Raw genomic sequence first — 259,632 nt, forward strand, 5'->3', positions numbered from 1 at the left:
ACGGCACCCAGGGCACGCACCCTGCCCAGACCACCCCCTAGTTACGCCACGGACCCCTACTCTAACCCCTAATCTAACCCTAACCCTAATACTTACAGTCGGGATGTCAGTGGTCAGGATTCTGGAGCCGGGATACCGGCTACATAACTAAGCAAGCATTTCTAAACAGCAAACGTTGGATATGTCGCACTCTGAAAGACCTGACAATGGTTGTAATATTTCAATGGCCTGGAATAAGCAAAAGTCACATAAAGCTGACATCCATATTCTGTTATACACTTCAATTGACGGTTTTATGAAATATATTTGTCAATGTCAAACCTTTCCGTTAAAGTAAATCTAGCTGAAATTTATGGCCCATTCCTAACAATTTTGCCTTCATTCATTCATTGAAGTTATGGAATTCAGACATTTCAATATATTTCATAGCCATGCAAAAGGTTAGGGTTGTAGCTATGTTAGTGTACAGCAGGAAGCAGGGTATGCAGTCGGGAAGCCGGTGGACCTTATCCCGACAGCCGGCTTCCCAACTGCTTTATCCCGGCGAGGGTTATATGACAGGCGTCTAAATCTAGACGCCTGTCATTTTACCGACACCGAGAGACCGACGCCCAGCATCCCGAACAAAGTGTTGCCAGGCGCCGAGCGCGGACAGCCACAGGGGGTGGGAGGGTTAGGTTTATTGCTCCCAGGGGGGACTTAGGGTTAGGCACCCCCTCGGGAGGTTAGGGTTAGGCTATGGGGAGGGAGGGTTAAGGTTAGGCACCTCCGGGGGAGACTTGGGGTTAGGCACCCCCCCGGGGGACTTAGGTTTAGGCGTCGGGGAAGGGGGGGGTTAGGTTTAGGCACTTAGAGGGGGGATTAGGGTTAGGCACTGGGGGGGAGATTAGGGTTAGGCACCCCTAAGGGAGGGTTAGGGGGTTACAAATAGGTTAGTGAATACTTGCCTTGGACGATCAGGTTTTCCTCCTCTGCCGGGATGCCGCTGTTGGGATTCCAACCGCCGGGCAGGGGTCCAGCGGTAAATCATACCGATTCCGGAAGCAGAAAATAGATGCACTTTATAAAAGCTAAAAATAAAAATAAAAACAGAAAAACCTTGATAGCTGCCATGATTGGGATTAAGATCTATCATTAGGGGGCACAAATAAATGATGAAGAGAGTGGACGGGTTCACACAACCCCCTTTCAATATATATTTTTTCTCTCAGGGACACGAAGCTCTTGTTTTAACTCCCATACTGAGTGCCTGATGCAGGTGTGGACACAGAACACACAGCAGATGCGTCCTTGGACTCAGCTGCTGTGTGTAAATATTCTAATGCTGCAGAAGTCGCCTGAAGGAAATAGACGCTTCCTGATAGCGTGGCAGATCCGAGTGCTGCATCCGAAGACACACTATGGTTTCACCCTCACCACCATTGATGATTGCAGCTTCAGGCCAAAGGCTACTCAGAATAACCGTCTTACCAGCGGTGCCAAGGCCAGGAGATCTGCATCTTCCATCGCAGAGCCTAGCCTCGGCACTCCCGGAAAACAGCGGGTGACTCCCCCCCGATCCCGGGAAAGCAGGCCGCACCACTCTCTTCCCGCCCCCAAACAACGGCAGCCTGTCAATCAGGCTGCGACTGTTCGGCACTGCGAGCGTAATCGTAGGACTCATTCTGCACGTGCATAAAACGGGTCCTGCGCATGCGCAGTTTACCCACCATTTGGTTAGCGCGTAAACCATTGGGTTTACGTACTAACCTGAATCTGGCCCAGAGTCTGGGAGGCCTGGTCTACAGAACCTCTTTGGAAATGAATGCTACATAAATAAGTGCTGTCCTGCAGTATCTGTTGTTATGTATCTGTCAGTATGAGAGGTTGGGCAGCATAATAGTTTGAAGACGTCTACAGAGCAGAATTCCATTTTATCTTAAATGTAAACAGAAACCTCTGCATAAGAAATACAACATTCTGGTTAGTTCAGTATTATAGGTTCAGCTGCAGGAAGAAGACAAATGTATTATGGAATTGCAAAGTTGGGGTGCATCTGTACCAATATGGCATCCCTGCTGAGGATGTCTTCTGGGAGGAAAGATCAAGATACTTCCGCCCCCAGCCCTCCAGCAGCGTGAACAGTGGTCATCACCTATAATGGCATTTACACATACCCCATGCTCAGCGCAGATGATATGACTGAAAATACCATGCATACAAATAGGTTGCAACCAGCAGCGGCTCCTACCCATACATGCCTACTCTCCCGGGAATTGCGGGAGGCTCCCGATTTTTCGGGTAACCCCCCGCGATCCTGGAAGAGTAGGCATATCTCCCGCATCCCGCCCACTTCCTAGTGAAGTGGGCAGGATGGGGAGATTTTACCTGAAATGATCGGGTCCGTCGAGAAGGGGCGGGGCTAAATTAGGCAAATTGCGTCATTTAGCCCCGCCCCCTCCCCACGGACCCGCGAATCACGGTTTTTAAAAAAGGGGGCGGGGCCTAATGCCGTCTATCGTCTGGCCCCCCGAAGAGGAGAGCAGCAGGTCCCCTCCTGCTGCTCCCGGAAAGCTTCCCAGCAAAGTAGGTAAGTATGCTCCTACCCTCTTGCATAAGGGTAGCTGCCATCAGGGCTGCCTTTAGAAATTGTGAGGCCCGGGACTGACAAAATATGCAGGGCCCCCCATCTGTACAGGCCTGGGACTCCAGTCCCGGCAGTTCCCCCCGATGGCGCCCTGACTGTGAGTCATACTATTTTATAGTGGAGTGGGCACTGTCGGTCATAATATTTAATAATAATATTTAATACCAGGGTCAGTGTGGCATAGTGGGGGCATAATATTATTAAAGATGGCATTGTGTACTATTATAGAGAAAGAGGCTCGTGTAGCAACATTTTTCCAAACTTGGGAGAGTTATATTGGAACTCTGGGCTCAATTCAGACCCGCTCGCTAAGAAGCATTCGCACGCAGACTGTCGATGTTTGCATCTCAGTGCGCGTACTAGTCCAAGCGATCGGGAAGCGTACGCTCACTGAGCATAGACTGCTCAACCGAGTGAGTGACAGGAAAAGCCGTTTGTTGGTGGTGACAGGGGTTGGTCTATGAAAATGGGGGAGTGCATAATGGCGTGCATAATTAAGACGCAGAGTCATAGTACACGTCACCTGGCTGAATTTTACACTGAAGTGTTAGCAGTGCTTGTGGTAGGGTATGGTCAACCACAAGTGCTGCGTTCGCTTCCGATGGTACCGATGGTTGCATACACATCCTGGAGATGACGTGTGCAAGTGGGCATCTTAAGACAGGCTGGTGGGCGTCTGCATACACAGAGCAATTGCACGCCAAGACATAGTGGGCGTGCTTATGCCTTGCTGTGCGATCCCTTGCCATGCTGTACGCATCTAGCGAGCGGGTCTGAATTGAGCCCTCTGACCTTAGTGCAGAGACAAAGAATTTACGAATCACTGAAATGTACTCAATTGTATTGTCTTCGAATGACATCAGGGGATCCTCCAATTAGGTTGGACTCATGAGGGAATTTTCTTCCCTCCCAATCCCCTCTTCCCTCCCCCTCCCTCTAAAGATTCCGGTTTTAGAAAAGACTAATTTGATTTATTGTAATATTTGTATTTACAGTTATGTATGCAAATTGTATAATTATATACAGCCGCAATGTGAAATTTGATGTAACTGTTTATTTTATTTTATGATCAGCTGTTATATTATCAGATACAATCTGTATGACTTGCTTTCACGGTGTTTCAATAAAAATTGACTTTAAAAAAAAGATGGCATTGTGTGATATAGAGGGACACTGTGGAGTATTATATTAATACTGGCTGGGGACAGGAAGGGTGCTGGGAGAGAGGTCGTCACACACTGCTGCAGCGTGCAAGGGAGACTGACCGGCCAGGCAGAACTTGAGAGAGAGGAAAGGGGTGGGGGCAGGGCCGGTGCAAGGTTTCTTGGCACCCTAGGCATTTCTTCAGTCTTACGCCCCCACCCTCGGATAGCTACACAAGCCCTTATACAGTGTCCCCAGTAGTGCCCCCAGTACTGGCACCCTATGCAGTGCACCCAGCAATAATACCCACCTATACTGTGCCCCTAGTAGTGGTCCCTCCAGTGTAGTGCCCCTAGTAGTCCCCCCCAGCAGTGCCCCTAGTAGTAGTCCCCCCAACAGTGCCCCTAGTAGTAGTCCACCCCCAGCAGTGCCCCTAGTAGCAGTCCCCCCCAGCAGTGCCCCTAGTAGTAGTCCCAACAGTGCCCCCAGTAGTAGTCCCCCCCAGCAGTGCCCCCAGTAGTAGTCCCCCCCCAGCAGTGCCCCTAGTAGCAGTCCCCCCCAGCAGTGCCCCTAGTAGTAGTCCCCCCAACAGTGCCCCCAGTAGTAGTCCCCCCCAGCAGTGCCCCCAGTAGTAGTCCCCCCCCCCAGCAGTGCCCCTAGTAGTAGTGTCCCCCCCCCAGCAGGGCCAGACAGACACACGGAAAAAAAAAAACTCCACTTACCTTAATCCCCGCTTCGGCGTCCGCTCCTCCGTCCAGTGTTCACTCCTCCGTCTAGCATCCTCCCGCACCGGCCTGCTCTGCATTATAGGAGAGACGTCATGACGTCTCTCCCATCACCCACTGCGGAAGCCGGAAGATGGAGCTCATGAGTGAGCCTTCCCACAGCTGAAAAAAAGCAGCTGTCTTGGTCTCCTTAAGTAGTTTGGTCTCAATCAATCCATTTGAAAAGCAAAAAATAATTTGGCCCTAAATAAAGGAACGGATGGGGGATCTGCATGGGTCCACATCTGCAATATACACTTACGAGCCACCGCAGATATAATCAATAATAGTTTTTTACTATCTCTCCTACTCGAAACAGGTGGTAGTAAAATACCCAAAATCGCCCACTCCGCTGATAATGGTAGGTAACTAACTAGACACCTAGATGCAAATCTATTAACTGCTGACCAGAGGGGGGATTCCCACATACAGTGTATGAAGGTTGCATCAGAAGCACCACATTTAGCACAAACACTAGTATCGAACAATCCCATCAAGAACCTGCGGTGGGGGGGAAAGATATCCATTATGATAAATGTTATAGAACATTTCTCTATACATACTCGATGAGAGCACTGATTGCGAAGAGGAATGAACGTAATAAACTTTCCATGGTAATATGGGGGAATACAGTACACAGTACAGTACATCAAGTAGATAACCCCGTAGATATTTTAGAATGATCTAAAGGAATCTGTAGAATTTTGAAATGAAGACAAATGACCCCCCTTCCTCCCATAGGTCTAGCTAATAATAGGTCCAGAGAGTTGGACCAATCCACTGGAGAAATAGTACGTATCATGGAACTCACATGATGCTGTGCCTGATATAGCGCCAGAGAGTGGAATTGAGGCACACTATATTTATCCACTAATTCCGCCACCCGATAGGGCCAGCAGTTCTCGATGTCGACCAATGCACGGACATAGGGGATCCCCCTATCTGGCCATGATGAGGGCATAGAAGCCTCCCCATTTTGAAACTCAGGATTTAATAGTAATGGGAGGAAAAGAGAATGGTGGCAATTTAAATTTCTTTGTTTTCTAGTATAGTGCCAAACACGCCATGCAACCATCAGAAGGGGATTATTAATAATAACTTCGGATAACTCCTGTTTATGGGAATGAAGGAACACCAATATGTGTTGGTCAGGTCGAAAAGACTGGTCCATCTGTGAATCAGTAAATAAATCAGTCTTATGCTTCCAATCTCGTACATATCTCAAAACTCCAGCATGACTATAAAATTTTTAATTAGGTACATTAACCCCTCCATTAGCCCGGGTTTGTTGAAGTTCAGCAAGCCAATACGAGGAGATTTATTCTTAAAAAAAAAAAAAAAAAAATGTTTTATATAGGGATTTTTCATCCGCCTGTGAAAGCCAAATCGGCAACATTTGTAAGGAATTTCGGGAAAGATATCATTTTTAATAAATGAATCCTGCCCAAATAAGGTGACGCCATCTGAACAGTTCACCCACGACCTCTCGAATAAGTGGTCTCATATTGAGATCATATAAGTCCGCCATATAACGTGGTAATTCAAATCCCAAATATCTAAGGGAAATGGGAGCCCATACCACCGAATATAAATCACCCCAGTGTGGTTTCACTATAGAACCCAAATATAGTGATTCTGATTTATCTGAGTTAATACTAAAACCAGAAACTTTGGCAAAATCTGACAGTTTATTGAAAATTTTAGGTAGGGATTGTTCTGGATCCGAAATATAACATAATAAATCATCGGCAAAGGCCTGGACTTTAAGTTCTTGAGAACCCACCCGAATACCTTTAAAATCTGGCCAAGATTGAAGTATACGTAACAGTGGGTCCAAAGCTATATTAAATAACACTGGCGATAGAGGGCATCCTTGCTGAGTGCCCCTCGTCATTGTAAGGGGGGGACTACAGGTGCCATTAATTATCAATGTAGTTGTCGGTGCACAATATAAAAACCGAAACAGATCTGAAAAAGATCTACCGAAATCTCGTAGCTCGAAAATTTTGAGCAAATGACTCCAAGACACTGTGTCAAATGCCTTTTCCGCATCTAAGCTCAAAAGCATTTCTCCCAAATGGGACGGGGCATTGAAATGAGACACTATAGCTTCCAGGGCCGTTCGAACCCCTTTTACCGAAAATCTACCACGTGTGAAACCCAACTGATGGTGTATTAGGATACAGGGTAAAAATAATTGAAGGCGATTGGCCATAATTTTGGTCAGTATTTTAAAATCCTGGTTCAAGAGTGTAATAGGCCTGTAGGATGTAACTAATTCCGGATACTTAGAAGGCTTAGGTATAACTATGGTATATGCTCCATTAAAATTTGGATAGTGCAGTTGAACTTCTAATATTCCCTTGTATAGAGTAGTAAGAAACAGGGCCGGTTCTTCCATTACGCATGGTATGCAGCTGAGTAGGGTGCCACATAATGGAGGGCACCTCAGCTGCGACCATGCGGGCCGCGGGCAGACTGTTTCTCTGTGACAGAGCTGCACCGCGCGTGTAGCGCTAACTGGACTGAGTTCGGTCAGCACTACACAGTGCTAAACACACAACCGCCGGCGCCGGCAGCTGTGTGTTTGTTTTGATTAGCAGCCAATGAGAGTCCGTCAGACTCTCATTGGCTACTGCGCCCATTGCCGGAGCTGGGCAGGAGCTTTCCGGCTCCCGCAGTGAGTAATGGGAGAGACGTCATGATGTCTCTCCCATAATACAGAGCGGCCCGGCCCGGGAGGACGGACTGAGGAACGGATGGTGGTGGCCGGAGTGGGAGCGGAGATTCAGGTGTTTTTATTTTTATTACATGTGTGTCTACTCGGGGGGGGGGAGAACTTCCACTGGGGGCACAACAAGGGGGGACTACTACAAGGTGGTGGCTACTACTGCATGGGGGGGACGTCCACTGGGGATACAACAAGGGGGGGGGGCTACTACAAGGGGGAACTACCACTGGGGGCACTACAAGGGGGGGACTAGCACTGGGTAATTGCATCGAGGGACCACTACTGGGGGCACTATATAAAGGGCAATACTGGGGCACTGCATAGGGGGGGAACCTCCACTGGGGGCACAACAAGGGGGTGGCTACTACTGGGGCACTGCATAGGGGGAGCCTCTACTGGGGGCACAACAAGGGGGGGACTACTACTAGGGGCACTACAAGAGGGGACTACCACTGGGGGCAGTACAAGGGGGGGAGTACCACTGGGGGCACTGTATCGAGGGACCACTACTGGGGGCACTATATAAAGGGCAATACTGAGGGTACTGCATAGGGGGGGAACTACAACTGGGGCCACTGTTTAAAGGGCACTGCATAATGGGTACCACTATTGGGGGGACTACTACTGTGAGCACTATATAAGGGGCACTGCATAGGGGGTACTACTACTGGAGGCACTGTATAGGGGGGATTACTACTGGGGGCACTATATAAGGGGCTTACTACTGGGGCCACAAGGGGCACTATATAAGGGGCTTACTACTGGGGGCACAAGGGGCACTGCATAGGGGGTACCACTACTGGGGCACTGCATAGGGGTCTACTACTGGGGGCACTATATAAGGGGCTTACTACTGGAGGCACAAGGGACACTGCACAGGGGGGACCACTACTGGGGGCACTGTAAAAGGGACACTGCATAGGGGGGCGCCAAAAAATATACTCGCTTACCAAAAATTTGGGCTAGAGCCGGCCCTGGTAGGAAATGGGACTAGTTGGGGTTGCAACATCTTATAATAGTCCCCCGAAAAACCATCGGGGCCCAGAGATTTGTTATTATGGAGATGAGAGATAACCTCAGAAATCTCCATTTCTGTAATATCTTGAGTCAAAATGTCTCTTTGTGCAGGAGTAAGTTTTGGAAGCTTCGCCTCATTTAGCTTGTCCCAGTGTAAGCTAGGGAATTCTCGGGGGGCTCTATACAAAGACTTATAATAAACTTGAAATGTGGATACTATATTATTATTATTATCATTTATTTATATGGCGCCACAAGTGTTCCGCAGCGCCTTACAAAGTACATAGACAAATAAGTAACCAGTGACTTACAATACAATACAAAGCAGGAAATGGATGATAAACATTGCTATATTAGCGACCTTTACGCCCACGTAAGCAGCCAAGTGTTAGATGCCCTAGTGGGGAGTAAGAGCTAAATTAAATTACAGTAGGGAGAAGAAGCACAAAAGGGTAGAGGGCCCTGCTCGAAAGAGCTTACATTCTTTAAGGGAGGGGAAGACAAACAGGAGTGACACAGATGGGGAGGAAGGAGCATGTAGCAGCAAGTTAGGATGAGAGCTGGAAGGCTTTGATGAAGTAGTGGGTCTTAAGAGCCCGTTTGAAAGATTGTAGAGAGGTGCAGAGTCTGATGGGGAGAGGGAGGGAGTTCCAAAGGTGGGGAGCAGCACAGGCAGCACTATATCAGGTGTAGACACCAAACGGGTAGATGTAGTGGGGTGACGTAATGTTATAATAAGTGTGATGAGTATTGTGTAATTTCGCCAAGTTAGTCAATAATCGTCCCAATCTATTGCCCCATCTATAGTAATGTTTTTTTTGCATAATCTGTTTGGGTCCGAGCGTTGGTCAACAGAAAACTCTCTAGCAATTGACGATGTTGTTTATAAACCTCAAAATTATTATCAGAGGGATCAACCTCATAGTTAATATAAACTGTATGCATAGCACTATGTAAGATATCATATTTACTCCGGTACTCCCGTCTCTTCCCAGCCTGATAAGCCAATATATGACCTCTTGGAAGTTTCCCAGAAGAGAACCGAGTCCTCCCAATGTTCTACGTTGTCATCAACAAATTCCATCCATTTGGATTGGAGATATTGCTTAAAGTGATCTGATTGGCTAAGAAAAGACGGGAGCCTCCAAAGTCCGCACGACACTCCAGAAAACCTAGTTTGGATATCTAAAGAAACCGGAGCGTAATCGTATATGACTATGCTATGAATATCACTAGAATGTACCAAAGGAATCAGTCTGTCTTCCCAATATTTTTAACTTAATAAAAAACACCAACCAAACAAAATCGATTTTCCCCAGCTTTACCCGTGTTCGGGTAAAGTATGCTGAATACTGATGGAGTTAGATGCATCCGCGGGTGATTTTCCGTTTGTCCGCCGTAGCCTACTTACTACCTTATGTTGATTTGAGAATCTGTCCGTTTACCTACCCTCCAACATGACCCGTTCCATTAGGTAAAAAACACAATGCTCCTGGACTTCCCAACTAATGTATGATTGCAGCCACCTGTGTTGAACTAGGCAACTGATGAGACAGGTGTTTCACCACAGGTTATTATTATTATCCTTTATTTATATGGCGCCACAAGGGTTCCGCAGCGCCTTACAAAGTACAGAAACAAATGAGCACACATGACAGTTATTAACAGTACAGACAATGCAGGACAAGTACATGATTTATAAACAATGCTGCATAACACCTAAATAAGCAGCAGGGTGTCAGTAACCAAGTTTTAGGTGCCATTGTAAAAGGCAAGAAGAAGCACGTGAGAAAAGATGGCCCTGCTCGCAAGAGCTTACATTCTGAGGGGAGGGTCAGACAAACAGGGGTGACACAGATGGAGAGCATAGAGTAGTGGGTTAGGATGAGCGCTGGAAAGCATTGAGGAAGAAATGGGTCTTGAGGGCCCATTTGAAGATTAAGAGCCAGGAAGCCAAGTGATGGTGGAATTTTGCAGCAGTGGTGTCAGAAAGGTATATCCAGGATTTGGTGATGGCAAGGATAATCAAGGCATTGCATATGAAGTGCTCATGAACGGAAACCAGTTTATTATAGACAAAACTGGCTTTCCAGAGGGAACAGGAGAGAGGGACAGAGTTAAGAGGCGAGAGGAGAATGAGATTATTAGGGTTGATGTAGTGTGGAGGTGATATTGATCTAGAGAAGGGGGATAAGGAGTGTGAGGTTATGTGGCTGGCGTCTGAATGAGGAAGGGTGACAGCAGGTGTCTGCAATCATACATTAGGAGGGAAGTCCAGGAGCAGAGCATTTTGTACCTAATGAAATGGGTCATGTTGGAGGGTCTGCGTTTATAGTTAAAAATCAGTGTGACTGCATGTGAAAGGCTATCCCGATCGAGCACGGAAGCCGGCTTACACGCCCATGACACTAAGGCTGGGTACACACTAGACGACATTTCGTCCAATCCTGAGGGTCGGGCCAACATATCGGGCACATCGTCTAGTGTGTAACCTCTATGTTGCTGTAGATGAGCGCTCCCACGGGTCGTCAGCAACATTCTCCATCGCCCCTACATGTCATTAGCGAGGGGTATACTGCCAAATGCTGCATGGACCCGCCGTCGCTCCCCCGTATCGGCAAGTGTGTATGCACTTGTCGATGCCGGCTCCCCCGCTGGGTCCCATTGCTGCCGATGAGCAGCTGCATACACATTGTCTAGTGTGTACCCGGCATCATAAGAGTTTTGTGCATCCACTTGGTCACATCACGCCAATTTGGACGGATCAACCTGTGCACAGCCGCGAACTCCATCCGGGTGCGCATGGCTGAACTGGCGCATGCGCGGAACCCGATTTGTTTCTTCGGTGCATGCTCAGTATGCTGGAATCTGCAAGATCCATGCACATTGCGACTTTCATGCTAATTCAGAACCGGGTCCTATGTGTACAGGGTGTGCATGGCAGGTTAATTAGACCACCGGCTACGCACCCGTGCAGTGTTATTACCACTGTGTACAGAAATAATAATAATAATAATAATAATAATAATAAGGGATATGTGATGATTTCTGCAGCACGCACGCCACCCACACACAGAATGCAAATTGCAAAGCAATGGGGGCCGACCCACGTCACGCGCAACCCCGGCCGGGAGACGTGAGCGCGCACGGGCTGTTCCCGCACCAGCAGTCAGTGGACGTGCCCGCGCATTACGTCGCCGAATCTCTCGCTGTGCCCGTGACGGTTGGGAAGTGTCGGGAGCGCGCGTCCCTCCCTGCTCTCCCCCCCTCCCTCCCCGGTTCCCAAGTCACTTCCGCTTCTCCGATGGCTCAGACAGCGGCGGCGGCCCCGGGGTCCGGTATTGGAGGAGGCTGATGCACAAGGACGGGCCGGCCTGTCTGAGGGATCACCGCCCGGGAGCTCAGTCTGTAGGTAAGAAGTGCTGGAGACGGGAAAGTGCAGGGTGGCGACTGGTAGGGTCTGGGACGGGGAGCTGGTGCCAGGGGGTGAGATCATGGCCCGGGATCCCTGAGGTAATGTAGTGATGATGCTGTGCGAGATACTTCATGATTGTAATCCTTAACGTTGAGTAATGATCTGCTAGCTAGAAAGTGCAGGGGGAATATACTGGGGAGACCTACTGAGCAGGAATTGTCCCAGTCTGGAGAACCGGTGCCCCAAGCCTGGGTGAGACCCTGTGCCTGGGGAGTGTGACAGGCACTTGGTACTAAGGGAGTTTGGCTGGCATCTGGTGCCCTGGCACTGTGTCGTGGGGCCGGGTGCCCTGGCACTGTGTCGTGGGGCCGGGTGCCCTGGCACTGTGTCGTGGGGCCGGGTGCCCTGGCACTGTGTCGTGGGGCCGGGTGCCCTGGCACTGTGTCGTGGGGCCGGGTGCCCGGGCATTGTCACAAACGTGGCGAGATTTTAGCCAGCAATCCACTTGATAATGTATCGATGATGCTGTTTGAGACACTTCATAGTAGCAATCCCGAAGGCTCAGTATATGGTTTACTGGAAAATGCATCGGGATATATTCGGGAGACTTACTGGGCAGGGAGAATGCCAGTCTGGAGACCAAGTGCTTGAAGATGGTGAACCGGCACGTGATGCCCTGTAAACTTTGTCAGTTGGCTATTGTGTGAAATTTCCTGAATGTTTTGTAATGGCAACCTCTGAGGTCCATACACATATAAGCTTTGAATCTTTTTGAATTTTATGTATAAAAATAACTCCGCCTGACTTATTTTTGCAAACATCCCATTTACTACGCACTAAAATAAAATGTATATACGCAGAAGTCTGGAATGACCCCTTGTAGATTTATTTGATCACTTTAGGACAAAATATTGGTATCTCTGTTATTTTCTTCACACGACTAAAGTTTTAACATGTACGCAGCTGTCACCATTGCCAAAGCTTGTAATCTTGGCAATCTGTCTACTCTGAAACTGAAAGTATCTACAAACATATGGTTTCTGTGATTACAGTTGGCCAGGCCAGTCATCTAATAAATAGTCTATTTATGCGTTTAATTAAGCAGAGATGTCAATGTATGTAAAAAAACAAAACAAAACCCCAGTACAGTTAAAACACGGGTGTGAGAGTAAGCTCCCTGCTCCAATCTCTATGGTATGTTTGTTTTCAAACTTGTTTTTTAAAGCCCATATGACGCCAAAACAAAGCGACAACTATTGGTTAGGAAACTACCTCAGTAATTGCACTATCTACCCTGAAGATGTCCTAAGCATTGTGAATATGACGAAACACGAGTTGCAATTTCTCTTTATAAAACCCTGTTTGAGAAAGGAATACACTGTACTTATATATACAGTATGGTGCCAAACGCAGATTCTACGTATAGCCAATCGTGTCCAGCATAGTCGACAGACTTAGTAAAAACTCCAATATCATTGATCGTATATTTCCAACAGGTGACTTTGAAAGTCTCGCGTCAAATCAGTGTAGGGTAATGCATGATTATAATGTTACAGCATGTTAATCTCTGCATCCTCGCTCCCAGCATGTGTTGTCCATGTTTTGGGGTGGTTCAGTACAGTTACGTGATGAAATGTTCTGACCGTATATTAATCGCTGCTTCCTGGCACCTGAGGTGTGTGTTCAACTTCGCATGAATTAGTTCCTTCTTGTAAATCAAATGTGTAAAAATAAATCTCACCCAGCTTTAATTTTCTATTTATCCCTGACTTTTATTGTTTCAGTGGCGTTGTGATAGAAACGCATGTCCTACACTGATGGGGTCTAAGAAGAGCAGAACAGGCTATCAGGACATGTATGCTATCAAACAAATGGTTTGCATTAAATCTTAGACCCAGGCATACATATTTCCTGATACATTATCATACCTGTTAGGCAAATAGAGCTGTTCTGTATAGACTAAAGCTATCTATGTTATCTAGTTTAGTTTGGTGGCTTCGGCAACAGACTGCGATGCAACCTTAGGACTGTCTGACCCACCCGCTTCAAACTTCTTCTGTGTTTCTGCACCCGCTGTGAGCCATCCACAGGAACCCAGTTTTTAGCTGCTACTAATGACTAAATGCAGATAATTCTAGTGTGCAACTGTCCTAATCTAACCAACAGCTGGTAGTTTGCTATGTGTAGGCACGGTCCAAACAGCTTACTGATGATGGTACAAGGAGCTACTTGCCCACTAAACTGAGTGCGTTAAAGGCTGAAAAGGCCGTATCGGTGACCGTTAGTGGTGGTAGAATGCACCGATAAGACGACAGTGACAGAAGGGATATAAAGTGAGACCTGTGAATGCTTGGTTGATGGAAAGGAGGTGTTTGGCATAAGTGGTGCAAAGGCATGAACTTGTGGGAGACTTAAATATGGAAGCACGTGTTACCTCTGTGCAAGTAGGGTTGTCCACCGCAGGGTACCCCTTTTGACAGAGGATCCCAAACTCACTCCTCAAGGTACCCTAACGATCCAGGTATTAAGGATATCCATGGTTCAGCACAGGTGTTTAAATTAAGACTGAGATACTAATTAAGTCGACTGTGCCCAAGCATGGTTATCCTTAAACCTGGACCATTAGGGTGCCTTGAAGACCGAGTTTGGGAACCTCTGCCATATGATCTTGTTTGACCCACAAATCTGTTTGCTTGATAACCTGTTTGCTTGATAACCTGGACCGCCGTGTGTGGCCAGCTAAGCTGATTTGATGGCAACTTCGCAGTCAAATAGGAGTGTTTGGCTCACCCAAAGGATTATTTGCAAACATATTTATGTGTGATCACTCTGATGCAGTCTACAGACTTGCTGTGTGTTCCCAATCACTGCGTGTCTCCATTTATTCACGTTTCCCCCTTTTACATGCAGAATACACATGAATTTGAGCTGACTGAACGGACAGTTTAGGTTGGTAAACTTGAAACGATAGGAATGCAGTAATGTAGGGTTCTAAATGATAGCTGCTAAAACACTGCAGTTGGTTTGTTTCATGTGTTTAATAGGTTCTCCTGTCACTGCCGCAGGTTGACTTGCTTTTTTCCCCTGCATTTCTCCAATTACTTACAAGTCATTGGTCACAAAATGTTCTCAGCTGTGACATTAATGTAGCGCTTTTCTGTGTCTCAGGAAGGAACCTCTTTGTACTCATGAGACTTTGCACATATCAACAATATTGTTCATGCAGATTGCAAAAAAAAAAAAAAATTACTGTCTGCAAAACAATTGTCCTATTACAGTAGCGAAGTCTAAGCCGTTTTCATGTTACACTTCTCTCAGGGCGATATGTTTTCTCAGAAAGCTCCAGTAGCCTTTATAATTAATTACATTACCTCCCAGTGGAAACAAGCCTTTATTTTATGTGGACTAGATCATGAGAAGATTAGGTTAGTAGAACACGGTATGATGTGAAATATACATGAATGGTCTCAGGATGCTTTATTGTTGGCATGACACAGGACTGATGGTAGCGCTCACCTTTCCTTCCCCGGACAAGCGTTTTTTTCCAGATGCCTCAAACAATCTGAAAGGGGATTCAGCAGAGAAAATAACTTTACCCCAGTCCTCAGCAGTCCAATCCCTGTGCCTTTTGAAGAAAATCAGTCTGTCCCTGATGTTTTTTCCTAGAGAGAAGTGGCTTATTTGCTAGCCTTCTTGACACCAGGCCATCCTCCAAAAGTCTTCATCCTGTGTCATGCCAACAGTAAAGCATCCTGAGGCCATTCATGTGTGGGGTTGCTTCTCTGCCAAGGGAGTGGGCTCACTCACAATTTTACCTAGGAACACAGCCATGAATAAGGAATGGCGCCAAAACATCCCCCAAGAGCAACTTCTTCCAACCATCCAAGAACAGTTTGGTGATGAACTATGCCTTTTCCAGCATGATGGAGCACCATGTCATAAGGCAAAAGTGATAACTAAAAGGCTCGGGGAACAAAACATTGAAACTTTGAGTCCGTGGCCCGGAAACTCCCCAGACCTTAATCCCATTGAGAAGTTGTGGTCAATCCTCAAGAGGCGGGTGGACAAACAAAAACCCACAAATTCTGACAAACTCCAAGCATTGATTAGGAAGAATGGGCGGCCATCAGTCAGTATGTGGCCCAGAAGTTGATTGACAGCATGCCAGGGCGAGTTGCAGAGGTCTTGGAAAAGAAGGGTCAACACTGCAAATATTGACTCTTTGCATAAACTTAATGTAATTGGCAATAAAAGCCTTTGACACCTATGAAATGCTTGTAATGTTACTTCAGTATATCATAGTAACATCTGACAAATGGGTCTAAAAACACTGAAGCAGCAAACTTTGTGAAAACCAATTCTTGTATCATTCTCAAAACTTTTGGCCATGGCTGTATAGTGATTCAAGAGGGTGAATCAGGCCCAGCGCATGAGAGTTTATGATCTTTGCTCTCTTATGATTAATTCCAGAGACAAGCGAGTGCTTATGGATTTGATAAATTCCTTTGTTTATACAATATTGCATGTCTTCTATTCCTTTGTGAGCACAGTGTGTTTGGTTTATGAAAGTTTTATATTCTTTATTGTAACCCTTTGTCTCTGTGTAAGTGCATATTCTGACATACACCTGTGGAGGAAGATCCACGCACATTGTGTGAGTGATCTCCAGCTTGTCATTACTTTCATCTAACCCTGCTTGAGCAGGAGATAATGTTTTCTACCCGTAGAGTATCCTCAGCCTGCCTGCAGTTCAGTGTTAATGCTAGTGTAATAATTGCTTATTATGGGCTGTCCATTCGCTGAGTTAGTTGTCGCCTTACTAGGCCTCTTGTATGGCCCCCATTATCACTAATCATTTAATTAATCTCCTTATCACTAATCATTTAATTAATCTCCGTTAATCAAATCGCGCCCTCTGGCATCACAAGTTGTCCCTCGCACACCATAGAGCTGCAAGGGACAACTTGTGATGTCAGCACTACTGTAAATGAGCAATATGTGCGCAGCCAGTCATCGCCGTGATGTTCGGTCGCACATGACTTTGATTTGAATTCCCGCCATAGTAGTGAAATACATGTGGCCCTCTAAATGTGAATACTTGAATTGTACTGAATTAAATAATTGATTTTTAAGCATCCAGCCTACATATCTAATATGGGGTTTACTTTAATGGGATTGTAAAGAAAAACTCTGATACACATACTAGCTGTTGCCTGGGGCTTCGCCCACGATGAAATCGCTTCTGCCAACTTTTTTAATTTAAGTTGTTCTAGTTGTACTGCTTTCTATAGGGGTCGTGGGAGTGGCCCACGTAACCATCAGCGCTATACAGAATGGTGGCAGCAGTGCCTTCACCCACCGCTCACACCAATGTCACTGTGTACCCTGTGCACAGACTGCTATGTATCCTATTCACCCACCACTCACACCAATGTCACTGTGTGACCTGTGCACAGACTGCTATATAGCCTATCCAATTCACCCACCTCTCACACCAATGTCACTGTGTGCCCTGTGCACAGACTGCTATGTAACCTATCCTGTTCACCCACCATTCACACCAATGTCACTGTGTGCCCTGTGCACAGACTGCTATGTAGCCTCTTTTGTTCACCCACCACTCACACCAATGTCACTGTGTGCCCTGTGCACAGACTGCTATGTAACCTATCCAATTCACCCACCACTCACACCAATGTCACTGTGTGCCCTGTGCACAGACTGCTATGTAGCCTCTTTTATTCACCCACCACTCACACCAATGTCACTGTGTGCCCTGTGCACAGATCAGTACACTTTGTTTTTGTTATTGCCCAGCTTTAACTCGATGGATCGAGATGAAACAAAGTGCAGTTTATAGTGTTCACGCCACGGCCGGAGGATGGCAGGCTCCAGCCCAAAAAGGGGGGCCAGGCCACTCAAAAAGGGGGCGTGTCCTTAAGATACACCTCCTTTTAGTCACTGCAAGAGTGTGCTCAGCACTGATGGAGATGCTGGGCAGCCCCAAAGCTGTCCCTGCAGAGCAAAAATATGCCGTACGCATGGCATCTATTCATCCAACGATGATTGTTTCACTGTAACTTTTCCCGCAGGTGAGACACTGCGGCCCGTGGGTGGGGACAGCAGCCGGTTGGCTATTTCAGCTGGGCACCACCAGAAGGATAGGGTGCTTTTTAGTGTTTCAAAATTGGTCAGGGCGCGGTGTCCCGTTAAAACAGCCTAGTGGGAACGCTAGGTTATTTTTAGGAGTTTTCACTACAAAATTATGCAGTTTTCATGAAAATCGGTTCAGTTTTTACACCAACTTGGAATAAACAAATACAACGTTCTTATTATTTTACTGGCGATTAGGGGTCGACTCAATTGTTTTATCTCGCCCGATCTTCCATCTAAAGTGACGGAAGATCAGGGGGCGATATTCACTTGTTTTGGGTGTCCATGCCTTGTCTCACCCAATTAGACCTTGTTTAGCTACGTAAAATGGCTAAACCCATCTAGAGTCCTGGTTAACGCGCCCAAACAGCAATTTGGCCACCACAACCAGGACTTTTTGCACATTTCTGTGGCGATCAGAAATTCCTGCATCAGAATTAAATGACCCCCATTGAATCCCTGGCTGCATTCTCATAAATACCGGTTTGCCCTATGTCTATAGAATGTAAGCTTGCGAGCAGGGCCCTCGTACCCAGCCTTGTTTTATTCCCAATTGTAAATTGAAACAGAATTTGCTGGTGCTATATAAGTAAATGTTAGTAAATAAATGTGTTGGTGATAGGTACACTTTAGTGTTTGCAAACAGTAGACTGCAAGTCCATGCTGGTTGAATGACCACGCGATTGTGTAAGGTGAAAATCTCTGGTGACGGTTTTGTTTTTAGGCCGTTCAGTTCATCTATATGTTCTCAAACATCGCCAACTGCTGCCTTAAACGTTCTTCCGCTAGAGGGGTCAACAAAGCAATGCATTGATTTCCTCGTCCAATGCTGCAGAAATTAATGTGCATCTGTGTTGCCAAAATCCCGCTGATGTCATGGAATACATAATATATGTATTTAACTGATGCAGGGAAGCGTTCCAAATCTGCTTGTACAGGTGCCTGGGAACCAGGGGGAATTTCCATTTACAGATGCCGTTAACGTCTTCTACTTTTTCCATTTTCACAATGTAGAATGATTGATGGATTTTTCTGATCTTAGAATTTAAAAAATATTTGTCTTTTTATCATGTCTAAGGGATCCCTTGCAGGGCAGATTTTAAGGAGCTTTTCGGGTAATAACTGTGCAGCATATTGGTGACGGCATATACAGGTCTCTTCTATTTCACTTACTGATGCGTTACTCTCAGGACTGACCTGTGCTTATCTCACGACAAATTTGTATCTCTTGGCTCCATTTAATAACAAGTGATAAGGCCATTATCACTCGTTAGTAATCTTAAAAAGTGCTGCTGCTTTCAGCCCTGATTGCGCTGTTATACTATTTGGAGGCAGCTACGCTAGTCAGTTTACTTCTGCCCATGTAAAATGCATTGGCTTGGTATTTAACAGCGAGCGTTTTATCATCTTACGGCTCACTGTGCTTATAAAAATTTATTTGTTGCTTTAATTTAGCGCTGACCAGCAATAAGTACCCGACAGGTCCTTACCAACAATGCCCTGCTGCAGCTCTTCTCCACCCCTTCCCTCCTGCTCTCCACCCCATTCCTCTGATTACCCGCCTCCTACTCTCTGCCCCCTACCTCCAGCTCTCCACCCACCCCCTCCAGCTCTCCACCCACCCCCCCCTCCAGCTCTCCACCCCCCCCTCCAGCTCTCCACCTACCCCCCCCCTCCAGCTCTCCACCTACCCCCCCCCCTCCTGCTCTCCACCCCCCCCTCCTGCTCTCCACCCCCCCCCCCTCCTGCTCTCCACCCCCCCCTCCTGCTCTCCACCCCCCCCCCCCCTCCTGCTCTCCACCCCCCTCCTGCTCTCCACCCCCCCCCCCCTCCTGCTCTCCACCCCCCCTCCTGCTCTCCACCCCCCCCTCCTGTTCTCCACCCCCCCCTCCTGTTCTCCACCCCCCCCTCCTGTTCTCCACCCCCCCCTCCTGTTCTCCACCCCCCCCTCCTGCTCTCCACCCCCCCCTCCTGCTCTCCACCCCCCCCCTCCTGCTCTCCACCCCCCCCTCCTGCTCTCCACCCCCCCCTCCTGCTCTCCACCCCCCCCTCCTGCTCTCCACCCCCCCCTCCTGCTCTCCACCCCCCCCTCCTGCTCTCCACCCCCCCCTCCTGCTCTCCACCCCCCCCTCCTGCTCTCCACCCCCCCATCTGCTCTCCACCCCCCCCCCCCCCCCTCCTGCTCTCCACCCCCCCTCCCCCCCTCCTGCTCTCCACCCCCCCCCCCTCCTGCTCTCCACCCCCCCCCCCTCCTGCTCTCCACCCCCCCCCCCTCCTGCTCTCCCCCCCCCCCCCCCCTGCTCTCCACCCCCCCCCCCCTCCTGCTCTCCACCCCCCCCCCCTCCTGCTCTCCACCCCCCCATCCTGCTCTCCACCCCCCCCCCTCCTGCTCCTGCTCTCCGTCTCCTGCTCTCCACCACCCCCCCCCCTCCTGCTCTCCACCCCCCCCCCCCCTCTGCTCTCCACCCCCCCCCTCTGCTCTCCACCCCCCCCCCCCTCTGCTCCCCCCCCCTCTGCTCTCCACCCCCCCCTCTGCTCTCCACCCCCCCCTCTGCTCTCCACCCCCCCCTCCTGCTCTCCACCCCCCCCTCCTGCTCTCCACCCCCCCCCTCCTGCTCTCCACCCCCCCCCTCCTGCTCTCCACCCCCCCCCTCCTGCTCTCCACCCCCCCCCCCTCCTGCTCTCCACCCCCCCCCCCTCCTGCTCTCCACCCCCCCCCCCCTCCTGCTCTCCACCCCCCCCCCCCTCCTGCTCTCCACCCCCCCCCCCCTCCTGCTCTCCACCCCCCCCCTCCTGCTCTCCACCCCCCCCCCCTCCTGCTCTCCACCCCCCCCCCCTCCTGCTCTCCACCCCCCCCCTCCTGCTCTCCACCCCCCCCCTCCTGCTCTCCACCCCCCCCCCTCCTGCTCTCCACCCCCCCCCCCCCTCCTGCTCTCCAAAACCCCCCCTCCTGCTCTCCACCCCCCCCCCTCCTGCTCTCCACCCCCCCCCCCCCTCCTGCTCTCCACCCCCCCCCCCTCCTGCTCTCCACCCCCCCCCCTCCTGCTCTCCACCCCCCCCCCCCCCCTCCTGCTCTCCACCCCACCCCCCAGCTCTCCACCCCCCAGCTCTCCACCTCCCACCCCCCAGCTCTCCACCTCCCCCCCCCAGCTCTCCACCTCCCCCCTCCAGCTCTCCACCCCACCCCCTCCAGCTCTCCGGAGTCTGCCCTGTCCTATTCATCCGGCAGTATCTGCAGGCTCTGAAAACATGGCAGTCTGCTTCATTAACACCACTATTCGCCGGCGAGCATGCTGGTGATAAATAAAAGGTAAAAAAATTTAAATAGAGCGGTAGCGCTATATTGCGTAAAAAATAAAACTCGTTAAATGGAACCCTCTGTTACATTTGCTGGAATATTGTCCCAACTGCCTGAGTTTTAGATTGAACTCTGTGCAAGCTCTGTTACCCTTATACTAGATTAGTTCATTAAATGGTTAAAAAGTGTCTGAACATGTTAGATAGGATCTTAAGGCCTTGTAGTTTCAATAGTGCTATCCTGACATCCATCAGCACACAGAACCGCCCAGCTCACGCTTCTTTGTGATGTCAGAGTATTTTTTTGGAGCATTTATGATAATTTTTAGTTCCACTTTACAGTGCTATTACCTGCAATAGACAATGCACTGACAGGCTTACACCGGGGGCCTGTGCTATGGGATCACTTGCTCCCATGACTGTAAGTTATACCCAGGCACGGTCATGTAATTACACGCGCTATTTTGCTACGTGGGAATTAAACTTTAAAGATCAGCAGGGGCTGACGGCGCACAATTTCCACTTCTCAGCCCTAGTTACAGTCCTGTTATTTAGCTGCTTTTGTTCTGGTTTCTCTACAAAATAAGAATGTGGGAGACAAAAATGTTTTCCCGAACCACGCTCCTTTTCACTGAGGAAAATGACAATGCAGGAATGTCAGATACCATAAGCAGTGACTAACTCCTTGTATGACAGCCTGTGTGTTTCCAGTACACCCTGTTACAAGGTGTGAGCATACACTTCTCTCTCAACATCAGTGTTTTCTATTGCTATGTTAATGGCTGTCATGGCATGCTGAGACTTGTAGTCCCACAACTATCTAGCCTTAAATACAGTAAGAAACCAGCATGTTGCACACAAGCCACATTTGAATGCCGACGTGAGGGAAAATGAATGGAAATAAAATAAAAACAATGTCATTTGTTTAGTCTTGGTAAACCGCATTTTCCATCTAGCATTGCGGCAGTAGTTTAGTCGGATTTCTGCTCGTACCTCAGGAAAGTGTGAGCAGAAATCCTCTAGTCGTGTGTTTACATCGCGGCCAATCGAATAGCTCCAGACGCTTATTCTCGACACTATTCAACATCGTATTCAGTCGAACTTCCACCCTTTGTGTTACATGGTGCACAAGGTGGTTGTGTTACAAGATGGAGTATGTTGGACTTTGTATCGCAGTTACTGTGTTGTGTGTGTGTTTTGAGTCAGGAAGGGTTGGTAGCCATTTAGATTTGATAGCTCATCGGGAGGGCTGAACTATTTGTGTCAGTGTATTCTATTTGTGTTGAACTGGTAACACCACGGTGGGCTGGTGTAAAAATACACAGCTCTCTATATGTGGAAGCTTTATTTTCGTTCCATGTGGTCTGGCCACTTTGTTTAGCTACTGTACATGTCCCGGCTACACTAGTCTGTTTATCGTGAGGCTCAGGGTTGGGTGGAAGTTTCCATCTGTTGCTCTTGCCAGGATCTAAGGAACATTTTTAGTCATCTTTTCACTTCAGAGTTCCAGCAAAGTCTGAATAGAAGTTTGCAGCGTGTTTTACTTAAATGGCTATGCTTATTCTGATGTGATCGTTTAGTTATCCATTAGCTCATTTTCATTATGAAATTCCCTACTTGAAAATGAGCTAATGCAGATATCAATTAAGGTATGTTTGACTATGGACTGAGCACCTTTATGTGATTGTTTTATTATTCATCAGAGCATAGATACCAGTGTTCATTCTAGAAGGGCTTGGGGGCAGGGCACCTGGCTCAAAAAGGGGTGTGTCCTTGAGTCACACACCGATTACATCACTGTGGGGCGTGCCCAGCACTCACGGAGATGCTGGTGTGCCCCCAAGTTCTCCCTGCATTGTGAACAGCTGTGGCATAAATTCACCCGGCGGTGATTGTTTCACAGCAACTCTTTCTCCCCGTGGGACACGGCGACTCACGGCTAGGGGCAGCACCTGGTAGGCTGATTCAGCGGGGCACCGCCATAAGGGTACAAACACCAAATCATACCTGAGCCTATGCATAGTGAGAAAAAAAACAGGGCATGATTTAATTTTAGCACTTTTTGGTGTACATAATAAGTAATGTTTCAAACATCCATTACGCCTTGTCCTTTTTTTTTGTGTCCTTCAGAAGCCGTTGACTTTGGCCAAATCACCTTCTCCATCTCTAGTTTTGAAGTGGGCGGTGATAGATCAACATGTAGCCAATCAGAGTATAACACTGTATTGCCTATCACTACTGCAAATTATGGCACAGAGGGAGACCATACACTGAGAGGTAGTGATGTGAGGAGGGGAATGGAGGATAGCGAGGGAGACCATAGACTGAGAGGTAGTGATGTGAGGAGGGGAATGGAGGATAGCGAGGGAGACCATAGACTGAGAGGTAGTGATGTGAGGAGGGGAATGGAGGATAGCGAGGGAGACCATAGACTGAGAGGTAGTGATGTGAGGAGGGGAATGGAGGATAGCGAGGGAGACTATAGACTGAGAGGTAGTGATGTGAGGAGGGGAATGGAGGATAGCGAGGGAGACCATAGACTGAGAGGCAGTGATGTGAGGAGGGGAATGGAGGATAGCGAGGGAGACCATAGACTGAGAGGTAGTGATGTGAGGAGGGGAAATGAGGATAGCGAGGGAGACCATAGACTGAGAGGTAGTGATGTGAGGAGGGGAATGGAGGATAGCGAGGGAGACTATAGACTGAGAGGTAGTGATGTGAGGAGGGGAATGGAGGATAGCGAGGGAGACCATAGACTGAGAGGCAGTGATGTGAGGAGGGGAATGGAGGATAGCGAGGGAGACCATAGACTGAGAGGTAGTGATGTGAGGAGGGGAATGGAGGATAGCGAGGGAGACCATAGACTTAGAGGTAGTGATGTGAGGAGGGGAATGGAGGATAGCGAGGGAGACCATAGACTGAGAGGTAGTGATGTGATGTGAGGAGGGGAATGGAGGATAGCGAGGGAGACAATAGACTGAGAGGTAGTGATGTGAGGAGGGGAATGGAGGATAGCGAGGGAGACCATAGACTGAGAGGTAGTGATGTGAGGAGGGGAATGGAGGATAGCGAGGGAAACTATAGACTGAGAGGTAGTGATGTGATGTGAGGAGGGGAATGGAGGATAGCGAGGGAGACTATAGACTGAGAGGTAGGTAGTGATGTGAGGAGGGGAATGGAGGATAGCGAGGGAGACCATACACTGAGAGGTAGTGATGTGAGGAGGGGAATGGAGGATAGTGAGGGAGACCATAGACTGAGTGGCAGGTAGTGAGTAGTGATGTTAGGAGGGAATAGAGGATAGTGAGGAAGACCATAGGCTATCGTGACTCATTTTTGTCTCGGACCTATTTAGCTGTATCACCCACGCGTTAAGCCCCAAGTGTGCACTTTAGCAGAATACAGTTATTGTTTATTTGTCAAGTCCAACAGATTGTAATGAAAAAAAAAATATATATATATATTTTTTTTTCTTCTTTTAAACAAATGAAGTATAAAGGTTAATTTGGCATATGTAAACGTTGGGCACCCTGTTAGTCAGTACTTGCTCACTCGTAGCGCAGACATTTTGTTAGGGCTTATACAGTAAAATACATATTACAGATTTCCCTACAATATTCAGTTATGGGGTCTGTGACTGGGATTCCGGAAGCTTAATGTTTTGTTCCTGTACTTTATGGTTGATTTTGAGGTCTGTTTTGGATCGTTGTCTGAAATATCCTACTTCATCTCTGTTTAACACCCACTCTGATATTCGCTTCTGTTGTTAAGTTAAATCCATTCTTCCTTCCTCTTGGACAATATTTCCTGTGCCATCGGCTGCCACATAACTCTAAAGCTTGTGCCAACCCCCATTTTATTTTCTTAAAATACATTATTGGTTTTTCTCCGAATTATCTTATGTGGTCATAACCACAGTCATATTTTAGTCTCATCAGTCCACAGCTTTTTACGTTTCAGGCAAAGTATTATTTTTCATGCTGTGTAGACGTTGCTTTCATGTTGAGGTCATAGGAAGGAGTCCTCCTGACAAGTCTTCAAATCATTTTTCTGTATATAACTCTGTGCTACTCACTGTGGGCTAAACCTCCTGCAGAGTCTTTGCAGCGATGCACTATGCGGGTCCTGCTGTGCATATCTGACCAGGCTATGGGTGACTCTAGCAGATATTTTCCTGTCTGTTCCAGATTTATTTATATTTTTGTCTTTAACAGGTCTTCCATATACCTTCCATTCTTTAATTATCCATCTGACTGTAGAAATTCCAAGATGGATGGGTATAGTCTTCCACTGCTAGTAGATAGAATTATCTCTATTAACAAGTCTGTGGCAGCTGCTTAGAGGCTCAGAGGGGCCTATATATAGTTAATCCCTAAATTATGATGATAGCAAAATGAAGTACATTTCCTATTTATTAGTAATGCCAGAGATGCTACTGGCGCTTACTAAAGATTCCAGAACGGCGATCTGGGGCTACTTAATTAGCTTGGGGCTTGTTTCCATTAGCTAAAAACATACGTAGATGGCGTCAGCCAGTTTTCCCTGCGGTGGAAGCCCGGTCGTAGAGGGGTCTTCATCTCTTCCTGGTAGCCTGCAGCACATCCCATCCTTTATTTCAAGGCTGTCAAACTTTTACTACATATAAACTGTAATGGTGCATACACACGTAACGATTTTGTAGTGGTGCATACACACGTAACGATTTTGTAATGGTGCATACACACGTAACGATTTTGTAATGGTGCATACACACGTAACGATTTTGTAATGGTGCATACACACGTAACGATTTTGTAATGGTGCATACACACGTAACGATTTTGTAATGGTGCATACACACGTAACGATTTTGTAATGGTGCAGACACACGTAACGATTTTGTAATGGTGCAGACACACGTAACGATTTTGTAATGGTGCATACACACGTAACGATTTTGTAATGGTGCATACACACGTAACGATTTTGTAATGGTGCATACACACGTAACGATTTTGTAATGGTGCAGACACACGGTCAGATTTTTCTTCAGATCTGAACGATAACTATTTTAAAAATCGTTCATATCTGAAAGAAAAAACTGACAAGCGTGCAACGATGAGCGATGCGCGTTCCCGATTGTCAGATAACGATATCTGGCATCTGATTGCTGTCAGTTTTGGACGATTTCCATTCATTTTAATACAGTAAAAAATCGTTCAATCGTTTGCAAATCGTTCATATGACATATCTGACTGTGTGCATGCACCATAACCAACGATTTTCTGTCAGATTATCTGTCAGATTTTCCCTTGAAAAAGTGAACGATTTTTTGAAGTGTAATAAACTATTTTTACAACGATGAACAAAAAATGTTCCTTCCCTTAATGAAAATCGTTATGTTGGACAGTCTGAAATGGACGATGAACTACAAACGGGAGCGCGCTTGAACGATTATCGTTCATCGTTATAACTCAGAAACTGAATGATTATTTCAACAATTGAACGATAACGACGTTATTAACGATAAATCGTTCAAAATATCGGTACGTGTGTATGCACCTTTAGACACGGTAGCATCTTACTGGCAGCACAGTGGCCATCCATGGCGGATCACGTTACTGTTTACACCTGAAGTGGTTCTTTCAGTGTATTCTATATAGTTTTGTGTATGTTGAACTAGTCCATGAGCAGCAGACCTGCACATTCTTGTGCATGAGTTTATGGTCACTTTAAAAGGCCAAACAGTCTTTTAGTAGGTTTCTATTAGGCCCTTTTACTGCATTTCCTGGCCATTCCCATGGGCAGCAAGGTTGCGGAGTGTTTAACGTTGCTGCCTCAGCAGTGAAGTCGTGCTTGACTCCAATCTGTATGGAGTGTGTATGTGCTCTCTTTGCGCGGATTTTCGCTGAGTGTTCCGGTTTCCTCCCACACTAGAAAAACATACTGGTAGGTTAACTGGCTTCTGACAAAGTGTAACCCTAGTGTGTATGTGTGTCCATATGGTAGGGAATTTGGATTGTAAGCTCCACTGGGGCAGGGACTGATGTGAATGACTGCAATATTCTCTATAAAGCTCTGCGCAATATGTGTGTACTAAATAAATAACTGTTAATAAGTAATCCATAAACACGCAGTCTTGTTTTATTACTGTTTGCTCCTAATTGTAAAGTGCTGTGGAATACTGTTAGCTATGTAATAATAAATATTACTAAATAGGGGTTTGTTTGCTGATCTGAAGAGCTTAGGACCAGAAACCTGCAGTATCTTAGTAGTGGATATTCTCCTCGGTCTCCTTTTGTCAGATGTCTCAGACATAGCACTTAATGTACAATTTGTACCGTGTATGATAAAAGTGCATTATAGCCTCAGGGCACCATTTGGTTTCCTGCATTTATGTAGAGGGCCTCCTAGTAAATATCATCTGTCAGGTACCTGCAAGCCTCCATGACTAACGCAGGACAACTTTGTGTCCAGTGTAATAATACCAATAAAGAGCAGATAATCGTTCTAGCAATAATATAAATCATTTCTGTTTGCATGCATCCACTAATTCACCATCTGCTTCTTGTTTTCAGTCATGTACAGTGCTGGGTTACTTAGGGGTCTATTTGCTAAGCCTTGGATGGAGATAAAGTACCAGCCAATCAGCTCCTAACTGCCATGTGTTTGAAGAATGACAGGAGATGGTTGGCTGGTACTTCCTCTGTTCACTTTCTCTTTCCAAGGCTTAGTAAATAGACCCCCTTTGTCCGTTAGCTGACACAGGACTAGTAATAAGACTTTTCTTTTTTTTATAGTGTATGGTGAAATGTGCTGCATCACCTTTCCTGATTATATAAACTGTTCTATTCATAAATACTTATTTCTGCCCTCATCCTAAATGAATGATGACCTGGCAGTGAAAGAGTTAATCCACAATGTAGTCGTGTCTACAGTAACTGCCTGCTGGGAGCCATCTTGGTTGCTGTAGAAACTGCTTTGCTTTTACTAGTGTGACACCTGCATCCATTACTGGTTCGCCTTGGCCACACTCGCACGGTCTCTCGTTTTGGGTCACACCGACTTCAGATGTTGATGGATGTTTAATTGTTCCTCTTTTGTTCCGTCTAGCTAGCGCGTACATAAATGGGTGAATGATTTCTGTGAAACCACCGATTGCCTTTTACAGAGAACACGTATGTTACTCTTCTACGCATGAAAGCCGTCTACTATTTGTTTGATTAAAGAACGAACAAACAAACTTTTGTGGGCTGCACTAGTCATGGAGATGGAACACCTCGTACCTCACTTTATGTTAGTTGATTTTAGGAGTGGGACAGGGGTCATTTTTATTTTGCACCCTGCAAATTGCTCAGGCTGTTAGAAATTGTCAGACAGAACAGTCCTTATTAGACAGTACAGGCAATATCCCATGCTTGGCTTCAGCCCAGTTGGCGTGACTCATAGCTAGATCAGAATACTGCTGCCTGCCGCAAGTCAGCTGCTTCTCTTTCAGTTGTTAGGCCCAGCCCTGTCAGAGTGTTCTTGTTAGTGTCTCCCAGGGTGTGGCATTCTCACACTGTTCCTATCCAAACACTAGTCTGGATGAGTTTTTTTTTTTTTTTCCTTTTTACTTTCGTTCACCTCCATACTAGCAGAATGATGTCAGCTGTGCCCCCTCCCCAGCCCAATAACGCTGTAACTACACCAGCTCATTTCAAGGCACTGAGTCATTGTAGTCTGGGTCGGCTTTGTCTCACTGAAAGGAATTTGCAGTAGTTAAAGTATATACGAGGGGTTTGGTTTCACCAGAGGAGGTGACCGCAGCTGTAAAGTCCCAGAATTATTTTGCCATGCACTGAGGAGCATTGCGGGCCTTCATTCTGCATCTTAATTGCAGCAAACAAATGAAGTTGCACAATGTAACCATGACTGAAAGAACAAGTTTAGTTGTCCTGTTTACTTCTTTGTAGTGGCCTGTACTAAATTGCTGCCTTTCCACTTCTTATACAGTTCTTGATGATTGGTACCTCAAGTATGTCAGGAAAGTGGATCAGTCAAGGGTAGCTAACTATTGGCACCACTAGTGCCTCAAGGTGTCAATTCTCCATTATATATAGAATGGTACCTGCAGGTTCATACCCTCTCCTACTACCTGCGCTGTGCCCCTCCCCTCCTACCTTACCTCCTTCCCTCACAGAGGAAACTTTTATGTGCTAGACCTTCTACAAACCGAAGAACCCAAGCATGGCCTGCATACCCAGCGAAGTCTGGGCCTCTGCCGAGTGAACCCTGCCTCAGTTAAGAGGAGATGTATAACCTTTAAACAAGATAAAAGTGGAGAAAATGCCATAGCAACCAATTGGCTTCTAGCTATCCGTTATATTGCGGTGTCTAAATAAATGAACGTTAGAAGATAATTGGCTGCTATGGGCAACTTCTCTATCTTCTCTCTGTCAAGGTATGATACATCTCCCCTTAAGTGCTGCTCACAAGCGAGTAAAGCTGGGTACACACTGACAGTTGATCAGCCAATATATCTGCTGCCCGTCGGCAAGGGTGTACCCACGAGGGGCACAAGCAGATGATGGCCATTCAGTGTGTATGAATGACCATCATCTGCAGATATATCTGTCAGGTGTGTACCCACCATAACAGTACAATATTTTGAAGCATGTCTAATGTGGGGTTCACACCTGGCTGTCACAGCGGACTGACCGAGTGACCGATTTGGGAAACATGCACACTTGACAATCGGCCGCTCGATATGTCTGCTATAGTCGGTGGTTCTTGTGGCCCGCATAACGGGTCTGTCGGTCACCCGTATACACAGGCAGATGCACACGATAATATGTTCAAGATATATCGCGCTGCAACGGCTGACACGATATATCTGTGATTGTCGTGTGTACACATGAACCAATGCGCTGAACAATATATTGTTTGTCTGCTGTATGGATGATATTTTGTACAGTCTCCAGGCTACAAATTATGAGCGAACTACAAATATAGGAAGGACAGGGAAGCACGTAACGGTTTTAGTACTCCTTTTATTAGTTTTGTAAATGTTTGTATATGTTTGTATATGTTGTAATGGTGGTAGCATAAAAAACATTGCCTAACCCTGGTCTAGAGTGTGCACGGTCATATCCCCTGCTACTCAACAGAGTGGGGACCCCTCCATCCTAACATTTCTATTTGGTGAGGTGACACTGTGGAGCATGCGCGTATATATTTATACTAAAAGCAATATGCATCTTGTTTTGCATCTTGATATGTTTGTCCTGGTTAAATTACACTTTACATACTAGGGGGCAGGTGCAAGTTTTGTTGCCAGTGTTTAAAAAAAAAAAAAAAATGCACAAAAATATTGTATTTTCACCTGTATAAAGAACCGTATATATAGCAATAATCTTGTTTTTTTAGCTTTGTTATTTTCAATTATAATTTTTATACATTTTGTTATGGATGAGCTTAATATTTGTTCAACTTTTTATATTGTAAATTCAATTGTTTTGTGTTTTGTGGATGCCCAACGGAGGAATTCAATTGTTGCTCCTATGTGCACCCAAAAGCGCAGGGTTTAGCCATGTATAGCAGCTAACCCCATCCAAAGTCCTGCTTTGGGCACCCAAATTCTTGTATTAATCCAGGTAATTGGCAATCTTGTAATCATCCACTTGTAAGACCGCCTGGTGGTGATATAGAGTCACATGGTATATTTGGGGACGTGGCCCCTATTGGGTGGACTGCAAATGATCGCTAAAGCTGGGCATACACGTCCAGATAAAATGCTTGTCAGACCGACAGACATTTTATCTGGCAGCTTGCCAGCCACAGATGTCCGCCGCATACACTGTGATTTCTCCGTGTATCAGCCCGACATCTGCGCTCCGCCCCCGGGGGAGGAGACATTTCCCTGTTCCTTCCATGGGAACACAGGGAATGTCTGTCTGTCGGCCGCGGCTGGGCATACACTGCCCGATGCGGCCGACAGATTACCCCATAAATATCGCATCGGACGAGCATGCTGGACAATCCGGCCTGCCCGACCGAGCAATATTTAACCCTTGGTCGCCCGTACACACGCTTACAACTATCGGGGCGATCCGCCGATATCAGACGGATCGCACCGATAATTGTAGCGTGTATGGCCAGCATTACACCCTAGTTTTAATCACAGATAATGCAAAGGTATATGACATTACATACATTTTACCTTCTACCAGTGGCCATTAAGCAAAGAACATTTTTGAGTTTCTTGGCTAAAAAGAAAATAAAAAAAAGTCTGAGCCTCTGACCTAGTCCATAAAGTCATCCCTTTACAGCGTGGGATTTCCTTATCAGACGTATGGTGTAGAAGTGTACACAGGGGCGGTGCCTGGTACACACAATTACTGCATGAGACGTAAACCACCTCTTCCCCTACTCAGCAGCCACAGTCCTTGTTATTCTTTAACCAGTATTGGCTGCACCTGCAATAGACACATTGCACAGACCCAGACCCGGCTCATCTCCCCGAAATGTTTTCCTTTCACCGGAAGTCATTAGTGATTGAGAAGTGCATAAACATTTTGGATAAGGCTTAGTGTGTGTGTAACGCAAGCTAAGTGCATTGTAAATGGATGTGAAAATAAAACCCGAGGTGCGGAATATTTGCATTTCTATGAGCGTTTGGCTTGCTTTGCACCGCAGTGTGTTGTTATAAGCATTTCTTGTTATGTATCAGTGTATCTTCCACACAGATGAAAGCTTCCATTTATCTCAATGGGAACAGAGGTCAACACAGTGAGCTGAAACATTTCCACATGCGTTTGACTCATGATAAGGTCCTGTTTAATCGCTCATTTATTTGTTAGAAAGCACATGTAAATGCATATATATATATATATATACACCGAGCTACACTCATGAGGTTTGGTTCATATGCGTTTTTTATTTACTTTTTGTCAATAGGTAAACACATTGCAAGCGCTCCTGTGTATATACCCGCAGGGTTAGGTGTTTGGAAGCATGAGGGCCTCCTGTGATCAAACCCAATAAAACACTGAGCGCTTTCTAGTCAGCAGGATGATGAATATTAATGCCTGACCTCCCATGCCTGGTCTGCTCCCTATCCGGTCCGTGCCATGGGTCTCACCAGGAAAGCTGCGTGACTTCATCATTAGGTGAGGTGGGCACTTTGTAATGAAATGAACATTAGGCAGTGAAAAGTAGACTTTAAACACATTTGCTGTAACGGTTGTTTTTGATGATTATTACCTCAACCGTCGCTCTGTCCCACTCGCCCCCATTCTTATTCTGGGCATTCACTGGCGGATACAATCTGTCAGACCAACAGACATTTTATGTTAGCCTGAAACCCATCAGATATCCATACGCTGGGCAAGGTTCAATAGTTTTTAGCCGGTGATAATTAATGGGCGGCCGACGGAGCAATTCAAGTTGTTTTGGGTGGCCATTAATCATTGCGCTTGTCGCACTCAAAAGAACCTGGTTTAGCTGTTTAGGCGCTTTAAAATGGACTTTCTGCACACCAGCTTATTATATATGTCGGCGGCTCTCGCATCTGAACCTAGCAACAATTGAAATTCTTTGTTGAACACCCATTAGTTTAGGCGCCCCCCCAAAAAAACGGTTGAATTCCCCCCACTCTGAGATATGTCACTGTGTATGGCCACCCCTTGGGGAGGGGGTTGACATTTACCTGTTCTTCCCTTGTGAAGTTTAACCCCCATTTTGTACTTTTAAATGATGGAAGCTATGAGATTCCTACTCCCAACGCCGGCATCCTGACAGGGTTAGAATACCGACACTTGTCTGTCAGTATCCTAACCCTCCCTCCCCAGTGCATAATCCTAAACTCCCCCCTAGTGCCTAAACCTAACCTTAACTCTAACTCCAGTACTTACCGTCGGGATTCCGGCACTGGCATTCTAAGCACCGGCATACAAACTGTTGGGATATTGACCGCGTCTCGTTAATTCTAGTGGTATAGTATATCCCTAAGTCTTACAGGTCACATAATATATAGTGATGCATAATCCCTTCCTATTGGGCCGGTGAAAATGTGAAAGGACGGCAGTCTGTCTCTTTGGAAAACCTTGGTGGTCCTGTACGGTCACTTTTTGCTTTCCTCCAGAATTGGCTGTCAAATACAGGTTTGGGAGAAGCTAAGTGGGGAACTTTTGATTTTTGGGGAGTATCCGAGCTTTTATGTGTTTGTTAAACATTTTGCTTTTTTATTTTGTCATATAGCAACCTGGACTTTAAGGCTCTCTCATCCACAGTAGCATTTCTCACTCCATTTTTGCCTCTGGGCAGTAATCAGTAATTGTTTCGCTAGGCACACACTAAAGCACAGGTTGTCAAACTTGGTCCTCAGGACTCCAAACAGTGCATGTTTTCCATGTCTCCCCTCAATCACAAGTGAAATAATTAACTTCACTTGTGGATCTTTGTGTGGGGTCCTGAGGACTGAGTTTGAGAACCACTGCACTAGACGACTTGCAAACGATGCAATGTCGTTAACGATTTCCCTTGAACTCCGGGGTAAAGGATCTAGTGATGCACACTGTGCAATGTAACAAACGATATATCTTGCATAGTTTGGTGGTTAGATCGCTAACTATATAATGTAACCATATCGCCTGGTCGTTCGGTAGAGCATGCACACTGCCCGATATGAGGGGAATTTTTAACGAGATTTACAGTTCTTCCTGCATTTACCAAAGATCTGAAGATGTGACGATCGATGCCGCAGCAGCGCGCATAGTGCATACACACTTGATGATTTGTCGTTCCGATGCGTCAGAATCTGCCAAATCATTCAAAAAATATCGTCTAGTGTGTAGAGGCCTTGCGTTTGTTGGAACTGCAAGTTATACATATAAATAAAAAAGTTGGACGTGGTCTTGTATTCATACGATAGAAATAGAAGTAATTTATGTTTCCATGCCTTTTGGGATTTAACTCTGAAAGCAAACTTATATGTTTTATGTTTCCGGGAACACTGTGTTCATTCCAACTGGACTTTTCATATGGAGGAATGGGCCTGCATGGCTAATGAGCTACATGGATGTTTCCCCAGGTCAGCTGTGTCTCTGAAGGAACCTGCACAGCAGCGGACTTCAGTCACTTCTTCGGTTGTTTGGGTCGTGTTATGTTGGTTATAGACCACACTGTCTGTTAATGAGTGAATAATACAGCTGCAGAAAACCTGCAGTAGTAATAATTGTAATGTTACTTGTTAATTATACGGGCACCGCACTTTAAACAGAGTAGAGACTCTGCTCCTAAACGCCATCCATCAGCTATTCATCTGTGTGCAGCAGAGATAACGGCTGGATTGTGCACAGCTGAGTCTTTTGTGTCCAGTTTGCCTCCTATATAATTCAGTATTTGCCGTATTTAAAAGGACGCAGAATCAGGACGGCACTTGGAGGCTTCCAACCGGTGAAACAATCAGTGGTTTATTTGTTCAACGTTTCGGGGTACGAAACCCCTTCGGCAGGATATAACCGAAAGTGTAATACAGTGATACAAATTTAAATATGCTTCTGCGTTCTGTATGTGGGTGGATTCCCTCCCAGGGGAGGACACCAGTGCAAGTTAGCCTGTTGGGGCTCCTGAGTGCCGGGTGGTATTGTTGGTGGGTGTATGTATGTGTGTGTACATAGAATATATATATATCACAAAAGAGTATACTTCTAGTGATAATGTTCCCAAATATACACCACTCGTCTACTGCGGCAAAGATGGGAAAGAGAGGCACTAGCCATTTGAAAGTAAGGTTGTTTTAATGTGGAAAATGTTACATCACATACAGGAGCCCAACATCCGTTTGGTCCCTGATGAAAATTGTGTGTTGGCGCAAACCCCTCCAACGGCTCCCACTACCGTGATGGCAGACGGGACAGGTTTGCAGTCTGGAGAAGAGAGTAAAGGTGCCCACACACATACCGATCTGCCGATGTGTAAGATTTCCCTTGAAACTCTCCCCGGCAGCTCTGCACACGATCTCCACACGATTTGGTGTTCAATCTTCATCGATCTCTCCTGCAGTCAGACTTTCATAGTGCATCGTGTCCTAGATTGTCAGATCTGCCCTACTGCACGGCAGATCTGACGATGCGATGATCGCACGATTTACTCAGGATTTGGCCATATTTTACACGATCTGTCGTTCCAATGTGTCGGAATCGGCCAGATCGGGTAAAATATCGCTATGTGTGTGTGGGCACCTTAACCCTGCGGTACCAGACACACAGAGCAGAAGTGAAAGGGGCAGGGTAGGGAGGACTTGGTGTACAATGGGTATAAATTACTAGTACAATATAATCTTTTCAAGGTGCACTGTTTAAGATCTTGAGAAATATAAAACTTCAGTGACGCATTATAGTTGCACCCCCTGATATGTGGTATTTTAACATAAACATATTTGTGGGTTTAGCAGCCCTAATGTCTCACATTTTCATACTTGTCATTATATAGTTTAACTTTTTGTCATCTCACAGGCATTTATTTTCTTCCCTATTTAATTTTTAAAGTTGTGTTGTGGTTTTTCTTTTCTTTTGCTCTCAGTAGTGATGGGTGTGTGAGGGAAGGGGGGTAACTGCATGAATAGTGTGTGAAACAAAGATGGAAAAAATTGGAGAATACCCCTCTGCACTTTTTATAATATAACACCACTTATCTTATTTATAAAGTGTCCCGATTTGTGTGGGCCAAACGTCTTCGCAATAGATGTTTTTTGCCATGAGTATAATGGTGATAAACATGTGAAGATATAAAACACAAGCAAGCTAGTGCAGACAATTCCAAACCGGTGTCTTAATACATATCATGCGTGTAATCATGTAATTTTATAAAGACAATACATTTCCGAATGTACATAATAACTCGTGACCGACTGTCACAGTACAACAAAGAGAAAGTTCTAAATGGAATAAAAATAATTTTTAATGAAACATAATCCAAGTGATAAAATCCAAATGTGAATACAGATCAAATATTCACAGCTGATACATCCAAAAGATCTAATGGTGAGGGTGGCTGCCTACCAGAGTCCAGTGACTATGGTGCATGTAGAAACTTAATGGGTATTCTCACTGTTGATTACATGCATGATATGTATTAAGACACCCGGTTTGGAATTGTCTGCACTAGATTGCTTGTGTTTTATATCTTTACATGTTTATCACCATCGGAGTATACACCATCTTGCTCATTGCAAAAAAAATATCTATTGCAAAGAAGTTTGGCCCACACAAATCGGGACACTTCATAATTAAGATAAGTGGTGTTATATTTTAAAAAGTGCAGAGGGGTATTCTCCAATCTTTTCCATTTTATACTTTTTTTGGTGAGGATAACACCAGGGAGAGAGAGACCCCATTTACGGCGGCTTTTAAGCGCAATAACTGGTTGATACCAATTTTATATTTCTCTTGAAACAAAGATGTCTGCAGCCATTGTCAGGTGGTCATTAGGCCCAGGCACTGACTCCTAACATGGAAACTGTGGCACTAGGAATATGTGAAGGTCGGGAAATGTCCCTTTTGTCTGAGTGTACCATTGTTCTAATATCCGTATAGAGGCCCTGATTCAGAGCCGGACGCTCTGACAGAGCGCTCGCTCTGTATCAGGGCCGTCCCTCTTACCTTTTGGAGCGAGCTCGCATAGCTGTGGGTAAACAAACCCACAGCTATAGCGAGCGGCCAAAATGATGGTCGCGATGGTCAAGACCATCACGACCATCGGGCTTGCGACGAGACCCTTGTGGGTAGGGTCTCGTCTGCCGCAAGCCCTGGAGTGCTTTCGGCTCTAACAGAGCCAAAAGCACTCCCACTGACATCATTAGTGATGTCAGTGGGGCCGGCCCCAGACGGAAGGCGTTCCCATGGGAACGCCTCCGTCTGGGCAGCCACGCCCCCGGCAAGCCCACCAAAGGGGGCGTGCTGTCAGTCACCATCGACAGCATGCCCCCTTTGGGGCGAGACACATAACGACGGCTTGGCCGTCGTTATTCGGGTCTCGCGCATGCGCACGACGGAGCCGCCTCCATCGTGCGCATGCGCACTTGGGCAACATCGACCCGCTTGCAAGCACTCAGCGCTCGCGAGCGGGTCCGAATCAGGCCCAGAGTGTAATTTTGTAGACATGGTATTAGGTGTAAGTTTGAGGAGATTAAGATTAGAAACAGAATGGGAGGCAGTATATCAGAATTGGCGCACCCTGATTAATGTACTGTAATGAATGTGGGTGAGTGGTGCAGATTTTAGATTGAACCTCAGGGATTGGGTTGGGATATATTTTAATTAAGGAGAGAGATCTTGGTGTTTTGTTAATGATGTTAAATGGTGATAGAAGTATTTCTATTGGAATCTGTAAAGTACAGGCAACTAATGTAAGGACTGTCAGTGGTGCAATAGTAGAATTTGGTGAGGAATAGCCGCCTGAAAGGGATTGTAGTGGTGATGTCTTGTCAGGAGGTGAGCAGTCAGAATGGCGGAGTGTTTCCTTGCGTTCTCAGGTGCTGATCAATGCTTTGTGTATTTATGAGCTCCACAAGACTTCTGAAGGTGTCCTGGGGTATCAGGCACCAAGACGTTAGCAGCAGATACATTAAAGCTGGGTACACACTAAACGACGTGTGTACTCAGCGATGCGACCCCCCCCCCCCCTGCCGATGGGCCGACATATCGGCATGGGATAGTCAGCCGCATCGTCTGATTGGACTGCATGTGCAAAAGATCAGGCTATGCGACTGACGACCGCATAGGAGCGCGCACTGCACGATATAGTGCATACACACGGCATGATTTGTCAATCTGATTGGTCGGAATCTGCCAAATCGTTAACAAAATTGTGTAGTGTGTAGGGTCTTTAGTCCTGTAAGTTGCGAGGTGGGTCCTCCATGGCTCAGACTTGTTTTTCCAGCACATCCCACATATTTTTAATTGGATTGAGATCTGGGGAATTTGGAGGCCAAGTCACTACCTTTGAACTATTTTGTCATGTTCTTCAAACCATTCCTGAACAATTTGTGTAGTGTGGCAGCCGGCACATTATCTTGCTGACAGAGGCCACTGCCATCAGGGAATACTGTTGCCATGAAGGGGTGTACTTGGTCTGTAGCAATGTTTAGGTAGGTGGTACGTTTCAAAGTAACATCCACAGGAATGCCAGGGCTTTCAGAAGAGTAGGGTTGCAGAGATGCAAAAAGAATAAACTCAGACCCCCTGTATATAGGACCTAAGGTTTCTCAGCAAAACATTGCCCAGAGCTTCACACTGCCTCCGCCAGTTTGCCTTTTTCCCATCGTGCATCCTGATGCCATCTCTCTCCAGTTAAATGACGCACAAGCATCCAGCTGTCCACTTGATATAAAAGAAAACCTGATTCATCAGACCAGGCCATTGTGATTCATCAGGACCAAACCACCACCTTCAATGGTCCAGCTCTGATGCTCACGTGCCTATTGTAGGCGCTTTTGGTGGTGAACAGAGGTCAGCATGCGCACTGACAGGTCTCAGGCTCCATAACCCCATACGCATTGCAATGTGTGTTCGGACACCTTTCTGTCATAGCCAACATTTACTTTTTCATCCTTTCGTGCTATAGTTACTCTTCTGTGGGGGATCTAGACCAGACGGACTAGATTTCGCTCCCCACGCACATCCATGACCCTGTTGGCAGTTGTTCTTCCTTGGACCACTTTTGGTAGGTACTAACAGCTGCATACCGGGAACACCCCCACAAGATCTGCCATTTTGGAGATACTCTGACGCAGTCCTCTAGCCATTACAATTTTGCCCGTCAAAGTCACTATGATCCTTGCGTTTGCCCATATTTTCTGCTACCAATAGATCAACTTCAAGAACTGAGTGTTCACTTGCTACCTAAGTATCCCATCCCTTACCAGGTGCCAGTGTAACAAGATAATCAGTGTTATTCACTTCACCTGCAGTGGTTTTTTTTGTATGGCTGACTGGTGTCTTTATTTGGCGTGGTTACATACTGTATATATTAGAGTTACTGGCTATATTCTATAAATAAATGCATCCGACTTATTATTTGAACACACCCTGCTCTTTCTCCTATCAGATAATCTTCCAGTTGGCAGCTTTGTACATTATACCTGCAGATCTGTCAATAGTCCAAGAAATCATTAAATAAAAACTCTGCCAAAACTTACACTATATAACTCCCCTAGGAATTGGCTGTTGGCCACAGAAGACATTTCTGTGACACTGAGCTCATGTGATTGGTGAGCCCACTGAGCTCATGTGATTGGTGAGCCCACTGAGCTCATGTGATTGGTGAGCCCACTGAGCTCATGTGATTGGTGAGCCCACTGAGCTCATGTGATTGGTGAGCCCACTGAGCTCATGTGATTGGTGAGCCCACTGAGCTCATGTGATTGGTGAGCCCACTGAGCTCATGTGATTGGTGAACCCACTGAGCTCATGTGATTGGTGAGCCCACTGAGCTCATGTGATTGGTGAGCCCACTGAGCTCATGTGATTGGTGAGCCCACTGAGCTCATGTGATTGGTGAGCCCACTGAGCTCATGTGTTTGGTGAGCCCACTGAGCTCATGTGTTTGGTGAGCCCACTGAGCTCATGTGATTGGTGAGCCCACTGAGCTCATGTGATTGGTGAGCCCACTGAGCTCATGTGATTGGTGAGCCCACTGAGCTCATGTGATTGGTGAGCCCACTGAGCTCATGTGATTGGTGAGCCCACTGAGCTCATGTGATTGGTGAGCCCACTGAGCTCATGTGATTGGTGAGCCCACTGAGCTCATGTGATTGGTGAGCCCACTGAGCTCATGTGATTGGTGAGCCCACTGAGCTCATGTGATTGGTGAGCCCACTGAGCTCATGTGATTGGTGAGCCCACTGAGCTCATGTGATTGGTGAGCCCACTGAGCTCATGTGATTGGTGAGCCCACTGAGCTCATGTGATTGGTGAGCCCACTGAGCTCATGTGATTGGTGAGCCCACTGAGCTCATGTGATTGGTGAGCCCACTGAGCTCATGTGATTGGTGAGCCCACTGAGCTCATGTGATTGGTGAGCCCACTGAGCTCATGTGTTTGGTGAGCCCACTGAGCTCATGTGTTTGGTGAGCCCACTGAGCTCATGTGATTGGTGAGCCCACTGAGCTCATGTGATTGGTGAGCCCACTGAGCTCATGTGATTGGTGAGCCCACTGAGCTCATGTGATTGGTGAGCCCACTGAGCTCATGTGATTGGTGAGCCCACTGAGCTCATGTGATTGGTGAGCCCACTGAGCTCATGTGATTGGTGAGCCCACTGAGCTCATGTGATTGGTGAGCCCACTGAGCTCATGTGATTGGTGAGCCCACTGAGCTCATGTCATTAGGGAGCCCACTGAGCATGCTCCTGCCACTTTCATTAATAACTACTTATAGATGCCCAGAAAAATGATAACTTTAGACATGAATGTAATTAGTTAATTTCTGTGCCATCTCTCTGGAGACCTGGTTAATGTTCAGTTGTGTGTAGGTGACCGGTCTGTTTTAATAGCATTTGGTCCAGTTTTAGGCACCAGTATATATTAAAAACAAAATGTGCTATAAACAAGGTTTAAATAGAAAAAAAAAGACACAATTATAAATATATATATATTTATAACCTATTCCAATTTGTGAACAAGGGATCAGGATACTCCTGACTTCAGGGACTCCTGTGGTGATAAGGAGGGAAAGACCCCTAAATAGTTTATGGCCCAAAAATGGTTGTGCGTTATATTGCGTCCTTGTCTTAATGTATGATTGTCTGTGGGTGCAGTGGGTTGTGGGAAAATGTACTGCAAGCAGCTGGATATACCACATTATGTAGAGGAACTGTATTACTATTTGTAGGAAATACTGCCTCCACTATATGCAGCCAGTGCTGTAATAGGTATAACATCAGGGAATTGTGTGTAACCTAAAGTATTCTGTGCATATAGCTTTGTGCATTTATGTGTGTGTGTGTGTATGTACAGTATACCCACATATTTTTTTTTAGATTTTCTTATATGTATTGTTCAGCGATACGCTGGTGTGCACTATCCTGTTGTTTGATGGGTGTTGAGTAGTGGCACCCTAGCGGCTGTATACATGTCATCTCTCTGTGTGGTGACAGTCTGGTAGTCTTTATCCCTAGTTTAGTATACTCTGCACAGTAATGAAATCTGATTAAAGTACTTTCTCCATCATCCTCGGATAGCTTTTACAGCAGCAGCAGATTTAATGTTAAGGGGTCGGCAATATTCAAAGCAAAGTAGTGAACATAATGTAATTATGGCCCAGCAGAGTTTAGATAAATAATTCACTCCTAAGCATTACGCGGGGTGGTATGTCAGCATTGTCATCTTTTATCTCTAATAATCCTAAAATACAATCTAGTGTGTATACTGTGTAAATGATATGGCTCTTTATGTTACAGACCATGAGCTCATTATCCCATATGTAATACCACCTTTTGCACCAAAATCCTGGGTCTTTCCCGGGATTTGGAACACTGGCCCTGATTCAGAGCCGGACGCTCTGACAGAGAGCTTGCTCTGAATCAGGGCCGTCCCTTCTCCTTTTTGGAGCGAACTCCTGGCCGCTCGCATAGCTGTGGGTGACCACCCACAGCTATAGCGAGCGGCCAAAATGATGGTCGCGATGGTAAAGACCATCGGGCTTGCGACGAGACCCTTGCGGTAGGGTCTCGCTGCCGCAAGCCCTGGAGTGCTTTTGGCTCTATCAGAGCCAAAAGCACTCCCACTGACATCACTAGCGATGTCAGTGGGGCCAGCCCCAGACGGTAGGCGTTCCCACGGGGACGCCTCCGTCTGGGCAGCCACACTCCCGGCACGCCCCCCAAAGGGGGCATGCTGTCAATCACCATCGACAGCACGCCCCCTTTGGTGCGAGACCCATAACGACGGCTTGGCCGTCGTTATTCTGGTCTCGCGCATGCGTACGACGGAGCCGCCTCCGTCAAGCGCACTTGGGCAACATCGACCCCCATGCGAGCGCGCCTGAATCAGGCCCACAGTTCCAACCCGGGACAGATCCCGTTCACATTGCGGCTCCCACCCAGGTTATTCCCGGATCAGGCCATTTACACTGCACACTGGTGCAGTGCTAAGGTTTCTGCCGGCACTTGGAGATTACATCATTTCCAAGCGCCGGTGAGCCGGCTGTTTTTATGCTGTAAATGGGGCCCAAGTCAGTTTTACATTGCCCTGTAACTGGGGTCCTTCCTGGGTCTAACCCTGCTCGCTACCCTGGTTGGATTGCCGGGTCACTGGACCCGGGTTATTTTTCGGGGACCCTTTTACACTGAGCCACAATCCCGGGATGACACGCCAATAACCCGGGTTATTTAGCCAGTGTAAAAGGAGTGTTGGTGACCTTTATGACCAAGCTTATGAATGCACGTTGTTAAATAGGCCTCTCATTTCCTAGTGATGGGAACAACATCCCATAAATACTGAGCCTTGGAGGGGGGCTGCTGAGATCATAGGATTCCCCAAATAAATCCTTCTGGGTCCCATATAAGAGGAGATGGTTCTAAGGGCCTGATTCAGAGCCGGACACTCTGACCAGGGCTGGCCTACCTAAAATTGGTGCGGCCTCCTGGCCGCGCGCATAGCTGTGTGTGACCACCCACAGCTTATGCGAGCGTCCAAGATGATAGTCTGGCTTGCGACGAGACCCTTGCGGGTCTCGTTGCCGCAAGCCCTGGAGTGATTTTGGCTCTATCAGAGCCAAAATCACTCCCACTGACCTCACTAGTGAGGTCAGTGGGGCCGGACCCAGACGGTAGGCGTTCCCATGGGAACGCCTCCGACTGGGCAGCCACGCCCCCAGCACGCCCACCAAAGGGGGCGTGCTGTCAATAACCATCGACAGCATGCCCCCTTTGGTGCGAGACCCCGAGCAGCCTACGTCGTGCGCATGCGCATTTGGGTATCATCGACCCGCTTGCGAGCATCCTGCGCTCGCGAGCGGGTCTGAATGAGACCCTAAAAATTTCTTACTATTGATCTAGGTATAAAATTGCTCATAAACTGCAATGTTTTCATGTGTAAGCGAATGGTGCTGTTTTGGTGGAGTTGATGAGCTATTCCCATACAAACTATAGCCTAATAAGGCCTGCCTGGCATTCTTGGTGAAAGTATCCAGATTATTTACATCTAAGAGACCTCATAAAATACAGATGTTGCTTCCAGTGTTTATGCTGCGGAGCAGAGAGGAGTAAATCTGTGTGGGAGTCAGATGAGAGAGGCTCTGAGCATAAACCCAGCTATTGTTTTGAGTTCCTCCTCTGGAATGTGCCTGAAACTCAGGTTAATAATTAAAGGGAAATAAGTCTCCTCTGGAGAATAGGACACAGATCCAGTAAAGTATTTAACGTCTCTATTATTAACCTCTCAGAGAAGCGTGACTGCCATCTGTGTGCTGGAATTCACCTCATTCTGTAGTATGATCGTGTGCTTTGTAGGGTGTCCTCTTAGGTTTTCCCTGTATGACTCAGTATTATATAATGGTCAGAAAGCCAGGGCATCTATTGGTAGAAGTGCTGTCATATTTCTGTACTAGAAAGATCACATTCTCTTATTATTATTATTGCTTCCAGGCATTACATACTTATTTCAGAGAATGTCTTGTTAATTATTGCTGACTTTTGGTGGTTGCTGTGGCATCTTAAGAATTGCTTTCAATTGTATGGGGGGTATCCACTTGGCGACCTGAAAGACTGAACGTCTAGTGACGCCAAGGTGCGGTGGCCACATTGAACGGCGTTCACTGAACGTCATTCAGTGCTGGAGCACGACCTCCTCTCTCAGAACATGCTAAACCTGACGAGCGTTGTCGGGCATCTTCAGTAGATAGTCGGGGATGGCACATCGCTGGTCCTTGCCGGCTATCCATTACCCACCTGGTCGGATTGTTCACAGTCGGGTAATGGATTGGCCCTTTATGCCATAATCCAAACATATACTGGTAGGTTAATCGGCTCCTGACAAAAAATGTTCCCTAATTTGTGTGTGTGTGTGTGAGCGAGCATGTGGTAGGGAATATAGATTGTAAGCTGCACTTGGGCAGGAACTGATGTGAATGGTCAAATTTCTCTGTAAATCGCTGCGGAATATGTGTGCGTTATATAAATGACTGGTAGTAGTGATAATAATAATGAGCCTGGCTCTACCTCTTCCTGTCTTCTTATTTGCCCCACAGACTTCACATGCGCGTCATAGTACCTTGCCTCTTGCATGCTGGGGGGGGGGGGGGGGGGGGCGCGCGCGCCTTTTTAAATGCAGGATAATTGCTTTGAGTGTAGCGATTACCTAAAGCAGAGGTTCCCAAACAGTCCAGGTTTTAAAAATATCCATGCTTGACCACAGGAGACTTAATTACTACCTCAGTCAATTTGATTTAACCACTTGTGCTAAACCATGGATATCTCTTAACCTGAACTGTTGGGGTGCTATGAGGACCACATGTGGGATCCTCTGACCTAAAGGCAGTGCAGGCATCCATTTTGTTCCACTAAACCATTGTTTATAACATCATGTCTCTAGTGACCTTACTGAGCCGTGAGATGCTTTCTACCTGTATTTCACCCACAGGAGACCGGCTGATAGTACTTACGAGCCTTGGTTTTTTTATGCGGTGTGTTACCGTGCAATGATTGCCTGTGTGCTGAATCACTAGCCGCGCACAATGCCACTCTCCTGTGTGTATGTGATCATTCCTAGTTCTCCCTAATTTCACAGTGCTTAATAAAATAATGTTATGGTTGAAATTTAAACATAGTTCAGTAATTTATTCCCTTTGTGGTACGATTCAATTGTTCTGTATTAATGAATACGTTCTTAAAACCTATTTTATTATTTTAACACTAAGGGAACATTCTAGCTGAACATGATGTAGAGGGAACCAAGTTTTATTCACTTCCCAATCTAGCACTTAAATATCTGTAAAGCTGCATACACACACAACGATTTTGTTACCAACGATTTTAATGAACGATTTTCGGTCAGATTATCTGTCAGATTTTTTAGAGGGTAATGAACGATTTTTTTGAACTACAAATGATTTTTGCATATTCCCTTAATGAAAATCGTTGAGTTGACAAGTCTGACTGAACTACAAACGTGAACGCGCATGAATGATTATCGTTCATCGTTTGACTCAGAAAGTGAACGATTTTTTTAAACGATATCGTTTAACGATAATCGTTCAAAAAAATCATGTGTGTATGCAGCTTTAGTCCCTGTGTACACTCCGTTGGTTGTGTGCCCCCCCCCTCTCCTCCACTTGCCATGAATTTTGGGTGCATCTCCCCACATGTATATTTTCATGGGGATGCACAGGGCAGGTGTACATAACTTGCAGGGGGCTTGTACAGAAGTCTACAGTCTCTTTTAAATGTATGAATGTAACTTGGTCCACAACCTGCTCTTCCCATGAATGCGTCATTTGCGATCCACTGAGCCACCACATTACTATTCGCTTATCTGTAATGGTTGGGGTTGTAATCATTATAAAGCTGATAATTGTTTGCAGGATTCTTTCCTCCCATCATTTAAATACACTGTTGGTGACACTCTCTGCAAGCAGTCATTATAATTTGGGGCACTGCATGGGTGTGAGGCACCCTACTGAGATGGATGTGGTGGCAGCCACCTTGCCATACAACCCAATATGCAGCCTGTCCGATCGTGGCAATGTTGGAATCTGTTCGCTTGCTCACTCCCTGACATCGCTAATGATAGCCTGCATTCGCCGTCATGTTTTCAGTCCACAAAGTCGCTGTCTCCTCTGGTATATTTGTACACTTTACGCCTGCTTTGTAGTTCATTGTGAAGTATTATAAATAAATTCCAGGCTCTTCTCATCCTCTTATGATATGAGACGTCACCGTAGAATATTGCCTCCTTCTCATAGACTGCATTGGCTTTCTGTAAGTGAAATAATACAGAGGCATGTGCGGAATCTTGGTATAAGTGTGTACATAATATTAAAACCTCACAGAGCTTGTACTCTATTGACTCTACTCCTTCTGCAGGTTATACCACATTCTCGGCAAAGGCTATGCGTATGTTTATTCCAAGACACTGCTGACTGTGTCTAGGCAACCATGTGAAATATTTTGAGCAGAAATAGATGTATTGATATTAGGCATTCCCTGAATATACATGGTCAGGATTCATCCAAATCGTGAATCCTTCGCAATGGTTTTACCTGTATCCTGAACCGCAAATCCTATTAAGCAAGGAAAACTGGCTGAAGGTAAGGAAGTTATAGCTAAATGGTGACTCTTAAAGTTGTGCTGCTGTTTGATTTGCGTTCTAGAGAAGCATAGCATTCTATTATTTAGGTCTGCTGCTGTAATGTTCTGTCATAGAAAATGTGTACAGTTCTTTGCTGCCAATGAATTAACAAGTTACATCAATTATGTGCATTGTGAAAACCTTCTCTAATCTTCCTCATCTGCTCTCTGGCACCATTTTGTTCTCCTCTCCCACCCGTTCCTCTAACTTTCTCTCCTCTCCCACCTGTTCCTCTAACTTTCTCTCCTCTCCCACCCGTTCCCCTAACTTTCTCTCCTCCCGCCCGTTCCTCTAACTTTCTCTCCTCTCCCGCCCGTTCCCCTAACTTTCTCTCCTCTCCCGCCCGTTCCCCTAACTTTCTCTCCTCTCCCGCCCGTTCCCCTAACTTTCTCTCCTCTCCCGCCCGTTCCCCTAACTTTCTCTCCTCTCCCGCCCGTTCCCCTAACTTTCTCTCCTCTCCCGCCCGTTCCCCTAACTTTCTCTCCTCTCCCGCCCGTTCCCCTAACTTTCTCTCCTCTCCCGCCCGTTCCCCTAACTTTCTCTCCTCTCCCGCCCGTTCCCCTAACTTTCTCTCCTCTCCCGCCCGTTCCCCTAACTTTCTCTCCTCTCCCGCCCGTTCCCCTAACTTTCTCTCTCTCCTGTTGTTTGTTTTCCTTTCAAACTGTACCTGGTATCCTCCTGTAGTATATGTTCCCATTTGTTCTCCTGGTCCCTGCTCTCAGCATTCATTGCCCTCCGTTTCCCCATATGTATGCTGCCAGTGTCCTCCTCTCCCCCTATATGTATCCTCCTTTCCCCCCTATATGTATGCTGTCGGTGTACTGTCTCCCCTATATGTATGCTGTCGGTGTACTGTCTCCCCCCCTCCCCCCTATATGTATGCTGCCGGTGTACTGTATCCTCCTCTCCCCCTATATGTATGTGTACTGTCTCCCCTATATGTATACTGTCGGTGTACTGTCTCCCCTATATGTATGCTGTCGGTGTACTGTCTCCCCTATATGTATGCTGTCGGTGTACTGTCTCCCCTATATGTATGCTGTCGGTGTACTGTCTCCCCTATATGTATGCTGTCGGTGTACTGTCTCCCCTATATGTATGCTGTCGGTGTACTGTCTCCCCTATATGTATGCTGTCGGTGTACTGTCTCCCCTATATGTATGCTGTCGGTGTACTGTCTCCCCTATATGTATGCTGCCGGTGTACTGTATCCTCCTCTCCCCCCTATATGTATGCCGTCGGTGTACTGTATCCTCCTCTCCCCCTATATGTATGCTGTCGGTGTACTGTCTCCCCTATATGTATGCTGTCGGTGTACTGTCTCCCCTATATGTATGCTGTCGGTGTACTGTCTCCCCTATATGTATGCTGTCGGTGTACTGTCTCCCCTATATGTATGCTGCCGGTGTACTGTATCCTCCTCTCCCCCCTATATGTATGCCGTCGGTGTACTGTATCCTCCTCTTCCCCTATATGTATGCTGTCGGTGTACTGTCTCCCCTATATGTATGCTGTCGGTGTACTGTCTCCCCTATATGTATGCTGTCGGTGTACTGTCTCCCCTATATGTATGCTGTCGGTGTACTGTCTCCCCTATATGTATGCTGTCGGTGTACTGTCTCCCCCCCTCCCCCCTATATGTATGCTGCCGGTGTACTGTATCCTCCTCTCCCCCTATATGTATGTGTACTGTCTCCCCTATATGTATGCTGTCGGTGTACTGTCTCCCCTATATGTATGCTGTCGGTGTACTGTCTCCCCTATATGTATGCTGTCGGTGTACTGTCTCCCCTATATGTATGCTGTCGGTGTACTGTCTCCCCTATATGTATGTTGTCGGTGTACTGTCTCCCCTATATGTATGCTGTCGGTGTACTGTCTCCCCTATATGTATGCTGTCGGTGTACTGTCTCCCCTATATGTATGCTGCCGGTGTACTGTATCCTCCTCTCCCCCCTATATGTATGCCGTCGGTGTACTGTATCCTCCTCTCCCCCTATATGTATGCTGTCGGTGTACTGTCTCCCCTATATGTATGCTGTCGGTGTACTGTCTCCCCTATATGTATGCTGTCGGTGTACTGTCTCCCCTATATGTATGCTGTCGGTGTACTGTCTCCCCTATATGTATGCTGCCGGTGTACTGTATCCTCCTCTCCCCCCTATATGTATGCCGTCGGTGTACTGTATCCTCCTCTCCCCCTATATGTATGCTGTCGGTGTACTGTCTCCCCTATATGTATGCTGTCGGTGTACTGTCTCCCCTATATGTATGCTGTCGGTGTACTGTCTCCCCTATATGTATGCTGTCGGTGTACTGTCTCCCCTATATGTATGCTGTCGGTGTACTGTCTCCCCTATATGTATGCTGTCGGTGTACTGTCTCCCCTATATGTATGCTGTCGGTGTACTGTCTCCCCTATATGTATGCTGTCGGTGTACTGTCTCCCCTATATGTATGCTGTCGGTGTACTGTCTCCCCTATATGTATGCTGTCGGTGTACTGTCTCCCCTATATGTATGCTGTCGGTGTACTGTCTCCCCTATATGTATGCTGTCGGTGTACTGTCTCCCCTATATGTATGCTGTCGGTGTACTGTCTCCCCTATATGTATGCTGCCGGTGTACTGTCTCCCCTATATGTATGCTGCCGGTGTACTGTATCCTCCTCTCCCCCCTATATGTATGCCGTCGGTGTACTGTATCCTCCTCTCCCCCTATATGTATGCTGTCGGTGTACTGTCTCCCCTATATGTATGCCGTCGGTGTACTGTCTCCCCTATATGTATGCCGTCGGTGTACTGTCTCCGCTATATGTATGCCGTCGGTGTACTGTATCCTCCTCTCCCCCTATATGTATGCCGTCGGTGTACTGTATCCTCCTCTCCCCTATATGTATGCCGTCGGTGTACTGTATCCTCCTCTCCCCCTATATGTATGCTGTCGGTGTACTGTATCCTCCTCTCCCCTATATGTATGCTGTCGGTGTACTGTATCCTCCTCTCCCCCTATATGTATGCTGTCTGTGTACTGTATCCTCCTCTCCCCCTATATGTATGCTGTCGGTGTACTGTATCCTCCTCTCCCCCTATATGTATGCTGTCGGTGTACTGTATCCTCCTCTCCCCCTATATGTATGCTGTCGGTGTACTGTATCCTCCTCTCCCCCCTATATGTATGCTGTCGGTGTACTGTATCCTCCTCTCCCCCTATATGTATGCTGTCGGTGTACTGTATCCTCCTCTCCCCCTATATGTATGCTGTCGGTGTACTGTATCCTCCTCTCCCCCCTATATGTATGCTGTCGGTGTACTGTATCCTCCTCTCCCCCTATATGTATGCTGTCGGTGTACTGTATCCTCCTCTCCCCCCTATATGTAAGTTTCCGGTTCCCTGTTTTCTCCTCCTCTCTTCCTGGCTGGGCCACAAATAAATAATCTTCATTCCCATAAATCCAATAGTTTGTACATGAGATCACTAAGTTACGTTCTATTTATCAGGTTGGGTAAAGAGAAGGATTACAGACCCAGGTCTGGATAGTAGCTTCTGATATATGGTTTTTTCTTCCCCTTTGTTTAATATCCTTATTCTGTGTGATCCGTCTTCATATAGTGAGGCATAATTGTTTATGTTCGTTGCCTATAGATACAAATTAAAGCTGCTGTCAGTATGCACAGCAGAGCTGCTTCATAGCCCAGAACAATAAAACTGGTCTGTCTGATTATGTGACTACATAGCTGACAAGGCCCAGAAGGGGACTAGAAAGGTAAAGTCATACTTAGTAACAGCTGCTGGAGAGCATGTACTGGTATAAGTCAATCAATTAGTCATCTGAAGGTGGACATGTCCCTTGATTGGTTATATATTTAGGAGCTATCCCTGCAGCCATTTCTATGGCTGCTAAAATGAAATGTTCTTTATCTTGCTAACAATGGCTGGAAATGATATTGTGGATTTGGCACCGTTAGTAAACGTGTGTGTTCCACATGCAGGAAGCAGCACGCATACCTGTCTGACCTGCGGCTGTAAAAAGCTTTGTTTGTTATTTTACTTACTGAAGACTACATATAATGTGAGACTCAGCGATTCGTGTTGGCTGGACATATGCTATACTTGCCTACCCTCCCGATTTGGTCGGGAGCCATCACCTATAGAAAATCTATTTGCTTGTTGATAGCTCATGATACCCGCTCTATAGGTGATGCCACCGTGCATGGGGGGATTTCTCAGGCTGGTTTCCAAGTCTCAGATGTTTACGTTTTGATTAGTATTTTTATCTTATATCGTTGTATTTGCTTCACCTCCTTTTGGTTTTAGAACGGGGAACGGAGGAGAGTCGGATAACTAGATATGTCAGTGATCTGTATGGAGGAATGCCAGCGCTGGTCACTTTACAGAGGCGGGAACAAGGGAAAGTAGAACATGCACTTTCTTCCCCCATTCTTGTTTTCGTACGCTTCTGAAAGTGTCTAGCCATCACTCTCTCTTCCATAGTCCTATAAAAAAAAAAAAAAAAAAAAAACAAAAAAAAACAGAAAAGACAGGAGGCCGGCTCACCTTTTAGAATCAACACAATAAGGTGTTGTCATTTACACTCTGAATATCCAGGATCCAACCTTTCCTAAGCGAATGCTGCTATTCTGCACACGGCACGTACCATTGCGCTGCCTGAAACCTAAGTAACTGTTGCAGTTTAAAGATCTTGTGTTTTCAAAATAAACAGTGATTACAGCTCTGTCATGGAAAAATCTGAGCAAGAGAAACGTGACATGAACTGGTCTTATAGGAGGAGCAGGATGTGACTGAGTGCTTCCTTCACGTCTGTCACTAAAGAGACATCTAATTCGTCATGTCTCTGTGGACTCAAGATGGATAGAGAATGTACTGTTTGTCTTCCATTTGGTGTTTAGGCACTCTCTGCATTGTCTCAGCAATCCTACTATCGGCCACCAGAGGGGTCCTTGCCATAGATCAACTATTTATTTATTACCAGTTATTTACATAGTGCACACATATTCTGCAGCGCTTTTACAGAGAATATCTTCCCATTCACATAAGTCCCTGCCCCAGTGGAGCTTACAATCTATATTCCCTACCACATGCTCACACACGTACACACTATGGTCAATTTTGTGGGAAGCCAATTAACCTACCAGTATATATTTTTGGAGTGTGAGAGGAAACCTGGAGTGCCCGGAGGAAACCCACGCAAGCACAGGGAGAATATACAGGTAGGAAGCTGGGAAGCGTAACTGTGCCAACCCAAACACAGATTATTGTCGGGAAGCCGGCGGACCTAATCCCGACAGCCGGCTTCCTGACTGTCATATCCCGGCAAGGGTCTAAAGACAGGCGTCGATACGCCAACGCCTGTCATTAGACATTCGCCTGGAGCCCGATGCCTGGCATCCCGATTGAAGGGACGCCGGGCAACGAGCGCGGATAGCCACGGGGTTTAAGGTTTAGGATCCCCGGGGGGGGAACTTAGGGTTAGGCACCCCCCCTGGAGGTTAGGTTTAGGCTAGGGGAAGGGGGGGTTAGGGCTAGGCACTGGGGGGGGAAGGTTAGGGTTAGGGGGTAGAAATGGGTTAGTATATACTTACCTTTGACGATTGGGATTTCCTCCTCTGCTGGGATGCCGCTGTCGGGATTCCAACTGCATGGGTCCGGCGGTAAATCATATCGATTCCTTATTGTCAATGCAACCTGTCCGATTCCACCTTCAGCATGCCATCATGAGGTGACATGTCTTTCATTTTTTTTTTTATTTTTTTTTATAGCATTTGACTAAGTTTTGAGAGCCTCCACTACAGAGGTGAAACCATTGTGCCTTCCAAGTTTGCTGAACTCTGATTATTCTCCTTCTATTGTCCTTCATGCTGGAAGTGCTGCATATTGACCTCCAACAACTGGTTGTTGGCTACAGCTGTTCTAGGAGGTTAGAACCTGCCCAGCTGGTCCTTATCTTGCTGGCCACAGGCTCATAACATTACCAAGACCTCTCAAGCTAACTTCAGAGGGGCCTTTCTTTCGGCTACATCACCAGCTGCCGCACTCACCTTGACCGGACTGTGGTGAATCAACCATGGCTTTTTTCATTATGTAGTGACCGTTGGAGAAAGGAACCCAAGTGGATTCTTATGTACATGGCCTGGACATTGCTGGTAATTGTATCCTGTACATGAGTCCTGGACTCCATTTACAATAACTGGGACTCTTGAGTTTCTTATTCACCAGCACTTTTATTAATTCACATTATTGACATCCGTTGTATATATGGAGTTATTAAAGCATTAGATACATTCATTATATTTGTTTTATAATAAGATATATTTTCATTAGTGTATTTGTTCCATTATACCTATGTATTCAATGTTTTATATTGTTGTGTCTTAATAATTATATTAATTATGCCACATCATTACACTTACGTTACATTTTATTAGCGCAATTCACCCCTGTTTTTCTTTGTTTTTGGTTTCTATACATGGATATAACTGATTTCTCTACTGTTTTCCCTTTCAAACTCCACGACAGCCAAATGGTCTCCATGGAATCACATGCATATCTCTTAAACAGATTAATTTCCCCTCTTTCTATTGACTGGGATGTCATAGTGTCTGTTTAGCAAGTAAATCTATAATCGGCTAGTGATGTCTACTCACCAGTCAGGTGTGACATGATCTGACGCCTCTAGGCCAAAATAATGTGCCGTACCTTTATGGAACCGAGGGCTTTTTTTTTTCACCTCTGGCTTACATGGTAGTCTTAGGGGCATATTCAGTTAGGTGCAGGGTTTACTGCACGGGTCAAAGCTCTGCGTTTCCGATGACATAGGGGCCATACTCTGGCAGAGAGACTTCCGTAGGTCAGGTGCAACCGTTGGTGCACGTAAAGCACCACCAGGCAGTATTTCAGCGTCTACAGATGCTGACAGTGGTCTTCAGTCCTTGCACATTAGGATACACGGCTGTACACCAAGGATCGACTTTGTCGCTGCATTTGCATAAAGCCGCGCATTGCATCCAGCAAAAGATGCAGATAGAACACAGCGGCATCTGACTCAGAATGAGCCCCGTAGGGTTTCCCGGCTGTCCTAGTGGTAGGAAATATTATACATACTAAAACTTACATTAGTTTTTGAGCTTTGCTGTAGTTTTCAGAACAAATGATATTATTTATAGAGTTGTTGTTTCCCTCTAGCCCTAAGATTAGCAGAGTGTCAGGTGGCATCTCCTATGAATGGATCGCCGATCTGTGAGCATTACAGCTGGAAAACAATCCTGTGCTGCAACAGGTGTCACAGTGTCTTCACACATTGCTGGCAGATAAGGAAGCATCATTCTCATTTCCGCTCGGTGAGCCCAAGCTCCGATTTTTCCTTTCAGCTTTGGGAGAACAAATGATCTTCTTTATGTTCGGTGCTGGCAGAACAGGAAAATAAGAAAAGTCCTCTTGGTCCTTTGCTGTAGCTTGCAATTGAATTGCTGCTTAGGATATATTATGGTCTCTCAATAATAAATAATGATCGTTGTTTCGGAGTGCCAGCAGAACTTTCCCAGATGCATACTGTGGGTGATAGAAATTGCAGAGAATTGCTACTGGCACAATGAGCTTATGGCTTAATATCCACCAGTCCCAAAGTAGAGTTGATCCCACTTGTGAATACCGTGACTTATACTTCCCCCTGAGCTGAGGGTCACTGCTGCAGTGGCCTGTATGTGGTCACCCATTCTGTCAGCTTGCGCTTTACAGTGTCCACGGTTGCCATTGATAGGGTAATTTAGTGATCACACTCTGTGCCCGCTTGGGGCCACCTTTTTGGCAGTATTTTGTAAGATAACTTGTTTTGTTATATGTTTGGGGCTAAATTAGCAACTTGATCTAAAGATTAGATGAAATTAAAACATTTGAACTCTTAAGCAGGAAAACAATTTATTGACTAATAAAACAATCTGCCGCCGTCCGTATAATTTTATTCCATTTGTAGTAACCTGCGCTGAATTAAGTCATGGTAAAAAATTACTCTCAACACCAATGATTTTGGCTGGGAATATCGCAATTACACTATGAGTAGACCCAATGGCAGCAGACCAATGTGTAACGTTCACTTCAGGTTCTGTAATGAAACCTGTGTCCCTTTTATTCTGAAGGTATGGCAGGCCTGGACACATTTCATCAAAACATAGGAGACAGAGACTTTAGTTACTAGCCTGTTCTTTTCTTTTCAATTAAAGAACAGTTGGTGACACACTTGCTCCCATCATGTTTTGCCAGTGATCAATTAGGCCATGTCCTCTGGCTGATCCATTCTCCTGAGATCTTTTGGGAGTATTAGAGCAGTGATTGTAACTCTTAAGTAGCAGCGGTATGACACACTGTACTATTGTGTGGGCCAAAGACGAGCTGTGGGGGAGACCATATTCTACCCTGGGATTGGGTACGGGATCCAGGCCTTTGGGGTGCCAGCATACCGACAGCGGCATCCCGATGCCTGCAGGCAAGTAACCCAACCCCTAGCCCTCCACTCCTGCGGCCTAACCCTACCCCCCCCCCACCTACACCACACCTGCCTCCTAACCCTCTCACTAGTGTTTAACCCCAAGCCTAATACCTGCCATCAGGATGTCAGTGGTCGGGATTCTGGAGCCGGGATTCCAGCTGCTGATGGAATTCCGGCTCTTGTATTCTGTCTGCTGGCATCCCGACTGCCGCAATGCCAACTGTATCCCCATGCCTGGATGTGGCACTGAAAGTTATAGGTAGAGATGAGCAGTTCAGGTTTGACTGTTTCTTTTTCCCCATATTGGCGCAAGTTCAGATTCATGTTATTGGCTATCCAAAACCCCTGAGAGCCAGATAGCCAGTAAGATGCCGCTTTTGAGATCCGATCATAACCGAGCTAAGCGCAAACCACTCATCTCTAGTTATAACACACTGGGGTATCTAATAACTGGGATCCAGGGATTAGGGTCACTAACAGAGTGCAGTAGACATTTCCTTAGTAAAGGGAAGGGAAGGAGCTCAGATCGGTAGGTTTATTAGGACCAAGATCTTATCTAGTTCTGACTCAGGAAGAACACATTAAGGATTTTGTTGTTCAGAATATTTGTATTGCAGATGAAGGCAACTTGTGATTTTCCAGCTGCTGCGGAACTGCAGGCCTGGCATGGCTTCCTCTGCTACAACAGCTGGAACAGCAACAGGTTCCCACTTCTATATTTTACAATACTCAAGTATCATCTGCTTTTATTATCTGCAATATAATTAAACGGCTGCTTTTTTATATTTATCAGCACTTAAGACGCAGCAGTCGGTCCTGTCCTGTGCGTTTCATGGAAGCTGTTTGAGCCATTGTAATGCAGAACTTACTGCATGTAATGTGATGTATTATTAGGAAGTATAAGAAGGAATAGACCAATATTGAATTGTCATCAATATATGTAGGGTGGGGGATGTGGTGTGGGTAAGAGGGGATCAGGGATCATGCGTTCGGGGAGAGAGTTAGGGGACATGTGTTGTACTTTTTCAGGTATTTTTAGGTAGTCCAGTTTCACACATACGCTCTTTATTACAGTAACAACCGTCTGTATCACATACTATAAAAGTTATAAGCACATGTGAAATAATACTAACACAACTAACTAAAGGCCCCCATACATCAGAGATTGATTGCAGCAATCGTGCAATCTGCAATCGATTATGTATAAAAATCTTTCCCATTTTCAATCGATTGCAGAATTGCCATAACCGATTGAAAAAGGGAAAGATTTTTATATATAATCGATTGCAAATTGCACGATTGCTGCAAGCAATCTCTGATGTATAGGGGCCTTAACACAAGCAGTAAAAAACAAAATCTTGTGTTTTTGTATAGTTCAAGCAAACTTCAAATCTAGACCTTTTAAGAAACTAGACAGAAAATTGCTCATTGACATTACCCCAATGTGTTGCACCATCTGCACTTCACTAGATGGCTGTCATTGTGTAGGGCAGTCTGTGTATCCACGCTGGCAGCGTTCTGCCCAGAGACTGACTCTGTTGGTAATTACACAAATCGGAAGAAAAAGCTTTGTGTTGCTCTGTTTGCAGAGGTGCCCTGACGGTGCGCCGTAAGCTGTTATTATAGCAGGCCATTCTCGCATTTGGTTACCATTGTTATGGTAACCTATTTCATAACAGCTGTTATATGTCTCTGTGTAGTTCTTAGGAAAACAAACCCTGTGGCGTGCATTTTGTGGAGAGCAATTGTTCAACTACAGTTCCCATCATCCTCTCGCTGTGCTGCAGGACCAGGCCACTTACTGCGGCGTTGTACCGTAAAGGTGCTTGTAATTTGCTGCACTGATGTTTGTTCAGCAGCATTGATGGTCAGAGCAGGGCAGAGACGGAGCTGTGTGCCTATATGTACTCACCCCTGGAGCTATACGTCGTAGTGGCTAAGCTGTATTTATGGAGGCCATCAGATCCTGCAGAGATGCTTCCACCCAGCGATGTGATCTGTCATGTTTGCTGGGATTTCCAATCTTCTATCACAGCAGTGTAAAACGTGCTAAGGTGATGTGGTACAGCACATGATGACATGTAGCACTATTACATGCAGGAAAGGAGGTTGAAGTGTAGCGCTATTACGTGCAGGAAAGGAGGATGAAGTGTAGCGCTATTACATGCAGGAAAGTAGGGTGACATATAGCGCTCTTACAGAAAATGAGGACGACGTGTAGCGCTATTTTACATGCAGAAAAGGAGGATAAGTGTAGCACTATTACATGCAGGAAAGGAGGATAAGTGTAGCACTATTACATGCAGAAAAGGAGGATAAGTGTAGCACTATTACATGCAGGAAAGGAGGATGTGTAGCACTATAACATGCAGGAAAGGAGGATAAGTGTAGCACTATTACATGCAGGACAGTAGGATAAGTGTAGCACTATTACATGCAGGAAAGGAGGTTAAGTGTAGCACTATTAAATGCAGGACAGTAGGATAAGTGTAGCACTATTACATGCAGGAAATGAGGATAAATGTAGCGTTGTAACATATAACAGGCATGTCAAAGTCAAAATACCAACCGGGCTGAATATTCAAGGTCCTAAGAGTGTGTGGGCCGCAACAAAAAAAAAGTATTCTATGCAATTTTAAAAGGTTTATTAGTAATAAAAACCAATGCTGTGCCCCCTGTAGTAGTGAATTAGTGCCCCTTATGCAGAGCCCCCAGTAGTGCCCTTTATGCAGAGCCCCCAGTAGTGCCCCTTATGCAGAGCCCCCAGTAGTGCCCCTTATGCAGAGCCCCCAGTAGTGCCCCTTATGCAGAGCCCCCAGTAGTAGTGTAGTAGTGAATTTGTGCCCCCAGTAGTGCCCCTTATGCAGAGCCCCCAGTAGTGCCCCTTATGCAGAGCCCCCAGTAGTAGTGAATTTGTGCCCCCAGTAGTGCCCCTTATGCAGAGCCCCCAGTAGTGCCCCTTATGCAGAGCCCCCAGTAGTGCCCCTTATGCAGAGCCCCCAGTAGTGCCCCTTATGCAGAGCCCCCAGTAGTGCCCCTTATGCAGAGCCCCCAGTAGTGCCCCTTATGCAGAGCCCCCAGTAGTGCCCCTTATGCAGTGCCCCTTATGCAGAGCCCCCAGTAGTGCCCCTTATGCAGAGCCCCCAGTAGTGCCCCTTATGCAGAGCCCCCAGTAGTGCCCCTTATGCAGAGCCCCCAGTAGTGCCCCTTATGCAGAGCCCCTTATGTTGTGCCCCCTCCCAATAAAGGACAGGCCCCACTCACCTGTGCAGTGCTTACCTTTCCTCACGATGGCTGCTGGGCACCACTTCAGTCCACAGCGTCTTCACTCTTAATTAGATCCAGACGGCAGGCGCAGGCTCCTCTCATCGCGGGTGATGTCATGATGTCACCCACGCGCTGCATCACAGGGAATGCTGGCCTCTTCAGCGATCAGAGGCTTCTGGTCGCTTTAGATACCAGCGTTGCCAGCTTTAAGTAAACACTGCCCGATTGGAGCTGATCTCCGACCGTGGCAGAGGTGTAGGCCGCATATTCTATATATGTGGGCCCACACTGTCGGGCCTCACAAAGTGTTTATTCGGGCCGCATGTTTGACATGCCTGACATACAACATTTCCAGTGAGCCGGCTGCATTGTCATGAATATTAGCTGCACCAGGTACACACCTTTTATTTTGCAGCAGGTGTCCATTATATAGCTGTTTTGTAACTGCCTGCTTTTATACAGGACTCAGGTGAAATCTAACATCCTTTTTATTTTATAGTACGGAATTGCATTATTCCTCTAATATAGAAGTTTCAATTCCATGTCTCATTTATTATTATATTATTAGCTATTATTATTTTTATTATTAAATACAAACTCCATACAGTTAGGACCTTTGTGGGAATGAAACACATAAATGCTGAGACAGTAATGCTAACCATTACACCAGTTGTGCTGCACATAGGTGATAGAAAAAATGTTTCTCTAGTTTTTTTTCTATCTGCTTCCCAAAATTTTCTTAATAACAGTTGTCCCCATTAGCTTCTGCTGGGCATACACTATATAATTATCTGTCAGATATCTGTCCATTCTGGCTGGTTGGAATGAAAACCTGGTAATGTATGGGAACAAATGACAGTCAATCATATGGTCTTAAGCTGCATACACATTTTCTGTCCAGCCATCCAACTAGTTGATTGGTTGGAATGAATATCTGGTATGAAAGCAAATGACAATCGACAATTTTCTCCCAAACGCCGGAAAATGGTCAAAAACTGTTTTAACAAATTATTTAGATCAAACATTTAACAAACTTGTCTGACGACCATTTTCATCTGTGTTCTGGCATTTAGGAGCAAATTGCTGATCATCATTTACTCCTATACGTTACCTGATTTTCATTCCAACCAATCAACTACTTGGATGGTTGGACAGAAAATCTTTACGTGTGTATGCAGCTTTAAACATTGGAAAACAGGCAAAAAACAATTGTTCAAATTGGTTACATTCGTGTGTTTTAACCAATTTGTCTGAGCGACCATTTTTTGTCTGTTTTCCAGTGACTGTGAGCAAATGGTCGATTGTCATTTGCTCCCATACATTACCAGATTTTCATTCCAACCAGCCAGATTGGACAGATATCTGACAGATAATGATATAGTGTATGCCCATACACCCTGCCCAATTACTCTGTTGTGAGAAGAACAAACTTATTTGCCCCCACGATGCTGTGGACTGGTGTACTTTATCCCATAGTACAGCCCTGTGAGTGGAATAGAGAGAGGTTATCACACCTGTCCCTGTAGGTTAGTAATGAAATCGTCACCTTGGCCCTCAGACGGGTATAAATGGTCTTACGTGGAAATTTCCTGCCTCCCTCTACTGTCACCATATTAGACCAACATAGATAGCTATCTGCATAACTCTTGGTATATTATTGTATTGTGTAAACCTTATGGGCTCGTACCATCTGGTGTCTTTCTTTCTTGTGTGGTGAAAACACTTGTTAAAAGGCACGTCTAACACAAATAAGGTTTCACTAGTATTGGGGGGGTCACTATAGTCTTTACCAGCGGTAAATCCTATTCAATGGAACACAAAGTGCTCGAAAAAAACGCAGCACCCCGGAGGCTAGTGAGCACGGCAATGGGTTCTTTTTTCAGAGCAGTTTACACTGTCGTGCAAGTGTTACAGTGCTAGTAAAACGCATCCAGTTGTCACTAGTGCTTATAAGAACTATAAAATATTGGACTTTACACTGCTGTACAAAGGTTACGTGGGGAAGCACATGAAGAAACAATGTAATGTTATGTGACACTTTATAAGCACTATGACATAAATAGACTTTGGGTTAGAAGGGTAGAGGGCCGTGTGCTGGAAATGCTTCTTTAGAATAGGCAGGCAGGAAGATTGAAGCGTCACTAGCTATAAAAAGAATAGAAAGAGCTGTGGAATTACACTGGGAGTGTACAAGAGAGTCCTCCTAACAATCTAGCAGACACTCAGTAATGGCGTTCAGTGCCTGCCTGTGTGTAATATACACTAGTCTGCACCGCTTGGGGGCAATTTCTGCCATCCATGTGTTGTGCTTTTATTGGCAGGGAAAATGCCAAAATAACTATGTACCAGTGTGTTAGTACATTACATACTTGTGATTTTAAATATTTGATTTTCTGGAATTTTTTCAGTGCTGGTATTTGTCCTCTTATTTTGTTCCTTTTTTGTGTTGTACATAAGGCAATAAATAAAAACTCTCTCCCCCCCCTAGTATAGAGAGCAGCAGCTGTAGTAACACCTGAGATACAGCCTGTGTTATGTAATATTGGGGCATCCTGCATCTTGTCGATAAGCAAATATGATCACCCATGTGTGTAATAACAGGGAGCATCATCGACTAGGTGCCTCCTATTTAATAGCTGTTACTTCCTAGAGGAAAATATGTTTTGGCGGCGGCTATTCAGGCGATTTGTTGCTTTTTATGTTTTTGTCATAATAAGTGCTTTTATTTTACTCCGTTTTAAAATGCTGCATATCAGTAAATGTCCCAAAAAGCTTGCAGTGATTACTGTTATTATCCTTTATCTGGCTCCATGAGGAGGAGGACAATAAAAATATATTCAAATGATTTACAGTACAAAACCTTGCAGAATATGGCATACATGCTACATTCGTTCGTAATGCAGTCACAGTGCCCACAGAGGTAGCCAGTGTCGGACTGGGACATGCAATGGTAGGGCCTCACTGAACGGAGGCGGCACAAAGCTGAGGAGGTGTGGCCACGTCTGATTGAGGGGGTGTGGCTTGTCATGAGTGGGGCAGATGTAAAGAGAATAAATGCTCAGGTCCAGAACCGAATTAAGAATATTAAAAAGAGTACTTATAGGATATAAGGATGGAAAGGCTCAAGTGCTATAAAGCAGGTTATATAGAGCAGCCAATGTTATGGGAGGTGGCTTGAAATGAAAATATGGTCCGTTCAGTGGGCATGTTATGGGAGTGTCACAGGCAAGCGGCTGTCTACCTAGATGCTTACATAGGAGGCCGTTGTCTGATTGAGAAGCTGCAGCTGCCACAGGGCTTGTGCAAGTTTGTAAGGTGCGACCGATGGTGATGTTTAAGGACTCTCCAATCCGTATTACTGCATGCACAGAAACTAAAAGTGGGCATCTCAGTCCTTGTACATTCTGCTGCACTGATGTACAGCAGGGAAAGAGTGTGTAGCGGCATTTGCCTAAAGTCGCAGAGTGTGTAGCGGCATTTGCCTAAAGTCGCAGAGTGTGTAGCAGCATTTGCCTAAAGTCGCAGAGTGTGTAGCTGCATTTGCCTAAAGTCGCAGAGTGTGTAGCTGCATTTGCCTAAAGTCGCAGAGTGTGTAGCTGCATTTGCCTAAAGTCGCAGAGTGTGTAGCAGCATTTGCCTAAAGACGCAGAGTGTGTAGCGGCATTTGCCTAAAGACGCAGTGTGTGTAGCGGCATTTGCCTAAAGTCGCTGTGTGTGTAGCGGCATTTGCCTAAAGTCGCTGTGTGTGTAGCGGCATTTGCCTAAAGTCGCAGAGTGTGTAGCGGCATTTGCCTAAAGTCGCAGTGTGTGTAGCTGCATTTGCCTCTGTGTCCACCTCTGAATCACACCCTCTGTGTGATTCTCAGAGATTACTTTTTACTTACTTATTTTTCCATGGAAAACAAATTGGAAAGGTTTAGATTACACGCACACACACTTTTATATATGGGCAACTTTCAAAGGGATATAATGCATGTCTCTGATAGGTGGGGCCTGAGGGTTCGGGTCACACTTGTTGTTATCATCAGTGGTCACATGAACAGAGAATTGTATTTGTATACACCGTACTCACAAGAAGCCACAGGCAGCCGGCAGAGCAGTCACAGCCTCACAATGAGTCGCTCCCATGAGGCTGCGCTGCTGCTGATCTTCACGGGTCAGAGTAGCATGCGATGGGCTCCTTCAACCAGAGCTCAGCACTTGATGACTGCCGGCAAGAAGCTGCGCCGCAACCTGCGCCCTGCTTTATCGAACGGTGCAGACACCAATAGAGGACATGGCTTTAAATGAACGGGGCCCACCAGGGATATCCCCGGTGGCCCAGTCCGACCCTGGAGGTAGCGCTGCCTGTTGAGTGTAAAGATCTTAGTGTAGAGAGGAGTGTCAGACAGGTGACACAGTGAGGGAAGAGCATGGAGGGTGAGTGTTGATAAGAGCTGGAAGGCTGTAATACAGAAGGGGGTTTTGATAGCGTGTTTGAAGCTTTGGAAAGAAGTGGAGATTTATTGGTGGATGCAGAGCTCCATACTATCCGTATCTCAGAATCAAAATGGATTTTCAGTTACAATTGATACTGTTCTAGTATTTTTTTCTTCTTCACCAGCGTTTTAGCCCTGCACTGTTTTATTTTGTTATTAAAATACCCAACTATGTTTAAGAGATCCATAAACCATATTACATTATCACTCCATTGAGCACAATGTAGCTTAGCATGGAGGGTGATTGCAACACGTGTACATCCCACTGACCACACATTACAATTTATTTTCATCTACTACTATTATAATCAATCAAATTGAGTGGGTACCAATCAAATCACTATGATTAAATATAGTTGGCCAGCGCCAGCAGAAGGACCATTTATAAGCCTCAGGGGTCTATTTACTAAGCAGTGTTAGGAGACAGAGTGAAAGTGATAAGGTGCCAGCCAATCGGCTCCCAACTGTCATTTTTCAAACACAGCCTGTGAGGTGGCAGATGGGAGCTGATTGGCTGGTACCTTATCACTTTTCACTCTGTCTCCTAACACTGCTTAGTAAATAGACCCCTTAATGTCCTTGTTTGCTGCTTCATTCCTCCGCACATCAAACAACCACAGTTCTCGGCCTTGGCTGTCAGATAAACCTGGAGCCCTGGTTAGTATGGCTGCCTATAGAATCCTGTGGCGCTCCAGGTAAGTGGAAGGAGCAGGTTAGGACAGAGTTTCCCAAACACTGCCAATACATTCTAGGTTTTAAGGATATCCATGCTTGAGCACCGATGATTTAATTAGTACCTCAGTCAACAGTTTCATTAATCAATCTGCTCAAGCATGGATATCCTTAAAACCTGGACTGTAATGGCAGAGTTTGGGGAACTCTGTATTAGTTGCATATAAGCACATCTACACTAGGTAACTTATTATTTTCCAGGCCCTTGTTACTCCTGACACTATACCAAAGTTCTCTCGCTCTGCTACTAGCTGATATCTGTAGAAGCGATTGCATCATGTTAGATTTATTTATACGGAGCCACATACTAGGCAATAATCAGACAATGCATCCTCATCCAAATGAGTTTATGCCCCAGGGTAGCTAGCAATCTAATTTCTCTTTAACAGGACCCCCACCACCCCTATCCCAGGCCAGTTAGCCTACCAGTGTGTTTCCATGGGAGGAAATGCCAGGATGAAACGCACGGATACTGGAAAATCCTTCATTGGATAAGGTCATAAGTGTACATGTTACACGCCTGGACTAATAACTCACCTTAGCACTGGTTACCTGCCTATGTATAGTTGTAATTAGGTGAATGTGAAATAAACCTAGTCACAGCATATCACATTGGCTCCATCCGTGCTTGTAGGAGTAATGGTCTCCCCGTCCGCTCGGGTTGATATTATACAGCAGCTACAGGAAGCTGGTTTATTGCAGTGAGCATATTGTTTTTTCCTGAGATCCTCTGTGTGTTGGCCACAGTTGATGCAGACTGTATGTTTTTCTTTTATTCTTTACTGTCTTTCTGTAAAACTGTCTGAGTCGTCAGTCAGAGCAGATGAATGTTCACTTTCATGGTCATTTTCTCAGCCTCCCTGCCCTTTAGGTGTGTACAGTATCTCCACAGCCAGCAGTGGTGTGCTCCGTAATGATTAACATTTAGCAGTGGCCTCCCACATAATAATGTATGAGAGTTACAGACCCCCGCTGTACCACTTTGTGTTATGATTTTCCTGTACTGTTACGAAACGTGAATTAGCAGCAGATTTCACACAGCACAACGTGTTCATGAGGAACTTGCAGCAACGATATCTCAACGACAATCATTCATGCAAGCAGAATTTACTGTGACATCACAGGAAGAAGTGACACTCCCATTACCGAAAGTCTAGCTGTCCCATTTACCTAAAAGCGAGGGCTGAGTGTTCTGTGGAAACTGTTCAGCTGCTGGCTGGGAGAATACCCTGAGTGTAGATCAGTCATCACATGGAATAAGAGCAGGCATCCATCCCTGTAAGTAACCATTCTCCTTATCGGATTGCTGCTATTGGCTCAGTGTGTCAGTAAAGTTGTTCAGAGACCGCTTTGGATGCTTTCAGTGAACTGTCATGCTCCGTCACATTGTTGATGATGTTTGTTTTCTTTGGATTGTATGATACAGTACAGTGGGGCAGATGTACTAAGCTCAGGGAAGTGATAAAGTGGAGAGTGATAAACCACCAGCCACTTAGCTCCCAACTGTCATTTTTCAAACACAGCCTGTAACATGACAATTGGGAGCTGATTGGATGGTCGTTTATCACACTGCACTTTATCACTTTCCAGAGCTTCATACATCTGCCCCATTATGACACCATACACTTGTAAGTAGATTTTTTTAGTTTTTTCCTAAAATTATACTATTGGCAGCTAAACATAATGGTCGTTTGTCCCTGTTGTTCAGGTCGATGGCGGTAAATATATTTGTAAATGCAAATGCTGATTTGGTCCCTTTAGAGGTAGGAGGTAGTTTGCACCTTACTGGGTAGAACTTTAATATTAAGTAACAAATTGTATATTTTATTTCAGAAGAGAGAATGTTTTACTTGAGATCATGTTGGATAAAATACATTTTTATTTTATGTGCATTCGATATGGAAAAATACTGTATGAATACGTAGTTCCCATAGTTATTTTTACGCAGCGAATGCAAAATATTACCCCAGCATTTTGTTGCCTAGCTCCCAAGTATGAAGAAACCTTAGCAGTGTACTTATTAATTTGCAAGGTAGTTTATGGCCATGCAACCTTCTGTCAAAATGCCATCTGGGTGATCAAAAACGGCAGGCACTTCCATCCCCAATTTTGTTATAGTTCTCAGGGGGGGGAGGGGGTTTAGCAGCTAAACATTGCAACCCCCCCACACACACACACCCAAGTGTATTAGTGTACTCTACAAGAGATTATTTCAGCTGACAGACACCATGTATGCATGCTTGGATAGTCCGATATACCTGTCACCTAAACCTAACGTAGCATAACACAAGCAGACTGTGTCAGACAGACAGACCTGTCTCGTATACATGGTGAAGCCAGTCTTTTCATGGGCTGAGACAATAGTCATTTCATTTTATTAGAATCCAATGACCTTTCTGAATCACAAGACTCCATTTTATTTCCTACACCTGTAGCTATAAAGATGTTCCCAGTTGTGCGGCACTGAGGAAAATGTGTTTTTCTGTGGAATTTTATTACTGCTGTGAGTAATTGTCAGGAGCGTGTCCCAATACTAGGAAACAAATGAAACATATATTCCGGAGAGAGTGTCTGCTTATATCGGGGAGTGTTGGTTACTCCCTCTTACTAACTATTACTGCTTAATTGGGACTCCTCCTCATTAATGGACGTCACCCATTTATAGTTTGCAATGTCTGCCTGGTGCAGACAAGAAAGTACCTCAGCATACTTGTGGACGGATTACTATTGAGCAATGCTGACCAGGTTCCTAGGAAATGGCCTGCTAAATCTGGAGTTTCTGTTTTTCCTTTTTCAAATGAATTCCTAGGAGGAACTGCTGATGGCATGATGAGAAATACTTGAACTACCAAAGTTAATTCCACTTTTTCAAGTCTGTTTCCAAGAAACCAGGGCAATATGCCAGTATTTTCTGTTTGACAAGTCTGTCAAGATTCAGGGTGGCGCTGTGTAGATGATAGATAGCGAAATAGGGGATTTCAGAGTATTTCAAATAGTTTGCGTCATTTCTGCATTCCAGACACAAGGTTTTTTTCTTTAGATTATACAAAATTAGTAATAAATTTCCAGGTAATTCTGGGTGTAGCAGAGCCAAATCCAAGTGACGGTTAAGCCACTAGTTTAGCCTGTTTTAGCATAGCCATGTCGATGTAAGCCGGTCACAGATGGATGTTAGTGGTGGCCATTTTGTGGGCCAAACCTACCAATTAAATTAGTTCCAGTGACACTCGCGAGGCCTGAGGCAAATTTTGTAGTCTATGCCCATTTGAATGGTCTTTGTTGTTTTTTTCTTTTTAATCTTCCTTTTGAATATTATCTCCCCTTCAACATCTTCACTTTATATGGAAGATTTATCAGAATGGATGCCCTAAAACAAAATGGTCTCTGCTTTATTGACGGAAGATGGGTACTTTGTAAAAAGCACTTTGGTGTTGCAAATGTCAACAGTACATTGTCTTGATTTGGTGAAGGTCTTTCCTTTAAAATTACATTCTAACTACTCACCTATAGTCCTTTTACAATTCTCACAGAACGTTTTTGTCTCTTGTGTTTTACTTGGAAGCCACTATTGCGTTCCACCTTTTGCATCCAAGCACTTGGCAAGTTTATAACCTAGTACAACCCTGGTACACACTGGAACAATGTGGTTCCGATTTGACAAACTCTGTGCGACATATTGTACAGTGTGTATGCACAATATGCGCGCTCCTGCAGTCGCAAGCAACGTCATCAGGTTTGTTGTGCTGTACATCATAACCGGACGATATCGCATGCGGCGCCATGCATGTTCCGCCCTACACTGCAAGCGATCGTTCCGCCCTTCATTAATCGCTGCAGTGTGTACCGGCAATCATGCTATATCCAGGCTGTCTCTGGACATCGGCAAGATTGCTGGTTACCCGGCATAAGTATGGAGAGGTGAGTTGTCTTGGAGAAGGAGTAGTTGAATAAGGACTATAGCACACACAAATAAGAATGAGATGGTACGCTGTCGACAGAATGTCTGCACGGTCATTGGGTCTTATAGGTAGACATTCATTTAGGTCGACATGGTTAAAATGTCAACATCTTAAGAATACTACTTTAGTGTCACAGCCACTGACACTGTAACGTAGCATTTCCCATGCAGATACAGCCGCAGTCACACATAGACTATAGGCATGCCGCATATCATTTTTTTGTTTGTGTGTACATGTAATAGGGAATATAGATTGTAAGCTCCACTGGGGCAGGGACTGATATGAATGGCCAAATATTCTCTGTAAAGCGCTGCAGAATATGTATGCGCTATATAAATATAAAACTGGTAATAAATAAAATAACTCCAGCAACCTTAAATACACAGTAACATTTTCTGTCCAACCATCCAACTAGTTGGTTGGTGGGAATGAAAATCTAGTAAGGTATGAAAGCAAATGACAATCAGCAATTTGCTCCCAAACGCAGGAAAATGTACAAAAACTGCTGTTTGAACAAATTGTTTAGATCAAACATTTAACAAACTTGTCTGACGACCATTTTCACCTGTTTTCTGGCATTTAGGAGCAAATTGCTGATCATCAGTTACTCCCATACGTTACCAGATTTTCATTCCAACCAATCAACTAGTTGGATGGTTGGACAGAAAATCTTACAGCATTAATTTGATACAGTATGCATTCATGGGGGAAGATTTTATTTTTTTCTCTCAGCAGATTTCCTATTGTAGTCTGTTGAAGAACTCTGCTCCCAGCCTCTCCGTCTGAGCGGGCCTATGAAGTAGAACAATTTATAGTCAGCTGAGTACAAGCCAATGCAAACAAGACCACAAGCTTCCCAAGTCCTGTTAGCTGATGTTAAACAGAGATAAATAGTGTTTTCCAATGTTAAAATATGTTTTTTCCTCAGTTTAACTGGTACAGGTTCAGTCTCCCATATCCAAATATTCCGAAATCCGGAATATTCCTGGCATGACTGAGATCATGAAACCTTAGATTTTGTGATGGTACCATGTACACAAACATAAATGAATTTCATGTATGTACACAAACTTTGTTTGAGCCACAAAAATATTGTGAAACATTATCTCAGGCTGTGAGTATAAGGTGTATATACAACATAAATGCTTTGTCTTTTATATTTGGGTCCCATTCACAAAATATTTCATTATGGTATGCATATATTCCAAATTACGGAATATTCCTATATCTAATGTAACCCTGCACCCAAGCATTTTGGATATGGGAGACTCAATCTGTATGTTGGCTTTACTGTCCATTTAATAAGGTTCCCATATCTTGTTATTGCTGTAGTGAAAAGTCAAGTACATTAAATAGTGTTTATTCTAGCACCCTGCGCCAGTCACAACCCGTGCAGTTCCTCTTTTCTGCCTGGGGTGTCTCTCTCTGCTCTGGTGCTTCTAGCACACTCTGGTCTGTTTCTCAGCAGTTTGTTAAAGCAGCTGAATATGCTAGAAGCACCAGAGCAGAGAGCGACACCCCGGCAGGCAAGTGATACTGCACGGGTTGTGACAGGTGCAGGGTACTAGAATGAACACTACATTACACGTGAGCCACGTGCGTTCTGCCGCATTCCAGTGAACGCACGGAGCTGGCACGGGCTCCTTTAATAGAAATGTAGAGCTGCATGCCTCCATAAGAATCGCTGCTCATGTATATTATCCTTTTTTAAGAATCAAACTGGTTTTATTTATGATGTGGTCAGTATTTGTCATACGCTTTTTATATGCATAAAGCGAACACCCTTTAAGAGAACAGACATTGCAATGCATGGCTATGAAGCATTGCAGAAAGGTGATGGCGACATGTGACGCTACTCTGTTCTCGCCATTGTTATTGAGCTAATGCCTCGGTCACATTCGCTCCCTGGTTATGGCCTTTCATGTCATTTTATATTTTTGTCTACTGATTAATACAGGCCTGTTTGTGTGCATGCATCTTGCATAGACAAGCGCAGCTTTTAGTAAAATGGTCTTGTATCCTGCTCAGGCGGGTTTATGCATGGTATAACAGTGATATAGGAATGCAGGACTATGCAGTGGGTGTACAGTCTCAGTACTAATGAATATGAGTTAGGGCTTCAGCGTAGGAATATGTAAGATAGAGCTCACTCTGAGCAGCTGTAGCCCTGTGTCTCTGTACTCCCACGAGACCGCAAAATCACTTGTGAGAAGCCGGGTTCCAGTCTAATAGCGAGACAAGGTAATTATCTGCGTTCTCACCAATTTAGGGTCTGTAGGTTTCAGCTGAATATGATGTGGGCTGATTGTATTATGCAGCATTTCTGTAATACTTCAATAAATTAGTTGCACTTAGTAATGCTGGTGAAAAGCGAGGGTATTCAGAATAATCTGTAATTCAGGAGCCTGCAGGGTTGTCTTCAGGAGACTGGGAAGATCCATGGAAACCTCCTACAAATGGATGAAAGTTAGTAGCAGTGATTTCTTCTTCCTCCATAGGGGACACAGGCTCTATGCTGGGTATAGGTTGGTGGGATGGAGTCTGGGCACCACACAGCTAACTTTGTTGATCACAGCCCAGGCTCCCCCTATACCCAGCCACATGCACCTTAGTTTTTTGTTGGTGCTTGCAGCATGAGGCACACAGTGTAAGCTGTGCAGACAGCTTTAGCAGTTTTTATTGACTTATTTATTCTTACTTTTTATGAGTATGCAGCGCTAGGCATCCTGGAGGACGCCAGCGCTGCTTCTCAATCATCCCAGCGCCGGCGGCCGCAGCGCTGGCAACTGAGTCAGCGTCTTTGTCCGCAAACCATTGCAGCATGGACAGGTAAGTCTACTCCCTGCTTGCAGAGAGCTGCGTGATCGCGGCTTTTCAACACTGGTCAGGGAGACACCGGTGGTGCTGGCAGTGGGGACCTAGGTCTTCTCTGCATCCCCACTAGTCCACCAATGCAGCGGATAGCGCATTTTGCCCGCTTAGAATACCACCCTTCCTCCTAACACTGCAAGGATCCAACGGATAGAAAGTTGGAAACTTTTTTTTTTTTTTAAGTCTATTTACTCTAATGCAGGTGCAGTAGCTCACCTGGCCCTTGCTTCAGCCTGGTTTGCAAAGGCCATCGGTTGCTAGGCAGATGCCCTGGAAGATGACCTTACTTCAGGTACCCACAGGAATGATCTTTTGTCTCTCGTGGAGCATGTCCGGGAGGCATTTCTTATCTTGGAGAAGCCGCTATAGCCACAGGTATACTAACTTCCAAGGTTCTGGCCTCTTCAGTGTCGGCTAGAATAGCTTTCTGGCTTTGTTTCTGGCATGCTGATACTGATTCTAAGAAGACCCGTGACACTCTCCCCTTTTCAGGGGAATGTTCTCTTTGGTCCGGAATTGGAGAAAATAGTGGTTACAGTGGCAGCATCTAAGACAGCCTTTCTCCCTTCCAGGGCTGCTCCTAGGTCACGATCTTCTAATTTTCACTCTTTTCGTCCGCAGGGTAAATAAAGCCAAGGACTGCTTGTTCGCTAGGTCCCAGGGTTCCTCAGCCAAGGGTTCTAAACCAACAGGTAAGCCGGGGGGTTCTCAGGGAGCACGTTAGGGTCACGGTGGATCTTCTCCAGTCTCACGGTTGGGTCTTCAATTGGAAGAAATCCTATAGCGCTCTGTGTCGGGCTTTGCCTCTTCTTCAGAGTTCGCCCTGTCCAGGTACAGTCTGACAAGGCGACGGCTGTCGTTTACATAAACCATCAAGGCAGCACTCAGTCATGCCGCCATGAGGGACGTCAGCTGCATTCTCCTGTGAGCTGAAAGGCATCTTCCATCCCTGTCAGTGGTTCACATTCCAAGAGTGCAAAATTGGAAAGCGCACTTCCTAAGCCATCAGGACGTTCATTCGGGCGAATGGGCCCTACATCGGACGTCTTTGAACTCCTGGTTCTTCGCTGGGGCTTGCCGGGTATAGTCATGATGGCGTCTTGACACAATTTCCGAGGTACTGCTCTCGCACAAGAGAACGGGCGGCCTTTCTGGTGGAAGCTATGGCGGTTCAGTGGAGCTACCCGCTCCTGTACTACTTCCCTCCAATCTCTCTGATTCCGCGGGTCCTAAGCAAATTGAAGTTGGAGGGCGGCACGGTGATCCTGGTTGCTCCCAATTGGCCACGAAGGGCGTGGTACACATCTTCAGGGTCTCTCCATCGACTCGCATCTGCGTCTTCCACTGCGGCCAGATCTTCTGTATCAGGGCCTGTGCCTTCATCCAGATCTGGCCTGTCTCGCTTTGACGGGGTGGCTCTTGAGACATCCGTCTTGAGAGCTAAGGGGTTCTCCAGGTCAGTCATTAACACTATGCTCAATGGCCCTCATTCAGAGCCGCTCGCAATTAGCGCTCGCTCGTTCAGTAAAATGGGGTGGCTATTCAAATGAACCGTTCGCTCCTTGCGGTCTGTTGACGCCTCCATGTCTGAACGAGCGAACAAAACATGCGCTCGTTTATTTGAAAGATACGCCCCCTGGCCGCTCGCATCATACGTCATGTCCGCTATTTATTAGATTAATCGAGTACATCGAACAGCGTATGAACTGCTCGCTAGTCTTGTGGTTGGTTTTTCCTACCGCAATCTTGCGAGCAGTTTTGGCTAAAAGACACCCAACTGACGTGGTTGATGACGCTGCTGTTTTAATTATACACACCCATAAAACGCCCGCTTTGACCTTTAAGCACGCCGCCTGCGTTCGGATCTCCACTCCCCGTTTTCAAGCACCTTCCCCTGTTACCACCCACATACGCCTCATTCTGTCACTCAAAATAGCAGGCACTCGCTATCTAGCCAACAAACAATTTTCCGCCGCACAGGCTGGTTCGCGCATGCGTATTACAATCCATACGCATGCGCAGTTGTGCAAACATCGCTCGGAGCGAACGAGCAGCCGCTAACGAGCGGCTCTGAATCGGGCCCAATGTGCGTAAGCCCTCTTCTGCTAGAATTTACCATCAGGTTTGGAGGACTTACTTTGACTGGTGTTCGGCTAGGAATCTTAACCCCAGGTCATTCCGACTCTCTCGATTTCTCTCCTTTTTGCAGGCGGGGCTGGATTTTGGCCTCCGCTTTACTTCTCTAAAAGTGCAGGTTTCAGCTCTTTCTGTTCTCTTTCAGAGACAGATTGCACTGTTGCCTGATGTTCGGACTCTTCTTCAGGGTGTCCTCCACCCTGACAACCTCCATTTGTACCGCCGGTGGCTCCTTTGAATTTCTCTCTGGTTCTTAGGGCACTTCAGTCTTCGCCTTTTGAGCCTTTGGACATGGTAGACATTATTTGGCTTACTTGGAAGACTGTCATAGCTTCTGCTCTTTGGGTGTCAGACTTGAGTGCATTGTCCTGTCGCTCTCCGTTTCTAATCAGTCACCAGGAAAAAGTTGTCCTTCGAACGCGACTAGGCTACCTTCCTAAAGTTGTGTCCATATTTCACATCAATCAAGAGATTGTGGTTCCTGCTTTCCAGGTTCCGGATTCTTATCCGAAGAAGGCCTCCATGGATGTTATGTGGGCTATCCGGATTTATGTGGACAGGACAAAATACTTGCGTAAGACAGATGTTCTCTTTGTCTTGTATGAGTTTCACAAACGGGGCTGGCCGACTGCTAAGCAGTTGCTGGCCAGGTGGATCCATTCGCCACGCTTATGCTGCGGCGGACCTTCCTGCACCGTCCGTAGTGAGGCCTCATTCCACCTGGTCAGTGGGAACTTTGCGGGTAGTGCGATGAGGTGCTTCTGTGGAACAACATTGTAAGGCGAGCCAAGTGACTACTCTGCCAATACGTTCCTGAAGTTCTATTCCTTTGACACCTTCGCCTCCCCTGATATGGCTTTTGGGCGAAGAGTCCTCAGCGCAGCCCATAAGCGTCCCCTCCCTTAGGGGATTAGTTTTGGGACATCCCAGTGTAGAACTAGTGTCCCCTATGGGGGAAGAAGAAAAGGAGATTTACCTGTTAAATCCTTTTCTTCTATTCCATAGGGGACACAGGGCTCCCATCCTGACACACCTGGCTTATAAAGATGCAGGTACGTCGGACCGTCTAAACACTCTTTTTAGGGTCTAAATTACCTGCTATATCCTTGCTTACAGCAGGAGAGCCCTCAGCATGCTATGTTTGCGACAGCTTAGACTTGAAGGCTGATGGCCGCCAGATCTGTGTTTTGATGTTTCCGGTTTTCTGCGTGAACAGCGGATGTGAGATGCTTTCAGTGGGCGTCTCTAAGCACTGGGCGGCGGTTGAGTCATTGGCATGTTTTTCCAATTGTGATCTGTGAGATATCGCAGCTGAAATGGCATTTGCTTGTGGATATGTATCGGGCCGAATGGCCTTTGCAGAAATTATAGATCTCATTCCATGTCATGTGCCAACGCACCATCGCCCCCTGCAGGGGAGTGGCGCTGGGTCCAAGAAGACCTCGATAACTGTACCCAGATTAACGTTAAAACTAAATGTATATAAAGAGAATATAGTCATGGAAAGCTTTTTGTTTCTATTTTTATTATTTTAATCTTATTTGGGTTTTATAACACTAAGACTTCTTAAAAGCACTACTAAATGAAAGCTCTAGCTCATGGGGAATAAAAAGCAACACATTCACCATGATACCCCTTCCAGATAGGGGTAAAATCATATAGATGCAAGAGAGTCCAGTTACCATTGTAACAGCATGAAAACACCGCCAAAGGCACAACAACTCGCCTCCCTCGTGGGTCGATTTCGTCCCGGACGCGCAGATTTTTGTACGTAGCCTTATGGTGCCTTAAGGTCAAGCATATAGCCACATTTACTCGTACCTGGGAGTAATTAGCGGCTAATTGAATCGACCCCTTAGAGTGATTGTTGTAACCAACATATAGCAAAAATGCTGACATTCGTCTGGTCATTCATTTGCACTTTGGGTCACAGGACCCCATTTTTATGACAGCTTTGTTGGTGCATTATTTGAAAAGTTAGAAGAGATTTTTTTGATTTTATTAGAAGTGAAGTTAAGGCCACAAGTTATAATAAATATAGTCAGCTTTTCATTCTCACAGACCAAAACTTTCTGATTCAAAACACAGATGATGAATTTGTTTTATTTTTTAATCTTCCCCAAAGCCATAACTGAAAGTACAATAGTTCAGGATGTTACTGTAACATGCATGGTTTCCGATAAATAATAATAATAAAAAAAAGGAAGTTATGAAACAGGACAAAATTTACTTATACATAGATACAAACCGTTTTCTTTGTATAAGAAGTTAGGGAGTCCTACATCCTGCCATAGTACAGCACAGAATTAGTTTACACTACTGGTCTGTTCACACCTGTTCTAACTTTTTTTTTTTTTTTTAAGTAATGTTCTCATTAATCTTTCTAAAATGCATCGTCACCTAGAAACTATGTGATCTATTTAATAACAAGTCCAATGCTTGTTATCACTTGTTACTAATCTTAAATGGTGCTTCAACCAATCGGCTCCTAACTGCCTTGCTACAGGCTGTGTTTGAAAAACGACAGGAGCTGATTGGTTGGCGCACCATTTAAGATTAGTAATGAGGGATAACAAGCACTTCACCCGTTATTAAATAGGGCACTAAAGATATATCCAGGTGCCTATCCTCAGACAGACAGACATTAACTTTAAAAATGAGGTGTCCTGGTGCTGACATTTGACACTCTGGGAGAGTCCTAGTTATCACTCACAGAGTGTGTTCTGTGCATTCACTTTAGTGTGATATATGTTGGTTTCTCCTATATTGGTCACACCAGACAACACTTTGTAGTTCGGTGTAGACAAATGTCAGACTATTTGAAGTCGGCTCAGCTCCTGGTTAGCGCCCACACAATAAGATCCGACCCCTGCTCCGTGCTTGTTTTTCGGAAGGGTTATAAACCAAATCACTTTGTTTTTAGAGCCCCCATACATGAAATTGCATTAATTTTCCTATTATCACTGCAAGAGACACCTACGTGTCTCCTTTTGGTTTCAACTTTATACAGCAAAAAACCTTTCTCGCTCTCCACCACAACGAAGATGAAAGGAATGTATAAAACACTTTCACTTTACGGACGACCGGTTCATCTTTTCCTACAACAGAAATCTCCTCAGACCTTTACATATGCGGCTGGGATTGTTTTTTAGGTGAATGGAAATCATGAGGGGTGTGTACATTTCTTATATTCATAGGTCAGGATGTTAGTAATTAGCAGTGGGACGTTATTGAAGGCAAAACTTCCACTATAGGGTAAGAATTCTTATCGGCAGGAATGTGCCACAGGAATGAGAGAGCACTATTCCGATACACTGAAACGATGCAAGATTATGCACACGCTACATAGTCATTGTAAATGAATGAAACTCGCTGTAGTTCACATTTGGTTTTCAAATATATTTACTCATAATTTAGCTATTTTTACATTGTCGGACATAAAGAAGTTTCATTCAAAATCTTTGATCGTATGTAGCAGCTGTGCTAAGTTATGCAAAAGGCGCAGGAGTTGTCTTAAGTAAAAAGATGCCCACTGCCGGCTTCTGCGTTCCGTTGCTGCGTCTTCGGACACCTCAGTGATCCTCAAGCTACTCAAGATGTCTGACGAAATCTCGCTGCCTGGGCCAATTAAGCTGTGCCCAAGGACGCAGCCACTGGCTTCGGCACGCCCACAATACAGGACAGACACGCCCCTATTTTCTGGGACGCTGCCAGTCACCGCCCCAAATGCCGGCAGCTTCTCAGGCGTTCTACGGCGTTAGGGGCACTGAGAGCGACATTGCAGGAACAGATCTGCAAACATCAGATATGTCTGTAAATATCGGATTTACCTACATTTCTGTATATCGATCTGACCCGGATACTTTTTATGCACGGCCCAGTGGGGGCTGTGCCAGCATGTGCTGATTACAGCTGGGCTGTACCTCAAGACAAGTTCACAATGCGCAGGGAGACCATGGGAACATGAAAGCTCCCGCGTATATTAGTAATCCTGTCAGGCAATTGTACTGTAGTAAATGGAATTGTAATGATTATTTTCTGTAACATGTATATTATGGCAGAATCCTAATATCTTGGGATGGCTGTTTTAATTGAAATTAAACTTTTATGGATGATTTCATTATCTGGCCTCTAAGAACTGCCAGGTAGTGTAATGTACTTTTTCCCATTGGGGACAGATGGTTCGCCTCCATTCTGACTGTTTAGAGCCTATTGTTACTGCTTCAATGCAATTTTATTAATAATTTTATATTCTCCTCAGAACTGCCCATTGCTAGAGACCTTTAAACCCAGTCAGGCCCTAATAGGTGTAATGGATGGGTCTATGAGCCAAGTCCCCTGTGTTGGGGGCAGAGGTTCTCTCAACCCAAAGCGGTTTGGCCTTCCTCCTGTACGAGGTGTACTAACGTCAAGACTGTCACATAACAGCAGTGAAAGGTGCCCACACACATAGCAATGTGCTCACGATCAGCCGATGTGTACGATTTCCCTTGAAACTCTCACGGCAGCTCTGCACACGATTTGGTGTCCAATCTTCATACGATCTCTCCTGCATCCAGACTTTTTACAGTGCATCGTGTCCTAGATTGTCAGATCTGCCCTACTGCACGGCAGATCTGACGATGCGATGTGCGACCTGCGGGGACGCGCATCGTGATCGGGGACTCATGATTTGGCCATATTTTCCATGATCTGTCATTCCGGAATCGGCCAGATCGTGTAAAATATGGCTGTGTGTGGGGGCACCTTAAGAGTTTTTGTAATACCGCGCTACTGAATAGAGTACACAATAAAAGCAGCTCACAGCTGTTGATGTGGCAACACTGGTCTGGCTGGCAGGCAAAAATGTTTGCTTTATTTCCAGGCATTATTATACAATAAAGCAATCCGCTTTGAGAGCTGTCTATGATCACATTCAGTCAGCCTACATTAGATGGTGCATTGCATTCTGAAGACCTCAACTTATATGTGCTGAATTGACTTACTCTTGTTTGTATTCACAGATCAACTCAGAGGACACCTTTGCGGACTTGACCAACTGAAACGTGAACAAATCGGATTGACGAGCCAGCTGGTTTACATAGTAGCCAAGGTCCCTATTACGGTCTGGAACTATGATCTGTGCTATGCACATATGTTGAATAAAACATTTGTGGTGTAGTAGAGATGAGTTTGCATCGGCAAATGGGTTCAGATCGGGACCTCCAGTCATCTACTTCCTCAGTCAGCCTCCCTCCAGTTAAAAAGGCACCAAAGAAAAGGAGGATGCCATGGGGATCCATCTTCCGCAAGAAAAAAGACCCCAAACGTAAATCAAGGGACCTAACTGGTGGCGTGGATGGGATCGCTAGCATTGAAAGCATTCACTCAGAGATGTGCACTGATAAAAATTCCATATTCTCCGCCTCGGTGAACTCCTCCGACACCGGGGCAGCCATTGTCAGCAAACAGACTGGAGACTATATGGAGTGCCCCCTGTGCCTTTTACGGCACTCTAAGGACCGTTTCCCGGAAATAATGACCTGCCACCACCGGTCGTGTGCGGACTGCTTGCGCCAGTACCTACGGATAGAAATCTCAGAGAGCAGGGTTAACATCAGCTGTCCAGAGTGCTCGGAACGCTTTAACCCCTATGACATCCGTTTAATACTGAACGATGACTTATTGATGGAGAAATACGAAGAGTTCATGCTCCGGAGGTGGCTTGTTGCCGATCCAGATTGTAGATGGTGTCCAGCTCCGGACTGTGGGTAAGAGACTGATTTATAGTTGTGTAGAATGTGGTTTATGTAATGCGGTCTACAGTGTTCTAAGTCTGTTTCGTCATTGAGGCTAAACATTAAATCTGAGAGTCAGCTGGACCTTTTAATGACCAATTGACACATTGAGATCAGTATCTGGGGAACAGGCATCCTATGTTTGGCCAGACGTAATTTAATCCTTTCAATAGTTTTCTGCAGCTAATAATGTAAATAATAGCCTAATTTAAGTCATAGCTACACAGCAGTTTTATGAACATCTTTTGCCACCTGAATAATAATCCCCTTTTGTCTTTATTTTGTGAAGCAGTTTCAGTCTTGGCTAGCACAACGCATTCCACCACTCTGTGACGGCAGATAAGCACCACTTGGCCGATCTAGTCTGCCCTTTTTTAACCTTTTGGTAACCTCAACCCCATGTGATCCGTAGATCTTTGTAAGGATATCCTTATGTCTATCCCAAGCATGTTTAAATTGCTCTACTGTCTTAACTCAGGGCCTGATTCTGAGACTTACACTAATACAATTAGCAACTGCGATCTCTTACGGATCGCAGTTGCTAAAATATGCTATTGCCTTCCTAAGCATACGGTACTGTTACAGCCATGTAAGTGGTTGCAATGATGATAAATTATGACCATTTACAGCTGTTGAAAACCAAATAGTTTCTGATTTGCAGATCTGTATACTGGACCCACAAATAAAACAGAAATCCAGATTTTTCTGCAGCACTTTACGAAATTAACAAAATATTCTAAAGTGCTATAAAGTAGGACACAAAATGTTGCCAAACATCTCACAGATCTCTTCTATAGGCCCTGTTGAGAGAGGAAATGTGTGGCTTGCCTGATATTGGACAACAAGTCCCCCATATGACACATTAGGTACAACCTGACACCCCTCCCATCTGCACCCCAATTCCTGAACCATTGCAGTCCTTTACCCTAGCTTTACAATGTATGGCAGAGAACTTTAATATTGCGTCTAGGGATGCTGGACGGTGATATTAAGAGCCGCTGTGACGGTGAATAAGCGCATTTCACATAATAGATTTAAATGTCCCCCATATGTACACTTAAAATATTGATAAAACTGGAGAAAGTTTTCAAAACGTGGACTTTGCCTAAAAAAAGAAGTAATTAACCCTAATTGTTTTGAAAACTTTAGTGCTCTGTAAAACCTGGGAGTTTTCTGCCGTCCGACCAATAATATCTTTTCTTCCGCTTTCTGTCGGAGTTTATGATCATCACAACTTTGCTGACAAAGAAACAGAACAACTTTCACTAAGTAATTTATACACACGTGTTAAACAGTAATAAATATTGTAAGGATAGTTGCCCAAAAACTTTCCCCCTGCAGTAAATGTTTAGACGCTTTGCCGAGAGCTGCTTATGTTTTACTGAACACCTTTGGAAACTGAAAGTAAATGTTTAATGACATTAACATCGCCAAGGACAAGTTTCTCGGAACTGGTTGTTCCGGGTGATTAGGTTGAATTGAATTCTCATGAATCTTCGGCCTCCGCTGTATATGAAGCCGGGACACTTTATTCTTATTGATGTATCTCAGGAGTCCTAGTCACCACTCCTTCCCCGGTCACAATGTTTGTGATGGTTCTGCCTTTTGGAAAGGAAATAAGATGTAGCATATTAATGGCATGAGCAGAATTAACTCTGCAGGACCGCTCCAGCAATAAATACTCTTTATGTACACAATTGTTAGATAAATGTGTTTGGATAGACATTGACTTTAATTGTGCACCCCAACAACGGGAGTTTTGTATTTACAAAGTACATGGTCTTCATTAACCCATAGCAACCAATTGGCAATTGACTTTCACAGATGTAGTGCATGCTATACATTGAAAGCGTATATATGATTGGTCACTATGGGCTATTTTGAAACAATTTGCTTTGTTAGCGAGTAACTTTGTGTCTCGCCTGGTATTTCATCAGCTGTGTGTGTGTCACTCTAGGGACACCGTACCTCATCAGGGTAATCTCTCACGCACCGTGGATCTCAGCCCAGACTCGCCCCATTTTATTCAGTAGTGAATGCACACTATTGTAACGGATCTCTTTACATAGTATTAAGAATAGTTGATCCCTTTTCCTGGCAGGGGTGAGATGCAATATATGACTAGCAAGAAGCTTATTGTAATGCAGACTTCCTGGATTCCTTGATAGTCTGGGGAACAATTACTGCTATTTTGACACCATATAAGAAGCCTGGGTAAACATGTGATGCGTGTAATTAATAAGATGATGAAGGAAGTGTAGTGTTTAATCCTCTTCACCAGCAGACTTGCAAGTAAATAAAACCTATCAACTTAAACGTCTGATTAGGAAATAAGGGTCCTCGTTAAATGAAAGCGTGCCCATCATTGTAACAGGTTAAATGAACGTGTGCCCACCAACGCCGCTCAGCTGAGACGCCAAAGTCATCAGATATGGAGGCCATAAAGGAAACTCTTTATAAAAGTTCCATCATTAGAAAAATGGGTTTTTGTTTAGTACACTACCATCAGGATGTGCTGATTTTAAATCAACTTGATTTAAATCACAATTTAAATCGATTTAAATCACATTATTATTTATTATTTTTAAATCAAGGTGTTTAATGTTTTGGTAAAATTAACTTTGATAAATGCGCATTGGTTCAGAATCTGTAGCTGGTAATGAACATATCATGGTAGCAGTAGAGCAGTTGTTATCAGCTGCAGCTTCATCAGCTTCAGTAAAAAGAATATTTTCAACATTTGGTTTTGTGCAGTCAAAGCTGAGAAGCCGCACTGGGGACTGACAAAGCTGCAAACTTGTTTCTTTTTAAGGTGTTCAGTAAACCTAATGTGTAGGCTTATTCAGATTTACAAATCAGGCAACGCAATTGGCAACTATTGTAACTTTTAACATCATTGTTGTTTCTTTCCTTTTGCAGTTTGTGTGAGTTGTGTGTAGTCTGCAGTGCCATGCCATGATTCATGGTGACACTGTCAAGTCATTTCAATTAGATATATTAAAGTTACAGTATTTTAAAAGAACTTTGTATTATTGTTTTTACTTTATTTGTTTACTTGATCATTTTTATAAAAAAAAAAAAAAAAGGTTTAAATAAATGTTTTTTTTAATTAATATTTTTTTTTTTAAATCATGATTTTTTTCACACCCTGACTACCATCAGGATTACTGATCTTACCTGCAGAATAAACTCCAAACTGTCGTCCGCAGCACCTCTGGATTTGGCTGTGCAGTGTATCGTCGAATGGCCGTCTCTGGGGGCAAATTCAGACCCCCCCAAAAAACATGTTTGATCTGTGTTTCTACTTTATATCCTTAAAATTGTTTTATGGATAGATGTGTACATCTCACTGTAACAGGTGTAATAGTAAAATATGGCTCTGGAAGCATGTATTTAAATTTAAGATAGTAATAATTTGTTCAATTTCAGTGATGTGTAAGAAATGTAAAATCTCAATCTTTGGCTATAGGGGGTGTTGTTTTCACATTGGAAATAAAAAGAAAAAGTAAACAAAATAAAATAGTAGTAATGAGTTACAATAACACAAAGTAAAATAAATATATACAATGCTTTACTATACATGCTTGCAGCACCATTTTGTTCACCTGTTAAAACTGGTTTATAGCCGTGAACACTAAAGATGACCTTTGTGACTGTGGCGATTTATAACTGTTACAGCTTTAACTATTACCTTTACTGAATCCCAACTCTTAGCAATAACATTCCCCACCTCCCACTATCCCCAGCATGTACTGCATTTAGCAGGTTCCGGAGATCATCACTGGTCCTAGCTATGTGCAGGTACCACAACCTTACTAATTACAGCCAGAGGAGATTCCCCCCAGCCAATTACTCTTATGTGGAAAGTAGGGGACTAAACGGGGAAAAAAGAAACAATAAATATTTACAGTAGATAACGCTGTTATAGTAATATCACATGAACGCCATATGCTGCTGATACAATACTATTTTTCAGAAATATTGAAGTTAAGGCTGGAGGTCTTGTTGACCGTTCCCAGTGTTATATTAGTGTCTGCCATTTTGACATTAGCAGTCTTTAAAAGCACTTTATGTGGATATGGAGTTAAAAAGATATCAATCATTTTATATAATGGGTGGAGTTCTATAACAAATAAGATCAAATAAAAAGCATGGGGATGACACTCCCCCTGCCTCCCCCCATGCTGGCGCTCCCCCTGCCTCCCCCCATGCTGGCGCTCCCCCTGCCTCCCCCCATGCTGGCGCTCCCCCTGCCTCCCCCCATGCTGGCGCTTCCCCGCCGCCCCCCATGCGGGCGCTTCCCCGCCGCCCCCCATGCGGGCGCTTCCCCATGCGCCTAATTTTATTTACTTTTGTTGCTGACATTACAGTATTTCCTAAAGTCATTTTGCATTGACCATTAAAATTCTCAGTACTAAATGTAGTTTTGCAAACTATGAACACTATGAAATTCATCATTTATTATTATTGCAGTGTTTAAGGCAATTTTAGAAATGACTATTTTTTTAAGTAGATTGAAACATGACATCTGTTCATGATCAGTAGTAATAATCCTGCACATATATATATATATATATATATATATATATATATATATATAACATGAGGTATTTGTGATTAGATCACTTCGGCATTCTTAATCGATTGTCATCATTTTAACATTCTCCTTCCTCTCTCCCAGCTATGCCGTAATTGCTTTTGGCTGTGCCAGCTGCCCAAAGATAACCTGCGGCCGTGAGGGGTGTGGGACAGAGTTCTGCTACCACTGCAAACAGATCTGGCACCCAAATCAGACCTGTGACGCTGCACGCCAAGAGCGAGCGCAAAGCTTGCGTCTGCGGACCGTCCGCTCGTCGTCTATCAGTTATAGCCAGGAGTCTGGAGCTGCAGGTATCTCATCATATCATGTTTTATTCTATGTAATAAGATAGCGATTGGTTTGGAGAAAGATGTAATACTGACGGTGGTCTTTATTCTTGTGTATGTTTTGCCTCATAACCTGAACCACGGAGTTGTCTCTTTATAAATGACGTTCTTGAAGCCAGCAGATCCGGGACAGGCAGTGTAAGGATGTCTCCTTAGTGCACATTATCCTGGCATAGAGCCCAGGCTGCCAGCACAATGTCTCCTCAGTAAGATGAGGTCTGTGATTCTCTGCTACTTAGAGACTGCTGTAGATTATAATAACTCATCTGTACTCTGAATCACATGGTGAATGATAAGCTTAGGGCTTCAAAGTCTGATGTAATAGTTTCAGCCTATTGTAAAGTTTGTCACTGCAGAGGGGTATGTACCAGTGTGCCCTTCATGACTGAATGGTCGTGTGCTTGCAGTTCTTGCACTTACGGGATTTGTCCTGCCCAGTGCTTATTAGTCTGACTTAAAGTGTAAGTGCTTCTTGCACACAGTGGGGGCAGAGCACCAAATCCTTCACTGAGTGGAGGTGGGTAAGTGCCTTTTAAAGAATGGACCATTAATAATTAGGGATGTGCGCCAACCCCCCATGTTCTGGTTTTGGATCTGTATCTCCATCAAGGTTTTGGATCTGGATTTGGTTTTGCAAACCACCCTCGAGTGTTTTGGGTTTGGATCTAGATTTTTTTAAATAATAGATAAAAAGTTTTAAAAATAGCTAAAATCATGTAATTTATGCAATCTAAAACCCGAAATTCTAATTTAAAATCTGAATTCCGAACCGCAAAAAGAACAGAACCGTGACCCGTATTTACCCGGATCTCCTCGGGAGATTAAAACCTGACTTGGATTTACCCGGACTCACGAAATTCGGTGGGATTCGGATTTCTGGAGAACCGAACCGCACATCTCTATTAATAACATGTCCGTACATGATCCTACTTTATTCCATGTGCCCCATTGCTACATCCCGTCAATCTGTCATGTGACCACTTCTGTTCTCGTCAGTGTAGTCACGTTTTATGTACATTTATAATGGCAGGTCAAGAGAGATGTCTGAGAGGCTTGTTAAAGAGGCAGTTATTGAATGAAACACAAGCCTGCACCTCTTCCAGGTTTCATATGTTAGTAAATCTACTGCAAGCGGGATTTGTGTGTTTTGTTATTTTATTTTGTTTGGGATGAAGCTAATTGCTCTTTGCTTTCCTGTGAATAGCTGATGACATTAAACCTTGCCCGAGATGTGCTGCATATATCATAAAGATGAATGACGGTAGCTGTAATCACATGACGTGCGCTGTTTGCGGCTGTGAATTCTGCTGGCTCTGCATGAAGGAGATCTCAGACTTGCATTATCTAAGGTTGGTACAAGTTACACACACACCTGTCGTTCATCTTGTTTGATCCATGGACTCTCAGGGGTAAAGTTACTGAAGTGCGGGTTTTTAGAAGTGGAGCTGTTGCCCATAGCAACCAGTTAGATTCTAGCTATTATCTAGGTGCTAGATAAATGTTAAATAGAATCTGATTGGTTGCTATGGGCAACATCTCCACTTCTAATTACCTTCACTTTAGTAAATATACCCCCTTGTCTTGCGTCACTGCCCCAGAGCCCATGCGGCTTCCTGAGCTTTTGAACTACACTGAAACTTCCTTAAATGATGGCATTAAGTTATGTTGTAGATGGCACCATTGCAGACCCAGAACTTCTTCCTAGTGTTAATATAACCCCCCAACGTGCTCTGTCAGCCATGGTTTCATGCACAATGACCTGCTCTGCATCCTGGTGGAGGACCATAGTTTGACACTGTGTGAAGTAGCGGCATATATGTGTGGGTTTAATGTAGCTGTTTCCGTTCTTGTAGCTTATGTTGCCCTGTAGAAGAAATGAGTCATGCTCACATTTTTATTTTAAATTATTTTTATATTAAATTTTTTTTGTTAAACTTCACTGTTGTACAATTCCAGCAATAATGTAATAGTGTTCTATAGTATTTTATGAAGGCCCCCCGGGCATCACCGCTGTATTCGGCTGTAGACATACACCACCTATGTGCACATATTGCTGAATTTATATACCCCCCTATATGGTTTCCTAAATCCAATGCACATGTCTTCCTGTTCATATTCTGTATGACATGGAGTTATCAGTTGTGCAGGGTGATTGCTTAGTTTGTTGGAGAGCCTGCAGCCATCATTGCCTCTTTCCGACATCCCACATAGACAATGATAAGAGTTATCAGATGTAAAAATACCCCCTTATAGGGTGTTTTTTTTTTCCTGCTAGATCTGTTTTACAGAGCTGATAAAAATCCATTTTAGAGATTTCAAGTTCTACTGTCCTATATCCACCCTAGATCACCATAGGACTGTAGCGAGAAGCAGGAGCCCACCAAGAGGGCTATTTCTAGCTATAGGAAGATTGTACAAAAGGCCGTCCACTATTTGTGTACATAGGCGGAGACTAGTAACAGCTTTTCTTTTTTTTTAATTTAATTAATGTACAAGCTTGCAATAACCAGGTGATAAATGTAATCGTCTCTCATTGGTTTTAGTCCTTTATGGCACTTTTATTTTGATTTGTCATTGTGCTTAATATTCTATGGATCAGTGGCAAATTCGCCCTAGATTCAAGATTCATCTAAGGTCACAGAATGGGAACTTAAGTAATGGGCGAGTGCAATGACAGGATCCCACCAAGAGCCGGACACTGGGGGCACGTTTCTGTGTTGCACGTAATACGGTCACAATTGCGGCCCATGTGAACAGTATTCTGAGTTGGACAGGTCTATGCGACGGCGCTCCACCCCTACCCTGCTTGCAAGAGCTGCCCCCATCGCGATCATCTGTATTTTCACCAGCCACATCCTTCTTTCAGGAGGAACATCTAAAACCGGACGGATCTTTACAAACACTCAGCTCAGAATAGGACACAACTCTGTGTACACGCCCAAGGCAAATTTATTATAAATGTTGATTACATTGGTGGCCCATTAGCACCCATCCAGCCACAAGATAGACGCGATTCTGAGTCAACCGCATTAGGAACGCTTCTAAGTACATTCATAGGCGTATGCAGAAGACCGCAGCACATTCGCAGTTTGCTAAACACAGTCGCTTGTTAAAGCGTAAACCGAATCATGTACTGTATTTTGTTTTCCTTTTAATAAAGCAAAGTACTCCTACAGCATACTTTGCTACGTATTTTATACATAACTCTATTATATTTACGAAGCGTTGGGACATTGACGTTAAGCCAGCGACTGTACGGGTCCATTCTCTCGTGCTCTATATTTCAGAGCCAGGCAGAGGTCCCGATGAGCGCTTGATTACAATTCCCATGTGTACGAGGCCGTAGCCGCTATAGAAATTCCCATTCGGGATTTAGGCCGTTATATTTATTTTACCATTGTCACTTTTCATTCAAACATTTTGTGCTTGGCGTAATGGCTGTGACTTTTCTCCAGCCTGGCATTCGGTTGTTTTTAGCATTTCCCCTGCTGTGTTCGTCAAGTCAATTATGGCTTTCATTCCCTTAATAGAAGGGTTTAAATAGCCATGGAGAAAGTGGTGACTATTTTGAGAGTGTGTTTTTCGGTGTGGCCGTATAAAAGCCATTGGAGAAAAGCCTGGTTCAGAATTGGCACAAACGTCTTTTGCCCCTAATTCACTCTTATTTGGCAAATGACGTGTGACCCGCGGTTCAGGCTAAAAATTCTGAGTTTTCCTTTGAATCAGTAAAGAATTAAAATTAACGGACAACTCGACTTCATTCGTTTTGTATTTTTTTTAAATTAAATATTTGTGTTGGAGTTAAATACAGAAAATACTCCATAATGCTCTGTTGTGCAAATATAACCTCTATACCGATCTTTAGGATAAGTGTGTGATGTATACATTACTTACTGGCGCATTAGATGAAAGTGAGGTCTCCTTGTGAAGTATGCGTATGGGGGTTCTGTTACCCAGGAACCTGAGGGAGGAATAGGAGTGCACTATATAAATAACTGGTAATAATAATACAGAAATAAGGAAAGAACTGAGGAGCGCTGTAGAATGACAGACCGTATAGGGGGTTGATTAAGGTTATCTTTAAATATAATTGATCTTATTATCGGGCATGCTACTGCACATTGCTGAAAAAATACATCCTTCCCAAATGGGGTTCCAGTCAGCTTATGTCGACATGCAGGATGTCAGCCTGTTTAGATTGTCGACACATGCGGTTAGGATAAGACATGTCAACTGCCGACATTCTAAACATTTCAATATTAAGGCGTCCACATTCTGCATGTTGACATATCATACCAAATCCCCTAAATGTTAGCCGGAGAAGTATAAGTGTAAAGCATACTGGAGAGCCATAGCAGTGTCGTTGCTGCCACCATATCCATGTACCCTATGTCTAACCAGTAACTGATGTGATATATGATCAAGGCCAATAATGCAGAAATATGGCGTATTGAAAATAAAATATCTCCAACAATGTAATGTCAGTCTGATGCCCGTCTGATGATGTAATAACCACCTGTAATGCCCGTCTGATGATCTAATGTCAGTCTGTAATGCCCGTCTGATGTAATGCCCGTCTGATGATGTAATGTCAGTCTGTAATGCCCGTCTGTTGTAATGCTAGTCTGTAATGCCCGTCTGATGTTGTAATGCTAGTCTGTAATGCTCGTCTGATGATGTAATGCCCATCTGATGATGTAATGCCCATCTGATGAAAGGGTGTATACGGGTCCACATTAAAGTATTCCTTATTAGATGAATTGGTTATACATCAGTCCTATGCATCCCTGCACTCCTTGGCTGGATCTCTTGCAGCTGTGTATTTATATAGTGTCACTGTTTCCTCTCCCAGCCCTTCCGGATGTACGTTTTGGGGGAAGAAGCCTTGGAGTCGGAAGAAGAAGATCCTTTGGCAGCTTGGAACCCTTGTAGGGGCCCCTGTAGGCATAGCTTTGATAGCTGGGATTGCCATTCCTGCCATGATCATCGGTATACCGGTGTATGTCGGGCGCAAGGTAAATACCTTTTTCTATTGATTATTATTTTCATCTGTCAGCTTAAAAAGACACAACGGGGTCAATCCAGTTACCTGTGAATACATTGCGGGTGTGCGTTAACGAGGCAGCAGCAGCAATTTCCAGCAGCCTGTTCTCGCTGAAAACTGCAAAAATGAGCGCGTTTGGCGGCCGTGAGGGGTGCAAGATGCGGTGCAGCCGTTTCAATGGCAACTCGCACCCTTCACGGCTAATTGGAATGACCCCAATGTGCATTTGTTTCACTGTATATTTATTTTATTTGTAAATTTTCTTTTCAGAGAACTTTCTTCATATGCCCTCACATACGCCGCTGTGGTCAGTCTCTCCTCTATTAACCCTTCATATATGATAGTGCTGGGCTACTCTCCATTCTCTCCTAGCTCAGATGGGCAAAGTTACAGGTGGAGTCTGACTCCTCCGGGTGTGGGGAGGGGTGTTATAATCATCTAGTTCCTTATTGGGTAGGTGGGAGACTTTACAGTCTCTACACAATCTCCTGCCACATTTTCAGTTTCATTTCCATAGCAGCAAATAACAGCGTTATTAATAGTATTACATGTTCTCTAGCTGCAGAAAAATCTCATCCGTCTACATATAGCATACACGTGGCAGTTATAGATGCATTAGTCACATATATCACATATTCAACATCAGGATTGTTCAGTACGCGGCCTCCAGCTGCGGTGACACTACGCGTCCCGGCCATCCCCATCTGTGCCTTTTGGCAGGCTTGCAGCCAGGAAGTCTGATATGTATCAGAAACGGCAGAATCGTTTATAGGATCTCAGCTTTCTCTCCAATAACCTCATTTCTGTTCAGATTCTGAAACTTATGTTCCTGTACATACTGTAGTTGACGGGCAGTTATGCGCTTCTTGGCTGTGGATCAAAGCTTTTAAAGACAGTCAAAGCCAATCTTATTGAGATTTATCAATTTACCGAAAAATGCTACTTCAGATCTCTTATCTGTCTTCCCCACCTCACTTTGTCTCTAAAATGAGTGTGACTGTAATTCTGCAGGGCAAAGCATGGCTCCGGCTTATTGATTTTCCTGCCAGCCGTCTCCCAGCTATGGCAGAACTTGTCTGTTCTCACTGCCTGGCCTCTGGGCCCTCCACTCCCAGTCGCCTATGATCAGGGACATTCAGGAAACTGGTGCATGGAATCCATAGCATTCTAACAATTACTTTCATCTTCTAATGTGCGTTAGAATTAAGGTCCGCCATGATTTCTGTAGGGTACGCGTCTTTCTCCCATTAACCAGCTTTCTTAGATGTCCCTATGCTTAGATTTAGCTTTAATATGTCACATGATCTCTCCAGTAGTTTGATTGCTTGGTATGTGGCTGTACGTTACTCGTTACTGTAATTGGGTAAGGCAATAGAGGCTGACGTATTCTCCTGAGCAGTTACTTTCTCTGGTAATGTCACAGTAATGCAGACAATTCATAAGATTGGAGACTGTGGGGTCTATTTACTAAGCAGTGTTAGGAAGAGTGATAAGGTGCCAGCCAATCAGTTCTTAACTGTCATCTCACAGGCCGTGTTTGAAAAATGACAGTTAGGAGCTGATTGGCTGGCACCTTATCACTTTTCACTCTGACTCCTAACACTGCTTAGTAAATAGACCCCTATAGTTCATAGTTTATCAAAATTGAAAGGATTCAATTTATCAGTCACCTTTTTACCTAAAGCAATACTGCATGGTGTGGGTGCCTCGCTTAATATACAAGTAGTAGGACTAAATGTCCCCAATTTGTGAATGACAGCACCTCTCGTGGGGGTGGGGGGACTTGCCTCCCAGTGTTCTTACCCTGACAGAAATATCTCATGGAGAGCTATATATAAAAGCACAGTGGATGAAAACAAGAAGTAAATATGTAAAGTGATAAATGGCATACAGGGGTTGTTTCTCCAGGCTCACAGGTGTGTGGCACGTTACGGTCACACTGGTGTTTTACCACGACCTTGTTTTCCTCAGATCCACAATCGTTACGAGGGCAAAGACATTTCGAAGCACAAGAGAAATCTGGCCATAGCTGGCGGCGTCACCTTGTCCGTCATCGTGTCTCCAGTTGTCGCTGCTGTAACCGTAGGTAAGGAATTATTAATGTCAAATTTAGACCTTTATCTCGTGTATTCTGGGCACTGCTTGTATATAGTGTGTATAGCGCCTCCAACAGTTACTGAGAAACCACAACACTGAAGTGTAAGAACAACTGTACAGACCCTGGTTTTTTTTTTATCCATCTAAGGGGTCAATTCTATTAGCCACAAGTTCAAGCGCGGCACAAGTGAGTCCGGCTACTCGCCGCACTTACGTTTCTACGGATTCACCGATTTTTGTTTGCAGCCCCATAGGGCTGCGTACAAAGAGCTGCAAGTCCAGGGTGGCATCGGGCCGTGAGGGTGGCGAGTTGCAGTGCCGTGGCCCGGCATTCGGGCATTATGTACTCTGTATACGGGAAGCAATCGGGAAGCCGACTGCCTAAATACCGGCAGCCGGCTTCCCGACTGTCTTATCCCGGCAAGGGTGAAATGCCGGGCGTCTAGATGTAGACGCCAGCATTTCCCCGACGCCGGGGGACTTAGGGATAGGCACCCCGAGGGAGGGTTAGGGTTAGGCACCCTCGGGGGGACTTAGGGTTAGGCACCCCCCCGGGGGACTTAGGTTTAGGTAGCGGGGAAGGGGGTGGTTAGGGTTAGGCACTTAGATGGGGGATTAGGGTTAGGCACTTGGGGGGGAAGTTAGGGTTAGGCACCCCTAAGGAGGGTTAGGTTAGGTTAGTCGATACTTACCTATCCACAATCGGGATTTCCAGCGCTGTCGTGCTTCCGCTGCTTCGCACTCTGCTCCTGTCGGGCTGACGGGAATCATACCCATTCCCTGTATACTCTGTTGTTTTATTTTGATTTGTTCTCTTCATTTTGTTGCCCCTTTAAATGCTGTTGTATGTAAGCCAGTTGTCTTACAGGTTGTTTTTTTGTCCTGAAGGTATCGGAGTCCCTATTATGTTAGCGTACGTATACGGAGTGGTTCCTATATCGCTTTGCCGCAGTGGAGGGTGTGGCGTGTCCGCCGGCAATGGAAAAGGTGTCCGGATTGAATTTGATGATGAGAATGATATTAATGTTGGTGGAGCAAATACTGCAGCAGGTGAGAACTACACTTATGGGTAGGGGGAGTTTCTGGAGAACGCCATAAATCACTTGTTAATGTCGTGGTGGGTGCGAAGGGTGAGCTTTCAGTGTTCCACACAGTAGACTCTCTAAGAACATGGGAGTTGAACAGGACATATTACATTAATTGTGTATTCCAAACACTGGGAGACCAACCAAGGACCTTTTGTTATTGAACAGGCCTGGCCAAACGGTGGCTCTCCAGCTATTGTAAAACTACAAGTCCCAGCATGCTCTACCACAGTTTTAGCATTCCCTGATAGCTAAACTGTGGCAGGGCATGCTGGAACTTGTAGTTTCACAACAGCTGGAGAGCCACAGGTTGGCCAGTTCTGATCTAGAGCATCCCTGCATGCCTGGCACAAGTTTGTAGTGTAAAGTGACATTGTAATTTCTCCAGGTGGATGTACCCTGTATGTTAGTGCATGAATGAATTGTGTGGCATATCCTCTATTTATCGGAGAGCTCACCCTGCTGGCCAATCAGCTTGCTGTATTCTCCAGGCTTCACAGGTATATTAGAGGGCTCAACAATTTATTTCAGAGTTAGGGGCTAGAGCCAGTAATTTTCTAGCTAGAATTAACCAGGTGGCTCCCAATCTAAAGTTACTCCAGTGTTCTCACCAGGCTATTTTCTGCGGGCGCATCGCCTGGCAGAAACAGCTTACCGCCTGGGACTTCGCCCCCCGCCCCAGTGCACCGCATTCCCGGTCACCCTCAATGTGTCCTTGTTGCTACGGACACGACACCAAGCTGCGCCGACGTCACGTTCTTCACATTGGAGGCTCCGTGTCCGCCGGCAATAAGGACATGTAAGTGAAGGCTCCATGTGACGGGACACAGCTCGTTGGGGCGAGGGGAGAGTGCCGAGCAGAGGATGTGGCTTTGGGGCGGGGGGTAGTTGTCCATAACAGTGCAGGGGCGGTGTCAGGCTGGAGGGAAAAGATACCTCCTCCTGTATAAAAGTTTATAAAAGTTCAGGCGGGAACAGTCACCTGAACTGATTAAAGAGAGCTGGCAAGTGGGGCCAGTATCTGTAGAGCTGTATAAAAAATATTTTCTGTGTAGCCTGCAAGTGGGGCCAGTATCTGTAGAGCTGTATAAAACATATATTCTGTGTAGCCTGCAAGTGGGGACAGTATCTGGGCATCTAAGAAAAAGAGAATTAATATATAAATTGTTATTTCAAGTTTAAATCATTATAAGGTCAGGATTTAAACATTTTATTATTGCGAAGGCCCCACTCGGCTACTTCTTCATGCCACCCGGCTACTTCTTCATGCCACCCGGGGAGAACACTGTACTCTGTCCGATGACTCGGGTCGGCCTCCTGGGTTGTTCATTGGCCACCAATGAGACCGTGGTACTAAATTGATTATTGATATGTTAATCAGTTGCATGCAGTTTATTTTTCTACTTGGCCACGCCCATGTCATCACTTGGGATTCCATCAGGTCCCCAGTGCCATTGGGCTGTCTCCTGTACTGCCTGCTGGCACTTATGATGAGTTTAGCAGAAAGAAAAGGCAGGTCCTGATCTGCTTAAATTCATTATCCTCATCCACAGTGAGAATTAAGCATTGCCAGATCATATCCGCAGAATGTCTGACCGTAGTACCTACAAGGATTTCCGGGCAATCTGGGGCCCTCAAAAAAGCCATAGGGGTCTATGTACTAAGTCTTGGAGAGAGAGAAAGTACCAACCAATCTGCTCCTAAGTGTCATTTTTGAAAAACAGCCTGTAAAGTGACTGTTACGAGCTGATTGGTTGGTACTTTAGCTCTCTCCAATGCTTAGTAAATAGCACCCATAGTGCACCAACTGCCCCACAGTTGCCCATTGTTTGGCTCATGTACCTTAACATATTCTGCCATTTTGGTGATTGCTATGGAGAAATATCTTCTGTTACTTTGCAAGTTGTTTCTAAGTTTAATATTTCCTTTACTTTTACAGTTATGACAACTTATTTTGTGTCCAGTCTCTTTCCGCATGTGCACTGGGTGGAACTTGTAAGGTCGTCTGTGTTTCAGATCTCCAACCCCCCAGCCCTTCAGTATTTGCATTAAGTCCATTAGTACTACAATGCATTGCATGGACTGCGCTATACGAAGTGGCAATATTTTTTTAAGACACACTGTTGCCCTCTGCTGGTCATGTAAAGCTACACAGCTGACTTCCTCTGTGTGCTGAGTTTTGTTTTGTGCTCAGTTCAGTTTCCTGTGGCTGTCTCCTCCCAAATAAGGCAAGAATAATCTCCAATCCGCGCTGTTCATGCCAAGAGAATAGTTTTGAACGCAGACAAGCCAACAATCTCCCAGCCAAGATGACAAATAATTTCTTCTGCCTAAATTTTGCCATGGGCTGCAGCTTCGACATTGAACAGTCATGTATTGTGTAGCAATCATCCTCTGCTAATAGGGGAAACCACATAGTAGATGTGACTAATTCCCGTGTTCCTTTATAGCAGTGGTTCTCAAACTCAGTCCTCAGACCCCACACAGGTCACGTTTTCCAGGTCACCCAGCAGGTGCACAGGTGTACTCATTACTAACTGACACATTTTAAAAGATCCACAGGTGGAGCTAATTATTTCACTTGTGATGTTGTGAGGACACCTGGAAAACATGACCTGTTTGGGGTCCTGAGGACCGAATTTGAGAACCTGTGCTTTATAGGATTACATTGCAGAATAGATTCCGGTTGTGCACAGCTCTCTGTAAAGAGAGAGAGACTGGACAGTCCTGTGTAATTAGAGCGCGCACATTGTATGAGCTAAACTGGTCCACACAGGCACGTAGTCCACTTATACAGTCACACCCACTACATGGAGTTTTCATCTTGTTTATAAGGGTGTGTGTGTATATGTATGTACATATATATATATATATAATTTCACACACACACACACTTAATTTAATATTGCATGTAGACAGAAGGTGTAAAGGAATCAAAAACGTATTTGTCTACATATGTGTAAGTAATGTGGACTGTTCTTCACACAGATAGTCTGTTGAGGCGTAACTAAATATCACTTAGACTATAAGGGGTAAATTTACTAAAGTGAGAGTTTTTAGAAGTGAGTTTTAAAAGTGATGTTGCCCATAGCAACCAATCAGACTCTAGCTATTATCTTCTAGAAGGTGCTAGTTAAATGTTAAGTAGAATCTGATTGGTTGCTATGGGCAACATCACTTTTAAAACTCACTTCTAAAAACTCTCACTTTAGTAAATTTACCCCTAAAGCTGATTTATTGTCCCCTTTGTTAACAGATCTCACTGTTGAATTTAAAGATATTTTATAATGGTCTAAGGGGTCAATCTAATTCCACGCAAAATCTGCAGGTTGCCGTTGCAACGGCGTTAAAGCAACGGCACCGCACCTCGTGGCCCACTCCGAGCCCGAATTTGCATCATTTTGCTTGTAGCCCTATGGGGCTGCGAGCACTTTCATGCGAATTTGGGCTGCCATCAAGTGCGCCCGTTGTCGTGATGACTCGCACCCGTGAGTACATCGCGTGGAATTAGATTGTCCCCTAAATTTATATACAGTATGTAACAGACAGAGAGAACCCCTTTTAATGAATGTAGAATTGGTAAGTGAAGGGAGAAGTTCTAATAAAACCAGATGGGCCAAATAATATTGTTTTCCAAAATTTTTAAAATGTAGCGTATTGTTTTGTAATATTCCTTTTCTTGCCCTGTGATACAAACATCCTGGTTATTGTGAATGTTGTCCTGATACTGCTGTTCGAGGTAGGGATGTTACCTGACACTGCTGCCCCAGATTACTGTAAAATTACTGAATGCGCTATGATAGATGTATCGTCCAAATATGAAGTCACTGTGGGGGAGATTTATTAAACCTTCTGTATGGGGCAAATGGATGTTTTGCCAGAGCAACTAATCAGCTTCTAGCGATCATTTATCTAGTACATTCTATACAATGATAGCCCAAATCTGATTGGTTGTTCCTTGTAGAATTAGATAAATATTCCTGTTTTTCGTCCACTTGACCTGTTTACTTTCCAGTAGGGGAACTCCATGTTCTCTATCGGCCCATTACTTTTCCATTCTGTTCTCAGAGTCTGAGCCAAGGATATTGCTCACTTCTCAGGGAAAGTATGAAGCTCTATTTCCCCTGGTAACTTCCTGACCTCAGCCTTTAATGTCATATGAAATAACAGAACAGTTTTTTTGGCAGAGTTGTGGTATCACCGGTCATTGTGGCCAGGTGACCTTTGTAATGCTCATCCATTGTTTGCACAGTTTTCACAGCATGTTAGCTGATGTAGTTTGTGCAGATTGGGCATCAGTTGGTACTTTGTATGCATTGCTCCAACATTTTATCTGTTTTATTTAGATACCGCGTCTGTAGCCGAGGCTCGTCACAACCCCAGTATCGGGGAAGGAAGCGTAGGAGGGATGACTGGCAGTCTGAGCGCCAGCGGAAGTCACATGGATAGGATTGGCGCAATCAGAGACAACCTGAGTGAAACGGCCAGCACCATGGCGCTAGCAGGGGCCAGCATTACCGGCAGCCTTTCCGGGAGCGCTATGGTGAATTGTTTTAATAGGTAAAGCACTACTCACGTTCTTCATTCCAGCTGATTGACCAGCTTTGAGCTTTTGTCTGGAGAACAGGAAAATAAATGCATTCTTTACCCCGCTTCCAGCTCTAAGTGACATACTTGGCATGAAACCTGTAAGCAAGAGAATGACTCTGTGTGACTGTGACAAGTGTACATACTGATATTCCGTTTCTCATACTTCCCTTAACACAACGTTACTGACATACTGGTTTATACTGGCGTTAGCCCTTTCCGGGCTTTTGTATTCTCCTAGTACAGAGATCAAGAATTACTATCCACTTATTCTCTGGCGTTGTGACGTCATCCCTTGTGTTATGGTCTTTACAGATGGAATTTATGCACCACTAAGTCAAGTCTTACAAACACATTCTAACTCCGGTATGGCCATCAGAGCACTGACGGCAATACTACTGCTCCTATCTGCCCATCGGGTCTGTCCATTCAGAGCTTAGACTGCAGCACAGCTACAGAACCCTTTATACTGGAGACCAAAGGTGCTATCAGCCAATCCAAGCTTCAGCCATGGATACTGGACACCAACAACAAGAGGAAGCGTCCCAGAATCCCCTGCTCACCAGCAGCAATACAGAATATCAGCAGCTGACTCCCATTATCATTAAACACACTTCGCTCATAATCCCACAGGCTAATGGACTGCAGTTTTCTAATGTTCCTATTAAAGGCACACAACGGTGGTGTGAGACGGTGTGTAAGGCTCCAGAAATTGATTTTTTTTCCTCTTATTATGGCTGCAATTCATTAATAGAAGTATTTAAATGAGAATTTAAAAAAGCCTGCTGGGTGCAGTCTATGGTCAGGCAAAGCAAGCTAGGAAATATGATCCATCAGTAATGTTGATGTTTGTAGTCGGGGTTTCAGAAGATATGAGTGCAGCATTTCTGTATCTACACAACAACATGTATTGAATTTGGGGTTTTCAGTCATCTTAGGCATTTAATAAATACTACCGGTATATATAAAACAACCAATGACTCTGTATATTAGTGTTCCCTCCCAAATTAACTATAACCATGCACCTTGTTAAACTGCCGCTAAGTTTCTGAAAGTCTAAGAGAAACATGAAGCATTAGGAAATGTATTCAACCTCACACAACTTGGACTATAATGGGATGGATTTCATATTAGTATTACCCCCAGTCATAAAGCCACTTAAAGTGGTTAGGTTTAGGGTACCCGGGGGGGGGGGGGACTTAGGGTTAGGCACCCCCCGGGGGGGTTAGGGTTAGGCACTTAGATGGGGGCTTAGGGTTAGGCACTGGGGGGGAAGGTTAGGGTTAGGCACCCCTAAGGGGGAGGGTTAGGGGGTAGAATTAGGTTAGTATATACTTTACATTGGACGATCAGGATTTCCTCCTCTGCCGGGATGCCGCTGTCGGGATTCCAACCGCCAAGCAGGGGTCCGACGGTAAATCATGCCGATTCCCTCCACTATGCCCTTGGAGATAATAGCAGGATGTTATCGTGGGCTGTACCAGTAATCCTAAAACTGAAGCCGATCTGTTCACTTGGTGCCAGAGTATTCAGAGTATCAAAGTATTCATGAGGCATTGGCTCCTATAGAGTTAATGTGTTGCGTTCTCCTGAGTGTTACTTTAGCTCCTGCACAGTGACTGTCCCGCTCTGTGTATGTGACCAGTGCATTATGTTAAGGCACCAGGCGGATCGTGGAGCCGTCTCCTGTGGTTCCTTAGTGATCATGGATATACAATTTTTATAGTGGTTCATTCATCAGGGTGGGCATGTATTCATGGGTGGTACGTGTCTCGGATGTGTGCCCTGGACTAATAAGCAGTCCGTCATTATCGTACACTATGGAAGTTTCTGTACCTGTGGATGCCTAGTGTGTGAGTAAATAAACCGAGATCTTCTGTACTAAATTGAAAAAATTTTTCAGATTGGAGTCTAAAAACAATAAAAAAAACACATTTTTAAATTTAAAACTAAATTTCCTGAGGTAAAATCTTCAGCCAATTAGATAAAGCATGATTTATTTTAACACCTTTTAAGTGTAGAAATAAACAATGTAAAATGGAACGTAAAAATTGGTTGCTTTGCATGAAATGATAAACCAGCGATTATAATAGTCGCCCTTTCTCACATTGCTGTTTGAAACATTCAGCAGAAATTACAGATGTCCATTAGAAAACAACCCTCCAATTACAATTCGTTACAAAATTATTTACCCATTACTTTAAGATACATCTAATTAAATGTACCCTGTTGTCTGTAAAAGCCACATAGGATACCACCCGTGGATATTTTGAGGGAAACTCAGGTCAGCGCGGTTTGTCATTTTTGAAACGGCAAATCATGGCCATCTGCATTGAGAGTTGTGCCTCGCCCTATAGAGCTGCACAGGACAACTCGCTGTGTTAGGGCTACAGTAATTGGCCAATATGTGTGCAGTCAGGCATTGCACGTTTCTGCGGCACACTGGCAGTGATTGGGTTCCCCCTTAGTGTTTCAGTTGATTTCAAAATACATACATTAGGCCTGATTCAGATTTGGGAATAGAGTAAGATGCAACAAGTAACTGTGCATCTGTACAAGCCATGCTGCAATGCAAGGGGTGCAAATACATACTTTTTGTTTGTTTGTTTGTTTGTTTTTTGCATGCTGGGTAAATACTGGCTGCTTTTGCATGTAGCCCACAAATATTGGACATCTTTTTTTGGTTTTACCAAGATGCAGTGTTACTTGCTATATCCCATTCTACTTCCAAATCTGAATCAAGACCATCGTACCATATCCCATCATTAGTTACTTCACTTGCAAACAAGGACTTTCCATGGGACAATAATAACCTGGTCACTTCACAAATCAAGTATGAGACCTACTTATCAAGTGGGGGAAGAAATCAATATGGTCTATTGATACCAATAATGACCCCTTTGTCCTCAGTGCTTTGCGCTATGTTTGGCCCACATTGAACGCTCTCCTTACCATGAATGATGGTGGCGTTAGTATAATACTACGGGATGTCTCTCTGCTGCATGGACTGGGGAAATTTTTGAGAATAGAAACATGTATGGTGTGCGATATGGAAATATCTCTGAGAAGAGCCCACTGCCGAGACCTAGGATCTGAGAGATTTATACTCCAGTGGGACAATGACCCCACGCCTACCACAGAGACTGAATTAAGTGGTTTAAATACAAGAAATACAACATCCTGGAGTAGCTCAGTCAAAGTCTGGATCTTTGTCACATCAAGAATCTGTGGCCTGACTTGAAAATTGTTGATCATCCATCCAGATTATATAGTTATATTACCATAGCTATAATCGCACCCAACTGGACATTTATTCATCACTTTTCTGTTTTATTATTATTTATTTGTAAATAATGTGTAATGTATTTGACTTTAGAGTACACTGTGTCTGATAAACAAAAATATGAAAAGTGCTACAGTGATGATCCCTGTTTATAGCCCCTTTACCCAATGCTTCAATGAGTGAAGAGGGGCAAATATATTTCAGGTTACATTTGTTTACTGATGGCAGCAATTATTCTCCTATAGGCAGCAGATTTTTTGTGTATTAAAGGTGATTGGATGATGCACGGTCGGATAGTTTCAGATTAGGCTTGGGAGATTTTGGGAAGCCCCAGTGACTACAAAGTATTCATCATTAGGGAGATATATGTAGCGAATCTTCTCCATAATGTTGGCCAGACCATGCGTCTAATGGAGATGCAGTCAGGAAGCCGACGGTTGCATTGCCGGCTTCCCGACTGTCAAATACCGGCAAGGTACTAATGACAGGCATCGAAATTCCGACGCCTGTCAGACCTACGCTGGGAGCACGACACCCGGCATACCGATCGAAGGTAAGCCGGGCACGGATAGCTGCAGGGGGGTGTGGGGGGGTTAGGTTAGGGGCTCCTGGGGGGTACTTAGAGTTAGGCACCCCCCGGGAGACTTAGGTTTAGGCTGCAGGGAAGGTGGGGTTAGGTTTAAGCACTTAGGGAGGGGGATAGGGTTAGGCACTCCTAAAGGAGGGTTAGGGGGTAGAATAGGGTTAGTTGTACTTACCTTTTCTTAGCTTCGGGATCTTCACCCCTGCTGGGCTTCCGCTGTCGGGATGTGTGTTCTAGGCTGTGGGGGGAGAATGAGATGAATTTACCATCACTAATGATGGTGCTGTATGCTTACAGTGTGTGTGTAACGTGCCCATGCCACTGTTTTACATGTCGTTGTCTAACTCTCTGCAGGCTTGAAGTCCAAGCAGACATTCAGAAGGAGCGATACAGCCTGAGTGGAGAATCGGGCACTGTCAGCTTAGGAACAGTCAGCGACAATGCAAGCACCAAAGCCATGGCTGGATCCATTCTGAATTCTTATATCCCGCTGGACAGGTACAGAGGCATCGTTAAGAGGATTGTAGTTCTATTATTCAAGTTGTTGGTCCTACCAGCCAGGATGAACGGCGTAATTGCCAATGCCCATGTACTAACATTGCTTGTACAGTAGGTACATTTGTATGTCTAACTTGTGCTAGACAGATGAAAGCTCATTGCTGATTGGTTGCTGTAGCTCTGTGTAAGTTTTGCACCTGTGTGTGATGTAAGTAAATGTGCTCTAATGGAATTATCATGAGCATGTGTCCTATACATTCACAAGAACCCAGTAACCTAAGTGAGGCTTTCAATATAGGTAGAGCCCCAAAAAGACTCCCTTCCCGCTCCACTGAGTGACAGGTGTGCTTTAATTCTAGAGCAACAATGAGTAGTCCAGGCAAAAGTGTTAAAGTATATTTAGTATTATAGGACTGATCATCTGTGAATTTGTGGATAAGCAGCTCATACATTTGTCAGTAAACCCGTCTCCTTTGCGCTACCATGTCACCCAACAGCCTTTGCTAAGTGGTTTGTAATCGCATTAGATAGCGGGTGTCCAAGCCATAGCTTAATGCAATCAACCATAAATGTCTGAATACCTACAGCCACTCCTGCTTACTGCGTACGTCAGCTCCACATCAATCATCAGCCCTGATCTACATCTAATGCCGGGCATACACTATTCAATTAGCGGGAGAACCGCCCGATATCAAGGGATCCCCCCGATGACTCTAATGTGTGTGCGGCTGACCGAGGGTAAAATATCGATCAGTCGGGCATTTTGGATGCAATAGTTTGTAAGTTAAATGTCTGCCACATTGGGCAGTGTATGCCCAGCCACGACCGACAGACATTTCCCCTGTTCCTTCACAGGGAATGAATGCGGACATGTCTCCTCCTTAGGGGCAGAGAACGCAGATATAGGGGCCAATACACTGTGAGATACAGTATCTCACACTGTATGCCCGCGGTATCTGCAGGGTGTCGGCCTGCCAGATAAAATGTATTTCGGTCTGACAGGCATTTTATCTGGCAGTGTATGCCCAGAATGACTGAGCTATCAAATGTCCTTCATGACATCTAGAAGTGTTTGTTTTCATTATTCAACCACCCAGGTCAGGTCATAACCATCTGTCCTTGCTCCAATAGCCGGGCATGTCCAAATTGATTGTGTGTGTGTGTGTGTGTGTGTGTGTGTGTGTGTGTGTGTGTGTGTGTGTGTGGCCTCAATGGACATAGTTCTGGGTGCTGTACCCAGAATACCAATTTGGCAGTTTAGCATACACGCTTTGGTTGTACTAGCTAGGCTCCGTGTCCTGGCGCCAGGGAGAAAGACATAAAAACTTTGTGGAGCTCTCAGCCATCAGTGGTAGAGAACCATTGGACCACTGCCATCGATGGCAAGGCCATCGGTTCTTAGCCATCAATGGTCATGGCCATCGCTAGGCCTTTTATTCATGGCTCCTCCTCTCATTGTATCTATGATAGAAATAGAACATTTGTGGTTGGCCAATAGGATTGTATAGGGGAAGGAATTTGCATATCCATATTCAACTCCATATCGGAGTTAGGGCATGAGATTTAATCCTTAACCCTTTTTGTTTCTTTCTGTGCGGCAATAATGTTATTCTAAGCTAATTATCAAATTGTAAATACCTCATGTTGTAGGGGAGAGATCTTAATTCAATGTTTAACTGACTGTATCTTAAAATGCTTTGTTTAGACCCTTGGTAAATTTCCATAGCTACTGATTTATAGTGAATGACTTGTTTAAATAGTCTATAGCTTGCCAGCATCTATTTGTCAGATATGTTTGATCAATTATATGAAAAAAAATTAGACCTCGTTGATCTAATTGTTCAACAAATGTTTTTACAGGGAGGGTAACAGCATGGAGGTACAAGTGGACATCGAGTCTAAACCAGCCAAATTCAGGCATAACAGTGGCAGCAGTAGCGTGGATGATGGTAGTGCCCCAAGCCGCAGTAACACGGGTGGTTCTGTAGCCTGCCAAACTGAGAGTAAGTGCAGCGCCACCAAGTGGTCCAAAGATGCAACAGCCGGCAAAAAATGCAAAGGCAAATTAAGAAAGAAAAGTAGCACCAAGATAAACGAGACGAGAGAGGACATGGACGCGCAGCTCCTGGAGCAGCAAAGCACCCATTCCAGTGAATGTGACTCCCCATCTCTTAGTGACAGCATACCATCAGTGGCAGACTCTCACTCCAGCCACTTCTCAGAATTCAGCTGCTCCGACATAGAGAGCATGAAGACTTCTTGCAGCCATGGCTCCAATGAGTATCACGCCCGTTTTGTCACAGTCAGCCCACTCCCGGAAGTAGAAAACGACCGCCTGGAAAATTCTCCTCAGCCAAGTGGGGTTGCTATGGTTCCTTGCACGGACATCCCACAGCTAAGTTACATAGCAGAGGAGGGTGCCGGTAAGCGCATACCAAACACAGAGGAGGATATAGAGACTGATCCAAATACACACCCAGAAGGGAACTGTGCAATCCAAACTGATATATAGGCCTGTTATTGCTGCAATACTACTCTTTACCACTAACCAGTTCTGCTAAGATGGAAAGCTTTGCAAAAACAAAAAAAAAGTTGGGTAACCACTCGGGAAATTACAGTAATAAAGAACGTTAAACCGTCCCGTTGTGTAACACGGATTTTGAAAATCCCCTTATTTGAAGCATTGTGACAAAATGTCTAATGCACATTTATGGCGATGAAATGTCAGTCATTCGGAAGGATACCGAGCACCCAATCTTTCAGTGCTTGCGCTTCTACATTTAGCAGACAGTAAGAGGTTATCTGCAAACTGCAGCCAAACTTGAAGCTCCCCAATACACAGCAGGCTTGCGTGCACCGCAGGGCAGCCATATTGACTGCATGTCAATGTTCTGTGAGGATTTTTTTCTGTAAGCGTTATAACAGGGTCATAACTACAATCACTAGTTACTTATGGGTATAACTTCATTCCAAGTTATTGAGGTTGTGAAAATAAAAATTTTAAGTTTTAAGCTAATTTTTCTGCAAGGTATGCAGGCCTCCAGTTGCATAGAGGTTACTTAAAGTTATGCAGATTTTTTTTTGTTTTTTCTTTTTTCTTTTTGCACAACTAAGAGAACTGGTACATGTTGAATAGAAGTATTGTAAATATCCCTTTTCTAGCATCACTCGTGTTAAACAGAACAACACAAAATGGCGTCCATATGACACTATTTAAACCAATCAGACTCCGAGAAAAAAAAAAAAAAAGGGGCAGTTCAGTTTCACCTTTCTTTCGGGGAGCAGAACATCCTCTGATTATTTTGGTGCCTTCAGTAAAGAAAGACTGGGTAATAAGTGCCTGGTCATTTTGAGAATTTTTATTAAATGTATTTGTTTATTTTATTTTATTTTTCTTCATAGTCCTCTGTGGCCACCCGGGGACTGGATTTAATGTCCCAGGCCAAGCAATGACTGTGGTAGATCATTATAAATGTATGTCATTAAGTACAAATGTATTCACCTACCAAAGACACACTCAGGCTTTAGAAGAGAAAATAGCGAAGTGACATCTAAAATTGCAACATAAAGCACAGTGCAGATCGTACCAGGGGTGGCTGTGGAACATGGCTGCAATTTTAGTTTTATGGTTTTATTCTAAAAGAAAAAAAATATATATATAGTAAAGGCTAAAGGTCCAGAAAGTGGTCAAAGCATCTTTACTGTTAATCTGTGCAATGTAATTCACTTTGACAATGCAGACCAGGTGTAGGTATTGGGATAAAGTCGGTATTCTGTAAGTATTGTCAAGATGGTGCTATTGAATGTCCTGCAGTGGTTCTACAATGTTACGCCATGTGCTGCAGTCCAATACCATGATTCTAATCACCAGTTTAATCCGCTTATAACACTAGTGCCAGTTAAATTTGACAAAGCTTGTTACTGTATTTGTATATTTGTTTTATTTTGCTTAAAATGATGCGTGTATAATGCATAACTGAATAAATGTGTCTGTGCTGAGAGCTCCTTGTCTTTTATCGGTGTGAATAGCACAGGTGCAGAGGTGGCATCTGGGCTGTGAGGTCTGTCTGCACCAGGATTTCCAGGGGACCAAAACAGGATAAGGTGTCATCTACAGAGAGCTACACGAAACACTGACTGCAATAAGTTACCATAGGTTGGGTTCATTGTTGTCAGCAGCGGCTGTCGGGCAGCTTACTAATTATTATGAATTGTAGTAAATAAGAGTCGCAGAAATAGAGACAATTGATTTGAATGCACCCTGGAACACTGCAAAAGTAATGACTCGCCCGTGCCCCAGCACTCTGCATGAGATGTTTACCAGTGTAATAGTGATCAGATCTAACCCGTGCTTGGAAGAGTTCTTGGCTAACATCACTTTTTATTTGTTTATGTAGGTCAGTCTAATGCAGTAATATTAGAAAGTAAAGCACCTGACATTCAGCCATAGTTACTAAGGAAGTTAAGTTCAATAATAGACCACTGTCTAATATTTACTGAACCTCTCATAATATCAGTATCACTTGGAAAGTGGGAGTGAGGAAATCGCCTGTCGGAGGGGGCAGGCCAATGTCGGAGGGGGCAGGCCAATGTCGGAGGGGGCAGGCCAATGTCGGAGGGGGCAGGCCAATGTCGGAGGGGGCAGGCCAATGTCGGAGGGGGCAGGCCAATGTCGGAGGGGGCAGGCCAATGTCGGAGGGGGCAGGCCAATGTCGGAGGGGGCAGGCCAATGTCGGAGGGGGCAGGCCAATGTCGGAGGGGGCAGGCCAATGTCGGAGGGGGCAGGCCAATGTCGGAGGGGGCAGGCCAATGTCGGAGGGGGCAGGCCAATGTCGGAGAGGGAAGAAGCAATTATGGAGTGTGAAGGTTGAGGAATAATAAGCAAATAGATTAGCAATGTCAGAAGGGTTCGCTATCTTGGCACCATTGGAAGAAATAATATGTTTGATTCTGTGTTTAGCCTGTTGAGTACGAAGTTTACAAGTGAAGAGTTTTCCTGCGTGCTTGCCCAACAAATAGAACTTTTGACGTAATCTATTTAAACACAGCTCGGGTGCGGCTATAAGAAGTTTCTGAAGCTGACTTCTTATAGCAGAAAATTCTTTACATAGTTCTCTAGAAGGGCGTAATTTATTATATCCTCCAAGTCCTTAAGTTTAGTTTCTAAATCTAATTGTAGTTGGGCATTTTGACATTTAAGTCGAGCTCCAGCCTGTATAGCAGAGCCCCGTATAACAGCCCTAAAAGCAAACCAGAAAATAAAGTCAGAGGTATCAGACAAGACATTAGATTCCACACAGGTTTTCATGCTATCCGCTATACAGTGCATCCGGGAAGTATTCACAGCACGTCACTTTTTCCACATTTTGTTATGTTACAGCCTTATTCCAAAATGGAATAAATTAATTTTTCTCCACAAAATTTTACACACAATACCCCATAATGACAACGTGTAAAAAGAGTTTTTGAGATTTTTGCAAATTTAATAATAAAAAAAAAAAACAGCTAAGAAATCACATGTACATAAGTATTCACAGCCTTTGCCATGAAGCTCAAATTCCGTTGAGAGACCGAAACGCTAGGTGAGGACCAGTAGAAGAATTAGTAGAGGGTTTGCCATTTATCCATTTTAGGATCTAAAACTAGGTTGAAATCGCCCATTAATATAAAAGAGCTATTTTTAATTTTTTGAATAGTTAAGCACAATTTCCTGAGAAATGGAACTTGATTAGAACTAGGTGAATACACCGCTACTAAGGTCACCCATTTGTCATCTACTTGTCCTACTAAAATAAATACCTCCCGCTCTTGTCAGATATCAGTGTACGTAAAACAAAAGAGAGTGAGTTGCGAAATAGGATAGCAACACCATTTCGTTTAAAGGGACCATTAGCAAAATAACCTACCGGGTACCTATGATCTTTAAGGACAGGAGGGTTCCTAGCATTGAAGTGTTTCTTGTAAAACCACTATGTCCGCCTTATGTTTATGAAATGAGGATAATGCAAGTCTCCTTTTTATTTGGAGAATTTAAACCTTTAACATTTAGTGAAAGTATCCTAACCATTACACTAGATAAGAAAAATAGGAAATAAATGTCAGGACATTTTGTGAAACCCATAAAATTCTAATAGAGTCAGCACATTATGTAAACGTACCCCAAAAATACAGGGAAAAACAAAAAAATAACAAAACAAAAATGACCCGTTATATCGGGCCAGCATAGTTACTGCAGGGATAGGGAGACAAGCAGTAACAACAAAGCAGAGGTGTAGGCCAAAAAGCCACCACCCATGTCCTATTGTCTATGAAAAAAAAGTAAGCAAAACCTATAAAAGGAAAAGCAAAGTACACAGACAAACAATTTACCACACATAAAACAATAGTAATAGAAGGCTCGTAATTATACATAAACCTGTAAGAAGAAGTAGAAAAAGTAACAAATACATTTGCAACAACATGAAAACATCTTGGTGACTCACGAATCCCAGGATAAAGTTCTCGCTGAATCAAGGAACCGCCCTAGAACAAATCAAAGGAGCGCAGTCCCTGAAGAGTTCAATATGCAATCAGCAGAAAGCAATTGAGGAATATAGTAAAGAATTAAAGCAATGTTAGGAAATGCACATGTTTCATGTAGAGGACCATTCAGAAAAAACAAAAAATAAAGATAACCGCAGTGGAACACCTTGAACTTGAATTACGGTATATGGTAATTAATAAAAAGAAGAAATATTGTCAGCTATATCAAAAACAAGTTTAATCTATTAATTATTAAAAAAGTGTAATAAATTCAACATGAAGCAAACATCATTGACCAATAAAACACACACAAATGTAAATAAGAATATACAGTATATCTAAAAATATGTAACAGAGTGTTCAAAAGTAACCAATAAATGTTGCAATGACAAAAGGCCCCCATACATCTGCAACGGATCGTCGCGATGTAGCGATCCTGCAACCCGTTATCGCAGGATCGCTGAAATCCGACATGTTGGATTTCGCAGATTTGCCGATCACGATCAACAAATGATCGTGATTGGCAGATCGGTGAAATTTAACATGTAGAATTTCATAGATCCTGCGACGGATCGCGGAACATCGATGGTCGGCGTTTACGACCAGTGGATGGACGTTTCCGATCCCATCGTTATATTGCGACTATCCATCACAGATGTATGGGGGCCTTGACGCTGAAGCGAGGTTGCTAGTTTATCTAAATCACCACAATAGTTAGAATCAGCTGGATCATAGTTTAATGCTGATTATTTGTTAAACAGATATTTATCATCCCAATTTTTGGGGGATATATAATATATATATATATATATAGTGGGGTCAAAAAGTATTTGGAAAGCCACCGATTGTGCAAGTTGTTGCACTTTAAAAGATGAGAGAGGTGTGTAATTTCCATCGTAGGTACACTTCAACTGTGAGAGACAGAATCAGAACAAAAAATTCCGGAAAACACATTGTATGATTTTAAACAACTTATTTGTATATTCTTTCAGAAAAAAAATATTTGGACAATCAAAAAGTTTAACTCAATACTTTGTAAAGTAACCCCGGTTGGCAATTACAGAGGTCAAACTTTTCCTGTAGTTCTTGACCAAAATGTCACGATACATGTCCCCATTCATCCTCTCCGTAATACGGATCTGTCGTCCTGTCCCCTTTGCAGAAAAGCATCCCCAAAGCATGATGTTTCCAACCCCATGATTCACCGTGGGTATGGTGTTTTTGGGATGCCACTCATCATTCTTCTCCCTCCAAACACGGCATGTGGAGTTTATACCAAAAAGTTCTATTTTGGTCTCATCTGACCACATGACATTCTCACAATCCTCCTCTGGATCATCCAGATGGTCACGGGAAAACTTTAGACGGGCCTGGACATGTGCTGGCTTAAGCAGGGGGACCTTTCGGGCGCTGCAGGATTTGAATCCATGATGACGTAGTGTGTTACTAATGGTAACCTTTGTGACTGTGGTCCCAGCTCTCTTGAGGTCATTGACCAGGTCCCCCTGTGTAGTTCTGGGCTTGATCCCTCACCGTTCTCAAGATCATTGATACCCCACGAGGTGAGATCTTGCATGGAGACCCTGGTTGAGGGAGATTGTCAGTGATTTTGTATTTCTTCCATTTTTTTTTAATAATTGTGCCAACCGTTGATCTCTTCTCACCAAGCTGCTTGCCTATTGTCGAGTAGCTCATCCCAGCCTTGTGCAGGTCTACAATTTTGTCCCTGGTGTCCTTAGCTCTCTGGTCTTGGCCATGGTGGATAGGTTGCAGTCTGACTGTTTGAGGGTGTGGACAGGTGTATTTTATACAGTTAACCAGTTCAAACAGGTGCCATTAATACAGGTAACGAGTGGAGGATAGATGAGCTTCCTAAAGAAGAAGTAACAGGTCAGTGAAATCCAGAATTCTTGCTGGTTGGTAGGTGTCCGAATATTTATTTTCCGCAAGAATATACAAATAAATTGTTTAAAAATCATACAATGTGATTTTCGGAATTTTTTGTTCTGATTCTGTCTCTCACAGTTATTTTGTACCTATGATGGAAATTACAGACCTCCCTCATCTTTTAACGGGCAACAACTTGCACAATTGGTTGCTGTCCAAATACTTTTTTGTCCCACTGTGCATGTGTGTATATGTATGTATGTATGTATGTATATACATACGTACATACACATATATACAATCTTAGTGCTTCCTCCGGTATTTATATACCATGGATATGAATGAGTAAAGCTCCACAAGCTGAATAGATTGAATTAATTGAGTTTAAGCCGTCTTTAAAAAGCGTGTGCCTGTATTTTCTACAGTAATCTTTATGCTGCGTCCGGCTCGGGATTAATATCAGTTCCCCATCGTGAAATACAGGTGTAGAAGAAATACCGCACTGACGTGCATGGACAAGGTAATTAATGTCCTTGAGCTCTAATGTTCCACAAATAGAGTGGAATGTCCTGACCCTCACCAGTAAACATGGGTCCCGTAAACCCCGCAGTAGGGTCCCTTCCCTAACACCGCGACCCGGCTTATGACCCGTTGTTATTGTGCAGCCTGAAAGTGTCAGCTTGGGCTGTCTGTGCCTGCGATATCCTGCATTGAGGTAGGGTGTCTCCTTCAGACAGGATCCGCTCAGTCTCCCCCCGTAATAACAGCTTGATGCGACTGTTGAAGTAACACTGGTCTCATCCCTAAAATGTACAAGACATCAGGAAGGCTCATTTAATGAATCTGGATTTCTAGTGTAGAGGCCCTAGTATTGTTTCATTAATATGGCACCCAAACTACTTAAATTGTATTACTAAATCCCTATATGAGGGAAAAAACAATACTTGGGTGAGAATATTATTGAATCTTGTGGATACGGTACCAATTTATGATAAGTTGATGAATTTATATGGACGATTTGTTAACACCATCTTAGTAGAACAATTTTGGAGTATTTTAATAGAGGACATAATAATCCCATAGTAGACAGATATATATATATATATATATATATATATATAATGGCAACTTAGATAAACAAATATATCAATTATTCAAATATGCCAATAATACCCGAGTAATAATATTAACAATACTAATAATAATGATTATATAACCTGTGTATGTGCACACAATACCCACGCGCGCACACATAAGAACACACACATACACATGCATAATGATGGAAATGCAAATGGGACATGTACCCTCAGTTAGAACTCTGCACCATTGGTCACACGAGTCAACAACTGATGGGGCCCATCCATCAGCGATGGATTGCCGCAATGCTGCAACCCGGGATCGCAGAAATCCAACATTTTAAATTTTGACGATCGCGATCATCAAATTGGGGACATTTAACATGTAATATTTCAGCGATCCTGCGACAGATCGCTGTACACCGATGTTGGTTGGCCGGCCGGCGTTTCCACCCACCAGATCGGTATTTCCGATCGCGTCGCAGGATCGAGGAAATACTGGTCAGATGTATGGGCACCTTGAGACACGTACCCATGCGCAATGAAGAGTAACTGTTACAAATGCAGATAAGTAAAAACAAATGTGAGTATAAAAAATGTAAATATAATAATTTAAATATTGATGAAATTAAATATATTCGTAAAAAGTATAGATGATATATGAAATAATAATGCTGATAAATTAAATGTAAATTGAATAATAATGTTGGGGCTGAAATGGAAAAAAACAAAGGTCATCTGTCATGATCATCGATATTACGAGCGCCGGTGGCTATATATTCTCATTAGAGGACCATTCAGGTTGAAGCGAAGACGATTTTTGTGATGCGCTCGGCAATTTATCTGATATGCCCCAGTCCGGGAGGATCTTGGCTCCTGCGTCGAGGTCCAAGATTACTAAAGATGATCCATAGTAAGCGACAATAAACTTAGGGCAGCACAGATGGTGTAATGGTTAGCAATACTGCCTCACAGCACTGAGGTCATAGGTTCGATTCCCACTACGGCCCTAACTGTGTGGAGTTTGTATATTCTCCCTGTGCTTGTGTGGGTTTGCTCCGGTTTCCTCCCACACTCCAAAAATATACTGGTAGGTTAATTGGCTCCCAACACAAATTAACCCTAGTGTGTATGTGTGTGCGCATGTGATAGGGAACATAGAGTGTAAGTTCCACTGGGGCAAGGACTGATGTGAATGGCCAAATATTCTCTGTAAAGCGCTGCGGAATGTGTGCGCTATATAAATATTTGAAGGCAGTTAGTACTTGGCACAATGTCTTAACAGTTAGTGGAGCATCAGAATCGGAGTCGACACAAGAACCCTTTAATAATTAGTAGATTACCAGCAGATGGGGACCAGGGAGGAGCAACTTTGGAGGAACCAGAGACCCTGGGACCCTTTTTGATTAGAAAAGGTCACAGGCGGAGGAATATGGACTTTAGCTCATTTCGGAGGCATGATCCAATAACTAAATAATATACGAATGAAGGAACAAATTGGAGGTTACACCGTCACCCTTGATCAATAAGAATGGCGCACTTTTCCAGAATAGAGGAGCATGAAATGATTAGGTTACATAATGCTCAAAAAGGACATGGGTGGATGGAGAACACAGCAGAGGATTACATCAGTACGTGGGCTCTGCAGCACGGCTTCTTCCATACAACAATATTCCAATATACTACAGTTTTAGACACCGATCGTAGGTTATATACCTGGAAAAATAATACTCTACTAAGCCAGTCTATATATACTGCAGTAATTCACAGAAAGACGATAGGGAGAGTCCCATAAGTAATCCCATACAGCAGGAGCCAGAGAGTGTAAGTAATTTATATTTATAGATTGCAGTATGGCAGAGACCCCTTTCCAAAATGGCAGACACACTGTATATAGAGGGACCCCTCAAGTATAGGAGGCCACAGGTCCTGCAGTGGTCGGGAGGTAGACAGGTCACTGAGTGCCAGAGGAAGGCAGCGGGGTTCCTATACTTCAGCCGCGAATATACCTATTCGCGGCTGAAGTACAGGAACCCCGAGACCACCGCTTGAATGCCACTTTATCCCGCGGTTTCAGACGCCGCAGTAGGCCCGAAGACCAGAGTACAGCCTCAGCCGTGGACTCGTCACCGGAGCAAAGTCGGATGGGAAGAGGGATAACAGAAGCCCAGGGGAAGTAGTTTGGGGCCAGGAGGGCCGATGCAAGGCTACAAGATGCCCCTAAATAGCGGGAGCTTACGGAGCACACGTCCTCCAGGCCACGCCCCCCTCCACTCTATCTTTTATGGATTCTACTATTGGGATCATGCATCTCAAAATTTGCTTGTGAGGATTTTTGTATTATCATGTATTTATAAGACACACACAATTACAGTGTGCAGTTATATATTCTTTTCATAAATTATATATTTTGGTTGTTTAGAATTATTAAGCATATAAAGGTTGTATTTATTTTATAGTTAGTATATATGTCATTATTATATTTATAGACAATATATATGGTTTAATAACGGTAATTAATAAGTTATTCATAGTCACTATTCCCACTATATAATTAGTAACTCAAATGATAGTTATTACACTTGAAGCAAACACATTTATAATCAATGCACTTGTAATCAGAAAGGTACACTTTCATATTTACAATCACTATATTTAAAGTTATTATGATTGTGGCTATTTTATTTGAGGTTAATAAATGTATAGTTGATGTGTTAGTGGTTTGGATACCCATAACAACTATATAGATTTTCATTATGGATAACAGTTATTCTATTTAAGTTAGTTATTGTTATAATTAGGGATGTGCAGGCTCGGATAGGTTCGAGTTTGCACGTGGAGTTCGGATTTTTCCCTCCAAAAAAACGGAACTCAGAACGAGGCAAAACGTCATCTTACATGGACGAACATCATCATTCCTGGACAAAAGACCAGGAATGATGATGTTCGTCCATGTAAGATGACGTTTTGCCTCGTTCTGAGTTCCGTTTTTTTGGAGGGAAAAATCCGAACTCCACGTGCAAACTCGAACCTATCCGAGCCTGCACATCCCTAGTTATAATTATTGTTACGTTTAATTGTTATAGTTTGTAGTTATGTTTTAGGTCACTATATTTAGAATATTTATATCGCTATAGTTGTGATGGATAAATGTGGAAGTGGATTTCAATTTGCCACTAGGCACTATAGGGCTTTAGTTCTTTTTATCGAATGTTGGAATTGGTATTGATTTTAGATATGTTGCTGTGTTGTACCAGTCAAGCATCACTGTTTTATTTTATGTTTAAAAAATATATATATATATATATTTAGAGAAGATAAAGGGTAGAGGGCCCTGCTCATACGGACTCCTGATCCTTAGGGGATTTGGCACTGCACAGTTAGGTGGTTGGGTAAGCTAGAAATAGCTTTAAAGGTATGCTTGAGTGCTGGAAGGTCTTTTGTGTATTGTCAGCCCTGAGACCTAGCTCCTGGCCCTTTATACATTTCTATAGAGCTCCTCTATAACATAAATGCATCCTAAACGGAAGCCTGAGCTTTAGAAATGTACACGAGTCATTACAGACACTAAAACCAAATACGATTGGCAGGAATCAGCTGTAACATATCTAGGTATACAGATCCATGTGGCTATATCGTGCCTTATACACATAGCCGTGCGCAGCACATTATATTAGGGTGTGCACCACCGGAAAAACATTTCTATCTCTGCTTATGGGGGTGTCTAGAACCAGTCAGGGTGAAAGTCTAGCATTACCTTACAGTCATCAATTCACTTCTTATCATTATTAAACCCAATCATTCAAATGTCATGTCCCACACAATATTCCCACATTATTCCACATCTTGCTTACCCATAACCTTGCAAGCGGCTACTGCTCTCTTCTACTGCACCAGATGTGTACGCTCTACATCATCATCTCTGACTGGCTGACAGCTGCTGCCTGAGTCAATGCCTGCTGCCTGTCAGTGCCAAGTAAGTGCCAGACTGTGCCGCAATTGAAGGATGTGTAATCTGCTCCTCCTCCTAGCCTAGCACAGGAGGAGAGACAGAGCGGGCTGGTGGGCGGGCATGCGCCTGGCGTGACGTCATCACGTCACATTCTCAGAAGGCACTGGGAGGTGGAGCAACTGTGCTTATGTTTAGGCCGGGTGCTGGGGGGGGGGGGGGCATTAATCGGCAGCGATCACTACAGGCATGTGTGAGGGGGGGTGCCTGACATTAGGGGGTGCCTGTGCACACCAGCACCCCCCTTGCACACGCCTATGCTTATAGAATGTAATTACTCTGCACTTCTAAAATAAATTGACTCATTGACCAAATAATGGGCCCACTTTGAGGTCTTGTGGCTGGATGAAACTGCTCCTGCTAAAATGATGCTTCTCCCAAAAATATTATATCTTATACCTTTCTTGTTCTATTCCTTATGCAGATAGCTCAGATTTTAGAATTGATTTATATCAACTACTATGTATTGAGAGGAAAATGCCATAGGCTAGCCAGGGATGAGAGTTAAACTATAAGGGGACTTAGCCACTCCAGCTGGCATGCCTTTACATCAACTCCAACTGGATGGCTCAATCCAGCTATAAAAACATGGGTGAATACTTGTCCAAACCTTTTCTTTTGGAGAACCTTATATTGACCAACCCCAAACAGACCAGTTAATGACTTGTCACTATGAAGTACAATGGTTAAATCCTGTGCATAGGCGAAACTGGGGGGTTGCACCAGACCACCCATTATCCCTGTTCGCCGATCCGTTCCAGGCCCACAGAGAGAGGGGAACCCAAAAGGCAGCGGTGCGGATTTCAGCTGGGCATGGTAATGCAGCACCTGCGGCATTTCAAACATGGCGCCAGCCGATCACAAAAATGGTGAACCATTGATGATTTGCACCCTTTCTGCCGACAGCTAATCAAAAATGGGGGTGGGGCTTAGCCGCAGCCAGAAGGCCGGACTAAGCTCCGTCCCACCAAGGGAAAAAAAACATAGGCTCCCTCTCATCCATCGATGGCGGAGAACCATTGGTTCCCTGCCATCGGTTGGCCACCATCAATATTTTGAAAACATCGATGGCCGATGGCCACCCCTATTGCACCATACCCGGCTGCATTAGACGGCCTGGCTGAAATTCACACCGCTGCCTCCCGCGTTCCCCTCTCTATGCTTTCTCATTTTATTTTTATCTGTTTAAAAGTTTCCTTTTCACTATCAGACACCCTGCACCATGCAACTCTAGAATATATATACAAAATATGTGATGGAATTTTTTTACCAAAGAAACAGTAACACAGAATCTGACACGGTGCTAAAACTGGGACCACCCATTACCAGATCTTTAGTTTTGCTTATGATCCTCTGGGACTTCTAGAAGCATTTACAGATCTGCCACTTGGTTCCATCACAATGTGCCCAATACCCCCCAATAAGAAAAATACTCACCTTTATATGAACTTAAAGCTTTCATCAACAAAGCTCAAGGGTGATATATCCTCATGGTACAACGCTCTCCCTTCTTCTTAGAAGAAGAGACTCTAGATTCTCAGCCTTAATGGGAATTGGATTTTCTGTACAAATATCCTTGATATTTGAGATCTGATACAAGATTTTTTTTTTTAGAACACATTTAATTGTCCAAGTGTATCAAGCATTCAGAGACGCTCCTAAAATTGGTTATCAGGTCATGCCAAACACTGAAATACTGGGCAACATTTTATGATGTTTATCCAGTTTTGTTGAGGTGAGATTTGGGGCTTTATTTACCAAGCAGCGGCTTTTGTAAACCGTGGCTTGCAAGTAAAAATTTAAATGGCTCCCGCAGTAAGTGTAAATCCCCGTGCTTGCGGGTGCCGTTTTAAATTTTCATTTGCAACCCACTGTGAAGCAGCAGATTACAAAAGCTGCTACTTCCTAAATAAAGCCCATGGACTTTAATAGATATATTTCTCCTTCATCCACTAGGGGTCACTGGAGCTCAAGACACTGGGGGATAGACGGTGGTAGAGTGAAGCCTGGCACTTTACATTTATTTTGAAGTATGACTGGCACCTCCCCCTCTATCAGAAGACTTTTCAGCGCTAGTGCTCCGGTTACTGCTGGCTTATACTTTTCCAGTTCCGGGGCTGGGGGGTAGAGCTTGCAGCAGTGCAACCAATCTCGGGCCGCCGCTCTCTTTCTAGCTGTGGGAGATCTCTCCTGGCTCTCTATTGGACAGTATGGGAAAGATTCCTGGACTGCACACCCTGAATATATATAATGGGAGGTGCTACCTGATGAGACTAATTGCAGGCACAGAAACAGACAAATCTCAGATGCACAACTCCAAATTACTGATAATATATAAATGCAATAAAATGTTGCAGTCAATAGAGGTTTTTAGCATAATGATGGCCAAGGTTATGGGCCTACCCACCATATCCAGGTAACCTCTTTAGAGTAGGTCCCTAAACCTACTAGGGTTCAAATCCAGAGCGCAGGACACCCCCAAACTGGCCTAGCCAAGCTGCCCCAGGGCACCGCCATAGTAAGAAAAATGAGATGTAAAGAGATAGTTAAGAGCAGCCACAGCTGCATATAAAGAAGGCGTGCAGTCCAGGAACCTTTCCCATATACTCCATTTAATGTGCTTTATTGTACATGTGAGAGAAAGGAGACGCCCTCAGTCTGGATTAGCACCCTTATTGGTTTAAAAGCATGGAGTCTGGAAATGTATATGCACACTGGTATTAGGCACAATTCTAGGTAAGTCCTACAAGTTGTATACTGTAGTGCAACTTTGGTTCATTTTTGGGGCGTGGGTCCCCCTGGATTGCTTTGGTTGATCTGTCTCAGGGCACCGCATTATAACACATTTTAACTCTTCACTGTTTGTTTATTATACATGTACTTCCCTATTTTATTTTCATTCTTTATATGCAGTTGTGGCTGCTTTTAACTCTCTCTTTTACACTGCACTTTTCTTACTATGGCAGTGCCCTGGGGCAATTTAGCTGGGTCAGTTTTGGGGGGTCCTGCGCTCTGGATTTGAACCCTTGTATGTTAGGGACCTACCCTCAAGAGGTTACCTGGATATGGTGGGTAGGTCCATAACCTTGGTCATGATTATGCTAAAAACCTCTATTGATTGCAACATTTTATTGCATTTATATATTAATAATTTGGAGTTGTGCACCTGAGATTTGTCTGTTTCTGTCTCTCTACTGGACAGTCTCAGGAGGGGAAGGGGGGGTTCAGCCTTCCCTCTGCTAATGCGTGCTCTTCTCACAAGGGACCAACGCCATCTTGGCCTGCATGCCTACAGACAGCGCTCACCTACTGCTGACCAGCTCTTCATTGTAGTCATCTACCTCCAAGGAAATAGCTCAGTAGAGGTACTGTGAGTTCCTCAACAGGGGTCTGGTGAGGTCTATCAGAACAAATCCCCCTTTCTTGTGGGTATTACATACATACAGCTATATTTCACCTGGTGCGGTCTGTAACATAGCATTGGAGCTGGTATTTACTGCAAGTTTAATCTGTAGGTGTCTGTGTGTGTTTGGTGCTTGATAATATTACCTGGGAACACAATGGTAGGAAAAGCCTCCGATAAGGGTGTTTCCCAGAAGTTGTTTGCTTGAACTAAATGTAGCAAAAAAAAGTTCACATGTCCACTCTGAGGTTTCAGCCCTGCGTGACTCCTGTGAATCAGAGTTCAGTTCCTACTGGGATTTTACTCCACCTTGGAGGACGCTCATCTAAGAAGACACTCCTACCGGTGGTATTTCAGTCGCAGGAGGAATCAGAGGCAGATCACGGCTCCCAAGAGGAGTTGAGGAATCAGGATTTCTTGCGGGATACGGGCACACAAGGCATTGAAGCCTTTATCCTGGCTGTCCATCAGGTCCTTCAAATTGCGTATTTGGAGCCAGCGGAGTCTCAGGATACCTCGTTATTTGGTAAGAAACATACTAGCTGTTACTTTCCCTACTTCTCTTCTATTAAAGTAGTTGGATGTTTCAGATGTCCAGCAGTTTATTTCCCTTTACCCCTTTTCCCACTGGGTACAGGGCCAAGTGGGAGACTCCGCCACCAGTGGAGCCGTTGGTTTCTCGGCTGTCAAAGACGACAACTTTGCCTGTCCCAGGAGTCACGACTTTAAAGGAAAGCTTGGAACGCAAGTTGGAAACTACCCTCAAGTCCACATACACATTTTATTCAGGCCAGCCTTAGTCAGCTCTTGGGTAAACAAAGCAGTTGAAAAATGGGCAGAACAATTAGCAGAATTGCTGCGGTCTAATACTCCGAAAGCTGATCTTATCCCCCCTAGCGGAGCATATTCGAGAATTTGCTATTTTTCCTGGGTGAGGCTTCCAGAGATATTGGTCAGGTAGGCTCTAAGATTTCGTCCTCAGCACCTGCCGCACCCTATGGCTTCAGGCTCATGCAGAATCCAAACGGGCTGTGGAAGCCCTCCCGTTCACTGGGGATATCCTATTTGGTCTAGAGTAGGACAAATGAATCTCTCTGTCCATTGTCCCTTACCTGGATGACCTTCTCATCACAGCTCCAGCGGCAGACAAGCTTCTGGATCAGGTATCCCTCACACATCAGGTTCTCATCCAACATGGCTGAATAGTCAACTTCCAGAAGTGCTATCCCAATGCATTCATTTTTTGGGGATGATTCTGGATGCTTCCCTACAGCGAGTGTTCCTTCCATCGGGCAAGGCACAGGCGATTTAGGAATTGTTTGGAATGGTTCTCAGGCCACAAAAGGTGTCAGTTCACCTTTGTATTTGCCTCCTGGGGAAGATGGTGGCTTCCTTTGAGGCCATCCAGTTCAGAAGATTCCATTCCAGACCGTTCCAGTTTGATTTACTGTCTCATTGGGCAGAGTCACACCTTCAGCTGCACAGTCTGGTGCGTCTATCCCCTCAAACCTGCACTTCTCGGCTATGGTGGCTCCAAACCAAGCATCTCTTGGCAGGTCGCCGCTTCAGCATTTGGAACTGGATTCTCCTGACAACGGATGCTAAATGGTATTGACAGACAATTCCAGGGCCGCTGGTTGCACCAGGAGACTCTCCTATCAATCAACCTTCTAGAGCTCAGGGCAGTTTACAATGCCCTTCTGGCTGCATCTCCCCTTCTGATAGGACTGCCCATTCGGGTGCAGTCGAATAATGCCACAGCCGTGGTGTACATAAATCGTCAAGGGGGAATATGAAGTCACATGGCCATGCGCGAATTCAGCCGCATCTCATTGTAAGCAGAAGGGCACATCAAGCAATCTCCGCCGTATTCATCTCAGGAGTGAAAAACTGGGAAGCGGATTTTCTCAGTCACCAGTATCTCCATTCCGGGTAATGGGCCCTACACCCAGAAGTATTCCAACAGCTGATCTGTCGTTGGGGCAGGCCTCAGATAGATCTCATGGCCCCCAAGTGCAATCACCAAGGTACTTCTCCAGAGATCCTGCAGCAGAGAACGCTTCGACAGTTCCTTGGAGGGACCATCTGGTGCACCGGTTACTGCCTTTTCCTCTTTTGCCACCGTTGCTCAAACGCATCAAGCAAAAGTCCAACAGAGTCAGGGCTTTGCCTAGGATTGCTGTAGGTGTCCGAGCTTGGGGCTTTATCTTGCCGCTCTCCCTACCTGATCTTCCATGACGATTGGGTTGATCTTAGCGCGCCCTACCTGCTTTTCTGTCAAAGGTGGTTTCTGCCTTCCACATCAATCAGCCAATTGTAGTCCCTGTCATGTCGGATGATTCCGGGTCTTCCCACTCCTTGGATGTAGTTTGGGCTCTCCGAATCTATGTTGCCTGAACAGCAGCATTGCACAAGTCCGATGCCCTTTTTGTGCTCTATGATGCTGCACAGCAGAGTGGCCTGCATCCAAGCAGACGTTGGCTAGATGATCCGTCTGGCCATCCATCTGGCTTACGTGGCCAGTGCTCGGCCTCCTCCTGTTTCCATCTCTACATGCTCAGTGGGAACATCTTGGACTGCGCACAGAGGTGCAACTGCGGCGCAGCTTTGCCGTGCGACCACAGTACACACACACACACACGTTCAGTTTTACTGCACACCTTTGCGGCCTCAGATTCAAGTTTTGGCCACAGGGTTTTGCAGGTTTCCCAGCACTCTCCCACCGAGGAGGGAAGCTTTGAGACACCCTCAGTCTCTTGAGTTCCAGTGTCCCCTAGTGGATGATAGAGAAAACATGATTTTGCTACTCACCGATAAATCCATTTCTCCGATTCCTTAGGGGACTCCTGTCCGCTCAGTGCGGCTTTACCTACCGTTTTTGCTGGTTGTGTGAGTGGAGGTTGTTTGTGTACAGTGTGTTTGCAATGTTTTCTTCTATTTCAATCTTTGAACCACCTAAGTGTTGGTTCCTTCTTCGGTTTTCCTACTTTCTTGTCTTGCTCTTAGTCTCTTCTCGGGCTCAGTTTCTCTAAGGGGGGTTGGGAATACTCACCACTGCGTGGCAGGCCGGTGTGCGGTGGGCATGCTGGGACCCGGACGCAAGCCACAGGCAGCTGTGGTGGGTCTACCCAGAGTCTATTAACTCTGTAACCCCGGGACCCAGACACTAGCCGCAAGCAGCTGTGGCGGGTCCCACCGGCAGCTCCCACGGTGCAAACAGACTGGCGCAGCCAACCTGTTGAAGTGAAATAATATAAAAGTAAAAATAATGAAGAAAAAAAAAATGGCTGAGGACAGCCCTAGAATTTCCTCCGGCTCCCGCAGCACTTAAACTAAACAGAGTTCGGGTGGGGTATAGAGGGGAGGAGCCAGCTATTTTTCTGAAGAAATTTAAAGTGTCAGGCTCCACTCATCACCCATCTATACCCCATTGTGTATACTCCTGTGTCCCCTAGTGGATGAATGCGAAAAAAATCAAAAGGGGGAAAGTGAGGGGGGGGGTTTGATGGACGGCATACTCAGCCAAACCACCTGCACGGGAATAGCAAAAAATATGACACACAGGTTGTGACCAATTTAAGGAAATCAATTAAAAGCAGGGGGGGGAATCTAGAGGTCAATGGTTCCCATATTTTAGTGAAACTTTTAGCTGAACCACTAGTCATTTGTTCATAGCATGAATGTGCCAGATTTTAGCAAAGACCTCTCCGATGGTTGGGGCCTCTGTTTTTTTTTTCCCACGCCAAAGCAATGTGACACCTGACTGCCAACCCAATGTGGCAAAATAATTTATGCTGATGTTGAGTTGCTTCTGGAACACGTACTGGTAGTAGAAAATATTTGAGACTAAGAGGAACATAGATGTCTAAAATAGAGTTAGCAAGGGCACAAATTTCTTTCCAGAAGGGAACCAGCTTCTGACAACTCCACCATATATGCAAGAACGTCCCTATGTCCAACCCACAACGCCAACACAGATTGGAGGTTTCGGGGTACATTTATGTAATCTGGAGGGGACATACCACCTGTAAAATAATTTGTAGGCACTCTTTTATACGCATGCAGATAGTGCAGACTGGAAGGACATTTATTCTAATGTGGCCTCTAGCTCTATCTAAGGTTTCCCCTAAATCGGCTTCTCAAACCCTCTCGTGAGGGTCTCTATCTTAGAGCTTATTCCTCTGTGCCCCTGTCTTCAGTGCGGAGATAAGCCCCTTGGTGCCTGCCCCCGAGGGGCCTATTAGTAAATCGTGAAGACATTGTAGAATGAAAGTGCCGAATTTGTAAATATTGAAAAAAAAAAAGGATTTGTGGGGAAGATAATTCGGTATGAATATCAAATGTGGGAAAGGATGAATTTTGGGTAATATTGTTCAACATGATTCACAGCCCAGACAGAAATCAGGGTTGTTGAACAGAGGGAACGGGGGGCGCTAGGGTGTGGAGCAGTATTATGCCAGCGATTTGCAAAGTACCAAATATCTTGCTGCAATTGTTGTCACATATTTTTGTAACCTATGTGCTAAAATCATTAAAAAAAAAAAAAAATTATTTTAACAACCAATTATGTAGACCCTCACAGAATACATAATAAACTCCCATTACTGTACAATTCATGAAGCAAAACAAATGCAGGTTAAGCAGTATCATTAATTCAATTAAATCCTTTATTCTCAAGCAACAGATCTCCTTAATTAAAATATATAATTGGTGTAATTAATGACTCACATCCCCAATAACAGGAGTGAACTCCTTTAAAATTGAAATAAAAGGTAATTTGCTTTGGAGGTAAATGCATCTCGGCAGGTTAATCACATATGGCTGAGGCTGGATTATGTTGGATGATTCAGAGGTTACTAAAAATAGGACAATACTGTCACCACGTACAAACAAATCCCAAAATCCAATTTCATGAATGAAAAAATATTTAATAAAGTTTCCATTGTGATAAATATGTTGTAAGCAATATACATAAACAAATGCTACAGTCAACACAAACTGTATTATAATCCATCCTTTTCAATATAAAGATCTTTTGTATAGCAACATAAAATATTTACAGTACATTTCAGAATGAGAAACCAACAAATCCACTGTTAACTCTTAACAATAATAATACATTGTGCATAGAATAGGTGACTGGAAAAGTACAGAACACAAAAGAAAACAAGTCTGAGCTGTAATGTATGAAATATGAGGGAGAGTAGACTTGTTAATGTACAATGATCCCTGTAGCACACATCAAATTTATCCTCACTTATCTGGGACAGTACATGCTTTATCAGAACTCACATTAGCAACCGCGATTCTGTGAGATCTGGAAAACATGCACTGGGACATGATACAGGAATATTGGTTTCAGCTGCAGTATTGAGAAGAGCACCACCCACGGGCGGCTTCCTGAATTACACTACAATTTGGGAGGAACGGTTAGCATGAGCAGGTCATTTAATCATCAGGATTTGTCACATTTTGTTTGTATATTTTACTGTTGCTGGTACAGTATGTTCAAGTACAGAGAAGTGCAGATGTTCATACAATCACTAGTGGGATAAAGTCACCATGTTCAGACACAGATATAGCCGGGAGAGAAGAGCTCTCTCCCAGTGACCAACACCAGGGAATCCTAAATCTCCTTTCCTCAGATGTTTTTACTTTTTCAGAACATTATGGAGGAAATAACATAAGGCAGATCTCAGAATTGCACCGGTCACCCGATCTGAGGGGGATCCAGCCCTGTGCTGCTCTACTGTATGCTACTTCATCCGCCCTACATCACAACAGGCAGTAGTGCTGAGTATGCCCCGCTCTGGTGCATGTGAAGCAGACAGCTGACCACACCAAGGCCCACTCAGAACAGCAGTGACCCACTGAAGACTACTGGGGCCCGGGGAGATCTGATGTACATAGCACCCCCAGGTAAGTGAAACTTTGGATTTATCTTGAAAGCCGACTCCACGACATTTAACTTCTGCATAGAATTCCTTAAACCAGGGATTCCCAAACTCAAAGCATCCTAACAGTGCATGTTTTAAGGCTATCCATATGCTTCCGCACAGATACTTTTATTATACTGAGGTATTAATTAATTCACCTGTGCTTAAGCATGGATATCCTTAAAACCTGGAATGTTTAGGTGCCTTGAGTTGGGGAACCTCTGCTTTAAGCTATTCTGTACATCATTTTAGTTTGTTTAGTATTTGAAACCAGATTTAAATGTTCAAAAACACATACATTATGTTTACTCTCAGTTTACCATAAAGCAAACGCATGCAGCACGTTCGCACACACATGGCTTAGCGGCAAAACCGTTCTTACAGCTGCCCATTCCTTGAGGCCAGGTGGGGTCTGTGTGACCATTTGTGTAGGTCTAGGATTAGCGGCCGTATTGCTATATGAAATGGTAGTCAGTGGGGGGGGGGGGGGGGGGGTCTGCTCCCCCTATATCACCACACAGATTAGGATCCATAAGGAGAGAGTGGGGCAATGCATGAACATGAGAAATAGGTTTCTAATCTGCATTTGTGCTTCTTGAGAAAGGGAATCACGTGTCCGGTCCCTCCTGTGTAATGTAGAAGACTGCTTCTGGTCCCTCCTGTGTAATGTAGAAGACTGCATGGCATTAGATGTGGGAGGAAATATCGCCATCATGTGGTTAGTTTTGTCCTTACTGCCTGGCTGGGTACTGCAGCTTTATCCCTAACTGCAGCAAGATCACCAACAGGCCAGAGCAGTGAGAAACCTATGGGAGCCATTACCACATCGGTGCTCGGCTATATATGGCCTCTATATTCATGTCACACCAACACATATATGGCCTCATTTATCAACGAGTGATATTCTTCTGAGCACTAGTTATTAATCTTAAATGGTGTTCCAACCACGCTCCTGTCATGTTTTTGAAAAATGACAGGAGCCGATTGGTTGGAGCACAATTTATGATCAATAACTAGTAATCAAAAGAATATCCCTCATTGATAAATGAGGCCCCCTGGGTGATGTCACAAAGGAGCACATGAAAGCTTTGCTTATTAAGGAGAGCAGCTCAGCCTTCATAAGAATCCTATTTGTGCCATAGTGACTGGTTACAGAGAATGGCAGGAACACTTACCCTGTTACAATAGAACTAAACTGTGAAGAGCTTCTGAGCATTCATTAATTATGAACGCTGTGGTTATCAGCACCCTTATAATTGGCCAGTGTGTACCTAGCATATTGGCAGTTCAATTGAACGGCCGATATATCGTGGGCGCGTTGGCAGGGGTGTACCAGTGATATGTAGGTGAATGATGTCGCTCACAGCCGATGGCAGATATATCGTCGCATCGAGCTGTGTATGGGCGGTCAAGCCAACCACCAGTACACTTTCTGCCAAGGCCACCGGTGACTGACATCACAACTGGGTGGGCACATTTAAATGCCCACCCAGTTGTGAAGTCAGGCACGGCACATCAGGCCGACGATTGGCAAGTGTGTATGCATTTGCCAATCGTCAGCTAGGGCGATCCGTCGCCCTAGTGTGCACCCAGCTTTAGTGTACAGAGCTACGGCTAGGAACACTGCATGACCAGTCACCTACACAGGGGAAGCTGTTATTTTGGCCGCTGAACCAATAGTGATGAGGCTGAAGACAATTCTGTAAAAGAACTGAAACAGAATGGGGTAATGTGACTGGCCTTTATTACAGACCGCTTTCCGTCTGGTCATTGCACGTCATTACATTGCAGACTCGCGTATGGATAACGCCATTATAGCCACAATGTAGGAGGAGAGGTTATTTCTGTTAAAAGAAACCCCAACAAAAGTAAACGCCATGTTAGGATCCCGCTGTAAGAACAGACAACCTCTGAATAAATAGTTCTGATTAATTCCCTTTAAATTCTTGATACAATGGTGGAGGACGCGGATGAGGAAACTTTCCAGAGAACAAATCAGGGAAAATGACAGATATATTGGGAAAAATAAACGTCTATAAAGTGGATTCTTAAATATGTCTGTAAGCCGTCTAACTTCTAAATCAGGTCTTTGTTATCATATGGACCTAAGGGACAAGATATAAGGCAGCTGGCTGCAATTCTCACAAATACTGCTGGATGCATAGCAGATATAAGCTTTGTCCTGGGCTGTTGTAGTGATGATGCCATTGCTTGGCGTATGCTGCGTCCATCGATGGCAGTAACGTTCCCACCAATATGACGCTCGTTGGGTCATTTACTTATTAATGAAATACTTTACACGTTGCAGCGAGATCTTCCTGGAGTAATATGTCACTGGAGAAAGGATTCCTGATGGCTGGTGCAGCCCCCGCACTCATTACATTGTCAGGTGGAGGGTTTTCGGTCACCCTATTATCAGGATGTGATTGGTTATGGAAATGAATTGAACAACTTTACATTTAAATAATATTTAAACAGTCATGCTGAATAGGTTCTCAGTCAGCTGATGTATTGTAATTTGCATAGTTTATCCTTCCCTAGTGATATGATCGATCAAACCGTGCATAGGATTTATATGCTGGGCTCAGAGTCCGTATTTCTGCACCAATTGTGATACTGCATCGGGCTCAAGGTCCTCACACTGTATTACAGATAGACGCCTGAGGAGATCTTCAACTTCATCCTTCTCTGTCTTGGTAAGAAGTAAGGACACTACCTGAAAGGCAAAGTATAGAAGGACATGTTCAGGTTACAGCACCACATCTGCATTGTGTAATAATTGGTTCTCTACACTACTATTAGGTGCCCCATGTTTTACATGAATCTACAGTGCATCCGGAAAGTATTCGCATCGCTTCACTTTTTCCACATTTTGTTATGTTACAGCCTTGTTCCAAAATGGAATAAATTCATTTTTGTCCTCAAAATTCTACACACAATGCCCCATAATGACAACAACATGTAAAGAGCTTTTGAGATTTTTTGCAAATTTAATAATAAAAAAAAAAATAAACTAAGAAATCACATGTACATAAGTATTCACAGCCTTTGCTCAATACTTTGTTGATGCACCTTTGGCAGCAATTACAGCCTCAAGTCTATTTGAATATGATGCCACAAGCTTGGACACCTATCTTTGGGCAGTTTCGCCCATTCCTCTTTGCAGCACCTCTCAAGCTCCATCAGGTTGGATGGGAAGTGTCGGTGCAGAGCCATTTTCAGATCTCTCCAGAGATGTTCAATTGGATTCAAGTCTGGGCTCTGGCTGGGCCACTCAAGGACATTCACAGAGTTGTTCTGAAGCCACTCCTTTGATATCTTGGCTGTGTGCTTGGGGTCGTTGTCCTGCTGAAAGATGAACAGTCGCCCCAGTCTGAGGTCAAGAGCACTCTGGAGCAGGTTTTCATCCAGGAAGTCTCTGTACATTGCTGCATTCATCTTTCTCTCTATCCCGACTAGTCTCCCAGTTCCTGCCGCTGAAAAACATCCCCACAGCACGATGATGCCACCACCATGCTTCACTGTAGGGATGGTATTGGCCTGGTGATGAGCGGTGCCTGGTTTCCTCCAAACATAACGGCTGGCATTGACGCCAAAGAGTTCAATCTTTGTTGGAGAGTCCTTCAAGTGCATTTTGGCAAACTCTAGGTGGGCTGCCATGTGCTTTTTTACTAAGAAGTGGCTTCTGTGTGGCCCCTCTACCATACAGGCCTGATTGGTGGATTGCTGCCCTTCTGGAAGGTTCTCCTCTCTCCACAGAGGAATGCTGTAGCTCTGCCAGAGTGACCATCGGGTTCTTGGTCACCTCCCTGACTAGGACCCTTCTCCCCCAATCGCTCAGTTTAGACGGCCAGCCAACTCTAGGAAGAGTCCTGGTGGTTCCGAACTTCTTCCATTTACGGATGATGGAGGCCACTGTGCTCATTAGGACCTTCAAAAGCAGCAGATATTTTTCTGTACCCTTCCCCAGATTTGTGCCTCAAGACAATCCTGTCTCGGAAGTCTACATACAATTCCTTGGACTTCTTGCTTGGTTTGTGCTCTGACATGCACTGTCAAGTGTGGGACATTATATAGATAGGTGTATGCCTTTCAAAATCATGTCCAATCAACTGAATTTACCACAAGTAGACTCCAGTTAAGCTGTAGGAACATCTCAAGGATGATCAGTGAAAACATGATGCACCTGAGCTAAATTTTGAGCTTCATGGCAAAGGCTGTGAATACTTATGTACATGTGATTTCTTTGTGGTTTTTAATTAAATTTTCAAAAATATAAAAAAAAACAACAACTTTTTACACGTTGTCATTATGGGGTATTGTGTGTAGAATTTTGAGGACAAAAATGAATTTATTCCATTTTGGAATAAGGCTGTAACATAACAAAATGTGGAAAAAGTGAAGCGCTGTGAATACTTTCCGGATGCACTTCAACTGCAGAACACAAGCTGGTGTAAAAGACAACCATGGCCTCTGACAAGCAGTGACTTCATATAAATTTATTAAAGGGATGTAGTCAAAATACCGATGGACGGGATGTAGTCTGTTGAAATCCCGGTGTCGGAATCCCGGCCCGGGACTAAACATAGGTGGCTAAATCCCGAAGCCGGCCTACACACAGATGCCAGAATCCCGACAGACGACATCCCTATAGAACAGGGGTTCCCAACCACGATCCTCAAGGGACACTAACAGTCCAGGTTTTAAGGATAACCGTACTTAAGCACAGGTGACTTAATTAGTACCTCAGTTATTTTGATTTAACCATCTGTAATGGTGAGTACACACTGGGTGATGAAAGTGGACGACTGAACGATAACGATATCGTTCAGTCGTCCACTTTATCGTCCATTTTTAAACACAAAAACGATGAACGATAACGACGACGCGCGTTCCCGCGGGTCGTTCGTCATCATCGTTCACCGTGTTAACATGCAGGCCAACCTGACGATGTCGTCAGGTTGCTGCATGTTATGGAATGGGGGAGAGAGCCCGGCGCTGAACGATATCGTTAATGATATCGTTCAGCGGGTGTGCTCAATGTCATGAACGACATTGAGCACAGCCTGCCGGGGACAACACTACACGATATCGCTCAGGGAGCATATCATCTAGTGTGTACGTACCTTTAGTGTGCCTTGAGGACAGAGGTTGGGAATCACTGCTATAGAAGGTAAGTGGGGTGCCCTTAGCTGTTAGCCACAGGGAGGGGGTTAGGCACTAAGGGTGGATGGTTAGGTTTAGGCACCAAGGGGTTGGGGTGGGGGGGCCTATTTGTGAGAAGCGAAGAGCTTTTAAAGGTTGTGTGGGTGTGGCCAGTGCAATATGCGCGTGCACACCCACTACACCACTGTCTCCCTTAATAAGCAAGAATAGAAAAATTGCATCAATTTGCAAGACGAAATAGAAATACAATTTTAATACCTATGATTAATGGGCGACCGTGTGGCCAGCGGTGCGGCTGGTCATCATTCTGCCATGATGATAGGGCTATTTTTATGTGGAGGCCTTGCGCTGTAGTACCAAGTGGCCCTGATAATCGGGACCCTATTTCAATACTCTTTAGCTGCGTACACACTAGACAATATTTATGAATGATACAGACAATAACTATATCATTCGACGATATATCGTTCATATCGTCCAGTGTGTATGCAGTGAATGATCAACGATGCGCGCTCCCGCGGGTCGGTAACAATATCCCCAGTCAGCTGAACATGCAGCTCAATCTGGGGATATCGTTAATAATGCCATGCTACCGAATGCAGCATGGCCCCGCTCCCTCCCCACCCCGCCATCGTTTGTCGTGACAGACATCGGCAAGTGTGTATACACTTACCGATGCACCCGCGCGTCCAATATCGCTCATCACACAAACATCGTCTAGTGTGTATGAGCCTTTACACTCTCCTAATGGTGTCCCTGCTAATTACACAGTTTACACATACAAGTTGTGTTTACATATTGTGGTGAAACAGCCATCCAACGCATTTCAGTACATGGCCTAAGGATGCCTTGTATAGAGATGAAACGCGTCGAGTCGCTACCTTACCACAACAAGAATTCAGCAACAATACAGACCAAAGAGTGTGCCGCCATTTTTCTCCCCCTTCGGAAAAGACAAATACTGTACACCCTAAACCACCTAAGAGACACCCAACGGTGAGACTCCAATAGTTTTTCATAGACTGCATCAAAGGGAAAAATAAGTAAATAATATTGCATCAGGACCTCTCCATATGTACACAGGGTGCAGTGTAATATATGCAGATATTCCCATCAACAACAAAAGTACCAGCAAGTAATATCTATAGGTTCTAGTGATAAGAACAATTTCAGACAGCATAATGTTTGTTAGATGCCATCACTGAGCCCGTACCGTAAATCTATCTGCTGTGCTGAGGTGAGACAGGTGCCGATACACCAGTGTAGGGTTCTTCTCCAGGACATGGTGCTTCAGGGACTGTGCAATTAGCAGAAGGGTCTCTGTGTCTAGCTTGTTGCTCAGGAACGTAGGCAAGTCCCGGGGGTCTATGACAGACAGTAGCTGGGCGCAGCCTTCCAAGTCCTTCCCTGCTCTGTACTCATTCATGAGCTGGTCAAACTCATAGGCGTTGCTGGGCTTTGTGAGTGGAGGTCTCTTGCTCTTCCTTGGCGACTCATTATTTTCATGTCCGCTGAGGATGGACGGATTAGATGAGTTTTCCTCCTTCTCATCCACCTTAAAGACAAAATGAAGTTTAGATTGAACAAGTCATCATATAGTAAGAGCAAAAGCCAATCAGCAAGGGTTATATAGGTTATATCAGAGGAGGACTGGAGCCAATGGGTATATTGAAGGCAAATATCAGATTTGTATTCGTTACTCGCGGTTATATTTTTGGCAGCAAATGTGTCTTGGATGAAGGACAGTTGGGTTATTTCTTTAAACCCGATGCACAGGTGAGGGCTTGTACATGCAGGAGTCTTCCCATCCATAACTAATCTCTATGGAGACACAATATGGTGCTGTGTACACTGATAATGGATACGTTACAGGAGGTGGATTATGGAACAGAAGAGGAAACAGAATGTTCTATTCTCCCTGTGTTCCCGCTTTGTTATCCAATTCGGCAAAGTGCCCATGTGCACCGTACCTGCATCATCCCATAGAGATCAAAGAGCTCAATAACAGAGGTTCTTAACTCCAGACCTCAAGTACCCCCCACTGGTCATGTTTTGGGGATTTCGTTAATCATGCACAGGCGGGTTCATCTATATTGCTGGGTCAGTAACGATCCCACCAGTTGCCACAGACAGAAATCCTCAAAAAGCTCTGGTCTATACAATTATCCAACTCTCATCCACTCGGTTGCCCAAGAAAGGAACTTGGGCGATACGAATATTAAGATACCTTTGTACTTGTGACCTTACTATGCACAGAAAGTGCAATAACCAATAACAACAAGTCTAACACAATTATAGTAATGTGCAGAAACCAAACGCAAATTGGTTGCTACTGGCAACACCTTTTCTTCAGTTCCCTGTGAAGTATAGTAACTCATTGATACAATTATTAAAAAGACACCAGTACTCAATCCTTACCCCTGTTTTGTTAAATCGCATGTAATAAAACAACAAATACCACTAACAGATCTCTCTAACATAGCTCATGCTACCGGATACAAAAGTGCGGCTCTTGAACGTCTCAGGTAGTTACCGATCTTTCTGACCAGAGAATGAAACTGCAGTTTCCAGCTTTTGTACTGGGAAAAGCTCTGGCCGGAACACAGGTCACTGCATATATGGGAGGGGGTTAGAGCATAGTGCATCACACGTCTGATAAAGTGTCACTCCCAGAGAGCAGACTCACATGGGCTGGAGTGGGACTTACACTTGCTATTTTCAGCCTGAATCCAATCAGTGCAGGAACAAAACCTCCTCGAGGTCACCAATTAAACATATAAGCAGACTTATACCCAACCTCCTGCTGAGACTTCCTGCAATGCATTCCCTGGTGACCGGGATTCACAGAGTCTTACTACCTCCCTCAATACACAGCACCATTTCCCTGCAATATCTCATTCTTATAAACATGCAAATAATTCTACACCGATCAATGTAAAAATGCCCAATACAAAATGATTTCTCTGCTAGAAACACTTTTTCCCTGTTATCCTTTGTAAAGAACATAACTGAAGGAATATAGAAATTAATTTACATACATATAAAATGTTTATATTCAAACCCCACAGATCCCTGACTACCGTACACACACACACACACACTCTCAATCCTGGGATTCCCGGGATTGGCCTGGTTTAAAAAAAAAAATGCCCCCGCCCTGCCCTTACATTTACTTACTGGTGGGGCTTGCAGCGGCCAGTCGGGGGGAGCAGGAGCCGGGCAGCGTCTAAACACTCTTCTGGGAGCTGCTCAGCGCTGCCCGGCATTTAAAAAACACAACACAACAAAAATGATGGCCAATGCTGGGATCGGTATTGGAGGCTTCCAAATCCTGGCCATTTTTAGCCCCAAATCCCAGGATTGGCCTCCCTAGCCGCGCCAAAACACTAAACCCAAGTGTCTAGCACACTATAAACAAAACGATGCAAAATTGAGGAAAAAGTAGCACAATCTAGGGTAAGGCGGCAAAAGACAGGTGTGACCCGAGCCATGCATCGCTGTGTTTTATCTGCGACTTTATGTTACTTTCTTAGGATTCATATTTTTATAACAAAGTACCTAGTGCACTAAGAGCCCAATTCAGCGGTGGACGCTATTGCAGACGTGATTGCAATTCTTTTACGAAGTTGAAGCTGCGATAATGCGCAAATGCTAGTGTCAGCCTTCCCCTTGTATAGTAGCATGCACCGCAATGTGGACAATGCAACTCCGCCGGTGGTTCTAAACAACCCACCATTGTGTGCACCATCGCCACCTGCACCAGCCTATGGCAGGCGCTGTGTCTTCTTCTGCAACTCCACTGTGGCTGCGGCTCTGCATCGGAGAACGCTTCCACCGACGCGCCCCGTGACACTGCCATAGCACACCCATGAGACGGCCTTTCGTTTTGTTTACACTGCAGGCCACCTCCCAGTGACCGCTAAGGAACGCCCATGGTTTTGCCTCGCCGTTCCTCATGCCAGCGCTCCCTTCTCGCCGTTCCTAATGCCAGCGCTCCTCTCTCGCCATTCCTAATGCCAGCGCTCCCTTCTCGCCATTCCTAATGCCAGCGCTCCCTTCTGCAACAGCGTACACTTAAGAGTTTTATGCGCAGTAGAAAATATCCGCTCACCTGTGCAACACACGGACACTGCGACCACCTCGGAGTCAGTCCCTATATGAGAACCAAGCTGCAATATTGAGGAAAAAGTACCAACATTTACTAAAAAGTGCACGGGGATAGCGCCAAGCGTCTTGTGCCATATGGCGCAAATCGGAGAGGTGTATGAGGACACATCTGTGTAGCGGGATTTCATTCATGCGTCTGCATCACAGCACAAAGCGAAATCATCTTAGTGCAGTTTTTAAAGGGACGCCATGACATACCTCCTCTATTAGGACCTTCTTTCTTTGCTTTTCATGTCCCTCGGTAGCCAAGAAGGGTGTGATTTCCGATAAGAGATTCTTTGCCTCTGTGACGCCTGGATCCAGTGACATCATTTTCCGAAGATCATTGGCGCAATCTTGATATTTCTACAGTAAGAGATTACACATTAATGGCGAAAATTGTAATTAATTAGAAACACACACACACACACACACACACACACCTTATGCTGCCCATCCACTAGGCGATTAAACCTAGCGATAACGATCGTCGTAATCGCAAGCAAATCGGGCAGTCTAATGTCAAAAACGACCAGCAATGCGTGTGCCTATTGGTCGTTTTTGACATCTTTCATCGTCCGTACATGCTGGTCAACCTGACAATCACGTGGATGATGGATGTGCCTACACTGAACGACTGAACGTTCAGTGTAGGCACATCACAGACATAGAAATGACGATTACAATGTTGTAACTGTGCTGTTGTTTCTATGTCCTGTAGTGTCTGGGCAGCATTAGCCCTAGGACTGGCCAGTTGTGAGTGCTCAGTGTTATGTTTAGCTACTACTAGACTCACATGTGAGATGTACATTGAGGGAGCAGAGAGACTTGAGTGGAAGCTCTGTGGCCGGGGGTTAGATTCCAACTAAGGAATCACATCTTTGTGGACTTTGTATGACAGAGTTATATATGAGCCAGGAGAATTATGATAAACATGACGACGTTAGAGGCTTTATCGTTATCAGAGGAAATGGCGACAGCCTCACAGGACAATGATGCAGGAGAAAACTTTAGCACTAAAGGGTATATTTACCAAGATTACGGTGTTTGAAACCATGGTAACTGACGTTATGTACCTGTGCGGCAGGGCTCGACAACTCCCGATCGCCAGTACGACTGGAATTACCAATGGTGGGAGAAATCCACAGAAGCCAAGGATATCCCAGCAACAAGTTCAGCAATCCCCGGTCGGTCCCAGGCCCCCACATCCCCGGTGGAGAATCAGAGCAAACGTAGTAAGACATGTTGCTTCTGGCTGTTCATTTAAATCATGCCACCATCTCCCCAAATAGCTCCAAACTATAATGGCCTCCTGCTGTGCCTTACTAGGTGCCCGGTTCTGAAGCCAGTCTGGGCACTGTTCAGTCCCAGAGACCCCCCCTCCCTCTGCACTTACCACACCACTGAGTGATATGGACCTCATGCCTCTGCCGGGTAACTAGTGTCATTTACTCAAATCACCCACTGCCAACATTTTATTTTAAGGTCTTCCCCTATAACATTAATTGGATGCCCTACTGCGTGGCATGCTATGAATGGGGGGGGGGGGCTATACTGCATGGCATGCTATGAATGGGGGGGCTATACTGCGTGGCATGCTATGAATGGGGGGCCCTACTGCATGACGTGCTATGAATGGGGGGCCCTACTGCGTGGCATGCTATGAATGGGGGGCAATACTGCATGGCATGCGATGAATGGGGGACCCTACTGCATGGCATGCTATGGATTAGGGGCCCTACTGCATGGCATGCTATGAATGGGGGGCAATACTGTGTGGTAACCTATACATTGGGCACCAGAGACAGGCATGTGGGGCTGGGTCTGACTGGCATTTAAGAGACGTGTGGTGGTCTAATGGCATGTGGCCCGGTCTGTGGCATTGAAGGGGTTTGTATGGCAGTCTATACATAATCGCTTATATTTTCGTTGGGGGTGATGGTCTGGCTCCTAAACTTTAAGCTTACTCCTAGATTTTAGAAAAACGTGTGGAGGCCTGCACTGCTGTAACGCTCTGATGGTAGATGTTGCTACTGCCTTCCATTTTCTTTTTAAAAAAGAAAAAAAAAAAAAGGAGTAGCTGTGAGTATGCGGTTGATGTAGACATGTGCATTGCTAATGGCGCAAATCGGTATTTGGCGCCACACTGTGCTCATGTGGGGGAGGAAATGAAACAGTTTTCGTCTAGTTTCTGGCAGGACAGATGCCAGTGTTAGCTGTGGGAAGCCAGGCTTTGGAAGTTATAAGTAATAACACTGATTTAGGATATGCCCCAACTACACGCTAATCACAATATGAAAGGTGCGTGTTATACCCTGTAACATTGCTATAAAGAAAAGGCAAACCTGAGGCGCTTAGTGCTATAGCTTTGTGCACCCCTGCACCTGCCTACTTACAGCTCAATTTCAATTCAAGTGACCAAGCTGGTCTTTCCCACTAATCCCCCATGGATATTAAGGGAGACAAGTGTGACAGACGGAGGCACAAGGTTTTGCCGTTGAATTTTTATATATTCTATTGAAAAACTGTTTTGCAACATGAAAAGACCTGCAAACCTATGATAGATAGATATACATAAATACACACACACACACACACACACACACACACACACACACACGCCATCATCAATCATAATCTAGGACGGTACGTAAGACTTGGCCTGAGGTTGTTAATGTGATTACAGCAGTAGAGTCTCCTCCTCCTCCTCCCTATACAACGCACATATACATACTTATTCTGTACAGACATGTAAGGCGTGTTACTTTTACAGTAGGTGTTTGGAATTCCTCTGCCGGACCTCCCACCAGTGACCCCACTGTTTCCTGACTGCAGGCAGAGAAGCCGATTACTAAACCAGGTTACAAAATAAGTTGCTTGTGGGACAGAATTTCAGCAGCAGCAGTGTGGCCAGATCCCTCATTTACCTCTAATCCCTTGTAGGCCTGAGCTCGCCTGTACAAAGCCTTGACATTGGAGGCGTCCCTCTGCAGGGCACAGTCACAGTCCTTCTTGGCATCTTCATACTGGCTCAGTTTCAAGTAGCACAGAGCTCTGTAACAGAAAGTGTAGGCTCAGCTGAAACACGTCGCTGGTCAGCCAGACAATGTGCACGTCAGTGTAAATCCTGTCATTAAAGCCAAATGTGAAAAATACATCTTCCATACGTTGATGGGGGATGAACCTTCCCCTCAATGCCCGAACTCCTCTAATTATGCAGAAAATAATTCAGTTGTTCACTACACACCGCCATATTCCTGTAAAAGACCATCCTATATCCCAAATCTCTGATTTGTATCTATCCATTATACAGTTACCTAAAAGCACAGGTGTAGAAAATATTTGTGAATGATAGGAGTAAGAATTATATCTATTCCATTCTGCAGATGAATCTTTATTGGCAATATTTAGAAAAACAAATCAATTGTAATTGGTGGGTCTACAAATACATCAATACGGGAATTCCACAAACAAGAGAGTCAATACAGCTGAAAATTCCTTACATGTTGTTCTGACATTCACTTTTAAGACCCACAGAAAGAGAGACCTAAGATAGACAGAAGTATACATACCCAGTCCCTACCGCCTTGTATAACCATCTGAAGAATGAGAGGAGGTTATAAATGGAGGCAGACTGGTTAGACCACATCTACCTGCTCCATAGGACACGTGTGACAACGCACAAGGCTACCAGAGGTATCACAATGAGCCAGTCAGAGCGCAGGTCACCGTATGTGAAAGCCAATGCTGGTACGTGTAATATGTCCTCACCTGTTGGTGTATATAGCACATTCCTCAGGATTTAGCTGTAGACACTCTGTATAATTCTTCATGGCGTCCTTGTACTGCCCCTTCTTTACGTGATCGTTCCCTTTCTGTTTTAGAGACGAGAAGTTCTCCTCGGCGGAGTCACCTGGATAGATAAAACCCGTTATACTTTATCTAGTCATATATACAAGTCTTGTACCTAATCTGCACAATATATTTTGTTTCTATTTAACATTCATTTCAATAGAAATGATTTTGTAGGATACAAAGTAGAGAAAATACTACAACATACTCCGTACTGCAAATGACAAGGACACTAGTTACCAAGGAGTTCTGTTACCATACACAGCAACAAGCAGAGTGCTATTATACAGGTCATAGAGGACAAAAATGAGACATTATCTTTATTGTAGTGGATGAAAGGTTTCTTCCAATAGCCATAATAATTTACAGTAGGGCGTGCATTATAACTTCTAATACATAAGTAGTAAGGAACACAGAAGAAGTGATGGCACCAGAGCTCACCATTTATACAGGATTTTGATCATTATAGTGCAATTAAAATGGATCTATACTGTTATTTTGCTGCAGGAGAATATTTTATGCCCTTTAAGGCTGCACTTATTACATGCTAATAATAAAGGGGTGGTATGACCAGTGCTGCGGCTTTGGTTACTGATTTCACCTTCCTATGTATGACTGTACGTAGCTATATCAATGGTGGACGCCCGGGAGCTGGCAAAAAAAATATATATATTGATGACAATGGTTGTATAAACAACTTCTGATTGGCCAATTGCGAATTCGCCGCTGAAGTGTGTAGGTGCTTTATTCATTGATTGTGTGCGTATTACATCATTTTCAGGTTGTATATTAAATATGTATTTTATGCTACTCCGATTTATACGCGAGAAGGAAGATCAATGTGATACCTGCGCCTCAGCATATAGGTGTCAGGAAGCGACGTTTACGCGCTGCGCCATAGCGCTCATTTTTGAATGAGCGTCTAACTCGTCATCAGCCCCAGAGTGTGTAAGTGCCAAGTTCCATGTAATACCAGGATGCACAAAGTGCATGTGACCCACAAACCTGTGTGCATGTGAAAAATGGGATTTTGGTACCTACCGGTAAATCCTTTTCTCTGATTCCACAGGGGACACTGCAGGTGCTTGCGCTGGGGTATAGAGGCGTTGATAACTGGAGCTGGCACTTTAAAATAATCTAGAAGTGTGAAGCTCCTCCCCCTCTATGCCCCATCAGCCCTCAGTTTAGAAAATGAAGACCGAGAGGAGATGGAGAACAAGTGGAGTAAAAGGGAGAGAAGAACACACAATCAAAACATACAACATACCGAACAGGCAGGCGAAGAGCGCTGAGGTGGGCGTCCAGTGTCCCCTGTGGAATCAGAGAAAAGGATTTACTGGTAGGTACCAAAATCTCATTTTCTCTTTCATCCACTAGGGGACACTGGAGGTGCTTACGCTGGGGACGTCCCAAAGTTTTCCCCACGGGCGGGAGCGCTCTGCGGCACCTGCAGAACTAGGCAGCCAACACGGTATGCCGAAACAGCGAAAGTAACAAATCTGTAAAACTTGACAAACGTGTGAACTGAAGACCAAGTGGCCGCGCGGCACAATTGTGATGTGAAGGCTCCCCTAGCGGCCGCCCATGACGCACCCACAGAACGTGTGGGATGAGCCGAAATGGACGATGGAGGCCGGCGGTCGGCATTAACATAAGCCTGATGAATGGTCAGCCGGATCCAACGTTTCAAAGTCTGCTTAGACGCTGGCCAACCCCTCCGAACCACATCATAGAGGACAAAAAACGACTCAGACTTACGGAGGGAAATAGTCCTGTCAACATAGATGCGGCGAGCTTCGACAACACCAAAGGCAGAAGAACCACCAGAGTCCTCCACCAAAGATGGTACCACAATAGGCTGATTAATATGAAAAGCCGACACTACCTTGGGAAGGAAGGCGGCTACCGTCTGGAGTTCCGCCCTATCAGCATGAAACACAAGGTAAGGTGGCTTATAGGACAGAGCACTCAATTCTGAAACTCTACGAGCCGATGCTAGAGCCAGGAAGAGGGCAGTCTTCCAAGACAAGTACTTAATATCACCCTCTTCCAAAGATTCAAACATGGACGACTGAAGAAACAGAAGCACCAAGGTTCAAGTCCCAGGGAGCTAATCGGGGGTACAAAAGGAGGCTGCAAACGCAAGACTCTCTAAAGAAACGTCTGTACCTCAGGAATGAGGGCCAATTTCCGTTGAAAGAAAATGGAAAGGGCAGAAACCTGCACCTTTAAAGTTCCAAGACGAAGGCCAGAATCCAGACCAGTCTGAAGAAAAAGCAAATACCGGGACACCGAAAAATCCTAGAGGGAAGATCCCGACTGGAACACCACGAGATAGAAGAACACCAGAGGCTATGATAATGCGCAGCCGAAACTGGTTTCCTGGCGCGTAGCATGGTGGGAATAACAGAGTCTGGGATTCCTCTGCGTCTTAGGACATCGGTTTCAAGAGCCACCCCATTAAACGCAGTTGCGCTAGGTTGGAGTGCATGAAAGGACCCTGCTGCAGCAGATCCGGGCGCAGAGGAAGGGGCCACGGATCGTCTGCCAATAGGGACCAAAGGTCCGAGAACCAACTACTCCAAGGTCAGTTCGGAGCCACGAGAATGACAGAGGCTGACTCGTGTTTTATCCTTTTTAGCAGTCGAGGAAGAAGTGGAATCGGAGGAAAAAAGGTAAACGAAGTCGTAGATCCACGGAACTGTCAGAGCGTCTACTGCCACTGCCTGCAGATCTCGAGTTCTTAACATGTATATCGGGAGCTGACGATTCAATCGTGACGCCATGAGGTCCACCTGAGGACATCCCCATCGACGTATCAGCGCGTTGAACACGTCTGGATGAAGCTTCCATTCCCCGGGATGGATATCCTGGCAGCTTAGGTAATCTGCTTCCCGGTTGTTCACACCCGGGATGAATACCGCCGACAGGATAACCGACTGGCTCTCGGCCCACCTGAGAACCTGAGTTGCTTCTGCATTGGCCCTGCGACTCCGAGTCCCTCCTTGGTGGTTGATGTATGTGACGGCCGTCGCGTTGTCGGACTGAACCCTTACCGGACGAATTCCTAGAAACTCTGTTTGTTGCTTCTATCAGAGCATTGTAAATCGCTCTGAGTTCCAACACATTTATGGGCCACTTGTGTTCTAGAGGGGACAATCGACCTTGAAAGTGATCATCGAGGACTACTGCTCCCTATCCTCGAAGGCTGGCATCTGTTGTTACGATGATCCAGTCCCACACTCTGAATCTCCGTCCCACTAATAGTTTGTTGGATTGTGTCCACCAGAGAAGGGTCACTCTGGTAGCTGGGCTCAGACGGATCTGTCGGTGTAGAAGCAGAAGAGACCCTGACCTCTGTGTTAGTAGGTCCAGCTGAAACACCCTGGAGTGGAATCGCCAGAACTGTAGTGCCTCGAAGGCCGCTACCATCTTCCCCAGGAGACGCAGACAACGAAGGAGGGACACCTTCTTTGGTCTGAGGAGCAGATGAACCAACCACCGGATATCCCAGGCTCTCGTCTATTGGAAGGAAGCTACTCTGTGATGCCGTATCTAAGAACATGCCCAAAACAGGAGCTTCTGGGACGGATTGAGATTTGATTTCTTGAAGTTTATTATCCAACAGTGTTGGAATGTGGTTCCCAGATGGGAACGTGGAGATAGGTATCCGTGATATCCAGGGATAATTTGAATTCTCCTGGTTCCAAGCTCGCAATAACTGACTGCAGAGACTCCATTTGGAACCGATACATCTTCAGATACAGGTTCAATGACTTTGGCCTGACCGATCCATCCGGTTTGGGTACTACAAACAGGTTCGAGTAAAACCCCATACCTCGTTGATGTTCTGGAACCGGAACTAGCACAGATGATACTACTAGAGACTGGATAGCCTCCTGTAGAAACCTGGCCTTGTCTGCAGGTATTGGCAGACTTGTAGTGAAGAACCGAGGTGGAGGGGGAACCTCGAAGTCTATTCGGTACATCAGGGAAATTAGTCTGCGGATCCACGGTACTGGAAACGTCTGGTTCCAAACTTGTTGAAATCTTTGCAGGGGGGCTCCCACTGTAGGTGGTCCCAGGTGGGACGGAAGACAGTCATGCCACCTGTTTCTCAGCTGGCTTAGGCTCCTGTCTACGTGCAACCGTGTGTGGGCGGCCTCTACCTCTGTCGCCTCTTGCTTGGGAGGGAGCCCCTCTGGCTCTCCCACGAAAGGAATGTGGCGCACGAAAGGAATGAAACGAAGGTCCAGCGTAAGCTCTTCTGGGAGCCAATGCAGTTGACGGGAGGAAGGAAGACTTACCCCCCCCGTGGCCTGGGATATCATTTGTCTACTTCCGGGCCAAACAGCATGTCGCCATTGAATGGTAAACCCTCCACTGCACGCCTGGATTCTGCGTCCGCATGCCAGGCTGCTGCACTCTTCCTGGATAAGGGAGAGATACAGGCATGAAACAGTTAACAAATGGCAACCACGCTGTTATCTACAGCCGCTTGCCACATATAGTGGAGCGAGAGAGCCCACGCTGATTAGGCTCCGCCCCCTCTTCATGCCCTAAGGGCTCCATTATGGCTGTGTGGCCCATCCCCCCCCTCCCCGCTACCCACATGTATCAGCGGGGAGAGGGAAGAAGCAGGGAGCCGCGTGAAGCGCTGTGTACACACAGCAGACAGCGCAGGGCAGCGCCGACAGTGGGCTTCCCTTACACAGAGCACAGGTGTAGCGCTGTTTAACTGTGCTATGCACACACTAACACAGCGCAGGGCAGCGCCGACAGCGGGACATTTGTAGCGCTGTCTAACAGCGCTATGCACACACTAACACAGCGCAGCATGCTGTGTCAGCGCCGGGCAGCGGGGCAGGAGCCGGGGGAAGCGCAGCTTGTCACTAACTGCGTGTCCCCTGTAGTCTCTCTCTCTCTCTGCAGGTCAGCAGTCTTCTCTTCTTGTGTGTGAAGATCTGCTGTGGCGATAAGGAGCTGTCAGGAGCTCTTTTAGAATGAGCCCTGCACACTCCTTCCTGGTGTTTGCTAAAACACCAGGGCGCCAGGTACCCGGACCCCACCTTTTAGATAGGTGGCGAAGGGTACCTATAGGAGTGTAAAAGATGCTTTGAAATAAAAAAATTTAATTAAATAAATGTATTTGCTGGAGCACAGCATGTAGTGACCAGCTCCTAGAGGCACATTTTCTAAACTGAGGGCTGATGGGGCATAGAGGGGGAGGAGCTTCACACTTCTAGATTATTTTAAAGTGCCAGCTCCAGTTATCCACGCCTCTATACCCCAGCGTAAGCACCTCCAGTGTCCCCTAGTGGATGAAAGAGAAAAGGGGTGTGGTCTCATCTGTATGGGCCACGACAAATCTGATTTGTCCCATACGGCGATGAAGGGGTGCCGATCCCGTTACACCATTGTTATCCAGGTGTCACTGCCAAGTACAGTGTGCATACAATGGCTGCAGTGATACACAATAATTATGCAGTATAACCTCACCAGCTCTAGATGTAAGAGTGCTGGTGAAGCTGCATCTGCAGCAGGATTTATCCATCAGAACAACAGTGCACAAGCCTGGAGCTGGCAGTGTAGACTGAAGGTATAGGACGAGCGCTGTGTATCAGTGGTGGGGAGATCTGTATGTACACAGCGCCGGCAGCTGTACTATTGAAGTGTTTTGAAATGTGTGTGTTAAATAAAAGAGGATGTGGCTGAAGGTGCCCGGGGATGTGACCAGGGAGCGGCCAGGAGATGAATGGAATAAAAGAAGAAAAAGAGGAAGCTACAAGTGAATATAAATTATAAACAGAAAATTGACAGACCCGAACAGCACCCCCTGCCCTGTGCCATGACACATGTCATACCACCCTAGTTATGGCCCAGGATGGCAGATGGGCAGAAGATAGCAAAGGCTCTGGCACTGTCTTTGCCATCACTTGCACCAACTTTACGTAAAGTCATGTAAAAGATGGCGCCATCGGCAGATTACAGGTGGGGGGTGGGGACACACACACCAGCTGAACGGCAAACAGTTGGCTCTGCTCCGAGTTCAGGGTGTGCAGCCTGGGGCCCCTGTGCACCACAATGCACCCATTATAGATATGCCACGGACAGCACCAGCGCACTTGCACCAGCCTAGATCTGAAACAAAGTGTATACTGGAAATAGGCATACCCCCTATGGGCACCCCCTATGAACTTTGCCTACTCCCTGTAATGGCCCAGTTACGCCTACTTAGTCGCAAGTGGAGATGTGACTGAAATGCATACAGATCTGCATCACCCGTACTTGCGTTCACTTGGTTAAGACACAGACATGTTCAGCTCTACTTCAGACTGGGTTCCGTATGAAAATGTCAACAGCCTAATGTAGACCGGAGAACGCCAACACAGTACTAATGTTATTTAATAGCATTTTAGCCATGCCGGCATTACAAATTTAAGGGGTCAATTCAATTAGCCTTAAATTACTTGCGGCCATAAGTGCGGCTATATGCTGCACTTACAGTACCTCTGAACCACGTACAAAAATTCTGCACGTCTATGGCGAGATTGGGCCGGGCGTTGCGGTGCTGTAACAACTGGAACTTGATTACTTCATGTCTAATTGAATTGACCCCAAAACATGGTTCTTTATCATAGAGGGAATGTAGACAGAACTGCGGCTAGACAAAGTTGGCTAGAAGCATAAATACGTCTGTTTACAGTAAAGGCCGGTACAAGTGCTCTGTGATGCCAGTGCAACCTCTATAATGGGTGAATGGTGTGGTGCACAGGGGTCCTTGGGTCATTTTGACAGCTTACGTATCGACTATGCATCTACCTCCCATCAGACGCATAGTAATCACTGACAGCAAGGACCACAGAGTATGGACATTTATTTCTACCGTGAATGAATACAAATCTAGGCCGCTCTCAAAGTATCAGTCTGAAACATATGAACTTTTAGAATCCTACTTGTCCAGCATGTTATCTTCTTGGCATTACAGCATTATTTCCACAGCAATGCAAAGCCAATAAGAGAGAGACGATTCGCTGAAATGAATGGAATGCTCTGCAAGCAGCAACAGGTACATCATTCTACTAGCACACCAGCAAATTAGCCGCCTCTCTCCGCAGTCAGCTGCCGGCATATTACTGCAATGTTAGTGTTGTAATGTAATGGGTATACTACCGTAATACAAAGGTTTATGGTGATTTATGCAAGAGATAGCAATATAAAAGTTGACCCTGTTGGCATTATGTCGCCAGAGTATGTAGGAAGATACGGCTCATACCAGTTACGCGTTCTGGGCGGATATTGTTCGTGGCAGCCATGTTTTTTTCACGCAGATGTAACTGGGTAGACACAGGAACTGACGGAATAGGGGGCAGTTTCTCCCTCCAGTTCGGTCCATCAAGATCGATCAATGTTCTCGTAATTCTGTTTGGAAGAGACAAAGGAAAGGAGATAAATGCAAGTTTACACTAGAGGAGCTGTGACAGGAACACACCAGGAATCACGTCATCATCTGCACATGGAAAATCCATAATGACTTAGAAATTATGTCCTTGGAAATATAAAAACGACAGAGGTTGTATAAAAGATGGTCTATCTATACACTGTCAGTCAGTCAATAGGCCAACACCAGATGGTCAACGGTAAAAGGTTGCCAGGGTCAAAAGGTCAAGTAAAAAAGGTTGACACTGTTTTTGCCCTAATCCTCACCCTAACGCTTCCCCCTAGGACTAGCCCCCCCCCCCCTCCCCTGGTGTCTAAACCCAACTCTACCTCTGGTGCCTAACCCTATCCATCCCCTTCTGCCGTCTAACCCACTGTCTTACCCTAAAAATCATGAAAAACAATGTGTCAACCATTTCTGTGTTGACCTCTTGACCATTCAACACTGTTGACCATCTGGTGTCGACCTATGGACTGTATCTAGACCAGGGCTTGACAAATTTTTCTAAAATCTAGGAGCCAGGATGAAAGTGTCGGAGCTAGACAACCCCCCCCGAAAAAAAATTACAGGAGTGAGGAGCACAGCTGTGTGTTATGCAACAGTTATACCCTCTATACTAATCCACAAAATGGTCACAGTTGAAGAGATACAGTAAAATGGAGGCTCCCTCACTGCCCTGCACAGCTCCCCTGCTCCACCCTCCAGTAATAACTAACCACATTTCACATAAAACAATGGTGCCAGAAATTACAATAAACCCCCCCTCCCCTCATGGCCATACCACTATCCCTCTCCTCAATCACTGGCCATGCATAGACCTTACTACTGGAGAGCTTTATGCAGCCGGAGATAGGAGACAGCCGACACGAACAGGAGGATCAAACTGGGACAGACAGCAGGGATCAGAGCAGGCCAGGATGGAGAGGAGTCGTCAGCGCAGGCCGGGATGGACAGAGGCACAGCAGTCACCGCAGGCGACACTCAGCACATGCACTCCTGTGCAGGATATGAACACTGCAATACTATAGGCACGATTCTCCACCAGAGCTGATGAGGATCTGCTTCCTCCCTCACTGCAAAATCTGGTAGCCAGGGCGACCTGGCCCCTGGGATTTGATCTAGACACTGTAGCTCTTCCATCCGGATACTGGGCTCCCTAGGTTTATCAAAGCTGTGGTGTCTGCAATCAGTGAATCCTAGCAAGTGACCTCTGTAGTGTTTACTTCCCTTTCCGGCAAAACTAAATACTAATCGGCCGGCATAAACTGTTACACATAAGTTACTTCATGAAAATGTGTAACTGGAGGAAGGAAACTCATACTGTACATTTAGTTTCATTTACCCCTGAAGAAAAGCAGTGAGTTTTACTTTTAGCTTATTTAAGAAACATAATACAGTTAATGCACTAGATTAGGAAATTTGCTTTGTTTGCCTGCAAACTCCGTTTATGCATATTACAATGTGGCAGTTTAAAAAATGAAAAATATTTTATAAAAATAAAACATTAAAATACCTGTAAAATATATATATATATTGTGTATCATACTGGAGGGACCTGTTTTAGGGGGCCACAATCACTGGCTTGTAATGGTACATCTGCCCCGCAAATGGCTGGAAAATGGAATACAAACTATGGATTCAGACTTTAGCTCCTGAGGGGAGATGGGGGCTGAGCACCTGGAGAGTAAACTCCTGGAAAGTAATGGTGCATACACACGGTCAGATTTTTATTCAGATCTGAACGACAACTATTTAAAAAATCGTTCACTCGTTCATATCTGAAGGAAAATCTGACATCTGTCAGATGAACGATTTGAACGATGCGCGTTCCCGATGGTCAGATACCGATATCTGACATCTGATGTGTTTGCAGTCAGACTTGGACGATTCCATTCATTTTAATGCAGTCAGAAATCATTCAATCGTTCATCTGACAGATCTGACAGTGTCTTTGCTCCATAAGGTGATGGGGGGATAAGGAGCCCAGAGATGCAAGGCAGCAACATAGCCACTGTGTGTTTAGGCCTGTATTATATACTGGGGACACAGGGGGTGAAATACATACTGGTCTCTGACCTTCATTATGTGCTGGTTATTTGCAGCTGTATAATACTGTTGGTGGAGTCGTAGTATGGCGGTCTATGGTGGCAGTGTATGGAAAGAAGGCAGGTTATAGGAAGAGGAAGCACCGTCTGGCCTACAAGGGAATGTTCCGAGAACGAGAGGAGGTGCAGGATGAGGTCCGGATGGACAGCAAGCATTGTTAGCGGTATGGCACCGGAGGACTGAATGGGATATAAATCGGCAGGAGGTGCGAGTCAGTGGAAGTGGTGGTAGGTTAGCGCAGTTATTAAAAGACAGGTAGTTCTAATAATACATGTGTGACAATAGCATGAAGAAACCTACCTGTTTATGCTGTCATTGGCCAGCTGCATCCCACTGTCTATCTGTAGTGCAACCTTATAATCCACGTACGCTTGTCTGTATCTCTCAAGGGACTCATTGGCCATTGCTCGTCGCAGGAGCGGTTTAGTGGAGAACGGTTGGAGCTCCAGGGCTCTTTAGGAAACAAAGGCAAAACATTAACATAATAGAATACACACAACAGCTATTTTTTATTTTATTTTTTTTAAGTGTAGAAAATGTTCTGAATACGAAGTAAAAACAAAACAAAAAAAAAAAAAAAAACACAACACAAGCTGTACACATGTTGGATCCATGATGCAGAAAAACATTCTAATTTGAACTAGATTGGGGAAATCTGATTTATTTACTAATGCAGGGGTTCCCAACCACAGTCCCCGAGGCACACTAACAGTCCAGGTTTTAAGGATAGCCATACTTGAGCACAGGTGACTTAATTAGTACCTCAGTTATTTTCGATTTAACCATCTGTGCTCAAGCCTGGATATATCACTAAAACCTGGACTGTTAGTGTGCCTTGAGGACAGAGGATGGGAATCCCTGTACTAATGGGTAATGGTACACTAGCACCATTCTGTTGAAGAAGACCTAAGGAATGCACTAGTGTGATCTATTAGTCTTAATTCCAGGATGTTCGGTAAAAGATAGAAAACTACACTTTGATTTAGTAATCCACCCACAATGTTCGTAGAAAGCTCCCAGGACCAACCCTGTGAGGTATTTAAACATATAAAGGTGTGGGATAGCCTTACAAGCAGCAAACTCTGACACATAACAAATCTAGTGCATAACTCACTAGCGCTACCTCTGACACACAACTATAGTACTGCAATACCATACAAAGAGACAATCACAGCAATACCATACAAAGAGACAATCACAGCAATACCATACAAAGAGACAATCACAGCAATACCATACAAAGAGACAATCACAGTAATACCATAAAGAGACAATCACAGCAATACCATACAAAGAGACAATCACAGTAATACCATACAAAGACAATCACAGCAATACCATACAAAGACAATCACAGCAATACCATACAAAGAGACAATCACAGCAATACCATACAAAGAGACTATCACAGCAATACCATACAAAGAGACTATCACAGCAATACCATACAAAAATACAATCAAGGTACGTCAGTATGTGATCATGCAGGTCTGCCCAGGGTGCTGAGACTTTCTCCCACTGTCCAAATACATGCTCATTCTATATATAAATCGATATGACTACAGATGAGTCCTCATACATCTAGCCGCAATATGCCACGCAGCGCGACTTGCCTGGCGTGAATGAGACACCAGGTTCTGTGCTACTCCGCTAGCATCGATGATCTTTTTTTGACAAAAACACCACTTCTAAGTCACAATGCGATGTGAAAAGGACACACCAGCAGACTGTGCTGATTAATTTAATATGCAACACTTGTATATTTGTGAGCGACCGATTCGCATTGTGACTTAGAAGCATTTTCGGCAAATAAACACACAAAAGAGACGCCCGGTGCTACCAAAGTCTCCAGGGACTGGCGCACCAAGAGCGGCTTTTCGGCGCAATTGCAGCAAAGATGTGAAGAGACACCTCTGTAAATAGCAATAATACTACAGAACTGTAATGTAGTAAATGCAATACTATTTAAAAAGTAGTGTTCTAGGTAGCTAACTAAAATAGTCAGCAAATTAGTTCTACAGGGAAAATAAAAATTCTCATATGTATTATATGAAAACCTGTTTCTCTCTGTACATATTATGGGTGAATGTGGCGCTCCATCTAGCAGAAATAACATTTCTTTGTACCTTGCATATGCAACCCTCTAGTATTTTCCCAATTGCCCCTAAGAGATGGAACTTCTATCCATGGTGAACATAATACAGGCACCCCGGGTTATAACGGCACCCAACGAATGCTTCCCTCACTGCCTTTTCCCAGCATATACCTTCAAAAAGACCTAATCAAAATTTAGAAGGCACTTTTTCTCCAAGGTCACCTCCATTTTTTAGGGAAAAAAAAAAAAAAAAAAGCTACTAATTCAGTGTCCTGCAACATGTATTTACTGAATACATTTTATACTGACATTTTTAGTTATCAGTCATATTTTTATTTCAAAACACTGTAGATCAAAACACGTTGCATTGGCTTAGGTTACAAAAACATCCTTAAAAAAGGAACCAAAAAGTGAATTATGTTTAATGGCAGAAGTGATTTACATCTGTAATATGGAAGCGCTAAATTTACACTGATGGAAAAACAAGTCGGCAAAAGAGAACTCAAGTGGCCTATACCAGCGCATCATTCAATAACTACCACGTTACTTCATAAGCTCACAACCGTGAAGGGATCGCGATTCCGGGTAGGGAGGCCAATGGCGCCTCAATTTTTCAATCCCGGGATTGAAGAAAAAAAAAAAAAAAAAAACAACCCTCAAACCAGGGATTCCCAGGATACTCATGATGGAGTTAAGCAATGCTGGCCACCCACAGCAAACAGCCTCCAGGACCGGCGGACACTGCTGTACAAGGGGACGGGCTGGTGTGCAGATACGAGGTGTGACCTCCATGATGTCACACATTGTCGCACAGCCGTAGGAGACCTGGGGGCAGCGTCTGAGCCAACAAAACTAGTGCTCAGCGCTGCCCCCGGGCTGAAGACAAGCCGCGCATTTTAATCCCGAAAAATCCCGGGATTGGAGGCACCAATCCCAGGATTGAAATCCCGCCGTTTTTTGCCCTAAATCCCGGGATCCTGCTGATCCCAGGATTGGATTCCCTAATTCCAGGTGTGAATCTGAAGACTAATACACTGAACGATAAGCGCCCGGAGCAGCCGTTTCATTGGCTGATCTGAATGATTATCGGTCAGTGTATGGCCAGCTTCCCACGGTCACAGTGACACTGCCAATGCCAAGATCTGTAAACACAAGTCCCATGGAGGTAAACATGAAAGACAACAATGAAACACTGTGCACCAAATTAGTTACACAAAACAAAAGAATAATATTGGTGGAGATCAGGGAATGACAAACACAAAAGGTGTAGCAAGGATCATGTGAGATCAGCATCTCACTGTCCAGCCTCACAGAGAAACAGAGGTTTATACGCACAACAGAGATCAAGCCATACATATAACAATATACACAATATCAGAGAGAAAAACAATAAAGAAAAAAAAAAAAAAGTGGATCGATCTATATCTGGACTTCTTCACTCACCAAAGGGGTAATTAATGTTATTCAAGCTGTACTTTGTATTAGAAATAGATTATCATCCTCCTTTATTTATATGGTGCCACAAATATTCTGCAGCGCCTTACAAAGTACATATATAAGGGAAGAAACCAGTGACTTGCAGTACAATGCAGGACAAGGACATGGTTTATATACATTGCTGCATCAACGATCAGAACACTCAAATAAGCAACAGGGCGTCAGCAACCAAGTGTTAGGTGGGCAGTGAGGAGTAGATGACAGTAATTAAGGGTAAGCACAAGAGGTTAGAGGGCTTTGAACGTAAAGCTTACATTCTGATGGGGAGGAGCAGACAAAAAGGCGTGACACAGATGGGGTAGACGGAGCAAGGAGCATTGGGTTAGGATGAAACCTGGAAGTAGTGGTACTTGAGAGCTCGTTTGAAGATTTGTAGAGAGAGTTGGAGAGTCTGATGGGGAGAGGGAGAGAGTTCCAGAGGTAGGGAGCAGCACCAGCAAAATCTTGGAGGAAGTAATAAGTTGGCAGGAGAGGCAGCGTGCATTAGGTGAACAGGAGTGTGAAGGGAGAGGAGGTCAGAGATGTAAATGGGAGAGGAATAGGTGAGGGCTTTGTAGGCAAGTGCAAGAACCTTGAATTGTGTTCTGAAGGGGAGCCAGTGTAAGGCTTGTAGGAGAAGGGAGGCAGATGCAGAACGTTTGGAGAGGATGATGAGCCCAAGCAGCAGCACTAAGGACAGATTGCAGTGGAGAGAGGTGGTAGTCAGGGAGATGAGATAAGAGGAGGTTACAGTAGTCCAATCTGGAGATGACCAGTCAGTGGATGAGGGTTTTAGTAGCATCCTGGGTGAGAAAGGGTCTGCGAGAGGTGGTTTGAAGGAGAGGGAAGAGTCCAGGATAACTCCAAGACAGCGCACTTTGGGGCTAGAGGAGATAGTTGTGCCATCAACCGATAAAGAAACAGTAGGAAGTGAGGTTATGTGGGAGGGTGGGAAGATGAGCTCAGTCTTATGGTGCCCATACACGGTACGACTTTTTACCCGATATGGACAGTTTTGACGGGTTGTACAGACCAATCGTATCATAACAGGTTTTTTGTGTGTTCTGTGACCCCGATGCGTGTCCCCGCCGTGCTCATGTTGGATCGCAGATCAGATGGTTTTGCAGAGAGATCTCAACCGATCGTGTACGATGTGACACATCGTATGTACTTTTGTTCCTCTGTGATCCGATGTAGGATCTGTGATGTCCCTGGCCACTCCCCACCGCCAATTCAAATAGTGCACGATAGATCAAAATCGTATGGTCTTATGTGGAATCACTGCATTATAAAACACAAATCTAATAGAAACTGAAGGGAAGAATTTTTAAGGGAAATCGTATGCGACATCAGATTCGATTACAAATCGCACCTTGTATGGCCAGCATTAGACATATTAAAGTTTAAGAAATCGCTGGGACAGCCAGGAAGAGATAAGAGACAGTTGGAGATAAGTGAGGAGGGAGGGGGAGAGGTCGGGGGAGGAAAGGTAGATCTCAGTATTATCAGCATGAGATTATGTTAGTTCCACATATTGCAAATAATACAGGTTAATCGGATCAACTAACGCCAAAGCCATTATTTACACACATGTGCAGGGAAATGGTTTAGGAGCTATACCGAAAGATATAGGAGAGAAGAGGATTGCATGTTGGAGGAGACATTTGCCCCAATGCATATTACAGACTTGTTGTGTAACAATGCAGGGCATCTTTTGGAATCTGAATAGACTTTTGGTTTTGGGGCCACAAATGCTGCATATTAGGAGCATTAACAAACACCAGATTATAGTTTTATGGACTCCTATAGGTAACAAGGTTAAACACAATTTCAAATATCTTAAGCAGGACATGATGCAGTATTGAAGCAGGGTATTTTTTGTCAACATTTATCATGTCGACTGATGAAAAGCCGGCATGATTGGAATGTATCCATTGATGACTTACCTGGTACAACGGCTCCAGCTTTATCTTCCCGGTCCAGCGGGGATGTCCGGACTACTTCCGGCAGTAAGTGTAACTAACCCTTACCCTCCCGTAGCCTAACCCTCCCCCATGTGGTGTAGCCTAAACCCAACCTTCCGCTGCCGGTCCATGCACAATGTCAGCATTCCACATGCCGACATTAATGGTCCTAATGTGTAGCATTTGTGCCCCCGAAATCAAAATAAGCCTGATGCCAGATAATAACCAGATGAGATAATTAGTATGTTGGTACAGTAAATGCGCTCAAAAGCTCAATCAGCAATATTGGCCTGTGCGTTTGGTAATCTTCCAAACGTGCTACCAGGTCCCAGTGAACCCGGAAGAAATCTGTTCTCCCACATGTCCAGATAGGCGACCTACGATTGGCCCATGTGTTGCTGGTTTTATGCATAATGCTATGGGACCTTTAACATACTGTACAAATGTCTGAATAACACACTAGGCCCCACCCCTTCTGCACAGTGTCTTGCTGAGTGACAAAGTACAATTTACTCCAGGACTCACAAAAAAAACAGTTTCAGGTAGAAGTAATCAGGGGCACTAAGGAGTCATAAATATGCCCCGACCAAGTTTCCAGGCGAGGCTACACACACCCCAGTAACGAGGCCCAGCTGATCTCATGGCAATAGGTGTAACAGTTACTCCTAAATGAGATTTTGACATTACAGTGTAAATTGTGATAAGCCGTAACAATTCCTGAATAAATCCAGTCCGATTCCATGATATAAGAAAATACATTTGGAGTGAATCACGGTAGCACAGTGACTAACACTGCAGCCTCGCAGCACTGAGGTCATGTGTTCAATCCCAACCAGGGCCCTGTGTGTGTGGTGTTTGTATGATGTGTAAGCGCGTGTACAGTGCACCATCAAGGTTAGCGCCCAGCATTTGCCCTACAAAAATGAAGATCATTAGGGGCAGCAGATCTGATAGTCACAATACTTGGTCTCCATAACTGGACACCTTGTTCTCCCTACATCAGTAATGAGGAATAACCATAAGGTACTTCTGTCTGTAAACTGGAATGCACATCTGACAAGCAATCTGACAGGTGGCCACGTTTCAGGTTTAGTTGTGGCACAACGACAGATGTAGGGCTTGTTCTTCAGGTTCTAATCTAAGGTGTCACAGTAACAATGTACCGATTACATCTATGTCCCGCATAATAAAGTACACCTGACACCACAGGTGAAAAGGAGTCAAGTGGAAATTGAGGTTTAAGTTATTATATAATGCAGAGTTCTCTCCATAGTTTTTTTAATGTTGGGTGGAACAAACCCCTAGATAAAGTGGGCAGAGAGTGCAACCTGTAAGTACCACACATCCATCATTGTCCTTCTGCTGCCTGTTGGGATGGGCTCTTTCTGTCCATGTGCTGTGAACTCTCTGCCGGCTGGGTCGAGGGGAAAAAACTGAAATAAAAAAAGACTGCGCAAATGTTGGGTGCAATTTTTTTTTTCTCGTTTTTGCCGCTAATTGAATACGTCCCATAGTAGTTATTGCTCATGTAAAAAAAATAAAGAGCCATGTTGTGCCCGACATGATGTTACACGAGAGTAGCTGATCATGCCGTATAGTGAACAGGAACTCGTAGGCATGAGATCCTACCAAAGTGCTACTATGGGAAAAAAAGGGCATGACTAGGATGTGAACATGGTATAACTGGAGCGCAAGTGTGGATCCAGCGATGGGACTGCAGCTTCCTCCTAGGGATGGCCGAACATCGATTGTTAACCACCAATGGTCGATTGTTTTACCATCGATGGCAGATATCCAATAGCTCTCCGCCGACGATGGCATAAGCACAACGTAATTTTTTTCCCCCTCCATGTGCCAGGACACAGAGCATAGTTCCGATTAACCTGCTGCCCTGCAATTATTAAAGTAGGGTTGACCATCGGTGGACAAACCCATTGATGCTTGCCAGCCGTTGATTTTCACACCATTGAGGTTAATCACCAATAGTGACCATTGATGGTTAACCCACCGTTGATCATCCAGACTCCTGCACTGTATGTAATGGAGACTTCCAGTATGCAGTGCAGACCTCACTGTGCTTTTCTGCATATGCACTATAGGTAAATGAGATTTTGGCATGTATACAAGTCTTTCTGTATGCCTCTGCTCATTTATAAGAGGTGCAGTTGTATTGAGTTCCACTGTGGAACATAAAAGTCACTTCTGGTTCTGGATATTTTAGCGCTTGTTTTCTAAATGTGGGTGTATTTTATGTGTATGTTTGGGTGGGTTTGTGGCATTTATATGGGATATGTTATCTTGACAAAGGTCCACATCAGGACCGAAACACTGATGTGCTGTTATGAGAATGGCTGAATTCGGGTTAGTGCACCACATCTAAATTTTCTATGCACATTGAATCTTCTGGATTCTTTAGGTTAGTACCCCCAGTAAAGTGAACCTTACAACGTGTGCAGTGTGGCAGCTGGGTGCATTATCCTGCTGACATAGGCCACTGCCATCAGGGAATACAGTTGCCATGAAGAGGTGTACTTTGATGCAGCAATGTTGAGGTAGGTGGCACGTGTCAAAGTAACATCCACATGAATGCCAGGGCCAAACATTTCCCAGGGCATCACACTGCCTCAGCCGGCTTGCCTCCTCCCATAGTGCATCCTAGTGCCATCTCTTCCATAGGTAAACAACGCACCCGGCCGTCTACATGATGTAAAAGAAAACATAATTCATCACACCAGGCCACCTTCTTTAGTGTAGGCACTTCAGCGGTGGACAGGGTCAGTATGTGTCAGAGCCATAACTAGTCTTTTTAGTGCCCTGGGCCCGCCCGAAAGAGCATTTTGCTGTGCTCCCCCTCTCCCGACACACACACACACACACATTTTTCAAGTAGGGACATAAGATGTGTGCCTGAAAAAGGGGTGTGGCCCCATGGGGAAGGGGCATGAAAAATCTGATTTGTCCTGTAGTATGATGAAGGGGTATCAATCCCTTTGTATCACTGTTATCCAGATGTTGGTGCCAAATACAGTGTGAATCCAATGACTGCAGTGATGATACAAGATAATTATACATTATAGTAACTCGGGAAAGATTTCTGGACTGCACAACCTGACTATCTATCTATCCATCTATATATATATGATGGGAGGTGCTACCTGATGAGACTAATCGCAGGCACAGAAACAGACAAATCTCAGGTGCACAACTCCAAATTATTAATAATATATAAATGCAATAAAATTTTGCAATCACTAGAGGTTTTTAGCATAATCATGGCCAAGGTTATGGGCCTACCCACCATATCCAGGTAACCTCTTTCGGTTAGGTCCCTAACATACTAGGGTTCAAAGCCAGAGCGCAGGACCCCCCAAAACTGGCCCAGCCAAGCTGCCCCAGGGCACCACCATAGTAAGAAAAGTGCAGTGTAAAGAGATAGTTAGGAGCAGCTGCATATAAAGAATGAAAATAAAAAAGTGAAGTACATATATATTAAACACACAGGGAAGGGTGGGCTGGGCCAGCTTGGCTGGGCCAGTTTTGGGGGGTCCTGCGCTCTGGATTTGAACCCTAGTATGTTAGGGACCTACCCGAAAGAGGTTACCTGGATATGGTGGGTAGGCCCATAACCTTGGCCATGATTATGCTAAAAACCTCTATTGATTGCAAAATTTTATTGCATTTATATATTAATAATTTGGAGTTTTGCACCTGAGATTTGTCTGTTTCTGTGCCTACATTATAGTAACTCACCAGCTCTAGATATAGCAAAGCATTGGTGAAGCTGAACCTGGAGCAGGATTTGTCCATCAGACCAGCTGTGCACATGGCTGGAGCAGGCCGTGTATATCACTAGCTTAAGGTATAGAAAGTGTTGCTTGTAGTGTATAAGCAGCAAATTCCAGTGGCGGGTTCGAGTCCAGGGTATGACAGTATTTTTAAATCTGTGCATTAAATAAAGGAGGGAGGAAGTGACTGAAGGTGCTTGGGGAGGTGGCCACATGGAGGGGGGAGTCAGCCACAAAATATATAGGGGCGGCCAGGAGACGCTGAGGATCAAAGAATCAGAAGCTACAAGTGAGAATGATTATAAACAGTAAATTGACATGCGCCACTGAACAGCGCCCCCTGCCCTCCGGTCCCGTCCCATGGCACATGTCGCACCACCCTATTTACCGCCCTGGCATGGGCACTCTGACCAGTCTGCGATGCGCGGTGTGTTCTGACACCTTTCTATCATAGCCAGCATAAACGGTTTCAGCAATTTGTGCTATAGTAGCTCTTCTGTGCGATCAGACCAGATGGGTTAGCTTCAGTGGCGTCACGTACAGTATATAATGTATAGCATATTGTGTACATAATAATTAGCGCAAATCTAAAAAAAAAAAAAAAAAATATGAGGAGGATGTATAAAGTATGCAATGTGCAGGACATAACTTAATGTCCTGCACTTTTTATACACCCTCATTTTTTTTTAGATTTGCACTCAGTATATTATGTACACAATGCACTCAATATATGCTATGCATTATATACTACACATGCCACTATTATATTCTGCACATTATACACCCTCCTTATATACTATACAGTAATATTGTACACTGTATGCTGCCAATACACCATCCCCATATATAACCTCATTTTATACAAATACAGTAAGCTATTCTTTGTATAAACAGCATGAGCCTGTTTATTATATCAGAGTCCAGTCTACGAAGACACTCACACACTCCAAGTACGAGCCACGGCCGCCCCTGCTCTTACCAGCGCAACTGCTCCTGTCATTCTGCAAGACACGACATGGTCAGGCATCAGCTGCTGGAGGAGGACCCTTGAGGGAGGTGTCACTCACGAGCTCCGCACAGGCCCATGGGAGGAGCTGATGTGCTGGGCATGGGAGCAGCTCCCCCGTTGGCCATTTATATTTTGCTTCAGTGAGCTCTACGCATGCGTAGAGAAGTGGTCTGTCTCGGCTCTGATCGCGGCAGGGGTGAGTGAAGGGCGCAGGGCAGCCACTGAGGGGACAACGGGACCGGCCCAATCCGCCCTTGCAATGCAGTCAATGCAGAGAGCATTCTATGGATTCAAATACAACGAGAGTAGCCCAATAAACAATCTACATAGCATTCCATTCTAGTGACAACTAGTCAAAACACAATGCATATTAGTGACTACTAATCAATGTGAATACAGTTAAGGAAGCAATTGTAAAACACATACCCCGAACTCTGATGGCTTTACTAGACCCTGGGCCTATGGTGACTTTACTAATCAGACCCCAGACATCTGGTAGAAAAGTTACGTACAGATGTGTCCTTAGTTACACAGCTTTACTGCAGTCGCGGTAAAAAGCCCCTCTCGGCTCTCCAGGTCCCGCGTCACTCTTCTAGTGCCAGGCGTCTGTGTATTAGTTTTGCCAAAAATGCGTCTAAGTCACAATGCAACTGATTAATGCTGATTAATGTGACACTTGCATATCTGTGTGTGACTGAATCCCTTAATCTGTAAACGAAGTGCTACAATGTAGCGGCCTCAGGTTTTTTCATTCCGAGTTCCGTTGTGCTTAATATACAGACTCAGGTTCACACAGATATACAAGTGCCACATCGCACATTAATCAGCAGTGTCTGCTGGTGCTTCCTAATTGCGTCGCACTGCAACTTAGACAAATCTTCAGCAAAAAAAAAAAAAAAGACGCCCAATGCTAGCGAAGTAGCATGGGACCTGGCGGCCCACTCACGCCAGGCAAGTCACGCTGCGTGGCTTATTGGCCGTTATTCAATTGATGCGCCCCTGTATGCGCCCAACAGGAGCTATTCAATTGTTCCTCCTGTCGGGCGCGATCAGCTGCCGGCACACCATTGCAGCTCCCAGCCCCAGTGGGGTGCAAGCTGAAATGGGCGAAAAGTGACATGTTTGGGTGCCCAAACATCACTTTTCGCGGTCGCACCCAGTACTTTGGTCGGGGGTAGCTGCTTTACGCGGCTAAACCCGACCACTTTGGGCGCGATCAGTACAAAGAACTGCAACAATTAAACAGCGCCCCACGATCTCCCGTCACTTTAGACAGAAGATCGGGCGTGCTATAACAATTGAATACCGCCCATTGAGTCTAGATGTATGAGGACACATCTGTAGACAGTCCATCAACTCCCCAATACCAGCTGGTGACAAAACTCTGAACGCAGGTCAAGATGGCAAACTAAATGTCCCATCCTGCAGTCCCAAATGTCTCTCAATGCTCTGCACAGCTATTTTTGGCTGTGCGGACACCATCATACCAAGCTCACAGCTCCTTACACTCTAATCGGGAAATAGTTCAGCAGTCAACCAATCCGAGCAGGGAAATACCAACACTCTGGGGGTCAATCCAATTATCCGCGAAGGGTGAGAGTTGCCATAGCATTAAAACACTGGCAATGGTACCGCATCTCGCACCCCCTACTTTTGCGTGAGTTCGGGCTGCCATAAACTGCGGCTGTTGCCGCATTGGCTCGCATCCAGGAGATCATTGCAGCCAATTAGATTGAGCCCTTTGACTTGCGAATAGACAGCACCATACATCAATCAATTTGCCAGTGGCTGTCTACTGGTTATGGCAATATACCAATACCTACATAACTGCACAGGTAGGGCCGCAGCGAGACTTTTGTCCAGGAATGATGATGTTCGTCCATGTAAGATGACGTTTAGCCTCTTTCTGAGTTCCGTTTTTTTGGAGGGAAAAATCCGAACTCAACGTGCAAACTCGAACCTATCCGAGCCTGCACATCCCTAGATATTACCCATGAAATCGGATTGTGTTACAGAACCTCCGATTGTCTCACCAGTTGTGGCCATGAATTGCACACCAGGGCCTGGCCCAATATTATACTGGCCCAGCTCACCTATGAAAACGATGACACAAATATGAAAAAATAGAAACCTTTGCACAATCTGGCGTTTGATATTTTACATTTTGTGAATGCAGGGATGCTTTGCCTCTGGTTTTAGAGAAGGAAATACACAAACTCACAAAATGCTAATTATAGGTTTCATTTCTTTTTTAAACATGTTTTTATTGGGTATTCCGTTACCTACATTAGAAAAAAAATATATAGATCATTGCTGATGTTAGAGGCAGGTCCCCAGGTGATTGCATTGACAAACCAGTTTCTCTTATGCAATGAATCATATAGAGGGTAATGCAGTCTAGTGTCAATCATCATTACAACAATTTTCCAAGCCAGGTGATTGTGCTCAGGTAGCTTTCCTCTACACTAGGAATAAGCAACCAGGAGCTGTGCAGCTGGTGGAAAACCATGAGATGAATTGCACCTGCTGCTTTCAAACAGTTGGAGGTAGCCATTTTGAGGGTTGAACCAGTTAATTATGAGAATGCAGCCAAACAATTACTATGAACATCACTAAGGCAGGGGAGGTGGTGAGTGCATAGGTTTGCATCTTCTAAAGCACAGGTTCTTAAACGCTGTCCTCAGGACCCCAAACAGTGCATGTTTTCCAGGTATCCTCACAGAATCACAAGTAAAATAATGATCTCCACCTGTGGATCGCTTAAACTGTCAGTGAGTAATGAGTGCATCTGTGTGGTAACCTGCAAAACGTGAACTGTGTGGGGTCCTGAGGACAGAGTTTAAGAACCACTGTTCTAAAGGGAGTTGCTGGGTGCATTTAGTGTGGGACTCATTTTGCATCCACATGTAAAAATAAGATTTCAATTTGGCAGACAGTGGTGATTCCAGGTGTGCACTTAGGAGGGGGAGGGAATCACCTGCTTAGCAAGGGGTCACCAAGGATCTTTCCCTCTGTAAAATGGCTTGACTTACATCTTACAGATAGCAAAGATTATATCTTGGCCTATATAGTTTAAGGGGGGTATTCAATTTGGAGTGACAAGTCCGTGCTGGACTTTTCGCTCCACATCGGAGGTTTTCCGGGGATAAAATATCGGGCGCGTGCCGGCTTTATCCCAGAATTCAATTAGAAATCAACGAAAACGAGAGCCGGCGGAAAGGTAAGTATCGCCAAAAAATGGGAATTTTCGGGAAATATTCCAGGGACCCCCCTAAAGATGTCTAGACATGGGGGATCACTATGGGTACCCCCATTTTTACCCGGTGAAGGAAGTCGGGGTTTCTAATAGCCGCGGCAGGTGCATATTTGCGGCTATGAAGAATAGCACTTACATTTTTTTTTTTTTCTTTTAAATTACTATTCCTATCAAATTTGGGGTACGTGAAAATGGGCGTAAGCATATTTTTAAGTCCCTAAAATTATATTTAAAAATTCTGCAAAAATGCACCTGCCGCTACTCCTGCAATGAAGAAAACACCTGCCGCATATAAGGGAACCCCTCTGGAATCAATTTAGCTATTTTTGAATTGTGTTCCCTATATAGTTTTTTTTTTTTTACACCCCAAAATTAAACATTTTTCGGGGATGTCCTGATTTTTTTTTATTGGTCATTCCCAGGGGTGCAGGGTTTTTTTTTTTTTTTTTTAAGCCTGCACCCCTAAACCCCAATTCTGCACTTTTTTTCACCATGTAAAACATGGTGAAAAGTTATCCCCGTTATTTTACAAAGACTTTTCGCAGCCGCGAAAAGTCTTTGTAATTGAATACGGGGATAATTGAAATAGGCGAAATTGACATTATCAGCGATAAATTATCGCCGTTAATGGACTTTTCGCCCCATATTGAATATGGCCCTATATGGGATAAAAATCCTTAACTTGCACAAGTAGTATTTTGAGAGTAAAGTAAATTAGCAATGATTTGGGTTCCAACATGACAATGGAGTGGACGATAAAAGTTATGTTATTTATTCTGCCATGCGTAATTCCAGCTGGACCCATTAGGGGAATAAAAAATATGAAGCGAGTGGAACAAATAGGCAGATTTGTGCAAAACAATGGGCTCTTTGGCACTTTCTCCAGGTTACGAAACGACCAATAGAAACCAAGCTCTTTCCATTTATTTACTAGTATAAAGCAATGCCTCACGGAACGCTGCTGGGAATCCCTCATGTGACATCCAAGGAAATCTGACAAATTAAACAGCCATTGCCATACCAATCTCATTAACAACCGTGACTGGCAGCATCTATGTACAATGAGGAAGCATACAGGAATGTAGCAAACCAGGGTTATGCAGTAAAGTGGTTACACAGTGATATTAGACATTCTTGTTCACACCCATCCAACCTTTGATCCCAGTTAGCTTGTAACACATGAAGACCTTGGGGTGATTACACATCCAGTCCTGTGCTTCTTAGCAGCACAAGAAATTAACCCTTTGGAAATGTGCATTAGCAGTCAGTAAATACTATTTTGATTATCTTACTTACTTGTTGCAGTCTTCAATACACTGTGCACAGTTCCCATCCTTGAGGTGACAGGCTGCTCTGTTGGAGTACAGGACCCCCAGTTCTGCCTCCTCTGCACCTGGGGGTGTGTTACAGAGATGCATGAGAAGTAGCACTGCAGCACAATCTGCCACCACTGCAGTATGCACAGGACAGGCAGCGCGGACCCACAAGAGGAAACATCTATTATATATATATTAAATCTTACAGTGCTAGACCTGGTGGTGGGACATAAATAAGACAGCATAAGGGCAGATTGGTAATAAAAGCTGCAGTAATCCCCAGCTGCTGCCTGCACTGTAATGAGCATGCATTAATATTGCTGTGACCAGTGGTGACTGCTGCCTGCACTGTAATGAAAATGCATCATTATTGCTGTGACTGCTGCCTGCACTGTTTGGCTTCCCATTTACAATGACTGTGATTGCAGCTACTGAACAACAGACTTTACTCACCTGTGCTCTGCAGATTGTCTATGGCCTCAGAGTACTTGATTGCAGCCTCCCCGAACTGGCCATTTTTAAAGAGCTGGTTGCCCTGATCTTTCAGCTGTGCCGCCAGAGGAAGGGGCAGGGGCGAGGACTCTGCTTCCTGGCTGCTGGTGCGAGCTCCTGGGGATTTGGTGCTGGGCTGCTCAGGGTGGCCGGTAGCTTGCCCATTGCTGCAGTCCTTCCTCACCCCGTTCTGGGTGCTGGGCTTGTGCCTGGGGGTCTGGCTGACATCCTCCTTCTCGTTGCTTCTCTTCGGAGAAAACTTTTTTTGAGCATTCCCCATTGCACTCTGCTCGCTTGCAGCAGCCTCTCCACCCACCGTCACACCGGCTTCTACAAGGAAGTCACAGGCTGCTTAGTATCTACATCAGCAGGGCAGCCTACTGCACAGCCCAGGGGAGGGGTGCTGGGTCCTCATGCTGAGCCCCTGGGTTAGCAGCACTGGTCTGAGACCCGTAGAAATGACACATAAATAACACACAGTCACTGGTGGATGGGAACCGTTCCCACATGTGTGTAGCCTGCAATAAGCACCATTTACACATCCTCTGAAGCCCAGCAGCCAGCCCCCTGCTCACACTGCATATAACACACCTACCACAGTCATGCTGCAAGATGACGACCATTTTTCTAGCTGGCAGATGCTGAGACACGGGATCCTGGTGCAGCATTAACATCACAAGTAATGTGCCCAGGCTACTACAAGTCCCAGCATGCCCTTCTAGCCAGGAGTAGTAGTTAACACCGGCCGCTGTATAGACATTACTTAAGCAAGCTCTTAATATAGACGGCTAAACTGGGAGTACCACAAAAGGACATGCTGTGACATGTAGTTCACATACCTGGGGAGCAATGGGGACAATATCTGTTGTCTATTTTATAGCCCACAAAGGGGCATTTTGGGACTTGTAGTCCACAGCTCCTGAAATGCCATATAACCCTGTTTTATGTATTATAGGGCTAAGGCAGGCTATTTACCTAAGAATATAAAGGGAAATGCTGGGACTTGCAGTCCACACAAGCTTCAAGCCCATGATGACCACAACCAAATTGGTTATATTAATTTTATTTTAAACTTTATTCAAAGAAAACCTTACTAGATAGAGCAGTGGAGACACTACAAATGTATGATACAGTCACCATATGACCATTTAATATATTATACTGTAATCCTAACATTGTTTTGCAGAAGGGGTCACCACACCTGTACCAAGAGCTGATGTGTATATACTGTATTAAGCCTAAAAATAAAAAACTTTTCACTCATTGTCAAATATCCACTGGAGCAGTCATGTGTCAGTCACCTGGGCTAATAAGTAATTCACACACCTTATAAGATGTACCTATATTATGTCACTAAAATCATGCCAGATGTAAACTTAAGTCACATCAATTTAATATCCAATAGAGGCGTGCCATAATATCCTTTTAAACAGGCGGGTGTGGTATGATTGACTGTCGGACGTGAGCCCGTGGTTCAAATCCCAACACCAGCATGCTATAGAGTGCAGGTCCCGACGGAGGTAAGCTATGTCACCCTCCCCTCTCCCCCCCCACCCCCCCCTAACACTCCATTAGGGGTGCCTAACCCCCCTTCCCCTAACTGTAAGTCCACCCGGGAGCCCCTAAACCTAACCCTCCCCCCCGCGGCTGTCCGCTCGTGACGCCAGTATCACCTTCATTCAGTATGCCGGGCGTCGGGATTTTGGCGGGTGGATAATGATAGGCGTTGGGATTTCGACACCTATCATTAGTCCCCTGCCGGGAGTGCACAGTTGGTCGGCATTTCGACCGTCGGCTTCTTGACCACCTCCCAATCAGGAACACCTATGATTTACACAGGTTCTGTGGATGATTAATACCAGGTGAAATTAACCAGCCACACAACCTTTCATGTGTGTGTCCCGGATCAAAGGGATATTATGGCAAGCCTAATTTATATATGTGTCATCAATTCGGGATGTAGTGCATATCCCGGCGGGCGACATGCTGGCCGTCGATATGACGCCACTGGGCAAAATGCCGACGCCGCTATCCCCTCACGGATTAGGATACCGGCGTCGGAATCCTGACAGCGGCATCTCAATCGTAAAACACCAGAGCCAGGTAAGTGTTAGCCGTGGGGGGTAAAGTTTAGGCACCTCCTGTGGGGACTTGGGGATAGGCAGGGCGAGTTAGGCTGCGGGGAGGAGGGGTTAGGCACCACGGGGGGGGAGGTTAGGCACCTCCCCAGGGTGGCTTAAGTTTAGGGTTTGGCACCACCAAGGGAGGGTTAGGGTACTTACCAGCCTCCATCGGAATCTTCAGCTGTTGGGCTTCCGAGGTCTGTATTTCATACCCAACCCGATCAATTCTAATCAATGGGAATCAAAGTCACTACTCACTGATTGTCTTATTTCGAACCTATATCTATAGCCCAAGCACAATGTAACTACTTGTAACAATATGCTCTCCTTAACCTATTTTTGTAAATAATTGAATCACTTCTGTAGTGTATAGTTTACGGAAAAACAACATAGTGCACAGGTAGGTCCTGTAACTTTTATATTTAAATAGACAGACATATTTTTGTGGTGATCAGTTATTTTAATGCTTACATAAAAGCATATGATACACTATAAACCGTTACCATATACATAACCACCTGAGAGTGACTGTTTATTTTGAAGTTTGAAAAGTGTCACACCCTGTATAGAGACTGCCCTGTATACAAGTCACAGCATACAATGGGGAAAAAAACCACAGCAACGTTGTCTGGTTTGTGTGTAGGCCTGAAGATACGAATAATCGGTGTCAGTAAAAATGGATGCAGATTGTTTAAAAACTGACAATTATGCAAATATGGACTTGCTTTTTCCAGTTGACGGTGGTATCATTATCGTTATCAGCTGGAAATCCTATATAGGGATGGGCGTACGCATAATTATGCCTGCTTTCAGATGAATCTTTTACACTAAAGAGAGGACCAGTGCACGTGCGCACGACGATTACGAGAAACCAGGTGCACGGATAGGGGTGGTCTGATCACAGAGCTGCGTACAACTCTCCGTACAGGCGAATATATGCAATTTATTTCCATGTGTGCAATATGGGAGCATTTACAGATGACTTGTGTTCCACTCTGCAACAGCGCCTCACTGTAGAGCTAGTCAAATTAAAGAAACGGTAGCTAGATAATGATCATTTGTATCTGTTGAAACCTGTTGGCAAAACATACAGTGGTGTGCAGCATTTGCTATTCAGACAGACATCTATTGTTCATTGCTGCTAGTGATCTTTCTGCTTTTCTTATAAGGCTTATACAGACATAGATAATCAAACACAGATCTAGCACATCTCCATAGACCTACAGTACATGTTGTGTATATATATACGACAGGGACTGATAGAGGTCACCAGCACGGTGCTGGCCTTAGGTACACAGATGTCATTAGAGCCTCACGTGACGCAGGAAGCTTATGAAGACACAGCACTAATCTTGCTGTATATGTGGTGCTTACACGTGCAGGACTAGTGACTGTCTGCTGAGTCACGACACATATCAAATACAACCAGACATTAATTTCTAAAGTCTCAGACAAAGAATGCCCCTAAGGAAAACAAGCCCCAAAGTGAATATTCTAATGTACAATATGTTCTGCTACCAATGGTTCAATTCAGGGTTTAAACACCACTTATTCCATTACTGGGCAAAGATTCAAACCCCTTTTCCACTCCCGCAAAAAAAAAAACTGGGTTATTGCCGTGTCAACCCAGGCCGCAGATCAGTGGAAAAGGGTCCTAGGAAAAAATCCTAGGTCCCGAGCAGGGTTCTACATGGGTAAAACCTGGGTCCCGCTCAGTGTAAACGAGTAACCCAGGTCATCAGGCCCGGGACCCGTTTACAGCATGCTGATTGGCTGAAGCCGGAAGCTGTCTGTGACAGCTGTCACCGGGGAGGGAGAGATTACAGCCACCCGTATGGTCTAGACCTGTGGTGGCGAACCCTGGCACTCCACCTGCTGTGGGACTACATATCCCAGCATGCACTGCCAGTTTTGCTATTAGGGAATGCTAAAACTGTGGCAGGGCATGCTGGGATATGTAGTCCCACAGCAGCTGCAGTGCCAGGGTTCACCACCACTGGTCTAGACTGTTCAGGTAAAACCCGAGTCATCCGGCCCAGGACCAGTTTACAGCATGCTGATTGGCTGAAACCGGAAGCCGTCTGTGACAGCTGTCACCGGGGAGGGAGAGATTACAGCCTCCCCGTATGGTCTGGACCGTTCAGGTTTGTACCCCAAACCCGTTATATATGGGGAGGCTGTAATCTCTCCTCTCTGTTGCCCGTGTCCCCGATGACAATGACAGCTGTGCCATCACACAGCCTCCCATAACGACACCCCCCCCTCCCTACACCGAAGGACACACTCCCCTGGTCGCTGATCTGCCACGGTCTGGTGTTCAGGGAAGAGCAGGAGTTTCCAGCGCTTGGTGATGACATCGCCAAGCGCTAGCACTGGACCTGTGTGCACCCAGGAATATCCAGTGTGAACGGGGTAAATCCCGGGTCTGACCCGGCTTTGAACAGTGGGCCTAATTCAGACCCGCTCGTGAGCGCTGAGCACTCGCAAGCGTGTCGATGTTGGCCAAGTGCGCATGCGCACGACGGAGGCGGCTCCGTCGTGTGCATGCGCGAGACCCGAATAACGACGGCCAAGCCATCGTTATGGGCCTCGCACCAAAGGGGGCATGCTGTTGATGGTGAGTGACAGCACGCTCCCTTTGGTGGGCGTGCCGGAGGCGTAGCTGCCCAGACGGAGGCGTTCCCATGGGAACGCCTACCATCTGGGGCTGGCCCCACTGACATCACAAGTGATGTCAGTGGGAGTGCTTTTGGCTCTGATAGAGCCAAAAGCACTCCAGGGCTTGTGGCAACGAGACTCTACCGCAAGGGTCTCGTCGCAAGCCCGATGGTTGCGATGGTCTTGACCATCGCGACCATCATTTTGGCCGCTCGCTATAGCTGTGGGTGGTCACCCACAGCTATACGAGCGAGGCCGCTCCAAAAACTAAGAGGGACGGCTCTGATTCAGCGCGAGCGCTCTGTCAGAGCATCCGGCTCTCAATCAGGGCCAGTGTTCCAAATCCCGGGTCAGACCCAGGTTTTTCTTGGAAAAGGGGTATTAGTGGAAACTATGCAAATTAAAATATTGCTAATATGTAGAAGAATCTTATAGTTTTCTTTCTTTTGATGATGAGACGTGTAGTGAAAGTGCACCTGTGACTGACACACTGGAGCTTATTCACTAAAGCCACAAAATGCCTGTTCCTCATTAGCACATCAATTATGGTCCAACCCTGCACCTCGGCCATACCAAGAGCCTGATTCAGAGATGGATGCAGATCACCTCGCTGCTGCGTCTTTGCAGGAGAGGAGAAAATGACGCCTCCTGACAGCACTGCATATCCGAGTTTTGTGTCCTAAGATGCAGCAAGGGATCATCTGTAAGACCATCGGCCATCTGAGTCCTGGGGTTACTCAGATTGGCCCTCACAGCTCCTTAGCTGAGGCCAGGAAGTCTGCGTCTCAGAACGGGTAAACTCGCGGCTAGTTGAATTCCCCCCATATGAATCAAATATTATTAAGTATAAAATGTAATCATGGTCTTACTGTAGCTTGTTGAATGTAGACTCATGTACTACAACTTCCTGACATACTAATTATTTACCAATTGCCTATTACCATAATTCCTGCAGAACGCAGCCAACAACATGAGGAACAATATGGTTTACAAGTCAGCTGTAGCCAGGAAACTTATTTCCTTATACTCCATGCAAAGAGTATGCAAAATATCAGTCTTCTAATGCAACATAAGCCACAATTTCACGTTGTACGTGTGCAGGCTGAAATTCTTCATGTGCATAAGGGGCACAACTGGGGGTACTGCATAAGGGGCACTCTGGGGGTACTGCATAAGGGGCATTCTGGGGGTACAGCATAATGGACACACTGCTGGCACTGCATAAGGTGCACTCTGGGGGTACTGCATAAGGGGCATACTGCTGGCACTGCATAAGGGGCACTCTGGGGGTACTGCATAAGGGACACACTGCTGGCACTGCATAAGGGACACACTGCTGGCACTGCATAAGGGACACTCTGGGGGTACCGCATAAGAGGCACACTGCTGGCACTGCATAAGGAGCACAACTGGGGGCACTGCATAAGGGGCACTCTGGGGGTACTGCTGTTTTTTTTTTTGTTATGTTTGTTTAGAATAAATTATTTTATGTTTTTTCCTTGCAGACATGGCCGGTACACTATCCAGGGATTTTTGGACAGGATTCATCAAGTTGTACCAGGCCAATGAGTGCCTCTGGAAGGTGTTGAGTAAGGAATACTCAAACCGTGACTAAAAGAATCAGGCACTGAATAAACTGGTATTATACAGTGGAGACCAAGAAAGTGATACTGACATTGACTGGGTGAAGGCAAAGATCCAGAATTTGAGAACAGTGGGCCTGATTCAGAGCCACTCGCTAGATGTGATCGCTCGCACGATGTGTATGCAATTTGCGTAGGCAGTGCTACCGCACAGCAATGCATTAGCACACCCAGTATTTCTTAGAACGCGATCACATAGTGTATGCAGATACCCACCAAGCTGTTTTAAGATGCCCACTTGTGCACGTCATGTCCAGGAAGTGTATGCAACCATCGGTACATCGGATGCGAACGCAGCACTTGAGGTTGACCATACTCTGCCACAAGCACTGCGAGCACTTCAGTGTAAAAACAAGCCAGGTGGCGTGTACTATGATGCTGTGTTATAATTATGCACACCTCTAAAACGCCGTTGAGATGCTCAGGCACTCCTGCGTTTGCACCTCCACTCCCGTTTTTAATGGCCAGCCCCTGTTACCAACTACAAACAGCTTCTCCTGTCACTCACTCTGCTGGGCTGTCTATGTGCAGCGAGCGAATGCATTGTGAACATTCGCTAAGGTATGCGCACTGCAATGCATGCGCACAATGCATACACACTGCATACCATCGACAACGGCGAGAGTATGCATCTTAGCGAGTGGGTCTGGATCAGGCCCAGTGTTCCTGAAGGAGCACAAGAAGTATCTGAAGTCACAACATTCGGGAGCAGGTGCAGATGAAGTCCAAAAGCCGGAGTTATGGTACTATGACCTGCTCACCTTTGTTCTTGAGAAAGGACCAAAGAGAAAGTCGCGGTGCTCGCTGGAACCGGAGGTGTTAGAGGACCTCGTCGAGGATTTGGAGAGTCAGGAACAGGTAAGCAATTAAACAATTCTAAACATTAGTTTTGTTCTGCTTGATTGTTTTACTGTAAAAATTTCTCAACTGACTCCCACTTTTGACAGTTTTCCATTTTTTATTGTCTTCAAAGCCACTGTATGGTAAGTTTTTTTTTTTTGTTTGTTTTTTAAAGTTTTTTTTTTTTTTCATCTTTCCAAGGTGGAAGTTCTGGACGTGGATCCTGACCCTTCATCCAGCGAGCCCACAGAGGTCGTGAAGTCTGAAAAAGAGAGGCTGTCCTCGCAAGCACCCGCCAAGAAGCGGAGGGCGGTTTCCAAGATTCCAGCCTCTGGACCGTCAAGGAGTGACAAATCTTTGAAACACGCTGAGGAGGTTTACAGAATCCCCGGAGTGCAAATCAGGTTTTTGGCATGAATGTCGGCCACGAAATGGACAGCATGGCTCCAAACCAGCTGCTTAATTTCAAGCGCATAATATATAACTCTATAAAACTTGCTCATCAAGGAAAATTGGATGAGCATAGTAATTTAGGGTCATATACTATAGCGCAACCCACGCCATTGTCCTCTGGCAATATCCATAGACCAGCGTATCTCCATATGCCAATTCCTCCTCTGTCACACCCCCTCACCTATCAACCATCGGGCAGCCCACCAACAGCATCTCCCTTTCCCAGCACATCCAGGAGTAGTGTGCACTCAGCATGGATGAGTACACAAACCACCCTACAGGCCGAAGAAGATTTTTATAATTTGTAATTTATTTATTGTCCTTTTTTTTTTTTAGTGTTTTATAAATTTGTCACTCCTTTTTCTTTGTTTTTTTTCTCAAGAATGTCCTTGAGTATGTACATAGTGCCATGACTTATGTATACTTCTTGTGCGCTTAACATAAACACTGTTTCAAAATTCTGTTTCTTTGCCTTTATCTTGGTTATGTTAGCATCACTGTAAATGGTCTCGACTGTATATTATAATTCATTTCAGTGCCTGATTTTTTTTTTATATTTGGGTATTCCTTACTCATGAGGCACTCATTGGTCTGGTATTAATCGATGAATCCTATCCAGGAAAGTTTTATAATATAAAAATATATTTAAAATTTTACATCTCTTGTGTTGTGTTTTCATTGAAATTATTTATTATATTTTTAAATGGTAGTGTTTTAAAGTCATATAAGGGGAAAGGGGGTTGTGTTACTGTTTTACGTGATCCTAGGTCTAGATGGTTTTAGATGATTATTCATTCTATATATTAAAAATTTTAAATATTCTGATATAAATAGTAGACTCTTAGGGGCCTATGTATCCAGCTGATTTTTACATAAAATGATACAGAAACTGCAGTTTCTGTATAACTGTATCTATTATGTACTAATGGCACAGTGCTGGAGATTTCACAGAAATCTCCAGCAAAGTTCTAAATAGCACTTCAGATCACAGTCCCCATTATTGTCAATGGGGACTATGCTCTACCCCCCCTATGAACTAAACTCCAAAAAGCAAAGCTTTTCGGAGTTTAGCAGTGGTAGTTTACTCCATCTTCAGATGGTGTGAACTACTGTTAGCATATGAGGGCTCCAGCGGCAGGAGAGAGATCTATCAATCCCTCCCCCTCAGCCCGTCTGGCCCCGGAAGCTGACTCTGGGCCTGATTCAGAGCCGCTCGTAAGCGGCCACTCGTTCGCACTGAGCGATGTTCGCACAACTGCGCATGTGTACGGATTGTAATACGCATGCGCGAACCAGTCAGTGCGGCTGAAAATCGTTTGTTCGCTAAATAGCGAATGCCTGCTAATATGAGTGACAGGAGGCGTATGTGGGTGGTAACAGGGGAAGGTGCTTGAAAACGGGGGTGTGGAATTAGATTGCAGGCGTGCTTAAAGGTCAAAACGGGCATTTTAAGGGAGTGCATAATTAATACAGCAGCGTCATTGACCACGTCCCTTGGTTTTTTTTTACTCCAAACTGCTCGCAAAATAGCGGTTGAAAAAACCAGCCACAAGAATAGCGAGCAGTTCATACGCTGTTCGATGTACTCGAATAATCTAATAAATAGCGGACATGACGTATGGTGCGAGCGGCAAGGGGGCGTATTTTTCAAAATTACAACCGCATGTTTTGCTCGCTCGTTCAGACTTAGAGGCGTGAACAGACCGCAATTAGCGAACGGTTCATTTGAATAGCCACCCCTTGTTTTAGAACGAACGACCGCAAATAGCGAGCGGCTCTGAATGAGGGCCTCTGTGCGCATGCGCAGTGTCAGCTAATCCTAAAGCCGGGGATATAACTTGCGGGGACAGCGGTTACCGCAGCCACTGTCCCTGAGAGTTTCCCTTAGTACATAGCTGGGATATTTTCATTAAAAGTGAAAATATTCCCGGCGAGATGGATACATAATAATTGCGGCAGTGCCGCGATTATTAGTACATAGACCCCTAATAATCATAACTTTTGAGGTTCATTTTGTGTCATAAGAATAAAGACAGAAAGTACCCATCATGTGGAGTTTGGAGAGGGCTAGCGTGCAGACTATGAGCCTGATTCAGAGATGGACGGAGTTGCTCAGCCGCACACCAGCGGCTGCGCAATTCTGTGCATTCAAAATGCAAAAGGAGGTGTCACACACCTCCTTGCTGCATTCACGTTATTCCAGCGCTGCTACCGAGGTCGCAGCCTGGGTCACCATTGGTACAATCGCGACCATCGGTTGCGATTGTTGCCGATGTTCCTGAGCGAAAGCTTCCCGGGTCCTGGCAGCATGTGAGGCCAGGAAGTCTGCGTGCACCTACGCAGACTCTGGCCTCGGTCCTCCCGGCAAACGGCCAGGTGCCGTATATTATGTGAAGTGTTGGTAAATTTTTGGTGTTAACAAATAACAGAACTTGTACATATACATATACTATTTTTAAAATAAAAAAAACTATTTTTTTTGCAAGATAAATCTAAGAAATTTTATTAAAGCTACAAGGAAACGTGCCAAATATTAGGAAATGCAATTTCCTGGCCAAGGAACTGTACCCACGCCATTGAAAAGGCCATGTCCTCATTCCTTACTTCCTTTGCACGTGTAGAGTAGGCTGAGGGAAAAGGTGTAGAAGACAGAGATGTCCACATTGGACGGTCCTCTATGTGGTCATGGGATGAAGATAGTGCCCTTTGCTGTGATGATTTCCTGGGAAGCATGTTATGGAGCACAGCAGGCCATTACTATCCAGTCAATTTTATCCACTCTTAAATTGATCGGAGTATAGAAAATCCGGAATCTGATACTCATTATCCCAAATATACGCCTAGCCCAGAACAGTCGATAATTGAAAATAATTTTTTATTAGTTAAACCCCTTTGTGGAAAGGGCTTCATCACATGTTCGTGTAAAGCGAATGCCTCATTCCCAACAAATTGTTTGCACTGGGATGCCGGTGGTAAGTGTAGGTTTCCGGATATCATTCTTTCATAAATCACAGTGTCCTTGAAAGATCCACCGTCAGACTACACTAAAATAGCCCTTGTAGTTAAAATATAGGGAACCACTGTGGGGTGGTATAATGCGAACGTTTCCCGTCGACTGCCCCTCCGCAATTCGGGAAATTCCATTTTGCCTCGAATTCTTCAGCAACAGTTTGCCATTCTTCAATGGAAGATGGAAACTAAAAAAAATATATAAATAAATACAGAAGATAGGTTTTTTTGTTTTTGATATCTTTGTATATTTGTTATAGTAGCATTAACAAATATACATTTTGTGGGAATATACTATTTGAGAACATATTAAGATTTATAATAATTTTATATTTACTATGCGGTTTACATTTGGGCAAAGCATAAGAAATGCATAAGGTCAGCTAACAAAATATTCTTAAGAGGCGTATAGTGGGGTGCAGCAGCATCTACCATAAGGACAGTTAGCACTTAAGGGGGTGTACAGTGGGGTGCAGCAGCGTCTACCATAAGGACAGCTAACAAAATATTCTTAAGATGTGTACAGTGGGGTGCAGCAGCGTCTATCATAAGGACAGCTAACAAAATATTCTTAAGAGGTGTACAGTAGGGTGCAGCAGCGTCTATCATAAGGACAGCTAACAAAATATTCTTAAGTGGTCGTACAGTGGAGTGCAGCAGCGTCTATCATGAGGACAGTTAGCATATTGCACTTAAGGGGTGTACAGTGGGGTGCAGCAGCATCTATCATAAGGACAGCTAACAAAATATTCTTAAGGGGCATACAGTGGGGTGCAGCGTCCATCAGAAGGACAGTTAGCACATTACACTTAAGGGGCGTACAGTGGGGTGCAGCGTCCATCAGAAGGACAGTTAGCACATTACACTTAAGGGGCATACCGTGGGGTGCAGCAGTGTCTATCATAAGGACAGCTAACAAAATATTCTTAAGGGGTGTACAGTAGGGTGCAGCAGCGTCTATCATAAGGACAGTTTGCACTTAAGGGCGGTGTACAGTGGGGTGCAGTAGTGTCTTATCATAAGGACAGCTAACAAACTATTCTTAAGGGGTCATACAGTGGGGTGCAGCAGTGTCTATCATAAGGACAGCTAACAAAATATTCTTAAGTGGTCGTACAGTGGAGTGCAGCAGCGTCTATCATAAGGACAGCTAACAAAATATTCTTAAGTGGTCGTACAGTGGAGTGCAGCAGCGTCTATCATGAGGACAGTTAGCATATTGCACTTAAGGGGTGTACCGTGGGGTGCAGCAGCGTTTATCATCATAGAACACTTAAGGGGTGTACAGTGGGGTGCAGCAGCATCTATCATAAGGACAGCTAACAAAATATTCTTAAGGGGCATACAGTGGGGTGCAGCGTCCATCAGAAGGACAGTTAGCACATTACACTTAAGGGGCGTACAGTGGGGTGCAGCAGTGTCTATCATAAGGACAGCTAACAAAATATTCTTAAGGGGCGTAGTGGGGTGCAGCGTCCATCAGAAGGACAGTTAGCACATTACACTTAAGGGGCGTACAGTGGGGTGCAGCGTCCATCAGAAGGACAGTTAGCACATTACACTTAAGGGGCATACCGTGGGGTGCAGCAGTGTCTATCATAAGGACAGTTATCATATAACTTAAGGGGCGTACAATGTGGTGCAGCGTATATCATTGACAGTGTCTGCAAAATTTGTAAGTACCTTAAAATACAGAGGCTTCAGGACAGTAAATAAGGCTCGGCATGTCTCTGGAGTGATGCGTCCAAAGTTTGTGCAGAAATGAGGCTGCCGAACTTCAAATCAGCCAGGGATCTTCCAGTTGCACGGTACCTCAGGGTTGCGATGAGCCTCTCCTCAGGGGGTATGGTCCTCGGCATCTTGGAATCCTGCCTCTGGATGTAGGAAGTCACCAGACTCAGCAACTCCCGAAAGGTGACATCATCCATACGTAGAAAATTCCGAAAGTCATCCGGGTTGTTCTCTCGGATTTCGGCAAGCAGTGGCATGTGCGAGAGAGAATCCCTCTGCAGCAGCCACTCCTTGGTCCAGCACGAGTGAACTCTTCTCGGACCTCTCCCCATCAGCCAACAAAACAACTCCAGCATATGCTGTCATCACACGATAGCCATAAGGATCCATGATGAGCAAAAATAAGCAGTTTGTTTAAAGACAAGCCAAAAACAAACCAGAGCAAATTAGCAATGCAACAGCGTTCAGCAGGTATAAACCAACCAAACTAGCCACAGAGCATAAATGCAATGATTAAAATGGCCACCGCTTATTTATTCCCTCATGAAAGCCCTGTCCACCCCTCAAGAAACATTAGCCTAGTATACACCCCCCAAGAAAAATCTGTCACTCAATTTGAAGTACACAATATCGTTTACAAATCGTACAGGCTGTATGATCATATGTTCAGGGGAATTTCAAGGGAAAATCTTTTGACGATATTGTACAGGGAGCAATCGTCTAGTGGATATGCAGCTTTACAGAATGGTGGCTTTATGTTGCATTATAGCACTGCATAAAACAGAACCAAACTGGAATAGCACCTGATCCTGCACAGTTCACAGTCGAATTCATGTAACAATGCATGTACATATGTTCTGCAGCACAATCTAAAACATATATTACAAACATTATATTGGGATTAGCATATAGGTGTAATTGACGGATTGCCCTAGAAGAAATCAAACACGTGCCTATGGGCAGTTTTCCAATTATGACCCCCATACATCTGTGATGGATTCCTGAGATGTTAACCCAGCATCGCAAGATCGGTGAAATCCAACATGTTGGATTTCACCGATTTACCGATCACGATCAAAATCTGATCGTGATTGGCACATCGGTGAAATTTAACATAGCAGATTTCACCGATCCTGCAACGGAACGCAGAACATTGATGGCCGCCGGACGGCATTTCCGATCCGAACGCAGGGTCGCGCAATCCGACGGCAGGTGTATGTGGGCCTTTAGTACGTCAAATCTGTGAGCCATTGTTCAGTTCTGGTAGGGGGGAGGGAACATGGTGGAACTATGTTGGCAGCTGTTCATTCACTGTGTTATACTTCTGCTCTCAAACAGTGGCATTCAACCCAACACACGGGTGCTTAAATATGTATATGTAGGGGGAAATGTAAATAAACTGCTTAGGACAACTCCTAAATGGCAGAGAGATATAATTTTGGATCACCAGCTGTATTCTGTATACAGTACTCCAAATGGCCAAAAAGGAGAACTTTACGTTTCCTTTCAGTGTCACAATACTGTTATATTTACAGATGTCCTCACCCCTTGGGCACATTTCCTGTAGTAAAGTTGTAATGAAGATTTAGGACATAGACATATTTGATAGCTAATGGCAGCATCTATAGAGGTTTACACATAGGCTTACCATACTATCCATTGTCGAAGCTGGATGGTTGGCTGAGACCTAAATTGTAAAATCAAAATCTGCACGATGCCATTTTGCGAATGGCTATACAGCGCTATTTTGCGACTCCCACACAGTATCAGTAATATACGGCGCTATGTTGTTATTTAGCATTGTGCTGTTAAAAGTCCTGACAAAAACAATACGTACATTTATCACTACATATAATATGAACAACCCGGCAAAGCACGTACCATGGTGTACTCCACAAACACGTAGAAGCACAACGCATACTAGCGTCTTTTCTTAATATCCCCACACATGACACATTGCATACTTACACAAAAGGTTCCCTAGCAGTAAGGTTAATATTAAAGGTTTTATATGTTATCAAGTCTATTGTGAAATACATATATTTGGTATCTAAGGTTTAGTACATAATAAGTAGACTATGTTTGGTGCCATTCGAAACCACTGTTTATTTGCAGATTTCCGGTTCCATTGGCAAGGAAATCGCAACATACGTTTGCAAGTTATGGATCATAGAGAGATAGGCATTGAAATGTACTCTGTAATGCAATGTTTATTAGCCAGTTTAGACTTGTTCTTCGGCTGGAAAATTATTATTATTATTACCAGTTATTTATATAGCGCACACATATTCCGCAGCGCTTTACAGAGAATATTTGGCCATTCACATTAATCCCTGCCCCAGTGGAGCTTACACTCTATATTCCCTAACACATGCTCACACACATACACACTAGGGTTAATTTTTGTTGGGAGCCAATTAACCTACCAGTATATTTTTGGAGTGTGGGAGGAAACCGGAGTACCCGGAGGAAACCCACGCAAGCACAGGGAGAATATACAAACTCCACACAATGCACACAAAGAGCTGTTGGAGGGCTGAACTATTACAATACAATCTGACCTATGAACTGTATCGTAACAGAAGAACCAGGAGGAAGAACCAATGATATTATGCCAACTCGTTCTATTGTATTGCCTATCTCTGTAAGGGTATATATGCAAGCATTCTATATCTGGTAGTTAGTCATCTTTTTCTTTCTGTTGGCGGAGGTTTCACATTTGATGCCGGGAAATCTGGATCCAGAGCGCATGCGTATGTATCGATTGTACCTTGTATATGTATAATCTTTTGCACTAAATTGTGTTTAGATCAAGGCGTGTAACTGAATGCTTTTTATATAATAATAAGATTTTGTGCTTTGGAACAACACTCAAAGTCTGGAAAGCAATTATTTCTTGTGCGACTTGCAACGCTAAATAGCAACTTTAGGGTATAAAGATTAATAGGAATTCATACCATTAACCCGGGACACTCATGAATTACATAGGCTCTGTGGCTGGCTGACTTCAAGCCTACATTTCACCTGGTTTTAATCAGCCACAAAACCTGTGTAATTCATGAATGTCCCACTTTAAAGGGATAGCATGGTAAGCCTATTTATACATAATTTTCCTACAAAGGAGATTATTGAAGCAAGATAGCAGACCTGTTCCTGATTAGTCCGGCTTGTGTTTATGAGAGTAGCAGAAGCATTATGGGGGCACGGCGCTGAGTACTCTAGTTCTGGGACTAAATAGGGGAGCTTAATAGCATGTGGTGGCACAGTGGTTAGCAATGCTATTTTTGAAGCAATGGGGCCTTTGCTTCCATTCCAAGACAGTATTTCTGCCCTTTTTCACTTGGATTTCGTCTTGGAAATACTGACAAAATGGTCCCCTATTGTGTGCAATGCATGGAGCACAAAGTCTTGTAATGTATTAGTGCGCTGGCCTGTACGCTAATTTAAACCTGCACTATTTGAGAGGCTCAGGCTAAAAGGTCCTCCATACATCTGTGACGGATTGCCAAGATGTAGCGATCCTGCAACCCAGCATCACAAGGTCGGTGAAATCCAGCATGTCACAGCCATCGATGTTCTGTGATCCGTCTCAGGATCGGTGAAATTTTACATGTTAAATTTTACCGATGTGCCAATCACTATCATTTTTTGATCGTGATTGGCACATCGGTGAAATTTAACATTTAAAATTTCACCGATCCTGCGACGGATCGCGGAACATCGATGGCCGCCGGTCAGCATTTCCAATCCGATTGCAACATCGCGGCGATCCGTCGCAGCTGTATGGGTACCTTTAGTCGAGGGAATTACACTGGGGAAAAATGTCAAGTTTAAAATGGGCAGTTGGGAGCTGTTATTGGACCTGGCTGTAGTGCATGCTTTGTTACAGGTGTTCTTTCCCCAAAGATAACTGGTTAAATCACACCTCTCTGGTCCCCATAGTAACCAATGGCACAGGCCGTGAACCAATCTTGTTAGCTCTGAGTAAGCATGTACATTGATGTAATACATGATTTTATTAGACATAGATCACAACTTAGTGGTTCCAGGTGCAATGTCAGCGATCTACTGTGCAGAATCCAGATACAATAAAGGCTGCAGTCCACAGAGACCACGTGGTGCACTAGAGGCCTTGTATTCCACTCCAATATTAACGACTAGCTGGGATACCCGGCGTTGCCCAGGTAGAAGAATGGACCCTGAAGTACGCCTGCAGCCTTTATTTGTTTACATTGTCCTCGCTTATAACCCCATTCCATTGATCCTGAAAAGGACCCCACTGTTAGCTAACATGCAAACAAACAGTGGTGTAACTACCGTGGGTGCAAGGGGTGCAGCTGCTATGGTGCCCGAGCTACCACTGTGGCCCGCCGCTCCCCCTGACCCAGTCACACACACAAGGTGGGCCGGTCCAGTCAGGGCCACCGAGGGGGGCCCGGGTGTCATCGGTGTTGATTTGGTGCCGGCTCGCCAGGTGATTACAGCTGGCACATCGGCAGGCAGACATGGAGAGACAGCACCACCAATCATGAGGCAATAGAGCTTGTGGACCAGCAGCCAATCAGTGGTGGCAGCTCCTGTTTGGCTGCCGGTCCACAAGCTCTGATTGGCTCGCAACCGGCACCAGATTCAAATTGCACCGCCACTGTCTGTCCATGTCTGACGATACACCAGCTGTAATTAGCTGGTGGCCCGGCATCAAATCTATACCTGCTGGCTGCTGATGGCACACAGGGGGAGGCGAGGGGCTGCTGGAGGGACACGGGAGTTGCTGATGCGGGGGCATATTGGGTAAGGGGCATTACTGTGTGGCATAATGTTATAAGGCAAATTATTCTGTGTTAGGGGCACTACTATTGTATGGAATAATGTGTTATATTGGGCACTAATACTATGTGGCATAATCTTTAAAGGGCATTACTGTGTGGCATAATGTTTAAGAGGCATTACTGTGTGGCATAATGTATAAGGGGCACTAATACTGCATGGCATAATGTGTATAAGGGGCACTACTGTGTGGCATAACATAAATGGGCTCCGTGTGGCATAACATAAATGGGCTCTGTGTCTTTTTTTTACCTCTGGGGGGTCCCTTATAAGATCTTGCTATGTGGCCCACAAAGTTCTAGTTACACCCTTGCATGCTAACACAGAGGGCTGACTAATATATATGGTCACTTTAACAATGACTAACTATGGATTTAATATGAACCTGCAAGAGTCATAAAGTTTACTCAGACTGTGAGGTTAAAAGGATACTTATGTAGCTTTCACACAGGTTTTTGGCAGACTGACAATTTCCACTGGATCCAGCCCTGGAACCTGTGTAATTTAAGAGCGTCTCAATTTTGAGGGATTGTGTGACAGTGTGTAGCCCTAGGCAAAAATCTAATCCTGGTTAAACTACACCACCAGGCTAAATTTGGTGGAGCTAGGACCAAAACTCTGGGCGTTCATAAAGGACAAACAGACAGACACGCTTTGTCGTTTATGATATAGAATACTAACCATGAGGCCATCTCCTTTTATAGGGGCCTGATGAGAACAATTTTTGCTGATGGTTTCGCTCTCCACTCCATTCATTGAACTGCCTGGAACAGTTGCAGTAGATAACTCTAGAAGCAGGGCCATGGGCCAAATCTAATATTTGCAACTTGGTTTTGCCTTTAAACTAATTGCTGTTTTAAATCTATGGTCTCTCTCACTGGAATCGCATTGGCTCCTGCAAATCACAGGCTATTACATTTAGCCCCATGTATTTTTCCAAGATAATTTAAAGTTGCAATCGTCCATAAACTTTGTTTTGGTTTTGTTTAATTTTTTTTTTTTAAACAGACATATACTTGTTTATTATGCAAATGTAATGTACGTCTCTAATACTTGGTACACACTACACGATATCTTTAACGATTTGGTAGATTCCGACATATCCGAACAACAAATCATCGCTGGGTACACACATCGTTTAGTGTGTACTCAGCTTTATGCAAGTGCCCGCCTCTCCTGCTGTGCAAATGCCCGCCTCTCCCGCTATGCAAATGCCCGCCTCTCCCGCTATGCAAATGCCCGCCTCTCCCGCTATGCAAATGCCCGCCTCTCCTGCTGTGCAAATGCCCGCCTCTCCTGCTGTGCAAATGCCCGTCTCTCCTGCTGTGCAAATTCCCGTCTCTCCTGCTGTGCAAATTCCCGTCTCTCCTGCTGTGCAAATGCCCGCCTCTCCTGCTATGCAAATGCCCGCCTCTCTTGCTATGCAAATGCCCGCCTCTCCTGCTATGCAAATGCTCGTCTCTCCTGCTATGCAAATGCTCGTCTCTCAAGCTGTGCAAATGCCCGTCTCTCATGCTGTGCAAATGCCCGCCTCTCCTGCTATGCAAATGCCCGCCTCTCCTGCTATGCAAATGCCCGCCTCTCCTGCTATGCAAATGCCCGCCTCTCCTGCTATGCAAATGCCCGCCTCTCCTGCTATGCAAATGCTCGTCTCTCATGCTGTGCAAATGCCCGTCTCTCCTGCTGTGCAAATGCCCGTCTCTCATGCTATGCAAATGCCCGTCTCTCATGCTATGCAAATGCCCGCCTCTCCTGCTATGCAAATGCCCGCCTCTCCTGCTATGCAAATGCTCGTCTCTCAAGCTGTGCAAATGCCCGTCTCTCATGCTGTGCAAATGCTCGTCTCTCAAGCTGTGCAAATGCCCGTCTCTCCTGCTGTGCAAATGCCCGTCTCTCCTGCTGTGCAAATGCCCGTCTCTCCTGCTGTGCAAATGCACGTCTCTCCTGCTGTGCAAATGCACGTCTCTCCTGCTGTGCAAATGCACGTCTCTCCTGCTGTGCAAATGCACGTCTCTCCTGCTGTGCAAATGCACGTCTCTCCTGCTGTGCAAATGCACGTCTCTCCTGCTGTGCAAATGCACGTCTCTCCTGCTGTGCAAATGCACGTCTCTCCTGCTGTGCAAATGCTCGTCTCTCCTGCTGTGCAAATGCACGTCTCTCCTGCTGTGCAAATGCACGTCTCTCCTGCTGTGCAAATGCCCTCCTCTGCAAATGCTCGTCTCTCATGCTGTGCAAATGCACGTCTCTCCTGCTGTGCAAATGCACGTCTCTCCTGCTATGCAAATGCCCGCCTCTCCTGCTATGCAAATGCACGTCTCTCCTGCTATGCAAATGCACGTCTCTCATGCTATGCAAATGCCCGCCTTTCCTGCTATGCATATGCAGGCATTTTCATAGCATAAGAGAGGAGGAAGAGAGTGCAGCGCTGTTGTGTGTATACCATTTGCAATAGAGGTGGCTTTTGATACAATATCATTCACTTTTACATAGTCGCAGCATCAACATTGTTTCTGAAGGAGTGTAATGGTGCATACACACGGTCAGATTTTCCTTCAGATCTGAACGATAACGATTTTAAAAAATGTTCATATCTGAAGGTAAATCTGTCTGACATGTGAGTCCTTCAACGATGAACAATGCGCGTTCCCGATTGTCAGATTTGGTAGATTTCAGTCATTTTAATGCAGTCAAAAATCATTCAATCATTCAAATCGTTTGTAAAATACATTTTTAAATCATAATTCAAAGATATAGGAGAATAACTTATGCTGGGTACACACTGGCTGATACATCAGGCGTTTGATTGAACGGCCGATATATCGTGGGTGCATTGGCCAGTGTGTATAGACGATATGTCTGTGAACAACGTCGTTCACAGATCTATTGCGTCGGCTGTGCAGCACAGCCGACGGCAGATATATCTGCATTTATATCTGCACATCGTGCTGTGTGTGCGGGCGGTCAGCTGACCACCTGTACACTTGCCGCAGAGGCCGCGGGGAGAGAGGGCGCCACGCGACACCCGGCCCAGATGGCAGATGACAGTTGGTCAGTGTGTATGAACAACCATCATCTGCCCAGCTTTAGTGACAAAGAAAGAGGCTTGTTATGAAGGCTCGTCATGATGCTCAGAGGACATAGCTAAATGTATTATGTATTATGGCACCTGGCACTCGTGAGAACAATAGCATAAGCAGTTCCTGGAAGTCCTCGCGGTATTCCATACCCAGTCCAGCAGCACCCAGATACTTTCCTATACAAATGCATGAGCCAAGCAAGAAGATTGTGAAATATCTGCCAGTAACTCGTGTTCAGTGAGAGCTGAATCCAGTTCTCCACAAATATCCTTATATAGGAGGGAAGCCCTGATCATTTAACCCTTTCCACCTTCTTGTGTAATTATTGTGTGGACTCCATTCCTCCTAAGTGTAAATAGAGGACAAGCGACCGCTGGATACGGGTAACACGCTGCCTGCCAGAAAATAAATTGGACCTGCAGCAGTGAGGAGGACCTCTTAGTGCCTGACACATTATGTTTTGGGAGGAATTATTTCGTTACTAATCACCACAGGCCATAGCTGACTATTATTTGAGCCAGTCACCACTATTACATCAGCAGTCTCCAGGCAGGAAGTGATGTCAGCAGATTCCACTTTCCAAAGTCATCACTGTAGATATTTCTCAACTAAGAATTGCACATTACATCTCTATTGAGAAACTTGCGGCCCTGCTGCTGTTATGAAGATGTCAGACTTTAAGGTTCCACAACTGCTGGAACTCTACAGATTGCCACATCCACTTAGTGATAATACTGAGCGATTACGACATTGTAATCGTGCAATCGCTCAGTAATCGTGCACAAATCATGCACTTTTATGTCGTGCACAAATCATGCACTTTTACGACCAGCGGGAGCGCACAGTGATGTGCGCTCCCGCTGGTCGTTTCCGTCCAGCTGTACAACCTGATGATAATACCAAAAAATTGTTCTATTGGGATGCGCTGTCACAAGAGCAGCTGGTATAGGGATAGTCACACCCTGTTAGATCATACACTATAAAACACACAAAAACCAGCGCTATAAAGATGGACGGTAAATCTTTAGACAATAAAATTACCCCTGAGGAAGCTGGATGTATACTTACCCAGTGAAACGCGTTAAGGTGATCACTCTGGGAATCCTGGACTATACTTTGGACCTCCACATCCTCTCCATAACTGAATGCAGCACCGGAACATACCACTACAGGTGGATTATATACAGCTCTAATCTCTTTGCACTTTGGATGCTAAAGACCGTGTTGAAACCTATTGTACCGTTAATTCATATGGCTGCTTGAAATCTCAAAACTTTGGACATAACGGAAGGAGTCCTAGGTCCTATATATCTTTCATAATACACAGGAACAGAGACTGCTCCAAAACCGTATCCAATATCTCATTTCAATTTAGATATTAAGGGGCCTATTCATCAACACTAAAATAAAGTTTTTAAGGACATTTTCCTTAAATAACGTTATTTTGGTATTCATGAACAGACTTAGCACAGGAGATATCACATATATCTCCTTGCTAAGTTCCGCTGCGTTAATTTCCACACTACCCATACATTAGTATGGGGATGTGGAAATTGTGGTATTCATCAAATTCCGAAAATTATGAATTTTCGGAATTTGATGCAGTTACTATTCGCCACTGTGAGGTGGCGAATAGCAGAATCGACTTACCTGTATCCGCGTGTACAGGTCCCCGGACAAGTCCCTCCGGCGCTCTGCTCCGTCCTCAGGCTCCGGAGGCTGGTTGGACATGTGTGCTCCCCAGGAAAGCACAAGAAAGTTTTGAAAAAAAAAAAAAGTTTTGTTTTTTTTCTAATCTGTCATGTGGTCTGCTGGGAAACCACATGACAGACCAGCAGGACGGAGCCGGAGGCTGCTGCGCGGACAGGTAAGTCGGGGGAGGGAGGTGAGCGGAGGGGGGTGGGGGGTTGCTCGGGGGGGGTACACAAACTTAACGCATCTGTAGGCAGTGCTGCGCATGCGCTGGTTTTACAGATGTAACAGCGCATGCGCAGCACTGTTTCCAGATGCGATAAGGTAGTGTAGGCAGGGAAAAGTATCTATTTCCCGAAAAGCTGTCATCGCAAAAATGACAGCTTTTCGGAATAGATACTTATGGAGAGGTGGAATGATGAATTCCACCTATAATTAGGTAGAACTCTATGTGAGTTCTAAAATTAATTTTCTCTAGAGAATTTTTAGGTTTAATGAATAGGCCCCTAAGAGTGTTGGCTATCTATTAATTTACTATGTGTGGCATACTATGCTTATTTCTTAGCTTTTATAAAAACTTAATTTTATTGTCTAAATATTTACCGTCCATCTTTATAGCGTTGGTTTTTGTGCATTTTATAACCTGACGATAACGTCAGGTTGCTTATGGTTGGCGATGATTGATGCACCTACACTGAATGACTGAACGTTCAGTGTAGGCACAGCACACACTGACAAATGACTGCATGATTACAATGTCGTAATCGTGCAGTCGTTTTGATGTCTGCAAGTGGATATGTGCCTTTAGACTTAATTAACAGTGGTTCGCAATAAGGGTGATATGAATTCAAAATGTAGACAGTTGTCGACATTGTTGAAATGTCCACATTCTGCACAAAGCGGAGAGTTAGGGTTTAGGCTATGGGACAGGAGGGCTAGTGTTAGGCTATGGGAGCAAAGAATTAGGGTTGGGCTGTGGGAGCAGAGGGTTAGGCAACGGGATGGGGGGGTTATTATTAGGCTGTTTGAGCAGAGGGTTAAGGTTAGGCTATGGGACAGCAGGGTTAAGATTAGGCTACGGGGCTGGAGGGTTAGTGTTAGGCTGTGGTAACAGAGGGTTAGGGTTAGGCTATGGGACGGGAGGGTTAAGATTAGGCTACGGGGCTGGAGGGTTAGTGTTAGGCTGTTTGAGCAGAGGGTTAGGGTTAGGCTATGGGACGGGAGGGTTAGGGTTGGGCTCTGGGAGCAGAGAATTAGGCTATGTGATGGGAGAGTTAGGCTACGGGATGGAAGGGTTAGGCTGTGGGAGCAAAGATTTAGGGTTAGGCTACGGAACTGGATGGTTAGTATGTGGGAGCAAAGGGTTAGTGTTAGGCTACGGGACGGGAGGGTTAGTGTTAGGCTGTGAGAGCAGAGGGTTAAGGTGAGGCCATGGGACGGGAGGTTAGGCTATGGGAACAAAGGGTAAGGGTTAGGCTACGAGACGGGAGGGTTAGTGTTAGGCTATGGGGCGGGAGGGTTAGTGTTAGGATATGGGGCAGGAGGGTTAGGCTGTGGGAGCAAAGGGTTAGGCTACGGGACGGAATGGTTAGGATGTGGGAGCAAAGGGTTAGGCTAAGGGATGGGATGGTTAGAATGTGGGAGCAAAGGGTTAAGGTTAGGCTACGGCATGGGATGGTTAGGATGTAGAAGCAAAGGGTTAGGGTTAGGCTACGGGATGGTTAGGATGTGGGAGCAAAGGGTTAGGGTTAGGCTACGGTATGGGTTGGTTAGGATGTGGGAGCAGGGTTAGGCTACGGGACGGGAGGGTTAGTGTTAGGCTGTTGGAGCAGAGGGTTAAGGTTAGGCTACGGAACGAGAGGGTTAGGCTGTGGGAACAAAGGGTTAGGGTTAGGCTACGGTATGGGTTGGTTAGGATGTGGGAGCAGGGTTAGGCTACGGGACGGGAGGGTTAGTGTTAGGCTGTGGGAGCAGAGGGTTAAGGTGAGGCCACGGGACGGGAGGGTTAGGCTGTGAGAACAAAGGGGGAGGGTTAGTGTTAGGCTATGGGGCAATTATCGCAACCATCGGGCTTGCGACGAGACCCTGGGGTAGGGTCTCGGCTGCCGCTAGCCAGAGTGAACTCCCTGCTCTAATAGAGCAAGAAGTCCACTACTGACATCACTAGTGACGTCAGTAGGTTTTCCCACAAACACCAGGCGTTCCTAAGGGAACGCCTGCGTTTGGGCAGCCACCCCCTCTAACTTCCTACAAAACAGGGCGAGCTGTCACTCACCATCGACAGCCGCCCCGTCCGCAGCAACTGAAGCTCAGTTGCTCATCTGGGTTCGCGCATGCAGGGCCCAAACATTGAGCCGCTTGCGAGCGGCTCTGAATTAGGCCCTATGTCCATGTCACATATCGATGTAATGTTCATATTGACATTCTGGGGGGAATCCAAGTGCGGCGCAGGGTTTTGCTATTCAAATAGGGGACTGAAAATGGGATGCTGTGATTTCTATCGAAATCACGTGTCTTTTTTTCTCGCACATCCAATAGCAAGTCTGATTTTTCCTAAAATCCTTAATTTTAGGAAAAATCAGCGGGACCTGCCCTGGGACCCCCCCTGAAGACTAATTAAGCAATTGGAAGTTTCCAATTAGCTCAACTAGACCTTAATAACTCATCTTCTGAAGTGGCGTCTTCTGCAGCAGGGAGAGGGAGAGAGAGAGAGTCAGTGTCCCCCCCCCGTGTGAGTGTATTCCCCCTACATCTCTCAACAGCTCTTGTGCCATCCAGCAGCCCCCTCCCCAGTGACAAGATGGAGGGGAGGCCACCGGCAGCCACGGAGACCACCTGAGACCCCCTGACAGGTGAGTATAATTTTTGTTATGTGCTGCAGGGTTTTCAGTTGTGAAAACCCTGCAGCCACTTTTTGTAAATTGGACACCGCGGGTATCGAGAGCGTGCATACCCGGGTAATCCAAAATTGGGCGCGAGGGGGCGCACAATTTTTTACCTAGCGCCCAATTGAATCATGCCCTCTGAATATTGACATTTAGATAATTCGTACCAGACCCTAATGTGTCTGTCTTATTATTACAGTGATATTTCCAATCTGCCAGCAGCAACAAAGCAGATTCCCATTATCTTGTAAAGGGACAGGTGACGGATGTGTGTATGGATTTGAACTTCATTAATACTATCAATTTCTCTTTGCATCTTGTTCTAATTTCCTTTTGCATGGTAAATGCGACTTTATTAGTTATTGAAAACAATGTCTATATTGTGTATTAGTGTACTGTACTATTAGCATTTACTACTCTCACTGTGAAACCCCATCTCCTAGTGTACCCTTACTGAGCGGCACACATCTTGCGATACAGCCATCGACTTAGACGCAAATTTCATCCAGCTCCACATGAGCCTCTGTATGGATCCATGTGTGTAACATTGTGCAGCTCACACATCAGTGTCTGAATATGTAATATATCCAATGTTGACCTACATATAAATTATATAATAATAATGTCAGCCTTGGATGTACTGCTAATGCCACATACTATAATATATACTACATGAAATCACACACAGGTATTCTGAGGCACCATCGGTCACACCTGTGGACGCACCATTGGAGATTGTACCTACCCTAGGGCAGGTGCAATTTCTTCATCCGAACATGGCCACCGGGGTCAGTGCAATGGTGTCTTTGGATGCAGTTGCTGACCACAACACACCCGCGTCTGGCAAGCCGCCCCCATGTTACCTCCCAGAAACGTCATGGATCTGCATGCAATTTCGGTGCGGATATGCGCTGTGCGACTCGGACACATGCGCAGACTGAAAACGTGGTCACTTGTGTCAGACATCGCCACTACACCAGAGCCGGATTAAGGGGGGGCAGGTCACCCTGGGCCATCCTCTCTCAGGGGGACCCCCCGACCATTGATTACAGCTGCAGTGCAGTAGGACTGCCCTTCAAGCTGTAGGATTCTGAAAGAGAGCTGGAGTTGGGGCGGGGGGCTGGGCTACATGGCACTCAGTCATTGCCAGGCCAGGAGCATGAATGTCACTATGGTGTACCCTATGAGGTGAGAGGAAGGGAGGGGGAGCACTGTTTTGTCTGTCTGTGTATGTATGTCTCTAACTGTATTTATGTATGTATATGTGTATAAGTGTGTGACTGTATGCGTGTCTGTCTGTGACTGTATGTATGTGTCTGTGTATGTATGTCACTGTACTTATGTATGTGGGTGTATTAGTGTGTGACTGTGTATGTGTGTCTGTCTGTGACTGTATGTGTGTATAAGTGTGTGACTTGGTATGCGTGTCTGTCACTGTACTTATGTACTGTATGTTTATAAGTATGTGTATGTATGGTGTCTGACTGTGTATACGTGTGACTATTTATATGTATGTATAAGTCTGTTTATTAGTGTGTGACTATGTGTGTGTAAAAGTGAATATGTGTGTGTGTATGTATTAATATGTGGCTGTATGTGTGTATATTAGTGGGTGACTGTGTGTCTGTATGTATGGGACTATATATGCGTGTGTATATGTGTGTGACTATGGGCAAGATGTACTACCAGCAAAATGCGGTCAAAACTCTGACAACTGCTGTTTTCGGATGTTTGCCAATTTCCCCATATGTATCACGCTCTGGAAAGCAAAACTTTTTGGAGCTTGTATACGATAGACAGCGCCTTCAATAGATGGTATTGCCAATAGCAGCCTATGGGCTTCTTTCCGCATAACTCCCCAAAAGGGACCCAATAGGAATCCTCCCAGTGTCCAGTATGTCATAATCCCGGAAGTCCTCACATCACATAGGACAGTTTATGGATCTTATCAGAATAGATCTTTTGAATAAGAAAAATCGAAAATATCTTCATCTATACGCCATTAGTAAACGCCACTGCATACGGTGTCGGGATGTATAGCATACAAATGCAATGCTGGATACATCCCACTCTATGTATGTATGTATGCATACCACTCAACCACCGCAATTTTGTCGGGACTGTCCTGCATTTTGGGGGGAAAGGCAAGGAGGGAACACTCTCACATGCTCTGCGAGGCTGGGGAAGCGACTTACACACCTTCAGTGTAACATGAAATTGGGGCATGATGTGTGGCAATGCCCTATTGTCATGTGCACACCAAAGGTTTGCGCACGAGTACACAATCCCCATGTCCCAAATGTTGCTCTTTAGGGCCACCCAGTCTCAAGTGCCTCGGGCCCCCAAAAGCCTTAATCCAGCTCTGCACTGCGCCCACCACTGGATCAGGCCTCAGGTCCATTTCTGGCATATTTGAGCAGAGCATACTTTGGAACTTTTTGGTTGACAAAGACATTGTGCCCCAGATTCCTTGATGTGAAGATTGTCTTGAAACTGAAGTGCATTCCAAAAAAATGGAACATTACAAGGAAGGATGACTGTTATAGCAACATTACATACAATAGCCTTATGGGGTGGGGGAGAAGGATTAGAATATGGAGTGATGATCTGAGGATCACTAGAGCAGTAAAATGTTCAAAAATACCTAGTATTTCTAATTGTGGTTTATCACATTATTGTTCTATTTCGATCAATGGAAGGAGTTGGTATGATTTACCGCCGGACCCATGCCCGGCAGTTGGAATCCCGACAGCGGCATCCCAGCAGAGGAGGTAATCCCAATCGTCCAAGGTAAGTATTGTCTAGCCTAATTCTACCCCCTAAGCCTCCCTTAGGGGTGCCTAACCCTAACCTTCCCCCCAGTGCCTAACCCTAATCCCCCCTCTAAGTGCCTAAACCTAACCTCCCCTGCCCCGCTGCCTAAACCTAAGTCCCCCGAGGGGGTGTCTAACCCTGACCTCCCCCCGCGGGTGCCTAACCCTAACCCCCCCTTCCCCTAGCCTAAACCTAACCTCCCGGGTGCCTAACCCTAAGTCCCCCCCGGGAACCCTAAACCTAACCCCCCACGGCTATCCGCGCCCGGCTTCCCTCCGGTCTCCCGGCGTCGGTAAAATGACAGGCGTCTACATTTAGACGTCTGTCATTTAACCCTCGCCGGGATTAAGCAGTCGGGAAGCCGGCTGTCAGGATTAGGTCCGCCGGCTTCCCGACTGCGTACCTTATGGAAAGACATAGACATAAATGAATCTGCACCTATGGGGCGGGAGTCAGATGCAAGTGAAAATGCAGATCTGAAAACTGTGCATGTGACTTAGAAGGAAATGGCCATCTACGTATGCGGCGCACCATGCATACGCACATGGACGGTGATTGCCAAGGCGGACCACTCTTTTCGTGAAACGGGTGTTTCTGTGTGGTAAATGGTAGGCGACCATGCGATCTCACAAACTGAGATATGTCTCTTTGGGGTATCATGGGCGTGTAAGCCGACTTGATGACAATGATGGCGACAGCGGACGGAAAAACAGTGGGTCTTCCGCATGCAGATGTGTGGATACTCAGCATACACTGGCATTAGCATAAGGTAATAAGCAGGCTGCCACGGCCAGATGGTAGAGCGTCTGGAATCAGCCCTGTAGTCTATTTCTTTATTTAACATCAACAGCAGGCATACTGCTCATGTACTTAATATAAGTGAAAATATCATCCAAAGAATGGAAAGGAACAGTGACCTATGTGATTATATTATGACAGAAATTGGTAGAATATTTAGATTCCCGTGACCAAGCAGTAACTTTTGTGCAAAGCATTGCTTATGCATAAAAGCAATATTAATTCATTTAGCAAGAAAACCTTCGAGAGTATGTATCATTTGTAAATTATGTAAGTAATGCTATGGTATAAGCAACCATATAATATTTCACTGTCACCTACATTCAACGAAGGCAGCCATTTGTAGGTTCAACCAACATTCATCAGAATATAGCCCTCTAGAAACTAGTGATGTCACTCAGGCACGAGGCACGTCATTGGCTGAATATTAGTCTGAAACACAAATGGCCTGTCTACAGAATGCAGGCAACAGGTATTTCATCGAGATACCAAAACTACTGCCACTGCATAACGTGTCAAGCCACCAGTTATAACGCACTTCACAACACTGTAGAAATAAGAAATGTAATTCTGATAAAAATCTTTCAGGGTGATGTTAATCTCACAGATCATCCATAACTAGAATTCTAGCGCGATTACCTTTCTTGCAGCTCGGTTGGTCTTTTTCTTCTTCATCTGAACCCTCGATGTCCCGGATGATGATTCTCTTTCCTTTCTTCAAGGTCTCCTGTTGTTCTTCCTGCAGCTGCTCATTGATATTACACAGAGCTTTCTATGGAGAAACGATAATTGGAGGAGTGGTGAGAAATACAATGGTTTTATGGCCCATAAATTACAATACATAATCAATTGTTTGCACTTCTTTCCTTAGTCCATTATACGCGATATTGGTTTCTTATCAGAAATGCGCAAACCAGTCACTGCGTCCAGGAATCGTGCGCCCGTAGTACACAGACTGGACGCTACTTTGATTGACAGATAGTGCCATTTGTGGGTGGTAACAGGGGAAGGTGCTTGTGAACGGGGGAGTGGAGCTGCGAACGCAGGCGTGTCTGGGCGTCAAAACTGAGTTTTATGGGTGTGAATAATTCGCATTGAAGCGTCATTGTACACGTCACTTGGTTGTATTTCAGCCTGCGGTGTTTGCAGTGCTTGCGGTGGAGTAGGGTCTACCTCAAGCGCTGCGTGCAGCTCCAATGGCTCTCGACGGTTCTGATTAATCACACACTTTCTGGATATGACGTGTGCTAAAAAAGAAAAGTGGGCGTCTTTAGACCGGCATGCACTCACTCTGCCGTCGCTCTCTAAGACATAGAGGGCGTCCTTACACTAGACGGTGCGATCGCAGAATTTGCATACCCGGCCCCTTTTGGCAGCGAGAGAGCGTAGCTTAGCGTTCGGGTCTGAATTGACCCCTCAGTCCTCAGGACCCCAAACAGTGCATGTTTTCCAGATCTCCTCACAGAATCACAAGTGAAGTGATTAGCTCCACCTGTGGATCTTTTAAAATGTGTCAATGAGTAATGAATACACGTGCTGGGTGACCTGGAAAACGTGAAGTGTTTGGGGTCCTGAGGACAGAGTTTGAGAACCACTGTTATAGGGTGTTTCCATCTACGAGCAAATTTATCAATGCAGCCTTATGCAACTTTAACTAAATACAATTCCGTCTTCCAGCTGTGTTTTAAACTTTCTAATGATTGACAATTCAATTCAGCATGATGTGTCATCGGACATCACCGCGATGTCCAGCTGCGCATATTATAGTTTATTACAGAACGTAATCTTCACTCATTTGCCCGTGCACCTCTACAGCGCGGGAGTAAAAATTAGTTGAGATATTGGTCTGTGCCTTCACCAAATCGTCACGGTGGCACTTCGTGCAGGTTACACTGAATTGATTTGACATAACACATCTCACCTCTATTCTGTGCATTAGATATTCCAGTATGTAAGAGCAACAAATAGAAACCCATCTGTTTAGGTCAGTGATTTCCAGCCTTCTTCTATCACATTCCCCCTTATAATTGTTAACCAAGTATCCTAAATTAATACCATTGTAAGTGAAGCAGAGCTGAATTAAGGGCCTGATTCAGAGTTGGGAATAGAGTGAGATATCTCTCTCTCAACTGATCATCTTGGTGACACCATGCTGCACTGCAGATTTAGAATGTGCAGAGAGATTTAGATTTGGGAGGGAGGTGTCCACACTGACATCTAAATTGTAGAGTAATAATAAAGTTGTTCAGTATTTGTGGGCTACATGCAAAATCAGCCAGTACCTCTTGTACCCCACATGTAAAAAAGTGTTTGTATTTACACCCCTTGCATTGTAATATGGTTTGTTCAGGTTCACAGTTGAGAGACATATCTCACTCTATTCCCAACTCTGAATCAAGCCCTAAGACCCCATGTTGCCCAAGGCAGCATACTTGTTTAGGCAGAGTTCAAATATTTTCCTTCCCACCAAACAGATTGGACAGATATCTGTCAGTGTGTACCCAGCTTTATACAAACAAGCAACCCCTGACATCTACAAATATAACAAAGTCTCAATTTAATTTGTTTGGTCTACTCTGGTCTAGATTATATAAAGGCTTTAATGCAGGCTTGCCTACCCTCCCGATTTGGTCGGGAGCCTCTCGAATATTGGGTGCCGCTCCCGACCCCCTGGAAAGGCAGGTAAGCCTCCCGGCTGCCGCCTGCCCCCCGCAGAACTGCTAGAGACCCCCGCAGCGGGGATGCCCGATGACGCGATTTGCGATGAATCGCGTCATCATGGCTCTGCCCCCTGCTTCACTTTATTTTCGGCATTGTGAAGAGGCCATCATAGCCCGGCCACGCCCCCGCTGTATCCAGACATTCAGTTCCCTCCCGGAAGGAGGGAGCTGAATGTCGGCAAGTATACTTTAATGCAAAGCACAGATCGGGTGCAAGAAAGGTAAAGCAATGTATCCTGTAATAGAACCAGGCGAATGTGTAGAGATTAAAGGCATTCTGAAGGTGATATCCCCTTTAAATTTAACACCATTGTTCCCACATAATACAATTCATGTTTCATTTTAATATTCAGGGGATATTAGCACAAAATTGTAAATAAATTATAAGATCAGTTGCCCAATTTTCCATATTGAAACAGTAAAAACATTTTAGAATTACTGACAATCAAAATGTCTTAATAGAATTGTTTATCACTTCTTCCGACATTACGCTAATTGTTCTCAGTCCTGCCCTCCCTCGCCTTGTATACTTTATCTTGTCATTTCCTGTTTTATCTTTCTATTATTCTTTAGTATCAGGTAATGTTTGCGGTCATTGATGACATGACAGTGATAGTAACAGCAACGGTGTGCAATATGGAATGTAGTCACCATCCCAGTGATCGGGATACCGGCGGTCAGAATCCCGGCTCCAGAATCCCGACCTCTGACATCCTGCTGGTAAGTATTAGAGTTAGGTGGAGTGTTTGAGTTAGGGTTAGGCCCTAGGAGGAGGGTTAGGCTGCGGGAGGGGAGGGATAGGCTGCAGGGGGAGGGTTAAGGTTAGGCTGCAGGAGGGGAGGGTTAGGGTAAGCCTGCAGGGGGAGGGAGGGAAGGTTAGGCTGCGGGAAGATTAGGCTGCAGGGGGAGGGAGGGTACAACTGCGAGAGGGTTAGGCTGCGGGGGGGGAGGGTTAGGGTAAGCCTGCAGGGGGGGGGGGGTTAGGCTGCAGGGGGAGGGAGGGTTAGGCTGCGGGAGGGTTAGTCTGCACGGGGAGGGCGGGTTAGGCTGCAGGGGGAGGAAGAGTTAGGGTAAGCCTGCAGAGGGAGGGAGGGTTAGGCTGCAGGAGGGTTAGTCTGCAGGGGGAGGGAGAGTTAGGCTGCAGGGGGAGGGAGGGTTAGGCTGCGGGAGGGTTAGTCTGCAGGGGGAGGGAGGGTTAGGCTGCGGGAGGGAGAGTTGGTCTGCAGGGGGAGGGAGGGTTAGTCTGCAGGGGGAGGGAGGGTTAGTCTGCAGGGGGAGGGAGGGAGGGTTAGGCTGCGGGAGGGAGGGTTGGTCTGCAGGGGGAGGGAGGGTTAGTCTGCAGGGGGAGGGAGGGTTAGTCTGCAGGGGGAGGGAGGGTTAGGGCTAGGTTACAGGAAAGGCGAGTTAGAGGGAAGGTTAGGGGTTAGGTTTTGGATACTGTTAGGATTCTGAACGCCGGGATCCTGTACCCAAGCCGTGCTTATAAAGCCCATAATAATCAGATGTAAGCTTTGATGAGCATTGTCAGACAAATGAAAGCACATATATAGCACTGCACATGTTCTAGTTGCAGCAGTTTATTAAATAACTTACAAAGCATAAGCACAGCTTTTGTTGTTATTACGGTTTATAACATATAATCACTACTCTAATTATTATTACGCTTTATAATGACTAATAATAAACTCTATAATTACTCTCTTCCACAGTTCATCCTCTTCTGTTTTCCTGTGTCACAGATCGATCTATTAAATTAGCTTCAGCAGGTCATTCAATCACCGAATGACGACCAGTATAGGAGAGGAAGAGTTATTTACCTTAGCTATAGGATTTTCTGGTTCCTGCTGCAAGACAGTCTGTAGATCCTCAGCGGCGGCCTGGTAACTATGGAGGTTTGTGTTGACCGTAGCACGTCGTAAAAGAGCTAGATAGTGAAGTAATCATTTATTACAAACATGTAGTCAGAAGAGCATCACATCCATTACGAATTACAACTGCGATCTACAATGCAAAACCCCCATAGGTCACATTGTATATAAATATTCTTTTATTTAAGAAATGTATGATCCTGAAGCCCGGACCACAAATGCAAAACGCAGGCAGGAATTATTACTGTCCCAGCAGGAACATAGCTCAAACCAACCAAACAACTACCTCATAAATATCTGCTTCCTCTGAGTATTGTTCAATAACACGGTGTAAATAAACGGCCGGTGAATGTATCACAGTATAGGGAATCTGCCTGACAAGCAATGACTTTTATACCAGTTGACTTGAATGGAGATTGATCATGTAAATACTCATTGAGAAAAAGGGTTTTGATGAAGGTAAAAGGAGACGGAATTGATTTCGATGTCAGCTGCAGAAGAGAGCGATATGGACAGACGGAGGCAGAACAGGACAAGAACATTACTCAGGACTTGCCCTTGTAGCCTACTAGGGGTGGGGAAGGACTGTACCTCATCACAATGATACTATAGGGTTTTATTACTGCAGAGAGGCTCAGTCTGTTCTCACTGAGAAATAACCACAAACAAAGCAGCTTCTTTCATTTCTCCTTGTACAGAGCATAGGAAAAGCGATGAGAACAGACTGGGAATTACTTATACCTGGGCAGGAAGCACCTATTCTTCAGTCCAGGATGTGGGAATATCGCTCACGTCTCTGGATAAAGGATGTGGGGACATCACTCAATGAGCAAGTGACTCACTCTATCTTACTTACACAACCCGTTCATTGCACCGTGGATTTAGAACGTCATCTGTACATAGGTCCCGATTTAGAGACGCATGCTGATAGGAGCACAGTTGGCCGATGTTTTAAGTACTGCGCATGTGTCTGTGTTGCACTTTGCATGCGTCCACATTGTTACCGCTCCGAGACGCAGAACAAATTTGGATTCAGGGAGTGCGGTTTCAGTGTGCGTTCCTGGGAGGTAACAGAGGATTTGCTAGGCGTACCGCTGACAGCAGCTGCGTCCAAAGACACAAAGCCCATCACGCAGGAGTCCATGGTCAGACTGACCAGCTGCACCTGCTGTAGTGCTGGTGCACGTTTTGATGGTGCACTGATGTTTTCCACAGGCGCAAAGTGCTGCAAGTGGGCGTCTCAGATTAAAGGAAATTGGCCGCGGCAATAGCACAAGACGCAGACGCTTCTCCATATGTCTCAGAATCAGGCCCGTAATGCGCATTAAGAACACATTACTGCACATTTCAAAGCATCATAAACTGTGCATTTGACTCTCAATTGTATATGTCATATAGAAGTTTAACTAAAAACCCCACTTGCTCCTGTGTTGTATAGATATATAAAAAAGGGTCTAATTCTGGGTGGGAAACAGCCGCATCCGTGAAATGTGAACATCAGTGTATCTAAAAATGCAAAAATGTATAAAAACTACTGCGCACTCAGGAGCGGCAGCAATAGGAATTACCCAAAATCTGTTGCACAACACATAAAAATAACCACAAGTTTCAAAAAGCGGATAAAGCCTTTCATAGCGCTCGCTATTCAGACAGTTCAAATTGGAACATAAGAAAAATAAAGGAGAAAAGCAAAAAAATCAATAGGAATCCTCACCTTAATATATCCACTCCTGGTGTGCCTATACCATTCTGTGCAGCTACATGCAGCATGCACACATATAAACAACACTCGTGTGAATAAACCGGGCTATTTCTCAGGGCGGCACCACCAAAGAAATGAAAAAAAAAGTACTTACACAAAAACAGTCAATGTATAACTGTGAAAAAGATTTAGAAAAAACATAGCATGATACTGTATTACAAAGAATATTAAAAGGTTGGTATATTGCTCTGGAAATAGGCCTTAATGTAAATCTTTATATCCCTTTGGACGCGGTTTCTGGTTAGTCCGTATTTTCCAATATCATGGCCTAGTGGAGATGTCACATGCAGGGATAACAACATTTATTGATGCATACAAGTAAAATTCCACGTAGAAGTGAAAGAACCAACTAAACTAGATATTTGTGCATGTGGCACTCCTTAGGGTTCCGTAAAGTCCCACTCTGGTGCCAATAGTCCAATAAAGTCTGAAGTAGCACAAAGTCCTTCAAGGTTATTGTCTATTTCAAGGTGTGAGGCTGAGAATCACCCACTGTCCCTATATACCTATATTCCAGATGCCCCTCAAAATCTGGGGGTGGGGTGGGCAATTGTGGAAAAAAAACACTTCTAAACCCTCTAATAATCGTCTTTAACAACCTTAGTGCAATATACATATATCCAATTATACCCATGTTACAATAATTCATAAACATACGTGAAGCCAATGACCTGTAATTCCTTCATTTAATTTGACAGTAACCACCATCGGAACGGGCTAGTTTCAGTCCCGAACAGCCAGTTCCACGCAGTCAGAAGAAATTGCTGGAGAGTAGAAGACCGCCAACGACAAGGATGTTCCCTTAAGCAATAGTTTATAGAAAAAGGATATGATCCGAAAAGAATAGAAGAGCCTTTCCATAAATACGCCATATGTGATAGAACAGAATTAATTAAGGAGAAAAAACTATTTGGCATTCCCTTCATTACAAAATACAATAGCCAGCAAAAACAGGTAGAATCCATTATAAAAAAGCACTGGGGAATACTGCTAAAAGACCCCGTCCTAAAGGACATACAGTGCATCTAGAAAGTATTCACAGCGCTTAACTTTTTCCACATTTTGCTATGTTACAGCTTTATTCCAAAATGGAATAAATTCATATTTTTCCTAAAAATTCTACACACAATACCTCATAACGAACACGTGTTTATTTTTTTTTTTAGATTTTTGCAAATTTAATAAAAAAATCAAAACTAAGAAATCACATGTACATAAGTATTCACAGTCTTTGCCACGAAGCTCAAAATTGAGCTCAGGTGCATTCTGTTTCCACTGAACATCCTTGAGATGTTCCTACAGCTTAATTGGAGTCCACCTGTGGTAAATTTAGTGGATTGGACATGAACGCGTGGTCAAGACTGCAAGTAAAAAAGTAGGTGTGAAATTGCCCCAAATTCAAGTTCTCTATGACAGCAGAGTATTGAAGCGGACTAGAAGTATTTTAGCTGACCCTAGTCAACCCAACTATATGGTTTTCGAAAGATTACCATCAAATGTACGATTTAGGAGTGTGCGCCAACACACAAACCGGTTATATAATAGCTTCTTTCCAGCAGCTGTTCGTCTATTGAACTGTCAAAATGCACTGACCTGAGTATTATGGAAAGATTTTACTTGTTTGTTTTGTATGCTGAAGTGTTTGTTAAGGGGCCTATCCACTAGGCAACCTGAAAGACTAAACGTCTAGCGTTCAGACCTTCAGGTCGCCGAGGTACTGAACAGCGTTCACTGAACATCATTCAGTGAAGGAGCCCGACCTCCTATCTCTGAACATGCTGAACCTGACGAACGTCATCAGGTTGACGGGCATGTTCAGTAGATAGTCGGTTACGGCAAGGACCCAGCATGCACGCGCATCGCTGGTCCTAGCCAGCTCTCCATTACCCGACTTTGTGAACAATGCGACCAAAACCTCCTGGTTTTGGTCGGATTGTTCACAAAGTCGGGTAATGGATAGGCCCCTTAAGTGTTTGTAATTGACATTTTGTTGACAATCCAACATTGTTTTGTTCTGTTGTTGATGACAATAAAATGTGTATTGTATGATTTTGAAAGGCATACACCTGTCTATATAAGGTCCCACACTTGACAGTGCATGTCAGAGCACAAACCAAGCATGAAGTCCAAGGAATTGTCTGTAGACCTCCAAGACAAGATTTTCTAGAGGCACAAATCAGGGGAAGGGTACAGAAAAATATCTGCTGCTTTGAAGGTCCCAATGAGCACAGTGGCCTCCATCATCCGTAAATGGAAGAAGTTCGGAACCACCAGGACTCTTCCTAGAGTTGGCCAGCCGTCTAAACTGAGCGATCGAGGGAGAAGGGCCCTAGTCAGGGAGGTGGCCAAGAACCCGTTGGTCACTCTATCAGAGCTACAGCATTCCTCTGTGGAGAGAAGAGAACCTTCCAGAAGGACAACCATCTCTGCAGCAATCCACCAATCAGGCCTGTATGGTAGAGTGGCCAGACGGAAGCCACTCCTTAGTAAAAAGCACATGGCAGCCCGCCTGGAGTTTGCCAAATTGCACCTAAAGGACTCTCAGACCGTGAGAACAAAATTCTCTGGTCTGATGAGACAAAGATTAAACTCTTTGGCGTTATGCTTGGAGGAAACCAGGCACCGCTCATCACCAGGCCAATACCATCCCTACAGTGAAGCATGGTGGTGGCAGCATCATGCTGTGGGGATGTTTTTCAGCGGCAGGAACTGGGAGACTAGTCAGGATAGAGGGAAAGATGAATGTAGCAATGTACAGAGACATTCTGGATGAAAACCATCTCCAGAGCGCTCTTGACCTTAGGCTGGGGCAATGGTTCATCTTTCAGCAGGACAACGACCCTAAGCACACAGCCAAGATATCAATGGAGTGGCCCAGCCAGAGCCCAAACTTCAATCAGATTGAACATCTCTGGAGAGATCTGAAAATGGCTGTGCACCGACGCTTCCCATTCAACCTGATGGAGCTTGAGAGGTGCTGCAAAGAGGAATGGACGAAACTGCCCAAAGATAGGTGTGCCAAGCTTGTGGCATCATATTCAAAAATACTTGAGGCTGTAATTGCTGCCACAGGTGCATCAACAAAGTATTGAGCAAAGGCTGTGAATACTTAGGTACATGTGATTTCTTAGTTGTTGTTTTTTTTTTTTTTATAAAATTTGCCAAAATAAGAAACCAAAGTACCAAAAGGGGTTAAAATGCTATCATCTCAGCGGTGGCTAAGAAATGCATATTACAGGTATGGTTACAAACTACAGCACCTACACATACGATGTTTCAAGGGAAGCTTTTCCATATTTTTCGTATGGAATGGCTGGAGGCCATGTTGCAAAAAGAAAAGTTCACTGAATTTTTTTTCTCCACTTGGGAAAGTTATATTGAAACCTTATCCAAACCATTGAAAGAACAAATAGAGAAGTGTTTTAGAAATACACTTTGGTATGAAACACGTATTTGTTCAAATGATCCCCCAATATAATTTTAAGGTATCTGAATACCTAACTTAGAGTTATGAGGAAATATAATAAAAAAAAAAGTGTCAAGAACCCGGGTTTCTATCTTTATATCTATATATTTATATAAACACGATTATTGTTTATATATCTATTAATAGTGTTCTATTGGTACAATCACTTATTGATAGGTTATTGGATGTTGATTTTTCTGTATAAATACCAGAAACATACCATTGGTTTTTTTTTAGTAATAATATTTTTATATTTGTAACATTTGTACACAATTATTTTGCTTCAATAAAGAAATATTTAAAAAAAAAAAAAAAAAAATTGCCAAAATCTCTTTTTACACGTTGTTATTATGGGGTATTGTGTGTAGAGTTTTGAGGACAAAAATTAATTTATTCCATTTTCCACATAACAAAATGGAAAAAGTGAAGTACTGTGAATACTTTCCGGATGCACTGTATTACAAGAAAAGCCAAAATTCATATATCGGAAAGCAAACAATTAAAAATATCAGATTGTAAAAAGTGTAATAGATAAAGCAGGCTTCTACAGGTGAGGCACTTGTGTCATGTGTAGGAACTGCAAATGTACTAAGTATATTTCAACTAATTGCCAAAAGAATTTGAAATAAAACAATTTATCAGATGTCACAGTAAGAATGTGGTGTATCTTTTACAATGCTCATATAACAAACAATATATTGGCAGAACAAAGAGAAAAAAGGGCAGGAACCATTGCTTTAGTAGACTATGGCCCTGATTCAGAGCGCTCGCTCTGAATCAGGGCCGGTCTTTTTTTTTTTTTTTTTTTTTAAGAACGGCCTCCTGGCCGCTCGCATAGCTGTGGATGACCACCCACAGCTATAGCGGGCGGCCATGATGATGGTCGCGATGGTCAAGACCATCGCGACCATCGGTCTTGCGACGAGACCCTTGTGGTAGGGTCTCGTGGCCGCAAGCCCCAGAGAGGTTTCGGCTCTGACAGAGCCGAAAGCTCTCCCACTGACATCACTTGTGATGTCAGTGGGGCCGCCTCCAGACGGTAGGCGTTCTCATGGGAACGCCTCCGTCTGGGCAGCCACCCCCCCCCGGCCCGCCCACCAAAGGGGGCATGCTGTCACTCAACATCGACAGCACGCCCCCTTTAGTGCGAGACCCGGAGCGACGGATTGCCCGTCACTATCCGGGTCTCGCGAATGCGCACGACGGAGCCGGCTCAGTCGTGCGCATGCACTCTGGGCCACCATCGACCCGGTTGCGAGCGCTCAGCGCTTGCTACCGCGTCTGAATCAGGCCCTGTGTCACTTGAGACTTTATTGGACTATTGGCACCAGATTGGGACTTTCCGTAGCCCTAAGGACTGCCATATGCACTTATATCTGGTATAATTGGTTCTTTCCTTTCTGCTTGGAATTTGACTTGTCTGTATCAATAAAATCAGTTGTTCCTACATTTAACATCTCTATTGGTCCATGTTATTGGAAAATACAGACTAACCAGACGGGGCATCCAAAGTGATGTCAAGATACATATTAAGGCCTATTTCACCCTTCAAAAGGGTGAGTGCAATATACCCACTTTGTATTATTCTTAGTAATATAGTATCAGGCTGTTTTGTTTTGTTTATTTTATCTTTTTCATAGTTATACATTGACTGTTTTAGTGTAAGTACTTTTTAAAAAAAATTCTTTGGCGGTGCCGCCCTGAGAAGTAGCAATGTGTTTATTCACACGAGTGTTTCTTATATGTATGCATGCTGCATGAAGCCGCACAGCATGGTATAGGCAAACCAAGAATGGATATATTAAGGTGACTGTGCATCTGAGTTCGCAGCCATTACAGCATGGTCCTATAACACACCCATAAGACGGACCATCTTCGTGCATTTGAATAGCCACCTCCCAGGAATACATTTCTAATACTGTAGGTCTCAATCTCAACTGTGTGCACAGACACTGGAGCCATGTGCAGAAGAAAAATAATTGCTCAACTGCGTCTTATATTAGCAGATTGTCCGACTCAGAATCAGGCCCAAAGCGAGTAGTGTTTGTGATAAACAAAAGAGCAATCTAGCTCCCATAGACTGGAGAATTACTTCCATTCAAGTAACCCCATCCTCATTGACTCTTCGGAGGGAATTCAGTTGTTTTTTCACACCCGCCACTAGATGGCGCCCATCGGCACAATTCAATTTATTTGAAAAGATAGCACCACTGAGGATGAATCTTTGTTAATAACAAACACTTTTAAAAGTGCCTACCACCTGATATATTCATATATTGTTGCTGAAGAAGTACTTACAAATATATAAGGAAGTGTCTTTATTATTACAGCATTAACCACTTAACTGATGATTTTTTTTTTTCAAAAAGCCGCTCAGAAATTGTTGGGGTTTTTTTTATAACTGGATTAGGTCAAGAAATTTTTTTAAAACGTATCCACCGCAAGTTTTAAAAAAAAAATACATTTAAAAACCGTATACCATAAAAATTGCAATTTTTATGGTATACTGTAATGATGGCCGATGGATTCAACCATCAATAGAAACTCTCGACAGTCACTGATGTTTCCAAATCGGTTTGCAAACCATCAATGGTCCCACACCTCTGCTGGACCCCTTCGCACCCCGCCACGGACGCCGCTGGACCCCCGCACCCTGCCATGGACGTTGCTGAACCTCCACAACGCAAGCCGCCCCCCCTGGCCAGAAAAAAAAATCTCATATCCAAAATGCTCCTGATCCCGAGCATTTTGGATATGGAAAACTCTCAACCTGTACACACACACACTAAATTATATATATATATATATATATCCCGATCACTGTGGCCAGCAGTGATCGGGACACATGGTTAGGCGGAGCTGAGGCTGGAAGGAGTGGGCATGGGCGCTGCTAGGCTGCCCAGATACATAGCAGCAGCCAGGGCTACCAGAGCCGCGGCTCCTGCTTTTAGTAGTCAGCGATCACTACTGTGATCACTGTTCTGATGCTCCGAAGGCTACAGCGGGAGGGTGTCCCGCTGGCGGCCCGGGTACATAGCAGCAGCCACGGCTTCTTCTACTTAGTGAGCAATAATGTGATCACTGTTGATACGGAACCGCAGCGGCCCGGGTACATAGCAGCAGCCGCAGCTACCAGAGCCGCGGCTGCTTCCTACTGAAGGGGGTGAGGCCGGCTGCCCGATCACTGCTGGCTACAGCGATCGGGTCACAGCAGCAGCCGGGGCTACAGGATGCGCAGCTTCTATGGAAGTGCGCCGGGAGGGGGGTGCCTCGGATGCCCAATCACTGTGGCCAGCAGTGATCGGGACATACAGGAGGTGGATCTGCGGGTGTAGAGAGACCAGCTGGTCCCTCTGATGTAGGCGGCTGCGGGAAGATTACCTTCCTGTAGCCGCCTAGTGGGCATTTCTGACTGGTCGCATCAGATGCGGCCATGTCAGGGAAAGCCCAGCCTGGTGTGGTCGCATCTGATGAGACCGTGCCAGGCAAGTGATTGCATTTCAGCCACCCTACCGTTTATGCAACATAATAATGCCACCTTTTTCCAGCCAGCACAATACGACTCCCCTAATGTCCCGCATGTTGGCATTCATTTTAGGAATACAGCAACAATACCGTTATTATTATAATTACAGAAGGATAGTTTTTCCTCCGATCAATGGTCTCCTATTGTCTAAGCGGGATGAGCGATTATAGATAAACCATAAACTATCCCTCGGAATAACGTTTCATCGTCAGCAGGATTATTATCCTGATTGGTACTTTAGAATATAATTAGTTTTGATGTACAGGACATTCATGTATTCTAATGGCCAATAAAAAAAAGATAATTTGTTATATTGCAGAAACGAGAGTGTGGCTGAACAAGAGAACAAACACAGAAAAATACTTTTAAATGCCATAAAGACCAAAATAAAATATTTACATACATATTTTTAATTATATGATTCATGTTTTTCCTATAATAGATAGTAGACATGTCTTTAGTGTAGTTTCAATTTGCAGACAGTAATTTTGTGGGCGGAAACAAGATTGACGAGGATGCTCTCCATTATTTCAGTGAGATGGTGGTTATGACACTGATGCCCATTTTAACTCACCTCATAAATCACACATTGGATAGGGATGGCAATCAGTGGGTTAACCATCCATGGCATGAAACCATCGATGGCCACCCCCACTGTAGGTAACGGCAGGCCAATCAGGGAAAGGGGTGGGGCTTAGCGGCACAACAGTTGTTGTGGCCAAGCTCCATTGCTCCTGAGCGGAGGAAAAATAGAAAAACACGCTGAATCTCAGCCATCGATGGCGGAGAACCATCAGATCTCAGCCATCAATGTCACAACCATCGACCGTCGATGGCAAATCATTGATGGTTGTTAGATGTCGATAGTCATTGGTCATCCCTAACATTGGATGGCTGGCATTAATAATTTATTAGCATTTTGGTCTCATTGCAGTGGGTATTATATGCCAGTATGTGCCCCTCACCTTTTACATTGCCAGGCTCTAGCTCCAAAGCTCGCTCACAGTCATTCAGAGCATTCTGCCAGTTCTGCAGCTTAATCTCCGCTTGGGCTCTGTTGTTATATGCAGCTGCTGACGGTAATATGGAGACGCTCCTAGGTAAACATAGCCGATACAATTACAATAAGGCCTTCTGTTTTCTTTTATTCCCTTTATTATTATTATCCCTTTATAATTCTTTACTAACATTACTATAAAACAGAGATATAGAGATTGCACATCAGAATATGTATTATTAATTGGATAAAACTGTTGTTAGTGCCAGGATAACTTCATGGAGAGAAATAGTGACAGCAGCCGGCCATGGAAAGCCTACAGGTCTGGACACTGAGACGTAAGCTCAGTGGTGTAACTAACGGGCCCCCGGGTCCAGTGGGGCCCCGCACTGCACACCCTGCACCCATATTATTTTAAACTTACCTGTCCGTGGTCCCACGGCGGGTGTCAGTGCTGCTAAGAACACTGGAAAATGGCTGCCGCGGCCAGTTTCCCGGCGTTCTGCGCATGCGCAGTAGACTCCGGGCACACTCTAGCGCCCGGAGTCTACTAATGCTCCAGTAGATGGCCAGCTGCGTCAGTCGGCTGCCGGCCACCGGGAAGAGAGGAGGGTCTCGCATGGGGAGTGAACACAGGCCCCCTCCTCTCTTAAGACGCCCCTGCGTAAGCTGTTACTATAAGCATAAAGGGCCTTATTGAGAGTTATACACTATGCTGTAGTTTTCGCAGTTGAGCAATTATCGTCCGTCTGCGCGTCCGTCTGACTCACACAGCGCATGCAACAAGGTACAATACTGCAGCTGCTCGCAGCGAGTATTTATTCGTTGTCTGATTGTCAGTCAGGGAGCGTTTGGGGGTTGTAACAGGGAGTGTCGGCTACTTATGCAGGCGCGTTACGACCGTGTCGGGGGAGGGAGGGTGTCAGGTCCTGGGTCTGTGATTCTGTACGCAGTAGACATGGCTACAGCATCTCATTTCCCGCGGTCACTTTGTGCGACCATAGAGGAGCGCTAACATGGGATGATCTGCGTCCAATGCTGCGTCTGTGTACGAACATGCTTCATATGCAAAGACCCCGGTGGGCGACTCTAAACATATCCCTGCAGCTGCGACATTTGCAGATTTTTGCACAGCGGCTGCGTATGGATAGCGGCTGCCAAGGCAATAGCGTACATATCTGAATAAGGCCCAAAGTCCGCAAAACTACTTCATTCGTTTCAAATTATTAATCATTGGACTCAATATAAACTGCAATATAACCATCTTATCAGTAAGGTCATCACAAGAGGTTTGTGATCAGTGTTCTGAGACCTTGGGGAAGGTTACAAAATAACACTAAGAAACCTCTAGGATTTGTATTTTGATGAATATACAATAATTAAATACTTGCTATAACCATATTTAGCACAGCACTTTATGGCATTTAACATAGAATGTATACAAAATATGGGCAGCTCAACCTTAGAATCTGCATGTTTAGCCTTTGCTTAAATACAGATTTGGATCATACTGACAGTACTATGGACCTGATTCAGACCCGCTCGCTAAGGCGCGATTGCTCGCCATTCGTTGCGATCTGATTTTGGTTGCTCGTAAGCCACTATCAGGTCGCTGCTTTGAGTGACAGATAGTGCGGTTTGTGGGTGGTAACAGGGGAAGGTGCTTGTGAACGGGGGAGTGGATGTGCGAACGCAGACGTGTCAGGCCGCCAAAACACTGTTTAAAGGGCGTGCATAATTAGCAAAGTAGCGTTATTGTACACGTCACCTGCATGTATTTCAGCCCGCACTGATCACTGTGCTTGCGGCAGGTTAAGGCAACCCCAAGGGCTGCGAGCAGCTCCGATGCCTCCTTCATTTGCCGGTGATGATGTCTGTTGCGAGTGGTAAGGGGGCGTCTTTAGACATTTGCTTGCGCAGTTTGCCGTAGCTCGCTAAAACATAGTGGGTATCGGGGGGCGTGGCCTGGCACAGCATGGAGTAGCAGCACGTCGCTGTAACTCCCGACGAGATCCGAGCAAATATCCTGTTCCCCTGGTGGTCTAGTGCTGGCTCTTTACCTGGGGGTGTATGAACTCCCGCTGAAGCCTCCGGTGTCTGGTGCGGGCGCAATCGGCGCTCCGGGAAGATCCTTTGTGTCTCGGACTGCTGGGGCCTGTGACACGGTGAGGTCTGTGCCTCCTCTCTCCTGGCTGAATCCCTCTGATCGGCAGGACCCGCTGGCGCGCTGCTGCGCTGCTCCTCTCCCTCTCAGTTGCCGCGCGCTGTCTGGAGTCTCTGTGCTCCTCAATCCTGACAGTGGGTGTCCTCCGCTGCTGGTGCCTCTCCGCTGGTCCTTGGCTTGGTAAGCTCGTCCTTGGGCGCCATTTCAGACGGCTCCTAGGTCACCTGACGCTGTGTTCCTCCATTACAACTCCCCTGTTTTGCTGGGCTGCTCTGACCATTGTTACTTTGGGCACATATAGTGATTCTTTCACTTAGGGTGGATTTATCAGTTGTTATTAGCACTGCCTGACTGCCCACATATTAAGTTACATCATGGGGAAAACTAGCAATGCTGCTGGAGCGGCTGCTAAACTAGAAAAGTTCGCTAGAAATTCTCAGGTGCATCAACCGTCTGGTCAGGGTGCTCTTCATCCCCCGTCGCCTTTGTCTGTCGAGGGTGACACGGACTCTAATGATACATCACAATCTACTCAGCAGATCCTACAGGCAATATCCACATCCGAACAACGAGTCACCGATAAAATTGGTCAGGTGCAGATCGATGTGTCCTTATTACGTCAGGACATGCAAAAAATAAGAGAGAGAGTCGGCGAAACTGAGCACCGTATTTCCGACCTAGAGGACATCACCATGCCCCCTAAAACATAAAGTGGAGGATTTGTCTTCGCAAGTAGTATCTATCCAGGCCAAACTTTCGGATGTGGAGGGGCGCCTCAGGCGCAATAATATCCGTATTGTTGGGCTCCCTGAGCGGGCTGAGGGCTCGACGCCTGAGAAATTCCTCGAGGACTGGCTAATTCATCTATTTTCTCGTGAGGCGTTTAGTCCGCAGTTTGCTGTGGAACGTGCCCATAGACTTCCTTTCAGGCCTCCTCCACCGGGTGCTCCTGCAAGAACCTTCATTGCCCGCTTACTACACTTTAAAGACCGGGACACTGCTCTTCGATTGGCCCGCACCAGGGGTCCACTTCAATTTGAAAATCAATCCGTCTCATTCTTTCCTGATTTCGCACTGGAGGTGCAGAAGAGTCGTTCACAGTTCCTACAAGTCAAACGCAAACTCCGTGACTGTAATATTCAGTACTCTATGCTATTCCCTGCTAGATTGCGGGTAGTACATGATAATAACACCCATTTTTTTGCTAATCCTAAGGAGGCGGAATCCTGGCTGGAACGTCAGCCCCGTGCTCCTCGCTGAAAGGAATTAATGCTTGCAAATATTATTGTCCATATTTTGTACTGGTTTGATGTGTTTTTTTTTTTTTTTCTTTCTCCAGTGTGGCTCTGGGGGGGGGGAAGAAAAGAAATTTATATATAGATGTCTGTCTCCACCAGGGGACCAATTACGTTTATTTTTTATTAGGGAGTTCCTTGCTGAATATAGCAGTAGGATATATTTCCTATTCCCTAATAACTCAAGCTCTAAATTGAAGTATACTGGTTAGTTAGTTAATTAGTGTTAGGTGGGGGGGAGTTTAGGGCATGGGAACTAGGTATGCCTTAGGTTTTCGAGGTTATACAGGGAGGGTTAGGGAAGGGGTGGATGTTTGTTTATATCTTTTTTTTTTACTGTCATCAGGTTGTAATGTCTCTGCTTTTTTGAATGTGATATGCTGTTCGTTGCTGCCCTGCCGGCTAGATGCACACGGGTTCGTTTCTCTATGTTTCATCGCTCTCTCAGTATTGTTCCCCATTAATGATCCCTGCTGCGCCATCCTATATCTGTCGAGATATATAACTCATGGCTACGTCTGTAGGTGATTTACGTATATTGGGTTGGAATGTCCGAGGCCTGAACGATAAAGTCAAGCGCTCTCTTGTTCTGACGCAAATTAAGAAATACCAGGCTGAAATTGTATGTCTCTCTGAGACTCACTTATATGGTAGTAAGGTATTGGCCCTTAAAAAGCCTTGGATAGGTCACATGTACCACTCTACTTTCTCAAATAATGCAAGAGGACTCTCAGTCCTTATTAGCAAATCACTACGTTTTAATTTGGAATCCAGCCAGATTGATACCCAAGGTAGATATGTCTTTATGCGTGCTGTTGTTAATTGTGTTCATCTTCATATAATAGCGATTTACATCCCTCCTCCATATAGCAATGATGTTATGCGACAGGCTGCTATGTTTGTTGCTCAATCTCCTGATACCCCTGTGATCTGTGTGGGGGACTTTAATAACGTTGTAGATGGTCGGTTGGACAGGTGGAGGGAGAGTACTGATTTGATGCTGCCCTCTCCCTCTCCCACTCCATTCGCCAATCTTATAGCTGAATTGGGTTGGATTGATGCTTGGCGTAGTAGAAATCCGAATGCCACTCAATATTCATGTCATTCTACCTCCTATCAGACACTGTCCCGAATTGATTTAGCTTTGTTGTCCTCTCATATTTTGCCCATGGTAAGTGATATAAAATATTTGTCTAGGGGTATCTCAGATCATTCTCCTATTTTACTTGCTATAAACATGTCTCAAGATAGAGGGGTGCGGTTTTGGAAATTACATCCATTCTGGCTATCTATGATGGGAGCTGGCTCTGAACTGGTTGCGGCATGGGAGGAGTTCCAGATAGATAATTTCCAATGTCCAAATCCAGGTATTAGGCATGATGCTTTCAAAGCTTACATGCGAGGCTCGTTTATTAGACGGGTATCTGAGATTAAAAAGTATAGTAGGGGGGAGGGATCTCGTCTTGAGCTCTTGTGCTCACAGCTGGAGGGTCAATATGTCCTCTCTCGATTACCATGTGATCGTGAATTGTGGTTGAGTACACAGCGGGAGTGGACAGAATACTTATTTGACAGGTCTAGACGTAGACTACTCTTCTCTAGACACAATCAGTATTTTCAGTCGGAGATTGGGGGTAGATATTTAGCCTCTTTAGCTAAGGTAGACTCCCATATTGGCACTGTACAGTGTATTAGAGATTCTGGAGACCAGTTACGCTACTCTGGTGTCGATATTTCTAAGGTATTTCATGACTACTATTCTTCCCTATATGCCTCCAGAGTTTCCTATTCCCCAGATCAACTTCGGGAATATTTGGATTGTGTTACTCTGCCGAAGCTGTCTCAAGAGGCTATCACATGTTTAGATGCACCATTCACTTTGGAGGAGATAGATTTGGCTGTGTCTTCCCTTCCTGCTTCTAAGGCTCCGGGCAGTGATGGGATTCCTGTAGAAGTGTATAGGAAATTTAAAGATTTTTTTAATCCCTATTTATTAAATTTATTCAACTCACTATTTGACTATGGAGCTATCCCCCCGTCTATGTGTGAGGCTATTATTGTAGTACTGGCTAAGCCGGGGAAGGACCTTACTCTCTCTGAATCCTATCGTCCTATCTCATTATTATCTACAGATGTTAAAATATTAGCTAAATTGTTAGCCACTCGCCTAAATTTAGTTATCACTTCACTTATACACCCTGATCAAACTGGGTTCATGCCGGGGAAGTCTACGGTTCAAAATCTCCGTAGATTATTCTATCATTTGCAGAGAAAAGATATGCTTGGGGAGGGGGCTGTGGTGGTGTCTTTGGATGCCGCCAAGGCCTTCGACTCAATAGAATGGGGTTATCTGTGGGCAGTACTTCATAAGTTTGCCTTTGGTCCCCGTTTTATAAAATGGATTCAGCTTCTGTATTCTTCTCCGGCAGCTAGGGTATCTGTGAACGGCCATATGTCAGATGCATTTCCCCTGATGAGGGGGACTCGTCAGGGATGCCCTCTATCACCTGCTCTTTTCGCTATGGCCATTGAGCCATTAGCCTGTATGCTTAGGGCGGATCCTGATGTCCGAGGAATTAGGTCAGGTGTGGCAGAGGATATAGTGGCCCTATATGCAGATGACATGCTCCTCTTTCTGGAGGACTATGCACACTCATTGGAATCAGTTTCACGTATTATTAGTGTGTTTGGCGACTTTTCGGGGTTACATATTAATTGGGATAAGTCCAATATTTTTCCCATATCGGGATGTATCCCTGTACAGAAACATTTGCCTTGCCCCCTGCAGTGGACCCTAAGGTTTAAATATTTGGGTGTATGGATTACTCCATTGGCATCAGATTATATCTCACAAAATATAGACCCCATAACCACAAATTTTAAAGCAAAAATCCACGTTTGGAAAAAATTACCTCTGTCAGTATTGGGGCGTATAAACTTGTTTAAAATGTCTATCCAGCCCAAGTATCTATACATCTTACAGCATTCTCCAGTTTATTTACCTAAAAGGGTGTTCAGTAGTATTGATAGTATTATTATATCTTTCATCTGGGGTTGTCGTACTGCTCGTGTTTCTATCAAAGCCCTTTGTAAAAATAAAACCTCTGGGGGCTTAGGTCTTCCTAATCTCCGGTTTTACTACATTGCTGCCCAGTTAGTACATTTGTCTGAGTGGAGATCTGATACCTCCAGTTTGACGTTACAGAGTTTCTTGACTGAACGGGTGGGATTCTCTTTTACACCTTACCTCTTTTGTCCACCTCTAGATTGCCCCCTCTATTGCGACAAGCTATGCTGATTTGGCGATATACCCATACTCTGTTTGAATGGTCTGGGACAGACGCGGACTCCCCCCTCTGGTTTAACAGTTCTTATGCTGAATTGTTCAAACTGTCTAATGACAATTTGTGGCTTTTAAGGGGTATTAAATCTATAGGTCAGTTATATGAGAATGGTCATCTTAAATCATTTTCACAATTACAAACTGAATTTGCTGTCCCCAATGTAGCCTTATTTAGGTATTTACAGTTACGACATGCTGTGCAGGCGCAGTTTACTGGAGCTGCTCCTATACTATCTCCATCTCCTGTTAAAACTCTACTTTCTGCCTTGGGGTCTAGGGGTAAGGTATCCTGTATTTACGCGACTCTTAATAATAAATTAAACCCAGAGTTGCTTGCTCCCCTCAGGCTGAGGTGGGAAGTTGACTTTGGCCCCATCTCCGATGAGCACTGGCTACAGATCTTGGGTTCAATTAGTTATACTACTCCATGTATTAGGTATCAACAGGTGCATTATTACGTATTGCACAGAGTATACCGTACACCTGTATCCCTGCACCGAGCTGGATTTAGAATGGACTCACTTTGTCCTAGATGTCAGGAAGAGAGTGCTGGTTTCTGGCACTTATTATGGAGCTGTCCATTAGTAAATGAATTTTGGAGGCAGGTATGGGGAGATATTTTGGTTACGGAACCTTCTCTGCCAGACTTTAGTCCTGTGACTTGTTTGTTCGGACTGGATTTGGAAGAAACGCACTCCCCAGTACTCTATCGATATGTTATGTGTCTCTCCACAATGGCTAAAGTGATTGTGGCCCGCACGTGGTTTACAGCTGACTTCCCCGTTCTACATAAGTGGAGAGCGTTGGTGAATGTTGTAATCAGACATGAAAGACACATGTTTAGGTCCCGCAATGCTATGAATACATATCACAAAAAATGGGACAGATGGTGTCACTCAGAATTGGGCAGAGCGAATGAGGCAGAAACTGACGTATAAATATACTGATTGGAGTCGAGTTGTATCTGGCTTACCTTGGGTTGTAGTGAATTTATAAATGTATTCCCAATATTTTACTAATTAAAGTGTTATACTGATGTGATGTTATGTAATAACCTGTTCTTTTTTTTTTTATTGTTTTCTGGCAATTTGTACATTGCATGTTACGATGCAACAGTTGCATTCGTAATCATTTATAACCTTTTTGTCGGCGCAAAATAATCACACGTCATGTTTGCTTATATAATGTCTATTTCAATAATTTTCTTCTCTGTTTATTGTAACAGTATAATCTATAACAGTCTACTCACAACTGTGTTTCAATATAATGATGATGCTATTTTATTTTCGTTTTTGTTTGAATGTTATGTTTATGGAAAACTTTCAATAAAAAACACCTGATTTAAAAAAAAAACAAAAAAAAAACATAGTGGGTATCCTTACGCGACGAAGTGCGAGCACTTAATTTAAATAACCAGCCCCTTTTTGCCAGCGAGCGGGTCTGAATGAGCTGCAATATGATCCCAATGAAATGCTGTAACCTGATGCATCTATTTATAAAAAGAAAAACGACTAGATTTAAAAAATTAGTAACAATAACCTATGGACAATTCTGAAGTGTGGAACACTATTAAGTGAAATATTAAATTAAATTCAGACTTTGTTCTAAATACAACACTTTCAAGTCAAGATTACATATAGATTTGCCATATTAAGCACCTCGTATAACATACACAGGGGGAGATTCACGCACATATCGGGTTAGTACGGTAGGAATAACTTGCTCATTTTTGTTCACACCTCCTTGGGGTGCGAATAAAACGCACGTTGTATCAGTACACAAAGTTCTGAAGGAGCTCTGCCATTAATTGAATCTTTTCGAAGGAACGCAGGCGTGCCTGTGCGTTTGAACGGCGTTACAGGGGCGTGCATATTTAAGTCCCAGCGACGGCATACGCAGCTAGAGGTCTAGATGGCGACCGGAAGCTTCACAGTTTGTGAGTCAGGTCAAGCTCAACCAGAACTGTGCCTATGGGTCCGATGATACTCGATGTTAACGATGTTTTCGCTGACTTGCAGATGTATGTAATGGGAAGTGGGCGGCTCTATAAGCTCTTGGGCGTCTTGGTATAGTGCTGCGATCGCATTAATTTGCATCATTTCGCAACGCGTGGGTGCATGCGATTGCAGGCTTGCCATCCAAGCTGAATGAGGCCCGCAGTCCCCAATAAGAGTCTGTTCCAGTGAAGGTAAAAACGTCTAACCCAGCTTCTTTTATGTATGGGTGCGGACAAATCTCGGATATCTGCTGTGGAAGTGGTAACCACACCTCGCCCTGATGTTCAAATTGCAGCAATCCTCCGAAAACGGACATTTATGGAGGATTGGTCTCATTTTGGGCTGAATAAATAGGCCTCTAAACTGTACAACAGTGAAGTAGGGAGGCTTGCTGTGAACACCAGAGTTGGTTTCTTATGAGAAAGGACAAAGCACCTTTGCCTCACGTACTAAAATTAGATTGTAAACTCATTTAGACAGGAACACTATGCACAAAATTTCTGTGTAAAACATACCATAAAAACATAGCATACAATTATATGTACTATACAAAATAATAAACATTAACATTGGTAATTAACAACAGTGAACACATTTAACAGTATCAATTATACTAATAGACGGACCACGACCACGCCTACCCTCTGAGGTAAACTTACCTACTCTTATTCAAGCTCGAGTGGAGTTTCTGTCTCCTGACAGTACAGACTCAGGGCCTGATTCAGAGCTGGACGCTCTGACCAGAGCACTCGCTCTGAATCAGGGCCCTCCTACCTCAACTTGGAGCGGCCTCTTGGACGCTCGCACAGCTGTGGGTTACCACCCACAACTATAGCGAGCGTCCATGATGATGGTCGCGATGGTCATTTTATATAACGCAGTGCTACTTCTATATAATAAATATTTAGCTTACCTGCTGTAATAACAAATGGCCTCCTCATAGTCCGCACATTTAAAAGCTTCGTTACCCTTTTCCTTTTCCCGGATTGCAAGAAAACGTCTCTGCTCTAAGCTAGCACCTAGAAGATATTCTCATATTAACAAAAGGCTGCTCATCCTATATACAGTCATAAAATAACAATACATTATGAAAAACATAGTAAAACACAAAAACTGGCTTCAGACAGATATAAAAGATATTACACTTTCTTTAATCAGATAGAAAAACGAGTAAGTAATACAAAACATACAGTGACTGGCCAAATTATTATATCCACCAGGAGATTTTATGCAAAGTAGCTATTCCGCAGATAATGCCGACATTCAGACACACAGATGTACACCAGGGAAGCGCATGTAGCGGTATTAGCATAAAATCGCACACACAAATACTGAGTGAGCGTCTCAGTCCATGCACATTCAGACACACAGATGTACACCAGGGAAGCGCATGTAGCGGTATTAGCATAAAGTCGCACACACAAACACTGAGTGAGCGTCTCAGCCCTTGTACATTCAGACACACAGATGTACACCAGGGAAGCGCATGTAGCGGTATTCGCATAAAGTCGCACACACAAACACTGAGTGAGCGTCTCAGTCCATGCACATTCAGACACACAGATGTACACCAGGGAAGCGCATGTAGCAGTATTAGCATAAAGTCACACAAACACTGAGTGAGCGTCTCAGCCCTTGTACATTCAGACACACAGATGTACACCAGGGAAGCGCATGTAGCGGTATTAGCATAAAGTCGCACACACAAACACTGAGTGAGCGTCTCAGTCCATGCACATTAAGACGCACAGATGTACACCAGGGAAGGGCTTGTAATGGTATTAGCATAAAGTCGCACACACAAACACTGAGTGAGCGTCTCAGTCCATGCACATTCAGACACATCGATGTACACCAGGGAAGCGCATGTTGCGGTATTAGCATAAAGTCACACAAACAAACGCTGTGAGTGGGTGTCTCAGTCCTTGCACATTCAGACACACAGATGTACACCAGGGAAGGGCTTGTAATGGTATTAGCATAAAGTCGCACAAACAAACACTGAGTGTCTCAGTCCTTGCACATTCAGACTCACAGATGTACACCAGGGAAGCGCATGTAGCAGTATTCGTATAAAGTCACACAAACAAACGCTGTGAGTGAGCGTCTCAGTCCTTGCACATTCAGACACACAGATGTACACCAGGGAAGCGCATGTAGCAGTATTAGCATAAAGTCGCACACACAAACATTGAGTGGGTGTCTCATTCCTTGCATATTCAGACACACAGATGTACACCAGGGAAGCGCATGTAGCGGTATTAACATAAAATCGCACACACAAACACTGAGTGGATGTCTCATTCCTTGCACATTCAGACACACAGATGTACACCAGGGAAGGGCTTGTAATGGTATTAGCATAAAGTCGCACAAACAAACACTGAGTGAGCGTCTCAGTCCATGCACATTCAGAAGCACAGATGTACACCAGGGAAGCGCATGTAGCGGTATTAGCATAAAGTCACACACACAAACGCTGAGTGAGCGTCTCAGTCCTTGCACATTCAGACACACAGATGTACACCAGGGAAGCGCATGTAGCAGTATTAGCATAAAGTCGCACACACAAACATTGAGTGGGTGTCTCATTCCTTGCACATTCAGACACACAGATGTACACCAGGGAAGCGCATGTAGCGGTATTAACATAAAATCGCACACACAAACGCTGAGTGAGCGTCTCAGTCCTTGCACATTCAGAAGCACAGATGTACACCAGGGAAGCGCATGTAGCGGTATTAGCATAAAATCGCACACACAAATACTGAGTGAGCGTCTCAGTCCATGCACATTCAGACACACAGATGTACACCAGGGAAGCGCATGTAGCGGTATTAGCATAAAGTCGCACACACAAACACTGAGTGAGCGTCTCAGCCCTTGTACATTCAGACACACAGATGTACAACAGGGAAGCGCATGTAGCGGTATTCGCATAAAGTCGCACACACAAACACTGAGTGAGCGTCTCAGTCCATGCACATTCAGACACACAGATGTACACCAGGGAAGGGCTTGTAATGGTATTAGCATAAAGTCGCACACACAAACACTGAGTGGATGTCTCATTCCTTGCACATTCAGACACACAGATGTACACCAGGGAAGGGCATGTAGCGGTACTAGCTTAAAGTCACACAAACAAACGCTGCGAGTGGGTGTCTCAGTCCTTGCACATTCAGACACACAGATGTACACCAGGGAAGCGCATGTAGCAGTATTAGCATAAAGTCGCACACACAAACATTGAGTGGATGTCTCATTCCTTGCACATTCAGACACACAGATGTACACCAGGGAAGGGCTTGTAATGGTATTAGCATAAAGTCGCACAAACAAACACTGAGTGAGCGTCTCAGTCCATGCACATTCAGAAGCACAGATGTACACCAGGGAAGCGCATGTAGCGGTATTAGCATAAAGTCACACACACAAACGCTGAGTGAGCGTCTCAGTCCTTGCACATTCAGAAGCACAGATGTACACCAGGGAAGCGCATGTAGCGGTATTAGCATAAAGTCGCACACACAAACGCTGAGTGGGCGTCTCAGTCCTTGCACATTCGGGCGCATAGATGTACACCAGGGAAGGACATGTAGCGGTATTAGCATAAAGTTGCAGTCAGCATCAGCCCCTGTATCACACAATTGTAACATGGAAGTTAGGAAAATAAGCTGCACAATTACCTGTTGTGTCTATTGTTTTTTTTATTTTTGTTGCCGACGTATTTATAACAGTTTTTGACTGTTTGTTTTTCTCATTGTTCTCATCAAGTTTGGATAATTCCTTTTCAACATCAAATCTTAAATTCAAAAAAACATGATATTACATAAAGCACTGTGTGCAATATACACTATGGTACCTTACAACTTTTCAACAGCTCTTGTCTACTTTGCTAATTTAGGACTAAGGGCCTGATTCAGAGCCGGACGCAATTAGCGCTCGCTCGTCCAGAAAATAGGGGTGGCTATTCAAATGAACCGTTCGCTCTTTGCGGTCTGTTCAAGCCTCTAGGTCTGAATGAGCGAACAAAACGCATCCTACGTCATGTCCGCTATTTATTAGATTAATCGAGTACATTGACCAGGGTATGAACTGCTCGCTATTCTTGTGGTTGGTTTTTGCTACCACAATTTTGCGAGCAGTTCTGGCTATAAAATAACCCAGTGACGTGGTCAATGACGCTGCTGTTTTAATTATGCACACCCTTAAAACGCCCGTTTTGACCTTTAAGCACGCCTGCGTTCAGATCTCCACTCCCCGTTTTCAAGCACCTTCCGCCGTTACCACCCACATACGCCTCCTCCTGTCACTCAAATTATCAGGCATTCGCTATTTTGCGAGCACATGAATTTCGACCGCACTGACTGGTTCGCGCATGCGTATAACGATCCGTACGCATGCGCAGTTGGGCAAACATCGCTCGGAGCGAACGAGCGGCTCTGAATCAGGCCCTAAGTAATGAAGTGGCATACATAGCCATGGTAGCTACACAAATACTGACTGTACTCAGCAACCACAGAGCTGGCCCTATGACTGGAGCCAATAATTGCCATACAGTACTTCTCTCCATAAACTTCTTGCAGACCAGGAGGTATATTTACTAAATATTGGTTTGGGGGTTTTTGTTTTTTTTCGGAATCGCTGATTTACTAAAGGCATGTTTGCAGTGATCAATAGGCTCTGTGCACACTTTGATGTTGGAAGAATGAAAAAACATGAAAATGTGAAAAAAAATAATAATAAAAAAAAATTGACTGGGGTCCCCCAAATTGTAACCAGCAAACAATGGACCTATCCTGCACCAAGTTCCTTGCCTGGAGTCTTTCATTGCAGTGTGTATATTGCTAATGTTGAGGTTCCCAGGGGCGGATCCTGAACTTATCATGAACTGGAGGAAGACAGCAAATTAGTAAATACCTAATCTAATGGTCATTCCCTAATTAATCTTCCTGCCCTGCCGGATCTAACATACAGATGTCACGCTCTGCTTTTACTGAGGCCTGCTCTACAGCCATCACAAACACATTTTTATAACCACAACCTTAGTGTTGGTCTAAATCAATGAAGTTCATCTAGTAGCCAGATCCTCTGCATCTCTCACTTGAATGCCTCTTGGCACCTACAGCATGTAAACAGAGGCAATTACATTCCTCCCAATATTTGGGAGACCAGAATTGGGACAGTAGAGTAATAGCTGCACCATAGTGGATGTGGGCATTTTTTTATATAAATAAAAATAAAACAGATTATGGGGAAAAAACTTTACAAAACCACCCAACCCCAAAAATTGGGAAATATGTCCTGGTCGTGGAACAGATCGTAGGACTGACCACTGAAATCGGGACTGTCCTACTAAAATCGGGACAGTTGGGAGGTATGCCCTGAAAAGTAAAAGCAAGGGTATACTGGAGCTGTGCTCTGTGTATACAAGATAGATGACAGTGGAGGCACCTTTGAAAACGTTGACATCTTTGATAATAACAAGGGCGCTTTATGAAAGTCTAAAGGCCCGACCTGACAACTCATCTCCACCACCCCGATCACTGTCTGATTTGGCCATGCACGTGTATCATCCAATCTGGAAAACCTGGCTGAATCTGATGGGGAACTATTTGCACGGTCAGATGAAGACCACGGGTTGAGTATTGGATCCTGGCAGTGGCATCAAGACAGTCAGAATCCAGACACCATTAGGTAAGTATCCTACCACTAACCCTTAGCCCTAACCCTCCCCGGTGCCTAAACCAAACCTCTCCCTTGCCGCACCGTAAACCTAACCCTCCCCCCTTAGTGCCTAATCCCATCCCTCCCAATAGTGCCTAACCCTAAACCAAACCCTCTCCCTAACTCCTGATACTTCCCTTCGGGATGCCGGTGGTTGGGATTCTGGAGCCGGGATCCCGATGCTCTCGGGATTCTGGCACCAGTATTTTGACCGTCAGCATCCCGATCGCCAGGATGCTGACTACATCCTGGTGACCACCTATACAGTTAGGTGCGGTCATAGCCTGACTGGTTTTATTGTCCTCCCCGAACAGCATCTCATAGATCTCAGACAACTGGGTCTAAAACGACAGGATTTTGGAGGCAACGCATTGAACCCATTGCCATGACGTTACTGTGCCCAATATGATAATATTTTTTTACAGCACTGTTTTTGTTAGAAGAAATGTAGATATATTTTTGGATTATCGGCCGACAGAAATGCAATTCTGAACCTTGGATCCACATTAGCTTTAAGCTGATAAATATCACTGCGGTAACCAGTGGTCGAAATGGGAATTTTGAAGTGGGGGTATGGAAAATCTAAAGTTGTATTAAGCACGCGCCCGAGGCGAGCACGCATCAGAAAAGGGGGCGTGCCCGTAAGACTCTATCCTTTTTCATCAGTGTAGTGTACCACACCATATTAGCCGTCATACACATTATGCCACACGATAGAAGTGCCCCTTATAACACATTATGCCATGCAGTAGTAGTGCCCCTTATAACACATTGTGCCACACAGTAATGCTCCTTTTACACATTATGCCACACAGTAATGCACCTTATAACACATTATGCCACACAGTAATGCCCTTTACAAATGTCCTTTACAAATGCCACAAAATTACAAAATGTGTAGTACAAATTAATGCCACTTACACATTAGGCCACATAGTAATGCCCCTTAACATTTTTCCCCACAGTACAGCCCTCCCCCTGCAGCCTCTTACCTCTCCCTTCACAACTGTCCCTCCAGCAGCCTCTGTCTTACAGAGATGACCTGATGAGAGCCGAGGAGACTCATCTCCATGTGTAGTTGGTGCCTGGCCAAAGCCCGACAGGCATCCATGGACGGAGAGACAGCGGCAGCTCTCCGCCATAATTTCAAATCTGGCGCTGTCCCCGAGCCAGGCGAGAGCCGCCGCAGCGGCAGCTCCTGATTGGCTGCCGGTCTGCAAACTCCAACTGGCTGGCGGACAGCGCCAGATTGAAAATTATGGCAGCTCAGTGCCGCTGTCTCTCAAAGTCTCCATCCATGGATGTCTGCCCGGTGGGTGGCGGTCGGCTCGGTGCTTGCAGTGCCGGTATACCATACCATTGTAACATGATAGAAACAGATCTCACAATGGGCCTGATTCTGAGCTGGACGAAAGGATCTCCCGGATATCTCCAAACTGCACATGCGCTATAAATATAAATGACTGCGCATGTACCGGTCCAGGCATGCGCACACATATATGGAATCGATCTGTTCGTCATGTAGAGCACTTTTTCAGTAAAATGGACAGTTTTGGTCAGTAATTGGGCGGTAACTCTGCAATCGCACAGAACTGACCTGCAGCGCAGTGCGGCATTGCGCCCTCTGCTGGTCCCACCTCCGGAGCGCATTGACAGGACATTGTGCTGAGGGGGCGGGGCCAACAGCATCGGGAAGAACGGCACTTCTTGGAGCGTCTAAAAAACGCTCCAGGCGGCACTGCAGCAGAGATAATGGCTGAAGGTTGACACTCCAGGCACCCAGCTAGCCAGTACAGGGGCCGTGGGGCAGCAACGGTACCTCCCCTAGGGCCCTGTCCGACGGCATCGCTTGCACACCCCTAGTTACGGTCCCACTGACTGGCCTCATGGGAATGTCGTGACCTAGCGTACAGATGGAGATGGGACACCCTGTCTAGCGGATCTTTTGCACCCAGCATCGGGCGGGCGCAAGACCAGATACTAATGATGACAGCTGCAGATGTAAAAACAGTGGGCGCGATGGGCTTTCACATACAGAGGCACCGATATTCGGCACACACGGGCGGATTTGGCATTCGCATAAGGAGGTAAGGCTGTGCAAGAGCAGCTGAAGATGCTTCCGCTCAGAATCAGGCCCAATGCTGTATAATAACCACAACATACATAAGTTATATATCTGTAAATATAAACATAGCTCCTCACCTATCCCAGTCTCTGTAATCTCTTGGAACCTTATGGTTAGCAGACTGATTGTCTTTTCCTTTATGCTGAAAATAATTGAAAAAAAAAATAAAAAAAAAAAAGGTTATTTCATTAACAACAGGTTTACCTTACACGCCTGTGCTAAATTACTCACAGACACAAATGCACTGTAACCCTCTGACCTGTTCTTTTCAAATGTAAGGAGCAGATGTCTATGTATATTATATTGATCATTCAAATAAATATTTACTTAGTAACTTTGCACCTGGACAAACCATGATGCAATGCAAGGGGTGCAAATACATTTATTTTTTGGCATGCAGGGTGAATACTGGCTGCTTTTGCATGTAGCCCACACATGCTGGCCAGCGTTATTCTGCCCTGCAATTTAGATTTCAGTTTGGACACGTCCCTCACATATCTAAAGCTCTCTGCACATTGTACATCTCCCCCACCTGCAGTGCAGTATGGCTTTATGGCTTTACCCAGGTGCACAGTTACTGGCTCTTTTGTGCTTTCCCTCAGAATCCGTCCCATCATCTCATGGCTAGTAAAGAACAAACTGATTTTAACAGGGCCGGCTCCAGGGCTAATAACGCCCTGTGCCGGCTGAGTGATCTGCGCTCCTTATCGCGCACGACGCTGCCGCACGTGACCAAAATTGGGGGCGTGGCTTAATTATCATAGGCCATGCCTCCTTGCGTGATGTTGTCTGAGGGGCGTGCCCGCATGGCACGCCTCCAAATAACGTCAGCCTGGGGGGAGCCTCACTAGCTGGGCTTCCCCCAGCCCTCTCACGGCACTGAAAGGATGCCGCGCGCATGTGGGGTCCCGGCACCGCCGCACAGCTGCAGCGGTGGGGGTCCCCAACCCCCGATTTGACCACCCATGGGCCACTTCGGCCCATGGGTGGAACAGCGGGACAGTACTGTCCGCTGAAATCGGGATGCTGGGGAAGGGTGCCCCCTCTATGGGTGGCGCCCGTGTTCGACCACTCAGGTCGAACACCCCTAGAGCCGGCCCTGGATTTTTATGTAATTATTATTGGGTATCAGGGATATTATGGAACCACAGGCACCTTGATATTGAGTCACAGATGTACACACATACACCTATCTTCAAATCGTTCTAAATAGCCCCGTTTGGTGCGCCACGGCCTTTTGCGTATTAGCTATCCCATTAAAAATATGCGTCTTAATGGCAATTTTTTTTCATGACAAAAATAGTAATCCTAAACATCTAGTGCACCATTAGCGAATGAACACACACAATGCAGCAAAAAGTACGCAATCCGGGTAAAAGGCAAAAGATAGAGGTCTCATAGGAATGACTTGCGCCACGATTCGTTATGCTTAAATTGCTACTTTATTCTAATTCCTTTGCAACAAATATACTAAGGGTCTGATTCAGAGCCGGACGCTATTTGCGCTCGCTCGTCCATAAAAAGGGGCTGGCTATTTAAATTAACCGTTCGCTCTTTGCGGTCTGTTCACGCCTGTATGTCTGAACGAGCGAACAAAACATGCAAACGTAATTTAGAAAAAAACGCCCCCTGGCCGCTCGCATCATACGTCATCTCCGCTATTTATTAGATTAATCGAGTACATCGGACGGCGTATGAACTGCTCGCTATTCTTGTGGTTGTTTTTTCCTACCACAATATGCGAGCAGTTCTGACTATAAAACAACCAAGTGACGTGGTCGATGACGCTGCTTTAGTAATTATGCACACCCTTAAAACTCCCGTTTTGACCTTTAAGCACGCCTGCGTTCGGATCTCCACTCCCCGTTTTCAAGCACCTTCCCCTGTTACCACCCACATACGCCTCCTCCTGTCACTCAAAATAGCAGGCATTCGCTATTTAGCGAGCACACGATTTTCGGCCGCACTGGCTGGTTCGCACATGCGTATTAAAATCCGTACGCATGCGCAGTTGTGCGAACATCGGTCGGGACGAACGAGCGGCTGCTTACGAGCGGCTCTAAATCAGGCCCTAAGACCATTAGCTACTTAGTACACTATTAGAGAATGAAGGCCTGGTTCAGAGATGGACGCAGATCAAACGATTGTTTCCTAATGCACATGCACGAATGCTGCACTGCGCACATGCAGAGATGGTTTTGTGACTACGTTCGTACAGAGGAACTATTCACAGAGTGAGTGACAGCTAGTCGGCGTTTGAGGGGTGGTAACGGGGTGGTGGGTAGGCAAACGCAGGCATGTCTTACTGTTTAAGCGCAGTTACATGGGTGTGCATAAATTAGTCGTTGCGATCCTCCTGCGCAGCATGAGAGCCCTCTGCGTGCCAGGAGAGCTGCAGTGTATGCGGCTGGTCAGACTTGTCGCATATGCAGCGTACATGCTCGATGTTGATCGATGTTACTGATGATGCTCAGGTAAGCTTTGGACGGCATTAGCATATTTTAGCAACTGCGATCCGTGAAAGAATGAAGTTGCGATTGCATTAACGTCTGTCTCTGAATCAGGCCCTAAGACGCTAAATTCAGGAAAAAGTACTCAAGCACGGGAATCACGACACGTGGCAGAGTGTCTAAAGCTGGGGAAACACTGAGCGATGTATACCCAGCCCATATGTCGGCTTTGTGTTAGAAAAATGATCTTTTAAAATAATTTTATTACAGAACTTTACATGAGCGTAGCAATCACAGTGTTAGTGCACAGCATAGACAACAGCATCTCAGAGCTGTCCTGCATCATTCTGTGCTACGTGGGTGGTACAAAATGCAGACACCAGAATGTCGTCATATTTTTTCTACTGTTAGTGCCCTAACCCTGTAATGTTGACATTGTGACCGTCTACATTACAATATGTCATCATTCAGACATTGTGAGTTTTCGCCGTGCGCATACTATGGGCAATGCCGAGACATATTCAACTCATTCATATCTCTACCTAAGCTGATTTATAGTTGCTAATATTAATGTTTAACTAGCCCTGTATTTCTATTTTTTCTATTGACAGTTTACCTCCGTTAAAGAAAACATTACTTAATAAATGACACAAAGCAATAAACAAAAGGTATATTTTTTGCTTAATTGTATTATCACTAGGAAACCTTGTTAGTTGCTGGATCGCTGGAGAAACTGCGAACAGGAGGCAAATTGTCCGAGCTTTGCTGAAAGGCAGATTCCTGCTGATCCTTACACTTTATGTCTGTAAGAAAGGTCTGTAAAATAAAGTTAGACAGTGACCTGTAATAGTTACACGAGAGGAGATAAAATATAAACTTACTAACAAGGAAAAGTAAATTAATCTATATAATTTCCACCAAAAAGTGTACAATCAGCCTGACATGGATACAAAGCACTCACTAATGACCACACTACTAAAGTCTGGGGTTCCATATAGCGGTCTCATCTCATCAGTAACTTAACAGCCGAAAAACAAAGTTCATATTTGAAATGGATAAATGAGGCGATGAGCTCCAATCACTGGGGGTGATTCAGAGTCCGACGGTATTACCATCGCAGCTGCTACCATGGTAACAGCTGTGATAGCACTATTATGGTAATGCAGCAGGAGACGTTACGCCACCTGTATGCATAACTGTTCCGTACTGCACCTAGAATTCGCAGCTTACTATCAATCACTGACAGTCTGCTGCCGCTCTGCGTGTGAACACGCAGGACACGTAACTGCACGGGGTTAGCGCGCATCTCTGAAATAGCCCCACTGTGCGGAGTTGAGGAGGATGACATTGTGGTGGAGAATCACTTTTAACTCTCTTTGAATGGACAATCCACAAGACTGATGAACCTTGCTTTAATGATGATTGTTATTGTGCGTTACTTGTGTAACATGAAGACATTGTATTATGTATACTAGTATAACTTTTACAACAGCGTTAAGTTATATAGAATTGTTACTTCTAGTCAGTCACCTGAACGCAGCAGAGATTTCCATGTTGTGGGCTGATCCAGTATGCAGCCTCTGCCCTTGTCAGGAAGCAGGGACATCAGTTACGCAGTGCCTGGCGCTTATTCAGAAGGTCTGAATTATGTGTATGAAGCCCCAGTTTGTAGTGAACTAACACTGCATGCTGATAGCACTTATTACAGTGTACAATATGGGTGCCCTAACAGTGTGCTGGTGACAGTGGGAAGATGTATCAAGCCTTCCCATAGCAACCAATCAGCTTGTACCTATCATTTTATAGAATGTACTTGATAAATGCTACACCAAAGCTGATTGGTTGCTATGGGCAACTTATCCACTATTTAGAAGGCTTGATACATCTTCCCCAGGGATATATGGGGATTCTCTCTTCACGTTCTCTGTAGGTGAGCAGCAGCATTCAGGCACTGAGTGATGACCCAGAAGCTGACAATTACTGCATGGTAGGTGTAAGTGCCTCATGTGTCACAGATCCACGTAGCAATAACAAGACACTCCCCACCTTAATATCACTATCAATCTGCTGCCAGTCTTCCATGGAGAAATCTGCAGCGGTTGCAGGCGGTTTATCCTTCCTCAGAGCACGACTATGCGGCGATAAACTTTCAATTCGCTTTTCACAAAACACTGTTAAATCCGGGTAGTGTCCTTCCTCTCCAGACCTATACAAAGTAAATATAGTAATAGTTATATTATGTTTCCACATGTTCCTTTTAGTTTCCATATACATGCACAGACCACGCGTTTTACAAACACAGGTGTACAATACAAACAACAGTCTGTGAAAGCCCAAGCTGCGTATGGCATCGCAGTGGCTAATTTATGCACACCGCTGTAACGGCCTTCAAACGTACTGGCATGCCTGCGTTTCACCGACCATCCCCCGTCACCACCCCCAAACGGTACTTCCTGTCAATCACTCTGTGATGGGTCTGCGTAGTCACATAGAATAGAAATTCACATAGAATAGAATTTTACGAGCATGGGTATTACGGGGCCTATCCATTACACGACTTTTGGAACGATCCGACCAAAACCAGGAGGTTTTGGTCGCATTGTTCACAAAGTCTTGTAATGGATAGCCGGCAAGGACCAGCGATGCGTGTGCACGCTGGGTCCTTGCCAACCCCGACTATCTACAGAACATGCTGGTCAACATGATGACGATCGTCAGGTTCCCCATGTTCCGAGATAGGAGGTCGGGATCCTGCACTGAATGACGTTCAGTGAACACAGTCAGTGCGGGCACCGCACCCGGCGACCTGAAGGACTGAACGCTAGACATTCAGTTTTTCAGGTCGCCTAATGGATAGGCCCCTTTAGTGTAAATATATGATTGTGGCGTTGATAAAGAGACCATGTCATGGCACCTCCTAAACTTCTGTAGATTAAAAAAAAAATTATTCTACAGGGATCACGTGGCTATGTGAGCATCTGCTAATCTGGGAAAGCCCCAGTCAATGTGTACTCTCCAGAGCATGAAGCTCATTTAATTATCCACAACACAAGAGTTTAACTCTGGAGAGATGTTGAAAATGCCGTCTGGTTAGCTTCCCACAGCTCTCCAATATTTGTAGATGCAGAATCTTAGGTGCGAATGGACCTCTCCACCACATCCCATAAATGCTCTATTAAGTTCATGTTGGTCGAATGTGGTGGCCACACCATTCGTCGTAACTCTCCAGAGTGCTCCTCGAACCAATTCTGGACAACTTTGGACTGATGACGTAGTGCATTATCCTGCTGGAGTATTCCATCATTGTGGTGGTACATGAAGTCCATGAAGGGCTGCAAATGGTCATCCAGTAATGCAACATAGTGGTTACCGGTCAATGACGTGTTCAGGCGGAACAGCAGACCCAATCCATGCCACGTGAACACACCCCACACCATTATGGAACCACCACCAGCCTGCACAGTGCCTTTTGACAAGTAGGGCCTATGGCCTCATGGGGTCTGCGCCACACCCGAACCCTGCCATCAGCCTGACTCATTGAACCACGACACATGTTGCCAGTCCTCCAGGGTCCAATTAGTGATGTTACAAGCTGCTGGTGTCTGGTGTCGTAGTTTTAACAGAGGCACTCTGGTGAGTCTTCTGCTCCCATATCCCATGGAAGCTAAAGAACGCTGCACTGACCTGCTGGATATGCTCCTGGTACCTCCTGCATTGACTATGGATGTGATTTGAGCCAGTGTCGCTTGTCTGTTACCACGGACATTTCTGGCCAGATGCCTCTGGACACGATCATTAAGCACCTGTGGTTGGCCACTGTGCTCTCCACGCTGGGTGGTAAACCCTTCCATGAGGTATTCCCGGTACACACTTGACACCGTAGATCGAGGAATGTTGAATGTTCCATCCTTCGGTCACACAATATCATGCCCCGTTCGACCTCTGATAATTCACGTCGCTTTGCAATGAGCAGCCTAGCCGGTGTTCATATAGATTCACAAGATATCAGATAACAAATGGTGCAGGTCTGGGCATTTCCAAGACATCACAGTAAAGTGACGCCACCTACCATTACCTTTACATACTGGTATCCCATGACTTTTGGCACGTCAGTGTACTATACAATATATTCTATTTCCCAGACCCTTCATTTTATGTGATTTATAGTGTGTCTATAATGTAATTTTAATAAATATTAATATGTAATACTTGAAACCCTAGTATATTCTGCTACATGACTTCATAGTCAGCATTGTTTTTGAGGGGAATGCACCCTCCCCATCCTGCTATCTTTCTGACAGCAGCACTCTTTCAGGTGGGCTATGAATACGCCATGGTTTGACATTTGTTTTTTTGTATACTATAATTAATTCACAAAATACTATTTAAAGGACTATTTATGCAGTGATTGTCTGTCTTTCTCCAGTGCAGTTACAACCGCTCTGCCTGTATCTATCAGGTGAGCATAGAAGGGATCCTACGGCTATATGACAGTTATGTCAGGGACCCCTATAGGTATCCCTGTTTGGCTCAGACTAGGTCAGAGCCAATAGCCACACCACCCTGACTGGTACTACATTAGCGTCAGGACTGAGACCTAACAGATGCCCAAGTCCTCATGTAGCGATGGCAGAGCCGAATATAATACTCACAATTAACATTCTATCACTCTGCCCGTTATACTATCCATCTCTCTTGCTTGCTGCCACCACCACCCGTGGAAAAAAAACGGATACTGAAATATTACCAGGGGCCACAGCTGAATAGAGTCTAAAACTACATAAATTCTATATGATCACTGTTTTATGTACTTATTTTAGGTAAATATGTCACAGGAGAAGAGAGGTGATGTTCATAATTAAATAAAAAAATAAAATAAAAAGGCACGCTTTTTTCCCCCCTCCTTTTATGGTGGCTTTTATATTCTCCATGTATAAAGGGACAGGACAAAAGTTTGAGAATTGCTTATACATAAAAGAATTGCTTATACTGGCGGTGGTAGGACTAAAGGTAGAGCAAGGGCGGTCCTGGCACAGTATGGAGCACTTAGCGGAGCCTCACCTCACTGCTCCACCTCAGCTTGTCTCCATTCACCTCCTCAAATCAGGACATCGCCTCTGTCACATACATCCCTGTCCTCATGAACTTGATCACAATGGCGAACAGGTTAATGTCTTTCGCGCAATCAGCACACTTGTCTCCTGAAATGCTATGTGCTGCTGTGAACATTTACATATGTTTGGCTAGTACCTGTTATATCTCCAAGCAAAACTGTGTACACACACACACACGTGAGCAATGGAGAGCAATAACATATTATAAGACCATAGAACAGGGGTGGCCAACCAGTTGGAGGTAAAGAGCCAAAAAAGATATGTAGTCAATCGAAAGAGCCGATAGCATGCGCGCGCCTCTGTCGCGCACAAAAGGGGTGTGGCTTATTTGTCACAAGGCCATGCCCCATTTTTGTGCGCACGCCTTTGGTATGACATTTGCAGGAGCATGACCTTGTGTCACACCCCTGTTTTTAGTCACGCTGGGGGCGAGCCCAAGACATTGAAAAATATGAGATATGGTAAGAACTTACCCTTGTTATCTCTATTTCTACGAACTCCATAGGGTTCCACAGGATACCTTGGGGTATAGGTGATGACGTCAGGCATCGGGCACCATAGAGTTAAGTTTTCAGCCTCCCAGGATGCACTAGGGTCCCCCTCCTATACCCCGCCCCCGAGCCAAGGCATCTCAGTTTCGTACCAAGCCATAGGCCGGAGGAGGAGAAGGAAGAGAGAGAAAAAAGATCTGGACACACACAAGAATCACATTCTCACCAGAGGGAGAGGGAAAAACCGGTGACCAGAGTAAAGCCCATCTGCAGCACAGGTGCGACAGAGCGGGAGTCCTGTGGAACCCTATGGACTTCGTAGAAATAGAGATAACAAGGGTAAGTTCTTACCATATCTCATATTTTCTACTTCAGGGTCCATAGTGTATCCACAGGATACCTTGGGGATGTCCCAAAGCAGTATCCTTTAAGGGTGGGGACGCTCCTGTGCTGAAAGGAGAATCCGCCGCCCGAAGGAAGTATCCTGAGAGGCAAAGGTGTCAAACGCGTAATACCTCACACAGGTATGGACAGAGGACCACGTGGCCGCCTTGCAGATCTGGACTGCAGAGGCACCACGTCGAGCTGCCCACGAAGGACCCACAGACCTAGTGGAATGAGCCTTCACAGAAGGAGGAACCAGCAGACCTTCATGAAGATAAGCTTCTGAAATCGCCATACGGATCAAGGCTGCCAAAGTTTGCTTTGAAGCAGGCCAACCCTTTTTACGGAAGCCATAGAGGACAAACAAGGCGTCCGACTTCCTAAACGAAGAAGTGCGGTCAACATAAGTCCTTAAGGCCCGCACAACATCCAAAGTGGCCTCACCCACAGAAAGACCAGGTGAGTTAAAAGCCGGTACAACGATTTCCTCGTTAACATGAAACCGGGAAACAACTTTGGGAAGAATTTGAGGACGAGTGCGTAGCACTGCCCTGTTCCCATGAAACATCAAGAAAGGGGGTCTACAAGAGATAGCCCCTAAATCAGAAACACGTTGGCCGAAGCTATGGCCAGAAGGAAAACAGTCTTAGCTGTTAGCCATTTAAGATCCACTGAGCCCAGTAGTTCAAACGGCGGTCCCTGGAGAGCCCTCAGGACCACAGCCAAGTCCCAAGGCGCCACAGGTGGAACAAATGGCGGCTGAATTCGCAGAACACCTTGCATAAAGGTGCGCACATCAGGGATTGTAGCAATCCTACGATGAAACCAGACAGACAAGGCAGAAACCTGCACCTTCAAAGAAGCAAGGCGAAGCCCATGGTCTAGTCCCGCTTGTAGGAAGGCTAGCACTCTAGACAGACGAAACTCCCGCGGTGCATAACCTCTCGTCGACACCACTGGAAGAACGTATGCCACACGCGATGGTATATTCTCGCGGAAGACGGTTTCCGAGGTCTTAGCATGGTTCGCACTACAGAGCTGGAAAACCCCCTGGACCTCAACATGGCCGTCTCAACAGCCACGCCGTCAAAGACAGCAGAGTCAGGTCCGGGTGAAGACAAGGACCCTGTGACAGAAGGTCTGGTCGTATCGGTAACCGCAGAGGACTGTCCACGGACAGACCCTGCAGGTCTGAAAACCAGTGCCGTCTGGGCCATGCGGGAGCTACCAACAGGAGCGTCCCTCCTTCCTGTTTGAATTTCCGGATCAATCGCGGAAGAAGGGAAACAGATACGCAAACCGGAACGTCCACCGGACGGACAGAGCATCCACCAGAGACGCCTTTTCGTCTGTTGTGCGAGACCCGTACACCGGCAACTTGTTGTTGTGCCGGGACGCCATGAGGTCGATCTCTGGAAGACCCCACCTGTCCACCAGTAGTTGAAAAACGTCCGGGTGCAGAGACCATTCCCCCGGATGAACGTCCTGGCGACTGAGAAAGTCCGCCTCCCAGTTTAGCACTCCCGGGATGAAGACTGCTGATATGGCCGGAAGATTGAGCTCCGCCCATACCAGGATCCGGGACACCTCTACGAGAGCCGCCCGACTTCGGGTTCCTCCTTGCCGATTTATGTAGGCCACGGTGGTAGCGTTGTCCAACTGAACCTGCACTGGGTGACCTTGGAGAACCCAGTGTGCCTGCTGGAGAGCATTGAAAAATGCTCGAAGTTCCAAGATTTTTATTGGAAGCTCTGTTTCTGCCGGAGTCCACCTCCCTGGAACAAGTGTGGACCCGAGACTGCTCCCCAGCCCCAGCGTCCATTGTTAACAGGACCCAATTCGCCACCCAGAACGGACGACCCTTGTTGAGATGGGTCGTCTGCAACCACCAGGCAAGAGACAGGCGAACCTCCGGAGTAAGCACCATCGTCTGGAACTTTAGGCTCTGAGGCAGTCCATTCCATTTGGACAGGATCAGGTGCTGCAGAGGTCTGGAGTGAAACTGCGCATATTCCACCATGTCGAAAACCGACACCATGGAACCCAGTAACCTCATCGCCGAGTGTAGAGACACCCGGCGGCTCTGCAGACAACTGCGCACCCGCAACTGCAAGGCAGAGATCTTTTCCCCCGTCACAAAGATCCTTTGCTGTCCGGAGTCCAATAAGGCTCCGAGGTGCAGAATCCGCTGAGACGGGATCAGGGTGGACTTCTGCCAGTTTATTAACCAGCCGTGCCGTTGCAGTACCGCAATGGTCAGGTCCAAGTGGCGTAGAAGGAGCTCCGGAGATCCTGCCACTAAGAGAAGGTTGTCTAAGTACGGCAACATGCGGACTCCCTGCAGCCGCAGGGAAGCCGCCATGACCGCCATCACCTTGGTGAAAACACGTGGTGCTGTCGCCAGGCCAAAAAGGTAACGCCTGGAACTGAAAGTGGTCGCTGCGGATTGCAAACCTGAGGAACTGCTGATGGCGCGAAAGAATAGGGACATGCAGGTAAGCGTCCTGTATGTCCAATGACACCATGTAGTCCCCAGGTTCCAGCGCCAGAATGATGGACCGTAGGGTCTCCATCTGAAACTTCGGCACCCGCAAAGACTTGTTGAGAGCTTTGAGGTTGCGTATCAGACGAAACGACCCATTGGGTTTCTGCACCAAAAAGAGATTGGAACAGAAACCCTGGCCCTTCCGGGAGAATGGAACAGGCACTATAACTCCAGCCTGGAGCATAGTGTGCACGACCTTCCGCAGCTCCACGGCTTTGTTCCGGTCTGATGGCAGACCCCGTGGTGAAAAAACGAGACGGGGGGTCTGTGCCGGAAGGAGAGGGCATACCCGTGTGAGACCACCTAGAGAACCCAAGTGTCTGTCGTGGTGACCGACCAACACCGGGCGAACTGCAGCAGGCGGCCTCCCACTTTGGGATCCCCCAAAGGGAGGCCCAGACCGTAAGGCCGCAGGCTTGTCATCTGGCTTAGGGGCCAGACGTCTGGTACTCCAGGCCTGCTTCCAGGGCTTGGCCAATTTTTTGGGGCCAGCCTGTCGGGGAAAGGACTGTGCTTTAGGCCTGCCCTGGGCCCTATAAGGCCGAAAGGCCGACCTACCTGAACCGGAAGGAACTGCAGCAGACGGGAGACATGCCGATTTGGCTGCCGCCAGCGTGGCTACAATTTTGTCCAGGTCCGGACCAAAGAGAACTTCTCCGTTAAAAGGAAACACTTCCAAACCCTTTTTGGAATCAGCGTCCGCCTTCCAAGATCGCAACCACAAGGTACGACGAGCAGCCACAGCTGCCGAAGAAATTCGAGACGCCAGGGTACTAATATCCAAGGCCACTTCGTTGATATAAGTGGCCGAATCCCGGAGATTTCCGATCAACTCCGTCTGTTCAGCCGAACAGTCGGATTCGAAGGACACCTCCAACGTATCCGCCCAGCGCTCCATAGCTCTGGCAACCCAGCAAATGGCCATGGCTGGCCGCACTGCCCCCCCCCCCCCCCCCGCAAGGGAATAAACGGACTTTAGGCAGATCTCTACCTTGCGGTCCGTAGCATCCTTAAGGGAGGACATGGATGGCATGGGTAATGTGGAACTACGGACTAGGCGTGTCACATGAGAATCCACCTGTGGAGGGGATTCCCACTTAGAAAAATAATTATCCGCGAACGGATAAGCCACCGCCAAACGCCTCTGCGGCTGGTATTGTTTGCCAGGCTGTTTCCACGCCTCCTCTAAATGGTCCACCAACTGACCCGAAAGAGGAAAGACTGTGGCGTCACCCTTAACATCCTTAAAAAAGGCATATTTGGATTTAGACGCCAGAGGAACTTCGTCCTCAATCAAGAAGGGTGTGCGGACTGCCCGAATAAGTCAAGGAATATATACCTTGGACCTAGCGTCCGCCTCTTTAGTACGGAGAGGTTCCTGGTTGGAAAGATCCAGAATCTCCCCATCATCAGACGTCACTTCGTCATCCTCATAAGGAGCAGACAGAGACGCCACCGGCCGCATATGTGGCCGCAACACAGACTCCCATTGTAACACCTCTGACAAGTGCTGTACAGAACTAGTCAGGGAATTAACCCACGCCGGCTCCTGAGAGATCGGGAGAGGGGAAATAGGGAGACTGCGGGGTACCACCAATTGCCTCGGGAAACCCTGCATGGGTGACGACACCACTGATTGCTGGGACAATCCCATCTGTGAGAACGCGGGCTGCGGAGCTAACTGGCCCACTAAGGTTGTAAGCGCCTGAGCGAAACAAGCCCAGGGCGGCTCCGGTACCGTTGCTGTGACCGTAATTGGCCGCGCCAATAAAAAACACTTCCGGCATAGGCCCTCCGCGTTACCCTCCCCCTCCGCTATAGGTACTTTACACGTAGTACACTGAAGCTGGAGAGGAAAGTCACTCTCAGACATAATGGTGGAAAGTATGTGACCCCTCTCACCAATACTTTTAGTATAGCGAGAGACCACCCTGCAGCACCGCACCGCAAGGGCTTTAGCAGAAAGAGCAGGGACAGTGATAAGGCTGACAGTTTTAGAAAAGAAAAGTACAGGCAGCAGCGCTAGCACAGTCACATACAATGCAAAGAAAATCAATTCCTGCACTAACAGCGCTGATAGATCAACTACACAGACACAGAGTCTGGTAGGACACAGCGCTACATACACAGACCTGACCACAGCGGAGGAGAGGTATGCGGGGGGGACCCAGACCACGATGCCTCCGTCCAGACTTCCAGCAGCATTCACCATGCGTTCTAGAAGATGGCCACCGAGGAGCATAGAGGAGGCTGGCCTGGGGGAGGAGCGCTGCCACAGGGCCAGTCGGCGTGTTGCAGAGAGGGCTGTGTGCAGCGGGGGAGGCGCCGGCTGTGAGACAGGGAAGGCGCGCTCCCCTGGCATGCATTTAACCCCCGAGACGCCGCAGCGCTACCGCTCTGCTGCGGTCCGCTGTCCCAGGGGGGTAGTGGAAGCGCAGGTTATATACCTGGCTCCACGCTGCAGCCAGTCCCCAGGGAGCCCCCTGCCTGGGGACTCTGGACCATGTATCAGCGGGGACCCACCACGGGACCCCGCTGCTTACCTGCTGACCCCCTTAAATCCGGCCATGGTCCTAAACATCTGGGGTCACCGTTAGCTGTGACTCCAGATGCCTACCAGCATCCCCGGATCGGTACCGGCGTTCTGGTACCGGCGGGGGTGTAGGGAAGACAGCATGGAATTCAGGACTGACTGTCCATGCTGTACATCCAGATGTGCAGCCACAGCTGCATTGAAGAAAACTTCAGGGGCTCTTCATGGCCCCCCTCTAACAGGTGCATCCGACTCCGGCCAGGCACCAAACTAAACTGAGATGCCTTGGCTCGGGGGCGGGGTATAGGAGGGGGACCCTAGTGCATCCTGGGAGGCTGAAAACTTAACTCTATGGTGCCCGATGCCTGATATCATCACCTATACCCCAAGGTATCCTGTGGATACCCTATGGACCCTGAAGTAGAAATAAACATTTTACATAATCTTCGCAATATACATTTTTCACTGATGAAGTGAAAGAAAAAGCCAGAGCAACATAGAAAACATTGAAATAGCCACGTTCACATAAAATACATATTGAAATCCAGAACCACATAAAATACATTGAGAATGCCAGTGCCCATTATGCTGTGCCCCCTGTAGTTGTACCCCATATGCAATACCCTCCTGTAGTTGTGCCCATTAATCAATGCCCCCAGTAGTTGTGCCCATTAATCAATGCCCCCAGTAGTTGTGCCCCTTCTGCAATGCCCCCTGTAGTTGTGCCCATTAATCAATGCACCCAGTAGTTGTGCCCCTTCTGCACTGCCCCCTGTAGTTGTGCCCAATAATCAATGCCCCCAGTAGTTGTGGCCCTTATGCAATGTCCCCAGTAGTTGTGCCCATTCTGCAATGCCCCCTGTAGTTGTGCCAATTAATCAATGCCCCCCAAGTAGTTGTCCCTTCTGCAATGCCCCCTGTAGCTGTGCCCATCAAGCAATGCCCCCCAGTAGCTGCACCCCTTCTGCACTGTCCCCTGTAGCTGTGCCCATTAAGCAATGCCCCCCAGTAGCTGCACCCCTTCTGCACTGTCCCCTGTAGCTGTGCCCATTAAGCAATGCCCCCTGTAGCTGTTCCCCTACTGCAATTCTCCCTGTAGTCGTGCCACCAGTACTAGCCACCCCCCCCCTAATGAAGAAACTTGCCTTCGAGCTGGCACCGCTCCATAACGTCAGGGCTCCCGAGTCCCGCCGCGCCATTGCTGCTGCTGCTTCCGCCACCTGCTGGATCTAACTGGATCCAGCAGACGCGCGGGCTCTTCACATCGCGGGTGACGTCATGAGGTCACCCGCGCACTGTATTACTGGGAACGCTGGCCTCTTTAGCCTCTGATGGCTTTAGAGACCAGCGTTCCCAATAACAATCGGGGTCTGCCGAGCCGCTAACCGGGAGCCGAATTAGAAGCTCAGAAGAGCCTCAAGCGGCTCGAGAGCCTCGGGTTGGTCACCCCTGCCCTAGAAAAACGCACAACAAAGGCTACAGCGCAGGTTCACGAGTTATTTTTACACAGTCTACACAATTTCATTCCTAGTTTATATTAATATCCCTTATTGTTTCCCAGGCCTGAGCATGGATCAGGAATGAAATGTGCAATACTGAAACAACATCTGAAGAGATAGCAAGTACTGCAGCATCCCAAGTATCTCATTATCCAGGCTGCAATATACTGTGCACTTTGATAATGTAACCTAGGGAAGTGCTATACGTCATATATAGTATAACCCATTAACCATGCTAGTGCAAATGAATAACTCGAGGTTAATGAAGTTGATTTTCTACTCAGAGCTTTCGAGTGTTAAACGCAAAACTGGGAGTCAATACCTGCGGTACAAGGATGTCTGAAGAGTCACTTGGCTTCAAGCTGCCTGTCTCACCACACCTGGTAGGAACGCGCACTGGGTAGAATGGAGTGGCGAAATGCTGTCAAAAATGGAACTGACAACTTTGAATGTTTGCGCTTAGAAGATCTTGACGCTAAGCGCCAAATCCAGGAAAACCTGCTCGAAACCCTCCTATAACTACACAGTCAACCCTACTGGACAGTTATACTGTGCCGCCTGCAACCAAATTTTCAAGACCAAGTTCGGCTTCGCTAGTCACATGACAGCGCACGCTAGAAGATGATGTTAGGGAGTCGCCGTCAATGGACACGACGTGGAAGACATCACACTGTGCACTTGGGAAGTGCTATACGTCATACACAGTATAACTCATTAACCATGCTTTTTCAATTTTCTAACTTCATCTCTCCAATTACAAAATTACCTTAGAACTCTCAAAATATTTTCAAGATGCTTGACGTCCGTGCATTTCTCCATGAATGCGTAATCAAGATGATCAATTGGTATCTTACATGTTTTCGTTGTTCCCTGGTAGAACTCAGAGGAGAACTCTGACGCACTCATTGCTATAAAAATAAGAAGTTCAACAAAAATATTAGAAAAACATAATGACATTTCATGTAAACTCTCACAGATTGCTTACCTACTAAATAGGACACAGGGCCTGATTCAGCAAGGATCGCTATTGCGATTACGCACGCAATCAGCCGATCGTTGCATTCTGCGCATGCAGTGCGCACAAACACCCCACTGCGATCAGGACTACGCAGACCCATTGCAGAGAGACTGACAGGTAGAACCATTTGGGGGTGGTGACTAAGGGGTGGTCGGTAAAATGCAGGCGTTACAGTGCGTTTGAAGGCCGTTGCAGGGGCGTGCAGAAATTAGCCACTGCAATGCCGTACGCAACTTGGGCTTGCACTGCATGCGATGAGGTTAGCAATTCCTGAGTAAGGTCAGAGCTTGTGCAACTGTGCGTGAGGCTGCGATGGTACTCGATGTTACCGATGGGTTTGCAGTCTTGCTAAGTATAATGGATGTGTGTAAGGTAAAATGGGCGTCCTTATGTTAGGCTGCGTATAGCATATCTTGGCAGTTAGACTGCATGCGTAATCCTTGCTGAATCAGGCCCACAGTCTGCGTGGTATGTAGTCGGGAATCCGGCGGACCTAATCCCGACAGCTGGCTTCCCGACTGTCATATCCCAGCAAGGGTCTAAAGACATGCGTCGATATTCCGACGCCTGTCATTAGACATACGCTGGAAGCCCGACATCCTGATCGAAGGGAATCCGAGCGCCGCGGCGCGGGGGGGGGTTAGGTTTAGGGTTCCCGGGGGGGACTTAGGGTTAGGCACCCTCCCGGGAGGTTAGATTTAGGCTAGGGGAAGGGGGGGGAGTTAGCGTTAGGCACCCCCCAGGGGGACTTAGGGTTAGGCAGCAGGGAAGGGGGGTTAGGTTTAGGCACTTAGAGGGGTGATTAGGGTTAGGCACTGGGGGGGATGGTTAGGGGGTAGAAATAGGTTAGTCAATACTTACCTTAGGATGCTCAGGATTTCCTCCTCTGCCGGGATGCCGCTGTCATGATTCCAACCGCCGGGCATGGGTCCGGCGGTAAATCATACCGATTCCGTCTGCGTGACGAGCAACAACATGCTACAGATCCCTACAGGTTGAGTCTCCCATATCCAAAATCCTTGGGATCTCAAGTATTTTGGATATTGGATTTTCTGTATTTTGGAATATACGCATACCATAAAGAGATTTCTAGGGGATGGGGCCCAAGTCTAAACACAGAATGTATTTATATTCATATGCACCTTATACACACATCCTGAAGGTAATTTTATACTATATTTTTTTATAATTGTGTGCCTTAAACAAAGTTTGTGTACATTGAACCATCAGAAAGCAAAGATTTCTCTATCTCAGTCGTGCTTAAAAAAAAAATCTGTATTTTGGAATATTTGGATATGGGAGACTCAGCCTGTATTCACCTTATATGTATGAATGCATGGAATAGTCAAAATGCAAACATGACCTAATATTGTGCTGATTCTGATTCACACGCAAAGTGGTTGAAGCTACAAGCAGCTGCAGAAGCATGTTGTAATATCGTGCCAGACTCGGGGGGGGTAGAAATGGCCTTGGGGGGGGGCGAAGGCAGCCAGTCTTGCTGAGCAGGGTAGCAGCCGCCGGCCCCTTTTGCGTCGCAGGCAATCATGCTGCGCTCGGAGGGGAGCACGCGCCAGGCTCGTGGAAGAGGGCCAGAGTATTCTGTCGTAAAACTGACAGATGGTTAATGGATGTTTGCCTGTACTTTGGGATTGGATAATGCTGCATACACACGGTCAGATTTCTTATCAGACATGAGAGATAACGATTGTAAAAAATCGTTCAATCGTTCATATCTTTGACATGTAGGGCATGCATCGACCAACGATGTGCGTTCCTTCCCGCATGTCAGATAACGATATCTGACATCGACTGTGTTTGCAGTAAGATTTGGACGATTTCATTCATTTTAATACTGTCTGAAATCGTTCACAAATCGTTGATGAAATCGTTCAATCGTTAATCTAGCAAATCTGACCGTGTGTATGCACCATTAGACCCAGTACTGAGGTGCGGAGTCTAACATGCAGGCGGTATTCACCAGGCAAGGAGGTCCGACATGCAGGTCGTGGCCCTCAGACTTGGTTCCCTAGTACAGGTGCCGTGTACACTGGAATGTAGCGGAGTACATCACATAGCATACAAGTGTAGTCTACAAGCCGGGTCAGGATCAGGCGGACAAAGTGGTACCAGGGATCAAACAGTATCAGTACGAGTAGTAATAATCAGGAGCCATGAGAACAATGGAGCAAGGTTGGGAGCCTATACTCTGGCAAAGAAGAAGTGTCCAAGCTTTTCCTTATATAGTGACAGTTCAAATTTGCCGGCCACAGTGATGTCACTATTGGCGCGCCTGTCCCTTTACATTTGTCTCTGAGCGGCACACGCAGCCCTATGGGAGCCGCGACCTCGAGGAGGAACCGCAGCCGGCAGCATAGGGAGAGCCGGGGACTTCTGCAGCGGGCGCCGGGTATTGCCCGCCTGCTGCCGACCAGCACCCGCTAAGTAAACGTTTTACTACTTTATGCTAATGCGTGTGTTCATTCAACTAATGCGGAGGGTCGTGCGTGTGCCAGCGGAACCAGTGCCACCCATTGATGTTATGCTGGCTGACAAAAACTGTCATCATTATTATCTGCACTTGCGCCAGCCCCATGCTAGGTGCAAGAGATCCAACAGTAACAGGATTCCCTTTTCCGTAACCACCGCTCAGAAACACACGGAGCTTTTGATACACGCCCATCACACTCACACAACCAGGGTGGTAATGTGCGATCACTTTACCACAGCCCTGTTCTCGCCCCAAAACTCTGCATTTCGCGGAAAGACAGATCCGGCCAAGTTGCTTCCAACTCTGATAGGACAGACATATACGCAAAAGTGTGTGAATTTGTTTCTGAGCGTGCGCGTAAGCATCAACTCGCCGTATGCATCCGTGCAACTCAGAATCAGCCCCTTTATGTGGTGTCAGGGTAAGAACTGAATATATCCTACCGGTCACAGCTTGGAAGACTATAATATCATAAACCAGTTTAAAGAAAGAGAAGAAAGTATTACTATTGGACTGACACCAATTGTTCCTATATTGCCTAGTGACCCTCACTAAATATTAAAACATAACCTTTATTGATTCCCTAAAGTAAGGTCAGCAAAATATTTTTATTTTTCAGTTTTTCTCATCATTTTATTCATTTTTATAAAACAAGTGTATAAGTGATTTAAAAACCAGCATTTACCACCCACGTAATAATGAATTTAGGCCCTGATTCAGAGCCGGACGCTCTGACCAGAGCGCTCGCTCTGAATCAGGGCCCACCTCCATTAAAATGGAGCGTCCTCCTGGACGCTCGTATAGCTGTGGGTCACCACCCACAGCATATACGAGCGTCCAACAAGATGGTCGCGATGGTCTTGACCATCGCGACCATCAGACTTGCGAGTGAAACCCTGTGGTCGGGTTTCTCAACCGCAAGGCCAGGAGTGATCACTAGTGATGTCAGTGGGGCCGGCTTCAGACGGTAGGCGTTCCCATAGGAACGCCTCCGTCTGGCAGGCACGCCCCCGGCACGCCCACCAAAGGGGGCGTGCTGTCAATCAACATCGACAGCACGCCCCCTTTGGTGCGAGACCCGGAGCGATGGAAAGTCCTTCGCTCGCCGGGTCTCGCGCATGCGCACGACGGAGCTCCCTCCGTCGTGCGCATGCGCAGTGGGGACCATCGACCCACTTGCGAGCGTACTGCCGCTCGCGAGTGGGTCTGAATGACCCCCTTAATCTGCTATGGGTATATATGTCACATTAGTTCATTCATTTATTCAAGTTGAATGGAACCCAATAATAATGTCTCAGTCATTATTTACCAATGGTCATAGATATTCCTTGTTTACCAGACAACACAGGGAATATCTATGATCATTGGTAAATAAAGTCACTACCTGACCTGTGAGTTGTACACTGTTGCAGGGAAGCTGCCCTTCATTGGATATCTCCAGCTGAGGACATTAAGAAACATCAGGCTAGGTAGGTCATTCATCATTTGTCCTGAAAACTGAATATATATTGTGATAGGAGCAGCCAGTTACCTTAGTCTAATGGTGCGCATACCTATTTTAAAAATCGTTCAATTGTTCATATCTGAAAGAAAATCTGACATGTGAGCCTGCAACGATGAACGATGCACGTTCCCACATGACAGATAACGATATTTGACATCTTCTGTGTTTGCAGTCAGATTTTGACGATTTCATTCACTTTAATACTGTCTGAAATCGTTCAATCGTTGGTAAAATAGTTAAAATCGTTCATCTGACAGATCTGACCGCACCACAATATTCCCGAGTCAGCGCGGTTCACACCGGACGCGGGTCTGCGGTGACCAGGCTCTTCGGACATGAAAATAGAAGCTTGGAGACGACGTCATCACCAAGCACCACTGAAGCCGGGCCAAGCGGCCGGCATGCAGCGCGCTCCAGGTCATCGTGACCCGGATCGTGCTGTTTACACTGCATGGTTTCACGGGTCATTCCCGTGTTAAAACCTGCAAGTTACCTGGGTTGGATTCACTCGACTCGGGAATCCATCCCTGTCCCCTTTTACACCAAGGAGCCACCCGGGTTAACCCTGCAATAACTCAGGTTTTAGCTCTGGTGTAAAAGGGGTATAAGGGATGACAGCGAGTTATTAACAACATCTAACCCACAAAGGCCATGATATATATGTGTGATGTAAGGTTTTCATTCATTTGAAATGTATTTGTTTTAAATAAAACCAAATGTTAACGAAGCAGACAGAAACTGATTGTCATTGGGTGTACTCTGGTTGAGGGTCTCATTGTACAAACTGAAAGTGGATCCATTATTCGTCTTCACATTCATCCCCTTAAACGGACATTAAAACAGAAAATATCAAGGGAATATTTGAACCTGCATAATTGGAGTTTGGCGCTCCCCAAGATCACCATTCCATAGAATCCTTCTGGTCCATACTGGCAAGGGACCGCACTTGGGGAAGCAGCCTCTACCAAAAAAACTTTTTAACGAATCATACTGTATATTTTTTATATTCACATTTTAAAAGATAAATTGGTTGATGTAGCGCAATATAGGTATTGAGATTATATATAATTTCAGGAGGGCACCATTTACAGAGTAGTTCTGTTCTACAATGTCGTATGCGACTGCCTCCTGGAATAAATGTGTGGAAGCCTCCAGAACAGAAACCGGGGGGGCTTCCGCGCTTAATTGAATCTGCCCCTGAATTTAGTGAGCAAGGTAGGTCTATAGCTGCTTTTCAAATTGAAGAAACAAAGAAAAAAAAAAAGTCAGTGTCCGCTTTTTAGCCATTTTCGCTTTACGGAGGGGTCCGGAACCTAACCCACTGAATGTCTGTGGCCCTCCTGTATACAATGGTAGCATGACAACTGTTCAACACAAACTCCTGGGATACTTGTCCTTTGGGTAGGTGAAGAATCTATATATAAAGACCCTTGCATTTACAACACTCCCAAACAATGCCAATCTTACATGACCAAAGCCATTACCCTTTATACATTAATGTTTAATATAGTCTTACTATTACTAGGCAAGATAGATGCTGAAAAACAAATCCTGCAATTAAAACTAAAGCAGTACTGTGCAGTTATAGACAATATTACAAACTCTGATATACTTCCCTGGAAACAGGCTATGAGGGGAGATGCACCCGTGTTGGGACCCTGCAGACATCACACAATTATGGGACAGATACACATGGCCACACAACACCTTTACACCATGCGCTTACCTGTAGCTGCACACACAGTAGGGGACGCTGCGGATGAATGGGGTATATAGAGCTGCACTGACACTACTCAGAGTACAGTGCAAACTGTTTACCGTGACCATGGAGACCAATACCGCAACGTTAGTAAGTTACGTTACTGCCAGGAGGAGAAGGCATTATGCATTATGGAAGGTCTGCAGCGACATGTAGAGTCCTTCGGCCGCAGCCATTTTCTCAGAGACCAACATTGGCTGGGAGTGTATGAGGCCGAGTGAGCGTGGCCTCGAGCGTCAGAATTGTTCAGAAATTTTTTTCCCTCTAGCGTTAGGATCTTCGTGAAAAAACCGAAACGCGTCCTATGTATCTGACCGCAGCTGGGCTATGAAAAAATGGCAGTAACACTTCGCTTACTATAAAGTACATTGCTCTATCAGTATCAATTATGTCTAATGTAGAAAATGTTTCTATTAACACATTCTCAAAGCATTTACAATCAAGGTTGCTCAACTGTTCGCGAATGTTGGTGTGAGAAGCAGTTTTTGTTTTCCTAGTGACCTATACTGTTTTATTTGGCTAATGTATTTTGCATTGTCAGTAAAATTTACTCTTATGCTGGGTACATAAGTCTTAACGATGTGTACTCAGCCGATGTCTCGTGAGGCGGGTCCCGTCATTGGCAAGTGCATACACACTTGCCGATGCCAGGAGTGACGGTGTGACAGCGGGGGACATGTTGCATCGGCATCATGGCCCTTGCTGATGATATCGGCCGTCAGACCTGCATGCAGGTCCGACGGGCGATGTCGCTGATGACGTGCAGGAGCGCGCATTGTCAGCGACATAGCAGGTACACACTGCCCAATCTGGACGATATGTCGTCCGATCTGCCGGATCAGACGACATATTGTCTAGTGTGCACCCGGCTTTAGCTGGAAATCGTTTAAAAAAGCAAGACAATTTACAACCTCTGTCGCTGTTCTGGTTCTCAGAAGTAACTACGAAGCATCATGTTGTTTCTAAGGGGCCTATTTATTGAGGTATATTTGCATCCCAAGATGTAACAAGGAGGGACCACAACAGATAACTCCGATATATGCCGAGATCCCTCCGTTTCCAACAGCAGCCACAGCCAGCATAGGTTTCTATGGGGCTGCTGTGCTTCAGTATTTACCAAGCTCCGGAATGCTTGATATGGGCTACTCTTCGCAGCTTTTTTCGGAAGGGGGATTCTCCCAGATAGTTTCCAGCTGGGGCATGCGCTGATGTCCTTGGGCAAAGGAGGAAGTAATGTGATCGCAATACAGATTTAAAGAACACAGAAGAAGCGTAACATGGCCTAATGACTCACAGCCTGTATAGGTACTATGCGTTAGCGCCTGATAAAAATCCCAAATGTTTACGCATCACAAGTCTTGAATATATCAGGAGTACTGCAAGAGGTGGGGATCGTTTTATACAACTATGCAGACAGGAAGTAGCTTGGATTTCCCAACTTTTAACACTGACAGGCCTGAATGAGTCAATGGGGTATATTTACTAAAGTGCGGGTTTATAGAAGTGGAGATGTTGCTCATAGCAACCAATCAGATTCTACTATATTATTTTATTATCATTTATATGGCGCCACAAGTGTTCCACAGCACCTGACAAAGTACATAAACAAATTGTTGACAAGTGACTTACAGAACAATACAATACAGGACACGGATAACAGTGGCAAACGCAGGATTTTTAGGGGGGGGTTCCAAATCTCTCTCAAAATATACAGACACACATATATACTGTATATATATATATATGAGATACACCCCCATTTTTAGTTATGTGTATCTGTATTGTTACTCTTATGCAGTGCCCCTAATGCTGTGCCCCCAGTAGTTTTGTCCCATATGCATGGCCCCCTAAAGTAGTGTTCCTTATGCATGGCCCCCTAAACTAGTGCCCATTATGCATAGCCCCCTAAAGTAGTTTATGCATGGCCCCCTAAAGTAGTTTATGCATGGCCCCCTAAACTAGTGCCCATTATGTAGTGCCCCCCCCTCTGCCCAGTACTTACCTCACCACCACGCTGACTCCCACTCCGGTTGGCTCCCGCTTCGCCGCTGCTTTGGCTGGATCAGGCTCTTCACATCGCGCGGGTGACGTCATGACGTCACCCGCGCAGTGCATCACGGGGGGTTTCTGGATACTCAGAAACCTCCCCTGCGTGCGCTGGTGGATAATATATATTTCTACATTAGTGACCATAACACCCAGATAAGCAACAGAGCATAAGCAACCAAGTATTAGGTGCCCTAATGGTAAGAAGTAGATGAAACTACTCGTAAGAGCTTACATTTTAAAACATTTATCTAGCACCTGATAGAAAATAATAGCTACAATCTAAGTGGTTGCTATGGGCAACATCTCCACTTCTATAAACCCACACTTTAGTACATATAACTCAATGTCATCTAAAAGTCAGGTATCCCACTATTGTTTTGTTCCATCTGTCGTGGTTTCTCTCTGATGGGAAAGACGTGGGGGAGATGTCACGTATGTCCTTGACAGTGGCGTAAGGTCACCCCAGACGCAAGTTATAATTTGATGACAACCCCCCACCCCCCGGTCCCAGCTGCTGACACTGTAATGTAGCAATTCGCATGCAGACAGGCTATAGACGCAGGCAGCAGCTGATGGTCTGACATGGAGCTCTCCACTAGTGTATGATGGCTTCTCAGTGGTGGCGGGAAGGGGTGCCGTGTATTGGGCGGCCATGACGGTACACTCCAGGAACAGAGTTACAGCCCTAAGTGGGGTGATTATGATGTGGACAATGGAGGAGGTGCCCCTTCAGAGCTGGAGCCCGGCGGCTGGCGCCTCCATTGTCTCCCATAGTTCTGCCCCTGATCCTTGAGAATAGTTCCCTATGCCTGGAACATGTGACCCTGCCCCCTCCCACGTTCCATTTATTAGTATATAGTTTACCTTTCTACTCATTTTATATTTGTATTTTCTATCCATGCCCATTATTTAATTTCTTCCTACCTTTTTCTTCCTGCCATTTAATTTTTCCTCCTATTTGAAGGATCAACAATTTCAACATCACAATATAGGAATGGTTGCTGTTATGATACAATGGCTATACTTAATAGTAGGTTTATATCAATATAAAGTTGATGTTATTTGTTCATTTAAAATTAGTTTCTTAAACATTATATATGTATAAAACCACATGTAAGATGAACTTGTTTTCCATGAACCAAACTCTCAATAGGTTTTTTCTTACATCCTTACATTTCTTACATACCACTACATTTTTCATGTTGAAATAGGCTTGAGTAGTTATAGACACATATTAAAGCGGTACAGCCCTACCTTACAGTTGAAGTGAATTATTTCCTTAAAAATGGGAATAAAAGCACCTCATGCACACATGTAATCCACAGCAGACAGTCCTCTGACAAAATTGCAACTGCCAAGAAATGAGTCTACTTTACATTCCATCTGGGCACTTTTCTGCATGTTTCACAGACAGACTCTTTGAGTCCCATTTATTAATGATTAAGTATGCAAAATGTAATCTGGCCGCGATATTAGGACCGATGATCACATTGCAAGATGCGATCATAGAGCCCGAATGTACTAAAGGGCACCCACGGGACTGAGGCTCCAAAAAAAATAAAAAGCCTGTTCTTGTAATGTGCTGGGAGTGAAATGACAGCGTATTTTCGGGCGACTTTTTCCCTTAAAATGCATCTTATTTGCAAAGCGACACAAATAGGACGCACAGCCGCTGACACCGTAATGCAGCATTTCACATGTAGATATAACCACAGTTGCACACAGAACATAGGTATGGCCGCACTTTGTGAATAAGATGCATTTAAGTTAAAAATGCGAACGAAAATACACTCAGCGCTACAGTCGCACTGTGCTCACGCATCGTGTAACGCGACTCATAGGGCACAGAGGATAGATGTATGTGGGCACATCTGTATATTGCCATTCTGGTGCCATGCTTTAGTCCCTATGTGTTATTGCTTATTTTAGCCCAGGTGGTTTGATGTTTGTAAGCCTAGATACTGAATATGGCTGAATGCACAGTAGCGCTGACGAAACAGGGAACATTTTTGTTAGGCAACTTAACAGTTTCCAACCACATTACCCAGTCATCACTATAGTCAGGGGCGGATTTACCATTAGGCAACCTAAGCGGCCACCTAGGGCCCGTCCGGTCCTAAGGCCAGGCACCATGAAATACATCCCTGGAGATAACCTTCTGCGCTGTGCTTGAACTGCTCCTGCTGACACCGTCTGGAGAGAGGACACACATGCAGGCAGTATAACAGCAGCACAGTCGGTGCCCTGCCTCTACTATGCAGGGGGGAGGAGGACTCAGAGGTAGAGTTGCAGCCCGTGGAACCACTGTCATCACTGCAGCACGGCTCAAGCCAACTCCACTCCCGTGATGTGTACTGTGAGCTGCTGCTGTCAGTTAGTTCAGCCAGTCTCCTCCCCTCCGCAGTGTAGCAAGGCCCTCCTCCCCGCTGCATGCGCTAATCTTGTGAGCCCACTGCAAAGCCCCCCCCCGCAGTCTGCGCTGCTGTAGCCAGCCCCTGCAGTTACAGTGAGTGATGGACAGCCCCCTCCTTTGCAGCACCCCCCCTTCCTCCGCAGTGGAGCCAGCCCCTGCAGTTACAGTGAGTGATGGACAGCCTCCTCCTTTGCAGCACTCCCCCTTCCTCCGCAGTGTAGCAAGCCCCTGCAGTTACAGTGAGTGATGGACAGCCTCCTCCTTTGCAGCACCCCCCCTTCCTCCGCAGTGTAGCCAGCCTTCGACGAATACCCCCATGTGTGTTGCAGTTAGCCTCCAACTCTACCTCCCCTCTCTGCTGCTGCTGGAATCACGGAAGACTTCCACTCCCCCAACTCATTCCACCCCCCAAGTGAGATCAATGGGGTAATTACACAGGACACTTCTTTTCTGCCTATGATATCAGGGGCAGTAACATTACCCAGCACAGACAGACAGCAGTCTGGGTAAGTTTAACATTAAAAATTCTCTTATAGTGTTAAACACAACTCTCTCTCTCTAATATATATATATATATATATATATATATATATATATATGTAGAATCACTGGTCACTAGCTATTTTGTAGGTGTTTATTTTCTTTTCCGTTCCCCCACCATTTCCCATCTCCCTCTGTTTGTCCCACTCTCCACCAGTCCATCTGTTTGTCCCCCATTACTCCCATCCACCTCTGTTCCTCTCCCTTTCCTCCCGGTCACCTCTGTCCATTCCCCTTTCCTCCCATCTATCCAAATATATATATATATATATATATATATATATATATATACACACACACACACAAACTGTTCATATATTACAGTAGGAGTCACCAGAGTACGATACACACATCATTATATATAAATATATGTATATAAAATGATGTGTGTATCTTGCTCCAGCGACACCTACAGTACTTTATTTATGCACAGGATTGTTTGAGGAAGGGGGGCCCCAAACAGATATCTTGCCTAGGGCCCCATGATGTCGGTAACTCCGGCTCTGACTTTTATTGTGCGCATACAGGGCCTTAACCACATATTGTTTATGTAAAACCCAGCGGCATGATTAGTATACTAGTAACAGAGTAAACCATAAACCTGCTCATTACTATAAAGCTTCCAGCTCCTAAGCTCAGGTGAAAACTGCTTCCAGAGAAGATGGTGGGATCTTTCGTAGTTCCCCAGCTGTTCCATCTTCTTGAGCTGAATATGAGGAAGGCAGGGGTAAATCAGGGACTGGTGCCCACATGCTGTATGGGTAGGATACAGTGCTGATAATTTGAGGCAGGTAGACCAGTACTAGACATGGTAATCTGCTATGGGGAAACAAATGTCCCAACAGAAAGGTGATTATCCAAAGACAAAAAGCAGAAACAAAAATAAAACAGTATTTTTACAACTGAAATAAAACATTTGGCTAGAGTTCCTTTAATACAAACCAAGAAACCTACTGCAACAAATTCCTCTAATCCAGGTGCCTCTGTAGTCCTTCCCTATTGTCCCCCCCAAACTGCAGCGCCCTAGGAGACATTCTCAGCAGACGGATACTCTCTGCCTCAGTGCCCTGAATTCACCTGGGTTAAACGACCAATGGTTAAACTGTGATTGGCACTTTGGGTAGCATGTTGGCCAGCTGCAATCTGCACCTATAATATAGGGTTGGGTACAGGATGCCAGCGCTCGGTCTCCCAGCAGCCAGAACCCCGACAATTTGTATCCTAACCCTCCCGCGTCTAAAAACCTAGCCTCCCCGCACCCTATCCCTCCCCCTAGTGCCTAATACCAGTTCTTACCGTTGGGATGCTGGAGCCGGGATTCTGACAGGTGTCGGGATTCCAGCGCCGGCATACCGACAGGATTTTAACCGGATCACATAACATAATGAATAATATACAGGCTGATTTCTAACCATAAGCACATGGCTTACAGACCTATGAGAAGGACAATTTGGAAAGCAGCCGATATATGAATTATATAGAGTCTTTATATTATAAACCACTGAACGGTACCCTGCCCTTAGAGCAACCGGACAACTACAAAAACTAAATTAATTCCACAAACAGTAATAAAAAAGTGTCTATGTGCTCTTTCATTTATTAAATGTTTATTACAAAGCATGCAATAATTTAGTTTCATACGGAAACATCACATTAGATTTAGATTCTAAAAAAAAAAAACAATATTAGTATGAATGAGTCCATTAAAAATAAACAGCAAGTCGCAGATCTGTCCACATTAACGAGCATCAAACACAACCACTGAGATTTAATTAAGGAAAAATAACACTTGATACATTTTTTCCTTTCTAAACTTCTTAAAAAGTTAACTTTCAGACCCTTTTTGTGAATCCCCCTTTTGCATCCTTTGGGAGTCATTCGTTATACCCACAGACCTCGCCTCCTTTCCCTGGTGAATTCAGGACAGACCTGTAAAGCTTCTACTTCCATGTACACGTATGCCATCTTTGTGTGCATACAGAACCACAAAACCTTTCCGTTAACTAGTTTAAATTTAACTGAATTTTCTCTTCGCTTTACTAGAACCAGAACAATGAAACATGTTTGAGGTTTTATTTGTTTGTTTTTTAACAGGGGTTCTGTAGTACAAGACATTAGCTTGCAGCTTGTTATTGCTCGTCCCGCTTGCACTTATCCCAGCAACAATTTAAAAATGGTGAACTTTCAAATAGAGGAACACCAGGAATGACTCTTTTAGCCGTCCACTAGGAACAGGTCAGAAGGAACTGAATGCTGCTGTAATAGCATTCATTATAGCTAGCAGCGTGAATCCAGCTTGGTAAAAGGATACATCGCTTTGTTCTCTTCTTGTACATAATCCTGTAACCACATTCTCTACATCGGATGGGATCTCTGGCTTTTATTTCATTTTCTTTGTGGCATTCTGAAAGAAAAAGAAAAATCAAGTTCTAAAACGTAAACCAATAAACCATAGAAAAGGTATGGCTCGTACATAGCCTAATATGCCCAATATGTGCCAATCACCCTCCAACACAAGGCGGAAAGCAGCCACAGACAAAGGATTGCCATCTCAGATATTTGAAGTGGAATATTCTGGGCTGAAATAATATTAATCTGAATAAAATCTGATAGTTTCATAGCCACTGCTAAGAGCTTACACCACTACAGGCCCATCATGACTGTGTGTAAGTGATTTAATAAGGGGAACAGTTGAATGAATATAGAAAGCTCAATTCACAGCTGTGTTTAAGAACATGCTTATTAATTACATGCACAACTACTGCAATCTTTCCCTGGGTATCATAGGCACCGGTGCATCCCCGTTATTTGTGCTGCTGGCTCTGGGCTACTATAAAATAAGAAAAAGGGAAGGTTAACTTACACGGTATGTATGCAGTCGGGAAGCCGGCGGACCTAATCCTGACAGCCGGCTTCCCGACTGTCATATCCTGGCAAGGGTCTAAAGACAGGCATCGATATGCCGACACCTGTCGTTAGACATACGCCAGGAGCCCGACGCACGGCACCCCGATCGAAGGGACGCCGGGCGCCTAGCCGCGGGCGGTGGGTGGGTGAGGGTTAGGTTTAGGGTTCTCGGGGGGGGCTTAGGGTTAGGCACCCCCAGAGTGACTAAGGTTTAGGCAGCGGGGAAGAGGGGGTTAGGTTTAGGCACTTAGAGGGGGAAGGTTAGGGTTAGGCACCCCTAAGGGAGGGTTAGGGGGTAGAAATAGGTTAGTCAATACTTACCTTAGGACGATCGGGATTTCCTCCTCTGCCGGGATGCCGTTGTCGGGATTCCAACCGCCGGGCATGGGTCTGGCGGTAAATCATACCGAATCCACTTACACACCTCCAAACAATTTGCAAAGTTATCCCTACATTCATACTAACTCACAGCCCTAGTTACAAAAATGAAGGGTTCAGTGTAGACTACAGGTAGGAAGCCATTGCCTGTCCAGCACTTTGGTGAACTACAAGTCACAGCATGCAATTTGAAAGGATGCTGGGACATATCTAAGCCCATTGTAGACCATTTCCGTATTTCAGCATCTTTCTCACCTCCACAAATGTAGATCATCGGCTGCTGCTTGGGTGGAGGAGCATCCTTCGTAGCCTCCATACCGTCCTTTCTAAATAAACGTAATAATGAATTTATTCAGAACTGCTGGGGGAGAAAAAAACAACAACATTACTAGCCCGAGAGCTGGCAATACAAGACACGGTGCAACAAAGTATCAATAGTCTCTGCATACCTTATACAGCAGAAGCTACAGTCACAACACTCCTCCTGAGACCTGCGTGCTGCACAGATGGGGCGCACGATTATGACGTCATCTCAAATTTGGCCTGTGTACAGTGAGTGGTTGATTCGGCGGCCATCTTTGTTTTGGGCGGAAGTTCCTTGGTAACCATCATATAGTAAATTGGAAGTGGATAGATCCCCTTCAGTTTTTGAACAATTTGGACCCAATTTAACCTAATTTTTTTTGAATGTTGCTATTGTTCATCATTAATATCAGAATTTACATGTAATTTGTGTTTTGTATATATATATATATTTTTTTTATTTTTTTTAAGTAAAAGAGACAAAATGACAAAGAGGCTCTCCTGGATTGTTGAACTGTACACCCTGTGATAGAGAGTGTGAGTTCAGCAACACCGCAGAGTCAACTTATTTCCACTGTTTAAATTGATGACTATGGGAGGAAGATGTATGATGGTGTATGATGGTGTAGTATATAATAATGCAATATATATATAATGCAATTTGATACTTATATCGAACATCCACATACATACAAAGCAGATAACGTAGGGAAAAACACTTCTCTCTTTATCTGAAAACAGCTAACAATTTAGTTGAGGCAGCTATTACTAAAAAAATGAGCACACTTCTGTGGTTTAACTTCTTTTCTTTAAAAAAAAAATATCGGCAGTATAAAGGTGCCCATTCATGGGACGATTTTTTACACAATATGGCCAGTTACGACAGGTTGGACAGACCAATCGTGTGAAAATAGGTGTATTCTGTGTGTTCTTCGACCCCGATGCGCGTCCCCACCGTCGTCTAGTTGGATCACAGATCAGATGGTTTTGCAGAGAGATCTCAACCAATCGTGTACGATGTGACACACTTCTATGCATCTTATCCTATGATCGTAATGATCAATAGTACACCATTTGACCACATCTTATGGAAAATTTCAAGGCAGGAATTTCAAGGGCAATCGTACAACTCAACTTACCAACTTTGAATAGCACCGTGTATGGGGGCCTTTACCTGCCAATATGTATACTGTATACTGTCCAGGGCGGCTTACATCTGTGCTCACTGGGCTACAGAACTTGCAGGGATCACCCAAGAGGGTGAACTAGGCATTTGCCCAGTTCCCTTCTTAATGTTTTTACCTGTCCACCCTGCAGTTTTACAGAAACATTTTAAAAGACAAGGGACACATTTAATTAAGGAATAAATCCCCAGGAAAAAAAAGAGGAAAATTATAAGTAAAATCTATCAAAATGGGTCCAATAAATGTTAAACCAATTACCAATTGTGGTGACCCTATTATTAGGATTTTACCAAGTAAAGGTCTTTGAGAGTCATTGCCACTAATAATCAGACTCAGTAGTTCCATTTGTCTTATGTATTTTGCTATTTTTTTTAATCTCATATATGTCTTTCATGTGCTTATTAGTTATCTATTACATCTTGTGAGCGTTAAACTTTACTGTCAAGAGAGACAGTTGTCAATAACATTATTGAGCGTATTTCATAATAAGAGAAAGAGCCGTCTTTAAATGTAACAAACAACATAACTCATCTGAGGGTAAGTGCACGGTGAAGATAATGCACATATACATGGATAATTGTGGAAACTAAAGTAAGTCCTGTCTTGGTGGTAATAGTGTCACGGGCAAAGTCATGTTCATACATGTCCCGGCAAACAACATTTTTACCTAATAGCCAACCATCTCCACCTGGCCTCTGTGCTATTTTGTGCCATATCACTGATTGCCTCTCCACAAAACATTAATGGGTGCTCCCAGGGAATTTGGCAATAAGCTAAGCCTGAGGAAAAATGCATCACAGATACAGTAGCCTGGACATTTATGGAATGGAAATATTTTCTATTTCAAAACATAGATTAATTTCTGATGGTTCCGGAGCTACATGAGTACCAACCACATCTCCTATGTGGTTGGGTACGGGATCCTGGCAGTTGGGATGCTGGCGGTCAGAATACAGACAGCGGCATCCCAACAGTCAGAATCCCGACAGGTAAGTACCCTAACCCTCCCCCTAACCCACCTTTCCCACAACCTAACTCTCCCCTCCCACAGCCTAACCCTAACACTCCTCCCCCACAGCCTAACCCTAACCCTCCCCCTAGTGCCTAACCCCTACCCTAATACCATCGGTATGTCAGTATTCGGGATTCTGTAGCCAGGATTCTGACTGCTGTTGGGATTCCGGCGCCAGGGATTCTGACCAATGGCATCCTGACCACCGGGATGCCGACTACATCCCCTCCTATGATGTGCAGAAACTCAGCAATTTGTTGGGACTGTGGTTTGTCCGGCACAAGGGAGGTTGAAGAGCGTCAAGAATACCCGCAGGGCCCGCCTGAGTGCCTCAGTGACGACAGCCCCTGTAACATGAGCATCAATTTAGCCAGTGGTGGTAGTGCTGTGATAAATGCTGACAATAGGGGCTGATTCTGAATCACATGCTGCTGTGATCAGTTTAGCGACTTTTGCCACAGTTGTGTCTGCGACTTGATACTAATGCTAGCACAAGCCCTTCCCATGCTGTACAAGTGTGCTTCTGAATGTGCAAGGACTGGAACACCCACTTTGTGCCTCTTTAGATACAACAATCCTGCTTGGTGCATCTGTAGATGCCTCTATTGGACGCACCATCGAAAACAGCTCCTGCCCCATGCTAAGTACATATTCACCATCAGAGTATGGCCACCAATGTAAGCACGCCGATAAGACAGTGCCTCTCCATGCGCCTGAATAGTCACGGCTCAGGAATGCCCAATACATTTATGAGACTGTGCGTTTGAATCGCTACTCTGTGTGTAACCGCAGGACCCACGCGCTACTTGGACGCATGCGCAGTTGAAACACATCGACCATTTGCACAAATTTCAGCATTGCGTGGGACTGGCATCCTGAAGAGGGTTACACATGGCATGTAGGCACGATCCCGGGGCGATGTTGTCGTTTCTGGTGTCAGAGGCAACAATATCTTCTTGGACCAATATGAATGGAAAAATCAGCCATAAAAAATGTCTTAATTAAAAAATATGTAAATTGCAATTAAATAACTATTTGCTCTGAAAATTACATGAATGCAATTATGACACATATAACATATTTAGAGGACACATATGTGAAAGATAATACTTACTCCAGGTAACACACAAGCCATATTTTTGGTGATCCGATGCAGCATTGGATCACTCTGTGAAAACATCGACCATTTGAGTAACTCTCAGGTGTTTTCACTCTGTCGGGACCAGGAAATCTGCGTTGGTAGACGCACACCCTGCCTCAGCACGCCTACAAAACGGGGACAACACGCCCCTGATTTGTCAAACCCTCACCGTTGCCTACCCATCCTGCCCCCAAATGGAGCTGCGGCTTGTGGGCACTGTGAACGATCATGCATGCGCAGATCTCGCACCATCAGTGTCGTACGCAAACCATCGGCTGCTCTCCTGATAGGTTGCGTACAAGTCCGATGGAGAGCAGGTGGACTCTTGCATGCGCCAAGGTTGCAGTGCGCATGTACTACAATGCCACTGCGACCCTTGGATGCCCTAGTCTGATTGACAAACTGCAGCCATTTGAGGGGGGGTTGGGCAGCGACGGGGACCGTTTCACAAATCGGAGGCTTGCTACCTCTGTTTTGTGGGAGTGACGAGGCCAGGCTCTGCATCTTCTGGCGAAGACTTACTGGCCCTGATAGAGGAGCTCTGTTGCCCATTCTAATACCGCTTTTATACCTAAATTCCGGGTCTGACCTGGATGTTGGAACAGGGGACCTGATTCAGACACTCTCGCTAGGATGCGTTCGCATGCAGCCAGCCGTTTTTTTGCATTCTGCGCATACGCGTGCGCAAACCAGTACGAGCGATCGGGAAGCGTTCGCTCGTTGCACATAGACAGCCCGGCTGAATGAGTGACAGGAGAGACCGTTTGTGGGTGGTGACAGGGGCTGGCCACTATAAACGGGGGAGTGGAGGTGCGAACGCAGGTGTGCCTGAGCGTCTTAACGCCGTTTCAGAGGCGTGCATAATTAAGAGGCAGCGTCATAGTGCACGTCACTTGGTTGCATTTCACACTGAATACCTCGCAGTGCTTGCGGTAGAGTATGGTCAGCCACAAGCACTGCGATTGCATCCGATGGTGCTTGATGTACCGATGGTTGCATACACCTCCTGGAGATGACGTGTGCAAGTGGGCGTCTTAAGAATAGGCTGGTGCATATACAATGTGATCGCACGCTAAGACACAGTGGCTGTGCTGATGCCTTGCCGTGCTATCGCCTGCCTTCCCGAAATTTGCATACGCATCTAGCGAGCGGATCTGAATCAGGCCCAGGGTTCCAAACCGGATCAGACTTGGATTTAGGTGGCGCCGACCCAGAATATTCCCGAGTCGGCGCCGTTCACACCAGAGCCGGGTCTGCAGTGATACGGCTCTTCCGGCGTGGAAGTGGACGCTTGAAGATGACAGCCAATCGGCTGGCATGCGGCGCGTTCCAGGTCATCGTCACCCGGATCGCGCCGTTTACACTGCAAGGTTTCACGGGTCATTCCCGTGTTAAACCCTGCAAGTTACCTGGCCTGGATTGCCGGGTCACTCGACCCGGAAATCCAACCCTGTCCCCATTTACACCAAGGAGCTGCCCGGGTTAACCCTGCAATAACCCGGGATTTAGCTCTGGTGCAAAAAGGGGTAAAAGTAAGCTTAGATTTACTGAGATGGGCAAAGACTGTGGCCATTGTGAACGATGTTTACGATGGGAATCTAATGCTGCATCTTGGAGCACAGCACTTGGATCTGCGTTGCCGACAGAGGGCGTCTTTTTTCTGAAGACTCCTCCTGCGGCATTAGCATATTATTTTAAAGACGCAGCAGCAATTAGCTAACAACTGAATCAGGCCAGTAGTCCCCCCCAAAAAATCTAAAACTTGCATGTGTAGTTGGTGCCAGATCAGTCGGTTCAATTAATCACACATAGGGGCATATTTACTAATTATCAAGTTTTAGACACAATCATTATTTATTTATTTATTAACAGTTTCTTATATAGCGCAGCATATTCCGTTGCGCTTTACAATTGTAAACATTAATAGAACAAAACTGGGTAATAACAGACAGATATATTGGTAGGAAGGCCCTGCTCGCAAGCTTACAATCTATAGGATGATTTGTCATCACTATTCACAGCGTTAAGAAATGTTAGATCACCCTGATGTATCATTAATTACCCGCAGGGTATACTTACCTACTCGCCCTGAATGTGCGGGAGACTCACGATTTTTCGGGTAGTTCCACACACATCCAGAAGAGCGGGTGGAACTCCCGCATCCTGCCCACTTCCTAGTGAAGTGGGCAGGATGGTGACATAATACTGGGAATTATGCGATTGTATCTGTTTAGCCCCACCCCCTCTCCATGGACCATACTTGCCTACTTTTGAAAATGCATTTCAGGGAGATTGTGAAAGCAGCACCTATGAGCGTGGCGGTAAAGTGGGCGTGTACTGCTACATCTGAGAGGCGTGTCATAAAATTGACTTGCATCCAAATGCAAATGAGCCCCAAAGCAGTCAGTAAGATCTATTTGTTGATGAAAACACACTGATACTTTTCAGAAAATACATGTATCCATAGGGATCATTCTGCCTTATAACCAATGCAGAAAAATGATACTAATGATCCAATTTGAATGTAAATATCTCTGTTTATTTTTGCTACTGTTTCAGGGAGTCTCCCTGACAATGAGGGAGAGTTGGCAAGTATGCCATGGACCCGCGATTTGCGGCCTAAATGATGCAAAGAGCCTGGCCCCGCCTACAAAGTGGTCAGGTGCATCCTCTAACCGGGAGAGGAAAATGTAGACAAGTATGCCGCAGGAGCAGGGGCTCAGTAAGGAGCCCGCCCCTGCTATGTTTAAGAAGTGAAGTGATCACAAAACAAATGTTTAGCATTTTTACCCAGATTAGTGACTGAGTCACATATAGATGTACATGAAATGCCAGCGTCAGTATTCAGCGTACCTTTGCATTGTATGTTTGCCGCATTAGTGATATAAATAAGACGCAGCTAAGTTGCAGAGTCCGTTATGCGCCAAATGGCGCTATTTGACATTACTTGAGGAAAGATATAAGTGGACACATTTGTAGGCTCTGAGATGTTACCACTATCTCCTAAAAGTAATACCACTTCTATACCTAAATTCCGGGTCTGACCCGAAGGTTGAAACAAGGTTCCAAACCGGATCAGACCCGGAATTTAGCCGGTGCCGACCATGGATAATCCCTGAGTCGGCGCCGTTCACACCGGAGCCGGGTCTGCAGTGACCCGGCTCTTCCGGCGTGGAAGTGGACGCTTGGAGATGATGTCATCTCCAAGCGCCAATCGGCCGGCATGCAGCGCGCTCCAGGTCATCGTGATCGCGCCGTTTACACTGCAGGGTTTCACGGGTCATTACCGTGTTAAACCCTGCAAGTTAAGGTGCCCATACATCAGAGTGGGGTTGCCGCAATCCTGCAACGCGATCGGAAATGCTGATCTGCCGGGTGGAAACGCCGGCCACCATCGATGGTCAGCGATCCGTCACAGGAGCGCTGAAATTTTCAATATTAACTGTCCCCGATTAGACTATAACGATCATTTTTTGATCGCGATCGTCAAATCGGGAAAATCCAACATGTTGGATTTCTGCGATCCCGCGATGCCGGGTTGCAGCATCGCGGGATCGCGGCAATCCATCGCAGATTGATGGGGCCCATTACCTGGGTTGCTGGGTCGATCGACCCGGGAATCCATCCCTGTCCCCTTTTACACCAAGGAACTACCCGGGTTAACCCTCTAATAACCCGGGTTTTAGCTCTGGTGTAAAAGGGGTATAACAGCGTCAGAAAAGAATATTTGAGATCATTATAACTTCAACCGGAAACCTTTATCTAGTAATGCCATAGTAATTTATAGCAATTTCAGACACTTCAACTTGATTGCTTTGACCAAAAATGTTCTGTTCCCACTTAATGCAGAAACTATTGTAGGAACCTGTACTGTATTAATTAACTGATGTAAGATGTGGTTGGTTGATGTAATTTGGCTACAGTAATTCAGTACAGGTAAATTAAATGTTCAGGTTCCAGACATTTTCTACTATTTGAAAGGGGTCATGTTGGAAGGTCTGCACTTAAACTAAAACCCTAAAACTTAATTAATTGTTTTATTCCCAGCAGTTGCAATCTAATATCCCTTTTCACCAAAATTCCGGGTCTGACCCAGAGTTGGAACAGGGGGCCTGATTCAGAGCCGGACGCTCTGACCAGAGCGCTCGCTCTGAATCAGGGCCCTCCTACCTAACATTGGAGCGGCCTCTTGGACGCTCGCATAGCTGTAGGTTACCACCCACAGCTTATGCGAGCGTCCATGATGATGGTTGCGATGGTCAAGACCATCGCGACCATCGGGCTTGCGACGAGACCCTGCGGTAGGGTCTCGCTGCCGCAAGCCCTGGAGTGATTTTGGCTCTATCAGAGCCAAAATCACTCCCACTGACATCACTAGTGATGTCAGTGGGGCGTGATGTCAGTGGGGCCGGGCCCAGATGGTAGGCATTCCCATGGGACGCCTCTGTCTGGCAGCCACGCCCCCGGCACGCCCACCAAAGGGGGCGTGCTGTCACTCACCATTGACAGCACGCCCCCTTTGGTGCGAGACCACGAGCGACGGCTACCCCGTCGCTCGCTGGGTCTCGCGCATGCGCACGACGGAGCTCCCTCCGTCGTGCGCATGCGCATTTGGGAACCATCGACCCGCTTGCGAGCGTCCTGCGCTCGCGAGCGGGTCTGAATGAGACCCAGGGATCCTATCCGGATCAGACCCGGAATTTAGCCGGCGCCGACTCGGGATATTCCCGAGTCGGCGCCGCTCACACCGCAGTCGAGTCGGCATAGACCTGGCTTTCCCGGCGTGAAAGTGGACGCTTGGAGATGACGTCATCTCCAAGCGCCACTGAAGCTGGACCAATCGGCCGGCTTGCGGTGCACTGAAGGTCATCAAGACCCGGAGTGCGCCGTACACACAGCAGGGTTTCATGGGCTACGCTCGTGTTAAACCCTGCTATTTACCTGGGTTGGATTGCCGGGTCACTCGACCCGGCGATCCAACCCTCACCCCTTTTACACCAAGGAGCTGCCTGGGTTAACCCTGCAATAACACGGGTTTTAGCTCCGGTGTAAAAGGGGTATAAATGGTAAAGATTATTTTTAGAAACTGGCTGGACAAATAACAGTTTTAAATATAACCCATCTTTTGTGTCATGATATTGGCTTGTTTGATTGTAT

The 259,632-nt window shown here is 45.3% G+C and overlaps 3 protein-coding genes across 6 annotated transcripts; 1 reads left to right on the forward strand and 2 right to left on the reverse strand.

Annotated features, from left to right (window-relative positions):
* The first annotated feature begins 11,483 nt into the window (after positions 1–11,483).
* On the forward strand, positions 11,484–104,274 carry RNF19A (ring finger protein 19A, RBR E3 ubiquitin protein ligase). Of its 2 annotated transcripts, none has more exons than XM_088442683.1 (10): positions 11,484–11,693; positions 77,404–78,150; positions 82,859–83,067; positions 84,308–84,452; positions 87,956–88,118; positions 90,119–90,233; positions 91,133–91,294; positions 95,676–95,889; positions 100,137–100,280; positions 102,141–104,274. In XM_088442683.1, exons 2-10 carry the CDS (start codon positions 77,567–77,569, stop codon positions 102,790–102,792), a joined length of 2,388 nt encoding a protein of 795 aa, XP_088298809.1. In that variant the 5' UTR covers positions 11,484–11,693; positions 77,404–77,566; the 3' UTR covers positions 102,793–104,274. The 2 variants fall into 2 exon arrangements, with proteins under 2 accessions (XP_088298809.1, XP_088298810.1); XM_088442684.1 differs by lacking the exon at positions 11,484–11,693 and adding an exon at positions 32,107–32,275.
* A 17,813-nt stretch (positions 104,275–122,087) lies between these two features.
* SPAG1 (sperm associated antigen 1) lies at positions 122,088–242,593 on the reverse strand. Its single transcript, XM_088442685.1, has 19 exons — positions 242,516–242,593; positions 236,546–236,687; positions 225,260–225,419; positions 223,919–224,029; positions 220,841–220,905; positions 216,598–216,713; positions 213,822–213,927; positions 204,078–204,208; positions 194,308–194,414; positions 190,410–190,542; positions 161,182–161,550; positions 160,709–160,805; positions 146,128–146,280; positions 143,557–143,702; positions 136,200–136,341; positions 135,356–135,482; positions 132,648–132,794; positions 129,496–129,837; positions 122,088–125,832 (listed from the first exon to the last, which is right to left on the reverse strand). Exons 2-19 carry the CDS (start codon positions 236,683–236,685, stop codon positions 125,701–125,703), a joined length of 2,724 nt encoding a protein of 907 aa, XP_088298811.1. The 5' UTR covers positions 236,686–236,687; positions 242,516–242,593; the 3' UTR covers positions 122,088–125,700.
* A 6,547-nt stretch (positions 242,594–249,140) lies between these two features.
* Positions 249,141–251,388, reverse strand: POLR2K (RNA polymerase II, I and III subunit K). 3 transcript variants are annotated; one of them, XM_088442604.1, is made up of 4 exons: positions 251,285–251,388; positions 251,091–251,161; positions 249,862–249,954; positions 249,141–249,311 (listed from the first exon to the last, which is right to left on the reverse strand). In XM_088442604.1, exons 2-4 carry the CDS (start codon positions 251,149–251,151, stop codon positions 249,289–249,291), a joined length of 177 nt encoding a protein of 58 aa, XP_088298730.1. In that variant the 5' UTR covers positions 251,152–251,161; positions 251,285–251,388; the 3' UTR covers positions 249,141–249,288. The 3 variants fall into 3 exon arrangements, with proteins under 3 accessions (XP_088298730.1, XP_088298729.1, XP_088298728.1); XM_088442603.1 differs by having other exon boundaries at positions 251,091–251,193; XM_088442602.1 differs by having other exon boundaries at positions 251,091–251,196.
* Between the last annotated feature and the right edge of the window lie 8,244 nt (positions 251,389–259,632).

This window comes from Taudactylus pleione, unplaced genomic scaffold, assembly GCF_031769625.1.
Source record: "Taudactylus pleione unplaced genomic scaffold, aTauple2 ptg000314l, whole genome shotgun sequence".
NCBI classification, from domain to species: Eukaryota; Metazoa; Chordata; class Amphibia; order Anura; family Myobatrachidae; genus Taudactylus; species Taudactylus pleione.

Excerpts from the sequence above, each read along its gene's own strand:
- POLR2K (XM_088442604.1), bottom strand. The coding sequence starts at position 251,151 with ATGGAGGCTACGAAGGATGCTCCTCCACCCAAGCAGCAGCCGATGATC. Across the intron at positions 249,955-251,090 it reads GATGATCTACATTTGTGGAG|AATGCCACAAAGAAAATGAA; the intron begins GTGAGAAAGATG and ends TTTTTCTTTCAG. Across the intron at positions 249,312-249,861 it reads CAAGAAGAGAACAAAGCGAT|TGGTTGTGTTTGATGCTCGT; the intron begins GTATCCTTTTAC and ends ATTAAATCTCAG.
- SPAG1 (XM_088442685.1), bottom strand. The coding sequence starts at position 236,685 with ATGAGTGCGTCAGAGTTCTCCTCTGAGTTCTACCAGGGAACAACGAAA. Across the intron at positions 161,551-190,409 it reads CCAACCGAGCTGCAAGAAAG|AAGCCGGTGTGACGGTGGGT; the intron begins GTAATCGCGCTA and ends ACTTCCTTGTAG. Across the intron at positions 136,342-143,556 it reads CCGCCCAGAACGCGTAACTG|GTGACTCCGCCGAGGAGAAC; the intron begins GTATGAGCCGTA and ends TTATCTATCCAG.
- RNF19A (XM_088442683.1), top strand. The coding sequence starts at position 77,567 with ATGAGTTTGCATCGGCAAATGGGTTCAGATCGGGACCTCCAGTCATCT. Across the intron at positions 78,151-82,858 it reads TGTCCAGCTCCGGACTGTGG|CTATGCCGTAATTGCTTTTG; the intron begins GTAAGAGACTGA and ends CCTCTCTCCCAG. Across the intron at positions 83,068-84,307 it reads CCAGGAGTCTGGAGCTGCAG|CTGATGACATTAAACCTTGC; the intron begins GTATCTCATCAT and ends TCCTGTGAATAG.